Source organism: Mirounga angustirostris, unplaced genomic scaffold (assembly GCF_029215605.1).
Source record: "Mirounga angustirostris isolate CCGP_5_RB_7025 unplaced genomic scaffold, mMirAng1.0.hap1 SCAF_5, whole genome shotgun sequence".
NCBI lineage: Eukaryota > Metazoa > Chordata > Mammalia > Carnivora > Phocidae > Mirounga > Mirounga angustirostris.
The window spans coordinates 146,457,099-146,693,031 of NW_026991713.1; the positions used below are offsets into that span (position 1 = coordinate 146,457,099).

The following is a 235,933-nucleotide window of genomic DNA, read 5'->3' on the forward strand; positions in this document are numbered from 1 at the left end:
TTGGGATCTGCTAATCGGTCTTCCTCAGGGGGTACAGGACCCTCCTCCTCCTGCTTTTCCAGTTGTCTGAATCTTGCCAGTCTCGGACTTCAGGCTAGGGAAGCAGGCTCAGTCAACACATTCATGGGGAAACTACTCTATGACGGGTGTGAGTGAGTTGACGAGGGCTCACAGGTGGCACTTGGGTCCAGGAGTGACTACTGTGTGTTTGAGGATATTCTTCCCTACTGGTTGTGAGTCTGCTGATCCTTCTTCCCTCCTCAGGCGAATCTGCTAATGATTCCTTCTTATGAGTCTCAAGCTTGCTGATTGCTCTTCCTGCTGGCGGTGGGCTTGCCGTTGGCTCTCCCTGTGATCTCTGAAGTGACACAATGAGGGGAACAGCACGCCAACCACCAGAAAGCTAGGAGGGGCTTCCATGTCCGGGATGACTACTTTATGTTGCAGTACTGAGCCCCGGTCACTGAGAATCATCGCTCCAAGTCAGCCCGGCCTGTCGAGCTCCGGGACTGTGGACGGGACAAGCGCGCACCTCGCTGAGGTGGGGGGGAGGGGGACATTTGCACCGCCCGGTTGGTGAGCAGCCCAGATTTCTGCTCTCGCCACCCCGTTTCACACTGCGCCCTAGGCGGGGGCTCCAGGTCTTCTGAGGTCTGAGGCCCAGAGTCTGGGGTGCAGCACCCCCCCACACAGCAATCATGCTGCAGCCAGTCCATTGAACCTACTCAGGAAAACTGTGGTAAGGGACTGAGCACTGTTCTTGGAGCAAGGAATAGACCACCAGCTCGCTGTGCGCTTTTGTGCAGCTTACCTAAACTCTCTGATCTTCTATTCCTTAGCAAAGAAGGGGAGCTGATGCAATGAGTGGGGGTGAACACTGCAATGAAGCCAGAGGAGGCCCACAGGGGCTGCAATCTGGAAAGTTCTGGTTATAATCAAGGGGCTATTTTGTGGTTTCAGGTGAGGTGCGTTCTGCATTCCCGAGGCCTCCTCCAGCCCGTACGGACACACACGTGCACGAACACACAGACACACCACACCAGGCACGGACATGACAGCCAGGCCCGGAGCTCAGCACATAGCAGTGGCCTTTGAGGCCAGGGCCCTGCCTCCCACCAGACCAGGCATCGGGCTCATATGGCCCGGTCCTGCCTCTGTCTCAGGCTGAGCACGCGGGCCGCCCCCATAAAGGCCGCCCCGGTGAGCAGCTCGGCGATGAAGCTCATCCAGCCCAGGGCCAGGGACCAGCCAAAGCGGATGTCCACCTGGTCCAGGAGGGCCTTCTCCTCCAGGAGACACTGCGCCTCCCGGAAGGCGGCCGCCGAGTACACGATGTAGACACTGATTCCAGCCAGGGTCAGCAAGGCTGCAGGAGAGGCAAAGGAGAGCAGATCAAACACCCAGGCTCCTCTTCCTCCTCCTCCTTGCCCAGCCCGCCTCTCCAGCTGTCCATGCTCCTCCTACCACAGGGCCTTTGCCCATGCTGGTCCCCTACCCAGTGCACCCTCCCTTCCCTTCCCATTCCCTCCCACCACCAGAAACTCCTGTCCATCCCCACATCTCAGCTCATCTAACCCGATTCCAGGACCTCCCCGAGTAGGTCAAGTCCACCCTGTAGTTTCACAGCACCACACACTGTCACTGTCCAGGTCAGAATGGCAATTTTGCATTTGTTTGTGAGATCGCTTAGCTAATGGCCATCTCCCCCAATGGGCTGTGAGCTCCAGGGGGCTCATTATGGATTCCCCGGCACCCAGCACAGGGCTGGCCCACGGTGGGTCCCCAGAGACCGGGAATGACAGAAGCCCCGTTCAGCGCCACAGCTGCCGGCCACAGGGGGCTATTTCAACTGAAATTAAATTAATGTAAATGAACGTCTCGGCCTCCCTGGGCATCTGCCTCACGTCAAGTGCTCCGTAGCCTGGCTCGAGGCTCCCCCCATGGCACAGCGCGGATTAGACTTCCCGCCAAGTGTGCAGAGTGGTTTCGAGAATTAGTCCCTGGGTAACCTCTTAATGCCAATATCAATAATAGTAGAGGTCGGAGGACATCTGAGCCTCACACTATTTTCACCACCAGACATTCTTTTTGGTCCTTTTCCTCCATGGATCCCAAGTGTGTGCATCACCTCTGTTCCTGCTCGGTGTTTAAGCAGGGACAATTTCAAGCCCACAGGAAGGAGGGAGGCCTTAGGACACCAGCCATGTGCTGGATCCCATCTTTGAAAGCCTCAGGTCTGCCAAACAAACGGGATTAACCCAGGCATTGCCCGGGTTTTAATCAATCAATCCATCGATCGATCAAAGCAAGATGTGTCAGAAGGGCAGAGGCACATGAGAGAGCGAGGGTCTCCTGCCAGCCCACAGCCCACAGTACTGCAACATAAAGTAGCCCACGCAGAAGCTGCAGGGTCATCTGTGAAACCAGGAAAACAATCCTCAGGACCTGCTCCCACCCTCTGCTTCTCTCTTGGGACCCACTCATCCCTTCCAGCTCTGATGTCACAGATGGGGAAACTAAGCCCCGGAGAGGATGCCCACCCGCCCTTCCCTGGCTGAGGATTCACGTGCAGCCCCTCTGGAGCCCCCACACTCCATGCAAGGGGGGCACCTACCTCCAAAGAGGAAGAGGGTCCCTGTGAGCAGGAGGAGGATGGAGACTTGGAGGAGGAAGCTCAGAAACCCCGTCATCCCCCCAAACACCATCAGGATCAGGCTGAGCGGCAGCAGAATCACAAATGTCCCATGCATGGCTTAGAAGAGAGAGGAGGACAACAGGCAGAGGAGAGTTACCAACAATCTTCAGTCAGACAACAAACACTTACTGAGCACCACCCATGGGCCAGCCCCCAGATGCTGGGAGAAAAAATTAACACCATTGTTACTACCATGTCTGATGATGATGATGATAATATAACAACACGTTACAAACCACAAGATCCACTCTTTTTCATGGCTGAGTAATATTCTGTTACATAAGTGAAACAAGTCAGACAGAGAAAGACACATACTGTATGATTTCACTGATCCATGGAATCCAGAAAACAAAACAAACAAACAAGCAAACAAAAAATAGACTCTTAAATACAGAGAATAAACTGGCATTTGCCAGAGAGGAGAGAGTGGGGAGATAAGTGACATAGATGAAGGGGGTGAAGACATACACACTTTCTGGTATAAAATAAATAAGTCACAGGGATGAAAAGTACAGTGTAGCAAAAATAATAAATAATACTGTAATAACGTTGCATGATGACGGATGGTGAATACACCTGTTGCTGTGAGCACTGAGCAATGTATAGAATTGTCCAATCCCTGTGTCCTACCCCTGAAACTAACAGAACATTGTGTGTCGACAAAACTTCAAGAATAAAATCAACTAATTTTTGAAAGTAACAACAGGTGTGGAGACTCATCTATGCCAGGCTTCAGGTCGCACAAGCACGCATCCTCACGCTCCCCGCGAGGGAGGTACTGCCGTGTTCATTCGCATACTCACTCAGCATGTTTCCTGAGTACTGTACTGAGTAGAGTCAAGTAGTGAACAGATCAATAAGACAGAGTTGAGAGATGGTGACAAGTGGCTGGGGAGGGCAGTGAACACAGCACAGAATGGGCTGGAGCAGTGGCTTCACGGAGGAGGTGACATTCAAGCAGAGCCCCGGGAAGGAGGTGAGAGAGGCAGCCTGCAGAATGAAGGTCAGGAAGGGTGGGGTGGGGAGACGAGGGAGGAGCAGGTGCAGAGTCCCAGGACGGATTGTGCCTGGTGGGATGGAGGCACCCGGGGAAGCTGGCAGGGGCGGCGTGAAGAGAGCACAGGGGAGAGGGGATGCAGGAGATGAAGACAGAGAGCCAAGAGCAGAGCACGCACAGGATTGTGAACTTCCGTCCGAATGAAAGGGGCCACCAGGCGGGCAGCTTGGGACAAGAGAATCCCACAGTTTAACTTCTGTTTCTCAAGACTGCTCTGCTTGCTATACTGAGAGTAGACAGCAGAGGGGGGCAGGGCACGGACAGGTGGCTCCCAAGCTCACATCCCGCGGAACCGCTGAAGATGACCTGATCTGGGACGAGAGTCTTTGCAGATGGATTGAAGTGAGGGGTCTCTGCATGAGATCATCTGCATTCGAGGGGGCCCCACATCCAAGGACTAGTGCCCTGGGAGGAGGCAGGCGAGAGCACAGAGAAGATGAGGTGAAGATGGGGGAAAGAGATTGAGTGACGTGGCCCCACACCAAGGGCTTCCGGGGATCGATGCCACCACCCGAAGCCGGGGAGGCAGGGACCGGATTCTCCCCTGAAGCCTCCGGGAGGACCAGCCCCGCGCACCCCTGCATTTCAGACTTCCGACCTCCTGGACTGTGATGCAACACACTTCTGGGGTTTTAAGCCACCCAGACTGCCTGAGAAAACAAAGACAAGGAGCGGGAAGCCCATGGGGGCATTACTACCATCACCCTGTTAGGGATGAGGGTGACCAGGGGCCGCTGGGAAGGGGTCGGATTCCAGGTATATTCTGAAGATAAAACAGGCAACGGTGTTGAAGGTGTGAGAACAAGAGGGACAAGACAAGCAGTGAGAACTGGGGCCTGAGTGCCAGACAGATGTGCCACCGTCTGCACAGGTGGGAAGATGAGGGAGGAAGTGCTGGGTTCGGGGCTCGGTCAGAGACCGGAGCACAGGCAGCGGAGACAGAGGCTTACTGTAGCCCAGAGCTGGGCAGGTCCAGCCTCGGGGATCAGGGGGGCACCAGTATTACAGAGCTGGACTGGGAGTGGGGACCAGACAGGTTCCAGGGACTCCACAGGGAGTTCAAGTTCTGGAACACCGCTGTATCAGGCCAGCCCCTAGCTCCCCTGACACTGAAAGCAGCCCCTGTTCTCAAGACCCAAGTATTTCCTAAAGACCCAACCCTGCCTTTCCTCCTCCACATACAGTCCCCCCCCCCCTTCCTCTGGTGCTCTCTGACTGCCCTGGCTCCCCATCCTGGGCCGCCCAGCCCACTGGCTTCTAGACTTCCCTCCCCGGCTCCTGCCCAGCTCCCTTCATGGTGACTCATCACCACGTGGGGAACATTTGTTCTGAGTTCCACTGATGAGAACAGTGATTGGCAAGGGGAGTGTGGGGTGGGGGGGAGGGGATGAACAGGTGAGAGGAGGGGAGGCCAGAGAAAACATCCCCTACCCCTCTTCCCTGTCCCCAAATTGCAGGTGGCTGGTGAGTCAGAAGCATATTACATTAACAAGGCATGATCAGAACTTACATTACAAAACCAGAAAGTAGAAAAGAAGGAGTTACATGAATGTCAAGTGGGGTGGGGGTGAGGAGAGGGGGGTGCGGAAGAAATCTGGGATCTCAGGATCCCAAGATCTCATTTGCCACCATCTTGGTTCTGAGCTTCCCGGCAGCCAAAGCAAAAAGGGAAAGAATTGCAAAGTTCTTTTTCACTGGCCATTCGTTTACCAAATATTGATTGATCATTTACCATGAGCTGGACACTAAGCCTCTTTCAGTCCTTTTGGCAGCAAGATAGGTATGAAAATAAATACTTTGTTCTTGCTCTTGAGAGCAAGCTAAGCTCATTTCTTCCAGAAGTCTTTTTGTTTTTTTAAGATGTTATTTATTTATTTGACAGAGAGAGACATAGTGAGAGAGGGAACACAAGCAGGGGGAGTGGGAGAGGGAGAAGCAGGCTTCCCGCTGAGCAGAGAGCCCAATGTGTGACTCGATCCCAGGACTCTAGGATCATGACCTGAGCCGAAGGCAGACACTTAACGACTGAGCCACCCAGGCGCCCTGGGAGGGATGTTTTTGTGTGTACAATACTGTGCTTTTATTTAGAATGATGTTCAACTTGTTAAAATTGAGTATTTAAATACTTAGTTTTTCTTAAGCCTTTTAAGTTTTACTCGCAAATCTTTTTTTTTTAAGATTTTTATTTATTTTGAGAGAGAGAGACAAAAAGAGAGAGCAGGGGGAGGGGCCAAGAGAGGGAGAAGCAGGCTCCCCACTGAACAAGGAGCCCGATGTGGGGCTTGATCCCAGGACCCTGGGATCATGACCTGAGCCAAAGACAGACACTTAACTGACTGAGCCACCCAGGCGCCCCTCAGAAGTCTTTCCTTACACCCACGTTCACAGTCTGCTCTGTGCCCCCAGCTCCCCACGGTCTCCCTATTCTAGTGTCTGTTACCTAGTATGGGGGGCAGCTCCCTCCTGTCTCTCCTGTTAAGCTGTGGGTTCCTTGAACAGGTTCCTCTTGTATGATTGTATCCCTGAGTTTCCAGTAGAGCGCTCAGGAGATGGTGAGTGCCCGACGGGTATTCGTCGACCTCATTAATTAATTAAGAGCTAGATGGTGTTTCTCAAAGCCAAGAAAATATGGCAGTTTCTAAGAAATGAAAAAGAAACCAAGACGCTTGAGAGATGACCTCACAGGGGTTCAAAACAGAGACTTTCGAGCCAGGTACCCCGCATTCGAATTTGGGCTCTGACTCTGGGGCCCTGGGCGTGTCTCTTAATTCAGCAGGAACTCCATTTCCACATCTGTGAAAAGGAGGCGGATAAGAGGTGGCTCACAGGATTACCATCAGGACGGTGTGCGTGAAGATGATGGGACAACACAGAAAAGTGTAAATGTAGGTACCACGTCCCATAGAATAAGTGCTAGACAGATCATAACCCTGCCAGGAATGACGATGATGGGAGACAAGAATCCAGCCCGACTTCCACTGTGATCAAATCACTTTGTCCTCAACCCTGTAAAGGCCACCAACCTCGGCGAGTCAAGGACACAAGAGCAATCTCCCTCCCAAAGCTTGTCCGTCTGTCCCTTCCTCCCTCCCTCCCTCCCTCCCTTCCTTCCTTCTTTCCTTCCTTTCTCCCTTCCTTCCTTTCTTCCTGGGAAAAATCTTGGGCCAGAAAGCACAACAGCTGGGATGAAAACTTGGCCCTGGAAGATCTGTCCCCCTGTATGGCATTGCCTCCAGACCATGGCTGGGAAGTGAAATCATTCGTCATTTAGAAATTAATGAGGTTTCCTGGAGCTGGTTCAGCCCTGGTGGCGCCATGTGTGAGTTCCCAGACTTGTTGCAAGCTGACTTGACGTACACGTTCAATTAAATATCTGGGTAAGAACAGGCTTCCCGTGGGAGAGTTGTAAAATCTCCTGCTGAAGTCTGGCTTAGCTTTTCGTGGTGTGTGTGTGTGTGTGTGTGTGTGTGTGTGTCTGTGTCTATGCGCGCACGCACCTTGGTCTTTGTTATTTTCAGGGCCGCAGACATGGGGCATGAGGATTGATTCTGAGTTCCGTACCCATTTCTAACCACATCTCATTTGGAAATACGTATCTATAGGCCCCTAAGGAGGGCCATGCTCTGCCATAGAGCCTGGGGACTCTATGATCTAGACTTGGTCCCTGCTCCCCCTGGAGACCAGGGTCCAGGGCAGGAGACAGACGAGCAGGGAAACAAAGTCACAGGCTGTGATGTGTTATGAAGGAAGTCAGCATGACAATGCAGAAAAACGGGGTAGGCAGGGAGTGGGGGGCACTTCTTTGGATAAGGTGATTGCATTCATTTCCTTGGGCTGCATCACAAATTACTACAAACCAGGTGTCTCCTACAGGAATGTATGATCCAACAGTCCCAGAGGACATAAGTCCAAAATCAAGATGTCGCATTACCCCACCCCCCTCCAGAGGCTCCAGGGGAGAGTCCTTCCCTGCCTCCTCCAGCCTCCCGAGGATGCTGGCGACCCTTGACACCGCCTGGCTGGTGGCTGTGTCATTCCCAGTCTCTGCCCCCATCTTCATTCTCCTTTTCTTACAAGGACCCTTGTCATAGAATGTAGGGCCCACCCAGTTAATCCAAGATGATCTCATCTCAAGATCCTAAACTTAATGACATCTGCAAGGACACTTTTTTCAAATAAGGTCACATCCCCAGGTACCAGGGGTTAGGATGTGGATATATCTTTTTTATAGGGGGTGACACCTTCCAATCCACTCCAGTGTTTATGGGAGGAGCTCAACAGATGGCAGCTAAGATTCCTATATAGAATTAATAATAATAATAATAAATGTTGACAGGCCTTTTTTCATCAAGGGCCAATGTGTGCCCAAGGGCAAGAAACCGTTTAGTTCAAAAATACTTTGTTGAGGGAAAAAAAAAACAACTTTGTTGCCAGCTTTAGGAAGAGCAAACCCAGAAAGAAGCAAAGATGTTCACGCCAAGGAAAAGATGATTTTGACTCTCCCATCATCACACTTTTCAAAGAACTGCTCAATGGGAAAACCAAGCTTCCAATTCCACAACAGTAGTGAGGTCAGGAAGCCCCGGGGTGGTTAGTGAAGTAATAGTTGTGCTCTTAAAGAAACTAGAGACAGAGTTTCTGCAGGGACATCAGAAGCACTGACAAAAGAAGGAAATCTCAGGAACCATTTCCCAAAGGGGGAAATGTCACACTGTCTTTATGTTCAAGCCTTGTCAATGTGACTTGGAGACCCCAAGAAGGGCTCAGAGATATTCAGTCCTTATCATGGGTGGTAAGGAAGTCAATTTTTACGTTTTTGTCAATATTTATTCTAGAATCTGGGGTGACCAGAACGCAGTCTTTTTGAGAACAGGGGCTGCATCTTGGTTCCCTTAGAAGGCTCCAAGATGCATCGTTGTGATATGGAAAAAGCAGGACTCTATGACAAGCAAAGACCTAAGTTCAAATCCTGACACCACCTCTTACCAAGCAAATGTCATCGCCTCCCAAAAGCCTGTTTCTGTTTCCTCCCCTGTCCATTGGACCATGGGCCCTGACTTTGCCAAGCTGTCATGAGCACCAAATGTGAGAATAACTGTTTCTTTCTTGCCCTCAAGCTCCTGGAGCTCTACCAAGTAAGAATTTTAATACCCATTTCACATACGAGAAAAGTGAGGTTCAAAGTACTGAGGTCAGTTGCTCACAGCCATCAAGTCTCAGAGCTGGGATGGAACAGCAAAGGAGGTTGACAAACGGGTGTAGGGATGGCAGACAACGGGTGTTTAACCCAGTCTGGAAATTAGGAAGGGCTGTCAGGGCAAGGGGAGGAGGTCTCAGCTTTAAGGTCAGATGAGAAGGCGTGGGGGAAGGCATTCCTGAATGAGGGGACAGCATGTGCCAAGGCCCGGAGGCAGGAGCTATCTGGAAGGACGCACGTGCCCCAGCTCTTGCAGCTGGAGAGGTGGGCAGGGTTCCCATACTTCCACAAGCCACACCATGGCGAAATCCAACCACTAAGGCAGTCCTCCTTGGGGCTTGCGTTACAGTGGACATGACAGCATTCTTCTCAGAAGAAATGAAAACAAGACCCATGCAGCCCCCACGTCAACTCCTCCTTCGTCCTCTCCTCCCCATAGCGAACCTCTCGTAAATGCTTGGACACACATACTTCCAGTCTTTTTCCCGTATATTCATACTTTCCTATGTATTTACCTGTTTCTCTAATTCTAAAGGGCACAGCCGGGCACACCTCAACATGTGAAAACAGAATGTGTTGGATCATCCACAGCATCTTGCCCATAACACTCTGCAACATGCTTTTCTCATTCCACGGTATTTCTTGGTCTTCTATGCACATTAGTATATTCTCTTTACAGACTACAAAATCTTCCAAAGGATAGACGTACCACATGCAGACGCTTAGCCATATTTCCACCCATGAGCCCCGAGGCTGTATCTTGTTCTCCACTGTTACAAAAATGGTTAAGGTGAGCCTCTTAGAAACCTCACAGGGTAGATCCCAAGAAGTGGAATTACATTGAATATGAATTTTCTGTTTCTTTATTTGTTTAAAGTGTGTACTTGACTTTCAACAAGCACCTGAGAGGCAGCCTAAAGCCCAGGCATTTATGCCCTGAGATGCTGAGGGCGCCCCCCACTTCCCTTCCCACCTACCGCACAGCTATGCATGAATCACACTGAGCATTCCCTCCTGGGCTCAGGCCACCTCTGAATCCCATTATGTCCCCAATCCCTTTATTTCTCTCCCCACCATCTCCTCTCTTGCAATCGGCACCAGGCATTGTGGGAGGGCTGGTTTTAATTTTCCACGCCACTGCAACAGCTGGGTACCCAGAGAGACCAGAGACCCAATCTTGTGATTTTCCAACCTCCACCTCCTCAGAAAACATGCAGGCCAGGCCTCTGGCCCTCAGTAACAGTGGCCTTCTGCCACTGCTGTGCTGTGTTGGACTAGGTGTTTGACCTCTCTAGATCTGGTGTGCTTAGCTGTAGGATGATCAGCCTGACCACCTTCCTGGCTCTTAGGAGACACAGCCGAAGTAAGGCATAGGGAGGACCCAAGGTGTGGGTAAGAAGCATTTTCTGTGCTGCCTCCAGAAACACCAGCCTTCTAGCTGTCTCTGGAACACCCCGCCCTCAATCCTACCGCTCAGCTCTGCTCCTGCCCTTCCTCCTTGTAATTCAGATCTCTGATTCCCAGATGGAAGAGGCAGTGTAGGATGGGGCACCTGGAACCCAAGAAATAGGAGAGGAGCTCTCTTCTGGCCTGCCATGGCCTCGGTCTTAGCACACCCACATTACACTGGAATTCTACTCTGTGTGGCATCATTCCCACAGGGCAGGAACCACCTGGATTCAGATCCCAGATCTACCTGTTACTGTGCAAACTTTGATAACTTATTAGCCTCTCCGTGTTTCGGTTTCCTGATTTGAAAAGTAAGGATGATAACATTTCCTGCCTCGTGAGATTGTCATGAAGATGAAGAGAGTTGATAGATGCAAAGCACTCAGGACAGTGTGTGGCATGCAGCAACTGTCCCGTAAACACCAGCTGTTCTTCTTATTGCCCTTCAACCACGCCATTGACAGGTGCCTCCACCACCCTTCCTCAGTGACCCTGTTTCATTCCCTTTGCTACACCTAGTGCTATTTGAAACAAGTTTACGTTTATTTATTCACTGGTCCATGTGTTTACTATCTGCCTCCTGCACTAGACACTAAGCTCTGTGTGGGCAAGCACCACACCTATCTCATCATATTCTATGCCCTCCATCTAGCCCAGTGCTAGGAGTGAGATACGTATGTACAAAGTAAGTAAATGAGTCTCTCATGATTAGCTCCATTTTACAGATGAGAAGCCTGAGGCTCAGGGAGGCAATGGGACTTAGAGCAGGAGGAGACATTAATTGAGCTCCTACTATGTACCATGCATCTATGCTCGGTGCTTTGTTTATGTGATCTCATTTCATCTCAGAGCAGCCTGTTAATGGAAGCAGGGGACAGGCCAGAAGACACACCCACCGGTAAGATGTGGGGCCCTTATCTATGATGGGACTGGTCCTACTCCTTCCCCTTGTTACAAGTGGCACATCTCATCCCGGCCAATCAGCACATCCCATCCCTTCGGCCACAAGGATTGGCTCAGCCCTGGGCATGTGATCCAGTCTGGTCCGATGAGAAGCCTACTTAGAATTTTTGCAGACTTTTGGCAAGTAGAGAGCCTCCTTCTGCTTGGGTTGTGAAGACTGGAGAGGGTTTCTTGAAAGCAGGACCCAAACAGAGGCAAAGCCCAGAGAGGAAAAGAAAGAAATTGAATTTAATTCTCTGGATCCCAGCACACTTTTCGATTACATGGACCGGGAATTCCTTTCCTTGTTTAAATAAGGATGATTTGCGTTTCACCAAAAGACTCCTGGTTGATACAGCTAGCCTGGTTGTTTCTAGACTGGGGCTCTTTTTTCAACATGGTGCTGAATTTGATGATCCCCTCCTCCTCCACCAAAAGTAATTCCAGTCCCTGGCCAAGGAATCAAACCCATGACATCCCCAGAGCTAATCTGGAAGATGAAACATCCAAGCAAGGTGGGTTTTTATTGGGCGCTGCAGTAGTCTGCCTGCTTGGGGTTTCTTGCCGGAACAATCAAGAGTTCTTCCCTATGCACCCCCACTGGGATTTGTCTAGGAGGCTGGCTCGGAGAACACGCTGCTTTGACAACTGTCCTCTCTCCTCTGTGACCCCAGCAGCAGGTCCTCAAAGAAATAAGACGCCTCCACATAACAAAAGAGCTTGGACAAGATTCAAAACTCATTCTGGGGATAAAGAGATTCTGAGAAAAGTTCTGGGGGTGGTGTACAGCGAGCATGTGGTCTGAAGGGGCAGCCTGTTCTTTCTTGGATGATATAATGGTAATAACAGCAGCTCCCACTCAAGGTACACTTACAGAGGCCAGGCACCACTGAGGCTCTTTAAATACACTCTCCCATTCCACCCTGGCCATATCCTTATGAAGACAGGTGACAGATATCTTCCCTTTGCCCATGAGGGAACCGATGCTTGGAGAGATAGAGGGATGCACCCAAGGCTGCACGCCTCCTTGGCGGTGAAGCTGGAGCTTAGACCTGGGTCTGAGAGCGAATAGATGAACAGACTCTAGATGTGAGTTTTGCCCATTTCTCAAAATCCTGGAGCACACAGGATTGTTGGCATTATTAAATTTCACAAAGAAGCCAGACCAATGCCAACTATAATTAGTCATCCAGTTTACCCACAGATGTGATAAGTAGGCTAAATGCCAGCACCCAGCCCAGCAAAGGGTCAGTGCTCCAGAGATGGGATTGCATCTAAAAGAGGCTGGAAGGATAGCAAAGACTAGTGTTTATTGAGCACTTACTATATGTCCAGCCATTTTCATGCAACACAGAGATCCCACAACAACGAGGCATCATGTGAGGTCCCAGGTAAGGGCACTTTTTTCAGCCAGCTAGTTTATGGAATTCTGACCACACCCCCCTTGTGGTTTTGACATTTCATTTTGATAGATGTGGAAACTGAGCCTCAGAGGTTAAGACACCTGTCCCATGATCCCAGAGGGACCTGGGAAGGGTCCGAGCTGGCATCTGACACCCATCTCCCTCACATCAAGGGTGGGAACTCCTGATCATTCTTGAAACAATGCTCTGAGAACACCCCAAATTGATTCTGGTTAGCTTGGGGCTGAGGAAGGAGCTCATGGCACCTCCACCTTCCCCTCAACTACCCACATATGTCAAGGGAACATCTCCTGCCCTGGGACCTTATGCAGGGTGCTGCAGCTGGATCGTATCAGCTTGTGAGAGCCAACTGCTAAGTTTTTAGGAATTTGGGGAGCCACCTGACATCATGTTGATAGCTTGAAGTTGACCCCAATGGGAATATTTATACCAAAGAAATCAGCAAATGCTTCAAATCAAGACTCCCTCTTCCCCCAGAGAGACAATTATTAACTATTTCCCAGCACACCACTGGACTTCTGTTCCATTCATTTTCTCATTCATTCATTTAAAAAATAGGTTCCACTTCAAACATAATACAATTTGTACTCATTCTCATACCTGGGTCAGCAAATCTGGGCTCGTGATCCCACCCCACACCAGGTTCTGTGCTAAATATTGGGCATCAAGCCATGGCAAGACAGGCATGGTCCCCGTCCTCACGGAACTCATGGTCTAATGAGGGAGTCAGACTTTAACTCAAAAAATGTCACAAAACCTGTGCTATGAGTAGAAGTTGACCGAGTCAAGCTAGCGGGACGGGAGCAAGGAGACTTCAGGCAGAGGAAATGGCATATGCAAAGTCCCAGTGGCAGGAGGAAATTGGGCATGGTTCAGGAAGTAGCCCCAGGCAAGCACAGCCAGAGAAGAAAGAGCAAGGGGGAGATTGGAACTGGAGAGGCACCCTGGCAGCCCTTGTGGGCCATGCTAGCGACTTGGTCTTTGTTCCCAAGCCTCAACAAGTCCATTAAAAGCAACCCACATTTTTTAAGGTCTGTGGAACTCAGCCCTCCCTTCCTCATCAGATTCTTTCTATGGTACCTCTCTGAGCCTCAGCTTCTTTGCAGGAAAAATGAAGGTAATAATGGAGATGATACTTAACTCCACAGGGTAGCAGTGGAGATTAACTGAAGACAGTGATGGAAAGCATTCAACTCCAAGCCCGGCCCACTGCCAGCCTCAATGAACTCGCTGAACTATTATATTTAGGTCCCTCCTTTCTCAAGTGTCTGTTTCAGCCCTTTCGCTTCCCTGCATTCAGTCTTCCCAGTGTTACTGAGTTCCAAGCACTGTGCTAGGCACTGGGAAATCAGCCCTGAACAGGACAGACCCAGTGGCCCCAGGGGTAGGGGGCTGCTCTCTGCTCCTGATGGCCTTTCTTGAATCATCCACAGATGTTCACTGCATCCCCGCTACTGCCAAGCGCTTGTTCTCAGCCCTGAGGATACAAATAAGGCTGACACGGGGTGTGCTTTGGGGTCTATGGGCTCAGACCTCTCTTTTCAGCATTGAGCTCCTCAGGCTGGTTTAGGTGTCTCTTCGGACTCCCACCCACGCTCCCTCCCTCATGCTGCTTGTCACTCTGAAATGTGACTGCGCATTTCCACATCCGTCTCCGCAGCTAGTCTGTGAGCTCCTGGACGGCAGGATTTGGGTCTTAATCGTCAGCACGGTGCCCGGTGCAGAGGAAGCCTGCGATCAACAGTTGTGGAATGAATCCTAAACCACACGGTGTAACCTGTGGCCCAAGAGAGGCCTGGCCCCTGCTCCTAACTCCACTCCCTTCTTCGGTCCTGGCCACCCACTCCGCAGGGCTCCCGCCCCACTCTTTGGAGAACAGCTCCAAAACTGGTGTCCAGACCCGGGATTCTCCCCCGACCCCCTCCCTCCCGGACTCACTGAGAAGTTGTCGGCTTGAGTCGCTGACGGCCACGTTCTCCTGCCAGAAGGGGTTCATCAGTGGCACGCACGGGCTCTGGACTGGATGGGGCGGAAGAATCAGTGGCTGCGGACCTGGCGTTGGGACCCCAGCCCTGGGCCTCGCCCTCACGCGCACCCTAGACGCCATCCCGGGAGGGAGGATCGTGCGGAGACCAGAGTAGCTGCGCCTGGAGCTCACCCCGCTCCGGAGCCCTCCGCCCACCCGGCCCGGGCCCAGACCCCGCGTTTTGTGCTTTGGGGCTCGGGGGAGGACTGCAAGCCCAGCAACAGGTCCCGGGCGGACGCGGCACCGCGCAGCGTCCCCGCGCTCCCCCTTACCCCGGCAGGTGCGCCAGAGGCCAGAGTGCGAGCTCAGAGGTTCGAGCTCGCTGCGGTTGGCGGCCCCCGCCCGGCCCCGCGCCCCCGGGCCGCCCCGCTCCAGCCGCTCGGTGTCAATGATGTACCAGAAGTCCGTGCCGATGGCGGTCGCCAGGAGCACAAAGCTGAGCGCCCCGGTCAGCGCCGCCGCGCCCGCCAGCATGCTCAGGTGCACCCGCATGGCGCAGCCCGGCCCGCCGCCCGCCGCCCGCGGCTCCCAGCTCCTCCTCCGGAGCCTCCGGACTGGGAGCTGCCCCGGCCTTCGGTCCTCGAGCCCTCCCTCCCGCCCTGGCTCCGCCCTCAGCCCTTCACCTGCGCCCTGCGCGCGCTCCTCCCAAACCGCTCCCAGCCCTCCGATGCCACTGCCACTCGCAGGCCCCATACCTGCGATCTCAGACTTCCACCCCCGCCTTCACACCCCTATCCGAGCCTTCATCCCTCCCTTTGGACCCCACCCCAGCCTGAACGCCACCTCAGTCGTCCATTCCCACTTCCCACCTGCCCCCCAGACTCTTATCTCTCGGAACATCTCCCCACTGTCCCCAAGCCATCCCCCCCTCCGTGACCCAGCCTGCCCTGCCTCTCCCTTTCCGCCCCAGCCCTCCTCGCTCTCTTTCACACCACCGCCTAGACTCCCCCCTTCCAGCCCCGTGTGCCCGGAGCCTTCCCTCACCCGCCCTTCCTAAGGCTCCCCCTCCTGCTCAAACCGAGCCGAGCGCCCAGACAGGTGCTGGAGTTCTGGGTGCTCTGCTGCAGGACTGCGGCCTCCCTGCAAACTGGGGAAGTAAGACAGTGGGGCCTCACCAGCCTGACAGTCCCCCCCCGGGGCGTTTAGTCTTCAGTACCACTCTTCCTCCAGCTCCAATTATCCTTCCTCCAAAATCCACCTTCAGCTGATATTTCTAGGTTGACTACAGAGGCAAAAGGCAGATCCAATTTTTAATAAAAGTTCTTTAAAGCAATGGGCTAAGCCAGGTCCTCTGAATCTATCCCTTTACCACCTCCATCACTGCCACCATCACCATCATCATCACGGTCATCACCATCACCATCATCATCACCATCATCACCACCATCATCATCACCATCATCACCATCACCACCATCACCATCACCCTCACCATCATCACCACCACCCTCACCATCGTCACCATCATCACCACCACCCTCACCATTACCATCATCACCACCATCATCATCACCATCATCATCACCACCATCACCATCACCATCATCATCACCACCATCATCATCACCATCACCACCATCACCATCATCACCATCACCACCATCACCGTCATCACCATCACCATCATCATCACCACCATTGTCACCATCACCATCACCACCATCACCATCACCCTCACCATCATCACCACCACCCTCACCATTGTCACCATCATCACCACCACCCTCACCATCGTCACCATCATCACCCCCACCCTCACCATTACCATCATCATCACCATCATCCTTATCAATTCCACCACCTTCTTCACCACCATAAAACCTTTCATTCTTTCAAGAAATACTTCTTGAGTGCCTGCTGTGTGCCAGACACTGGAGCTTGTGTTGAGAATATAGGCATGAGCAACCCAAACAGAGCCCCTGCCATTAAGAAGTGCATGGTGTAGACTTCTCAGCCTTCTCAAAGCAGGACCCAGAGAGAAAACAGTCATGTTTGTATGGCACACAGGAGTCCATGGAGGAGGATTCTAGATGCTGGAGATGACTCGCCTTAGGAGCTACAGCACTCCTGTGACACATTCTTAAAGAAATATGGTGCCAAGACTCAAAAATTGATTAATTGGTGAGAGAATCATTAAACAAAGTGTCTTTAGGACAGGGTGCCATGAGAGAAAGTTAACAGGGGGAGCTTGTTTGGATTTGGAATCTAGGAAGTGACATGGATGCTGAGACACAAAGGATGAAAAGTCATTTCATGCCTAGGGGATGACTTATATGAAGGGTTTGGTACATTCTAGAAAAAACAAAAGAAGAGTAATCAAGCTAGAATGTAGTGCAAGAGGAGCAAGTAGAGGGAAATGAGATTGGGATACAGGTAGGGGCCAGGTCGTGCTGGTCTTGAGGTGATGTTAAGTGTTTGGATTCTAGTTGAAGCCACTGAACGGGTTTGAGTAGAGAAGTGAAACTTCACATTTTTTTACATTTTTGCATTTTTTAAAATTTCACTCTCCATACTGGCTTTAGCATGGAGTATAGACTATAGGGAGGCACGAAGGCCAGCAAGGAGGTCAGTTAGCAGTAGAAACAGCACGAGCTGCTAGTGGCTTGGGCTAGGGTGGTAACAGCAGTGCACAGACAGTGGAGTGAATAGATAACTTTTAAAATTGAGGAGGGTAGGGGGCACCTGGGTGGCTCAGTCAGTTAAGCATCTGCCTTTGGCTCAGGTCATGATCTCAGGGTCCTGGGATCGAGCCCTACACTGGGTTCTCTGCTCAGTGGCGAATCTGCTTCTCCCTCTCCCTCTATGATCTCTCTCACTTTCACTCTCTCTCAAATAAACAAAATCTTAAAAAAAAAATAAAATAAAATTGAGGAGGGTAGAATTGATAGGACTTGGTGATCGACTGGGGTTGAGAATTATTCTTTTCCTTGTTACCTTCTTCTCCTTACCAACACCATCTTAATCATCATTGGCATCCTTGCCTTCATTATCAGCCACATTGGCACCCTGAACAGAACTATCACCAGCAAGAACTTATCCTCCCCTTGACTGTGCATGCCATTCCATTCCATCACTCTTTCCACCACCACCATGATTAGGATTGATCTTTTGCATAACCATCACCACTGAAGGCTTTGCTTTCAACTCCATCCCACTGTTGCTGTTATCCTTGCTTGCAACATCATCAAAACAGCGCTCAACTGTTCCTTCAGCACTAGGGAGCCAAGACGAAGGTGAAATTCAATGAGGCTGGTCCCAGGCCACCCAAGGATGTCTTTAAAGTTGAATCTCTTCTTTCTCTTGGCTGTTTTTCTCTCTCTCATCTTCATTCTTACCCAGACTCTCATTTGTTGGACCCCAGGGGCTGCCTTTCACAGATTAGCAACCCCTCCAAAAAGAATCTCTTTTTCAGTGGTGCAAGCCAGATTTCCAAAATTGAAGCTAATATCCCCAGCTCTGACCAATCTCTGTGGGTGGGAGGGATAAAATGCACTGGCTGCCCAAGTCTAGATCACCTGCCCACTCCTGGAGCCCAGGTAGGGTGGATCCATCTCACTCCAACATTTGAGCTAAGAGGTGTCATGGCTATCAAATGTAGCAAATAAAAACACAGGACACCCAGTCAAATGTGAATTTCAGATAAGCTGTGAATGGATTTATAGTATAAGTATGTCCCGTGCAATACTTGGAATATACTTATACAAAAAAAAAAATTATTTTGTTGTTGATATCTAATCTGAAGTTCAAACTTAACTGAGTGTCCTGTATTTTATCTGGCAAACCCAGCTGGCTCCCCAAAGGAACACCAAGGTGCTATCACCAGAACCGGGAGGAGGGGTGAAGGGAGACCAAAAGAGCAGATGCCCCTACACCCAGCCTGTGTGCCTGCCTCAGGTGCGCTTCCCTCACCTACATAAGGAGGACTTCTCCCAGTCCCCTCTGCAAAGATAATCTTGTTGGTTTTGAACATTCTGTTTTTCCCCGAGAATTTTAATATAATCTACCTAATTATGCTCAGCCACTCTTGAAGAAAACAGACAGTAATGTTTTTCAATAAATATGGAAACACATCAAACATTGGACAATATCATTACTCAGCCAGTCAACTGAAAAGGCATGATAAAATTGGAAGGTTCCCGAGGCAGAATCCAAACAAGCCACAGCATTGAGAATTAAAGCCACACTGGCCCCATGCTGGGTCCTGGAGTGCTGGAGGACAACGTTGGGTAGGGGTTCCAGAGGCTGGTTTTTAGTCATAAATCAGCATCTGACAGGCTCTGAGAGCCTAGAGAAGTCGCCTTCTTTCTCTGAGCCTCAGTTTCCTTAGCTATAAAATGGGGGTGCTCATACTTATCAGTCCCAGAAGGGGTACTCTGAGAGGATGGGATGAGCATGTGCTGATGATTGATGTAAAAAGCACTTTGTAACTTATGCAGAGTCAGACCAACAGTTACTATTAAAACATGGGGAAAGGGGGGAAGGAAAGATGGCGGAGGAGTAGGGGACCGTATTTCAACTGGTCCCCGGAATTGAGCTGGATATCTACCAGACCACTCTGAGCACCCACGAAACCAGCCTGAGATGTAAGAAGATCTGGATCTCTACAAACAGAATATCGCAGGTGGTTGGTTTTGAGGTACGAAGCAGGGAGCCGTGATTCCGCGGGCAGATATCGGAGGATAAACGGCAGCGGGAGGGTGCCTGGCCGTGGGGATCCTACACCGCTGGTGAGCGACAGACTCGCTTGCTGGGGACGGGCACAGACTCGCAGACCGGTAGCAGCGGGGAAAGGACTCTAGGGCAGCCCCCAGGGCAGAAACCCAGAGCAGTAGGGGTCGCAAGCGTGAACTGCGGGCAGCTGGCGGTTTTAGAAGCACAAAGGACAGAGACATGCCCGACCTGGACGCAGGACTGGATGCACTGCGGAGGGCCGCACAACCCAGGACGCTGCAGTTTATAGCAGCACGGACAGAAACAGAGACGGTGTGGCCTGGAGAGCTCACTGAAGAACAGATTGCGGTCTCTTCTGCTCTGACTCATAGAAGAGACGTGGAAAGCCGCCAGGGAAAGCCTCCAGAGAACAAAAGCCCCAAAAACTGATTCCCGCTGAGCCCATCCCCTGCCACAGGGGGGCAGGGCAACTCCGCCCAAGCAGGGTTGCCTGAGTAACAGCGCGGCAGGCCCCTCCCGCAGAAGACAGGCTGGGAAAACAAGGGGCCAGCAACCCTAAGGTCCCAAGAAAACAGGTGCATCTTGCTTGGGTTCTGGTCAATAATTTGGACTCTATACATTCCCTCAAACACCCATCAACAGAATGACTAGGAGGAGGAGCCCCCAAAACAGAAAAGACTCAGAGATTATGACTTATGCCACAGATTTACGAATGGATGCAGATATAACCAAGATGTCAGAGATGGAATTCAGTATAGCAATTGTGAAGATAATGGCTAGAACGGAGAAATCAATTAATGGCAACATAGAGCCTCTAAGGGCAGAAATGAAAGCTGAATTGGCAGAACTTAAAAATGCTATCAATGAGATCCAATCCAATCTAGATAATCTAACAGCCAGGGTAACTGAGGCAGAAAAACGAATAAGCAACCTGGAAGACAATATAATAGATAAAAAGGGAAAAGAGGAGGCCAGGGAAAAACAACTCAGAATCCATGAAAATAGAATCAGAGAAATAAGTGACACCATGAGGCGTTCCAATGTCAGAATCATTGGAATCCCGGAGGGAGTGGAGAGAGAGAGAGGACTAGAAGATGTATTTGAGCAAATCGTAGCTGAGAACTTCCCTAATCTGGGGAATGAAACAAACATTCGAGTCCTAGAGGCAGAGAGGATCACTCCCAAGATCAAGGAAAACTGGCCAACACCCCGGCATGTAATAGTAAAACTTGCAAATCTTAGAACCAAGGAAACCATCTTAAGGGCAGTTAGGGGGAAGAGATTCCTTATGTACAGAGGGAGGAACATCAGAATAACATCAGACCTATCCACAGAGACCTGGCAAGCCAGAAAGGCCTGGCAAGACATATTCAGGGTACTGAATGAGAAGAACATGCAGCCAAGAATACTTTATCCGGCAAGGCTTTCATTTAGAATGGATGGAGAGATGCAGAGGTTCCATGACCGGCAGAAACTGAAAGAATATGTGACCACTAAGTCGGCCCTGCAAGAAATATTAAGGGGGGTTCCATAAAAGAAGAAAGACTCCAAGAGTGATATACAACAGAAATTTACAGGGACAATCTATAAAAACAACGTCTTCACAGGCAACAGGATGACAATTAATTCATATCCTTCGATAATCACTCTCAATGTGAATGGTCTAAACGCTCCCATAAAATGGCACAGGGTTGCAGATTGGATAAAAAGACAGAACCCATCCACATGCTGCCTATAAGAGACTCATTTTGAACCTAAAGATACATCCAGACTGAAAGTGAAGGGATGGAAATCCATCTTCCATGCCAGCGGACCTCAAAAGAAAGCTGGGGTAGCAATTCTTATATCAGACAAATTAGATTTTAAACTAAAGTCTGTAATTAGAGACACAGAAGGACACTCTATCATTCTTAAACGGTCTATCCAACAAGAAGATCTAACAATTGTAAATATCTATGCCCCCAACATGGGAGCAGCCATCTACATAAGCCAACTGTTAACCAAAATAAAGAATCATATTGATAACAATATGTTAATTGTAGGAGACCTCAATACTCCACTCTCAGCAATGGACAGATCATCTAAGCAGAAAATCAACAAGGAAACAAGAGCTTTGAATGATACACTAGACCAGATGGACCTCATAGATATTTACAGAACATTTCACCCTAAAACAACAGAATACTCATTCTTCTCGAGTGCACATGGAACTTTCTCCAGAATAGACCACATACTGGGTCACAAATCAGGTCTCAACCAATACCAAAAGATTGAGATTATTCCTTGCATATTCTCAGACCACAATGCTTTAAAACTGGAACTCAATCACAAGAAAAAATTTGGCAGAAATTCAAACACTTGGAAGCTAAAGACCACTCTGCTCAAGAATGTTTGGGTCAACCAGGAAATCAAAGAAGAACTTAAACAATTCATGGAAATCAATGAGAACAAAAACACGTCGGTCCAAAACCTATGGTATACTGCAAAGGCGGTCCTAAGGGGGAAATACATAGCCATCCAAGCCTCACTCAAAAAAATAGAAAAATCCCAAATTCACCAACTAACTCTACACCTTAAAGAACTAGAGAAAAAGCAACAAACGATGCCTAAGCCACGCATTAGAAGAGAAATAATTAAAATTAGAGCAGAAATCAATGAATTAGAAACCAGAAACACAGTAGATCAAATCAACAAAACTAGAAGTTGGTTCTTTGAAAGAATTAATAAGATCGATAAACCACTGGCCAGACTTATCCAAAAGAATAGAGAAAGGACCCAAATTAATAAAATTATGAATGAAAGGGGAGAGACCACGACTAACACCAAGAAAATAGAAACAATTATTAGAAATTATCATCAACTATATGCCAATAAACTGAGCAATCTGGATGAAATGGAGGCCTTCCTGGAAACCTATAAGCTGCCAAGACTGAAACAGGAAGAAATTGACAGCCTGAATAGGCCAATAACCAGTAACGAGATTGAAGCACTGATCAAAAACCTCCCAAAAAACAAGAGTCCAGGGCCTGATGGATTCCCTGGGGAATTCTACCAAACATTCAAAGAAGAAATAATACCTGTTCTACTGAAGCTGTTTCAAAAAATAAAAACCAGAAGGAAAACTTCCAAGCTCATTCTATGAGGCCAGCATTACCTTAATCCCCAAACCAGGCAAAGACCCCATCAAAAAGGAGAATTTCAGACCGATATCCCTGATGAATATGGATTCCAAAATCCTCAACAAAATCCTAGCTAATAGGATCCAACAATACATTAAAAGGATCATCCACCACGACCAAGTGGGATTTATCCCCGGGATGCAAGGGTGGTTCAACATTCGCAAATCAATCAATGTGATAGAACACGTTAATAAGAGGAGGGAGAAGAACCATATGGTCCTCTCAATTGATGCAGAAAAAGCATTTGACAAAATACAACATCCTTTCCTGATTAAAACTCTCCAGAGTATAGGGATAGAGGGAACATTCCTCAAGTTCATAAAATCCATCTATGAAAAACCCACAGCAAATATCATCCTCAATGGGGAAAAGCTGAGAGCCTTTCCCTTAAGATCAGGAACACGTCAAGGATGCCCATTCTCGCCACTATTGTTCAACATAGTACTAGAAGTCTTAGCAACAGCAATCAGACAACAAAAAGAAATAAAAAGTATTCAAATTGGCAAAGAAGAAGTCAAACTGTCTCTTTTCGCAGACGACATGATACTTTATGTGGAAAACCCAAAAGACTCCACCCCCAAATTACTAGAACTCATCCAGCAATTCAGTAATGTAGCAGGATACAAAATCAATGCACAGAAATCAGTTGCTTTCTTATACACTAACAACGCAACTGTAGAAAGAGAAATTAGAGAAACGATTCCATTTACAATAGCACCAAAAACCATAAGATACCTCGGAATAAACCTAACCAAAGAGGTAAAGGATCTATACTCTAGGAACTACAAAACACTCATGAAAGAAATTAAAGAAGACACAAAAAGATGGAAAAATATTCCATGCTCATGGATCGGAAGAATAAACATTGTTAAAATGTCTATGCTACCCAGAGCAATCTATACCTTCAATGCCATCCCGATCAAAATTCCAATGACATATTTCAAAGTGCTGGAACAAACAATCCTAAAATTTGTATGGAATCAGAAAAGACCCCAAATCGCCAAGGAAATGTTGAAAAAGAAAAACAAAGCTGGGAGCATCACGTTGCCCAATTTCAAGCTATATTACAAAGCTGTGATCACCAAGACAGCATGGTACTGGCACAAAAATAGACATATAGACCAATGGAACAGAATAGAGAGCCCAGATATGGACCCTCAACTCTATGGTCAAATAATCTTTGACAAAGCAGGAAAAAAACATGCAATGGAATAAAGACAGTCTCTTCAATAAATGGTGCTGGGAAAATTGGACAGCCACATGCAGAAGAATGAAACTCGACCATTCTCTAACACCATTCACAAAGATAAACTCAAAGTGGATGAAAGACCTCAATGTGAGACAGGAATCCATCCAAATCCTAGAAGAGAACATAGGCAGTAACCTCTTTGACATCGCCCACAGCAACTTCTTTCAAGATACATCTCCAAGAGCTAGTGAAACCAAAGCAAAAATGAACTTTTGGGACTTCATCAAGATAAAAAGCTTCTGCACAGCAAAGGAAACAGTCAACAAAACAAAGAGGCAATCCATAGAATGGGAGAAGATATTTGCAAATGACCTACAGATAAAGGGCTGGTATCCAAAATCTATAAAGAACTTCTCAAACTCAACACCCAAAAAACAAATAATCAAGTCAAAAAGTGGGCAGAAGAGATGAACAGACACTTCTCTGAAGAAGACATACAAATGGCTAACAGACACATGAAAAAATGTTCATCATCATTAGCCATCAGGGAAATCCAAATCAAAACCACATTGAGATACCACCTTACACCAGTTAGAATGGCAAAAATGGACAGGGAAAGAAACAACAAATGTTGGAGAGGTTGTGGAGAAAGGGGAAACTTCTTACACTGTTGGTGGGAATGCAAGTTGGTACAGCCACTTTGGAAAACAGTGTGGAGGTGCCTCAAAAATTTAAAAATAGAGCTACCCTATGACCCAGCAATTGCACTACTGGGTATTTACCCCAAAGACACAGATGTAGTGAAAAGAAGGGCCATATGCACCCCAATGTTCATAGCAGCAATGTCTGCAATAGCCAAACTGTGGAAAGAGCCGAGATGCCCTTCAACAGATGAATGGATAAAGAAGATGTGGTCCATATATACAATGGAATATTACTCAGCCATCAGAAAGGATGAATACCCAACTTTTACATCAACATGGATGGGACTGGAGGAGATTATGCTAAGTGAAATAAGTCAAGCAGAGAAAGTCAATTATCATATGGTTTCACTTATTTGTGGAACATAAGGAATAGCATGGAGGACATTAGGAGAAGGAAGGGAAAAATGGGGGGGGGGAATTGGAGGGAGAGATGAACCATGAGAGACTATGGACTCTGAGAAACAAACAGGGTTTTAGAGGGGAGGGGGGAGGGGGGATTGGTTAGCCCGGTGATGGGTATTAAGGAGGGCACATACTGCATGGAGCACTGGGTGTTATACGCAAACAATGAATCATGGATCACTACATCAAAAACCAATGATGTATTGTATGGTGACTAACATAACATATTAAAATTTTTATAAATAAATAAATAAAACATGGGGGAGGACGTTGAGACAGGGTAGGGGGGAGTGAACTTTAAGAATGTAAGGAGGAGGGTGCCTGGGTGGCTCTGTCGGTTAAGCGACTGCCTTCGGTATCCTGGGATCAAGTCCCACATCGGGCTCCATACTCTGCAGAGAGCCTGCTTCTCCCTCTCCCACTCCCCCCGCTTGTGTTCCCTCTCTCGCTGTGTCTCTCTCTGTCAAATAAATAAATAAAATCTAAAAAAAAAAGGAATGTAAGGAGGAAATATTTTAAAAGAAAGAGAAGGAGGGCAGAAAGGAGGGAGGATGTCAGAACATCAGGAAGAATGGTTACCCCTCTCTCATTATGAAGCACCAGGCATCATGGGAAACGAGGCTTTTTTTTTTTTTTAAATTAGAGAGATCTGGATCCATGCAACTCTGCAGCCCTGAGGCCCCAGTTGCCTCACCAGCCTCACCTACCGGGGTCTTGATCACACAAAATTCTTTCCTGCCCCTGGGCCTTCACACATGCTGTCCCCTTTAACTGGGACACTAGAAAGTCTACTGCTTTTTTCTTTTTTTTTTTTTTAAGATTTTATTTATTTATTTGAGAGAGAGAATGGGAGAGAGAGAGAGCATGAGAGGGGGGAGGGTCAGAGGGAGAAGCAGACTCCCTGCCAAGCAGGGAGACCAATGCGGGACTCGATCCTGGGACTCCAGGATCATGACCTGAGCCGAAGGCAGTCACTTAACCAACTGAGCCACCCAGGCGCCCTACTGCTTTTTTCTTATTTGGTCTCAGAAATTACTTCTTCAGGAAGGGTTTAGCTCACACCCCAGTATAGGTTAAAGGCTCTTACAATGCGCTGACTCAGGTGTGGTGAATGCCCCACCATCTCCCCTCCGGTATGCAACTTCCAGCTCACATCCAACCACACACCCCAGTGACCCTCCACATATGGACTTTTCTCCCCGGGGGAGAATGCTGGAATTGCTGGAGAGGGAAGGCCCCCAGGAACAGCCAAGGATGGGTGGGGTTGGAAGATAAATAGCTGCAGGTCTCTCACCCCTTAGAGGAGGACAAAGCTCTGAGGTTCTCAGCCTAGGTGAGCCCCAGATGCCAACCGCAGTGACTTGCTCAGTGGTACAGCTTATAATGGTTTCCTTCCTTCTCCACCTTAATTCCCCTACTTGTACCAGTGTGTCCTAGGATCACCCCCCAAATAAAATTACTTGCCCTCAAATCTCTATCCCTGGGTCTACTCCAAAAGAAACCCAACCGAAGACATACACAGAGACTCTCCAATAGCAATTAATGATTAATGGGGAAGTTATTTGCTACCTGTCTTCCAGCTCCTTTGGACATTCAGGCAGTATGGTAAATACTATAGGATAGCTCATCCAACGTCATCCTGATCCAACTACCCCTTCACATTTCTAGACAGTGTGCAGCCAGTGGAGGGCATGTGACAAACTTCTGACTGATGGGGTAGAAGTAGAGTCTGTTGGGAAAGGAACCTCCAAGAAAAGCAAAAAGACCTTGGGAGGAGAAGGTTTTTGGTCCACTTGGAATACAGATGTGACATCTGGAAGTACAGAAGCCATCTTGCAACCTTGGGGACAAACCTCTTTGTGGGTGGTGAAACCAAAAAGATACAGAGTCCGAGTCTCTGATAACATTGTTGAAACACCTGCCCCATCCTTCAATTGTCTACCATCAAAATACTTTTAGAAGATAAATCTGTTTAAGGACCCATTTTGGGATATCTGTGTTTGCAACTGAATGTATTGTGAACTGATGCAGACAGGGATTAGGTTGGTCCTATCCGATGCATATTGTTGGCTTTTAGGTTAGTGCATAATACGCAGTAGATATGGAATGAAGATTTGTTGAGTTAATAAATGAATTCTGCCCAAAAATCCCTTCCTGCAAGCACAGAGCTTATTTTGTGTGGCAAACCCATAAGGAACAAACTCAGGGCTTTAGCCATTTAGCCAGAATTAACTGTACAGTTATTAAGATTGTGGCACTAGAGAGAAATGGTCTCTGTTTATTAAGTCTCATGAGGTCATGGTGTTCTACTGGCCAGTTGGACCCCACAGACTTGACCCGTTTGTAACTATTTAAGCACAAAGCCACCATCTGTCCATTAGAAACACCTAGAAGAGCTGGCTGCCGCTCTTCATACCCTATATGATATAATTAGCTTAGAATGAAAAGGATTCAGTAACCTATTGGTCTAATTTCCCCATGTCATCCCTGGCATGGTGCCAAGAGATGAAAGTAGGCTGCCCTTTCTCCATTTCTGGAAACATCTTCCCAAATCAGCATAAAAATCCCTTGGCCAGAGAGAAGCTGCTTCCAGGAGCAATGTGGTAGGGAGAGCGCTAGGACCAGAAGCCAGTGCATCTGGGTTCCAACACCACTAGCCTGCTGAAAGATCTGGAACTGGTTACTTCCCCCCTCTGAGCCTGGGCTTCCTCGACTAGTAAAAGTCCTCTCCTGGAAATCTCTTCCAGGAACAGCTTACATGCTGAATGAACTGTTACAATGTGACAGACACATCAGGTGTGTTTCCTTTTTGACTCCTCACATCAATTTTATCAGAAAAACACGCTGCCCCAACCTTATCATTGGTACAACTGGTATACAAAAACACTGCACAGGGTTAATGTATACAATTCAGTGAGTTTAGATATTTGTATACACTTGCGTTACCATCACCACAATCAAGATGATGAACATATTCATCACCTTCAAAGGTTTCTTTGTGTCCTTTTGTGGTTGTTTCTTTGTTGTTATTGTTACTGTTCTGTGGTAAGAATATTTAACCTGACATTTACCCTCTTAACAAATGCTAACCCCCTCTCTCTCTTTAAAAAAAAAAAAAAAAAAAGCTAATATCTGGGAACACCCACATAGACACACAGACACACCCAGAAAAAATGTTGAATTAGGCCAGTCAGGTTGACATAAAATTAACTGGGGGGGGGGGGGGGGGGGGATGAAGAAGGACTATAAAGGGGCATGGGGTTGCTTTTGGGGATGAAACAAAGTTCTAAAATTAGATTGTGATGATGGTTGCACAACTCTGTAGATAAACTAAAACCACTGAAGGAATATATATATATATTCCTTCAGTGCATATATATATATATATATATATATATATATATATATATATTCATTCAGTGCATATACATGTGTGTATATATGTATATATATATATATATTCATTCAGTGCATATACATGTGTGTATATATGTATATATATATATATTCAGCACATATACATATGTATGTCTATACATATATATGCAAATATATGTGTGCAAATTTGTAAACACCACATCAGACTTGCCCAGGCCTGAACAAAAGGAACCAGAAGAAAGAGCTCAGGAATGCTGAAAATGGAGAGAAGGTGATGACAGATGCGATGACCAGAACGACAGAATCACAATAGCACCACCTATGGAAAGTGGACCTCCGCCAAGTATCAGGCATGGCGGCTCCACTCACCTCTGTAACACTGCAGTCCGGGAGGTGTTGCTGGTCTGGGGGTGGGGGTCTGCAGCCAGCACATGGGCTCTGGAGACAGGCCACCAGGTGCAAACCGCACCTGCAGCCCTTCCTAGCCTGGGACGTGGGCAAGGTCCAAAGCCTCGCCAAGCCTCAGTTTTTCCATCTGTAGAGAAGGCCTAAGACCTTGGGATTGGGAGGACATGAGCTGGAATCAGGCATGTGAAGCTCTGAGCAGAGCCCTGGGTAGCCCGTAAGAACAGCCGGTAAGCATTAGCTCCAGCTATTAGCATGGGTCCGCACTTGATAAGACATGCACAGCGGCTCAGGGTTTGACCCAGCAAGGTCACACAGCTAATAAGACATGAACTTGCTGTTCCAACCCAGGCCCAGCCCCAAACTGGGGGCTGTTGCCACTACTCATCCAGATATGAATCTAAACAATTAGGTCTGCCACCTTCGCCTGCCCCAGCCCTGCCCCTGAAGGCATCTCTCCAGATCATTAATGCCAAATCTGCCACAACCGTACCCAGCACCGGCCTCCAGTCAGCTCCCCCTGGCCCTCCGAGGCCAGGGCATGCGAAGGCCAAGCTAGAAATTCACTGATAGAGATTCTGAACAGCACAAGCAGTGGGTCTGGAACCAACCAGATCAAGGTCATGTTCCCTTGAAACTGCCTGCTGCTGGGGCTACTGTCCCGCCCTTCCCCAGCCAGGACCTACAGTGAGAGACTGTGAGAGACAGATGTCTCAGTACTTCGGCTCAGCAGGGGCTGGGAAAAATCACAACATCAGCCCAGACATCTTGCAGAAGGAAAGGGTGACCCAAAAAGAAAGGGTACAGTTACTCAAGCCCTCGCAGAAGATGAGGAGAGGGCCACCTCTGTTCAGCCTGGCAAGCTCTCATTTGCTGAGCAGCAACTGTGTGCCAGGCACTAAGGAAACCACAGGAATAGGACAAGGTCCCCTTCCTCCTCTGAGGACCTCACAGTGTCCTGGGGGACATGGAAAAGGGAAGGAATACATGCCACACAATATAGCACACGTGGTCACAGAAATAGGCCAGAATCGTCCTCTTTGATGACAACTGCCATTTGTAGAGTGCTGACCCAGAACCCCTTCCCACACCAGGGGGTTCAGAGCGCCCCCTGCCCACGTCCACCCCAGTGGCTCTCCCTCACCCCTGACATGCTTGTGAGAACCGAGCTTCCCAACAAACCAGCAGGAATTTCGTGTGGCCACTGTGCAAACTCGTCACAAATTTCGTGGCTTCAAACAACACATATGAATCTGTTTCAGGTCGGGGGTCAGATGTCTGAAATCAGTTTCCCTGAGCTGAAGTTAAGGTGTCTGCCAGATGCACTCATGCTAGAGGCTCCAGGGGATGCATTTCCTTGCTGCTTCCAGCTTCTGGAAGTCACCTGCATTCATTGGCTTGTGGCCCCTCCCTCCATCTTCAAAGCCAGCCTCAGGGTACCTTCTCTCCTGTCTGACCTCTGCCTCTGTCTTTATACTCTCTCCCTCTGATCCTCCTGCCTCCCTCTTGTAAGGACCCTGCTGATCACAGTGAGCACACCCAGAAAATGCAGGAAAATCTCCCCATCTGTATTTGAGACCCTTAACCTAACCCCATCTGTAAATTCCCCTTCGCCATGGAAAGTAACAGAGCCACACGTTTCAGGGATTAGGCTGTGGACACTTTTGGGGTCCCTGATTCTGCCCAGCACAAGCCCTATGAAGGTGGGGGCTCACCATCACCCCATGCTAGAGATGCGGAAACCAAGGCTCAGAACATTGAAGTAACTTATCCAAAGACTCAAAAGGAGCAGGGATTTGAATCTGGGTTTACCTGGTCCGTACAAGTACGTAGGTTCTGGTCTCCACTCCACTACAAAAGACAGTGGGAGGAAGTCCCCAGCAGGCAGTCAAAGAGGGCTTCCCAAAGGAGGGGACCCCCAAGCCAAATAGCATCTGCAGTTGGGGCATAAATAGAGTATTCGGGGCTGAACTGCAGGCCGCTTGACTGTGCTTCCCTCCACTGCTCCCCAGGGTGGCATCCACGCATGCCACATGGGGGAAAGAAGATGGGTAGCCAGTTCCCCCTGTCGTTCCAGACATCACGACAAAAATAGTAGCTGAGCTGGAAGTTTTAACAATCCAGCCAGTTATCTGCACACTTGTTTGAATATCTGGGCCCTCCCTGAGCATCCGTTTCCTGACTGAAAAAAATGAGCAGAATTGATGTCTGTTAACGTAAGTGCATTAACCCACCCTCCCTACCTCCTTCCATTCTTTTCCCGGGCCCTGGAGTTCTGTTCAGAAGCATTTTTCCAGTATGAGGAAGGATCTCATTTCTACAACAGCTGGGGGAAATAAGGCATCTAGACACAGACCAGACAAGCCTGGCCTTCCCCAACCTCGGCCGTTAGTCTGAATAGAGCCCCTTGGAGAAGCTGCAGTCAGGGACTTGTGGGACTGTCCAGGCAGGGAAGGAGTGGAAATGTTTAGTATAAAAATAGTACATAACCTCTTTTTTTTTTTTTTAATCTTGGGAAAAAGGAAGAAAATAAAAGTCACCTATTATCCCATAGCAGAGAAATTTCTATTAACATGGGAAGCGAATTTCTTTTCTAACCTTTTTCCTATGAATGAAATAATGATAATGGCATTTATTAAGCATACTCTGGGTGCAGGGCACTGTTCTGAGTGTTTGCATCCATTGTGTCGGCCCTCCTGGCAATTGCACGAGGTAGGTGCTATTATCATCCATAGTTCACAGGTAGGAAAAAGCAGTAAGATGATACATAGAACCTGGATGGTGGACAAGAGCAGAGGCTTTGAAGGCAGACCACCCAGTCTTTCTTTTTCTCTCTCACTTTATATATTCCTTGTGTAGGTAAATATACACAAGTTTTAAAGTTCAAAAGGTACAAAATGCCACACCACTCGAAGTCTCTCTGCCTCTCCTGATCCCAGTCACCAGGTCGCCTTCTCCAGAGGCAACAGCTCTTAGCAATTTCTTTTTTAAAAGATTTTGTATTTATTTACTTGAGAGAGAGAGGGAGAGAGCACAAGCAGGGGGAGCAGCAGAGGGAGAAGCAGACTCCCCACTCAACAGGGAGGATCCTGGGATCACGACCTGAGTTAAAGGCAAACGCTTAACCAACTGAGCCACCCAAGAGGCCCCTCTTAGCAATTTCTTTGTATCTTTCCAGAGGTATTTTGGGCAAGCAAATAGGGCTTTGTACATCTGTGTGTGTGTGCGTGCGTGTGTGCATTCCTTTTTACAAATGGTGGTATACTCCACACCTCCGTTTGCTAATTTAACAAAATATCTCATTGGTCATTATGAGTCAGTTGAGTGTGGGCTCTACTTACCAAATGCATAGCACCGAGAAGACATTTCACTAGTTCCTCCTTCAGGCAATCATTGTGAGAAGCAAATAATGCAGGTAAAACACTTGGCTAGAGCCTTACACATAGTAAGCACTCACAATATGCAAGATATTATTATTAGAATTGTAGTCATACTGCTTATAGTCTTCTCTTCAACTCTAATTGCATCGCACAACTGACCATAATATGCAAAAGTAAAAAACCTCAATCCTTACCTTGCACCACATATAAGAATGGGCCACAGATCTAAGTGTAAACACCAAAGCTATAAACTAGAAAATCACATGGGAGGAAGGCCTTGGGGCTTGGGGTTAAGCAAGATTTCTCAGGGGGTTAAGCAAGATTTCTCAAGCAGGACACAGCACCATTCATAAGAGAAAACCATGGTCCCAGTGATGTTACCCCCTGGTAATCACATACACATGTAACCCCCTCTTTGTGAGTGGGAGTGGGAGCCTCAACTTGCTTCTAACCAATCAAACACAGCAAAGTTGATGAAATGTCATTTCCATCATTAAGTTACCCAAGATCGTGATTGTAATGTCCATCTTGCCAGCAGATTTTCTCTGTTTGCCTTCTCAGCATGCATACTCTGTGTTAGAAAGGCCTGCATGGCCAGAAATTGCACACGGCTCTCTAGCCAGCTGAGGCCCTAGTCAACACCTCTGGAGGAACTGAATTCTGCCAACCACCTGAGTAAGCTTGGAATCAGACCCTTGCCCAGTCAAGCTTTCGAATGAGACCCTGGCCCCAGCCAACAACGAGGTTACAGCCTTATGAAAGACAGACACAGAGAGGACCTAACCAAGGCATGCCCAGGTTCCCGCCCCACAGAGATGGTGAGATAAAGAGATGTGTGCTGCTAAATTTGTGGTGCTTTGTTACATAGCAACAAAGAACTGATACAACTGACATGTTTCTGGAGAGCAGTTTGGTGCTGTTTGTCGAGGACCTAAACATGTACATGCTCTTTGATTCTAGAACTCCACTTTGGGAAACAGAGCCAATTTCTCCAAAGAGTATATACAAAGATATCCATCACAGAGTGCCCTAGTCTGAGAAAAGTATCTAACATTTAGCAAGGATCTGCTATATGCCAGTTATTTTTTATGCTTCACTTCACTTAAGCCATGTAGCAATCCTATTCTTATAATATTACACCCATTTTACATGGCAGCTAATAAAGTCTCCAAGAGATGAAGTGACTCACCCTAAAATGAATCAGACAATGCTTATTACATTCTTTGCATGGTGTCTGGCACAAGGCAAAGAGCTCAATAAATCTTACAGTGTTTGTACTCATTTCATTTCGAGCGGCAAAAACCTAACCCAAAACAGTCTAAGCTAAAGAGGGCTCAAAGAATTGGGGAGTTCGGGGCACCTGAGTGGCTCAGTCATTAAGCGTCTGCCTTCGGCTCTGGTCATGATCCCAGGGTCCTGGGATCGAGCCCTGCATTGGGCTCCCTGCTCAGCAGGGAGTCTGCTTCTCCCTCTCCCACTCCCCCTGCTTGTGTTCCCTCTCTCGCTGTGTCTCTCTCTGTCAAATAAATAAATAAAAATCTTAAAAAAAAAAAAAAAAGAATTGGGGAGTTCAAAGAGGTGGCTGGCTCCAGGTATGGCTGTATCCAGAAGCTGGAAGGATATCTACCATCAGGACTGTCTTTACCAATCTATTAGTTCTGCCTGCTTCTGTTATTCAGACTCTAGCCACATGACAAGCAAAGGCCCCAGACTTATATCCTCCTGACCTAGCAAACCTGGGAGAACAGGAGCATCCGTTTCCCAAAACCCATAGGCTAATTCCAGAGAAGAATCTGATTGGCCCTGATTGGGTCACATGCCCCTTTCCAGAATTATGTTGCCAGGAGTTTAGGGCTATATGACTGGCCATCCTGGATCACATGACCATCTTCCAGGGGTGTAAATATCATGACTGACAGTCCCTCCCAGAACCACAAGCGCAGGATAGAGTGGTCCCCAAGAGGAAGGAAGCGCTGCAGACAGCATGGGCACAGCCACCCCCATTAGCAAGGATTATTCCAGCATGGACATTGAGGGCAGGCCACAGTCAGGCCACCACTGTCAGCTCTGGAGCTCACATCACACCCCTCACCTCTTACCTCCCTGCGCTAACCCTTTCAAACCGCAGAGCAGCTCCTGAGCTAAGACCTGAAGGTGGCTGTCAGCAGGTCTGCAAAAAAACTCCCTGACAGTGTGCAGGAAAAGCAGCTCCTCAGAGAGCCTCTGTGAACCAAACCGGCTGGAGGCAAAGGTCAGAGCCGAGCCCAGCTGACGTGCCCCCGGGTCCTCGCACACAAGTGCCCAGTGCTGCCAACCCGGCCGGTGACAAAGCCAGCCCAAGGGAGGCCCTCCGGAAGGCCAAGGGGCCGGCCGCTTCTCCGTGGCCCCACCCAGATGACAGAAACATTTATAAATTGGCAATTAGGGTTGTTGTCGCTATCTGTCTGAAGTGTGATCCCCAAGAAGAACAAGGACCAGGTCTCTGGCTGCCCCAGCACCAAAGAGCTTTTCCATCCCTCTTTCACACTGCATATTCCTCGAGTACAGAAGTTTCCATCCTCAGGAGACAGACCACACATTGTTTCCCACCCAGACCAACTTCTCCTGACACCCCACCCAGTAGAGCCCCATCTCTCTGTGCTGCTCCCACACCTTGCTTTTCCTAACAGGAGTTAACGACCACCCGGCCCTGTACATGAGCTGGCGCATTGTCTGTCCCTGCCACCAGAATATAAGCCTCGTGAGGGCAGGAATGGTTGTCTCTTTTGTTCACTGCTTCATGCTCTGCTTACAGAAGCGTTCCTAGCACATAGCAAGCACTCAACATGTGCTTATTGAATGAATAAGTACATTGCTTATTACCCAATCTCTGTCAAACATGGAAAACAAACACACGACCAATGAGACACAGAGATGTCCTGTTTCAGGAAAAACAGACGATAGTGTATTCATCTGCAGAAATGTTTGCGTAAGCAAACCACGGATTGGCCTGACCAGCCTGATGCCTTCAGCATTTGAGGCTTGCTGTAGACCCCTAGCCTACCTCGACATATCCGTGAAAATCTAAAGAGAGCTGAGGCTTCCTATAGAAGATACATATCTTATATACAGATAAAGACTCAACCAACGTTTACTTAAGGGGCTGGAATAGTAAATATTTGAGGCATCCCTGGGCATAGGATTTCTGTCACAACTGTTCCACTCTGTCTCTGTAGCATGAAAGCAGCTAAAAACAGTTGCAAATCAGTGGACCTGGATTTGGTCTGCTGGGTTTTTGCTGGCTGGTTCTACGTGAACTCTTCAGGGACTGAAGAGAGGAATCTGTGTTAGGGTGCAACTATTATATACCAGGTAGTGAACTGGGCTGTTTCCTTGAGTCCCTAAAACAACTCTGTCGGGTGGGCATGATCCCCATTTTACAGATGAAGGAAAGTGAGGCTCAGAGACATTAATAACTTGCCCAAAGTCACACAGCTCATTAGCCAAGGTCAGGACTTGAATCCAAGACTCCAAAGCCCTGGCCTTGGTGGCCACATCACACTGCCTCCCCTGGGATGGCTGTTGGTTCTCGTTACACCATTCCAGGTCCCTCAGCACCTGTGCACCCCCGTCCCCACCGGCATTTAACCCACCCCCACCCCTGCCCAGCTTATTATTTCTGTTCTGTGGGATTTTAGCCATAGGCGAAGAGGACAGCTTGTACAAAAACAAAATTTTCAATTCTTTCCCAGGTGGGAAAATGTGTTGCCAACAGAGCAGCGCTGAGCTCAGGGGAGAAGGAGAGAGCAAGACAGCTGACGGGGGGTGATTCAGGGAGGGTGGGCTGGTAGGAAGGGCTGCAGGCAAATGGAATAGTTGCATGCTCTTGGGGATAAGCAGGCTTTCACAGGAGCACCAAAGTCATACAAAAAGTCGATATATATTGAGCTGGCACATGGACCAGCAGCTGGCTAGGGGCTAGCTAGGAACTGGAGAGGCAGGAGGAAGAAGGAAGAGCCATCTCCAGGAGCAGATAGAAACCAGCACAGACCCTCCTGCAGGAACACGGAGTTCCCTTAATTCAGCCGGGCAAGGGAATGGAGGAGATTCCAAAAGATGGAGAACTCAACAGGGAAAGTCACATGGAAGGGTATTTGGGTGCAACGACACAGAAGGAGAGCATGGTCCTGGTCAAACAGCCAGCAGCCTGGCAAGACTAGCCACCGGGAGAAGGACTGCCTGTGGGCATCTGGGGTTTCAGACAGCCCAGCACCCCTTCCCCCTTTTTCGATGGAGAACCACGCCTTCCAACTACACTCTTAGTGGGGCTGTCAATCAAGGTGTCCCACCCACTCACAGCAAGATAGACCCTTCAGATGCTCCTCTTTCTGGAATTTGCCTCAGGAACACAGAACCTAATGAAGGAAAATGCTTGGGGGCATGCGGTTGACTTATTTCTAAGATAATGCCTTGCAAAAGGTCCCTTTGTTTTCGTCCTAAATTTCCTGAGCCTCTCTGGCCCCTGTCTCTTTCAAGGCCTGGCTTCTCCAGCTTTTCCTTCCATTTGCTGTGAGATTTACCCACACACATCTTTTAGCATAAATCAGCCATTGCTGTTCCAGGGGCTTCTAACCAGGCCGTCCAAACAGATGCAGAGCTGTGTAGGGTCAAGCAGTCATGGGAAAGAGTGGAAAAGGGACTGGACTTTGGAGTGATTGAGTCTCAGGTCAGAAATGCCAGGCGGGCAGTTACTGCCGAAATACAGGTGAGCAACAAGGTGGCCTGAACTGTGACAATGACGTTTGGAATTGAGAGGAGGGGTCACAGTCCAGCCCAACCACCAGAGGCATGCATCATTCATTCAATCACAGGCACTTCTTCAGCACCTACTATGTGCCCAGGATTTCCCCCCCTCGGCCTCCTTCTTTGTCATCTGCCACTCGTCTCCTGCATGAGCTCTTGCTACATCACAAACTACCCCAAAAGTTAATGGCATGAGGTTGTTAATACAATAAACACTTGTTATCTACTGTGAGTTGGGAATGTGAGGGAGGCTCGGGTGGTTTTAGGTCTGGATCTCTCTCGAGGTTGCAGTCAGGATGGCGGCTGGGGCTGCAGTCATCTGATGGCTGGACTGGGGCTGGAGGGAGATTCTGCTTCCAAGGTGGCTCAGTCACATGGCTGGCAAGTTTCCGATTGCTGCTGGGAGGGCTCAGTTCCTGCCACATGACCCCTCCAAGGCTGAGAATCCGAACAACTTGGCAGCTGGCTTCCCTGGAGCAAGTGACCCCAGGCAGAGCAACAGGGAGCCTGCAATGCCTTCATGCCCCAGTCTTGGAAGTCACACACCTGCTGCTTTCTGTTTGTTAGAAGTAAGTCACTAATCTACATGCAAGGTGGGAAGGAGGGAAACTAGGGCCCACCTCTTGAAGGGAGGACCATCAAAGAGTTTATGGACGTATTTTAAAACCACCACAAAGTCCCAACATTGTTCTTCCCCCACCTACCATCTCTACGGGATACTCAAGCAAATAATACAAAAGCCCCCATCTATTGAGTACCTACTATGCGTCAGGCACTGTGTTAGTTTACTAGGGCTGCTATAACAAAGTACCACAAATTGAGTGGCGGAAGCAACAGAAATTTATTCTCCTACAGTTCTGGAGGCTGGGAGTCTGAAATCAAGGTGTTGGCAGGATTGGTTCCTTCGGAGGCTATGACAGATCTGTTCATGCCTCTCTCCTGGCTTCTGGTGGTTTGCTGGCAACCTTTGGCATCTCTTGGTTTCTGCTGCATCATCCCAATCTATACCATCCTTCATTTGGCGTTCTTTCTGTATGCATGCCTATCTCTTTTTCCAAATTTCCCCTTTTTCTAAGGACACTAGTCATATTGGCCTCAATTCCTTAGTGCAACAAAGCGGCATGTGTGTCTTCCGATAAATGTCACCAAACATACTCAGCTCTGTTCCCGCCAAGAAATGCACAGACGGCACCCTCTGCCCCGTGGCTCTGTCAGGTCTGAGGGGCTGCTCTCTGAGGACTGGCCTGTCCTCCTTCCTCCAGAGTCTAGAGTCTTGCACGGAGGATTATTGAAGGTGAGAGCTCCATGAGGTCACAACCCACAGGACAGTTATAATCTGTGTCTAAGGCAAGTAATAAGGGACCCCAAGCATCATTTGGGCAGAAGCATCAAGAAATAATGATGGTAGTTAATCGTTGCGTGGGGTTGAGTTCTGGCCTGCTTATTGCATTTATGACAATCCCTATGGGATAACATATAATTCTCCCTATTTTCCAGGTGAGGCTCAGAGAGATTTTCCAGCACCGTAGACAGGTGATCTGCATGGTGCAGTCAGTTCTCCAGCTGGATCCTACAGCAAGGACTCCACCCACTGGCAGGAGGTGGGCTCTAATTCTCTTTGAACCTGCACTGGCCTCAGGACTTCTGGACCCATAGAATGAAGCACAAGTGCTGTTCTGACACTCCCTAGAACAGAACAGAAGGGACCTTGCAACTGCCACCTGGGTCACCAGGAACACTCACTCTGGGAGAAGCCAAACGTATGCAAGTCGCTCGGCTCCCCTGCGGACCCCCCCCACACCCCACCCCCATGCTGTGAGAAGCCCATGGCACATGGGGAGGCCTTGGAGGATGTCCAGCCATGTGGAGGGAGAGAGAAACAGAGACTGGGAGCATGGATGTCCCAGATGCAAGAGTGAAGAACCCACCCAGAAGTGGGGCCCACCCCTCACTTCCTCCAGCTCCCACCGCATGGGTCAGAGACAAACAGTCCAGATGAATCCTTCCTAAATTCCTGCCCCACACATTGATGAACAGAATGAAATGGCTGCCCAAAACACTAGGTTTTACAATTGCGTTTTATTCGGCAGTAGAGAGCCCAGTCTTGTGCATCCCTTGTATCGTCTTTGTGCATCGACCCTGGCTTCCGTGAGCTTGACTTTTTTCTTTTTCTTTTTAAATGTGTAATTTTTTTTTTATTGCTTGACTTCTAATGGCTGTGGCTGAGACTTTGTTCAGCGGACCGAAAGCACCGGATCCGTGTCTACACCAGCAGAAAGCTGGTAGTGCCTGGGAGTTATGTCTTCCCGCAGTGATCTTAGCTGATCACTGACGAGAGTGGGAGTGTGAAAGCCCAGTTTCCTTGCTGTGCTGATTGAATGGTGACCCCCCCAAAAAAATATATCCACCCAGAAACTGGGAATGTGACCCAATTTGGAAAAAGGTCTTTGCAGGTGTAATTAAGTTAAGGCTCTCAAGATGAGATCATCCTGGATTGTCTGTATGGGCCCTAAACCCAATAAAAAGTGTCCTTATAAGAAGAGGGGACACAGACATGGAGGAAAAGGCCACATGAAGACAGTATCTGGGGCGCCTGGGTGGCTCAGTTGGTTAAGCGACTGCCTTCGGCTCAGGTCGTGATCCTGGAGTCCCTGGATCGAGTCCCGCATCGGGCTCCCTGCTCAGCAGGGAGTCTGCTTCTCCCTCTGACCCTCCCCCCTCATGTGCTCTCTCTCTCTCATTCTTGCTCTCTCAAATGATGAATAAATAAAATCTTTAAAAATAAAAAAAATAAAAAAAAAAAAGACAGTATCTGAGGGGTGCCTGGGTGGCTCAGTCATTGAGCGTCTGCCTTCAGCTCAGGTCATGATCCCAGGGTCCTGGAGTCGAGCCCCACATCAGGCTCCCTGCTCTGCTTCTCCCTCACCCACTCCCACTGCTTGTGTTCCCTCTCTCACTGTGTCTCTCTCTGTCAAATAAATAAATAAAATCTTAAAAAAAAAAAAAAAAGACAGTATCTGAGACTGGAGAGACATGTGCACAAACAAGCCAGGGAGCCCCCAGGGTAGCCAGCCCATCCGAAGCTGAGAGAGAGGCGCGGAGCAGATCCTTCCCAACAGATCTCAGAGGCCCCCAGGACAGTGAAGGAATGAATTTCTGCTGTTGTAAGCCACCCCATCTGTGGTCCTTTCTTCCAACAGCCCCCAGGAAACTCCTCCACTGGCCTGCAGAGGCTGGATTCCACCTGAGTCCTCCTCCCCAGGTTCAATCACGTGCACGTGAATTCTCATCGCTGGGTCTGCTTCTGAGAGCCTGACCTAACCCAAGGAGTAAGAGGCAGGACCAAGGATGACCCCAGGGTGGCCCAACTCTAGGGAGTTGGGAGCATATTTGAGAAGACCTGCTTGCTTTTCTGAACCAGTGTGCAGAGTCAGACTTGCCTGGGTCATTCCCTTGGGAGCTGAGTGACCGCAGGTAAGTGACTTCGCATATCTGCCCTGCAAAATGGGGCCAGTCTTGAACCTTCCCCTCTCAGGTGGCCTAGAGAGCTAGAGATGGCGTATGTAAGCACATGGAAGGTGCCTGGGCTTGGGCACTGTGTTCTGCACTGTGGGGCGGGAGCAGGGTGGACAGTTCCCAGGCAATGCACCACACCCCCAGACAGGGCTCTCGAAGCACACTCTGGAAAATGTAGACTCTCCACGAGCCCCTGGCTGCTCCGTGTTGACCAGACTTGGCATGTGAAGTGTTCCCAAGATACAAGGAGCTAATGGAGAGCCATATAATCAAAGTGTATTTGTGAGATCTGAAGGCTCATGAAATATCTTCGGCTACAACAGAGAAAAATGCAAACTGGAGAGAGGGAAAGAAGATACACCACAAAGGCTGGAACAGAATGAAAGGAGCCACCTGCATTCTGACCCTCATATAACAGTCCCTGTTTCTGTTCTCAGGGGGTGGTGTTGACACTTGGGAGCAGCATTGCAGGGGAGAAAGCACTGAATGATCTTGCCTTCAGTCACCCAAAAAGAAGCCAGAGCTAGAGAGGTTGCCCACAGTCTCCCAGGGTCGAAGGGCTCAATCCCAGGTCAGCTCAAGTCCAGAGCCTGGACTCCCAGCCCCTGCCTTCCTGATGCTGCCCAAGGTCCCTCCTGACCCTGCTTTTCTCCACCCTCCAGCCTCTTCCCCCTCCACCAAAGTTCAGCATTTCAAATCACAGTGCATTCTTGAAGGTTCTGCCTCAATACAGCCATGACGCCCAGAAGAACGATGGTCATCGCAGAAACAAACAAGAAAGCTTCCCGGTGAGAAGAGCAATGGTCATCCATCCATCAGGCCACCATTTTCCTGAATGTCAAGACTACGACTGCACACCCGCGCAGGAGATTTCAAAGTGTTACTAAGAAACGGGTAACTAATGCGAGACGATGGACTCTGAAAAACAAACTGAGGGTTCTAGAGGGGAGGGGGTGGGAGGATGGGTTAGCCTGGTGATGGGTATTGGGGAGGGCACATTCTGCATGGAGCACTGGGTGTTATGCACAAACAATGAATCATGGAACACTACATCAAAAACTAATGATGTAATGTATGGTGATTAACATAATAAAAAAAGAAACAGGTAACCACAACCCGGGCTGAGAGCATCTCTGCAGTTAGTTTTGGCATATGGATGTTGTAATGAAAAGGCACTCTGTTGGCATGGAGAGAAATTTAAATGCACTTCCTCCTAGACAGGGCTGGACAGAGTTTAGAATTTCACCTGCTCTGCGCATCACTCTACCTCTCAGAGTGAAGTCAAGATTGTCGGAACAAATTCACAGCATCCTTTTTGCTCCATGTGGGGTCGACACAGGCGAATCCAGCTGAAGGAGCAGACATAAGGTTGCTGAGACGGAATCACCCCGACGTCCATCACAGTAGTGTGAATAAATAAATAGCGGTATGTTCATTCCATGAAATATACTGCAGTGAAAATGAGTGCCCTGCACCACACACAGCACAGACTAGCCTTGGAGCATTGGGCAACAATACCAAACACTAAAGAATAGACGTGAGTGTATTTTAATTTCAAAAAGGCAAAACTACTACAAAACTATAAGGACAAACTAATAATTGAGTATCTAAGTACCTTCAAAGGGAAAATGGTGATTATTTCTAAGGGAAGAAGAGGAGAATAAACAGGCTGCTGGGGGTTCTGGTAATGTATAGATCTTGACCTGGGAATTACATGGGTGTTGGCTTTGTAACTATTCTACTTTACCAGTATGCTGTGTGGGTATATCATATCAGTGTTGTATTTCATAATGGTTTAAGACAGTCGTTAGGGAGTTGCAGATGAAAACAACAAGGAGGTACCCATACGCGCCTGTTGGAATGGCTAAAATCCAAAACCCCAAATGCTGGCAAGGATGTGGAGCAAAAAGGAACCCTCATTCGTTGCTGGTGGGAATGCAAAATTGCACAGCCACCTTGGAAGACAGTTTGGCGGTTTCTCATAAAACTAAACATACTCTCACCAGGCAATTCAACAGTCGTGCTCCCTGGTATTCTCCTAAACGAACTGAAAATTTATAGTCACACAAAAACCTGTTTATGGCAGCTTGGTTCATAATTGCCACAACTTGGAAGCAACTATGATGTTCCTCAGTAGACGAATGGATAACCAAGCTCTGGTACATGCAACACAGTGGAATATGAGTCATCACTAAACAGAGATGAGCTATCAAACTAGGACAAGACATGGAGGAAACTTAAATGCACATCACTAAGTGAAAGCAGCCAATCTGAAAAGGTGACCAACCATAAGATTCCAACGAGATGACGTTCTGGAAAAGGCAAAACTATGGAGACGGTCAAGACATCAGTGGTTGTCAGGGGTTAGAGAGGAGAAAGGGATGAACACAGGCAGAGCACAGGGGATTTCAGGGTAGTGAACACACTCTGTGTGACTCTACAATGATGGACACATGTCATTATGCACTTGTCCAAACCCATGTTATGCCCACCACCCAGAGTGAACAGCAAGGCGAACTATGGACTCAGGGTGATGAGGACATGTCAACATGCGGTCCTCAATTGTTAACAAATGTGCCACTCTGCAGAGGGTGTTGATGGTGAGGGGGGCAAGGGGTGCATGAGAAATCTGCAATTCCCCTCAGTTTTGCTGTGAACCTAAAACTGCTCTAAAAAATAAAGTTTATTAATTTTTTGGAACTGTTTTAAGAAACGAAGGAGAGGAGAGGAGCAGCCTGGGACCTTACCTCTCTGACCTCATCTATAAAATGGGAACAGTAAGCCTTCTGTTGCAGGACCGTGATGAGGACCAATGGCGATGATGCACTATGCAGGATGCCTGGCATGCCTCCCATTCCTCTGGGATTAATAACTGGGACATAGCTTTGTATTCCAGAGTCACTGCCCCTTACTCAGCTCAAGAAGATCAACCCATGCCCAGCTCGAAGGAAAGAGGTGTATTTTAAATAAAATGAAATAGAAACCAGATGAGAGACCAAGGCTGTTAAGAAGTGGATGGCCCTTCCCTGGGGAGATGGTGTGTAGCCCCCCTCCCTGCCCCTGGCATGCTCCTGCTGCTCTCGATATTCAGAGGTGATGGACCCTACTGTTGGGACCCCCAGCGATTGCCCCGGGACCCCACAATTCGTGCCAGCATACAGCGATGGGATGTCTTGGTTGGGCAGGCCCATAACTGGAGGAGGGAGGGAGCCCGGCCAGGAAGACAGGCTGCCACTCCATACCCTCCACCAGCATCCTAGGACCTGGATAACCCAGAGGCAAGAAGAAAAACAGAGCAGGCTCGCACCAATTGGAAATATTCATTACTCTGCAGACACAGGAAAGAACAGGGTGACTTTGTAAGCTCATCTCAAAAGAGAACATTTTGACCCAGGTCTAAGTGGATCACTAAGAGCTCTCCTGCTCACCACGCACAGGGAGAGGGTGGGGTGTCAGTGGCCAGGCTCTCTGAAATCGGGCGTTCCTGGTGACATCCCAGGCAAGAGTGCCTCCCACGTTGCTCCTGGGTTCTCCAGTCTCTCGTTCATTCTGCAAAAGCAGGTGCACAGCATGATAAGGACGACCAGGACAGGCAAGGCCCTGCTCTCATGCCTCTTACATCTGCAGGGCTGCTTCCTGCAGGAGGCTCTAAGGGAGAGAATGAATGCTCCACGCCTCTCTCCTGGCTTCTGGGGTCCCGGCAATCTTGGTCATTCCCTGGCTTATAGACACATCACTCCGATCTCTGCCTCTGTCTTCATATGGCCTTCTCCCCATGTGCCTTCCTCTCTCTATAAGGACACTTCTAGGATGGTGGGTGATTTCATCTCAGAATCCTGAACTAATGACTTCTACAAAGACTCTATTTCCAAATAAGGTCACATTCAGAGGTTCCACATGGGCACGAATTTTTGGAGGATACTATTCAGCCCACTACAGACCCTAAATGGTGCAATTTTAACACCGCAGCAGAGGAGGTGAGCATTGGCTGGGTGACCCTAAAACAATTCGCAAAAACGATGGTAGCAGGCACCATAGATAGGGCACCATAGCCCCTCGTCCAAACCGTTTCTGTGCCTGTGGGCCTGACTTCTGGCAGGCGGCCCCAGGACATTTTCACTGGAGTCACCCTGCTCATACGCGGCTGATCAGAAAAGCCAAGGAATTAGCAGCCCTAAGCAATGACTGTAGGATTCAGTGTACAAATACCGCGGTGCCTTCATCTCTTAGGTGTGACAACTCAGAAGCACACATTTTACACTGGTTCCAAGAATTCCCCAGCAAGATGAAACTCCAGGGAACTGAAGCCTTCCCACTCAGCTGGAGGGGATGTAAATGGTGCAGCCACTTCGGAAAACGGGCTGGCTGGCCCTCAAAAAGTTAAATATGGCATTACCCTAGGACCCAGCAACTCCACTCCACGGTATGCAGCCAAGAGAAAGGAAAACTTATATCCATATAAAAACTTTCCACGTGTATTCATAGCATCATTATTCATAATAGCCAAGAAAAGTAGAAACAACCAAATGCCTATCCAGCAACGAATGCACAAATAAAATGCGGTCTATCCATACGATGAAATAGCATTTTGCCGTTAAAGAGGAATGAAGTAATGAATCGTGCTACAACATGGATTAACTTGGAAAATATATGCTCAGTTAAAGAAGCCAGACACAAAAGAGTGCATATTGTAGGATTCCATTTATGCGAAATCCATAGTCAGAAAGCAGATTAGGCACTGCCAGGAAAGAGGACAAATGGGAATGAATGCTCGTGGGCTCGGAGTTTATTTCTGGGGTGATGAACATGTTCTGGAAGGAAATGGTGGTGCCACCGATAGAGCTTCGTGAAGACACTAAATCCCCCGATTCGTACACTTGCTCGTTCGGGCAGCTATAACACACCAAAGACAGAGTGGCCCATAAACCATGGAGATTTCCTTCTCAGAGTTCTGGAGGCCAAAAGCCCGAGGCTGAAAGTCCTCCCTGACCTGTCCCCATCCTACCTTCCCCCAAGAAGAAACCGCTACTTGAATTTGAAGACATCTTTGCAGACTTCTTTCTGTGCATTCACATAAGCTGCATACATCCTGGGGGGGAAAATGTAATATTTTGTGAGCATTTTCTCTCACATACATAAGATTTATACAGTTTGTATGGCCCTGTAACTTGTTTAATTTTTTTTTTTACTTATTTTTTTTTTTAAGATTTTATTTATTTGCGAGAGAGAGAATGAGAGACAGAGAGCATGAGAGGGGGGAGGGTCAGAGGGAGAAGCAGGATCCTCGCTGAGCAGGGAGCCCGATGCGGGACTCGATCCCGGGACTCCAGGATCATGACCTGAGCCGAAGGCAGTCGCTCAACCAACTGAGCCACCCAGGTGCCCTTGTTTAATTTTTTTAATCTAACAATGTGACTTGGTAAAATTAGTGAAATTAGTGGAGTCTTTAAAACTGCAACAGAGGCTGGCAGGTCACCCCCAGGGAGGCAGAAGAGTCGAGCCTGAAACCTTCCTCGTGTTCTCTTTTACTCACTCTCAAAACGACACTTCAAGGTGGGTATGATCATCAATACTCAAGAAATTAGAACGTTAAGTTCCAGGGAAGTAACTCGCCTGACCACCTAGTATGTTAAACGTTCCCACAATTCAGTGTTGAACGAGTGGAAAGGACTAGTCAGTGGCCCTGCTGTGGATTTGAACCCAGCGCTGGTGTACCCAAAGGTCAGCTTGGTGCCTCTCCACACGGAACAGGAAACCAGAGAGGCAGGCGACTGCTGTGCATTTGTAGCAGGTGCTGTTAGAAGCTAGCGGGAGGCAGGGGGCAGAATTATAATCACCCAGCTGTCAGCAGTCCGAGGGGAAGAGCGCTCCCTCGGGAGGACAAAATTGTCTAGAGCTGATTGGGAAAACACATCAAGCATTTGTTAAACACACGACCTTTGGAAAGGGGGCTGCTCTGAATACCCGAGCCACTAATAATCACCTGACAGCAATTTCCTGCAAGCTGGTTTCTTATCATACATCTCGCAGTGCGTCCGCCTTCCTTTGTTGCATACATGATCTGTCATTAGCCCAGGCGGCAGGGGTAATATACACGCCAGCATGTGTGAGCTGGCACCCTAACCCTCGTGCTGCCAAGCCTTGGGAGAGCCGCTCATGGGAAGAGGCATACAGGAAAGAGCCTTTGGCTTAGGCTTCATCCAGCACGTCCGCTCGGACATCTGGGAGACCAGTCTGCATGCCAGCTCCGCTGGGTGACTTCCGGTAAGGCACTTCATCTCTCTGAACCTCGGGGGTGGTCGTGTGGATGAAAGAAGACCTGAATAAGAAGGGGCCAGCAGAGTGGCTTATAAATAACTGAGCAGTGGAATGAGGAGGGACCTCTCTCCCCGCCCCCACCTGCAGAATCCTGCAAACAAGGGCTGGCTCTCACTCCCCCTTATTCTGATAAGCTCCTGCGGTGTTGCAAACTACCCCAAAATTTAGTGGCATAAATAATAACTCTTTTGTTATGTTCATGGATTCTGTGGGTCAGGAATTCCAGCAGGGCACAGGGGGGCTAGCTTGTTTCTGTTCTGGGAGCCTTAGCCAGGAGGACTGGGGGGCGGGGGGGGGGGGCGGCATCCCTTCCAAGATAGTTTCTATTGTGGGTTGAATTGTGTCTTCCCAAAAGATACGTTCGAGTCCTGACCCTGCACCTGAACATAACCTTATTTGGATATAGGGTCTTTGCAGATGTAATAAGGTGAAGACGAGGTCATGCTGGATTAAGTGAACCCTAATCCAGTAACTAGTACCCTTACCAAAAGGCCATTTAGACACATACATTCACAGAGGCAGAAATTGGGAGTGATGCATCTGTACGCCAAGGACTGCTGAGAGCCACCAGAAACTTCGACAGAGGCAAGGAAGCGGTGTGGAATGAATGTTTTTTTCCCTCCCCAAATTCATATGTTGAAGCCCCGGCCCCCAGTGAGGCTGTATTTGAAGGATAGAGCCTCTAAGGAAGTAAATAAGGTTCAGTGAAGTCATAAGGGTAGAGCCTGACCACGGAGGAGGATTCACGTCCTTCTAAGAAGGGGCACCAGAGAGCTTGCTCCCTCTCTCTCCGTATGCACACAAAGCAGAGGCCAGGTGATGACCGAGAGAAGGTGCTGTCTGCAACCGAAGGGGAAAGCTTTCACCAGACCCCAAGCATGCTGACACCTCGGTCTTGGACTTCCCAGCCCCCTAAACCATGAGGAGATCAATGTCTGTTGTTTAAGCCACGAAGTCTATGGTGTTTTGTTCCAGCAGCCTGAACTGACTAATACAGATCATTCCCTAGAGCCTTTGGAGAGTACACCACTGGTGACACTCGATTTCAGACTTCTGGCCTCCAGGACTGTGGGAGAATAAATTCTTGTTGACTTAAGCTACCATGTTTGTGGTGACTTATTATAGCAGCCCTAGGACATTAGTAACCGTTTCATGGCTCACATTTGCAGGGCTTAGAGGGATGAAGAACAGATTCACCAGGCCTGTTGACCAGATGGTCTGCATGTGCCCCGTGCCCAGCACATCGGGGGTGTTTACCACGTGGATGAACTACTGTAAGCAACAATAATAGCTTATAAGGTCCATTAATCTTTGACAAATCAGGAAAGAATATCCAATGTGAAAAAGACAATCTCTTTAACAAATGGTGTTGGGAAAACTGGTCAGCCACATGCAAAAGAATGAAACTGGACCACTTTCTTACACCACACAAATATAAATTCAAAATGGATTAAAGACCTATATGTGAGACCTGAAATCATAAAAATCCTAGAGGAAAACACAGGCAGTAACTTCTTTGACATCAGGCGTAGCAACATCTTTCTAGATATGTTTCCTGAGGTAAGGGAAACAAAAGCAAAAATAAACTATTGGAACTACATCAAAATAAATAGTTTCTGCATAGCAAAGGAAGCAATCAACAAAAACTAAGAGGCAATCTATGGAATGGGAGAACATATTTGCAAATGATTATCTGATAAGGGTTTAGCATCCAAAATATATAAACAACTTATACAACTCAACACCTCAAAAATAAATAATCTGAGTAAAAAATGGGCAGAAGACATGAACAGACATTTTTCCAAAGAAGACATACAGATGGCCAACAGACACATGAAAAAATGCTCGACATCACTTGGCATCAGGGAAATGCAAATCAAAACCACAATGAGGTATCACCTCACACTTGTCAGAATGGCTAAAATCAACAACACAAGAAACAACAGGTATTGGTGAGGATGTGGAGAAAAGGGAACCCTTGTACACTATTGGTGGGAATGCAAACTGGTGCAGCCACTCTGGACAACAGTATGGAGGTTCCTCAAAAAATTAAATAGACTATCCTATGATCCAGCAATGTCACTCCTGGGTATTTACCCAAGGAATACAAGAACACTCATTCAAAGGGATACATGCACCCCTGTGTTTATAGCAGCATCATTTACAATAACCAAGATACGGAAGCAGCCCAAGTGTCAATCGACTGATGAATGGATAAAGAAGATGTGGTATAGATATAAAATGGAATATTATTCAGCCATAAAGAAGAATGAAATCTTGCTATTTGCAATGACACAGATGGAGCTCAGGAGTATAATGGTGAGTGAAATAAGTCAGCCAGAGAAAGACAAAAGACAAATACCACATGATCTCACTCATATGTAGCATTTAAGAAACAAAATAAATGAGCAAAAGAAAAATAGAGAGAGAGAGGGAAACCAAGCAACAGACTCTTAACTATAGAGAACAAATTGATTGTTACCAGAGGGGAGGTGGGTGCTGGGGGGTGGGGATTAAAGAGTACACTTATAAGGGCGCCTAGGTGGCTCAGTCGTTAAGCATCTGCCTTCCGCTCAGGACATGGTCCCAGGGTCCTGGGATCGAGCCCCACATCGGGCTCCCTGCTCCTCGGGAAGCCTGCTTCTCCCTCTCCCACTCCCCCCTGCTTGTGTTCCTGCTCTATCTCTCTGTCAAATAAATAAAATCTTAGAAGAAAAAAAAAGAGTACACTTATAATGATGAAAAAGATAAAAATAAATTTAAAAAATAAAAGCCTCTCCTCAAAAAAAATATATATGTATATAACTTATAAGTACAGTTGCCATTTTTCGGGTGCTCACAGCATGCCAAGGATGATGCTAACTGCTTTACAAGCATTATTCTATTTCCCCTTTTGGCTTCGGAGAAGTCCAGCCTGGGTTGCAGATGTGACCCTTCTTCTTTTCTTCTAATCATTTGCAAATATGTTCTCCCATTGGGGCTTCTTCTACCCCCAATGCACTAAAATCCTAGTGATGGAGACAGGTAAACATGTCTTGACAACCAGAGCCACAGGTGCTCTGATGCGGAGAGCCCAGACACTGGTCAACGTGAGCAGGAGAAGGGGGACTCAAGGAAGGCTCCTGGAAGAGGTGACCCCAAAGTAGGATTGCCGCTGGGTCATGACTTACGGTAGGACCCTCATGGCCCGACATGGCAGGTCTGTGTCAGGCCTCGTGAATGGCGAAAGGCACAAAATACGAGGGACCAAGGTCCCACAGCTTCTTGTTAAGGAAAGGTACCGAGGAGCCCGCCGCCAAGGCACCTCGGGCAGGTGGGCGTGGCCACGGCGCGGCGCCGGAGGACGCGCGCCGAGGGGCGTGGCCGCGCCTGCGCAGACCGCCTACTATGGCGGCCGCCTGAGACCGGCGGCTAGAGGGCTCGGCCGGGCTCTATCCTGCAGCCCGCGGCAGGTAAGCTCTAGGGAGAGGCGGCAGGATGGGGAGAGTGCAGGGAGCCTCCTGGCAGCGAGCCTAACCTTGAAACCGGGCCCCCACCGACCTGAAGCCCTAGTCCCCACTTGGCCTCAGTGTCCCCTGTCGAGCAATGGTGGTGGGAGAAAGAGCCTTGTCATGTGGGTTTCTGTCCGGGGTCCAAGCAGCCCCCTCGGTTCAGGATTAAGAAGGGAGGACGAGGCCGAACTGTAAATGCCTTTTGAGAGGCGTTCAGGGAGGCGGCAAGACAGAAAGAGGAGCCCCGGGAGGGGAGGAGGTCACTGGAGCCCCTGACTCCCAACTCTGCGCGCCGCCCCCGCGCCCCTGGACCGCGGTCCCCCCAGCTTCCCAGTCTTCATACCCTGCCCTGCATTATCCCGCGCCTGGACACAAACTGTCACAGAACTTCGCCCAAATCCCCATTGTTGAATGAGTGGGTAGAGTGACACCTGAAAGAGGGAAAGCCCGGGAGGCGGGGCTGTATTTCAATCCTCAGATCCCAGCAAACTGCTTTTGGAGGGGAACCCTAGGGGAGAAAGGCTGAGAGCGTCAGTCTGGCCCCCACGGCTCAAACCCTAGTGATGGAGGTGCGAGGGGGGTACCATCTGCAGTCTGGGTGTTCTTTCCCTCTTCTCCAGTGAGGAGACGGGACTGAAACGCATCCAGTTGCAGCATTCCCAGACAGAGACTCTGAGTCAGCTATTCCTAAGTAGAAAAACTGTTGCCTTTTTCTATCTGCCAGCACACTCTTCAATAATAATTATTATTTGGGGTACCTGGGTGGCTCAGCCAGTTAAGCGCCTTCGGCTCGGGTCAAGATCCCAGGGTTCTGGGATCAAGCCCCACGTTGCGCTCCCTGCTCAGTGGGAAGTCTCTCCCTCTGCCTCTCCCCACACTTGTGCTCTTGCTCACTCTCTCTCAAATAATAATTATTAACGCTACAATGATCAGTACTCACTTTTGTTATTTATTAACCATTTACTATGTCCTGAACTCTAAAACTGATCATTGTCTCATTTAATCCTCACACAGGTCTGGAGGTAGGTACAAGAGACCTCTGTTCCGAGATAACCTGATCCTAGGAGAAGCCCTCTAAAGGGATTCCAACTCCTGGTACTCAGTTGTAGGGTACATTTCTAGGAAGCCTGGGCAGTTTGAATTTTAAAACTGAAAATTGAGCTAGAAATGAAGAATTTGAGTTTTGTTTTTGTCTATATTTAAGAAAAGTTGGTGTGCAATGGTAATATTATGCTTATCTGTAGGATGTAATTTTTCCACCAAAATTGTCCTATAACAAGAAACAGCATCCTTTGGTTCTTGTTTGACTTTCATAGCTTCATCACAGACGATTTTTTTTTCCCCCAAAACTATATGTAAGAAGTCCTCAGTTTTCCCCCAGGACATGTTTCAGTCCTGGGAGAACCACACCTATCTTTGAGACATTTAGTCTCTTTTTGGATGCAGCCTAATTTTTCCAGTCCTCATTGGTTGAGGGCTTTTGCCTGAGGATGGAGCATTTCTCCTCTGTCACTTTCACCGGCACCATGAAATTCTGCATCATTTTACTAGATTCACAGCCTCACTTTACAACCCACTTGCTCTGTGCTGGCTTCTAGTGTCAAGTGGGGGAGCCAGCATGGAGACTAATTTAACAAGGGGTCAGCTTTTTCACAAAATTTTTTTGTGTAAGTACAATTTTGGCTTCCACATGGCAAGTCCTTAAATGTAGGAACTCCAGTTATGTGTGCTCAAACTATGAGGACAGCCTGGGTTATGATGATGCCATTTTCCAGTTGAAGAAATAGAGGCCTGAGAGGTTTCATGACATGCCTAGGACTCACGGCTAGTGCACACACCTACCCAGGTAGGAACAGCTCCTGTAGGAGGCCAGGGGTTATGGGCAGGTTTGGGCCAAACGCCTGAAACCAACCCCAACACAAGGAATTAACAACTGCTGTGGGCCACGGACTCTGCTCAGTTCTTTACACCCCAGGAAACCTGCAAGGTGAGAATATAGCTAAAGAAACAGGTCCAGAGAAGTGAATGATTTCCCCCAGGTCACATAGATACGAGGTGGGAGACTGGGGTTTACACCTATTCCACCCAGCATCCCAGCCCATGGCTATGCATGTTGCTGCCGTTTGATGCTTTTTGATGAGGCAGAACATTGGGTTGGAGAGGGAGCCTTCCTGTTTTGACCCCTTTGCAGCAGGCGTAGTTTTCCACACCAGTTATTGCTGTGTCACCTGCATAATTTCCCACATCTGTACATCACCTGTACAGTGATTGCCTTGGTTGCTTTCCCTTTGAATCTACTCCCCCGCCCCCCACTTTTTTAATTTAAAAAGAATGTTTTAAACCAAGAAAGGGTATTTGAGCCACTGGAGTCAACTTCTAGGATAAAAAAAAAAACCCAAAGGGGCAATAACTAAATGCAAAGTGTAAATTGTGATTGAATACTGTTTTAGGGAAAACCAGCTATAAAAGATATTTGCATGAGAAATGGAGAAAATTGGCTATGGACAGGGATGGGGTTTTATTTTTTATTTATTTTTTATTTTTTTTATTTTTTAAGATTTTATTTATTTATTTGACAGAGAGAGACAGCAAGAGAGGGAGCACAAGCAGGGAGCCCAATGCGAGGCGTGATCCCAGGGATGCGGGGCCCGATCCCAGGACCCTGGGATCATGACCCAAGCGAAGGCAGATGCTTAACAACTAAGCCACCCAGGCGCCCCAGGGATGGGGTTTTAAATGGTACAAAGGAATCATAAATTATCTTATATTTGCTAACGGTCTTACGGTTATGTGACAGATGTCTTAAGAGACACTATAGAGGAATTTAGGGATAAAATGTGATGTCTAGAATTTACTTGCAGTTCAGGGGAGCAAAAACCCAGGTAGACAGATCAATCGACCCCATATGACAAGGTGTTGATGATCACTGGATCTAAGCTGCGGGTATATGGCTGTTTATTATGCTATGCCCTCAACTTTCTTGTCTATTTGAAAACTTTCACAATAAAAAAGTTGGAAAAGATTAAAAGGGAAGGAAAACTTTATCAGTATAAATAGAAATTCAGATCCTTTGCCATAAATAAAAGATTCCTGTGAAAATGAACACACCGCAAACAAAATAACACAATTCTAGCTGGATTCTTTTCCCTTGCAAAGGCTCCGAGACTTTCTCCTTTAGGAAAAACATAAGAGAATTTAAAAAGGGAAGCGTCTTCTCCCGGGGTAATGCAAAGCTGTTTACCACCGGACTGGGGAGTGTTTATACCGTTCCCCTTTGGGACCTGCTGTTCTGAGGACTTGATCTTGCCTTCCAGGTGCTGCTGTCCCATGATTCACGAGGAACCCGGCCATGGTGGCTGGCCCCCACCCCAACTATGGATGAGGTCACCTTCAAAAGTGACACTGTGCTCTCAGATGTCCACCTCTACACCCCGAACCACAGTCACCTCATGGTGCGGCTGAATGGCATGGGGCAGCCCGGTAAGGTCCTGGACTTGTGCCAAGGGGTCCAGCCCCGTGGATCTCATTTTGTTTTCTGCTTTCTCATACTCCTCTTTTTGGGTAAAAGACTAGGTAGATTGCATTGTTCAACTGTTACCCTCATACCACTTCTTAAGTACCCTTGTTGCATTGAGTGAAGTCCTGTGCTTTCCCAAGCACTTACTTTGTACAGGGTTGGGGGTAGGTGGGCAGGACTTGATGCTGGGAATGCAGAAGGCAATGAGCCAAGCCCTGCTCTCAGGAAGCCCATGGTCTGGTCGGGAGTCAGGGTTCAGGCTCCCATTGCCCCACTCCAGGCTGGCTCCCTTCGTCACTAGGGGGGCCTCCAGCTCTTCCCACCGGGGCTCCCTGGCTTTGCTCCGCACACCCTCATGCTACAGCAGCCAAGGGGATCTTTTAAAAATGCAGATCACATCAGCACCCTGATTTAGACCCTCCAGTGGCTCCGCCTTGCTCTTAGAATAAAATCAGACTCTTCACCCTGGCCTGTGAGGCCCAGCCCAACCCAGCCCTTGCCTGTGTGTTCATACTTACCTTTCTTTGCTCCTTTCTGTCCCTCATACACTGCACGCACTTCCTCCCTCAGCGCCTTTGCTCTTGCTGTTGTTTGACTCAGAAGGTTCTTCCCTCCCAGCTCTGACTCCAAATGTCACCTCACACAGGTCCTCCCTGGCCACCCTCCCCAGCTTTGATCACCCTGTATTAGCTTGTTGTGGTGTAATTAATACTCCCCTTTTCCTTGTGTCCCAGTTTGGACCCTGAATTCAGGAACCAGAGATCCAGAACAGATCAGTGGCTGGCCTGGGTCAGGTAGCCTAGGGAGATGGAGGACTGCAGCCCAGGACTGTCCTCTTGAACCCTTGCACCCCCGCCTCCAGCCCACTTCTCTGGAACACATACTCTTACTGAAACTGGTCCCAGTGACGTTCTAGCCACCGGATGGGGAAGGCCACTTGGTGTCCTTGTCCTGTCTTCCAGCCCTTAACAGGTGGAATGGTGTAGTGCGAAGGGCATCAGTTTAGGAGTTGAGCAGGCTGGGTGTGAGTCTTGCCTTGGCATGTCAAAAGCTGTATGGCTTTGTTGGCTCCCTTAACTTCCCTAAGCCTCAGTTTCCACGTTTGTAAAGTGGAGCTGGGACCACTCTTCATAGCGGCAGGGAGGGCTAAGATAATGGGGGCCAAGCACCTTCAAAATAGATGCTGATCAAATGGTAGTCACTCTCAATGGCCCCAGCTCCTCGACTGAGTCAAATGAGCCTTTTCTGTGGGCATTACTATGTCTCCACCCGGCCTGTAAAACTGTCCCGGTGGAAATCAGATTTTCTGCAAGGAGGAGACAGCTTGGAGATATGCTCCTTTTGTGTTCGTCTTGCCTTGCAGTTTTCCTGTCCCAGTTCAAGCTTCTGTGGAACCGAGACTCTCAGACAGACTCAGGGGTTGAGGGTGGCTGTCATGCCATGGGCCCCACAGAGGAAGTGCCTCCCTCTGGGCCGGGCAGTGCCAGACCCCCTCTGGGGAGTGGCTGCAGGAGTGACGCCACCATCCAGGAGGGGGTGGGAGCTCGGCTGGACGAGGACGGAGATTTGGACGTTGAGAGGAGACCACGGGCAGCTTCGGACCCTGAACCAGTGGGGCCTCCGAGAGACAAGGTACATCCCACAATTCTAACACAGGAGGAAGACGACCCCCTGGCAGACGAAGCACAAGAGAGCAGCCCCCAGGATATCATCAGAATAGGTAAATACAAGTCTGGCTCGCCTGCCACGAGCACGGCACCGCAGTGTGGATCAGGGCCCCGTGTGTTTGTGGGTCAGGGAGAGTATACAGATAGGAAGTGACAAGCCCGAGGCCACACAGCTGGGGGGCAGTGAGGAAGGTTCTGAATCCATGTCCCTCTCCACAGCCACGACTCTTGCCACCCCCAGCATTGCTCATTTGGGGGAAAAGAGCTGTGGGTTGAGTCTGTTCCTTGAGATCCAGGGTCCCTGATGGTATCTGAGGCCCCAGTAAGGCTGGGCACTGGCATGGGGTGGGGACACAGGATTAGTTAGGGCACCCTCAAAAACAGCAGCAGCGGGGCGCCTGGGTGGCTCAGTCGTTAGCGTCTGCCTTCGGCTCAGATCATGATCCCAGGGTCCTGGGATCAAGCCCCGCATCGGGCTCTCTGCTCGGCGGGAAGCCTGCTTCTCCCTCTCCCACTCCCTCTGCTTGTGTTCCCTCTCTCGCTGTGTCTCTCTCTGTCAAATAAATAAAATCTTTAAAAAAAAAAAACCAAAAAACAGCAGCAGCTCTCTTCCATCCACACATCCGTACAACAAGTAGTTACTGAGTGCCTGCCCAGAACCCTACTCTGTGTTTTCCGTGGATTACCTCTGTTCTTCACAGCCTTTCCAGAGATGAGCATTCCCATTTCACAGAGGTGGGAACTGAGACCCAGAGAGGTTGAGGAACTTGCCCCAGGTCACACAGCCAGTCAGTGGCAGAGTGATGATTTGCACCCAGGTCTGTCTGACGCCAGAGCCTATGTTCTTTTTTTTTTTTTTCCTTTTTTTTTTTTAAAGATTTTATTTATTTATTTGACACACACACACACAGAGCACAAGCAGGTGGAGTGGCAAGCAGAGGGAGAAGAAGAAGCAGAAAGCCCAACATGGGACTCAATCCCAGGACCCTGGGACCATGACCCGAGCCGAATGCAGACGCTTAACTGACTGAGCCACCCAGGCACCCACCACAGTCTATGTTCTTATGTCATGTGATCAGAACATTGGAAAGTTCTGGCCTGGGGAGACGTGGGGGGCTGTGATGGCTCATTTTGCTCTCAGCTTTCACTTAATTGACCTCCCTGAGGGGGGAATGGCTGACTTGGTTATTCTATACTGAGGGTTTAGCCTCTGGTGTGTGTGTTTAATGTCCGGGGAACATACCATCCCACAGGCTGAGAACAAAGTCCCACAGCAGAGGGCCTGGCCTGTCCCATCTCACAGACCTCATGGTGAGGCCCTTCCTTTCAGCATGCTGTCAGTCCTTCCCACCCTGCGGGAGCAGAGTGGCAAGGCAATTAAATGCTCGAGCTACAGGGATAACCCCTGGGTGTTCCATCCCCATCTGTATGCTTCCATCTGTAAGGTGTGACATAAGGGACCAGGTCTTGGACTCTGGCGCCCTGCAGAGCTGGGCTTTAACCCACCTCCACCCCTCACGAGCCAGGTAACTTTTTACAAGTGTCTTGCTCACCCAGAGCCCGTGTTTGCACCTATAAACTGGGGGCCAGGATACTGCCCTTTGGTGATCATTTAATAAGTAATGCCAAGTATGTGCCTGTATGGGGCCTGGTACAGAGTGGGCGCTAAGCAGATGTCAGTCTCCTGACCCCCTTTTCCTCTGACCCACAGATCAGGTCGTTTTCAGGTTGTGGACCCATCTGAGAAGCCAGTTAAAAAATACCCGGACGGGAGGGACACCTGGGTGGCTCAGTCTGTTGAGCTTCCAACTCTTGATATCAGCTCAGGTCTTGGTCTCAGGATCATGAGGTCGAACCCCCCGTTTGGGAACCAAACAGCAGGGGCGTGCAGGCAGCCCCCCTCACCTCATAGGGCAGACCCTCGTGGAGGGGGCATGGGCAGCATCACCCATGCTGCTTCTGACCCTGCGGTTCTCTGCCCTGTCTTGGTCCCTCGGTCCCTTCTCCTGTTCCATTGTGAGCATGTGGTCCGATGTGGGCAAGCCTGACAAGCACATGGAGCCCCCCACACTGTGCGCGTGTTGTGCGTATTTTAATTTGATAGCCATCCCCATCCTGCTTAAGAATGTGAGAGCCAGTTCTTTAACAGCAAAGATGTTTGCCATGGTCCTCTTTCTCTTTGTCCTCTTTCTGTTCTCTCCCCCGCCCCCCATACCACCATGAGATTTTATCCTAATACATTTTGTGCTTGAGAATATGTCTTATCATAGTTCACCTGAAAAGGGGTATAAACTCAAACTCACTTTGTTGACTTTTGGTCTGGTTCTAAGCGTGAGAAACATGCGGAATGCACCATGACTGTTGTCAACATAGAGCTGATCCAGACGACATAAACACACTGTGATGAGTGTGCAGTTACTGAGCACAGTAAAGTGGATTGTGGGGTGCGGTGTGTGTGACCAGGCTGGGCCAGGACCTGAGGGGCGGAGATTCCCGGTTATCGGAGCCAGCCTCTGTGCCTGGTCTGTGAGTGACGCTCACACAGTCCCTCCCAACTGTTGCACCACCCGTGTTTCTGCCGCTCTGGAGAATGCTCAACTCCAGCACCCATTGCAGAATGCCACGCACCTCGTCTTGTCTGTGTTCTGTCCATCCCCATTTTCACAGTAGCCCTTTCTCTTTTGGTTTCCATCCTGTCCAGAACACACCATGGCCACCCCCCTGGAGGATGTTGGCAAGCAGGTGGGTAGGTCCCACCCACTTCCTGTGGCCCCGAAGGGTCTCCCTGGAGCCTCACGTCAGCTGTCATTCCTTGTCCTCTCTCCCCCAGGTGTGGCGGGGTGCCCTGCTCCTGGCTGACTACATCCTGTTCCAACGGGACCTCTTCCAGGGACGCACCGTGCTGGAGCTCGGGGCGGGCACAGGGCTGGCCAGCATTATGGCAGCCACTGTGGCGCGTACCGTTTACTGCACAGGTAGGCCCACCATCTCGGGCTGAGGGGAAGTAGTTTCCCCACAGGGTGCGCCCTGCTATGTCAGAAAGTGGGGCGGAACAGCTGGGAATTGAACTTCTGCTGCTGTGGATTTTGCCATCCCGTTCCATGGTTTTCTCCACCCTGTGTTGTTTTCTCAGTCACATCGGGATGGCCCAGCACAGCCCACAGGTGCAGGAGCACTTACGGTGCAGGAGCACTTACAGTGCAGGAGGCCCTGCTGCCCTGCCCACGAAAGCTGGACATCTCAGGAAACCAGGAGGGGTCCGCCTTTTATAAGGCTTGAAAACAGGCTTCACATTTTTTCTCTGTTATAGAAGTCTTGCCTACTTTTTGTGGAAACTTCCTAGGACAGCAAGTGAAATTGACTCAGACTTTTACAATCCCCAGATTCGTTCAACAGTGTGCAGTTTATTGAGTGCCCACTGTATGCAGACACGGTCCTAGATGCAGGAGATCCAAGAGTGAGTAAGACAGAATTGCTGTCCTCCGGGAGCTTTAGAACCATTACTTGAACTGTTCGTATGTGGGGTTTTTTTTTTTTTATCATCTTTCCCCTTTTCCTTTGAATGTACATACTCCAAAATAGTAGCTGAAATCAGACTATATATTCGTTGCTATGTGTTGCCAAAAATGTGAAAAAACATTTTTTCAAGAGTATTTTCCAAAGTCATTAGAAATTATAAATATGACTTAACGACTAGGTAATGTTTCATCTTTTCTTTTTTTTTTTTTTTTAACCATTTTCCTGTGTCTGGACATTTTGGTTGTTCCCATGTGTTTTGGTGTTTTTGTTTTCTGTTTGCAGCTTTGTTAGTTGCCCTGCGGTGTACACCTTTGTTCACCATTGTCTGCTGATCCTCAGACTAGGTTCCTAGAAGCAGGTGTGACCCTTTTTAAGCTTTTTTTTTTTTTTTTAAAGATTTTATTTATTTATTTGACAGAGAGAGATAGCAAGAGAGGGAACACAAGCAGGGGGAGTGGGAGAGGGAGAAGCAGGCTTCCCGCTGAGCAGGGAGCCCGATGTGGGGCTCGATCCCAGGACCCTGGGATCATGACCTGAGCCAAAGGCAGGCGCTTAACCGACTGAGCCACCCAGGCGCCCCTTCCCTTTTTAAGCTTTTGATACATATTGCCAAGTGATTTCTTTCTCCGTTTTTTTATTTATTCTTTATTTTTTTAAAAGATTTTATTTATTTGAGAGAGAGAGAAAGAGCACGAGCAGGGGGAGCAGCAGAGGGAGAGGGAGAAGCAGACTCCCCGCTGAGCAGGGAGCCTGATGCAGGGCTCGATGCAGGGCTCCATCCGGGAACCCCGGGATGATGAATTGAGCCGAAGGCAGACGCCCAACCAACTGAGCCACCCAGGTGCCCCACTCTCAGTTTTTTATTTTGAAGTAGTGTTAAACTCACATAGAAGCTGCTAAAATGTTACAGAAAGTGCCATAGATCCCCTCACCCCCCCACCACAGTGATGGCATGTCACGTACCCGCAGTTCAGTGGTGACACCCACAATTTGCCAAGGGCGTGGTGCTCTCAACTACACCCCACTCTGGCCCACACGCTTTTTCCGAAAGCGTGTACTAGTTCATAAGAGGGTAGGATCTCATCAGGGGAGTGTCACTGCACTTTAAATCTTCAGGGTCTGCTGGGCAGAAAGGGGACATCTGCTCTGGTTTGCATCTTTGTTGATTCCTAGTTCCCATCCCCATGGTGCCTCTGTGTTTCTTATGAGACTGGAAAGGGAAGTTAGGGATCCCCTGTGATGCTGGCACACTTTCCAGATACTCTGCATTGGCCACTGGCCAGGAGTGTGCGGGGCAGCCCCGGTTCTTCTCTGTGCCAGGGTGCAGGCAAATTGTCAGCAAGCCCTTCCCAGAGTCAAGCCATCATACACCACCCAAGAGCTTTGCCCTGTGCCTGTTGCCTAACAGCAGCATATAATCAAGTAGTCTTATCCTTGAGAGGGGGATTTCCTGGCACAAAGAAGGGAGCTCACATCTACATGGCACGTTCTAGTTGGCAAAGCCTTTCACATGCTTCAGCCCCCGTTTGTGACTTCATAGTGACCCTGGGCAGTAGTCAGGGAGTCTGTCACCATCCTTTGTCCAGATGGGCAGACTAAGAGTAAGATCACATGCTGGCCCCAAGTCATACACACGGCCGCTATCACATGACGGGTGGGGGAGGCGCCCATGGTTCATACTGGTTTCCATGGAGCAGAGTTCTGTGCTGTCCCTCTGGGGCTGGCAAAGGGTTAATTGGGGGGCAGCCCCAGGTCTCTGGTCTTCCACTGCCACTTGGCCAAAGCTGCTCCTCTCTTACCTGTTTTATATGTTAAAATCCCACGGAAGATCTATTTGAACAAAAACTCCCATAAAGACTTACAAGCTGCTAAACTGGTTGTGTGCTATTAGGCACACACCATCAATATTCTCTCTACCCAGTGGCCCCGGGAAAGCCAATAGGTGTGTCCCAGGCTCTGCGCGTTCCCTGGAATGGAGAGCCCTCAGTGGGTAATGGGACAGGGTCGGGACGTCCACAGCCATGTGGGCCGGGCAAATGTCACTCACACAGCTTTCCGTACCTTCCACGCATACACTCTCCTAAGTGAAAATCAAGTTTTGGTAAAATGCCTGCACCCCCGCACCCCAGGCCCCATCAAGGATGCACGGTACCGAGGATCGAACGGTTCTGCTGAAATGGAGGGAAGCGCCACCTTGTCAGAGCCATGGGCAGCTCAGGAGACAGGGATGGCCGTGACGAGTCATGCTCCGAGAGCGTGCCCCCAGCATGTAGGAACCTGCCCTGTGTCTCAATGAATCACCTCCAAACACCCATGCCTGTTCTTTCATACACACTCAAAACAGGAGTTCTCACCCCTTCCCTCTGGACTGCACAGTCCATCCCCACCAGCACCATCATCTCTTACTGAAGGGAAAGGTCGTTAAAGAGGAACTTAAAGTGAACGTACTTAATGTTGGCAGTAAGCATACAGGAGAAACTTGACTTTCCATTTTGCACCTCTCTTCAGTCAGGCTTTTGAGCCTGGAGATGAGAATGCAGTGGTGGCTGGCGTTTTATGGCGTGCCCTTCTGTCGTTCCAGATGTCGGTACAGATCTCTTGGCCATGTGCCAGCGAAACATTGCCCTCAACGGCCACCTGACTGCTGCTGGAGGTGAGGCTCAGTGGCTCTTCCCCCTGGGAGGGAGGGTTCTCTGTTTGGCCGCTGGGACAAACACCCTGTACCGTGACTGTGGGAGCTGGGGTCTGCCCGCTGCCTTGTAGACCCAGGTGAACGGAGTGAGCACAATCCTGGCTTCACGGAGCTTCGGATCCGATGACTCTGTCCTTGCATCATCCACTCCTCCCACACCCACTGCCGCGTCCTGCTTCAGCTCTCTCCCTCCTGGACGTCACAGCAGCCCCCACCTGATCTCCCAGCTCCTTGTCTGCCCCACCCAGGCTGTCCTGCAAGCCAGACTCTTCACTCCCCACAGAAAATCTTCAGGGTTGAAGTCCAAGCTCGCTCTCTGGCTCCCAAACCTCCTGGTCTGACCCCTGCCTGCTTTTCCTGCCTTTTGCCCTGATAGCCTTGCTCTCCAGCAAGCCGAACACTCAGTTCACATGCTCTTGCCTCTGCCCGGACCATCCCCCCACGCCCATCTGCCTGATTGTTGGATTTCCGCCTTGACGTGATAGATGCGGGCAGCCACTCCTCACTGGCCTTCCTGTCCAGACCTTTCCTGAGCAGCCTGGGGGGCACTTTCCCACTCAGATCAGGTCATTCCAGCCCGCGGGCTTCAGACCCTTCAGTGGTCTCCTGTTGCTCTCTGAGTGGACACCGAGCTCCTCTGCCTGTCCCAGGTCCTGCGGGGGTCGGGCCCTGCCATCAGTAGCCCCTGCCTCATAGGACCTGCTCCGTGCCGGCCTCCCTAGCCTGTGTGAGGGTCCCAGACCTCCAAACGAGGTCACAGTTCCCTACCAGAGCCTCATTTCACCTCGAACGGTTGCATTTTGATGTCTGTGTGACCAGTTGATAGGTATCTGCTCCCCGCCCCCCCCACTAGGCCACGCGCTCCATGGGGCGGGGCCCTGTCTGTGTGATGCCCCGTCGCATTGTTTGTTGAATGCCCAGTCGTCAAGAGCTGGAAGGGAGGAACAGGTGTGACTCATGTTCTCTTTGAAGCCTCCCCTGACACCGCCGTCTGCCACCAGAGGTGGTCTCTCCTGGGCCCCTGGCACATCCTCTCAGCAGTGCCCTGACCACATGGCCTGGCCGGTGCGCGCTGGCCAGCCAACCTCTCCTGGGCTGCTGGTGCCTGAGGACAGGGACACACCTCCTAAACCTTTGCATTCCCTGTGTCCGGTGCGAGACCCGAGACCTAGCGCTCAGAAAATGCTGTAGGGAAGGAGGGACATGGAGAGGATGTTGGTGGGGGGACGGAGGGATTTGGGCATAGAATGGGAAGGGTTAGCCTTCTCTCTGTTTTGAGTTTGGACATTCTGCTTGGTTTTGCTTTTGCAGGTGGTGTAGTTAAGGTCAAAGAACTGGACTGGCTCAAAGACGACCTGTGCACAGGTGCGCATCTTCTTGTCCCGCGTCCCAGCAGACGCACGGCCCCTTGTCCTACCTCCAGGACATCAGCCCTGTGTCCTGGGCTGAGCAGAGGGTCCCGGCTGTCGCCACAGTCCCTCAGCTCACGGCCACTCCGCTCCATCGGCTGATGAGTGACAGTTGCTGGCCGCTTCTACCTGCTCTGTCACTCAGACTCGTAGTGTCCCTGCATAGTAAGCACATTAGTCCCCAGGTTACAGGTGAGGACAGACGCTCCGGGTTAAGCACCTGCCCAGGACTGGGAGGCAGCCTCCCAACATGGCTCTGTCCTCTGTCCGTGGCAGGGTGTCGGCCATGTGGCTTCAGAGCCAACTGCATGGGAGAGTTTTCTAAGTTTATTATATAGGCTCTTTCAGACCTGCATGCTTGCTCACTCTTTATATAAACACTTGGTCATCTACCGAGCACTTAGGACCTTAGGTCTCCTGCCCTCCCCAGCAGTCCTTGAGGGCAGCCTTACTATGCCCATTCTGGTGCAGAATTGAAACCCAGAGAGGTGGAGCACCTTTCTCAGCGTCACCCAGCAAGTTCATGGGGCAGCAGTGCCTGCCCCTCAGTGGCGGAGGCAGCCGCGTTGGCAGCCGTGGCCTTGAAGCTGGGGCGCTAGGATTCAGAGCTGCCTGGCGGTGCCCACCGTTCCGAGCTAGCCCCAGCTCTGTTTCCTCTCCTGAAGCTTCACTCAGCCTCAGAGCCGGCCCACAGAGAGAGGAACATGCGCAACATGGCCTTTCTTCTTTCACAGACCCGGAGGTCCCCTTCAGCTGGTCGCAGGAGGACGTCTCCGACCTCTACAGCCACACCACCATCCTGCTCGCAGCCGAAGGTAAGACGTCTGGGTCACAGCGGCGCCCGGGCCCCCCTGTGGAGCCCTGCCCGGCCTCCCGGGTGCCCCGCCGCACCCGCCTGCGGTTTTCAGCGTGCAAGCTGCTGCCGTTGCACATTCACGGGGACCCGGCACCGAGTCCGGGGCTCCTCCGAGGGACAGATCTCCCTAATGGTTGCATTTTCCCCTAGCCTGTTTCCTTCCCTGCAGTGTTTTACGATGATGACCTAACCGACGCTCTGTTTAAAACGCTGTCCCGCCTCGTTCACAAACTGAAAAACGCCTGCACGGCCATTCTGTCTGTGGAGAAGAGGTGAGCTCTGCACCCCCGAGAGCCAGGCGCCCCCTTCCGAGCGCACTTTCATCAGCGTCGTCCTGTCCCTCGCTCACTGAGCACCTGCCGTGTGCCAGCGCATGCCGCCCCTTACACACGGGGCCTCCTGTCATCCGCAGGCCAGCCCACCTTGCCTCACCGGTGGGGAGAGAGAGGCTGAGGGGCAGCAGGGAACCTGTCATGGCTGGTCTGTGAGCAGATGAGCACTTGAACGCAGCCATGCTCCAGAGCCGGGACACATGGCCACTCTTTCTGAATGTCCCCTCCAGGATGCCTTCTGTCTCCTCAGGGCCCCATGTCCCGATGCAGACAGAGCCCCTCCAGGATGCTTGCACTTGAACATCCTGAAGCATTAGGGCTCCCATTGAGGGGGTGTCCGTTTTGGACACAGTACTGGACACTTTACACCATTTTTTCCGATTTCTCTGCTAGGGCACAACTTTTCTGAAAGCAATTTGGAATATGTAGCAAAAGCCATAAAACCGGGGCACTTGGCTGCCTCAGTAGAGCTTGTGATTCCTGATATTGGGGTTGTGAGTTCAGCCCCACATTGGGTGTAGAGATTACTTAAAAATAAAATCTTAAAAAAAAAAAAGTGATGAAACTGACCCTACTTACTGACCCAGCAGTCCAGCATCTAGAAATTCGCCCTGTGGAAGCGATCACGGCTGTGTTGTTCATACGGATAATATTGAGGCGCTTCTTCACGGCACATGTGAGCAAGGACAGCATGTGGACCGCGCCTGGATGCTGATTTTATAGGCAGAGGGAAACCTCGAGAGTCCTGACTGGATATTGGAATGTTAAAGAATTATCATCATATTTGTTTTAGGTGAAACAAAGAAGCAAATGATCCTTTATCTTTTCGAGATGCATGTGGCTGTTTTTACAGAGGAGACACTGTGATGGCTGGCGTTAGCTTTTTAATAATCCAGTCTGGGTGTGCGGGAGGCAGAGGCCACAGCGGCCGTGAGCTGGCGGTGGTTGAAGCTGGGATAGTTGATCACGCTGTCAGAAATTTCTCGTAATAAAAGATCTGGGAAATAAAAGGGGAAAAGGCAAAGAATTTGTTTCAGCATAAATTGTGTTGCAGGTTAGGGTGTAGAGGTGGCTGAGTGGCGGGGCTGGGAGGACTTGGGAGGACGTGTTCTGAAGTCGTCCCTCTGATGGCTCCCCACCCACTGCGCTCAGGCCCTGCCCTTCATACACTCACTGCAGATATGGTTGTGGGCACGTCGTGTGCAGATTCTTTGCTGGGGGAGGCAGGGGAGGCCAGTGGGTGGTGGTCAGCATCCACCTCTTGTTCCACTTTGTAGCTCAGGGCAGGGCCTGTCTTTTGGGTGGTGGTATCTTAGCCACCTGACTTCGCCTCCCTGAGCCTCAGTTGCCACGTCTATAAAATGGAAGCAGTGACTATATGTCCACCTCCCGGGCTCTCCTGCAGATTCAGGAAGGAAGTGCACCCAGTGCTCGGTACATGGTAGGCGCTCAGTGAAAATCCGCTGGTGGGGAGTGAGGCCAGGAAGCAGCTGGAAGGTGAGGCATCTGTGTCGGCTGCTTGTTTGCAGGCTGAACTTCACGCTCAGACACCTGGACGTCACATGTGAAGCCTACGACCACTTCCGCTCCTGGCTGCAGCGGCTGGAGAGGCTTGCGGACGGCCGGCTGCGCTTCGTGGTGGAGCCGGTGGAGGCCTCCTTCCCACAGCTCCTTGTCTATGAGCGCATCCAGCAGCTGGTAGGTGCGGCCCCACCGTGTGCGGGCCATCGTTGCTGCGCGTGACACTGCTGACCCCAGGGCCTTCCAGACACGGGCCCGTACCCTGTGCCGTCGGGGCGGAGGAGTGCAAGCAGCCGAAGGCTGTGGTGGGCTCTCCCCTTCTTAGGGGTCACTGTGTCTGCAGGCGGGCCTGCAGGCCAACCATCGCCTTGGACTTAAGAGCCTGTTCTCTCCCTGCGGGCAGTTCAGACTCCAGAGGAAGTAGGGCCGAGCACAGGCGGTGGTTGGTGACACAGGAAGGCAGTGAGGGGGCACTTGGTGGCGTTCTTGATGTAGGAACCCCAGTCCTGGAGGCCACACCTTCACCGTGGAAATACACTGGCCTCTCAGACTAGGCAGGCTTAGCTGATGACCAATGGCCCTCTGGCCAGGCACAGTGGGTCCATCAAACTAGGCCTCTGAGTAATCATACTAGTAACGGCACGCGGGCCAGGTACCAGGCCGAGCTCCTTTCTCCCCTGCCTTGGTGGATACCGGGACAAGGTAAGTCACCCCACCAGGCAGCGACAGAGCTGGGCCTTAATCCTGCAGCCACATCACTTCCTATTGCGGTTTTTAAACCCAGCTCATAGGGGGAAATCTGAGAAACAAAATTACCCTTGAAAATCCCTTATAAGTACCAGGAGCTGCAAGTCCAAATGTCTGGAATGAATGACTTCTGTTCTTTTTGCCTCTTGGCTGTGACCGCCCCTTCTGTGGTGGGTCTGTGGGGACCAGTCCTAGTTCTGAGGGGACCAGTCCTAGTTCTGAGGAGGAGAGGGGAGGATGAGGGGTAACAGAGGGCTCTCCCTCGCACGCTCCCCAAGCAAGCACAGCACTGGATTTGTGTGGTTGCCATGTGTGAGGAGCAGCCTCTGTTCACGGCTACGCCGCCTCTGGGCCGCCTTCCTGCCCGCCCATCTCCCTGTAGACGGCAAACGGTCTACTGCCAGTGAGGACTCAGTCCCCACTAAGAACTTGGTGTATCTGTACCTTCTCCACCTGCCGTGTCAGAAGGAGCAGCACATGACCAGGAAAATCAGCTCCTCACGAAATTCAGCAGTCATGGGATGCGGCACTTACGGTCTCCCCAAATGGAAAAATTGTGACTTGCTGCCATTCTTCTGGTCCATTTTGATTGTGTGGCATCCTGATGCGTCTTGGATGAATGCCAGGATTAGCCATCCAGCTTTTCTTCCATAGTGGGGCAGAAAGAACAGCCCAGAACAACGAAGAATCAGAAGCAGCTCCCCACTCCTGCGGCAGCGTGCGTGCTGCCTCGTGGTGACGCTTCTCCTTTGCTAATTACTCCCTCTCTGACGTTGTGAAGTCTCCTTTGCGAACCTCAGGAATCTGCTTTCTCTGTTTCCTGCAGGAGCTCTGGAAGATCTTTGTGGAACCAGTAATGTGATCCATCGCATCCACAAGCACGGCTTCTCAACTGTTCTTAGAATGCGTTTCTAATAAAATGGAAAGCTCATAAAATAATGTGTTTGAGATTGTATCATTTTTAAAATGTGGCAGACGTACTTTATATGCCCCAGGGGTGTTTCTGGAGTCCGTTGCTGCCTCCCAGCAGCAGCCAGAGAATGTCCTTGCTCTGGGCTAGAAGTCCATCTAGTTGCCTGTTGTCCGTGCTGCCGGCTTGTCGTATGTGTGCCAGGATGTCTCAAGAGCTGTGGCCAGGTTGGGTAGGTGTTCTCAGCTTGATTCCACTTGAGTCAATTACTTCAGTTTCCCTGGCGGGCGGGGGACCCAGGGCCCAGCCGGTAGCATTTAGTGTTTCCCTGTGTTATGTGCTTACAGATGTGTTTAAGATGGTCGCCACAATTGCGGTAATAACACTACACAGAATGAGGCACAGAAGCCTCATTGCCTTCCCTGTCCCTCTGGCCAGGGCCCATTCAGAGGAGGTGGCAGGAGCCGGCAAAGAGGCCTTCATTTTCTGTTTTAACTCTTTATAACCAAAATCAGATGAGCTGAGAACAGACACGAGCGCTCTTCCTGGTCGCGTGTGGCTGACCCGTGCATGCCATGATCTGCCTCGTGGCATTTCCTCCCAGAGCCCGGGCTTCTTCCCCGCCTCCCCTTGGGCTCCCTTTTCTGGTTGCATCACATGCACATGTCTCTGTCTGCGCCCCTCCCATCTCAATCCCTCCCTGTTGCTTTCTCCCTCCTCTTCCTTCCCAGCTCAGGTCCCGCCCTCCTGCTGCCTTGGCCTCCCCGCAAACCGCCCCCCCCAGTCCTGTTGTTCCTGCATGCTCGGCACCGGGCAGCGTGTTCCCCTCCCTGCCTGCCCCCCACAGTCCAGATAACCCTCCTGGCATCTCTGCCTCTCTGGCTCCATCTGGATACCAGATTAACTCACTTCATCTTCCCAACGCCTAGGACTTCAGCCTGGTTACACCCACTTAACAGTTGTGAAGGCCATTGGCCCAGAGTACGTAGTCAACACGTACTGTTGAACGGACCCTGAATAGGAACTGTTGCCTGGGAGGCTGCTGCCCAGTCAGGCACTGCTGCCTCCGGGGGCGGTTGGCCATGTTTGGAAAGCTTTGGCTTGCCACAACTCAGGGAGAGGGTGCTACCGGCCAGGGGTGCTGTTTAAAACATCCTGTAACGTACAGGAGTGCCAAGGTCGAGAAATCCGGATCAGGAAGAACAGTAGCTTCTTTAGGGAAGAAAAATGGGTGTCCGCTGAACGTGCAGAGAAAGTGACCCAAGAGAAGGAGTCTCACCCTCCCCTCTGGGAGTGGGAAGAAGATCCACACACATCATCTCTAAATCTTCCAAAGACCCTAGGGAGCAGAAGCAACCCTTATTTTACAAACGAGGAATGTGAACTTCAGAGTAGTTGGGCCACCCGCCTGACATCACAGACGGGCTCGGAGCCCGTGCTCCCCCCGATCCCTTTCCCACAGCAAGTTTCCTGGCCCTCCAGCAGCAGCAGCCTCGGCCCAGACCTGACTCAGAATCTGCTCGTGGGCAAGACCCTGGTGATTTGTGCACAGCAAGGGGTTTGAGAAGCGTAGCCTTTGAGCTCTTCCCGTTTTCCAAGGTTCCTACACAAAACCATCCCTTATAGACTTGCCATCATTGAACAGAGTTGCAGATCACAACGGGGTATATTAATAACAAGTCCTGGAAACAGAGCCCCATGAGACAGAGCCCCCAGCTGGTGATGTGTCAGCACTAACTGACATTTTCCTGGCACTCCTGGGGACAAGCCCATAAATGTAATTGGCACCAAGCAGTAGAGTCGTCGTGCCTTTCACCTGGCGCATTAGGGTGAGTGCTTTCATGTCTAAAGCACTCGGCCTGAAAGCTTCCTCTAAGTAGGACCTGGAATTAATCCAGATCCACTGTAATTCAAAGCATTGTCAAATTTTCACTTCTCAGAGGTGAAATGCCCCCTTCTCACTGTGTTTTATGGCTTTGCTTGAGCCTCCAGAAGTTCTTGTTTGGCAGCAATATTTCTGAATCATCAACCCATCGAGATGTTCTGCTAGGGAATTAACTTAGATAGACCATTGCACTTTTTTTTTTTTTTTTTTACACATTATAACGTTTTCAGAGAATATACGGCTCAAGGAGGGGACTTGGTTGTCCAAGACTTTCCAGGAAAGATTTAGTAAACCAACAGTGATACTGTGGCCCCCATCATTTCTCGAATTACTGTGCACCCAAGTCACCTGGGGTCTTGCCAAAATGCAGATTCTGACTCAGGTCCTCCTGGTGGGGCTTCATGCTGGAACGTAACCAGCCGCCAGGGGGTGCTGGCGCTGCTGGTCCAGCAATCACCATGAGCAGCGGGGCTGGGACACGTCAGTCATTCCTGGTTAAGAGCACAAACTCGGGCTGGGCAGACCAGCTTCTGATCCAACACTTATTCTTCAGCATGTAAATATAATGGAAAATCTTCCTGCTGTGAACATCTACATCCGAGTGAATTCGGAGACTTGCTTCTCAGGTGGGGTATCAGTCATGAATGTCAAGGCTCTACTGCAGACAGCTGCCATGAGAGGTCTTTGCTTAAAACCCAAACCCCTTTGCAGAGCTCACTAGGCCCTCAAGGTCTGGCCTCTGCCTACCTTTCCAGCCCCATCCTGTCCGTCACACTGAATTCCTTCCTCCCAGAATGCACCACACTCTTAGCAACCCCCCCCACCCTCTGAGACCCCTCTCACCCAGCCTCTCTCATTTTCTTCTTCCAGAAAGCCTTCCCCAGGTGTCCACAGCCCCTGAGCCGTCTGTGATATGACCCTTTTAAAACTTGGTGTAATGGTTTTGTTTCCCCGCATGCCTCCCTCACAGATGGTGAGCTTCATGGGGACAGGACTGGCGTCATGCAAACCCAAGTCTGACACACCCCGTCATTCTGCAAATATTTGTCCACCACTCTCCATATGCTAGATGTTGACTGGGTGCCTGGGAGAAAGCAGGGAGCAAGACATCTCACATCCATGCCCTCATGGAGTCCAATACTAGATGAGGCAACAGGCAAAAAACATAAATACATAGCATGCATCAGGTTGTGTAAAGTACAATGATCCCAAAACCAGAAGTAAGGCCAAAAGTGACTGCACGCTGCAGCATTTGCAAGAGCGCGTTTGTGTACCCGACTGCTCAGGGCGCAAGCATTTTGCAGTTCTGTAAAAACTGGAAACCACATGATGACTTTCTTTTCTGTCCAGTAGGAAAATTGCCCCAAGAGGAACAGCAGTTTGGCCCCGTGGGACCTTAACCAAATTTGTGTCTAATATGGCGATTTCATCTTGTTGTTTTTCCTACATACTGTAAACATCCCTGTTTCTCGTGTTCTCTTTTGAACCAGCTTTGTCATCCTGCATTGTCCCTCATTTGTGAATTACATAACACCGATGCGTGCTATCACTTTTAAAAGAATTACATTTAGTGGTTTAAGCCTTATAACCTCGCCAGGGTTGTTGAGGGCTATGAAGAAAAGCAAAGGCATCTGAGGGCTAGGTGAGCGTCCATGAGGGACAGAGAAGGCAGAAGGAACGGATGAGTGAATGAATGAAGAGAAGCCCAGAGCTTTCAAGCCTCCTTATTGGGGGCTAGCCAATAGTAAAGACAGGTGTAGAGCTTGTTCTTGGCTTCACGTCGCCCAAGCAGTCTGGAGGTCATTTTTCTCCTCCCCCAGGTTGCAAGGCTTGAGGGGATCGGCCTCATTGGGCGCTTCACCTCGGGGCCTGGCTCGATGGAGGACCCTTGCCACGAGGTGGCGCTCCAGCCTCATGAATTGACCGCAGGAAATGCCCCAAGGAACCCAGGGCAATCGACGGTCCCCTTAGCCACTGGCAGGTACCCCAAAGCGTGGGTCCCCAGTGACTCTCAGGGGACCCTAACTAACCTGCTATATGTTATACAGTGGCACGTTGGCTCTGAGAGCTGCCCAGTAAGCTGAGGCTTAAAAAGCATACGTAGGCTGAGGCCACAGGACCAGGAAGTAACGAGGGTGGGGTCTCCGCCCAGGTCGGTCTGACTCTGTAGCCAGCATTCTTTCTATTGTCTCCAGCCCAGAGTAGGGATTGTTTGTCTGAAGGCAAGCAGGAATGGTGTGGATTGGAGGCTGTGCTGTACCACTATAGACTGAAGGGTTAGGCGTGCCACGGCTGAGATCTTGATTCTGCCTCAGGCTTTACGAAGCAACAGATACTGGAGCCAGGCAGGAGCCCTTCTTTGGGGCAGGGATGTCTGGATCAGGAAGGGCCATGCTCAGAGACGGGCTCCAGGGGCAGGTGGTAGTGTTTCCAGCTTGAGAGCTCACCAAGAAGAGAGCCTGGGGCTAACCGTTTGGATGCTGGGGCCACAGATAAAAGGAACTGAGCCTTGTCCCCACACCCCCTTCCACTGGAGGCTCCTGAGAGGCAGTGAAGTTCGGTGGTTAGAGCATGGCACTTGGCATCTGAAAAGGACTCAGACCAGCCCCAACACTCACCCCTGCGAGCCTCAGCATCAGTGTCTGTAAAATGGGCACAGTACTGTGCTCACACTCAAGGTGGTACTTGGTGTGCATGTGAAGCATCTGGCACAGAAGCTGGTGGGCATGGGAGGAGGGGGCGGGCTGTGTCCGGCAGCCATCACCGTCATCATCACTATTATTAATTATTCACTGTTGCATTGCTATTAACTGCCTGTCGTGGGGGTGGAAGCTCCCCAAGCAGGCACCTAGCTCAGCAGTTAATGAAGGCTAAACAATCTCACTTGCCTAACCACTGTGCCTGAGTGTTACTTGACTGACAGCATGGGTTATTTTGAGGACGAAAAAAAATCAGTCAAGCTCTTGATACGCCATCTGAAAGGTTTCCACGACAACACACACCTGGATGTTCCAGACAGCGGGTGGCCCCTCGGGGAAGAGTCAGAACTAAACTCCAGAGGTGGGGACGGGGTCATCCCACTCCTAGTCTTCCAGCTGTTTGTACAGCCCTGGGCAGGACGCTTTGCAGGGTTTTTCTCCTAAACCTCTCCACAACCCCACTGTGATTCTTACCCCCACTTCGCAGATGAAGACTCGGAGGCTCAGAGAAGCTGAAATGGGTTAACACCCACTGGGTGATGTGGGCCTTTCTGGGTTTCACTCGTCACCCTGGAGGAGTTGTACTAGAGCGGGTTTCTCAACCTCAGCACTGTTGACATTTTGGGCTCGATGGCCTTTGTTGTGGGGCCATTCTGTGCACTGTGATGTTCTGCAGCATCCCTGGCCTCCACCCACTCAATGCTGGGAGCATTTCCCTCCTCCCAGTTGTGACAACCAGTCAAGGGAGGTGCTGAGGAAATCAGGCTGAAACCCAATCATCAGAGCTCCTCGCTGGGCTGACCCTGGCCTATGGGCAAGGAAACCAAGAGTCAGAGAGGAGGAGGGGCCCCAGGGGTCCCACAGCCTGTGAGCAGCATGCTGGGTGGAGGCAGCTGGGCGGTTTCCAGTGCAGCCTCTAAGCACTGCAGACCCCAGCGGCCTCTATTTGCTCACGCAGGACCACCAGCTCAGCTTACTGTACTGTATCACAGACTTGAGGACAGCCTAGAGCACGGGCAGCCCCGCTCAGGGCCAGCACAGCAGACGTGAGGACTCAGCGACACACAGGGAAGTGGCATGGGAGGTGGGCTGTGTCTCCCTGGGGTCACAGAGGCGAATGCAGGGTGTTTCAACGCACGCAGCTTTGAGCCGGTGGCCTTCATAAGGAAGATGGGGGCCTTCGGGGAGCCAGTATTGATTTCCCATGCTATGTGCACCAGCTGTCACATTCAGTGCTCTCAGCAACCAGCAAGGAGAAGCTAGAATCCATCCTTTAGAAAGCTGAGGTCAGAGAGGGTCGGTGACAGGCCCAGCGTCACACAGCTGTGGAGCAGCAATCGGTCTGGGACCAGAACCCTGGTGAATCCAACTCAGGAGCTGCTCCCTGGAGCTGATGCGAGGTTGGTACCTTCTGGCAAAGCTCCTCCATCTACTGCCTCTGTATTCAGCAGGAGAATGAGCATTTGCACGCATTTCCTACCTGCAAACTCCCAGGGAGCCCAGGATTCGTTTTCAGGAAGACCTGTTTTCATGGGAAAGGTCTTTGAAATCTCAGTCGAGCAACTGTCTAGTCCCCACCAAGCCTGGATCTTTCTGGGGTGTTCAGTTTGGAAAGAAAGAAAAATAAAAGGAGACCGTTTCCTCTAATGTGTGTCCAGGTTAGTTAAACACATACTGAGCCCTGCTCAGTGCTGGGAGCTGTGCCTGGCACCTGGTGTGGTGACATGAGTCAGGCCAAGGGCCTGTCCCTGAGGAGCTCACAGCCCTGAAGAGATCCTTTAATAGCCTGCCTGACACACAGTAAGTCACGGGTCAGCAGTTTTGGTGAGTGTGGGAGAATAAATGGGCGAGTACACACATGAGCAAATGACTTGAATCAGCTAGTGACTTTGTGATGGAACTACTGATCTAATGAACTCGTGAGCACTATGGAAGAGGTGAGCACAGACCACGAGAGCCCAGGAGAATGGCATTTTAAAACCTTAGCAGTGACCAAAGAGGAGGAGGGAGAAAGAGGAGGAGAGGAGGAGGAAGAAATCCAGAAAACTCGGGATGTGGAGCAACAAGAACTCTCATTCATGGCCAGTGGGAACGCAAAATGGCACAACCACATTGGAACAGTCTGGAGGTTTCTTACAGGACTAAACATACTCCTGCCATATGAGACAGCAATAGCACCCCTTCGTATTTACCCAAAGGAGTTGAAAACTGTCATCCATGCAAAAACCTGCACAAAGCTGTTTATAGCAGCTCTATTCTTTTTTTTTTTTTTTAAGATTTTATTTTTTAGGGGGCGCCTGGGTGGCTCAGTCTTGCCTTCGGCTCAGGTCATGATCCCAGAGTCCTGGGATCGAGTCCCGCATCGGGCTCCCTGCTCTGCGGGAAGCCTGCTTCTCCCTCACACACTCCCCCTGCTTTGTGTTTCCTCTCTCGCTGTGTCTCTCTCTGTCAAATAAATAAATAAAATCTTTAAAAAAAAAAAAAGATTTTATTTTTTAGTAATCTCTACACACAATGTGGGGCTCAAACTCACAACCCCGAGATCAAGAGTCACATGCTCTGAGCCAGCTGGGTGCCCCATAGCAGCTCTATTCTTAATTGCCAAAACTTGGAAGCAACCAAAATGTCCTTCTTTCGATGAAGAGATAAATAAACTGTGATCCATCCACACAATGGAATATTATTCAGTGCTTAAAAAAAAAAAAAAAAAGAGCTACCCAGCCATGACAAGCCATGGAGGAGACTTAAATGTGTATCACTAAATGAAAGAGCCAATCTGAAAAACTACATACTGTATGATTCCAATTCTATGACATTCTTGGAAAAGACAGAACTATGGAGACAGAAAAAAAGACAGTAGTTTCCGGGGGCGAAGGGCAGGGAGCTCGAGCACAGGATTTTCAGAGCCCTGAAACAATGTCAGAAAACGGCATGATACATCCATCCAAACCTGCGATTGGGCAGGAGTGAACCCTGTTGGAAACCATGGACCTTGGGTGTTGATGCGTCCGTGCAGGTTCATCGGTCGTAACAAATGTCCCGTCTGATGGGGACAGGCTGTGCATATATGGGGACAGGGGATACATGGGAAATCTCTCTACCTTTTCCTCAATTTTGCCGTGAATGTAAAACTGCTCTAAAGTCATTTTAAAGAAAAAAAAAAGTAAGAAAAAGACCTTAGCCGTTGATGAAGTGGTGGGGGGGCAGCCACTGCCAATGCCCTGCCCAGCGTGCACCTGCCTTCGAACTGTCACTGCCTGAGACTCAGTGCGAGGGCCCTGGATGGCCACCTCAGCCTGCCCAACCCAAAAAGGACAAGCTGGAAGCGCTGGGGAGTTGACACCTTGGGCCGGCAGTCGTCGACCAATGACTGGTACTCGCTGGTGTCTATATGCCCCAGCCTCCTTCCCCTCCATGGGGTAACTGTGAAGTGAGCTCCCAGTGCTCCCCAGCAGGATGCCAGCCTGGCTGCTCACTATGATCATGTTATTACACTACCCCACCCCTACTGGTGTCTCCTGGGTCCCTCTCAGATAAAACACTCAGGTCCTTGTCTCAGGGTCTGCTTCTGGAGCCCAAACAATGAGAGTGATGATTTTGAGAATGGTCATGATAATTGCCAGTATTGGTGGAGGACTCCTACAAGCCATCCACCCTGCCACACGATCTACAGACACTTCAGTTTCACACGCATGCAAGCCCGGTCACACAGGCCTTACTATCATCATCCTCACCTTCCAGAATTCCTCATTGTCACTGCCGGATGTCCAGAGTTTGAGGATATAACCGCTCCACCACTCTGTGCCCTGGTTTTCGCCTCTTGTTGTCTGTAAGGAGGAGAGGGAAGGATGGAGGGCAGAGTGGAGTAAGGACTTCAGATTTGCTGGCCCTGGGAAGAGTTTGATCTGTTTGGTGAAGTTTCAGCACAGAGTTGATGGACAGCTCCTTGGGGCAAAGAGCTCCCCCAGGGAGAGATGGGAGGAGTCAGCACTCTCCCTCAGCATCCTGCTTGACACTGTCCTTTGCACGCAGTGAAATGGATCAATATTAATAGAGCACCTCCTGCATGTCAAGTACTGTCCTCAGAGATCTCAGAAATACCATAGATCTCAGACATGCCAACAAAGTCCTCAGAGATCTCAGATAAGACATAAATGCTTAGCTATGTTCTCCAGCAATGGAGATGAGTAGGGGAGCCACACCCCTCTATCTGACCCCCTGAAATGCCCTCACATGCACTGGCAAGAAGAATTGGAGTGAATACGAGTGCATCTCCAGCTACAGGAGGAAGGGACCTAGAATGTATTAAGCGCCTTTCATATTATTGAAACTACATACATGTTATTTAACACAGGGTTTTTCCATCTCAGCACTAGCAATGTTTTGAGCAGGATAAGTGTTTGTTGTTAGGGGTTGCCTATGCATTTACTGCATCTGAGAAGCCCTCCAGGGCATGGGAGTGGCACTGGGGGACAACACAGTTCCCCTGTCCTTTCAGTGCATCCTGAGCTAGAAGGAGAACTACACTGTTGTATTTCTTGGGGGTTGGCAGCTTGGAGGGACCCAGTCATTGGAATGACAGTAGCACAGAGCTGTGACACATCTGTGATGTGTTAGAGGCGGCAGCTGGACATGGTACACCCACCTTACGGGGGTTGTGCAGGTAAGGAGAGCCAGATGCAGCTCCTGGGTCTTCGAGGAGCCCAGCACAAGGGCTCCCACCCCAGCTCCCCCTTAGCATTCTGGCTCCATGCAGAGGTCACATCCTTCCAGGCGACCCCCTGGTCATCATGGCTGTTGTACTTGCTCTGACTCTGGGCACTTCATCCTACTTTATTTCCCCCCAAAGCACTTATTGTCAGAAATTAGTTTCCTTAGTTCACATTTGCCTTTCTTATACTCTCTCCTTGCACCAGGATGGAAACTCCATGGAGGTGGGACCTCAAATCCCCAACACCTAGAACAGCTCAGCACCAGGCATAGAGTAGAAGCTAACTGCTTATTTGTTGCCTGGCTGAGGGAATGTACAGATGAATTACTGAACGAGCGAATGAGTGAGCTCTGGGCAACCTCACACAATTGGGCAGGTCTCTTGGGGCAGCTGGTTAATAACAACAGCTGCTAAGTATGGACATCCACCAGGCACCAGGGATGAACTCCTGTCATTTACCCCAAACAGTGACCTACTGTGCTAGACACGTTTTTCTTGTTCTGGTAAAATACACATAACATGGCGTTTATCATTTTTTTAAAAGATTTATTTATTTAATTGAGAGAGAAAGCGTGAGCAGAGGGAGGAGCAGAGAGAGAGGAAAAAAGAGAGAGAAGGAGACTCCCTGCTGAGTGCAGAGCCCACTGAGGGGCTCGATCCCACGACCCAGAGATCATGACCTGAGCTGAAATCAAGAGTCGGACACTCAACCGACTGAGCCACCCAGGCGCCCCAACATTTACCATTTTAAAGTAAAATGGTTCTTTAAAGTTTAAAGAACAGTTCAGTGGCATTAAGCACATTCACTGTGTTGTGCAACCATCACCCCTGTCTAGTTCCAGAATGTTGTCATCAACCCAAATGGAAACCCCGTTTCTACTACTACTCCTCCATTTCTTCCACCCCCAGCCCCTGGCAACCACTAATCTACTTTCTGTCTCTGTGGATTTACTATTCTGGATATCTCATTCTGGACCCACACAGTATATGGTCTTTTGTTTTCAGGGTTCATCGACGTTGTGGCATGTGGCAGTGCTCCATTTCTGTGTATGACCGAATAATACTCCACTGAACGATGTATGGCAATGTGTCCATCCATTCATCCGCTGACGGACATCTGGCTTGTTTCCACTTTGGGGCCACTGTAAGTAGTGCTGCTATGAACATTCATATACAAGTTTTTGTTTGAACTGCTGCTTTCAATTTTTGGGTATCTACCTAGGAGTGGAACTGCTGGGTCCTATGGTGACTCATGTTTAACTTCTTGAGGAACCGCCTGACCATTTCCCAACATGGTCAATTTTTACATTCCCACCAGCAGGGTATGAGGTTCCAATTTCTCACATCCTTGCCAACACTTCCTATTTAACATTCTGTTATTACAGCCATCCCAGGGAGCGTGAGGTGGTATCTCAGGGGGGTTTTGATCGGCATTTCCCTAATAACTGATGATGATGAGCATCTTTTTATGTGCTTGTTGGCCGTCTGTATGTCTTCCTTGCAGAAAGGTCCATTCAAGTCCTTTGCCCATTTTTGAATCGGTTGTTTGTCTTTTGGTTGTTGAGTTGTAAGAATTCTTTATATGTTCTGGATTCTAGATTCTTTTCTGATATATGATCTGCAAATGTTTTCTCCCACTCTGTGGATTGTCTTCTCACTCTCTTGATGATGTTCTTTGATGTACAAATGAGCTTTTGATTTTGATGAATTCCAATTTATCTGCTTTGGTGTCATATTTAAGAAGCCACTGCCAAATCCTAAGTCATGAAGATTTACCTCTGTGTTTCCTTCTAAGAGGTTTATAGTTTTAGGTCTTATATTTAGGTCTTTGATCCATTATGAGTTAATATTTGTGTACAGTGTGAGGTAAGGGCCCAAATTCATTCTTTTACATGTGGATGTTGTGGTAGGCACTTTAATTGTTCAGTTCACAAATGAGAACAAAGAGACTGAGAGGGAGTAAATGACTTGTTCAATGTCACGCAACCACTGGGAATTCACTACAAGTCCCCAGCCGGTCCCCTTTCCATCACACCCAAATGTCCTCCGTGATATCCCTATACTATTTTGTGAGCAGGAAGTGTGGAAAGCACAGACCTAAGAAATAAGGTACACACATTCTAGTCTGGCTCCAGGCAAGTTCATCCCCATCTCTAGGCCTCAGTTTCCTCCTCTGTACAATGGGTGGCCGATCTCTAAGGGCCTTTCCTGCTCAGACTGCTGGCACCCAAAGAGCTTCATGCTCCATTGCCCTCATTTCCCTTCTCAAAGATGCTTTTCTGGAAGGAGCTCCATCTTGGGCCACAGCCAGCCCCTGGAAAACATTCTGGGCATCCCCTGCAAGACACCTGTGGCCCCAAGCAGCTCCGTAGGAGAACCATGGGACTATGAAAAATGCAAGGGGACTAATGTGAGAAAGGCCTTGCCAGCGCGCTGACAGTTTTCTTCACAAGTGTCACATTGAAGCTACTTGAGAATCAGCTTGCAAAGCACCAGGCTGTTAATATCCCTCTCACACCCCTCCTTAACCAGGAACAACGCAGCTCCTCCCGAATGCCCAGTACCAGGGCCTAACCCCCAGTGGGTGCTATGAATGTTTGTTTCCCCTGATCGTCTTGGACCAGGGCTTGGCAAACTTTTTCTGAAAAGGGCCCGATGGTGAATATTTTTGGCTTTGCAAGCTGTACGGTCTCTGCTACAACTACTCAGCTCAGCCATTGTAGCATAAGGACAGCCATAAACGAAGCATAGCTGAGGGGGTATCACTGTGTGCCAATAAAACTTTATTTATGCACAGTGAAATTTGAATTTCTTTGTCATTTTCATGTGAAAGAAGATATTTTTTTTCTGCCATTTAAAAGCTAAAACCCGGGGTGCCTGGGTGGCTCAGTGGTTAAGCGTCTGCCTTCGGCTCAGGTCATGATCCCAGGGTCCTGGGATCAAGCCCCACATCGGGCTCCTTGCTCAGCAGGGAGCCTGCTTCTCCCTCTCCCACTCCCCCTGCTTGTGTTCCCTCTCTCGCTGTTTCTCTCTCTCGCTGTTTCTCTCTCTGTCAAATAAATAAATAAAATCTTTTTAAAGGGGCGCCTGGGTGGCTCAGTCGTTAAGCGTCTGCCTTCAGCTCAGGTCATGATCCTAGGGTCCTGGGATCGAGCCCCGCATCGGGCTCCCTGCTCCGTGGGAAGCCTGCTTCTCCCTCTCCCACTCCCCCTGCTTGTGTTCCCTCTCTCGCTGTGTCTCTCTCTGTCAAATAAATAAATAAAATCTTAAAAAAAAAATCTTTTTAAAAAATAAATAAATAAATACAAGCTAAAACCCACTTTATATAATAGCTTGCAGGTCATATAAAACGGTGGGCTGCATTTGGCTTAAACTTTTGCTTTTTTGTTTTTCATTTTAAATTTTTTTTCTTGGTATAGGAGCAATATATATTTGTTATAGAATAATTAGAAGTTAGTGATGTGTAAATAAAGTAAAATTAGAATCATCTATAATTTTAACATATAGCTGTAACTATTTATACTAATGACCATTTATTTTTTCTCTCTCTCTCTCTCTCAATCTATATTGGTGCTGTCCAATGTGATAGCCACGAGCTACATATGATGATTTGACCTGAAACAAAAATTAGATAAAATTTAAATTTCAGTCTCTCAGTCAACTAGCACATGTGAAGTCTTCAATACCTGTGTATAGCCAGTGGCTACCATCTTGGACAACACAGGTACAGAACATTTCTGCCATCACAGAATGTTCTGTTGAACAGCACTGATCTATCCAGGTCTATTTATATAGACTTAACAAATACAGGACAATACCAAATAAATTTTTTTGGTGAATATCTTTGTTCACTTAATATTTTGAGATGACATTTTCATACCATTCAATATTCAATACTTATGTTTTATTGGCGGCATTCTGTTCATTCAATAGATGTCTCTTTAGAGTCTCTGTGATTGTACTTTTGTTTCCAGTTTTTTCCTACAATAAACAAAATAACATTAAACCACTTTATCACTAAACCTTTGCACCATTCATTGCTCAGGAAAATATTTTTAATAGGAATACCCAGTTTCTCTCCAGGAAGGCTCTGATCATTTATACTCCCATCAGTAATTCATGAAATTGTCCACTTCCTTGAAACCCCCACAAATAATAGTAGTTATAATAATAAAAATCAGGGGGCACCTGGGTGGCTCAGTCATTAAGCATCTGCCTTCGGCTCAGGTCATGATCCCAGGGTCCTGGGATCGAGCCGCACATCGGGCTCCCTGCACAGCGGGAAGCCTGCTTCTCCCTCTCCTGCTCCCCCTACTTGTGTTCCGTCTCTTGCTGTGTCTCTCTCTGTCAAATAAATAAAATCTTTAAAAATAAAAATAATAATAATAATAAAAATCAGGCCATTTTGGTTGATGAAATTTTTCCATCTCTTTAACCTGCCTTTCTTTGACAAACTTTATTTCCTCCTATGTTTATTGACCATTTTATTTCTTTGGGTGGGTTTTGGGCAGGAAAGAGGATTATCTACATGGCTTAGATTTTAAGGAAAAATTGCTGGATTTATAACCCAGGCCTCATAAAGTTCTGCAAGCAAGGTGGCAGGATTAACCTACCAAAAAAGATTGGCAAAGCTCTCTCAATTTCAGCAGAACCGTGGATCAATTATATTTTCTGTCTGTTCCTTTAAATGATTCTTATTTATTGTTTCTTTTTGGTCCCTATTGTCATAGACCACCCTAGAGGGCAGGTAGTTTTTTTGGCTGTTTTTTTATTTGCTTGTTCTTTATTTGTCTTAATTCCTTAATTACTAGGATGACAGTCCTTGCCTAACCAGAGATAGAGCAGCCTGGATTCCTGGAAAGCAGAAAGGAGGGATCTCAGGTTTCTGCAAGATACTAGCAAACTAAAGAAATAATGACTGATCAGGATGAATAGGGAAAACCAAGCTGTGTTCTTTTGTGGCCTTTGAGGGTCTGGAATTTCCATTCATTATGAGCTGTTGGTGATCACATGTTGTTCGGATGGGCAGTTTCTGTGTCTTTGACTCTACCACTGAATGAACGCATCCTCTTTCCAAATACCTTTGGAAAGCTGCTGGGCTATCAGTCATTGACCCTTTAATATTAATTAGCTTTCATATTGCATTTTAATTTTTATAAAATCACCTTCATCACATCTACAGTCTCATTTACACCCATGAAGGAGGTACTATCACTGTTGTCTTCATTTGCTGTTAAGGAAACTGAGGATCGGGTAGGTGGAGTGACCTACCCTAGATCATGCAGGCGGAACCATGGACTCTTAGTCCAGTGCTCTTTGCATTGCCTCCAGGGTGCACAAGCCATTTCTCTTGCGGAGCTGGTGGGGCAGGAGGTTTGTTAAGTGAATGGCAGCTGGGAGGGCTGAGCGAGAGGGCCCTAAACTCCTGCCCCGGGGCGGGGGGGGGGGCGGGGGGGGGGCGGAGAGGGGCAGGGCATCATACGGACTCTGACTCCGGATCTAGGGTTCCAGAGCCAGGGCGCGGGGTGCAGGTGGGGCAGCTACGCTCACCCGCAGGCCCCAGGACCCAGGAAAGAGGACAGGAGGTAATTCAGGTCTAGGTGAAATCAACCTATAGAGCCGTCCCCTTTTAGAGACGCGCTCTCCACCCGGCCATCAGATAGGCTCCCCTCCGGCCTGAGGAGGGTCCTCAGCCTCCTCCTCCACAGCCCCAACCCTCGCCCCCGGCCCTCGCGGTCCCTCCTCCGAGCCCCCGGCTCCTCCGCCCCCGGAGGCCGGACTCTGCCCCCGCCCTGCCTTCCCCCTCCCCCCGGGGGCGGTGGCCCGTGGCGGGCGCGCTCATTGGCTGCGGCGCGAGCGAGGGCCGGGGCCGGCAGCGCTGATTGGCCGGCTCGGCTCGGCGGAGCTAGGAAACCCCGCGAGTCGCTGGGGGAAGTGGGGCAGAGACTGGACGCACCCGGAGCTCAGAGCGCAGGAACCTCAAGTCGGAGCCCGGCAGATCGGAGTCTGCAGACCGGAGCCTGGGCCTGGAGGTAAGGGCCCGGCGTCGGGTCGCGTGCGGGCGGGTCCTTCCACGCGAGATGGAGTCCTTTGGCCGTGCACCCAGGGAGCAAAAACGGGGCGTCTTTCACCAGAATCGGGGCCCTCATCCTCTCGAGACGCGGGTCCCCTCCCCCAAAAAGAGAGGGTCTCTCACCTCCCAGAGAGCAAAATAGCCTCCTTTTCCTGTCAGAAATGGGCTCTTCCTCCTAGCCCCAGGCTCTGGAGATAGGATTTCCCCTCCCTAATTTACCCATTGGGATGGAATGTACCCTCCCAAAGTGGGGTCGAACCTCCGCAGGTATCTAGGGCCCCCCTGATGTCTTCGGAGATGGATGCACCTTCCGCCTCCCTCAGAAACTAAGTTTGGATCTCCTCCCACCCTCGCTTCGGAATGATGAGGGTCTTAGTTATAGATAGGTCATTCTCCCTCCAGGGAAAATGAAGGCCCCCAGATGTCCTGGGAAATAAGCCCCTCCTTAAGGCAGGGAAATCTCGGGGCAGAGACTCACCATGTCACCCTCAAACCCAATAGGGACCTTACTGCGTACCCCAACTCAGCGCCTGGACTCTGGGATTTGCCTTCAGATATGGATGATTCCCTCCCCCTCCCCCACCCCACCTGAGACCCTCTTTCCACCCCTTACAGAGAAATGGTTGCCTCACACACCACCACATTAAAGCATTTGGGGGAAGGTACCCTCTTCCTCCAACAGATGTGAGGCAAGGGCTTTCATACTCAGCAGTAGGACTGGGATCTGGCCACCCATCTGAACCAAGTCGCCCACCTCACTCCGCCTCTCTCTAACCCTTTCAAGCCAACAGCCTCTCACTAACACCCTACACCCCCTCTCCCAGCCTCTCCCAAATCCCATCCTTCCCCGACTGTACTCCCACACCTCACTGCTCCACCTAATCCCATCCCACCTTTCCTCTCCCACCCTGGCCAGAGATGAGACCAGATGAGGTTTAATAAGAATAAAGCCCTTAAAGCCAGGATCCTGAGCCTAGGGACGGACCCTTCTACTGCCCTCTGAACTCTGACAGCAGAGATGGCCTCTGAGGCAGCAGGACCACCAGGGACACCCCCCCCCATCCCCCACACAAAGGGCTGGTGATCAGGATGTTCTCCCCTGAGGCAGCCCAACCTCTCCCCTGGAGAAGGGAGTGTCAGATGCAGAGAGGAGGGCCCCACCTTGCTCCCTGGGGCTGTCCCCTTACCTCCAGCTCCAGTGGGCACTGCTCAGTGGAATTCCCTGGGCACTTGGCCAGAGAAGGTAGATGCTGCAGGAACCATCCACTGGGCTGGAGACAGTGTTGGCTTTGCTGGGCTAAGGGCCAGGATGTTGGTGACTTGAGGGGGCCTGGGAAGAGCTCTTCCCTGGCAGGCAAGGGTGAAGGACAGGAAAGAGAAAGGCAAGGAGCTTTGCCTTGCTCTTTAGAGCTGCACCCGGGGCATGGGGTATGGAGAAATGTGTGTCCTGGATGTCCAAAGAGGTCAGCCCCAGGGAGAAGTAAGTCTGGAGTTCTAGGCTTCTAGATTAAAGATCCTGCCCCTTCATTTGACAGTTGAGCAAACAGAGACACAAAGAGGGGAAGACATTTGCTCAAGGTCATCCAGCCAGTGGGTGGCAAACCTGGTCACAGTCTCTGCAGGGATTATGGGGTGCTTGCGTCTGGGACAGGAGCTCCAGTGCTCACATTTACGGCCGGGACTGACCTCTCCACTTGCCAGAGGAGGTGCAGAGGCCCTGAGAATGTAATGCAGCTAGGATGGGGCAGAGCTGAAACGCAGCACTGCCCCCCCCGCAACAGGCCACCTTGTAAAATCCACTCCTGGGGGTCCGCACTTAACTGCTCACCCCATGGGAGCTTTTTGCTGTGCCCACCACCACACTGACACTTGCCAAAAGCCAAATCAGTCAAGGATGGCGAACGAGATGGGTTGCAATGTGCTGGTGCCCGAGACCGCCGCAGGAGCCTCAGTTGGCATAGCTGGGTTTGCTCCAGGAACTTTGGACAGGCCCCTTCCCTCCTGTCCCTCCAGCAATCTCGTATCCCTGCTCAGAGCATGGCTTCTGTTCCTGAGGCACAGAATGCGGCCAGAGCTGAAACTAGTCGCAGGGCTCCAGAACCATCCAGCCAGGCAACAGGGACCAGGTCCCTGCAGATGGGAGGGTCTTGAGGCGGGGGCTCCCCCCTGCCTCCAGCTAAAGGGTTGGCTCTCATGCTCCGATTTAGAGCAGGGAGCCAAGTCCAAGCTGCCAAGGTGAAAGTTCCAGAGCATGGGGCTGAACTGGAGTGCATAGAGGTCAAGAGATCAGTCCCTGGACCCCTCTTATCTGGGTCTAGAGCCCAGATCTGCTACTTGCTATGTGATCTTGAGGAGATTATTAACCTTATCCACATAAAACGAGTTAATCCTCATAAAGTGCTTAGCTACTACAACAAATGGGTGGAAGCAATGATTGTGATTTCAAGTGCAAAGTCATAAAACCTTTGTGCTTTTAGGACCGCAGACTGTAAAGTCAGATGGAGCCAAGAGTGAATGGCTGGGGAGGTTTGGGCAGGCCATTCCCTCTCTGAGGCTCACTTACCTCATCTTTGAACGAGGTTCGTTGGGGGGTAGGCATCAGATAAGAGACAGCCGCAGAGCAGGCCTTCTGTCCTCTGCAGTGTTGACATTGGGGGCGGAATAATTTCCTGTCTTGGGGGCCATCCTATGCACTGAGGGTGTTTAGCTCTGTTCTGGCCCTTCTCCCTACTAGATGCCAGTACAGGCCTCTCTAGTTATGCCAACTAAACTGTCTCCAAGCATTGGCAGACGTCCCCTGGGGGGCGGAATGACACCCATCCCTTCCACTGAGAACTGCTGGCCTAACGCACATGTCTTGCACATCCTTGATCCTTCTTCTCCTTCCTCAGGCTCCTTGTTCTGCCTTCTGCATGATGGAGGGGTTGGTGTCCAGCCGCTGAGCCTCTCAGTGTTAACAACGATCTCAATCCTTCACGTAAAACAGGACTTTGCCACCTCCAGAGCACCTTTATGTGCATTAATCTGGGCCTCCTATTTTACAGATGAGCAAACTAAGGCTCACAGAGGTTAAATGGCTTGCCTAAGGGCATTACCCCCTTCCCTGCTAGAGGTCAAACAAATGTTCATGCCAGCAACAGTTTCAGAAATAACCTGGTTCTGGAGCCTTCTTCAGAAGGTCATCTGGCCGTCTCTTCCAGAACTCACACTGCCCTCCCACCTCTAAGACTCTCCTATAGCTGTGTTCACTCGTGCATGCAGCTTGGCGAACACAGGAATGTCTGCGGCAGGACTTTGCGGCACCAGCACGGGGAGGGGCTACATCACATGCGTTCACAGAGGGAAATGAGCAGTCTTTTTAGAAAAATGAGGGAGAGGTACATTCCTGACATGGAGAGTTCCCCGAGACATTTAGTGAAAACAATAAAGTTGCAGAATTAATATATACAGTATATTAAAAAACAAAGATATATGTGAATGCATATGGGAATGATTAGTCAGGCAAGCAAGGGGCGTGAAAGAGACCTATGTATATATAAGAATATATTCATGGGAGGGGTGCCTGGGTGGCTCAGTCGGTTAAGCGTCTGCCATCAGCTCTGGTCATGATCCTAGGGTCCTGGGATCAAGCCCCACACCAGGCTCCCTGCTCACGGGGAGCGTGCTTCTCCCTCTCCCTGCTCATCATGCTTTCGCACGCGCACGCTCTCTCTCTCTCTCAAATAAATAAAATCTTCAAAAAAAAAATAGAATATATTCATGGGGGAAGAAGAAGAGGAGGAGGAATCCTCTAGCCAGCTTCCTGTGCATTACAAATGAGCACACAGCACACACAGGTTGACAGACTTGCTCTGGGTCACCCTGCCAAGAGGTACAGCCATGGGACTCCAGCCCACGAGAGGAGGCCTGCTGCTGTCCCCAGTGCCAGCGTGCTGGTGCAGGCGAGGTCTGAGGACCGCACACTCCTGCCTGGACCCGTCCCTCTCTCTGGGGAAATACACATGCCAGCAATTCTGGTGGCTGAAACTTGGGCCTCTGAACTTTCTGAGAGTTCGGGAGCCATGAGAGAGGAATCTGAGGCTTCCCCACCCCAGACTGAACTTCTGCCCTGGCTTTGGGGAACTCCTTAAGCATTCCAATGGGCTCTGGGGTCAGAGTGCCTGCAGCTGAATTGGGCTCCTACCAGCGTGATGGCCTCATGCCGTGACCACTCTACCTCTCAGCATCTCATTTCCCTGTCTTTGGAAAGGGGTTAATAGTGGAAAGCAAAAAGAAGAGTAGTGGGAAGAGGGGCAGTAATAGGACCTGCTCATTACTGAGCAGGATTTCTGAGAGGATTAACCGAAAACTGTGTTCCAACACCTGGCCTTCTCTGCTTCTGTGAACACGTACGTACAAGTTTTGGTTTAAAGACAATTTTGGTTTCCGTTCTTTTGGCGATATGCCCAGGCATGAACCACTCAGGTCACATGATCAGTCACATGGTAATTCTTTGTTTAACCTTTTGAGGAACTGCCAAACGACACCATTTTACATTTCCACCAGCAAGGAACATGTGAAGGTTCCAATTTTCCACATCCTTACCAATGCTTGTTATTTTCCAATTATCATTATTTTTACTATTACCACCATTCTAGCAGGTGTGAAGTGGTATCTCATTGGTTTTGATTTGCGGTTCCCTAGTGACTAGTGTTGTTGAGCATCTTCTCGTGTGCTTGTTGGCCATTTGTATATTTTCTTTGGAGAAACATCTATGTAAGTCCCTTGCTCATTTTTCAGTTGGGTTGTCTTTTTGTGATTGAGGTTTTTGGGTTTTTTTTTAATTTTATTTATTTATTTATTTATTTATTTATTTATTTATTTATTTATTTATTTATTTAGAGATAGTGCAAGTTGGGGCAGAGGGAGAAGGAGAGGATCCCAAGCAGGCTCCACCTTCAGTGCAGAGCCCTATCTGGGGCTCGATCCCACAACCCTGAGATCATGACCTGAGCTGAAATCAAGAGTCAGACGCTCAAATGACTGAGCCGCCCAGGCTCCCCTTTTGGTTGAGTTTTAAGAGCTCTTTATATACATGAATGTATGTTTGTGTTGCCATTTCCTCTTGCATATAAACATTTGCTCAGCTCCTGTAGTTCAGGCAGTCTTGTGACCTTAGGAGATCAAGGTGACTACAATTCAGTTACTTCCCACAAGGGGCTCCCAATCTAGAGCAAAGTTTCTCAACCTCAACACTATTAATTTTGGGGGGCTGTCCTGTGCATGTTTAGCATCATCCCTGGCCCCTACCCCACTAAAGGCCAGTAGCACGCTTTCCCCCATGTTGGGACAACCAAAAATGTCTCCAGACATCACCACATGTCCCATGGGGGCAAACTTGTCTCTGGTAGAGAATCACTGGGTTAGAGGCTAAGACAGATGTGTATATCTACAATTTCAGTCCTATCTCTTGTGCCTAAAAGGGTTCATGGTAGACATTCAGGACATACTTGTTGGATGTTGGGTGGGTGAGTGGATGGGCGGATGGATAGATGGTTGGATGCATGGACACAACCACTTTGTTGGTTGGATAAATTGATGGATGAGTGTGTGAATGGATGGATGAATAGATAAATGCAATTTATTTATTTTTTTTAATGTTTTTTATTTATTTATTCATGAGAGTCAGAGAGAGAGAGGCAGAGGCAGAGGGAGAAGCAGGCTTCCCGCCTAGCAGGGAACCCGATGCGGGACTCAATCCCAGGACCCTGGGATCATGACCTGAGCCAAAGGCAGATGCTTAACCATCTGAGCCACCCAGGCGCCCCTAGATGAATGCAATTTTTAAAGCCCAGACATGTGCCTGAAATTCTACTATGGGAAAACAAAACACTGTTTGTCAACCTAGAATATTCTACCCTTTCTCTCCCCCTAGCACAGTGGTTCTCACACTTGAGCATAAGAAGCCCTGGAGGGCTTGTTAACACACAGATTGGTGGGGCCCCACCACCAGACTTCAGTAGAGTCATTGGCCTGGCAGAATACTCCCAACCTGTTTTCCATCCATGTTCTTTGAGAACCCTGCACTGGAATCCTCCACCTTGCCAACCTGTCCTTTCTCAGAGGTCTATAGGCTTAACTACCAAGACCTCCCATTTAGGTAGTCACATTTATTGCCTTAGACTATTGGCAGCATGCTGGAGATCTGTCCCTTGGCCACACTGAGAATTTCTTCAAAGCTGGGACCCATTGTGTCCTAGCACCTTACTTCTGGAAATGTGGTACAATGCCCAGCCACACTGTAGCATCTGGATACGCATTCGAAATGCAGACTATTGGGGGCGCTTGGGTGGTTCAGTCGATTAGGCAGCCGACTCTTGGTTTCAGCTCAGGTCCTGACCTCGGGGTCAGGGGATTAAGCCCTGAGTCAGGCTCTGCACTCAGTGGGGAGTCTACTTGAGATACTCTCTCCCTCTGCCCCTCCTGCTCTCTCTAAAAAAATAAATAAAGCTTTAAAAAAAGGAAAAGAAAAGAAATGCAGACTGTTGGACCTTACACAGGCCTACAGAATGCAAATCTATATTTTAACAATATCTCAGGTTGGCGGTGGCAGGTGGAAGGTAGGATTCATGGTCACATTCAAGTTTGGAGACCTTGTCCTAGGACACCTGTATCACCCTCACAACTCAGAGCTAGGCCCTACTTAGCTTTGCCAATGAGTTACACTGACAGTGTTTGTTACAGTGTAAATGATGTCTGGGCTGGAACATCATTTGGGCATTACTGGTCTTTACTGTCTTTCCCTTATGTACTTCATCTCTTGGAATGTCTGAACCGAGGGCCTGACCCATGGGAAAACAGAGGCCCAGAGGGGCAGTGCCTTGCTCAAGGTCGCAAGATGGCCATGAAGCAGAACGGAGATTGCCATCCATTCCCTCAAGGGGAGCAGGACCCAGAGGGCTTGAAGTGCCACTGTGGTGACGCATGACAGCGTGGCGCGGGAGGGTGGTATTCAGAAGCTGCTGTGCTTGCTCTTCCAAAGCGGAGAAATGGGAGATTACTTAAAAGTAGTCCAAGCGGGGTACCTGGGTGGCTCAGTTAAGCGTCTGCCTTCGGCTCAGGTCATGATCTTGGGGTCCTGGGATTGAGCCCCGCATCGGGCTCCCTGCTCAGCAGGGAGCCTGCTTCTCCCTCTCCCTCGGTCCCTCCCCCTGCTTGTGCGCTCTTTCTCTCTCAGATAAATAAAATCTTAAAAAAAAAAAAAAAAAAAGTAGGCCAGGAACCAGAAGTTGAGTGGTTTTCAACAAGTATTTATCGGGTACTCAGCAGATGCCAGACACTGGCATTGTGTATAGAGTATTGAGCGAGGAGAACAAGGTCTCGCCCTTAGTGGCTTCTGTCTAGGTGAGCAGTCTCATCACCCAGCGTTCGTTCATTCATTAATGTGTCTGCTTGTTGCACAACTTCTGTGTGTCCTGTAGAGTACTAGGGGTGTGTGTGTGCGTGACACGGGAGAGATAGAGACCCAGCTGCTACACCAGAGGATCTTCTAGGCGAGCTGTGGGGAGACAGACCAGAACAGCTGCCGTTCAGCGAGATGCATCCCGGGGAGGCTGGGAGTACATAGAGGTTGGAAGTCAGAGAAACCCTGGGGATGCTGGGGAAGAAATTGCAGGAGAAAAAGGCGGGAAAGGTGTTCTTGACAGAGAGAACTTGAACGGAGGCTCAGAGACTTCACAGAAAACTGTTAAAAGAAAATCTTCAGGGGCGCCTGGGTGGCTCAATCGGTTAAGCGTCCTGTCTGGCTTTGGCTCGGGTCATGATCCCAGGGTCCTGATATCGAGCCCCAAGTCAGGCTCTCTGCTTAGTGGGGAGCCTGTTTCTCCCTCCCCCTTTTCCTGCTGCTCCCACAGCTTGTGCTCTCTCTCTCTGTCAAATAAACTCTTTAAAAAAAAGAAGAAGAAGAAGAAGAAAAATCTTCAGATAAAAAAAGGTTAAAATCATGATTCCCATGCAGACACAAAAACAGACACTTGTTTAAGATTATATTAAGCTCACTCAATGAGGGAACTGGGCAGATGTTAGAACCAGTTCAAAGGCGAAGTCAACTAAAGCACAATTATGTATGGAGAAAAGGAATGTTGAAATGAATTGCAAATGGAAGGGGGAGATGATTGGACAAGACAGAATTTGCTTGTCTATTAGTTTCCTACAACTTACAAAGGATTGGAAAAAACAGCTCAAAGATAATGAACAGGGCTAGAATCAGATAACTGGAAAGTTTGTATTGTATGCAGATAATGCATAATATTCCATTGAGACACAGTTTTTTCCCCCCTATAAAACCAACTTCAGAGGATGGTGGAGGCCTTCAGTGGAGCATAGGGTGGGTGAATGAGGAGAGGGAAAACTTCAGGAGGGCCAGATATGGACATCCAGGTGACCAATGATAATGTGTGGACTTGACGCAGAGACCAATAGGGAACCATGGAAGGGTTTTTAGCAACGAGGTGACCTGATTTGATTAGCACTGGAGAAAAATCCTTCTAGAAGCTGGGGGAAGAGCAGACTCCACCTATAGCTGGATCAGAGAAGCCTGATAAAAGATGAGATGACAGGGACATCACCTAGTGTAAGTCTCGGCAAATTTCTTCTGTAAAGGGGGCCGATTAGTAAATACTTGAGCCTTTGCGGGCCATATGGTTAACAATCACAACTATTCACCTGTACCACGACAGACGCCAGAGACAATGTAATGAATGGGCAAGTCTCTGTTCTAACAGAACTTTATTTACATAAATGGGCCAGTGGACCGGATGTCTTTTCCCACCCCAGCACTCCACCACTGTTTGTCCACCTCTGACTAGAGTGGTAGTAGAATGGCTAGAGCTGTCCATGGTTTTGACAGGTCTACTGTATCCCCTCCTCCGTCCAGATCTCTAGAACTCATTGGCAGCTCTACTGGGGGGACCCTAGGGACACCTCCCATCTGCCTTTGAGCACAAGTTCCCTGAGGAAACCAGACAATCCTTGGGGCAGATCCCTGGCCTTTCAGCAAAAGCTTTTAGGACCTCAAAACTCCTCTGGGGACCGGGTTGGCCGAACAGCCTCTTACAAGCAGCCAAAAGAGCAAGCCACTTCGGGAGGGCTGTTCCTGTGTGGGAACAGAGCCTGCCTCCCCTCTCCTTGCCCAGAGCTGTAAATAGCTCTCTGCTGGCGTTGCAGGCTGAGCACCCTTCTGGGGACAGGCTGGAAATAAGCACACCAAGGCAAGGAGCACTTGTGCAAATTACTGCCTGCATGTGGGTTTGCAAGCCTGACATCCTGCCCCAGCCCTAAGTGCATAGTCCTCCCAGGGGCCGAAAGCAGGGCTCACAGAAGAACAGCACACACAAGGACATGGACTTTCAGCCCTGGGGACAGGGTCCAGGAGGGCTTCAGAGCTAGGTTGTCAGAGTAACCATAAGCTAGAGGGACAAGAGGAAACCTTCAGAAGATCCTGGACTCTGCCTACCCTAATGACAAGGACCCATAAATATTGGCCACTCATATTTGCCCAGGATTCAGTGGGTGCTAGGGCTATTGCTAGGCCTGTTCTAAGGGGTTTATGTATATTTGCTCATGTCCCTGGAGGAAAGACTGGTCAGATTGCAGGGGTGGGAATGCAGGCCCAGAGAGGATGGCAGACTTGCCCCGGCTCTCAGAGTAATAGCAGCATGTCCACCAAGAAACCCAGGTGTACAGACTCTGAGGCCCTGGGCCTAACCCTGAGCCACACGGATGCTGCTGTGCATTGTGTGCATTGTCCCCATCCCCCCACCCCCCTACCTGACCTCCCTTTACTTATCATTCAACAGAAATAATAATGTCTTATCCCTTGACCAGCTGCTGTGGCAAATGAGAAAGCAGAATTAAAAAGTCAGAAATGCTGAATAAGACCAGCAGCAGGCAGAGGAAAGTCCAGAGCGCTTCCTTCAGCAGTCACCGCCCACAAATAACTCGGATTATTTGTAGTCATTGATCCCTTTCGGCCGTGTGCCCCCGCCTCGAGGGCCTGCTGTTTCGATGTTCCTATGGGGTCAAGGGAAAGGTCACGTGTGTTGCCGGCCTGTGGAAGGCCCCGGAGGTGGTGACTTCTGGACCCGTTTCCTCATCTGTAAAATGGCAACAAGGATACCACGTCTTGGAACAACATATTGGTGGTTACCAGGTAGGATGGTCAGGGCGAACGTGGTTGAATGCTTTCTACCTGCCAGACACCAGGCTCTGGATGATCTCATTTAATGCTCTCAGTACCCAAATGGGAAGGTCCTCTTTTGTGGATGAAGGCAGAATCAGAGTTTTAAGTCCCTTGGCCAAGGTCAGAGGTAGGAAGGGCCATAAACTGGACTTGATCTGAGACCTGCCTGGCTCCAAAACCCATCTTCAAATGTGTGACCTCCGAGGGCTGGAGAGTCAGAATCCTGCTCCTTCCCTTCCCGTGCCTTTATCCACCCAGCCTGCATGTACTTACTCTGTTTTTAAGTGATAATTTATTTTCTGAATAGGCAGAGTAGCGCATGGTAAAATACTCAAATAGTACAACTCAGTTTACAAAGAAAAGTAAATTTCCCTCCTTTATTCGAATCTCCTGGGCCTCTTCCTTTCCCTAGAGGCAGCTCCAGTATTTTAAAGGGGGTTACTGTTTTGCGCTTTGTTTTTTTGTTTTGTTTTGTTTTGTTTTTTTAGGGGAGGAGGGGCAGAGGGGGAGAGAGAATCTTAAGTAGACTCCCCGCTGAGCACGGAGCCCAACTCAGGGATCAATCCCAGGACCCTGAGATCACGACCAGAGCTGAAATCAAGAGTCGGACGCTTAACCCAACTGAGCCACCCAGGTGCCCCTCACACTTTGTTTTTTATCCTGAATATATTGCAGGGGGCTCTTCTTACCCTTTTTCATGGCTGCAGAGCATTCCGTGGTGTTGGGCACTTATTTATCCCACCAGCCCCTGTTAATGGGTTCCAGATTGATCCCAGTATCTTGCCATCCCAGAGGAGGCAGGAATGGACAGCAATGCACATAGTCATTTCACACATGTGCAAATATTTCCGGAGGATGAATTCCTAGAAGTGGAATTGCTACATCAAAAGCTATGTGTGTAGGGTTTTGTTTTGTTTTGTTTTTTTTCCACATCCTTTCTGGAGACCTTTTTCTTTTTCATTTTCTTTTTCTTTTTTTTTTTTTTTTTGACAGAAAGAGACAGCAAGAGAGGGAACACAAGCAGGGGGAGTGGGAGAGGGAGAAGCAGGCCCCTTGCCGAGCAGGGAGCCTGATGCGGGGCTTGATCCCAGGACCTGGGATCATGACCCGAGCCAAAGGCAGACAGATGCTCACCTGACTGAGCCACCCAGGCGCCCCTGGAAACCTTTTTCTTATTAAATATAGCATGCATATGGAAACGTACACAAAACAAAAAAGAACAATTCAGTCTTTTTTCACGGAGCTAGCGGTCCTATAACTGCAACCAAGTCAGCAAGTAGACCGCCCACTGGGAGCCGGAAACAGGCTCCTCGTGCCCTTCGAAACCGTGATCCCAGCCTCACAGAAGCCCTTCCAGTCTCTCCCAGAGCCTGTCCTTGCTCTTGTGTAGGGCTCTTGCACTTGTACTACCTGAGGATGCATCCTTCATGACAGATTAATTTTGTCTGTTTTTTTCCATTGTGTTCCGTTGTGTCTAGCTTCTTCTGCATGCCCTGACATTGCTGTTCCCCGTAGCTTTGTCCATTTGTTTTCATTGTTGGCCAGTAATCCAGTGTGTGCATGGGCCATCATTTTCTTTACCCCACTGCTGGGGGACATTTGCATTGTTTGCACTTTGAGGTCTGTCTTCGTCTGCCCAGGCGCCATAACAAAATACCATAGACTAGGGGGGCTTGAATAATAGAAATGCATTTCTCACAGTTCTGGAAGCTAAAGGTCTGAGATCAGGGTGCCAGCACCTTCAAGTTCCGGCAAGGGCTCTCGTCCTGGCTTGCACATGGTCGCCTTCCCGCTGTGTACCCACATGGCACTCTGGTGTCTCTTCTTCTTTCGAGGACACTTATCCTACCGTGAGAGCTCCACTCTCACCACCTCATCTCAACCTACCTATCTCCCAAAGGTCCCATCTCCAAATACCATCACACTGAGGGTTGGGGCTTCAATGTATGAAGGCGGAAACACAATGCAGTCCATAGCAAGGCTGTTACACATAGTGCCGCCATGAGCACAAAGTGGCTGCCCAATTCAGGCTCCACCAGCCATTGTATGAGACTTCCAGTTGCTCCATATCCCATCCAGCTCCAGTACCTTGACTTGCTATTGTATTTTGTAATTTTAGCCATTCTGGTGGGTGTGTAGTGGTTTTTAAAATTTCCCTACTTACTCACTGAATTTGATCATCCCTTCTATGTGTTTCTTGGTGGTTTGGATTTGCTCTTTTATGAAGTGCCTGTTCAGATCCCTTGTCCATGTTTCTTTTAAATTGTCTGGGTTTTTTTTCTAACTGCTTTGTAAGTGTCTTTGTCATGCTTGATAATGATCCCTCTGGCAGTTGTATGTTTTGCAAATAGCTTATACTCTATGGTGTGATTCTCATTTTCCTGGTGACTTTTGGTGATTGGAATTTTTAATTTTTGTATAGCTCACATTATTAATCTTTTCTTTTACAGTTAATGCTTTTTGTGTCCTTTTTCAGTAACCCAAGGTCATCCACAGTGCCCCCTCCTAAAAGCTTCCACGTTTTACCTTTTGGATTTATGTCTACTACTGCCTGGGGTTGATCTTTATGTACTGTGTTAAGGAGGATCATGAGAAATTTTTCTTTCCTTAGGGATAATCTAATTGATCCAATATCACTGCCACTTTGTCATAGGTCTCTTCTTCTGTTCTCTGTTCTGTTGCGTTGGTGTTTGTCTTTGCCCCCACACCATGTCATCTTAACCATGGTAGCCTTGGAGTGTGATAGAACGTGCCAGATTGCCCTCTAAAGAGACTGCTACTAACAATTTAACAAAAATCTACTGAGGGCCCAATGTGGTCCCAGACAGTGTAATGTTGGGGATATGATTTTAAGTATAAACACAGCGTAAAGAGTTCTGCTGTCTTGTAAGCAGCCAGACATGAACCAAATAGCTATAGAAATAGAGACGCCATGACAGTGTGGCGGTGCCCACAAAAGGGAGAGGCCTGTGGGTCTTACAGTATGTGAAGAGGAGGATTTGATCTAGAGGGAGAGGGTCAGGGAAGGCTTCCTGGAAGAGGTGTGTCATGAGTTGTATAGGAATTAAGGAATCAGAAGCAAGGGAAAAGTATCTGGGGTAGTGGGAATAGCATCTGCAAGGGCTCTGAGGCAGAAGCCTACATGAGACAGATACCAGATCGAAATGGGAGAACACAGAGGGAGGGAAAGGTGGTATATGTGGAAATTAGAACGGTGAGCGGGCCCGGACCTCCAGGCCTTTGAACCATGTTCATGAGCTGGTTTTTGTACCATCATTAACAATTATCCTGAGCAGGGTACTTGGGTGGCTCAGTCGGTTAAGCAGCTGCCTTCGGCTCAGGTCATGATCCCAGGGTCCTGGGATTGAGTCCCACATCAGGCTCCCTGCTTAGCAGGGAATCTGCTTCTCCCTCTCCCTCTCCCCCTGCTTGTGCTCTCTCTGACAAATAAATAAATAAAATCTTTAAGAAAAAAAAACAATTATCCTGAGCAAATAGCAGGAGTCGCCTTGAATCTTCCAGATTAAGAACAGACCCGAGAGCCCTTCCAGCACACCTAGGGTTGCTTCTTTGCAGGAGAAAATGTGCAGCAACCTCTGGAGTGACACCTCTGTTCATTTAGCCTCATCCTGCAGCATCTGGCACCGAGCACTTGGGTTTTGCCAGCCGCGGAAGGGACAGCTCCTCCTCCACACAGGTCTGCCTGGCACAGCCTTCTGCCCCCAGCCTGGCAACCATGTCTTGCCAGCTGGGCCCTCCTGGGACAGGCCTGGAGCCAGACGCCGTGCCGCGGGCTGGAACTGTTCCTCTCGCTCTTCATCATCATCCCTACTCATCACCCTGGGGAGGTGCTGGTATCCTCAGTCCATGGATGAGAAAACGGAAGCTCAGAGAGCCTAAGCCACTTGCCTAAGACCACACAGCTTCCAAGGGACAAATATGATAGTTTCCAGCCCTCGACAAATTTAATTTCTAAACTTGAGTGGTATTTTTAAGATTTTATTTATTTATTTGACAGAGAGAGAGAGATCACAAGTAGCCAGAGCGGCAGGCAGAGGGAGAGGGAGAAGCAGGCTCCCTGCTGAGCAGAGAGCCCGATGCGGGGCTCCATCCCAGGACCCTGGGATCATGACCTGAGCTGAAGGCAGACGCTTAACTGACTGAGCCACCCAGGCGCCCCGGTCCTGTTTTTTTCTTTTCAAAATAAGGAGTGGGTCAGACTGTTGAAGAACTTCTCCGGCATCCTTACAGCACTGTTCTGGTCAGGATTCTAAAATGTCCCCAGATGCATACCCTGAGCTGCACGGAGGAGCATCTAGGCCTAAGACCCCCGATCCTGCTCTTAGCACTGCCGTTTTAATTTGGTAGCCAGTATGGGGTTTGAGTTCTTTCTAAGTGGGGTAATTGAGAAGGTTTTAATCAAGATGTATGTCTGCTGGGTTTTTACAGAATTGGGAGGTGGGGAAGAGATCTATATACACCAGTGCTCAAAATCTCATTAAAATGGGTCCATCTCTGTTTCGGGATGAGAGATCCAGATGCGGCCGACAAGATTGCTGTTGTTTTCATGAATCCAGGCATCTGTTGTGTTCCTTGAGAGTTTTCAAGGCAGGAATTTGTTGGCAAGAGAACAAAGCAGCCGGGAGCCCCAGGGAGGTTTCAGAGCCTGGAGAGATGGTGCAGTCTGGGAATAAGGATTGGCATTCCCCCCTATAGTGGGATAGGTCAGGGGTAAAAATCCAGCAGAATACAGATTTCTGCGTGTCCCTTACCTCTGCTGGACCATGCTCCTTGTGTCAGCGCATGCTCTGTGGCCTGAGCATCTAGGCTGTGCTTGGCGGTCCGTGTGCTTGCTACGAGCACCCTCTCGGGAACTCCCTCACAACCCCGTGACATGATTTCAGACCCATTTTACAGAGGAAGGGCCATGACCAAACTTGCCCCTGCTCCCCAGAAACCAAGCTCAGGAGCTGGAGTTTGAACTGCTCTGTGGGTCCCTTGGAGGGGATGACCTGCCATTGTTCCTTAAGAGGAGGAGATTTCCACCAGGGCGACTGTGCCCTGCCCCTCCTCCCATGCTAGAGGACATTTGTCAAGGTCTGGAGACACCTTGGGATGTCACAGCCTACAGGGGGTTGGGGGGAGGCAGCAACATTGGCACCTAGTGAGCAGATGCCAGGGCTGTCGCTAACCATCCTGCAGGGCACAGGGCAGCCCCCACCACACACGACACAGAAGGACCTGGCCCGCAAAATCCATAGTGCTAAGGTGGAGAGACCCTGCTTAAAAGCATGCCTTTTCCATACCCTTTCTAGAGTTTTCAGAGGCCGTTTGCATTGGGGAGCACATCTCTCTCTATGCCTCCTTGTTACTGGTGATTGGTTCTCAGGGAGTTTCTGGGGGTTCTCCCACTAGGATGGGAGCTCTGCGTTGGAGTCAGTAGAATGCTTAAGATAACATCAGTAAGGAGGGGGCCACTGAACCCGGCCTCGATTTTGAAACTCACCATTCCAGATCCTGCATTCCAGTCTGCTTCTAATAGTGCAGATTCGCCCCTGGGTTGATGGGGGAGGTGGAGAAAATCCCCTACAGGGGCCTGAAGCCCTGAGCACCTGCCATACCATATTCTTGCCCTTCTTCTGGGAATGAGGAATGTTCATAAACTCAGGCCATGCTGCTCAGCGCGGTGTGCCAAAGGTCACTGTGTTCGTCCAGGGGAGCTGTCTGCACGTTTATCTTGAGGGAAGGAGCAAGTGTGCAAGCCTCTCCTTGCCCTTTGTATAGGGGTTCCACTGCCCTGTGCAACTGGATAAACACTTTCCCCAGTGCAGTTCGGGAGAGATTCACTTGATTAAGACCTTTGAAGGAGCCAAAGGTATGTCGTAGGAGGTAGTAGATAGTAACCGAATTTTCCTGGGACTGGTAGTCTTTAACCTGGAGAAGGTTATGAAATGAGACATGGTCCCCTCCCAGGCGCCGGGGTTGCTGGGAAGGTCCTGCCAAGGCTCAGCTGGGGGACTGCAGGGACCCCCTCTACATCCTGTCACTGGTGTGAATGAACAGAGCCAGCTGCAGGGCTCAGGGACATCCACACACGAAGCTCGCTGCCCTTGCTGTCAGGGCTTGCTATGGGGGCGATGCAGGGGGCAGCGCACAGCTCTGATTTTCACAGGGAACAAAAGGGCAAATGAAACCCTTTGACTAACCTCTGTTCCAAGCACTTTACAGGTATTATTATTTAACCCCCCAAGGTACTTCCTGTTCTCATCAACATCTTACAAACGAGGAAACAGGCACAGAGGGTCTAAGTAACTTAGCCAAGATTATATGTGGTTGAAATTTTGAAATTCCCATCTTCAGTGATAGAGTTCAAGGACAGTCTGTCCCAGAGAGGCAGCCTCTTGTTGCTTAGGGCAGGTCCCCCGTCATTCATGGAGGAAGGTCCTCTGGCCGCCCCAGACCAGGGTTCCCACCTCTCTTTGGGGAAGTCATTGTTGGGGCCCTCCTTCTCACAGGGGCTTACCACTCTTTCTCCAGCACTCAACTGTGAATCCCATGAGGACACAGGCTTTATATGTCCTTTCCATGTCCCCAGCATCATCCCAGGAGCTGGCATAAAATGAACACGTGGCTGGGTGTTTGTTGAATGAATACATGAACATGTTATTTGGATATTTGGATAAACTCTTTCAGAGAAGTTCTTGACAGGGTTCCGTGTACATTTTGGTTCCGAATTTGCTTGGAGGGATTTCTTTTGTTTTCATCTTGCTCATCTTTTTCCAGTAAGCTTACTGTTTTGAGATCCTTGTAGATTCACGCATAGTTGTAAGAAATAATACAGGGAGATTCGGTGTGCTCTGCACTCAGTTTCCCCCAATGGTAACATCTTGCTAATCTGTAGTCACAACCAGAAACTCAGCGTGGATGCCATCCACCCACGGGTTCCAATCCCCAGCTCAGCCTTAAAACCTTGAGCTCATCGGTTAACCTCTCTGCACCTCAGCTGGGTAGATGGGGGTAACCATCGTATCCACTGTGATGGTCGTGGTGGGGAGTAAATGAGGTAATACGTGGAGACACTCAGAAGAGTGCCTGACACAGAGTAATTGCTCGGTAGAAACCAGCATTATCCTCACCATCATTTCTTTAAATAGAATCTATTTGCTTTATTCACTGGGCTTCGTCCCAGGCACCCATATCTGCACACTGATGTGGTTTTAGACCCAAGAATTGGGGGGTGACTCAGTGGGTATTGGGAAGTGACGTGACTCTGAGCCTCAGCTTCTTCATCTGGAGAATGGGCAAGACGATAGAACCCGCTTCACAGAATTTGTTGTGAGATTTTGGTTGTCAGGGCAGACAGCAGACCCTCTAGAAATGGAGTCCTGTTCCTTGCCATCTAGAACCTCCAATGAGGCATCAGACAAATTCCTTGTCTTCTCAGAGCCTTGTTTTTTCACTCTGTTAAAAGGGAGGATTGGACAAGATCTGATTATCCAGCTTTTAGAGTTTTAAATTTGCGTTTCCCAGTCACTGCCACCACTTTGCTAAAAGAGGGACTTGTGTTTGAGTGGAATGGCCCACTGGAATTGGCCGTGGCAGGTGCCCTCTGAAGGCTGAGCCACCCATGGAGTAACTTAGAAATCTGGAGCTCCCAGGCAGAGAAGAAAAAAGAAAATGTGGCAGGCCACCACATCCTAACACTCAAGTTCCAGTTTGGAGACACAGCCTGCTCTCCCTTCTTCACCCACATGCTGCACTTCCCCGACCACTTCCCCATCCCCGATGTATTTCACAGGGACACAAGGCCTGGCAGGCCGGCTTCTGCCCACACCGCTCGGCCAGGGATCCCAGGCATTGAGCCTGAGCGGCTGGTACTGGGGCCACCGGCATCCGTCCTTGTGACCAGGGCTCTTTGTTCCCAGGCTCCTCAAGCTTTGCTGGGGGACGTCCTTTGGAAATAAGAGTGGCATGTCGGTGCCACATGGTTGTAGGGGAAAGTTGCTGAGTGTACAAGACATTGTACACTTGAGCTGGCATTGTGAGAGAGAGGGGGGACTCCTCAGAGATTTCTGCTAAACGACTGAATGGGAAACAAATGGTTGGTTCGCATTGGCTGCGATAAGAGGCCGGCACCTTGCTGGAGTTTTCACTTCCTGCAGGAGCCCAAGGACGGTAGAGGTTGTGCTTCTCTGTCTCTGTAGAATCACCCCATAGCACCATACTCGTGACTGCAGAAAAGCAGGGCAGCCAGACAGACGGGTTCAAATCCCAGCTGCCACGTGTTTGCTACAAGGGTGGGGGTGAGTTTTGCCTAAACTACTCTGAGCCTCAGTTTCCCTATCTGCGAAATGGGAACGAGTCTTCCCCACAGCGGAGCACTGCTAAGTCTTGAACGAGTAGCACTTGCGGTGAACACCTGCACCAGCAGCTATCGGTGATAACCGAGTGGAGCAGTTTGCCTGGGACGTCAGTTACCTGCCATTCCTTGGAGCGCAGCAGCGGCCCCAGGAGAGGCAATCCCACAGGCACAGAGTCTCGGAACCTGGGGCCGGGAGGGACCTCTGAGCTGGCGCAGTCTAACCAGGCCCCTTCCTGGGTGCTTGAAGCCCCTCTCCTGCATCCTAGAGGGGACGTCCAGAGTCTGAGTGGAACCCAGTCCCAGGCAAGAAGCTTTCTTAAGTTATTAGCCCCAAATCTGCCCATTCTGGCTATTTCCCTTTCGCTTTGTAACTTACCCAGGACTGCAGCCACGTTACAGGCACGGCTGGACTCAAACCTGCGTCTCAGGGCCCAGCTCACGCCCATAACCCCCAGAGCCCGTTACCTCTGTTGTTCAGGGTCCTATTGCTCACTCCACTCTGCCCAGGACTCAGCACAGCTCTGGACACACAGAAGGCCGGTGTGACCTTGCAGGGGGAGTTCCAGGGAAGAAGGTTGCCCTCTGCCTGTGAGCTCTCCATAATTTTGCGTATTGGCAATCTGTGTTCCTGGAGTCCAGGCCAGCCCTTCTTGTCTGCAGATGCGGACCAGCTGATGGGACCATTGCCGGAGAGATGGGGGAGTGTTCCCAGCAGCCAGGTGCCCTGGGAGGCAAATGGGAGGGCACCCATGTGGGACAGGCCTGTCTGAGCAAACCCAAGACCACCTACTTCCCCAGAGGGCAGCTGCCTAGATGGAATGATCATTTGTTGATCTTAGGTTTTCCTCGTACAAGGTCATTCTGCTGCTCCCATCCGCAGACATGTCCATGTCCCAAGGACTTAGCAGTCGCTCTGTGTGCCCGAGTGTTCCTGCTACCAGAGGGAGGTCAGAGCAGCTGAGCTCATAGCTCTCCTCTAGCAGTAGGTTTGCCCCCCTTGGCCCAGGGCCCCTAAAGCCCAGCCCCATCAGAGCTTGCTGAGAGAGGGGAACTGGGGGGATCAGGCAGCCCAGCGGGGTTGGCCAGAGAGGTGGACAAAGTGGGGCACATCCCTGGCTGTATCGTCTCTCCTTAGAACCAGCTGATAAAGCAGGTATGCCCCTTGTTTTAAGGAAGCTGACTTTCAGTGACCTGCCAGAGCTAATGGCAGTGACCAGAAGAGCCAATATTTGACGCAGAGCTTGTGTATTTTCCTTCCTGTGGCAAGCAACCCCCCGAGGGCTCTCCCTCTACCAGATGGCTCCCACGCTGTGAGCCTCTAAAACTTAGTGGCTTCAGACAATGATCATTATCTCCCCCACTTCTGTGGGTTGGCCAGCCTGAGTTGGGTGCTCCTGGCTTGGGTCTTTTGTGCAGTGCTGGGCCAGGTGAAGCTGGGGCTGGAATCATCCGAAGGCTCGGCTGGGCTGGACGTCCAAGATGGCTTCTTCACCCCCAGACCTGGCACCACAGTGCTCCTGACCTCTCTCTCCATGGGGCTCTGCCTCCAGGACCTCTCCTGGTGACCTGGGCATCTCATGGCTCAGACGTCTCCCAGGTAGTCCCTTCTTCCACGGAGGCAGGCCTGGACTGGCACCACATCACTTCTGCCACGTTGTTTCATGTTTAATAGTTCTGTCGTGGCATAATTCACATATCGTACAATTCACCCCTTCAAAGCATACAATTCAGTGGGTTTGGGTATATGACATTATTAATGTTTTCAAATTGTAAAATATATGTCACCAAATTTGACATTTTTCAGTGTACGATTCAGTGGCATGAATTACATACACCGGGATGTGCAACCTTTACCGCTATCTGGTTCCAAAAACTTTTCGTCTCCCCAAATAGAAATTCTGCAACCAGTAAGCAATAACTCCAGCAACCAATAACCTTAAACCTACTTTCCGTCTCTGTGAATTTGCCTGCTGCCCATGTGTCATGGAAGTGGATCATACCCCATCCTTCTGTCTGGCTTCTGGGTAGGAGGCCATGGGGGGTACCCTGGGGGTTTAGACACGTGTGGCAGTGGGAGAACCGGGCAGATTCTGGATCTGTTCCCAAGGCAAAGCCAGCGGGATTACCGATGGGTCAGATGGAATCCTGTAGAGGGGGCCCCTGGAACGGTTGGGTGGCCTGGAGCCTCGTGTGGGCCCCCAGCCCCAGGTGCAGGTGACCACACGGCTCTGTTGTCATCCTGTCATTTCAACGGGAACCGACTATTTGTATTAAGTGATACTGCTTTCCAGACAGAATAGTGATGTAAAATTACTTAAACTTATTTGTTAAAATGCAAAATCATTTCAAGGGAAAGGGTCTTACAAATACTGGCCAATACAGCAAAATGAGGCAGACTGCCGGTGCCGAGTCTGGAGAAGCACGCCCCTCCAGCGCTGCCGACGTGTTGGCAGAAAAACCAGACACCGTCTGCTGTGGAAAGCGGCGGGGTGTGGATGCCCTCTCGAAAAAGCAAACTCCTTGCGGAATGGACCGACGCGGACCATGGGTTTGTTATTGGGAAGACAGGACAGATCTGCAGCTTGAAGGCCGCGAGTCCCTGGATGGAAGGTCAATGAACTGTGTGCAAAGGGCCAGATGGTAAATGCCCTCAGCCTGTGGTCCTGCGGTTTCTGTCATGGCTTCTCCGCTCTGCCAGCCTGGCTCTTAAAGGTGGCTGTAGCTGCCGCAGATGATTGCGTGTTCCAGAAATGTTTATCTGCAAAATCAGGCAGCTGGCCAGCATTTGTAGACCCCTAGCCTAGAGTCTGAGTCCCTGGGTGGCAAAGTGGCAGAGCATCCTCTTCTGGGACCTTGTGTGAACTCCAGACCCCCAGACTCTGAGCTGAAGCTCGAGCTTCCACCTCCCCCCCTCCCCCCGCCGCCGTCCTGAGATGAGCCGAGAAGTCCCGTTGTGTGTTGACTGAACTCCTGCCGACGTTGACCCACTTTCACCTTGTAAGCATTTCCACCTGGGGATTGGAATCTGGTTTGACCTGGTTCAATGCCAGAAAACTAATGTAGTTTTTATAGTCCATTTGGAAGCTCATCTCCTCTTTCCACACCTTCGGAAACCACACCGAACACGGATCAATTTTCAAGTGCCTCTGGGCTCTGTGTTAATGCCATGTCAAATTATTCAGTAGTTGTTTTCCTATAATTAAATGTCTAGAAGTACTCGCCTGCCATTAACTGAGGCTGCACTCACCCCTCTTATGCCTTCTTTCTGTAAATTATTCGAGAAAGCCAGAGAGGCATCCTTCCTCCAAACATTGGAGTAAACTAATAATAATAATGCACGTCATCACAATAATTCAGAAAATACAAAAAAGTAGACCACCAACCATAGATGAAAGATAAAAATGTTGAACAGAAAATATGTTTCTTTCTTTCAAGCCTTGCTTTCCCATGTACTGGTTTATGGTTTTGTTTTTGTGCCTTAACAAAATTATAGCCAGACTGCATGTAAAATTTCCTGGTTCTTTCTCTCTCATTACATTGCTCCGAAAACCATTTCCCTGCTTTTTTACATAGTTTTCGGTAAATAATTAAGCTGTTGTATCACAGCTAATTTGAGGGGTCCCCTACTGCTGGTTGTTTACATTGTTTTCAGCTGTCCACTCTTGTAAACTACCCTGCTGTGACCATCTCTGAGCTTGGAACTGTTCCTCTGTTGATGATTACTTGCATTAGCTAAATTTCTGGAGGTGGAATTATGTGGGGTTAAAATAGTTAATATCTCAAGCTCACTTTGGCAGCACATATACTAAAATAGTTCATATCTCTTGATTCCTAGTGGCTGCATTGTTTTCCAAAAAGTATCTGCACCCAGATACTCTCCAGCAGGGTCTGTTTGGAGAGCCAGGGGTGATGTTCTGACTTTCAGACCTGAGATCAGAAAGACATTAGCTTAACTCCTGGTCAGTTGGTTTTTCATTCTGGGTATCATTTCAAAGAGAGGAAACTGACTCTATACCTAATACACTCCCTCGATTTTACAAAGCAGTTAAAGAGAGGAGGCAGGCTTCATAGTTCCTGTGGCCAGTGATGCTATTTCTGCATACTAGCCATTTGCCCACGTTTCTTGGTAGAGCCTCTAGACCCTTTGGGTTAGGACTTTGCACACAGTAGGATATTGAGAACTTTTTTAAAAAATAGAAGTGTCATTCGGGCAAGTTGCCTTTATTCTAAGCCCTCAGGTCTCTTATATGTAAGACGGGAATAGTAAGAATTCATTCAGCAGACACTGAACATGATCACTGTGTGTGCCAGCCATTGTGCCATCTGCTAGGGACACACTGCATCTCTGGGGAATGGGGAATGGCATGGAAGGCATACATTCAGGTGATACACAAATGAATATACACGTGCAAAAGGTGGTAAGTGGCAAGAAACCACTCTAAGAAATTACAGTGGATGCTTTTATTTCCCTGTGGTTAAGGAAAAGCTTCTCTGAGGAGATAATATAGGATGTTTGAAACCTGAGGCATGCCTGGAAGTTGACCCAGCAGACATGAGGCAAGCCATCCAGGCAGCAAGAATAGTCCATTGCAAAGGCCCTGAGGCCCCAGAGCTCTGTGCTTTCCAGGAATCAGAGGCAGGGGTTGCTTGGGCAGCATCCCAGAGGCCTCATGAAAGCCTGGAACCAACGCTGAGCCGAGAAGTGACAAGCTGAGGGCGTGGGAGCAGGAAGATATCTGTCCCAGCAGTAGATGACCATGGTGGTCTGAAGGAGGCGGTGAAAATGAAGGAGAAAAACGGATGAATCAGAGTCCTATTTCAGACACAGATCAGGGTTCCCTTTCTTACTCCCTTCTCTGGTTTCATCATCCAGCTGATGACCAGGCAGGTCAAGGAGTCAGCGCTCAAGTGTGGTTGGCTTCTAAGCGAGTTTGCAAGAGGCAAGAGTGAAGCCTGCGTTTCTGAGGCAGCAGCAGTTCTATGGAACCAAAGAGCTGGCTGGACTAAGCTCCGGTGCATCCTGGCCAGGAGTCAGGGATGTTGGCAGCTCCAGGGCACGTATCTCTCGGCTCTGGCCAGGATCATCCCAGAACCAGTGTCAGCATCCCCATCCCCATCCCCAGTGAGACACAGCCAGTTCTTGCATGTCACAGGTCAGATTTGGCCCAAACAGGAGGGGCAAGTGAGAGCCAGCCCGCCTTCCCACATGCGATCCCACAAAGGAACGAAGCCACCACTGTGTCCAACAGGGAGCTCCTCTGAGGGGGTAGATGCTGGACTTGACTGGTCCCTCTAATTCATATCCCATCAAGACAAAAGGAGGCCCACGGGTGGAGGCATTCATTGTCTGGTTTATTATCATTTCTTAAGATCCCACGCAGGTACAAAGTTCAGAGCAAGTTGCAGACTTTTTAGCTAATGCTTAAATGATCTTATGTATTGATTAATCAGATTGTTTAAAATTAAGTGCCACAAGTCAAATCCTCCTCTCGGGAGTTTAATTTTTACAGACCCGTGTGACTGACATGTTGAAATGGGATATTTGACATCCGTTGGTGGCTCTGTGAGGGGCTAGGTTTCTGGATGAACTTCGGTTCAAACTCCAGCTCTTTGGGTAGGTAATTAGCTCTATGATCTTGGGCATATTCCCTAAACTACCTGAGCTACATGTTTCTCCTCTGTAGCTTGTAAGAGCGCCTGCTTCCCAGAGTCGTGAGAATAAGTGAACTCATATATGTGAAATAATTAGTCAGAACAGGGCCAGGCATATAGCAGGTACTTAGTAAATGATGGACAATATCATTAAGGTTTGGATTCATTTCAGGAGTGTATAAACTAAGCTGCCTTCTCCAGGAAGCCACATGTGGCTCCTGAGCACCCGAAATGTAGCTCGTCTGCACTGATGGGTGCTATAAGCATAAAATACACATGGGATTTCCAAGATGTAGCAGGACCAAAGATATTAAAATCTTGTTGATTAGTTTTCATGTTGATTATTTTCTGAAATGATGATTTTTTGGTATATGAAGTTGAATAGAACATACAACTAACATTAATTTCATCTGTTCCCCTTTTTTGGGTAATATAGCCACTAGAAAATTTTAAATTCCTTCTGTGCCTTGCATTTATATTTCTTTTTGACAGCAGTGATCTAAAGGCATGACTGAAGAAGCAGGAATGATTAAGAAATGGGAAAAGCATGGACTTTATAGCCAGAAGGATTTAGGGGCTTGGGGCACCAGGGTGGCTGAGTCAGTGAAGTGTCTGGCTTTGGCTCAGGTCATGATCTCAGGGTCCTGGGATTAAGCCCCACGTAGGGCTCCCCACTCAGTGGAGAGTCTGCTTATCCCTGTCCCTCTGTCCCCCCACCACCACTCATGTACACGCCCTCTCTCTCAAATAAATAAATAAATAAATTTTTATTTAAAAAAAGAAGGAAGAAAGATTTAGGGACTTAATCTGGGTAGCACCACGCTCTGGATGCTACTAGGGAAGTCCCTTAACCTCTGTGCACCTCGGCTTTCTCATCTGCAAAGTGGGAGCAAAAATCCCTACCACCAAAGAGTTTTGAGGCTTAAATGAAACTGTGTTTGTGAAGTGCTGAGCTGTGTCCTCAGCACAGGATAGGTGCTCAGACAGAAATACTTGCTCGGTGGGCTTAGCATTCCAAGGTGGCTGAGTAGGCCCTGAAGATGCATTCATAACTACCTTTCAGTGGTTTAGCAAGCTGACCTTGGCATGCTATTTTCACCCCCGTCGCCACGTTTGATCTTTCAGAACGACCCTGGGAGGTATAGTCAGCCCCTCATAGAGCTGGAGAGACAGAGGCCCAGGAGCCCTTCAGGGTCGGAGCAGGAACTGGAAACCAGGTGTTCTCCTATCAACATTGTGCTTTCCAGAAACTTGCAAAGTCTTCCAGAGGCAGGTTTCAGTCTCACTTCCCCTCCAGTCAGATGGTGTCCACAGGCGTCCACAGGCGTCCCCTGAACCAGAGAGAAGACCAACACCTAATACAGCCCAGCAGCCTGTAGGGCAACCTTGCCTGGTAGAGCAGATGTGGTGCTGTGTGTTACTGAGGCAGACTGGAAGGTCAGGAAAGGCACCCCTGGCCTCTTGGTCTCCAGCCTGGTGGAGAACAGTGTTGTCACAGCTCATGAAGCCGTGCTCCCTGGACGCACTGGCACCAACTTCTGTCTCAAACCAACCTGGTGCCCAAGTGTAGAAGCTGCTGGGGACACAGGAGACCTTGCCCCCTACATGCTGCATTGCAACGTGCTTTAATTTAATAGGTTGAACACTTTCTCTTGTCAGTACATAAAGCACTACCTCATTCTCTATCGGATGAATGTTATTCTGTGTTACGGATGCACCAAAATTTATTTAACCAGTTCCCAGTGATGGCCATTTAGGTTGCTTTCCATTTATATCAATGAGGCAAATTCCTTCAAATAGAATGATGCTGCAAAAAAGTGGTTGGTGCATTTAAAAGTTTATAGATTTTGATAAAAATGCTCTCCAAGGTATGTGTATAAATGTATAGCCCCACCAGCAATGTGTGAGGTGCCCGTTCCCCCACACTGTCAACATGCCCAGATAGTTCATGATGGGAGGTCAGTGTGGAAAAAGCAGAAGGAGGGTGAGGTGGCCGCTGGGAGGCTGGGGCAGCTCTCCAACTAGGACACTGGGTACCTGAACCAGGAGAAGAGCAAGAGAGGGGAGGGTGGAGGCTAGAGCTACAGTGGAGGCCAAATCCAGAGTGTGGTGCTGAGCGAAGGTAACCAGACAGGAACCAAGCATGGGTCTTGGGTTTCCGACTTGAACAAATTGGGTCTGTTTACTGAGATGCTGCACATAGGAAAGGGAGTAAGTATGTGAAGGGAAAACAATAGTTTTAGCTGAGATCCTACTGAGCTCAATATGCAGGACATCCTGTTGGCTATATCTACTGGCCCGGGGAGGAAGATTTGGGGATGGTGAATCTTTTGTGGAAATTGTGAGTGTGCATGAGCTCTCCCTGGAGTGCATGGATGGATGGGTGGGTGGGTGGATGGATGGACAGATGGATGGACAAACAGGTGGATGGGTGGGTGGATAGGTGGATGGATGGACAGACAGACAGGTGGATGGATGAATGGAAGAGAAAACGGATGGGTGGGTGGGTAGATGGTCAGAAGGATGGATAGAGAGATGGATGGATGGACAGATGGGCAGATGGATGACAGACAAAATCTAGACTCTATTCTGTTTAGATTGAACCATATGAAATTTCTGCCTCTGTTGTTCAAAAATGACAAAATACTTAGTTTTATGCAGGCTAAAGTATTTGAGGGGAAAAGGCACATCACGATGTCTGCAATTTACTTTGAAATGCATCAGAAACAGAGAGGATTAACGGATGGATAGCAGGGTAGATGTGTGATAAAGTGAGCATGGTACAATGGGATCATCAGGAGCTGGGGGTGGAGGCAGCATACAGGTATTCACTGTCAAATTCAGTGTTTCTCTAGGGTGGAAATTGCCACAGTAAATTCATGGAAAATGTTTTTCTTTTTTTTTAAAAGATTTTATTTATTTATTTGAGAGAGAGAGAATGAGAGAGAGCACATGAGAGGGGGGAGGGTCAGAGGGAGAAGCAGACTCCCTGCCGAGCAGGGAGCCCGATGCGGGACTCGATCCAGGGACTCCAGGATCATGACCTGAGCCGAAGGCAGTCGCTTAACCAACTGAGCCACCCAGGCGCCCGGAAAATGTTTTTCAAAGGTCAAATGTTGGCAATTTCATGTGGTTTCACTTAATATGTATTCCTCATTTGGCCAAGAGAGCCTTCTGGGTTCCCATCTGTGGCACCAACAGATCTGCCTTACAGAGTTTCTTTGGCTTTATTCTTCCCAGAGTTGGGGGCTGGGGGTCGGCGTACCTCCCTCCTGGATTTAACGATGAATTGCCCTAATGAGCTGATTACTGCGCCAAGTTCGTTGGTATCTGGCTTGTAATAATTATAGATTTCCTTTGCGATTTGATCCCATTGGTTGCCACAGCAACAGCGTAATAGCTCAACTGAAGTACTGTCACGGTGATTTAGAACCAACATGTCTCTTGCAGCCTCCCATCCGGGTGCCCCCACCCCCTTGCTATCGTCATGGCAACTGATGAGCAGCACATGACCAAAAGCTTTGTGTCCCCCCTCCTTCCTCCTTCTCCCCTCCCCATCTTGCAACCAACCATCCCCGCTTCCTCTCCTGGGCACCCCGTGGACAGGCATTGACCCTAGCTTGAGCTATACTTGGGGGGGTGCTAAAGTAATCGATGCCCCAAACCCCCCACCCGGAGAGGAGGTCACGTGGATGGTCAGAGCCAGAGATGCCCCTCTAGCCCCTAGGGGTCTTGGAGATGACTTGGCGCCCCTCAGAGCCCCTTCATGTCTGAGGCCATGGCACAGGCAGGATCTGCTGTGCCTCCCCCATAGGAGAGCTGCAGGGGGCGGGGCATTGAGAAATCCCAAGCCTTGGATCACTGCTTTGTACTCCAGGGGTCCCGAGCCTATGAGAGAAATATCTAGGAACATGCCCCTGGAAGGAGAAGGTGGGGGGCTGGCAGAGAGCCTATTTCAGAAGATCCCAGGTCAGGGGGCTCATCCTTCCGGTCTCAACTGAGCTGGGCTTAAAACGTCTTTTTAAACAGTCCATGTTCTATTTTTCTCTGTGTGTTTATCTCTCTTTTTTTTTTTTTTTTCAGTCTCTGTGTGTCTTTGTTTCTCTGTGGATCTTTTCCTTTCTGTTTCTGCCTGAAACCTCTTTGAGAAGCTACCTCTCAGCCTCTCACTCTCTTCCCTCCTTCATCCTTCACCCCCTCTCCATCCCCCTGCCTTTAGCACTTGCTGGGAACTGGCTGAGAGCATCCTTTGCCCAAACCTCCTTTGGTTCTGAGGCTCTTTTCCTCCCTACTGTACCTGAGCCCATGTTTCGGGGACTGCTTGGAAGTCCAGAGCATCCTCCCGAGGGGGAGCTGGTACCCGGAGGCACCTCTTAGGATGAGTCCAGCCTGTGTCATCCCTGGGACTCTGCAGAATGGCATAGAGGAGGCGTTTTAAGCAGGCAGGAGCTGGCCTTGCTGCAAGACCCTGACTACCAGGCACTGTGAGTGAAGACCTGTGTGTGTGTGTGTGTGTGTGTGCTTGATATGTATTTGCACGTATCTACTGGTGTATGGAGGTGTGTCTCAACATGTGTCAGTGGCTGTTACGCTAGCGTGTGTGCCCATGTGTGTACCTGTGCACTTGTGTGCAAGTGCGCCTGTGTATGGCTTTTGGTCTGAAGGACACACAACTGTATATGACAGATTTTTCAAGGACACTTAGTGGAGGGAGCACAGTGGGATGAGCCCCTTTAAAGTGGGAACAGAGGGGGAGGGAGAAGAAAAAAAAATTTTTAAATCAAGTGGGAACAAAATAAACAAAAATGGTATTAAAATGACAGATAAGGGATTCGTTTTTGCCTGTGGGCTTGCAGAACCATTTCTACACACGTCTGCCTTCTGTCCCCAGGAAATGAAGTGAGGGTCACCTTGAAAAGGTATTTTTGCTCAAGCACTAAAATGAATCCTTCCTTTCTGTTCTGAGGGCTCAAACAGCACACACGCACATACACCTGTCTCTTTGAAACTCGGGAATGGAAGGCTGGGGTGGGGGGAGGGGGGTCGCCATCAGGGGCACTTTGCTTCACCCTCCAGGAGACCGGAGTTTGCCATGAGAATCTCTTGCTTGACAGCCAGGATGGCCCATGCCAAGAGCAGGTAGGAGGGAGCTTTGGATGGTGACTCCCCTCACATCTCACACTTCTGAGGTCTATCAGAAGTTCATTTTGAGTTTTGTTTTGTTTTTGTTTTTTTTCCATGGTGGCGGCCCATGCCCCGAGAGGTGGCGAGAAGGAAGCAGGTTTAGAAAGCAAAATTTCACTTGCAGGGTGAGATGTGGGAATCCGGATGATTTGCCATTTTGTAGTTAGTGTGTGAGAGCCGGGGGCCACACCCCCCGGGGAAGGGAATCCGTGCTTCGCCTGACCCTGAACACTGGGGAGGCTTGGCGGCCAGCTGCTCTAGGTGAATGCTGACTGCAGCCTGGCCACTCCCAGGGTGCCTTGGGGAAGAGGACGGGGCCAGAGACGGGCACGGCCTCAGGAAGGCTGCAGGCCAAGGAGAGACAGACCCCGGTCCCCTGGCGCGGTTCCCTCACCCTCAGAGGACTGCTGCCCTTGAATGTCCTCCAGGATGACATTCTTGTCCCTCTACGCCGTGGCCTCCATTTGCAACAGCTTCACCCCCTTGGTCCACCTGCCGAAGCCCTCATCACCTTTAAACCTCCTCTGTCCCTGCCTCCAGGGAATCTTTAACTTCCACTCAAGTAGAGCTGGTGCTGTACGCCCTCCCCCACCTGCCCCCCAGTACCTTGTACCCCTGGCATTACATACCCTGCAGACCTTTCTCCATGTGCCCACGAGCTGCAGCCTGTTTTACAAGGACCTTAAGAAAAATATTGATTAAGGGACACCTGGGTGGCTCAGATGGTTAAGCGTCTGCCTTCAGCTCAGGTTATGATCCCAGGGTCCTGGGATCAAGCCCCACATCAGGCTCCCTGCTCGTCGGGAAGCCTGCTTCTCCCTCTCCCACTCCCCCTGCTTGTGTTCCCTCTCTCGTTGTGTCTCTCTGTCAAATGAATAAAGAAAGAAAAATATTGATTAAGACAAAATACATACAGAGCAAGCAGCCTGGACTCTTACAGTACCCGTGTCATAAAAGGCATAACGGCTGAAATGGGGTTCCAGGTTAAAAGAGACCAAGGAGCCCCGTGAGCAGACGCAGCCGCGCGGTCCTGCGGTGGCGCCGGGAACACAGAGAACAGCTACGAAAGACATTTCAGGGACAAGAGGGCCAACTTGAATGTGGGCTCTTAGGTAGTAGCATTGTGTCAGTGAGAAATTACCTGTGCTTGGCATACTTGTGTCTCAGATCACTTGTGCTGAGGGTATATGGAATGTTCTTGTTCTGTTGTTTTGTTTGTTTTGTTAATGGAGAGTAATACTACTTATAAGGATTGTTCAGAAAATTGAAGGTGCTATATCATACGTAAAGAGCTTAGCACAGGGACACCTGGGTGGCTCAGTCGGTAAGCGTCTGCCTTCAGCTCAGGTCATGATCCCAGGGTTCTGGGATCGAGTCCCACATCGGGCTCCTTACTTGGCAGAGAGCCTGCTTCTCCCTCTACCTGCTCTGCCTGCCACTCCCCCTGCTTGTGCTCTCTCTCTGACAAAAAAATAAATAAAATCTTAAAAAAAAAAAAAAAAAGAGCTTAGCACAGGGCTTGGCCCAGAGATGGCGATCGGTAGATGTTTGTAGTTGCTGTTGCTGGTTACGCTTGTTAGTGTTGTCCCGGCACCTGGGATGGATGCACAGGAAGAGTCTTTCTCGTCTGCACCCAGGACCGGCCTCCCGGGCTTGTGATCCATGTGGTCACACAGGGCCCGCGCTCACCAGGAGCCCTCCCCATGCTTGGTTTAATGCTCTACTGTCACTGTCTTGAAGTTCTTAATCATTTCTCAACAAGGGGCTTCGAATATTCACTTTTGCACTGGGTCCCACAAATCGCCTCGCCAGTCCTCTCTGCACAGCAACTCTTAGACTAAACTCCCTGTCACCGCGTCGCAGCTCTGACAGGCCCAGCCAGGCACGTCCATTACTTCAGGCCCAGCCCAGCCCCGACACCATGGGTCAGTCTCCAGTGTCCAGCACAGTGGCCGCTCCCCGCATGTGACAGTCAAGCACCCTAGATGAGGCTCATCCAGATAGAGATGTGCTGTGGGTGCAAAATTTATACGGGGTTTTGAAGACGTCATACCAAAAAAAGAAAAGAAAGGTAAAATATCTTAATAATCATATTGATTACATGTTGAGATGATTATATTTTTAGGTATGTTGGGTTAAATAAGATTACTAGATTTCACCAGTTTTGACTTTTTTTAAGATTCTATGTTTAAGTCATCTCTACACCCAACATGGGGCTCGAACCCACAACCCTGAGATCAAGAGTTGCATGCTCCACCGACTGAGCCAGCCAGGAACCCCTGATTTTACTTGTTTAGCATGGCCTCTAGAAAGTATAAAACGACTTATATGGGTCTCATTTGAGGCTCACATTATATTTCTGTTGGACGGCGCTGCCTTCAGCCAGATTAGCTGCTGCTCCATCATGACTAAACCAAACCAGCCAGCAGATGACAACCCAGTGGATCAATTTCCAGGGTTGTTTTTTTTTTTTTTAAACCAGACTCCAGCCCTGATGCTCTAGCTTAGACCCACGTCTCCCCGCAAAATCCATCCAGCACCTCTCTCTCTGGGGGGGGTCATTGCTGCTGGGCAGCCTTTTTTTCCTCTTCCCTTCCTTCTTGAAATGCCCCAAGGTATTGATTTTTATACCTCCAAGAGTTTGTCGAGTGGCTTAAATATATTTGCAAGGCACCCAGTGGACAGAAGGAACACTGAACTTGGAATCAGAAGAACTAACTCAGGAATTAAAATCCCAGATCACTGACCCTTCTTTGTCGGGGGAACCTGGGCCCTTTACTTACCTTCTCTGTGCAGGGAAGCAGAACGGAACCAGCCACAGAGTCTCGCAGACCTGGGTTTGAAGCCTGGTCCTGTGGCTTCCGAGCTGTGTGACACAGGGCAGGCCCCTGACCCTTAAACACCGAGCCTCCGGAGTCCACACCAAGGGGCTGGAACCAGCCTCTTGTGTTTTCTTTGTTTGTTTAGTGTTTCTTTCCCCACCTTGATGTTATAGCTCTTCAGAGTGATCAGGAAAGAATGTAGACAGGGAGTATTTATAAATTCTCTCACGGCTCTCTGGTGTTGTGAGCCAGATGTTTACATGCTTGAAAAGCTATCCTGAGAGCCAGCTGTGAAAGCGGGGGGTGGTCTCAGTCCTGAGCAGGTGGATGGATCCCCAGTCATCTTGGTCCCCCTCTCTGTCCCCCTTGCCATAGTGACCAAGAACATAGGCTGTCTCAGTGGGACCCCACGGTCAGAGCACTGAGCTCCGTGGAGTGCAGCATGTTTGTTGAGCCTTCCCTGTGTGATGTGGGGCTGCTGAGCCAAATCAGTCGCCTACTGTCAAGTGACGCTCATGATCCTCATCATAATGTGAAATTATTTATTGCCTGTTCCTTCCATTGGAACTGAAGGCAGAGACTCTGCTGCATTGGTTCTTGTTCCCACCCCCACCTGGGTCCTTAGGGTTTAGTATTGCATCTTCAGGCAGTAGGAGATCAGGAAATGCCTGATAATGAATCCATGAATGAATGAATGAATGAATGAATGAATGAATGAATGAATGAATGAATGAATTTCCCTGGCTAAAGGGAGAGACGGAGATTGTCTCATTATAGGTGAACTGGAAAAGAATATGCATATAAGTTTATAGATAACGTACACATGGCAAATGCTAGCAGGTGTTGAAACGAGGTGGTGGGTACAGCCAGGTTTACCCTGAGTGTGTGAACATTTTCATTAAAAAAATGAAGTTAGGATTGCTGGAGAAATCCAGATGAGTGACATCTAACCCTGAATTGGTGAATCAGGAAGGCTTCCTGGTAGAGGTGGCCAGAGGTGCACTATGGAAAAGCACACAAGAGTTACAGGAATATAAACAGGAGGTGGGGGGTGCACAGGAAAGACATTTCAACAGATAATAGCACATGGGTGATGGATGACCTGGAGGCAAGATAGAGCAGAGTGTGAGCAAGTCAGTGTCAACAGGGCAGGGAGGGGCAACCGTGTACCTGGCCAAGCAGCTGGGCTTAATTCTGGGGGCAGTGGGAGCCAGGGAATGTTCAAGTAGGAGAGGGACTAGGTAGCTGCATTATGTAGCTGTTCCCCCAACCCTTCTCTTTCCCCCTGGAGGATGACCAGGGTTTTTGTACGTCTCAAGGAGTATCATTTTAGAGATTAGCTTTTCACTTAGCAAGTTTGTTTTCCTGTAAAGGTATCAAAAAGTCATAAAACGGGCACCTGGGTGGCTCAGTTGGTTGAGCATCCGACTTTTGATTTCAGCTCAGGTCATGATCCCAAGGTCATGGGGTCGAGCACCTTGTCAGGCTCCACGCTCAGTGGGGAGTCTGCTTGAGATTCTTTCTCCCTCAGCCCCTTCCCCCACTCGCATGCTCTCTCTCTCAAATAAATAAATCCTAAAAAAAAAAAAAAGTCATAAAACAGAGGCACTTCTCTTTTTTTTTTTTTTTTAAGATTTTTATTTATTTATTTGACAGAGAGAGAGAGATACAGCAAGAGAGGGAACACAAGCAGGGGGAGTGGGAGAGGAAGAAACAGGCTTCCCGCGGAGCAGAGAGCCCCATGTGGGGCTCCCTCCCAGGACCCTGGGATCATGACCTGAGCCGAAGGCAGACACTTAACGACTGAGCCACCCAGGTGCCCCTAGAGGCACTTCTCTTAAAGGGGTGGAAGGTGGAGAAGCCTCCTGATGGAAGTCAAGGCACCAGGGACACTGGGACACCTAGATGGCTTTCTCTGCCATTGAGGGTGCCAGCCCAGAATACATTCCATCCCAATTTTATCCACTCCGGATGTTTGGCTCTGTGTAGACAAAACAAGTTGTTTTTGTTGGCTTGTTTTTGGACAAAAGTGACACTGTTCTGGCCTCGAAAGCCGATAAGCCTTCTTCCCCAGGCTTAAATCCGAGCTCTCTCTTGGGTGCCACATTTTTGTCCTCCAGAGGCCCCACTCCTTTTGCAAAATAAGCTAAACAAGGCACTGTCAGCTTCGCGGTTAATGGCTCCCGCCATCTGCCCTCAAACGTCCCATGGAATGACTCTGAGTGCTCCCTATGTGAACAGATTATGTGTTCTGTCTCGGAAAAACAAGCTACCAGATGGGGAGGTAGGGCTGGGCATGAGGATTTTTGAAGTCTCCCATTCAGAAGGCCTGCCTGTTTGGCCACGGCCATGTGACTGATGGCCGCCATGGTCAGATCCAGAGCAAGGGTGAGCCTGCCTGTGTGTGATTGGAACAGTCTTTACAGAAGGTGATGGATCAGGGTGCTTTATCTGACCACATCCTTGGACCTGCCCTCCAAGGGCTCACCTGCACCAAAATGTTTAAAGAGTTAGCCAGAAAAATTAGGAAACAAGAAATGGTGGACAAATTCTTTTTCACAGATTCATATTTAAAATACTCAGCAAGGGGGACGCCTGGGTGGCTCAGTTGGTTAAGCGACTGCCTTCGGCTCAGGTCATGATCCTGGAGTCCCAGGATCGAGTCCCGCATCGGGCTCCCTGCTCGGCAGGGAGTCTGCTTCTCCCTCTGACCCTCCCCCCTCTCATGTGCTCTCTCTCATTCTCTCTATCTCTCAAATAAATAAATAAAATCTTTTAGAACAATCAATCAATCAATCAATCAATCAATAAAATAAAATACTCAGCAAGGGGCGCGTGGGTGGCTCAGTCACTAAGCATCTGCCTTTGGCTCAGGTCATGATCCCAGAGTCCTGGGATCGAGCCCCACATCGGGCTCTCTGCTCAGCAGGAAGCCTGTTTCTTCCTCTCCCACTCCCCCTGCTTGTGTTCCTTCTCTCGCTGTCTTTCTCTGTCAAATAAATAAAAATATTTAAAATACTCAGCAAGATTTCTCCACTACCTGGAGCTGTCCTAAATACTAAGGAGTTCTAAAGATGCCAGTTCTTCTTCTGAAAGGACCTTCCATTCCATGGGGCTCCTCGTAGAATGGGGGCCTCTGCGCCCTGGAAGGGACAGCAGGGACAAGTGTTGGGGCACAGGGAAAAGTCCAAGTGTGGCCTAAGGTTGGAATTGTTAGGGCAATTGTAGGCCCCTACCGATGAACCTGTGGCCAAAAGATGAGAGTCCTTGGGAAGGCTGCAGACAGTGACAACTGTTGGTTTGAAGTTCTTGGTCACTGTGAAAACTGTTTGTATTGGCCTGAGTTGTCTGATGAGATTTCTGGGTAAGGACTGAAGCCACCATCCTGGTAATGGGGCCAGGTCTCAGCCCTCAAGCTGACACAGCCCTGGTTCTCACCCAGCTCCATTGTCTTCAGCTGTGTGACCTTTCACAAGTAGCAAAACCTCTCTGAACCTCTCCCCCACCTGAAAAATGGGAATAGTTACCATTTGCCTCCAGGAACAGGCGAGACAGTGTGTTGAGCCTTGACATGGTAGACATTATGGGTTCATTGAATTGTAGCAGATCTCTGCATGCACACAGAAATGAACAATCCTTTGAATTATTGAAAAGTGAAGACATCTCCAAGGGACGTGGTCAGGCACATCTCATAACTCGAATGAGCAACAGTGTTTCCAAGTCACCTGCCCTGCAGAACTTGAAGGGAAGAAATTGGCTCCTTTGTTATCTGCTGTAGTATTTGCACCCTTAGCAGTTCCTGGAGTCCTTAAAATGATTTGTTTTCTCTGAAAGGGAAATGTACCTCCTCCAGTCACCTATTCGTTGTTGGCCTTCCCACAGAATTGCAAGTTCCCTGAGAACAAAGTGGGACATGTCCTTGTTTAGCATGGCATCTGGGGGGCTTAGCCCTGGTGCTCCATACACACCTGTGGAACCAGACCTACCTTCTGCAGCTTTAACCTGGGGTAGCTTCTTCCGCATTGGCACAAGCATCCTTTCCAAACTGATTCTGTTCCTTCAATCCTCCCCCCTTGTAGGATCAGAAGTACAAAACTAACTCAACCATTTGCAAATGTTTCTGTCTGAATACGTGCTACACGCAGAACAAAGGCTGTCTGTCTCCCCATTCAGAAGGCTTGCATTTGATGCCTTGTCTGTTCTTTTTCCCCTTTACCCTGTTCATTCACAGGCTAGGGCCCACCTGCCTTCTAGCACCAAAGCACTCATGCCTCATGGGTAGCTTTCATTCTTCCCATTTCACAGATGGGGAACCTGTGGCCCCGGTGAGTTGTGCATCAGGTCCAGAATCATCAAGCTAGAATATGGCACCTCTGGACCCCATTTCTGACTCATGTGACTTTCTCAGCTGCGCCTCTGCCTTTCGTAGAAGTCAACATTTGCCTGTTTCCAAGAACAGTATCGCCCTCCCCTTGTACGAGTCACCACTGATTGCATGTTGCTGCAAGAGGCCGATCATAGAACATCATGCATGCAGGGAGGGAGGGCTGGGGCCCATGCTGTGGGGACAGCCAGGGGAGGCTGCAGGATCTGGCACTGGAGGAGGGAAGCCAGGTCCGAGATAAAGCCTTCTGTCCCAGCGCCATCCATCACAGCCCCATGAATGGGGCCCTGCTAGCCATCTGCACAGGCCCAGGGCTCTGGCTTTGTTGGTTGCCATGGCGACCCTTGTCCCTGACAACAGAGGCGCACTTGGCTATATGTGTCATTGTGTCCCACTGAGTCTGCAGAAAAGCCAACAGACAGCTGGGGCTGCAGACAGGAAAGGAACGTCCCAGGCCTCAGCCAGCTCTTTTGTCTTGGCCTGCAGAGTAGATATGAGAATGAGAGACAGAGCATCTTTTGGGGCCCCAGAGAGGCCTGGGGGTCCATTTCTAGCCAGTGACTCATGCAGAGATTTTGTGTTCATGGGGCCTGCGAGGCAGCGTCGTGGAAAGGTGAGTCAGACACCATCTTCAGGCATTTATGGAGCACTTAACTATTTATTCAATGATTGTAGCCAGGCACTGCTCTGGGGCTGGGGATACAGCAGGGACCCAAGTCTCATGTCTCAGTTCACACTCTGCTAGCCCATGAGTTAGGTTCAAAGGGGTATTATCCCCATTTTACAGATCAGGGAAAGGGGCACAGAGAGGTTGTTTAACACGCCGAAGGTCACACAGCAAGTAGAGGAGTCTGGCTTCACATTCAGCACCCGTACCCCACCTCTCCAAACGGCCACCATGGGCTGCTTTTTCTCTGTATTTTTGAGATGTTTAACTCTCAAAGTCAGAAACCCTTCATTTCCAGAGAGATGGGGATCATGCAGTCCTGGGTCAAGTGCAGGGTCCACCATCCACCTCTAAAGACAGTAGTTCTCAGCCTCCCCTCGGGGGCTTCACCAGTGCCCATGTCACACCCGTGAGACTCTGGTTTAGTTGTGCTGGGTGGAGACCGCCATAGGTATTATGCTCCTGGAAATTCTCACACGCAGCCAAGGGTAAGAACCGCTGGCTCTGAGCTCGGAGACCCTGGAGGAGCCCATTGACCTTCTGAGCCTGCCATCCTGCAGAAGGCTGAAATTACACGTGAAGGTACATCGTATGTAGCAAGTGAGCAATAAACAGCTGCCAATGCTTTGATGACTTTTCTTCTTCCTCCAGAGCATTTTTTTTGGGGGGGGCCCTTTCCCTGAATCCCCTTATCCCATTGATTTAAACACTGCCCTGGCCTCTCCCCATCCCATCCCACCCTCCGAATGCACGCATACGAATGCACGCATACGAATGCACGCATACGAATGCACGCATACGAGGCAGATAAGAGGGAGCAGAGAGAAGTAATTAGCATTTTAATTAAAGAAAAGGGGCTGGGGAGAGGTGGGTGAGCCTGGAGGGCTCACTGTCTGGTTGCACCAGGGTTTGCAACTTGTTTTGACCGAGACACACAGTAAGAAACAGCATTTCTTGCAGGTGTCCTGCATGCCTCAAACAAAAATTACCCTCGCCCGCCATGCACTCGGGTAGATCCTATTCTATTTAGTTTATGTTGGTTTAAATTTCCCTTTCAGTTCTGATCATGTCAAGGAATGACATCCCTCTGTGATGCTAGCCTGCCTTTGACACCAGACTGATATCTGTCTCCAGATGTGCAGATCGCACAGGGCGTGGGAGACAGAGCAGAGACATAGATGCTCACACTATCTCGGGGGGCAATGCAGTGGGCCTCTCGGCATGCAGGCCAGATGGTTCTCGGGGTCAGAAGGGGCCATGGAAACTATGTGATCCAACATGAGGGGAAACTGAGGCCAGGAGAGGCACATGGCTTTGGCTCCTGAGCCAAGCAAGGGCTGTGGTGAACAGTCACGTACACAATGATTACAGACTTGGGCACAGGGGAATATTATTGTTAAATTGTTGTTTTAACACAAATTTCAGACCCTCACACTAATTTTCATGAGTCCTCCGATGGACCTTTTTAAAAGGCAGGTGTTGTTGTCCCCGTTTCACAGCTCAGACGTGTTGAGTTCACTCACTGCATAAATTGACCTGGGAACTGAGCTGAGCTCTGGGTACCCTGGAGAACAAGAAGAGCCTGATCCCCTCTCTCTTGGGATTTGCATTTTTCTGAGTGTGATTGGAGTGTTTCAGGCAGGAAAGTGATGTGAGATGAATTATCCTTAAAAACGTTGGGGACCAAGTAGAAAATAATGGAAGGAAAGCAAGGAGAGAAAGCCAGGAGAGCACCGAGGGTATCAGTGCTCCGGTCCAGGTGAGATGATGCAGTTCATGCCAGAGCGGTTTAGGGCCTTGCCCCCAAGCGGGACCCCTGGGCACCCAGCTCCCTACATCACTGTGGGGGGGGAAGGGGAGCCTTCCTTTGTAACTGCCTTGCATCTGAGAGGCTCCAGAGCATGTCCCCAGGAAGAGTCTGCCTTCTGTTGGGCCCCTTTCCTTGTTAACCCCAGAAACCTCCATGGACCTCAGACCACAGAGCTCTAGAATCAAGCACTGCATCATTGGCAGAGAATACAAAAGGGAGGGACAAGTCAGAGAGGAAACTCAAATGTCTGAAGAGCCTATGATCTGCCAGGCTGTTTACATCAGTTGTGCCTAATTCCCAGCACAGCCAGTAAGAGAGGCATCGCCCTCCCATGCCGTAAATAAGGACTCTGAGGCTCAGAGTGTTTTTGTAAGTTCTGCTCTGTTAGTTACATAAGACAGTGAGCTTTAGAACTGAAGCCCAGGCTCCAGGCATTGCACACATATCTGTAGTGTCTATTACAGGACCCATGACAGACATCACTAATCTATCACAGCTCTATTTAATCTTGATCTTGGTCACTGGTTCATCACTGGCACCTACACACAGCCCTGGCATATGGCGGGGCGCAGTGGTTTCTGCTAAGGGAATGACTGAATCAAGCAGGGTAAATGACAAGCTGTAGCCGGCAGGCACTCAAACGCAGGCCTGCATGACCTCAAACCCTTGTCTTGTCTCCCATCTCTAAAAGGGGAGGGCCAGCTCCGTAATACTCTTGTTTGCTTTTATTTTTTTATTGCAGTCAAATTCACATAAAACAAGATTACCCAAGAACCATTGTAAGTGAATAACTTGGTGCCTTTGGCACGTTCAGGCACATTGAGGCAGACATCGCCACCAGCTCCAGAACTTTCTCGTCATCCCGAACAGAAACCCCATTAGACAGTCATCCCCACTGGCCCCTCTCTCCAGTTCTTGCAACCACTCACTTGCTTTCTATCTCTTTGGCTGTGCCTGTTCTAGACATTCCATACAAATGGAAGCCATGTGTGGCCCTTCGTGTCTGGATTCTTGCACTGAGCATCATGTTTTGGGGGTTCATCCAGTTTGTAGCATCTATCAGCGCGTCATTCCTTATTATGAAGGACTCTGTGGTGTGGACAGACCCCGTGTGGCTTACCCGTTCAGCCGCTGATGTACACTTGGGTGGCTTCCATCTTTGGTATTGTGGCTGGTGCTGATATCAACGTGTGTATACATGTATCTGTTTGAGCTCCTATTTTGCATTCTTTGGGGTGTACACTTAGGAGTGGATTGTTGGGGGCGCTTGGGTGGCTCAGTCAATTGAGCATCTGACTCTTGGTCTCAGCTTGGGTCTTGATCTCACGGTTGTGAGTTCGAGCCCCGCATTGGGCTCTGCACTGGGCATAGAGCCTGCTAAAAAAAACCAACAACAACAAAAGGAGCGGAATTGCTGAGCTGTGTGGTAATGCTATGTTCAACTTCTCAAGGAACCCATAAGTCTTAAAGGCTAGGGATTTAGAAGCTGGTCTCTGGCTCCTTCCTGCCTCTCAACCCTCACCCCGTAGGTGCCCTCCAACATGCCTTGGGAGCCCCCCTCCTCAGCTCACAGTGACCCCAGCATCTCATTGACATGTGGCTTGTTCCGTGCACCCCTCCCCCGGACCTGGCTGAGCAGGACCCTTCTGAATAAGATGGAAGAGCTGGACCCCCACACACACTGAGGGTGTCTCCAGCCGACCCTGTGCATCTTCTTCTCTTTCACCTTCCCTTCCCCTGTGATTTCGTGTCCTGGCCGCCCTCGCCGTGCCCCTGACTCTTGCCCATTCTGCATCTCATCACCCCTGAGCATTTACTGGAGGTACCTCCCCTTTCCTCTGTGGCTTCCGAAAATCTGCTCACCTTTGAAGGTGCAGCTCGTGTGACACCTCACTGGCATCGTAAGCCCCGCCAGAATGAATCTCTGTCTGCGTTTCCACAGCACCTTGCATATTCGTACCAGCAGAAGTCATGATTTCACCCTGTCTGGTACAGAATTACTCGTTGACAGTGAACTGGAAAATTTTTATATACATAGCTTGCCCAGTTATTTTAAGGATTTATTGACATGAAGGGGAAAGCAGCCTAGTGCATTAAATTCTCCTATTCTCTCCCCTCATCCCTCTGCCACTAAATTATGAGCTTCAGAAAGAGAGGAGCGTTTTACCCATCTCAATACCTACATAATGCAGTGCCTTGCCTGTAACAGGCACCTAATTAATTTTTGTTGATTGGATTAGTGGGCTAGAGAAAGTGAGCACATGACATCAACTCTTCTGATTGTTGGAAGCATATGTGCTAAGAATTCACGTCTGATAGAGATCAGGTTTTCTTATAAGGTCAATTTCAACTGCAGGCCACCGAAATGTCACCGCCATTGTATTTCCCATTGTGACATTTTGTAATTGAAAGTGTGCAGGTGTGACTCTCACTTTTGCAGAGCATTCAGATGTTAATATGCGCATTCTTGGAGATTCTCGCATTTTCAAACACATGTTTAATGGAAATTAAATTGGGTGGAGTCTTAAGTGCTCCCGTTTGAGACAAATGGTTTTAAATGAGAGACAGCAGCCGCTGGTTCTGCATAGTCACTGTGCTGCTAAATGAACAGGCTTGCTTTGAGTTGGATATGCTGCTGGAATAGATTAAAAAAAAAACAACATTGAGTTATCAAGGAAAGAGTATGGTTTCTCAGTTAATTTATGGTCGCATGTTCCAGACCCATGCTCTCCTCAATAACATTTCCTCTGCTGAAAGGCAACAAAATTTCCTCTCTGAACTAGATCATTTGTATTCATCAAGCACCAGTATCTACTATGGTGAGGTGTTTTGTTATTCGCTGAGTTAATCGATGTTGTCATGAGTAAAAGCAAGGGCTTTGGGCTCAGACAGTCCCAGGCATTCCCGTAACCAAGGCCAAATACATAACCCCTCCGAAATTCCATGTCCTCATGTCCCTCCCCACTGGATGGCTGGGCACATTGAGGGGGATAAAGCGCCCTTCAGAACCGTACCCCGCTCCCTCAGACTACAGTCACTTCCTCCTGGGACGCCTCCCAGAGCCCCCACCAGGAGAGACTTTATCCTTAGCCACCCTGCACCTGCTGGGTGGTGGCTGAGGAGGAGAGCCCTAGGCAGGCACTCCCAGTGCACTCCCAAGATGTGGGGCCCAGTCTGATTCTCTAACTGTGCTATTAGCTGGACTCCATAAGCAAAAGAAACCCAGATACTCAAGCAAGCTAAAAGGGGGCGGGCGGTGAAAAGGAAGGTGGAGGGAGCTTTCTTCTGGACCAGTGGGATGGGAACACTTCTCCCTTGGTCCTTCCATTTGGAGGGACATCTATGATCCTGACACTCCTGGCCTTCCCCCTGCCGTACCGGCTCACCCCAAGGGATATGGGGGACTCAGGTTGGCCCCAACAGGTTCAGAAGTGAGTGGTGCACTCATGGCCAGGCTGGGCTGCAGGCTTGAGGTGGAACCAGGGAGCCTCTGTGTCCAGGACCTCCATCCTCTCTTGCAGCTGCTTCTCTGTTGCACACTGTTCTGCATGCCGGCTCCTCTCCTGAGGTAGGAGGTGCGACCCCACAGCTCCCAGGACTCTGGCCTGTCCCCGTCCAGTCAGCTGCGGCCAGGGGGGTCACACAGCATGGACAGGGCTGCCGGGTCTGCACCCCTGTAGACAGAGGAGGAAGTTTCCAAGAGCGGGGAGGCACGGTGTGCTGAACGGACACCCCAAAGCTACCTCCTGCACCCACTTCCCAGGAGCACCTCAGTTGCCTTATCTGTGAAGAGTGGATGACATAGCCATTCATCTCCTGGGGCTCTGGGGATGAAACAGGGTGGTATCTGCAGCACCTCTAGGTGCTCAGGACATGGTCATGCTTGGAAGGCAAGCACTGCACTTGACTGATCCCTGTGCCCTGTGCCCAGTGCCCATGGGGGGGGAGAGGGTGAGGGGGGCACATAGTAGGTGCGCCATGAATATTCATGGAATGAGTGAATCCTTAAACCAGTGCCAACACCGCCCTCCTTTGTTTAGTCTCTGCTTCTAATAATACAGCTCCACGTCCCATTAGCTCTGGGGTACTGGGTTGGGAGCATTGCCAACACATCGTCCTGAGCTTGGTGCCAGACATCTGCCCCAGTCCTCACCCTTGCTGCTAAGCCTGCAGCTGCCCCTAGTTGGCGCTTCCTCTGTGTTTTGTTGCAGCGTGAATGGATGGACATCTATGAAGTGTTAGGACTCAGCGACTCTGGGGTCAGACAGATCTGTTTTCAGATCCACCTCTCTGTGCCTCAGTGTCCTCATCTGTAAAGAGGGGACCACAGAGTATTGTGCGCATTCATAACAATAATGAATATTAATAGTGCCCTATGCAAAGAGCTTAGCACAGCGTGCAGCATGCAGAAAGGACTCAGGAAGCAGGGTCCAGAAGTTGAGACGTGAATGGCTCCATCATTGTTCTGAAATCCAGCACAATATAACCGAAAATACACACTCCAGATAACAAAGCAGGGATTTAGCAAGAAAACCCACAAACCAAAAGATGCAGGGGGAACACAATTGAATGGTGGCCTGGGGAGGGGGTGGGGGAGGTGATAAAAAGAAAACAAGGTGGGGGGGCTGTTGTTCCAGGCCCACAAAGCAATGGGCAACTGGCAGGTCTAGCCAGGGAGAGCAGGACTTGGGAGGGGTCTGGGGCACGGGAGCTGAGAACCCTCACTCCCTGGGTTCCAAAGCAAAGTTCCACATCCAGGGAACCCCCTCCATCTCCAGCAAACTTGAGAAGGTTGGTCACACTGGAAATATGCACCCCCCAAAACGGCCCACCAGGTACTGCATGGGGTCCTGGGATTCCCAGACAGTGCTGGGGACCAGTGTTCAGTGTGGGGACAGGGCAGCAGGGCTCCCAGCCTCTCGTGTTGTGCGGCCACTGCATCTGCTCTGAATCTTCCATATGAGCCCTCCCACCTCACAGATTGGGCTGGCTTGTCCCCTGTGGATGATGCACTGAGCTGGTCAGCTCGCCTGCAGAGGGATCTCAAGCCAGCTCTGTCCCCTTGCTCTGGTTTCCACTTAGAAAATGTGCACAGTGATCCTGCCTGGGGTGTGGTCAAGGTCAAATGAAAACACTTTTATTGAAGGAATCTCTACAACTAACATGGGTCTCAAACCCACGACCCAGAGATCAAGATTCACATGCTCCTCCAACTGAGCCAGCCAGGTGCCCCCGGCCTTCGGTTTTTAAAGTGTATCCCCAGTATGAAAGCAAAGTATGTGATGTCAGAAGAAACTACATGGGAAATGGCAGGGAAGTGTTCTTGGCTGGCCTGACTGTGCATTTCTGGTTTCTTCCAGGGTGGAAGCGTGTGAAGGGGGCCTCTGTTCCCGGAGGAGAGGATCATGGCCTTCATGTTGCTCAGCCGGCGGTTGGCCTGCACCTTCCAGCACAACTACAGCCTGCTCGCACCCAGTAAGCTGTGGAGGGGGGTCTTGGCAAGAACTGGTCCTGATGGGAAACACAATCCAGACTGGGGATTCTTGGACTGGGAGAGCCCTTGGGGGTTAAGGGGCTGGCCAGCCAGTATTTCTGGGGCTGTCTCCCCCTCACACACACTAAAACTGTCCCCATCACCCCCCTCCATCTCCCGTCTCAGCTGCGCACTCCTGTCCCCGAATGAACAGCTCTGTGGTGGACAGGAAGCTGATCCGGCCTGGAGCCACGTTGCTTGCCTGGAGTGGCAGCGCCAGCAGCCGGAAGGGTCCGGCCTGTCCTCACAGGGACTGTTGGGGAAAACACATAGCTGAGCTTGTGCCAAGAAAACAAGAAGGCTACAAGTATCCTTGTGATTGACCTAAAGGCCAAGTGGGCTTCCAGGGTACTGGATAGGAGGCGGCTACCCCCACCGCACTCTCCCTCGCCTGCACCCACCCACACCCAGCTGGCCTGCAGCACCGCCCACTCCGCGGCCATGTCTCTCCGTCTCTCCGGGGCTTCTGTTTCTCTCTGCCTCGCTGAGTGCAGGCAGCTCAGCCAGGCCAGCCTCATCAGCTTGCAGGATCCCGTGAGACCTCCTTCCCAGTGGCCCTACCGGAAGGCACACATGAATCCCATTTTGCAGGTGAGAAAGCTGAGCCTCAGAGAAGCAAAGTCAGTTTAGCTGCAAACACTGGGTTATCATCCCTCCCCCATGTGCTTCCCTGGGGCTCTGGGGGAAAGAGGGGCTAGTGGTAACCCCCTTAGGGGAACCCTACATCCCCCCCACCAAGCCTGTCTCAGTTCTCTCAGAGCCCCGTGCTTGTCATCGTTGTGTCCTTTTCTTATTGGTCTCGTCTGCCTTCTGAAGACAAAGTGCTGGCTGTGGCCTTGGTTCCCATGTAGAATGCAGGTGTTTATACCCTGGGTAGGATAAAGAGCAGGCGTGTTCTCTCTCCCGCAGGAGTATTAGCAGGTTTTGTTTTAAAATAAGCCTTTTAACTTGGGCTGATTTTACAAGTGCAGAGAAATTACTAAGCTAGTCCAGAGAGGTCCCCTGTGCCGCAATGTCCCCCACAGTTAAAATCTTACATCACTGGGATGCATTTGTCGAAAACTAAGAAGCTGGCCTTATATTTTACTGTTAACCAAACTCCAGACTTCTCTTTGGATTTTACCAGCCTTTCCCTTGACGCCTCTTTCTGGATCCCAGGATCCAGCCCCTGTTCCCCCAGCGCACCGCGTTGTCACGTCATCTCCTCTGGTCTGTGACAGTTCCTGCCTTCCCTTGTTCTTGACCTCCATAGCCTTGAGGAGTTAGGTTTTGAGGTTTTGTCTTGTTTTACGCAATTATAAGAGAAGCATATTAATGCTGACCCATTATTATGTTAAAAATAAACCGAAACCTGAGCAATGGTGCAGGTATGGGGTGCTCCAAGCAGGAGGGAGAGTCCTCCCTAGCTAGTACTATGGAGCACCTGCTGGGTGCCGAGCACTGGGCCAGGCGCTGAGGATACACCAGTGACGAGAGAGCGTGGCTCCGCCTTTGCAGGTCATTCTCACGGACAACGGAGCCTTCCCAAGGAGAAAACCAGGAAAGAGCATGGGTCAAGACTCCTACTACTGGGCCCCATTTCACCAAGTGAGCCTGACCAGTGGGCAGGATGTGAGCCTCCGTTTCTCTTCGGGGAAGTGGGGGTGGTACTGGTGTCCTCCCTGCTTTGCACATTTCTTGTCTCAGAAGGAACAGCTCATGTGAAAGCTCTTCGTTTATGCTTCCATTAGGCGGGGAGTGGCTTAACTCCCATTTTACAAGCATGGATATGGAGGCACGATGAAAAACCAAGACAGATGTGACTAAATCGGAGTTACCAGCTCTGCATTTTCTTGGCCAGAGCGGAATCTTTTTTTGGCACACTTGTGCCAGATGGAGAGAACCATACCGTGAGATTTTTTTTCTTTTCTTTTGGCCTATCACTTTGACATATCTAGTATGATAGATGATTGATAGATGGGTTGATTGATAGATACGAGGTTTTTTGTTTTTTTTTTTTAAAGATTTTATTTATTTATTTATTTGAGAGAGAGAGAATGAGAGACAGAGAGCATGAGAGGGTCATGGTCATGGTCACCCATCCAAGACAGAGGAGGGTCAGAGGGAGAAGCAGACTCCCTGCTGAGCAGGGAGCCCGATGCGGGACTCGATCCCGGGACTCCAGGATCATGACCCGAGCCGAAGGCAGTCGCTTAACCAACTGAGCCACCCAGGCGCCCCTAGATACGAGTTTTTTAATACTAAACCACAGTGTTGGCAAAGATTCAGGAATCTGTGCACTCCTACACTGCCGATGGGCAAGTAGCAATAAGGAAATCGTTGTAAAATGACAGCTAACCTTTAATCCATTTAGTCCCCTGGGAGAGGAAAGGGAGACTCAGAGAAATTATATCACTTTCCCAGAGCCTCAGCGCGAGCAAGTGGCTGAACCAGGCTTTGAACGGAGAGCCCGGCTGGTCCCAAAACTTGCAACCTTAACTGCTATATTAGTTATTTATTGCCTTGTGACAAATAGCCCCAAACTTAGCAGGTTAAAATAATGTTTTTTATTTAATATTTTATATAATTATTTATTTATTTCATGGTTCGTGTGGATTAGGAATCTGGGTTGGGGGGCAGCTTAGCTGGATGTTCTGGCTCCAGGTCTTTCACGAGGGTACAGCTGAGCTGTTAGCCAGGGCTGCAGTCTCACCGGAAGGCTCAACGTGGAAGCTGGGGGATCTGCTTCCAAGCTCACTCCCGTGGCTCTGGCTGGATTTGGGGCCACATGGACATCTCCACAGAGCAGCTCACAACATGGCACCTGCTTCCCCGGAGTGAGGGAGAGCAGGAGGGTGCTTCAGCCCTCACCACACCCACTGTGCTTAGGTGTTGGTGTGGTGTCTGCACCCATCAGATCACTGTGAAGCCATTAGACAAGGTGGCTCAGGGCTGAGACAGGGCTCCCAATGGCATTGCTTCATGCCCCTCCCCCCAAATCATTGATAATCTTATCCTGGCAAATGGAGTGCAGAGTCTGAGAGACTAGACAGCAAAGCGGTTACCTCTGGGTGGTGAAATTGTTGATATTTTTCTCCATGAGTGTGTTAAAAAAATCAGTGGCGTGCTGCCTTCCTGAGAACAGGAGAAAGGGCTGGAACTTTGCTACTCAGAGGCGACATAGTGCACAACTCTCCTCTGACCATACCATACCTATGATGCATTTGGCAAAAGACCTGAACAGCCCGGAGAGTTCCCTGCCCCCTTAGAGAACCAGCACGCCCAGAAGAGTGACGGAGAAGGAAGCCCTCTTCCGTCAAGTTCATCGTCAGCCCTGCGGTCTCCAGTTTGGCAGATGCAGACACAGACGGCAGCTGTGCCTCTGGCACTGAGCACAATGACAGCCGGTCTTAGAAATGGAGAGCCCCTGGGGGTGGATCGGCCTCTGGGTCCCCTTCACCCACGGGAGTCCTGTCCGAGCAGCCACATCCCCTGCTCTCCGAGTCTGCGGCAGTGTTCCTGCTCCAGACGCCTCTGTTCAGGTTAAAGGAGAACCCACGTCTCCCGAACAAGATGAGAATGCAAAAATGTGAGTGCCGTGTCACGAGGCTGTGGCTTGCAGTGCGTCCGAGGAATGACTGCGAGCTAACAGAGAGAACAGTGCCAATGGTCCAGCTTAGCCAGCCATCACCGCAACCTCGTCCTTCTCAGAGCTGATGGAAGCTTGCCAGGAGCTTAGCCGAGAACCAAGGATCTCCACAGAGCAAGGAAACACCAGGAAGAGAGGAGACGCATGCTCTTCGAAATCAACTGCCCCCCCGCCCCAAGCATAGGTGAAAAAGGTGAGGAGCCACCCAAAGGCAATAGTGGGTCTTCCAAGATTGTCATTTGCATCAGAAACCCCCCTTGGAGAAGGAGCCCCACCTCCAGTTGACCAGCCTGCACACAGGCGGAGTCCATTCCGACATCAGCTGGAACAAGGGGAAACGAGGAAAAAGAAACTCAGGAAGAAGAAGGCTCTGTGGGCTGCCCGTGTTCTTGAGAACAGTGACACTGGACAGGATGTATTTACTGTTCACCCTGCACGGGAAGTAAAAACAGGAAAGTCAACCAAAGTGGGGAGAGTTACAGCCTCCACGTGGGAAGGCAGCAGAAGTGGTCCAGAACAAGAGTGTCAGAGATGAGAAGTCCTAGGAACTCCTAAACCTCAGTTCCAGGCAGTGGCCATCGATTCTTCTGACTCTGGTTTCTCTTGAGAAACCAGTCAATCTGAAAAGGGTATTTGAGACTCCAGAGAGCAAAACTCATGAGAAACGCGTCGTTGTGGTTGTGATGAAGTTAGCCCTATGTAGGAATTGGCGCTTGCTGTAAGGATGGTGTCCCTGTGAGTGTGGCACATACTCAGACGGTGATCTCTTCTGTGAAGGGATCAAAGAACTCTTTACAAATATCCTCAGAGGGGCACCTAGGTGGCTCAGTGGTTAAGCGTCTGCCTTTGGCTCAGGTCATGATCCCAGGGTCCTGGGATCGAGCCCCGCATCGGGCTCCCTGCTCGGCGGGAAGCCTGCTTCTCCCTCTCCCACTCCCCCTGCTTGTGTTCCCTCTCTCGCTGTGTCTCTCTCTGTCAAATAAATAAATAAAATCTTTAAACACAAAACAAAACAAATATCCTCAGAGCCGGGAGATGAGGATGAGTCACAAAAGGCGCAGTGAGGGGCACCCAGCCTCAGTGAAGAATGCAATTCAGATACCTGAGAACTTACCTGTTCAGCAGAGAACACTGTCTGAGCTTCTAGCTGGTGAGTCGGAAGTGCGTGGTGTCTGTGAGGGCCGTACCCCCAAAGTGAGCTGCCCCCTGATGCTGGAACCTCTGGGGAGATGCCCTTTACACTAGCTCCAGTGGCCACATCATTGGCTGCTACGCATTCAGACGCGAGGGCGTGTGGAGCAACCACAGGGGAAGAGCCATAGTAGACAGCGAATCTTCTATGCAGGGCTGGCAAATGGCACTGTGGTCACCTTCATCAAGAACAATAAATGACTCGAGGTCTTTGAACACCATGGTCCTCAGGCTGGCAGCTGTCTCACCACAGCTGAGGAGGGTGCCCCCAAAGTGGCTCGTTATTGGGTCTCGTGCCTGGACCATGAGATGCACAGAAGGGACTCCTCCTCGGAGTCCTCCAGAGGGCCAGCAAACCATCCTTTGCATGAAGGTGGTGTATGACCTTGTGTTCAGTGACTCCAGCCCGGCTCAGTCAGCCTATGCCTACAGTATTCGTACTGGTGACCTCGCGTGGATCTGTGAAAGTCACAATCACACAGTGACTGTAGGAAAATCCTAGGAAAAATGATGGTGGCCTCGTGCCTGGAGAAGTTTGTGTCTGGGGGTCACAGACCCACAATCGATTGCAAGTTTATGGAGGACACAGAGACATGATTATGTGTATGACCACCCTTAAAAGTATGATTTATCCCGGCCGACGTGATGCCAGTATTCAGGCTGCAAGGCTAAATCCGATGCAGAATTACTGCTGTCAAAAGGTGGCACGGTTGGGCGCCTGGGTGGCTCAGTCGGTTGAGCGACTGCCTTCGGCTCAGGTCACGATCCTGGAGTCCTGGGATCGAGTCCCGCATCGGGCTCCCTGCTCGGCAGGGAGTCTGCTTCTCCCTCTGACCCTCCTCCCTCTCATGCTCTCTCTCTCCCTCTCATTCTCTCTTTCTCTCAAATAAATAAATAAAATCTTTAAAAAAAAAAAAAAGGTGGCACTGTTGCCCTCTGATATTTGGCGTTTGTAGATCATTCAACACATCTGCTCGCTGACCACATGGACCCAAACTTTCAAATCCTGAGATGTCGCTGGAAGAAGTGTGATGCTCTTTTCATGGCTAGGGAAGGATCCAAACAGGACACAGGATGACGTGCTGAGGATAACAGCAAAACTGATTCATGAAGTTTTTTGCCTCCCATCTTGGGAGGTCATTAGTTGAACTAATTTCACATCGGCCCCGAGCAGAGGCCGTGGTCTTCCCTTCCCCAGAGAAGCAGGGAGGAAGTGGTATCCAGCCAGGCGCACCCCAAACGCAAGTCTGGGCATCTCTATGGGATGATAGGTTACACTTGAAGTTCTTACTGGAGGTTTATCAGAATTAAACAGATTTTAAGGAATGATACTTCTCTGGGACAGCATGTAGTAATTTATGCTACTAGTATTCTCCAGATATTATAGATCTTAATTGGTTAAAAAAATAATAAGTAGGGTGGACACTTGGGGGGGAGGGAGGACAAGATTTTTTAAAGGAAAGCAGAGCATACAACTCCAATTGAACTTGACTTTGACTTTGGCCAGGCTCACATACAGAGACCTTGCTGTTTGGGAAACTGGCATTCGTTTATTACTCTCACTCTAAAGATCAAGAGAACAGTAAAAACATTTGATGGCTGTTTTTATAGTTTGGAATTAAACATTGACTCTGGATTGGCGAGGCCCCGAGGGTGGCAGGCATCGTCATCAGACCCAGAGGGCTGGGTGGACCACCCCCTCACCTTGCAGGGTCTCAGGTATTGAGGCACACGCCTGCCTCCTGGCTGTGCTGCTTCGTTCATGAATGAAAATGCTGGGTAGTTCAGTATTAATTCAAACTTTCTTTGCTTCTTTGTGCCTCTAGGAATTTGTCTTTGAAGGAAGTGAGTTGTTTTGCTGCAAATGTCTCATTTCAGAGCCCGGCACTAGATGAGATGAAAGATAGTCTCTGGGAAAGGAGAGGTCTGAAGGACAAATTCTCAGCTTAGCCGCTTACCAGCTATGTGACCTTGGGCAAACTAGTTGACCTTTCTGAGCTTCAGTGTCTTCACCTGTAACATGGGAATGATCATGACATCTACCTCCCAGGGGGTTGTGAGGCTTAAGTGAGACAGTCCATGGAAAGTGCTTGGGATGCTGTTGGGTATGCTCACCATGAACTCCTGATGAATGGACACCTCTGCTCGTGTGACCTGTTGTGAGAGATCCCAGGAAAGGAAATCTGGTTGTTTTCTCCTGTGGTTTATATACCATGATTATATACCATCATTAAAAGAATACTCGGGGGCACCTGGCTCAGTCTGTAGAGTGTGCGACTCTTGATCTCAGGGTCATGAGCTCAAGCCTACGTTGGGCGTGGAGCCCACCGTAAAAAAAAATACGCAAGAGAATATTTGTTGTGTTGGTATTTGGTTATTTTCCTCTACAAAAAGTCACGATTGAGATAGAAAAGCAAAAGCATCGGACCTGGGTTCAAATCCTGGCTCTGCAACTGACTTGCTATGTGGCCTTGGGAAAGTTGCTTAACCTCTCTGCTCCTCATCTATAACCTGAGAACCATCTCTCGAGAGGGTTGTGGATAAATAAAAACAGTAGATGGGAGTTCGCCTGGGTAGGGTCTGCCTAGCACACAGTGGGGGCTGAATCCGTGCTAGCTGCCCCATCATCCCGTGTTCGATAGCCCTGTTGCCAGCAAACTTACCAGGCTGTGGTTTTCAGGATCTCTGCCCAGAGGCCCTGGCCCTCTTTCGTCCACACCCACGAAGACTTGGCACATGGTAGGAACCGATGCAGCTCTTCATACAGACCTGTCCCTCAGCTTCCCCATCTCATACCCCATCCCTCCCTGATCCCTGGGGGATGGGTTCTCGCCCTCTCTCCACTCCCCTGCTGCCGTCTGCTCGCAGCCTTGGTGTCCTTTTACCAATAGCCCCACATGACCCCACTCGCGCCTGTCATTTCTCTCGAGACCCTTTCAGCTGCAGCTCCCACTGGGGATCTTCCAGCGCCAGCATTTCCACTTTCCAGATCCCAGGAAATCTGGCTGCTTCGGCATGGTGTCAAGACACTTTCTGGAGAAAGGAAGAGCGGACCTGTGTGTCCTCATTAGAGGACAGCTTGCAACTTTGAATTTTTCACTTTCCCTCTACTAGAAACAGTGGGACCCGCACCAGTTAAGAACTGTTTTTTATCCAAACGTGCATCCTTGTTTTATGCAGGTCTAGCTGGAATCAGTCTGGACCAGTAACGTTTAATGTAAAAAAGAAGTCATCGATATGTTCCACGACCTTTAATGCTCTGCTAATGGGACAAACTCTTTAGGGATTCCCTTTTCATTTTAAGATCAAACAGAAAACAATAAAAGCTGGCTGCTTCATGCCTTCAAATAAGAGTAGCACTGGATTTTAACTGGACTTCATGTTCAAAGGGCTATATTTTGTTACATAATTAATTTCAAAAACCCTCTTTGATATCCAGAGCAATTATGGAAAATTAAGAATGAATTTAAATATGTTTTCTAATATGGCTTTGTAGAGTTTGGCAAGCTGTGTGTGTGCGAGACAGAGAGAGGGAGGGAGGGAGAGACAAACAGAGCCTAGCATGTTCTTTGCTTCTCTGAGTTTGGGTTTTCTCTCCTATAAAATGGAAACAATACTGTACTCCTCAGGGTTGCATAAAGAGAAGTGAAATCATGTATACGACTTACATGTGATTCCCTAGTTTGATGCAACCCAAGTAAGAGGAACTAACATTTCCCATGTACCACTTACGTGCCAGGAAGATCAAAGATGAGCAGGGACATTAAAGGGATTTCTGGGGGTTACTGATGGTCTGTCACCCCACCCTTACCTTGGGTCCAGCACAGATGTCTTTCAGTCAGGGATCAAGGGTTCAGCACAGATGTCTTTCAGTCAGGGATCAAGACGTGGGGTTCAGGCTGCCCTTTATTTCCACCACATGCTGAGCTCAAAAGCCTTGTGGGTCTAGCCTGGGAACTCCTCTATGTACATTTATTACGATGCAGAAATGTGAAATGGATCTCAAGCAAGTAACTTGTGCCCCAAACTTTTTTTTAACAAAAAGCATCTATAAGTGGGGACCACCTGAAAATTAAAAGAGGTTTTTTTTTAAAGGTTTTATTTATTTATTTGAGAGAGAGAGTGGGGGGGGGCGGGGCAGAGAGAGAGGGAGAAGTAGGCTCCCTGCTCAGCAGGGAGCCTGATGCGGGACTCAATACCAGGACCCTGAGATTATGACCTGAGCTGAAGGCAGACACTTAACCGATTGAGCCACCCAGGCGCCCCGGGGACCCCCTGAATTTAGACATTTGATTATTCCTCCTAGGTGATTTTTGAATGCCACAACTAGGGGCACAACTCGGGGGGGCGGTGCTCCTGGCACCCGGTGGGTGGAGCCAGGGATGCAGATAAACATCCTCCAGTGCACAGGACAGCCCCACAACAGAGAGTTATCTGGCCTGAAATGCCAGTAGCACTAAGGGCTGAGGAACTCTGCTCTATAGAGACATTTGGATATAAGTTTGGGTATAAATTAAATTTTGGCAAAATTTGGATAATTTTTATAATCGGACCTTTCACATGGTAATACTATGGCCATCTTTCCATGTCCATAAAAGTTCAAAATTTCCAGGGGCTCCTGGGTGGCTCAGTTAGTTAAGTGTCCAACTCTTGATTTCAGCTCAGGTCCTGATCTCAGGGTTGTGAGATCGAGCTCCACATTGGGCTCCACGCCCAGCATGGAGTCTACATAAGATTCTCTCCTTCTGGGGCGCCTGGGTGGCTCAGATGGTTAAGCGTCTGCCTTCAGCTCAGGTCATGATCCCAGGGTCCTGGGATCGAGTCCCACATCGGGCTCCCTACTAGGCGGGGAGCCTGCTTCTTCCTCTGCCTCTGCCTCTCTCTCTCTCTCTCTCTCTCTCTCTGACTCTCATGAATAAATAAATAAAACATTAAAAAAAAAGTTACCTAATTTCTAAAAAAAAAAGATTCTCTCCTTCTCCCTCTGCCCCTCCACACTCGTGCTCTCTCCCTCTCTCTCAAAAAAAAAAATAATAATAATAAAAATGTCCATGTCCCTGAAATAGTGGAATATGCCATATTGTGTTTAACTGCCATCCATTGTTGGAAATTTAGGTTGTTTTCTTGTTGAAAGACAGTATTATTCTAAATATTTGTAACATACATTTTTGTGTACTGGTCCCATTATTTTCTTAGGATGAATCCTGAAATGAGATTGCTCAGTGGAAAGGAATAAGAAGGCATCATTAGCTGATACACCAGCAGAACATGAGCATACCTATTTGCCTACAACTTCACTAGCACTGGGCTTTCCCATTTGTTGGAATCTGCACTGTTTTTGTGGTGCCCAGGTCTGGCCAGACTCCATGTTCAGGGGTGGTCTGGCTAGGATGGGGTTGAGGTCCTGGCACTGTCTCTGTTGGGGACATTGGGCACCTGTTAGGGCAGAGTTCTCATTATACCTACTGTTACCAGGGATTCTCACCATCTTTGTCTACTACAGGCTCCAGACACATCAGTCAAGCCGCAGCCAAAGTCGACGTCGAATTTGATTATGACGGGCCCCTGATGAAGACTGAAGTCCCAGGGCCCAGATCTCGGGTGAGTTGAGCACACTTGAGCGGTGTTCTTAAGAATGGAGTGAAAGGAGTCCATGAGGCAAGAACACAGTGAAGCTTACGGACCTGCATTCTTAGCTGCTTTCAGAGAGCTTACCACTAGAGATCCAGGACATTAAACTAGGCCATTCTGCCGTGAAAAGTCAAAGACGCCTTCTCAGAGGAGATGTATCAATTGTCTGTTGTCACAGTAATGCTGTGTACAAATTACAGAACCTCAGTAGCATACAGATGACTTACACATCTGGGGTTAACTGGGAGTTAGCTAGGCAGCTCTGTTGGGCCCATCTACATGCCTGGGGGATGACTGACCACTGGTTGATCTAGGCTGAGCTTGTCTTAGTCACTGCAGTGACCTGGCTCTACTCCATGTGTCTCTCATCCTCCAGCCCCTAGGCTGGGCTCATCCTCATGGCAGTGGCAGAGAAGAGCACATAATGGGTCTCTTAAGGTCTAGGTTCCACATTGGTGTACCATCACTCCTACCTCATTCTGTTGGCCAAAGGAAGTCACATGGCTTGCTTTGAGTCCAGAGTGAAGGTCTGGGGCAGAACATCTGACCAAAGTGGAAGAAAATAGCAATGCTAGATGGCACAGGGCAGGGATAGCAAAGGCCCTTGATCTTGATCTTGACCTTGAAGGATAAAAAGGAAGAATTCACCAAAGGAGTGCATTATTCTTTTGTAGACAAGGGGAACGGTATGTGGAGAGGCATGCAGGGTGACAGGACATGGCATATGAGACACATTGGATAGCTCTGAATCCCTGGAATAGATGTTACTGTGTGAGATGGAAGAGGCACAAGATGAGTCTGATGAGGGAGGTTGGTGCCTCTCCTCAAAGATGCTACACAACGTGCATAGTATGCATTTCAGAAGGCTGACTAACCTTGGCTCTATGTTGTGATGTGCTATACTGTTTCTAATGTTTGCACCGAAAAAATAACAGTGTAAACCTTTTTAAAATACAAACTGGCTTTTTTCTTTGCAGATTTTGCAGATTTTATCTACAGTGCCACTTTTTTTACTGTCAGAAAATATCCCTTTTGTCACTGCAACTATTTTGCAAATCCAGAAATCTTTGTACTAATGCAAATGATTGTAGTTATTTTGATAGCATTTTACCAACGGAAGGAGGGACATTTTTTCATGTATATTTCTGTGGAGGAGGAGTGGATTTTAATTTCATAGTGGTGAAATACCTGGAATAATTTTTTTTATATTCTTGTCATTAGTATTAGTTTCTATTTTTATGTGGAAATATATAATTTTATGACACTAATTGCTAAAGTTGATTTTATGTTATATTATTTTTATAGATTAAATCTTTATAGTAGTAAAGCAACTAGTTCCCAGTTCCCAATTTATAATTCCCAGTTTCTTTTTTTTTTTTTAAAGATTTTATTTATTTATTTGAGACAGAGAGAATGAGAGAGAGAGAGCACATGAGAGGGGGGAGGGTCAGAGGGAGAAGCAGGCTCCCTACCGAGCAGGGAGCCCGATGTGGGACTCAATCCAGGGACTCCAGGATCATGACCTGAGCCGAAGGCAGTCGCTTAACCAACTGAGCCACCCAGGCGCCCTAATTCCCAGTTTCTATACAGACTTGTACATGTGGTTTTTGGAGTGTTCAGATTATAATTATAAATGGTTCTTTGATGAGCAAGTTTGTATTTCAGTTGATTTTATTTTTTCTAACGGTGCTAAAGCCTTTTTTCCCAAATGAAAAGGAACCAGGGTGCCTGGGTGGCTCAGTCCATTAAGCGTTCGACTCTTGAGCTCAGCTCAGGTCTTGATCTCAAGGTCACTGGGTGTGGAGCCTACTTAAAAAAAGCGGGGGGGGGGGGGAGACCTATGCTTTTATGAGCACTAAATAAATACCTTTAGCTTAAATATTTTATTTTATTGTTATCCTTTCAAGTTTCTAAATCTCTGTTACACTGGTAATGTAACTGGCAGGAATAGTTTCCTGCCAACTATTTATATTAAGCAATTTTTAAACAATTATAATATTGCTGACTAATTAACTATGAAGTTATTGGCATAAGGGTTGGGGGAAGCCCCAAGACTTGAAAGACCTGAAGTTTCTTTGGCAAGAGTATGTCCTTGCTATAATGCTTTTGCTCTTCTTGCCTGCAGGAGTTAATGAAACAGCTGAATATAATTCAGGTAAGTGAGGATGAGCTAGCATCCCCTCCACTACTTCTCTGTCATGACTTAACTGAGGGACACAAACATTTAGGCTGTGCCAGCTCTGTAAAAAAAATGCAACTGACTTTGTTCTAAACCTTTTTTCCCCCCTAATTTCCCTTATGATTTCTTTTTTGACTTATTTGTTATTTATGTGTTAGTTTCTACATTTTGGTGAACTTCCCAAATTTCTTTCTGTTACTGATTTCCAGTTTCATTCTGTTGTGGTTGGGAAACATATTTTGTGTGATTTCAACCCTTTTAAATTTACTGAGGCTTTTATATTGTCTATCCTGGAAAATGTTCCATGTACACTTGAGGAGAATGTGTGCTCTACGACTTTTGGGTGGAGTGTTCCATAAGTGTTTGTGGGACCTGTTGGTTTAGAGTGTTGTTCAAGTCTTATTTCCTTGTTAATCTTCTGCCTGTTTGTTTTATCCACTATTGAAAGCCAGCTATTAAAGCTGCCAGCTCTTCTAACTATATTTTCTTCACTTTTGCCCATTTTTGCTTCATGTATTTTGGGGCTCTGTTATCAGGTGCTTACATGTTTATAATTGTTATATCTTTTTAGTGGACTTCACCTCTAGAAACACTTTTGTTTAACACTGATTTTGTCTGATTAATATAAACCATTTCAGCTTTCCTAGGATTGCTCTAAGAATCATGTATCTTTTTCCATCCTTTTACTTTCAACCTATTTGTATTCTTGAACTGAAAGTATGTCTCATGTAGACAGCATATAGTTGCATCTTTTTATCCAATCTGACAGTTTCTGATTTTTGATTGGGTTGTTTAATGCACACACAGTTAATGTTCTCATTGTTATATTTATATCTTCCATTTTACTCTTTGTTCTCTATATGTCTCATATATTTTTGTTCCTCTTTTACTTTTTTTTGCATTAAGTGGATATCTTCTAGTGTGCTACTTTAATTTCTTTCATAATTACTATATATTTTTTAGTTTTCTTCATGGTTGCTCTAAGGCTTACCATCATCTTAACATCAGAATCTTCTTCAGATTTATTTCTGAACCTTTTGTTGTTGTGATATATAAAATACAGAAAAATTCATAAAATACAAATTTACAGCTTAGTAAACTATTATAAAGCAAACCATTCATGTAAGCACCCACAGATACCCTCTGTGTGACCATAGAATCGGCAGGATATGGTTTACTTCACCAGTTCAAGCTTCATCCCAAAAGACGAAGAATCTAGGGGATTGTGGCAACGCTGAATCAGTCTGTGTTTTCTCCAAGAATGCAGAGGCTGTGCACTTTTTCTGCAATTATGAAGAGAGCCGAGGCAATTACCTGGTCGATGTGGATGGCAACCGGATGTTGGACCTATACTCCCAGATTTCCTCTGTTCCCATAGGTAAGAGCTGGGATACCCACCCTCGTATGTACCTCCTCTCTGTTAGTTGTGGCAGTCCAGACTTTAGATGCTCCTTCCAGTACACACATCCCTGTGTGCTGCCAGACACTTCCTTCAAGGGCAGAGAAAAGGAGCAAGTAATTGGTAGAGGGTCTATTATAGGGACTTTATGTGCCTTCTCTTCTCTCATTGACTCTTCCTCGAAACCCCACAGGGTGAGTATGTATTAATGCCCCCATTTTGTAGATAGATAAGCAAAGCTCAGAGAGGTGACGTGGCTTGCAGAGGAAGCATGGCCGGGACATGAGCCCAGGTCTGTGGAACCCTAGCCTTTAATGTCAGCTGTCTTAGGTTAGGTGTCATAGAAGAGCCTGAGGCAGGGGTTCTGTGCAAGTTGCTTTTTAAGGGCATGCTCTCAGGAGACAGGGGAGAGAGGGAAGGGCTAAGAAGGATGAGGTCTCAGCCAGAGACTAGCCATGGCCTGATCCCACAGGGGGCTCTGGAGCATGACTTGCACCCCAGAGTTGGTCCCAGGCAGCGTCAAAGAGGCTGGCCTTTTTGTACCCCAGTGGCAGTCAGTCATTGCCTGTTAGGTGCCTGCAGGAAGGACACGGCTCATCTCTTGGGCAAAGGGGCTTCCATTCACCAAGGGCAGTTTTCCAGAAAAAGAGGCAGCTGGAGCTGTTACTGGCCCCCACACAGGCAGCTGGGAGAGGGGTGGCCTGCCCAGCCAAGGTGAGCAGTGGGGGCACCAGCAGCATGTGCCTCACCAGGCTTACCTCTGGCCCATACAGAGCCTGGCTTGCTGCTGGAGGAGGGCACAGCAGATGATGGGATGGATAGGGCTGACACAGACACGCAGGTCGCTGCTGCGCTCAATGGTCTATGGGGGCTAAGCGTCTCATCTGGTGAAGCCTGTCCCTTCATGCATGATGCCAGTCCCTATTTATTTCCCATTGAGATGCGATTAGACAGTAAGGTGACTGATTCTTTTTTAGAAGCCCGTCATTCAGACACACTTTGGCCTCTGAAGACATTTTGGGTTCTTTGATTTACACAACCCCGTCCGCATTCTCAGTTGGAGTGAAAGGGCCGGTTCTGGAGTTCTCAGGGTCAAATCCTAGCTCTACTATGTAACAGCCATGGGCTGCAGGCCCTTCTCTTCCCAGCTAACTCTACCATCCTTCTGACCCCAGCCCCTGCAGGCCTCCCTCAGTTCTCATCCCCAACCAGCCAACAAATGTATGGGGGCGTGAGAGATCAGGCCAGCAGAAGTTGAGAAAGCACAGGGAGTTCTGAAAGTTCTCCTCTGGCTGCCTTTCCTCCCCTATCTGTAGTCTTTGAGATGATTTTTTTCTAACAGGTAACTACTGAGAATTTGCCATAGGCCTGGCATATTGCTAAGCACCTTACACACTATCCCATTAGACCCCCACAACAGTCCTGTAACTGTAGGTCTTTTAACATCATCTCATCTCACCCATGGGGACCAGGTTTCAAGAGGTCACAGGGTTTGTCCAGTGTGTGCAGGGAGCCCAAGGAGTTGAACCAAAGGCCCTCTGCCTCCTAACTTACTGCTGTGATAGCAGCCTCACAGACAGCCTCACAGACAGCCTCACAGACAGCTGGCCTGCAGGGCAGGGTCCCATAGCGTTAGAAGCCCAGGCGTGGATTTCCTTGATCAGAAGGACGAGCTTTGCTCTCATCTCTTCCTCTGAAGTCAGTAAGAGGAACTGGCCTATCTACTGAGGCAGAGAAGTCATCAACACCCAGGCAGCCTGATAAAGAACCAGAGCTGAAAGACCTCTGGCTAAATACAATTGGAAAAAACCACAGAGTGCTCCTTCCTTGAGTAATGAGCACCCTGCAGCCTTGGGCCCAACATGCCCTCGAGCAGGGCGGGAGGGCAGGGAGGATGCTCACAGCTCTGAACCCTTGGACCCCCAGATCACCCCCAACACACACACCAGTCCACCCTCCTCGAAGCAGGCAGTGAAACCACAAGGCTCTTCAAGTCTGTTCACTCTTAGATGCTGCAGAGGAGAAACTCTCCCCAGGATAGCGCCAGGGCCTCACCACCCCTCTGAACTTGCTAGCCTCCTCTGGTGGAGCAGAATGGGCCTCAGGCCCAGAGCCTTGGGCAGACCTCTCACCTCAGTGATGCAAGTCCCCTTTCTGAGTAAGTTCATTTAAGGGTGCCTGGCTGGCTCAGCAGGTGGAGCATGTGACTCTCAATGTCAGGGTTGTAGGTTTAAGCCCTACATTGGGTGTAGAGATTACTTAAATAAATTTTTAAAAATAAAGGAAAAAAAAACAAAGTAAGTTTACTTAAACAAAAAATGAATTGGCTTAAAGAAAATAGGTACAAGGTATGCATGGTAAAAATTCTGATAGTTGGAGACCAGGAGTTTCCCTCCAAGATCTGTTTCCTGTTCCAAGATCCACTGGCTGGTCTCTCTGGTGTGACAGTTCTGGGCTCCTGCCCATGTCCCTGGATCTCCATGTCATTCACTCATTCAACTACTATCTACTGAGCGCGATACTTGGCCACTGCCTCGGAGGGGCTTCTTTTTTTTTTTTTCAACATCTAGTCTTTATATTTATTTTTTTTATTCTTATGTTAATCCCCATACATTACATCATTAGTTTTAGATGAAGTGTTCCATGATTCATTGTTTGTGCATAACACCCAGTGCTCCATGCAGAATGTGCCCTCCTCAATACCCACCACCAGGCTAACCCATCCTCCCACCCCCCTCCCCTCTAGAACCCTGTTTGTTTTTCAGAGTCCATCGTCTCTCATGCTTCGTCTACCCCTCCGATTTCCTCCCCTTCATTCTTCCCCTCCCGCTACCTTCTTCTTCTTCTTTTTTTTTTCTTAACATATATTGCATTATTTGTTTCAGAGGTACAGATCTGAGATTCAACAGTCTTGCACAATTCACAGCGCTTACCAGAGCACATACCCTCCCCAGTGTCTATCACCCAGTCACCCCATCCCTCCCACCCCACCCCCCACTCCAACAACCCTCAGTTTGATTCCTGCGATTAAGAATTCCTCATATCAGTGAGATCATATGATACATGTCTTTCTCTTTTTGACTTATTTCACTCAACATAATACCCTCCAGTTCCATCCACGTCGTTGCAAATGGCAAGATCTCATTCCTTTTGATGGCTGCATAATATTCCATTGTATATATATACCACATCTTCTTTATCCATTCATCTGTCGATGGACATCTTGGCTCTTTCCACAGTTTGGCTATTGTGGACATTGCTGCTATAAACATTGGGGTGCACATACCCTCGGAGGGGCTTCTGATCCGGTCTCCTGACCACCGTGCCCCCCACAGACTTGGCCTTCCCTCGGGAGTCATTGCCAAGATTGGGACCGATGAACAGAAACCGGAAGTTCAGGCCTTGAGCCCGGGACCCCCTGGCTCCGGTGCTGTGCAGCGTCCTGCCTCCTCTACGATAAAGGACTCCCCTGACTGAGCATGCGCTGTGCGCAGAGGGCTTTCTGTTCAGTACGGTCCCTGGTGGGTGTCAGGTTGCCTTCAAGCCTGGAGATACTGGAGCACATTGCTCATTTTACGGGTGTGTAGGGCGAATTCGTAGAAGACCAGTTGCAGAGTCAAAGGGTGTCCCAAGCCCTGTCGTGCAACCTCAGACTCAGTCTGGACAGTCGATGCAGTGGGACTCTGGATAGCAGCAAATGTACAAAGTGGGGGAGTGCAGGTCATGGGTTGCAGGCTGCACCATTCACTCGCTCAGTTACTGAGCAGATGTCTATTACGATTTGACCCGAGCAGTGGCCCTGGGGAGGAAGGTGAGGGCCACGTCTGCAGTTTGTCACAATGGCTTGGGGGACCACTTGCAGCCCTGGTCCTGAAGTGGGCCTTAACTTTGCATTCACTGCCTCGTCTGTGTGTCTAGCCCAGTAGGGCTCAGGATCAGCTAGAGAATTTGGGAAGATCTCTGACAGCATTCCAAGTGATCCTGAGTCCAGAGGTCTTAGAGGGCCCCAGGAATGGATCTTGTCTGCAAGGGATAACAAGGCCCCTTATGAAGGGAGCGGCAGGGTTGGAAGGGAAGGTGGGGTGCACCCGTGGGGAAGGGGCGAAGGGACCCTGGGCGCCATGTGGGCCTCTAACCAGGACTCTAACCGTGCCCTCTCTTCCCAGGCTACAGCCACCCTGCTCTCCTGAAGCTGATCCAACAGCCTCAAAACGCGGTGAGTCCCCACTTATGCGGTGTTCATGGTGATCCAGAGGATCATTGGGTAGCCTTTGGAAATAGCCCATTCATTCATTCATTCATTCATTCCACAAATATTTATGGAGCACATACTATTCGCTAGGAACTTGGAATGCCTTGGTGAGCAAAACCACAGAGCCACGCTCCCACAAAAGCATCGGATTATGTCCGTATCACGTGCTACAGAATGAGGCAAACAGTACTGTGTCGGCCTGAAACAATGATGGTGGCAATAGTGGTCAACATTTTTTTTTTAAAGATTTTATTTATTTATTTGAGAGAGAGAGAATGAGAGAGAGCACATGAGAGGGGGGAGGGTGAGAGGGAGAAGTAGACTCCCCGCCGAGCAGGGAGCCCGATGCAGGACTCGATCCCGGGACTCCAGGATCATGACCTGAGCCGAAGGCAGTCGCTCAACGAACTGAGCCACCCAGGCGCCCCAATAGTGGTCAACATTTATCGAGAGTGAAATGTATGCCAAACACTGCGTTCAGCACTTCACGAACTATAGAAATGATCCCTGAAAGTATAGTCTTTGCGTTCAGCACTTCACAGCTACAGTGTTGACAAGTCTGTGAGGCAGGGCCCATTGTCATCCCCATCCTACGATGAGGACACGGAGGCACAGAGAGGTTAAGTATTTGTCCAAGGTCACACAGCTGGAGGAGATCCTGGGAATAAAACCCATGGGGCCTGGGCTTGTCGGGGATTGAGTGGGCCAAGGGTCAGGGAAGTCTTCCGGGGAAGTGACTGAAGGAGAAGCAAGTGCCTCCAGGACCCCTGCAGGGAGAAGGGAGTGGGAGGGAGAGCAGCTGCGAGGATGAGGAGCAAAAGAGGACAGGTGGCCAGAGCCGAGCCAGGGACCTGACAGTGTGCAGACTTAGGGACCATGCAGACGGATGTCAGTCTCAGCACCGGTGATGGTTGGAGAGGTGGTTCTCTGCCGGGGAGCCGTCCTGGGCACCGTAGGACGTTCAGAGGCACTGCCGGCCTCCCAGACTCAATGCCAGGAGCATCCCCATCTTAAGTTGTGAGAACCGAACCTGCCTGCGGACATTGCCGCATGGGCCCTGGGCGGGTAGAGATGCCCCCCAGATGAGCACCCAGAGGGAGAGGGTCAGGAAGCCGTTGATCGGTCACACTGAACGTAACACACACAGAGACGCGCATCCCCCCCAAGCGCACTGCTCAGTGAACCGTCCCATATAACCCGGTGTTTCTCAGCTCTGCTTTCATTATTACTTCCTTAAGGAGCCTTTTTAGACGTTTATTTTCCTAATTGTTCCCGTCATGGTGCATTGTTAATGCCACCACATTTCCTATTGACGCCATGGCCAATTACCACCAGTTTTGAAGCTTACAACAACACCCATGTATTGTGGCACAGATTTCGTGGGCCAGGAGTCTGGTGGGCTCAGCTGAGCCCTCTGCGTAGGGTCTCACAGCTCTTAGCTGGAGGCTGTGGGGCAGAATCTGCTTGTGCACTCATTCAGGTCGTTGTACCTTATTCTCGTGGTTTCCCTATGGTCCCTCTGTCCTCAAGCCAGCCGTGGCCAGGCCAGTCCTCTCTCTGCCTGCCTTCTGTTTCTGCTCTTTCTTTTTTTTTTTTTTTAAGATTTTATTTATTTATTTGACAGAGAGAGACACAGCGAGAGAGGGAACACAAGCAGGGAAGTGGGAGAGGGAGAAGCAGGCTCCCTGCTGAGCAGGAGCCCGATGCGGGGCTCGATCCCAGGACCCTAGGATCATGACCTGAGCCGAAGGCAGATGCTTAACGACTGAGCCACCCAGGCGCCACTGTTTCTGCTCTTCATAGAGGGCTCACGTGGTTGCACTCAGCCTACCTGGAAAATCCAGAATAATCTCCCTATCTGAGCGGATCCAGAACCTTAATCTCTTCTGCAAAGTCCCTTTTAGCATGTCACGCCTTCCCGGTATGGGATGGCAAGAGGGTGTGGCATCTGCTTGGAGGCCGAGGTAGCGCCTGTAATACTCCTCTGCCATTGCTATACGTGTACCATGTAGACCGTGCTTTCCCCATCCCTGGGGGAAGAGGTTTCTCACCCCTGATGAGAATGCGTGAGTTGCACCTGGTCCCCACAGCACGCCCCCGCCCGGATGCCGTCCCCTTAGGTCTAAAGCACAGGTGCGTTTCTTCCATTCTGTCCAGCCACGTGCACAGAGTCGTGCGGTGCGTCTTTATTGTGCCTGGCTTGTTTCCCTCGAAGTCCGTCTGAGGGATTCATCCTCGTGTGTAGCCGTCGGCCATCAGCGCCCAGGGCTTTCTAGCCTTCCCCCGTGTGTGTTCACTGCAATGAAGGGACCCATCCTACTGCCACTGGACCGTTGGGTCATCCCCCTCGAAGACCGCTGGGGAATGTTGGAGCACGTGTGCTTTGGGGACCCCGTGCGTGCCTTGCTGCTGGCCGCCACTGGTGTGGCCATGCACACACGCAGGCAGCCGCAGCTCCTGCCAGCACCCCTTCCAATAGCAGCGTGGGAGTTCCAGTTGCTCCACGTCCTCACCCACACCCAGTGTCGCTGCGGGGCTTTCATTCTACTAAGTGACACAGCGAGTGTGACTCCTCAAGAGAGATCTAAGCCAGGCCAAGGCGGGGGGGCGGGGGGGAGGTGCATTGGGAACCGACTCCCCGGCTTGAAGTCCCATCCCTTTTTACCCGCAGAGTTGAAGGTAACAGGAAGGAACCACATGTGCCCCCTCAGAGATGGCTGTGCCCCGCAGGGAGGGGCTTCGGGACACGTCCGCCCCTGCTTGTTGCCAAGTTCAGGGGCTGCTGGAGTGGAAATGGGTGGCCCCCTGAAGGTGCCTGGTGAGCCCGTTTGGGAGGCTCCACGGGGATGTTTACATTCAAAGCCTGGCTTTGTTTCGAAACGTTGTGCAGATCCCAGATGCCTCAGCAGTTGGTGCTGAAAAAAATGTGTCAACAAACATGTCACACACATTTGCGGTGTCAGCTGCCTCCGGAGGCAGAATCATCCCCAAAAACACGTGATTTCAGGGGATGCCCTGCCCCCACCTGGCTCTGCCAGGAACCCGGGAGAGTCGGCTTCATCCTCCCTTCCTCCTGCCCACTTCTTGCCTCTCACCCCTCACCCTGTCGGGACCAGCCCTGGCCTTCACGTCCCCAGCAGCTCCTCTCCACCAGCCCCCACCCCAGCAGGCCCATGCTCACCTCCTCCGAGCTGTGCCTTGCGTGGAACTCTTTCCCGTACCCCCTGCCTCTGGGATGCCCCCCAGTGCCCCCACTTCAGATGCAAAGCCTTTGGTGGTCTGGCTCCTGCTTCTTTAGCCTTATTTCCTGACTTTTGTTCAATCATCAGTTATTGATTGAATCCCTGCTGCATGCTGGGCACTGTTCTGGGTGCTGGTGAGGTCCCGGTCTGCGTCAGTCTGGACCTCAGTCTGTGCTGACGCTATTATCCTGCAGAAGTCTGGGGTCGGCCAAGTGAAAGGAGCCCCCAGCAGTCTTAGAGAAGCGGTAGCTGCCATCAGCTCAGTAGGGCAGGGGCACCTGGGCCACCAGCTGGGGGACCACTGGCTGACATGCCAGGTCTTCCATCAAGGGCCGGTTCCTGCCAGGTTGTTGAAGTCCTACGGAGGGGCCAGTCAACCCTTTTGTACCCCAACCACATCACCCTTAAACTCCAACGTCATTACTTCATGTGGCTGCAGAAAACGAAGCCGTGGCCCCTGGATCCACTTTCTGGGTTCCAGTTCCAGTTTCTTATGTCACCAGGGCCGCTCATGACACCGCCCACCATTTGTAGCTTGGTCAGTGCAGAGTCATCTCCCATCCGCGACACCTGGGAGTGCTGAGTTGCTCAGCTCAGACACGTGCCTCCACTGTGACCCCCAGGCCTGTCCCCATGCGTGACTGCTCGGCTCGACTGAGCTGCTGCCCCATCACATGCTCGGCCCTCTCACCAGCCCCTTACAGGCACCAAGGGAGGAGTCCCCATTTGGGTGGATAAGGACTCTGAAGACCAGAGAGGTTTAGCCTGTGCCCCAGGTTGCACAGCCACTGAAACCCAAGCCCATTCTTTTCACACTGCACTTTACGACTGCTGAGTCTGACAGCAAGGGTTCTAGAAACCTGTCCTCATTTGATTCTGCTACCCAATGTCCCAGATAATCTTCTGTTCTTAATGTCATGCTTTGTTGAACAAGAACACCACCCCCACATCCTCCCTGGTCCCAGATAGGCAGTCAACCTGCCAGCCAGCATGGCCGTCCCCTCCGTGAGCTGCTCCCCCCAACCAGCGATGGCGCTCCCCCAACCCTGATCTCACAATGTGCTTGATTTCTTAGGAGCCCCACCAACAGCTCAGAGCTAAAAGGAAATGCCCCTACAAGCCAGCCAACGTCTCTGGGTTGCACCATGCAAACTCGTATCCTGCATTAACATTTTTGGGTGGAGGCTGCCTGCAGTGTCTGGCAAAGGATGGAATCTGAAGTCGGCAAGCCTGATTGGAGTCGTGCTTCTGCCCCTCCCGGTCTGTGTGACTTGCGGCAGGTTGCTTGACCTCTCTGGTCCTCAGTTTTCCCAGCACTACAGTAAGGAGGGTTAATGTCCCCAGCTACTTACCCTAGACTCACCCAGGTGGTTACAAAGCAGAAAAAATAACAGAGTATGAATCTAGCAGTCCAAGCCGAATTCCAAAGCCACCAGGAGGCCTCCCTCTGCAGTGATGGCACAATTTGGATTTGCGCTGAGATTATGGCACTGATGAGAGAGGAACCAGAGCAGTCCCCAGGCCCGGTCATTCCCCCTGCTTTTAACTAGGTGATGCAAATGCAGACTAGCTTCAGATGTACCGACGAGGTGGAGACAGTTCCCACCTGCCTTTCACCAAGTTCGCCCACTGCCAACACCTCCCTCCCCACAGCGCCACGTCAAAACTAAGGAATTAAACACGGGCACGTTATGGAGTGCAGACCTCGTTCAGATTCCCCCGCTTTCCCCAATGTCTGTTTTTTGCTTCCAGGATCTAGTCCGGGATGCCACATTACACTTGGCCCAATCGCTTTTTAAAACCCAAATCCACCTCCTGGCAACCTCGTTGTTTACCCATTGTGTAGACCCTCCCTGGGCCCTTCCCGACCCGGGCCTGGGGCACTCTGGACCTCCAGGGGAAGAGGGCTCTAGTCTTATTCCATCTGAGCACACAGCCTCACCCTGCGTGGACGAGATTCCTCCCATGGTCGGCGTCTTTCCAGAATTAGATGTTCTCCTTTATCCTCACTCTAAAGCAGATCTCTGCAGACCAGCCTTTGGGGAGATTTGGGACCCTCGGCCGGGCGTGTGCCTCCAATGCTGTCACTTCAGCAGCTAGGAGCACGCCTGTGTTTTCAAGCCATCAGGCAGGGAGGGGCTGGTTTTCTTCAAGAAGGCGGCTCCCTGAGTGTGGGACTGTTCCTTAGGCCAGAGGTTGTTTTAAGAGAATTTAAAAATCCAGACACAGCACAATTCAGCACCCAGACATTCCCCCAGCCCATGTGTAGTCCGTCCCACCCCAGACCCCGGTAACCGTGCACTGCTGTGTGTCCCTCTAGTTTTGCCTTTTCCAGAATGTCCTATGAAGGGGACCATGCAGTGTGTACCTCTCTGATTCTGGGTTCTTTCGCTCAGCATGGTGACTTTGAGATTCTTCCGTGTCCCTTCATGTTAGCGCGTGTGTCGGTAGATGGTTCCTTCTATTGCTGAGTGGTTTTCCGTGGCATGCAGGTATCACTTCACTTACCCTTCCCCCGGTGGAGGGACGTGTGAGTTGTTGCCAGGTTTTGGCAAATAAAAATAAAAGCCACCGAACACATACACATATACTCACGTCCTTGTGTGGACGTGTGCTTTCATTTCCCTTAGGTAAATATCTAGAAGAAGAATTGCCCATTGACAGGGTGTATGTGTGTTCAACATTGTGAGAAATGGCCACGCCGCTTCCCAAAGTGACTGTACCAGTCTTCGTTCTCACCAGCCGTGAACGAGGGTCCTAGTGGCTCTGCACCCTCGCCCAGTACTTGCTAGTGTCCACTCTGTTTTTTAGCCACTATGATGGGTGGGTTTTAAAAATCATAATTATAGTTTCATTATAAAAATATAATTATAAAATTGCAGGAAGTTAGTAAAAAATAGTACACAGTGTACCTTCTCCTGGCTTCCCCCAACGGTACCATCTTCTAGAACTGCAGTGCAATATCACAACCAGGAAATACGACGGTACTTTTTTACACCTAGAACAATCCTAGTGGATTTCTCTGAAAGTGCGGGGAAGTCAGCCTATCTGAACACACTTGCTGTGAAATGCTCTCGGCTGGTCTTTGGTCGGCGGGGAGTGGGGTCAGGGCTGAGAAGTCACTGGGTCTCCTGCCTTTTTGCAGAGCATGTTCATCAACAGACCTGCCCTCGGAATCCTTCCTCCGGAGAACTTCGTGGAGAAGCTCAGGGAGTCCTTGCTCTCGGTGAGTTCTCAGGAACAGCCCACCCCTGCTGGGACCCACCTCTACCCTCCAGCCCCACTGGGAGGCAGTTCCATCTCTTGGAGGGGGTGCCAGCGGGGGGGAGGAAAGGACTAAGAGCCAAACGTTTGAGGATGGGGTATGTCTACTTCAGTCTTGCTCTTGTGCTGTTTCTTTCATGAAGAGCATTTTTAATTTTCCTTTTGAAGAAAAGAAGGGATTCCTTGTGTACATGAAAAGGAACCAGGGGAAACTAATATTTGTTGCATGATCGGAGCTTTGTGTGTTATTCACCCCTCCCTGACATTTTGGTTTTAGTGGTTACAATTAAAGTCATTCTGAACCTCAGCTTCCCACCTGTAAAATGTGGGCATCTCAGGGGATGGCAGGTGCCCCGGGCAGGACAGTCTGGGCTTTTCTTTTTTTTTTTTTTTTTAAGATTTTATTTATTTATTTGAGAGAGAGGATGAGAGGAGAGAGAGAGCACATGAGAGGGGGGAGGGTCAGAGGGAGAAGCAGACTCCCTGCCGAGCAGGGAGCCCGATGCGGGACTCGATCCAGGGACTCCAGGATCATGACCTGAGCCGAAGGCAGTCGCCCAACCAACTGAGCCACCCAGGCGCCCAGTCTGGGCTTTTCTTTGTGGTTTTTTCTTCCCTGCCCTCCAGCCTTGGGGCCTTCCTGGGCTTCTCCACCACACCCTGGAAGAGCCCAAGTCCGTTCTCCCAGTCCTTTTGCTCCCTGGACCTTCCTGGATCCCTCCCTGCCCTCCAGCCTGTCCGTTCTCCCAGTCCTTCTTCTCCCTGGACCTTCCTGGATGCCTCCCAGTCCTTCTGCTCCCTGGACCTTCCTGGATTCCTCCCTTGGGACCTTCCTGGATCCCTCCCAGTCCTTCTGCTCTCAGGACCTTCCTGGATCCCTCTCTCGGGACCTTCCTGGGCCCCACAGCCCCCAGTGCCCAGGGTGGGCCCCTGTGGAGGCTCAGCACCATCTAGGGCCATGTGGAAGTCAAGATGGAGCCGAGGCCACAGCTGTTTCTCTCCCTGCAGGTGGCTCCCAAAGGGATGTCCCAGCTCATCACCATGTCCTGTGGCTCCTGCTCGAATGAAAATGCCTTTAAGACAATCTTCATGTGGTACCGGGTGAGGTTTGGGGCATGAGCACGTGCTTGTGCGCACATGAGCACACACACACACACACACACAGCCTCCCCAGCCCCCAGCCACACACTCGCCCCCTGTCCAGCTGCACATCCCCCCTGGCCAGAGTACTGAACATCAGTCACCACGGTTAAAATCCAGAGAGGGCCACTACCTGGACAGGGCTTCCCAAGCCTCCCACGGCGGGGGTGGGAAGACCCGAGTAACCCAATTTCATTACACTGGTTTTCCTTGGCATCATATACACTATCTCAGCAGCTCTTGTTGTTGCTGACAGAACAATAATGCACCTGTGTATTCCTCTCCTTAAGTTGTTGCAAGCACAATGAACGATCTCATGCATTAGTACATACTCGGACCGGTTGGTGTATGTGAATAGCCGGGAGAAAGCACTCACTAGGGACCCGAACTGAACATGGGTCTGAGTGCAACGTGGAAGCCCCTCCTTCCCTGGAGCGTCTCTGAGATTTTGTCTGTTCTGTTTTGTCAGAACAAGGAAAGGGGTCAAACGGGTTTCTCCAAAGAGGAGCTAGAGACGTGCATGATCAACCAGGTAAGCGCAGCGGGCCCTCTGCCCCGGCCCCTCACAGACCCTGGCCCTATCAGGGAGGAGGAGTCTCATGCAGCTCGGCACCCGTAACAGAATTCCACACACAGACTGGGCGGCTTACACAACAGATGTATTTTCCCACAGCTGGGGAGGCTGGAGTCCAAGGTCAAGGTCAGTTCCATTCCCTGGGCCAGGCTCTCTGCATGGCCTGTGGATGGTGCCTTCCACCATGTCCTCACATGTCCAGGAGAGAGCAGGCACTCTGGGGTCTCTTCCTCTAAGGGCACCAACCCCATCACCAGGGCCCCACCCTATGATCTCATCCAACCCTGCTCACCTCCCAGAGGCCCTTCCTCCAAACACCATCACATTGGGAGTGAGGGCTTCCACATGGATATTTGGGAGGGATACAGACATCGTGTCCCTACCGAGGGGTTCCCAAGCATTCCTACTCCCTGGTCCATTCCCCTGGCATCAAGGCTGAGTGGAGCCCTTCCTGACCAGCACTCATCAGTTTCCCAGGACAGCTGCCTGAATTTGACTGTCTGAGGAGCCTTTAATATACTCTCCAGAATCATCCAAAATGTGAGCACAAAGGCATGTACAAGGGTGTTCAGCCCATTGGTGCTTATAGTCTTGATAACCAGGAAAAATTGGGAACCAGCTATATATCCAGTAACGGGGACAGGGGAATGAAGTGTAGGGCTTCATCCACGGAGACACCGAGGAGCCCAGTGTCGGAGGTGAGGGGTGGGGGTGGGGGCACAGGAAGAACCAGGTGGGTAGATCTCAAGCTCCCCAACCAGCTTCAACCAGAGCAGGCCTGTCCTCCCCCATTCAGTGATTGAGACAGAAGTGTCTGCTATTAAAAAAAAAAAAATCAAGAGCCACTGAACTCAACGACCCCCTGCATACATCCACAAGATTCTGCAAAAACAGTCACAAAGGGTTTCTCTTGGCCTGGAGACACGCGTGCTGTAATTTAGTGAAAACAGTGGAATGTTAATTGCATGGACATTGTGCTGTCAACCATGTAAATAAAGACACAGGAGATTACTGGAAGAAGTCCTGCTAATATGTTTACAGTGGGTTGCCTCTGGGTGGTAAGATTGCTTTTAATTTCTTTTCATGCTTCCTTAATTTTTTTTTTTTTTTTCCTAATCCACCCCTTTCTGTGTGTTCATACAAACCTACATAAACTTAAGCATTCTCTTCTTCCTTCTGGCCATCTTTAAAAACAGGATCGTGCCCTCCCTCCTTCTCACCTGATCCCCATGGACATCCTGTTCCATCAACATTTGTAGATCCCATTGCTCACATGTCATGGCTGCATCAGGGGGCAAACAAGGAAAGTGACAGGAGGGTATTCCAGAGTTTGCTTGGAGGGGATGAGAGGGGGGTTGGTGCTTTTCCCTGGGGCTCTCAGGGACCTGGAGGAGATCACCAGCCTGAGGAAACATGATATGAGCCTCCCAGCATCTCTGGGTCCCCAGTCGTCTGCATGAAGCAGCTAGAAACGGGTCTGGCCCGGTGGGGGCTCAGGAAACGAGGCCGCTGTGCTATCCACATGGGAGTTCCTGCTCCCTCCTGAGCCCGGGGCAACCTCTAGAGGAAGAGGGTGCCACTCCTGCCCCAGCCCCACAGACCCCTTCCAAAGGCCCAGGGCACTTCCGGTGAGATGCCCAGTCCAGCCTCGTGTCCCGGGAGACACCTGGCCCATCAGGGCAGTGGAAGCCAGGGCAGTCGGGCCGCAGGAGGAGTTCCAAACTCAAAAGCCATAGCAGACCAGCAGGTGACGTCAAGGCCTAAGGCAGGTACTGGGCCCTAGCGCAGCGAGCTCTCATCCAGCCTTTAGGCTTGGCCGCCTGCTGTGGCCACAGGAGGAAAATGGGCCCAGATGATGCAGAACTTGTGAGAAGCCAGAAGTTTAGCTACTTACATTAAATCTCATTTTTACTTTAAGGGCAAAACAGAATGTCTGTGGGCTGGATGCAGACCTTAGGACTCGGTCTGTCCCTTGGTCCTGAGAAGGGACTCGGGTTCTTCTGATAGACGTGTGTGTTCCTCTAGGTGTGCGGGGTCAGCAGTACAGTCCCCCAGCCCTACGACTGTGACTGACCACCACTGTTTCTTGGTCCTAGGCCCCCGGCTGCCCCGAGTACAGCATCCTCTCCTTCATGGGCGCGTTCCACGGGAGGACCATGGGTAAGGAGGGACCGGTGTGATCCCCCGGTAGCAGTTAGAGTACGAGTAACAGTGGCAACCACAGTGACGGTCACCTTAGGTCCCACCTTGGCCGTTTTCACACGTAGTGTCTCACTGACTCCACACCGTCCTCTGCAGAGGGGGGGGGTTGTTATTCCCACTTTGCAGACGTGGAAGTCGAGGCTCGGCAAGGAAGGAACATGGCCAAGGGCAGCCAGTGGCACAGCCAGCATTCAAACCCTGGCTCTGTGCCTTCGAAATCTGCTCAGTCCGCAATGAACCAGAAAGCAGAGTGCGTGCACGTGACGCACACGCACACAGGTTCTGCTTCAGCATCAGGGTGTCATAGGAACTCCAGGCGGCAGGCCTCCCTGGGCGTTGGGAGACGTGGCCTGAATTGCCCATGATCTCCTTTTCAAAGATTGTTCCTCCTACTTCCCCAAGCCCAACCGCCTTCTGTTTTGCTGGCCTAGGATGCTTAGCGACCACGCACTCCAAAGCTATCCACAAGATCGACATCCCTTCCTTTGACTGGCCCATTGCACCGTTCCCACGGCTAAAATACCCTCTGGAAGAGTTTGTGAAAGAGAACCAGCAGGAAGAAGCCCGCTGTCTGGAAGAGGTAACACTGCTCCATCTCCTTACCCCGGGGGGAGAGGAGCAGAGTTTGGGACCTGCGTGGTGGTCCCTGGGAGGGACGTAGGGACAGAGAGGCCTCGTGTTCCACATGTTCTGCACCAGGAAAAGTAACGGACACCTTGATTTTGCCTCCTGGCATCCATCACCCCATTTCTGGTTCTGATTTCTGTATCTCTTAAGTTTCTTTGGGGGCAAGCTTCGCTGACTCCAGAACAAGAGGGACTTTATGAGAATATGGGGCAGCCCATAGAAAAAGTGGACACCTAGGACCCTGTCATCCACCGCTTTTCAGCCTTCTCCCAAGTCCTAGGGCTGCTCTGGGGTTGCAGCGGGGGCAGGGGAGGGACTGAGGACGGGCAGCCCCCTGTTGCTGCGCCTCCACCACACCCAGCAGCCCTCCTTCGATCTGTTCCACATACTGGGCTTCCATGTTAGACTCTGGAAGGAGTCTTTGCTGGGGAAAAGACACTGGAAACTTCTTCAGGCTTGGAATCTGAGCTCCAGTGAGGCTGGTTTGAGGCTGGTTTGCCTCTTAGACATGTCATCCTTTTTGATCAGTTAATAATTAACATGGACTGCGTGTGAACAAGGTGCCAGGTGCTGGGTACTTAGTGGCAAAGAAAAGAGACGAGAATGGAGTCCAGTACAGCCCCGTCCAATAGAAATATTTAGCTACATATGTAATGGAAGTTTTTCTAGAAATCACCGTTTTTTTAAACAAATATACATCTGAGATTCTGCACAGAAAGGATTCTTCTACCAGTAATATTATCACACTAACGATACAGTAGTGATAGTATGTACTTGAGGTGACGGCAGCAACCGCTTCCCATACGCCAGACCCTATGCTGGGTGGTCTCATTCAGTCCCTCTGTGGCCCGAGTCCTTAGTTTCTCCCCTGCAGGTGCTAGCACCAGACCCAAGTAGGACACATTCCCACCCACACAAGCGGCTCCGAAAGGATGCCACAGTCTTCACCAGAAGTGCACATGAACACGTGTTCTGGCGTCACTTCGGGGTGGGGGTGGACCACCTGCCCAGCCGTGGACGCTGCCCTACTAGGGCTTCCGCCAACCACTGTTACTTGCCCCCGGGAATGCAGGTGGAGGATCTGATTGTGAAATATCGGAAAAAGAAGAAGACGGTGGCCGGGATCATCGTGGAGCCCATCCAGTCTGAGGGTGGAGACAACCACGCGTCTGACGACTTCTTCCGGAAGCTGAGAGACATCTCCAGGAAGGTCAGTGCATGGGGCTGGGGCTGGTCGGGGCCATGGACCCTCTCCAGCTGGTTTTCCGGAGCAAAGGGTCAGCTCTGGGGTCCTCGCACGTGTCCAGATGGTCAGAGGCTGCCTGGTGGCCTCACAGATAGAGGCGTTGGAGGCAGGGGCAAGGTCGGGAGTTTCTCCCTCAAATCTCACTGCAGAACCAGCCTCCACCCTGCCATGTTAGTCAGGGACTTTCCCAATCCAGGGACGCCTGGGAAGGCCTCAGCCGCCTCCTTTTCTCTCTACAGACCCCACCTCATCTTTCAGCCCAGTGTGGTCCACACTCAACAGATGCAAAATGAGCAGACTCTAGGCTAGTAGCACGTGTTTACTTTAATATCTCGTGCATGTGCAACTGGCACATCCCACCAGTGAGACAGGAGCTGCTCTAAACACAAATACTCAGTAACTAGCAGTCAGGGTGGTGAGTCGAACTGGCAGACAGGACAGCTGGAGCCTGGGGGGCAGGTCTGGGCCTCTCCGCTGGGACTGCCGGCCCGCAGAGGGAGTCCGCTTACTTGCTCGGGGCCTGAAGCCAAATGCAACGTCGCTGTGCATGGGTTCAGGGCGTACTCGATGTTACAGTCCTGTTCCATCTCAGCAGTCTGAGGACAGATTCAGGTCCAGCTCCGACGGAGCTGCTGTGCAAGGCCCAGGAGCAAGGGCCTGATTCACAGACCAGAAGGCCGTGCATCTCTGGCTGGATGCTGGTTGACAGTGGTGGGTGTTGATTTGCTCCTTCTCTCCCTTCTCGGCCAGCATGGCTGTGCCTTCTTGGTGGATGAGGTCCAGACAGGAGGGGGCTGCACCGGCAAGTTCTGGGCCCACGAGCACTGGGGCTTGGCCGACCCCGCGGACGTGATGACCTTCAGCAAGAAGATGATGACCGGGGGCTTCTTCCACAAAGAGGAGTTCAGGCCCAATGCTGTGAGTCGCCGCCGCCCTCTCCTGGCTCACCACCACTCCTTTCTCCAAACCCAGAGCTGAGTGGACCCCCACCAGGTCACATAGGGCCCCTGACACCCACTTCTTACCAATGTAATGAGCCAGTGGTTATGATCACCCAGATCTGTTCAGGGCAACTTCCTCGCAGCCCACTGTCAGGCTCCTGATTTCTGTGTGCCCATACGATAATGTTGTTAAGAGCTGCTGCTGTGAACTGAGCATCGGCTCTGTGCCTAGCCCAGTTCTAAGTACTTCTCATGTCCTTTTAATCCTTACAACAATCTAACCAAGTAGGTGTTATTTTTCTCTCCCATTTTACCAATGAAGAATCAGGCACAGAGGGGTTTTAAGTAAGTTGTCCAAGGTCACACAGCCTGTTAAGTGACAAAGCCAGGATTCAAACGAGGAGCCCGTGCTCTAAACCACTACACTGTACTTTGAGATTTACAGAGCGGTTCTCATACACACACATACACACACACAGTTATCAGGGGCCCGGGATCTTTTCTTCCACCATTCCTGTATGTGCTTTCCACCCTCAAGATTGCCTCAGGATCCAAAATCACTGCTGGAGCTCCAGCCATCACATATCAATTCCAGACAGTAGGAAGGAAAAAGGAGGGAAGGACGAAGTGGCTCCCTTCTTGCCTTTATAAAGCAGCCTTCCCAGAAATCCCACATTTCTATTTCTAATACTTTGACTAAGATCCGGTCCACATGTCCACTCCTGTCTGCGAGGGACGCTGGGAAGTGTTTTAGTTGGCTGCACTGACACCTGAATAATTCATGGAGGAATAAATCGGTGGTCATTGTGAGTCAGACTCACAGTTTGAGTCTGCTCAGGCCACGGGCGGCTGGACCCTCCAGCTCTGGGCAGAAGGGCTCTTTGTGACCATTAGCTGGGGAGGGTCAGCTGACCTCCAGCCTCTGCCTGCTGGGTGTGCTCCACTCAACTCTGCCACCTATATTTTCTGGGTCAAATCACCTAACCTCTCAGAACCTTGGCTCCTCTTCTATAAAATGAGGATTATAGTAGTTAAGGGCCAACTATCGTGGTTGCACCAGGACCGAGGCATTGTCCAGGGCATGGGCCGACTTGGTCTCCCTAACAGTAGCACCTAGCTAGAGGGTTGTTGTTTCAGGAAGAATTCAGTGAGATGATGTGCGTTACCCTCCCTGGCCTTGGTAGATGCTCGCTGGGCTAGTTTCTCTCCTCCTAAGGAGGGACAAATGTGTCTGAGGGAAGCGGGCCCCTCCAGGGTGGGCCTGTGCGTGAACCCTTGGCGACACCCTGTGCCTCGTTCCAGCCGTACCGGATCTTTAACACCTGGCTGGGGGACCCGTCCAAGAACCTGCTGCTGGCCGAGGTCATCAACATCATCAAGCGGGAGGACCTGCTGAACAACGCAGCGCATGCCGGGAAGGCCCTGCTGACGGGGCTGCTGGACCTCCAGGTACCCCTCCCAGACCCCCACCCGTGGCTCCCCACCGTCCCCACCATCCACCTGCCAGCATGGTATTGTACCTGCTCTCCCGTGCTGTTTCTGTAGGGCCCATCCCTCCCCCACTCCCAGCCCCTGGCTCTCTTAAGTTCAGGCATCTGTCCTCTGAGAAGCCTCGCAAACGCCCCACTTACATTCCCCCGACTTGTCACCTTGGCCCTCGTCGCTCTTGTCCTCTTACACGTACCACTCCCAGCAGCGCTGTCCAACGGGACAAGCCCCAGAAGCAACTTTAAACGTTCTAATAGCAGACCGACAGTAAAAAGGAAGGACGCAAAGTTAGTAATAATGTATTTTACATAACTCATTACATCCATACGATGATTTCAGCCTGCCGTCAATACAGAAAATAGTCACTGCTGGATTTCGTATTCTTCACTAAGACTTGGAAACCCAGCCCGGACCTTACACGGACAGCACGGCTCCAGTAGCACTTGCCACATCTCAGGCCACGCGTGGCTGCCGCGTGGGACAGCACAGCTCTGTTCTTACCGCGTGTCTTTGTTATGTGGTGCTCCCTGCCCAACACCCTCCCCTCACCCAACACAGGACTCGCCCAGACGGGGCGGGCCGGCGGGAGCACACGCAGCAGGCTGAGGCTGGAGGTCGGCTGACCCTCCCCAGCTGATGGTCACAAAGAGCCCTTCTGCCCGGAGCTGGAGGGTCCAGCCGCCCGTGGCCTGAGCAGAACCACCAAGGGCGATGGCAGGGGTGGTGGGGAAGGGGGGTCAGTCAGTAGTTGTAACAGCCTCTGTTTATTGAGCGCCTGCTGCATGCCTGGCCTGGAACAGGGGCTCTTAGTCGCCCGTGGGGTGAAGTCCAGCAGGGATACGTGAGTGTAGCCAGTTTCACAGATGAGGGAACTGAGGCATGGAGGGGTCATTAGCTTGTTCAAAGTGACACAGCTTCCATATGGCACCCGATCCACCAACTGGAACCTGATTCTGGTGGACTTCAAAATCCATGTTCTGGGGGGTCCCCGGGTGGCCCAGACGCTGAAGGGGTAAAGTGAGACCCTCCAGCCAGTCAGCACGTGCACGAAAGAACAGAGGAAGTACTGCAGTCACTTCCAAGCCTCAGTTTCCCCATCTGTGGAGATCGTATGGTCTCCTCTGCTGGTGGAGTGAGGATTCAAGACCATGCATGTAAGTGCCTGGCACACATATGGGCCCAGTTATTACCACCAGAATGTGGCTTTATCTCCACTTCCCACCAGTGAGATGACACTTGCCCCTTGGCTCTGCCCCCAGTGCCCTGAGATTATGTTTTTTAAGATTTATTTATTTGAGAGAGAAAGAGCAGGGAGAGGGGCAGAGGGAGAATCGATCCCACGACCCTAAGATCATGAGCTGAGCTCAGATCAAGAGTCGGATGCTTAACTGACAGAGCCACCAGGCGCCCCTGGCCTGAGATTATTTGGGGTCACGCAAGCCCTGTCGATTATCCTTCCTTCACATGAACAACAGAGTGGGGAAGAACAAAGATCTTCTACGCCGACTGACTGCAGTAGCTTCCTCAGGCTGCTGGAACAAACGGCCACAAGCTGGGTGGTTTAAAACAAGAATTGGTTCTCTTACCATTCTGGAGACAAGAAGTCTGAAATCGAGACAGCAGCATACGTAGGGATTCTTTCTGGAAGCGTGGAGGGAGATTCCACCCCACACCTCTCCCGGCTTCTGGTGGCAGCCAGCAATCCTGGGTGTCCTCTGGCTTGTGGGTATGCATTCTGGCCTCTGCCCCCAGTGTTCCCATGTGCCCGCGTCTCTGTCCAGATCTCCCTCATGTAAGGATGCCAATCCTTGGAGTTAGGGCCACCCTAATCCAGTGTGACCTCCCCTTAACCTAACTAATTGCATCGGCAAAGACTCTACTTCAAAGTAAGATCATATGCACAGGTTCCAGGTGGACGTGAATTTGGGGAGGGGAGCACTGTTCAACCCAGTACCCAGTCACAGAGCCTAGAGTGAGGATGAGCGTCCTCTCCTCAGATTCACAGGTTTTCTAGAAGCGCTGACAGAGATGGCTAACATCCTCTGAGCACCTGCCAAGTGCTAAGCCCTGCGCCTGACATAGAAATCTGTGTCACTAAATTCCCACCGTAGCGTGTGGGGGGCAAGAGCATTTGCATCCTTGGGTTTACGGAAGAGGAAACTGAGGCACAGGCCACTTCCGCGACTGGCCCCAGGGTGCATCAGGAGAAAGACACAGAGCAGGTTCTGGACTCAGGACTGGATGTGTACAGAGCCAGAGCCCGTAACCCCACAGCCGTTGTGCCGGACGTGCAGAGGCCCAAAGGCCAGACCCTGGGGGGCACGTGAGGAGCTGCTCGCAGCCCGGCTGCTGCCTGGGTGACGGGCTTTGATGCAGCCTTTCCCCCCACTGCAGGCCCGGTACCCCCAGTTCATCAGCAGAGTGAGAGGACGAGGCACCTTCTGCTCCTTCGACACTCCTGATGAAACCATACGGAATAAACTCATTTTAATAGCCAGAAACAAAGGTAAGTGAACAGGACTGGAAGCCGAGCCGCATCAGGGACCCAGGTCACCTGGGGAGGGTGCACCGCGGGGCGCAGGGAGGCAGGGGATTTGCGGGGCTGAAAACAGTCTGAGTGCTCTTTCTCAAAAGAAGGGGAAGTGGCCAGCAGACTTCCTTATTCATTCACTCGATAGATATTCACCTGGTGGTGAGTTGCACTAACAGAGGAGAGAACTGAGATGATGAAGGAACGAGACCATTGGGGCCCTTCCTTCAAGGAGCTCAGGGTCTAGCAGGAAGGACCATGTGAGATGGCGTTTCATAAACCATAGGTTGTAGTTCTGCATCCTAGGAAGAAGGAAAGGAGGCTAAGGATGGAATAGCGGGGGGGGGGGGGGGGGGGAGGAGTGTGGAGACCAGGAAATCAGGGGAGGCTTCCTTGAGGAAGAGGCATTTTACCTTAGGTCTAGCCAGGTGAGCCAGGGCTGGCCAGGTGAAGATGAGGAAGGGCATTCGGGCAGAGGGAGGCACGTGTGCAATTACCTGAGGCAGGATGGAGCCCACAGAGGCAGAGAAGCGTCTGGAACGGAGTGTGGGGAGGGGCTGCCAGGCGCATGTCACATGGCCCTGTGGAGCCCGTTCAAGAGTCCCAGCTTCTTCCTGAGCTATGGGAAGCCACGGGAGAGGCTCAGGGGGGTCAAAGTGTGCGATCAGAGGGCCTGAGATGGGTCAAGCAAGACTCAGCCCCTTCACTGCTCCATCTCAGAATTCCCGAGGAGCAGGGGTAACTCATCTCCTCTGTAATGAGAAAGCTGTTTCGGGGGTGCTACGAGACCTTGACCAGAACACCCAGCCAGTCAGTGTGCAAGACACCCTTTAAAATCAGCAGGCCCGACCACCCCTGGTGACAGCTGTGCCCCTTGCATCTGCTGCCGGCTGCCCGCACTGCATCCCCTCCGTTTGCTTCTTTCCTTCCTGACCCCACCGTGAGTTTCTGGAAGGCAGGTCTCAGTGGGCCTGGTTCAGGGGCAGCAGAGCAGGCATTCGAGGTGGGAGGGAGGGAAGGAGAGAACGGCCGGCGGGGTGGGTGGAAGGACAGACGAAAGCTGGACGGAAGGAAGATGTGCAGCCCCCGGCTGGCGCCCAGGCCGCTGACCGCACCCCCCACCTCTGCTTTCAGGCGTGGTGTTGGGAGGCTGCGGGGACAGATCCATTCGGTTCCGCCCCACTCTGGTCTTCAGGGATCACCACGCGCACCTGTTCCTCAATATTTTCAGCGACATCTTAGCAGACTTCAAGTAAAGAAGCCATTTCCACTACGCTCTGAGAAAGCCCCGATCTCAACTGTTGTCAAATTGATTAGTTTGCCTAATTCATGTTTTCACTTAAAGTATCAGAGGCGAATGCGTAAACTGAAGGGTTCTTTGTGGGGAGGGGGTGTTTGTGATGGCTTTGGGGGGTGGGGACAGGCGGGAAGGGCTAGTTTTGATTTTCCTCCCTGCAGAGCCAATGACGCACATGGGTCTAAGCCCAGAAAGTCTGCATGAGCCCTGGACATCGTCTTCAGCAGGGCCATGAGGGTCCTGGCCATATATGTGCCCACCTTGACCCCAACAGTGTCTTTGGAAGCCAGGAAGGGAATACAGCTGCACCCGGGATGGGGGCTGGGACTTCTGGGTTCCAGTCCCTCTCAAGTGCCATACTGCGTGATTGACCATGCGGGCTCCCCACATGGTCGCCCCCTCCCGCCCGGCTCTGGAGCTCTGAGAAGGTCCCATGCATAGTTCAGCAAAGGACAGGACAAATCACACAAGGGCAGGACAGTAGGAACATTAGGCTGGAGCTTGCAGTGTGGGAAGGGGTCCTGTGGCCTCCTGATGACTCGGGCCGCTCCACTCAGTGCATCTGGGGATCCTCTAAACTGTGAATTCCATCCTTGATGGGGCTTGGCCTTGGCCTTGGAGAATCTCTGGGTGGCAGCTCTGGCACTTCTTACTCGCCACTCTCCATTCCCCCAACTCTGTCCCCTCTGTTAAATGTCATCCCAGTCCTCGGAGGTGGGGGGGACTGCAGCCTGGGCATCCACGGGGAACACAGGAGCCAAAAGGGCAGAGGCACAAGCCAGTCACCCGGGAGCGGAAGCCCAGGCCCTGGGGCAGCAGAGCCACCTCCTCTTGTCTCCCCGGGCATCAGGGGTCTGACCCGTGGACCCCTCGCCCCGGGGGCCTCCGCTCCACTCCTGAGCAGGCCTCACTGGACGGCAGAGCTGTGCGAAGCTGTCCAGCACGGGCAACCAGTTGCTGAACTAGATTTCATGAGGGAAGCACCGTGAACTCAAGGCACCAGAGCACCATGCAGAAAAGATTGCCTGTTGGTTCAAGGTGGTTTCCTTGTACTTGCCGCTCCAGATTACAGGTTTTCCTGATGGAGAGCAGGATGTAACTTACCAGGCAGATGAGTTAAATGCTTAGTTGGACGGTGGTGGAGGCCAAGGGGCCTCTTCTGGAGGCGAGACATTCTTGGAACCGACTGGACTTCCGATGTCCTACAAAGAGCCTCCGGTTGTCCCCCAGCAGTGGAGTGGTGTTTAGTGGGCAGACTCGGGAGGCCCCGCTGTAACCCCTGCCCCGAGGGAAACGCTCTGCCTCCCCCTGCCGGCTCGGCTGTCTCGGGAGATGGACACACCAGGGTTTTCAGTCCAGCACTTTGCTCTTCTAATAACTTAATCATCCAAACACCTCAAGCTGGTGGTAGTGGTTTCTTTTTCTTTTCTGCTTCCACTGTTCCAAGTGGTCCTCAACCTACGTTTGTAGAGAAGGAAAGGCACTAGCATGTCTGACAGACGCGGTCAGATCCGTGGACTCTGGCGCACGCCGCATCTCGTGGTCCGTGCAAACCGTTGCTCTTCAGAAGGACTGTGTCAGTGTCAGTGTGAGGCTGTTTGCTCTGCCAGCTGAACGGAGGTGTCTGCCCCCCTCTCTGTGCCGGGTACCACTCGCTCGGATGGTCATCTCTCTATTCTGTCATTCCTTCATGGAACTTTCGCTAAGTCCCTCCCCTGTCCCAGGCCCAGCACTAAGCACTAGGAATACAACATGGTCCCTGCTGTCCAGGGACTCCCATCTCATCGGGGACCACAGACTCTTCAACCAGCAATCCAAGCCGAGTGGCAAGTGCTGTGACAGATGTATGGGAACGTCGGGAAATCAGAGGGAGTGCCAGGCAGGCTCAGGAGGTTTCAGGGAGAAAGGAACATTTGAGCAGGGTTTGGTAGAATGAGCAAGAGTTCTCCAAGCAGACAAGGCGAGGAGGAGTGTCACACAAAAGGGGACAGCACGTTCAAGGCACATCAGTTCACAGTCTCACACCTTCCACTGGGGATCCAGGTTCCACAGGCAATATCCCAAGATTAAGGCCTTATTTAACAAACAAATCAGATGCGAACCAAACCATAATTCATTTATTGGCATAAGTATGCTTTCTCTGGAGAACTTCAGCATTGGGTGCAAACATGCGGTAAGGTCCCGGAGTCCAAAAAGTTTTCAAGCCAGGGCGCAACTAGAAACTCAGCTCTCTTCGGTGGAGAGAGTGGCTATAAATATTTTGTTCTCTCCCACGGGGCAATCATAGAGAAACGAATCATTTTACCTGGAAAGTCATTTCCAGACTTATTCACTCCTTACCAAGGGAAGTTACTTCTCGTGAAACTTTTTAAGCCATTTTTCAACACACTCTTGTTGGCTCAGGGCATCACATGAGTTCCTGAGGCATCCTCTTTTGGGGGTGGGGGTATAGCTGGAAGAATCTGAAGGAAAAGACTCTCGGCAGGGCTCACAATTGTAGGGAGAGAGGTGGGTAAAAACGGGGAGCCCAGCTGACAGGTGGCTGACTAGGGTGGGGCCCGTGGAGTGCTTCTGTGGCCGACGGTCTGGGAATGAATCCATCGCTCATCAGTGCCATAGACTTTAGTAACTATCTCTAGCAAGTCTTGTCACTTTTACAGAAAACAAGGTCCTGTAATAGCAAGTCTTAGCACATCCTCACTTTTATTATAAATGGGTGTTTTTTTTATAATTTTTACTGACACTCAGTAACCATGCAAAAGTGTGCACAACATTAATATACCTGTATACCTATACCTATCTCTATACATACACACACACACACATATATATACACATACGTATATCAGCTCATGGTAGAGAACCATAGCTAGGGAGCTCCGCCGACTTACACATTCAAAGTGATCTTGTTTACAGTATTCTGTTGACAGTGCCAATAAATGATAAAGAAATTAACATGTCACAATGTAACTGATGACCATATGCACAATTCCGTGAATTAAATCTGTTTCCTGTTGTTAATCAGTATTCTTAATTAAAAAAAATTTATAATGGAAACATTAGCATGAACGTGGCCTTTTTGGGGTTGGAAAGTTTTGTTAAGTCATTGTCTGACAAGTACATGTTAAGCACCAATTACATACCGCTTAGGGAGGCCTTGGGGGATTCCTCTGGCTGCATAAGTCTGCCTTGGGCTCAGGAAGCACCGTGAGGCCATTAACCTCACCAAAGCTCATCGAGGACTTACCATGTGACAGGGGCACAGGGGTGGACAAAGCGTGGTCCCTACACTCAGGTCATCTTCCGGCAGGGCAGAGGTCATAGCAAGCCACAGTGTAGGGACCGGAATACAGGCAGACCCTGGCTGCTGTAGAGGCACAAAGGGCAGGTCCCAAAGTTGGAGTAGAAGTTAGGTCCCTGAGTTCCATCTTCAAGGTCAGGTCGGAACTGCTGCAGTGACTCTAAGGAGAGATGGAAGGCAGTCCAGGCCGAGAGCAAAGCTAACTGGAGGCACGACGGCAGGCATTCTGTGGTGCGATGAGAGAGAGGACCACAGGAGCCAGAGACCGGACCAAAGAAACAGGCAGGGCTCAGCTGCAGAGGGCCTCTCCTGCCCTGCTCAGAGGCACGGCATTTCCACACTGTGGCTCAGGCACCACAGGTTGGGAGCAGGAGGGTCACCCACCGTGCTGAGCGCTCCTGGAAAGGACGGGGAGGCCGAAAGACCAGTCAGGAATCTAGTACAGTCAGGGCAACTTGGCGGCCCGACCTGGACCAGGGCTCATGGGCTCCTGCCTTACCAACGCTCCCAGCTGTGTCAGCGACCCTGTAAAACTAGGCAAGGTGTGGGTCCCATCGTTTTCCAGGCTTCCTCCACTTTGGACACGCAGCATGTCTATAAGAGAATTCTCTTGGAAGATAAGATTTACCATTAAACATGTTTTTAAAATAATCACATATAGTGGGGCGCCTGGGTGGCTCAGTCGTTAAGCGTCTGCCTTCGGCTCAGGTCACTATCCCAGGGTCCTGGGATCACACCCCGCATCGGGCTCCCTGCTCAGCGGGGAGCCTGCTTCTCCCTCTTCCTCTGCCTGTCGCTCCCCCTGCTTGTGCTCTCTCTGTCAAATAAATAAAATCTTTTTAAAAATCATAATCATCACATCTAGTAATGATAGTTATCATTTGTTGAGCATCTACTATGTGCACGCATATTCTGCGGGATCTTTATAATTTTCAGGAAAACCTATGAGCTATGTATTCGTATGCCTGTTTTCAAGATGAGGAAACAAGCTCAGGGACGTTGGGGGAACTGCTGAAAATCACACAGCTTGGAAGCCAGGATCTGAAACACACAGCTGTATGAAAGACGGTCTATTAGTGTATAAACAAACGTGTGTGTAGACACATGCAGTCAGCTTCGGATTGGGTGAGGGTGGGGACTGTCTTCCACTCCAGGACCCTTCTCACGGCCAGCCTAGCTACCAGTCTGCCCACTAGCCTTGGAAAGTCAACCTGAACTGGTCGGCATTCATGTGAGCTCTTAAAGTAACTTACTAGAGTGGGTAGTGGAAGGCACCAAAACCTCAAGGTCAAACACTCTCTGTTCAAAACAGACACTGTTTTCTACTTTCTGTTCTCCTTCGGTGCTGGGGAGGCAGGATGCTGCGGGGGAATGACCTAACTCTGCTGCTTTCTAGCTTGAGCAAGTCTCTTCACGTCTCCGAACCTCCTCTACAAAAGGAGGCTGCTAACAGTAACGCTCGCTAGCACTTATCAAATACTCCCCTGGACCGAGCACTATTTTAAGTGTATTCCAGGTAGTCAGTCCTCCCACCACCCTAGGTGGGTGCTACGGTCATCGCTGCTTCCCAGGTGAAGAACCCAAGGCACGGAGAGAACTCCTCTAATGGGTCACAGCTGACCCACATACACTGTGGCAGGACATACAGTGTCCAAAGAATGATATATTTCTGTCAAAGTTAAGTTCCTACTCGTAGATACTAAGTCTCTTTCCCGAAACGGATACAAGCCCGACTGAGTGCCGGGGTCTATCTCAACTGTTAATCGGTGAAGCGGATGTTTTGGCACCAGCGTTGGTACAAACATGGCCAGGTGGTATGGTCCCTGATTAACTGGGCAGGATTTTATAGTTGAATGCCACAGGATCAAAACAAAGCCATAAAAGTTGGACTCTGCCTGGGGCTCAGAGGGACCCTGGTGCTTTCCACATGGGGACTCACAAGTCCTTAAGTCACAAAGCAGCAGCAAAACGAAAGCCCCCACCCCCGGTCGTCTGGGCAGTTCACCCCAGGCTGCCCCCCCACCCCCGCAAGCAGCAAAGCCCACCAAATGGGCGCTGTGAAGTGCACTAAACATGGTCCTTGAATGACAGAAGCCTTATCTTTGGTAACCAGGGCAGGGAGGACACCAGCTCCCAGCTGTGCACACTGTGAATGTCCCCGGATAGCGCCGACCTCACCGTGCTCTGGGGGACCACATCGGTCTGCTCAGGTGACTACGACAGAATACCACTGTTGGCTTACAGCCCCCCTGGTGAGCTTCCCGGGTGCAAACTGGAACTGGCCCCCAGGCACAGACGGCAGGGCGAGACTGGAGAGAGGCAGGCCACCCCAGACAGGCAGGAGGCAGGGGTAATAACTTACAAGGCTTGTCTTGGGCAGCTGCAAGATGAGGAGGTCTCCACACCCACCTGCCAGAATCTTAAGAGTTTATATGGAGGCCTTCACTGGGTTCAGGAGTGTCCACTGTGCAGATGGTCTCAACACCAACACATCACCATGTCAACGAAGTGTCCTTGGGCAGCTTCTGGAAACAGAGAAGTCAGGCGGAACCTGCATTCCAGGGACAGGGCAGGGGGTGAGGAGCCTCTGATTGCCCGGGGCCAGTTTGAGGGTCAACTGGCAGTCGTGCCCTCTTGATGACCTCCCCAACAACCATACACTGGACGGCTTAAACGGTAAGCATGTATTTCTCACAGTTCTGGAGGCTGGAAGTCCATGGTCAGGTTCTTGGTCAGGATCTCTTCCTCCGATGTCCTCACATGGCCTTCCTGAGGTCATACAGAAAGCCTCTTTATTTGTAAGGGCCCGAATCCCATCATGGGGACCTTAATCACCTCCCAAAGGCCCCACCTCCAAACACCATTACACTGGGGGTTACGGCTTCAGCATCTGAATTTTGCGGGGGGTATACACCTTCAGTCCATAGCAAGTACCGTATGGAAACGGACATGGTATAGACCACCCCACTACCTGCAGCTAAATTATACCCAGCCCAGGGCACGAAGGCGCCCAGAGTCCAGACAGGTCTCAGCAGACAGCCAGGAAAACCACTCTAGGAGGGACAAACATGACCATGTCACCAACGATCTCCACGACTGAATGTTTCCCAATGTCAGCTCAGCTTCCAAGTCCAGAATGGGAATTCATGGTGGAGAAACTTCTCTTCACCTAGAAAGCTGACTTGAAAGAGACCTTGTTTTTCACAGCATTTTTCTTCATTTGTTAAGATAGACAACATACTCTATCGTGAAAACTTAAATACAGTATCAGGTTATAAGGTTCAATGTGCACATCTTCCCTCCATCCTGTCCACCCCCTACCACCCCCAACCGTAACCACTGTGAACAAATTAGAATCTACGTGGTTTGTACAAACATAGAAATAAGACCACATGAGGGGCGCCTGGGTGGCTCAGTTGGTTAAGCGACTGCCTTCGGCTCAGGTCATGATCCTGGAGTCCCGGGATCGAGTCCCACATCGGGCTCCCTGCTCAGCAGAGAGTCTGCTTCTCCCTCTGACCCTCCTCCCTCTCATGTTCTCTGTCTCTCATTGTCTCTCTCGCAAATAAATAAAATCTTAAGAAAAAAAAATTTTTTTAAAAATAAAAAAAAAGAAATAAGACCACATGAAACTATACTGTTCTGTGACTTGCTTTTTCTTCCACTTATCATTACCCTATGGTTACCTTTCCACATCAGCAGATATAATTCAACCTCATTCTTTTCTTTTTAAGATGTATTTATTTATTGGGGCACCTGGGTGGCTCAGTCTGCCTTCGGCTCAGGTCATGATCCCAGGGTCCTGGGATCAAGCCCCACATCGGGCTCCCTGCTCAGCGGGAGGCCTGCTTCTCCCTCTCCCACTCCCCCTACTTATGTTCCCTCTCTTGCTGTGTCTCTCTCTGTCAAATAAATAAAATCTTAAAAATAAAAAAAGATGTATTTATTTATTTTAAAGAGAGAGCCTATGAATGGTGGGGAGGGGCAGAGGGAGAGAGAAACTCAAATAGATTCCTCGCTGAGCATGGAGTCCAACACGGGGCTCAATCCCATGACCTGAGCCGAAACCAAGAGTCGGATGCTCAACTGACTGAGCCACCCAGGCACCCCTCAACATCATTCTTTGTAAGGGCCATGTAAGACTCCATTGTATGGCTCTGCCAACATTTATTCACCCATGTGACCTACTCACAACTGTTAACTTCCAGTTTTGTCACTGCTGTTCATTCGTTTAGCTATTAGAAACATTCGGTGAACATCCTCGTAAGTCGGCGTGGGTATTTCTATTAGATTATTATTTTGGCGTTGTCGTCAAAGTGGGGGAATCGCCTATATATCCACTGCCTGAATCTGAAGGCCACTTGCATCTCCTGAGAAACTGCTTTATCATCTGCATGGCTTCCAGGCAGGGTAAATCCCAGAGATTCTCAAAAGCCCGGGTGCCTCGGAATTACCTGGGAAGCATAAAAATGCAGATACCCCAGCACCTACCAGAATCCACAGGGGTTGAGCACAGGTGAGCTTGGACAGATCCCAGGTACTGCCCCCCTGGCGTGCTGCAGGAGCCCTCGGGGGTCAAGTGAAGATCTGTGGTTCTGGCCCGGGGAATAAGGGGAGGGAACAACGCATTTGTTCCGTGTGCCCTCTGCTGGTGGTGGGAACAGACAGCACATCGAAATGGTGGCTCTTTCCTGCCACTGGTGAGAATGGGGCTCTCACCTCCAGTGTGGGGATGCTTCAGGGCAGCAATCATCAACCCAGGCTACACGTGAGAATCACCTGGGGGACCCGGGCAATAGCAGTGCCTGGTCACGGGCCTGGGCAATGACATTTCCTTTTTTAAGATTTTATTTATTTGACAGAGGGAGAGCAAGTGAGCATAAGCAGGGGGAGCAGCAGAGGGAGAGGGAGAAGCAGACTTCCCACTGAGCAGGGAGCCGGTAGTGGGGCTCAATCCCAGGACCCTGGGATCACGACCTGAGCCGAAGGCAGACGCTTAACGACTGAGCCACCCAGGTGCCCCTAATGGTATTTTTTAAAAAGCGCTCCAGGTGATTCTGCACATGGAGCCAGAGCTGAGAACCTATTCTTTAGGCAAAAAAATTTGCCCGGGGAACACGAAGTCCAGAGGCATGAGTTACTGTGGTGTTTTCTCTCCTGATAGTCCGTATCTGAAATTTCCAGCCTGCCTGCATTTCAGAATAGGCTTCAAGCTTGTCAAAAAGATTCTGGGGACCCATCCCACAACATAACCATAATCTCCAGGAGTGAGGTTCACTCAAGTAATAGCTTACAACTAGACCAACACCAGGGGTTATTTGAGTTAATTCTTGTCTTTAATGAGGTCAAAGTCAAATCATTAATACCTCTTAAGACATTTTATAGGGGTGCCTGGGTGGCTCAGTCAGTTAAGCATCTACCTTTGGCTCAGGTCGTGATCTCAGGGTCCTGGGATCGAGCCCCGCGTTGGGCTCCCTGCTCAGCAGGGAGTCTGCTTCTCCCTCTGCCTGCCACTCCCCCTGGCTTGTGCTCTCTCAAATGAATAAATAAAAAATCTTTAAAAATAAAAATAAGGGGCGCCTGGGTGGCTCAGTCGTTAAGCGTCTGCCTTCGGCTCAGGTCATGATCCCAGGGTCCTGGGATCGAGCCCCGCGTCGGGCTCCCTGTTTAGTGGGAAGCCTGCTTCTCCCTCTCCGACTCCCCCTGCTTGTGTTCCCTCTCTCACTGTGTCTCTCTCTGTCAAATAAATAAATAAAATCTTTAAAAAAAATAAAAATAAAAATAAATAAAAATAAAAATTAAAAATGATAAAAATAAAGGATCACTTTGGTGATCCCAGGATCCTGAGACGAAGCCCTGCATCGGGGCACCACGCTCAGTGGGGAGTCTGCTTGAGGATCCTCTCTCCCTCTCCCACTGCCCCTCCCACTCATGCTCTAGCTCTAAATAAATAAATCTTAAAAAAACAAAAAGCAAAAAGCAAAAACAAAGGATCACTTTGGCTGCTGTGAGAACAGACTCTAGAAGAGGAAGGATCATGGAAGCAGCAGGTTGCCACAACCCAGAGGAGACATGAGGGCGGCGTGGATCCGAATGGCAGGGGTGCACAGGGGGAGAAATGGTCAGCTTCTGGTCAGATTTTTGAGAGTCGGCCTAAAACAAGAACAACATGCCATTTCCCCTGAACAAAGAACTGGTGCTTCTGAATGGGTTGGTGGCTCCCCGGGACGCCCAGGCTCTGAGTCAGGGCTCGGGGAGAGTGTTCTCCTGCATGCAGAGCCCTTGTGTCTGGGAAAACCCCAGCTATGCCCAAATGGTGGGTGCCCAGCGTCCCCAAACACCTGAGGGACATAACCACACACTCCCCCAGACTAGGGTCTCCAACCACAGGAATCAAATCCACAAACCTACGACCTTACATGTGCATCTCTAACTACAACTGAATACAAATTACAAAGTGTGGTTTCTTCTTGTTTCTAAAAGACCCCACACTTTGGGGCACCTGAGTTGCTCAGTCAGTCAAGCATCTGCTTTCAGCTCAGCTCATGATCTCGGGGTCCTGGGATCGAGCCCCTGTCAAGCTCCTTGCTCAGCGGGGAGCCTGCTTCTCCCTCTCCCTCTGCTCCTACCCTCAGCTTGTGCCCTCTCTCTCAAATAAATAAAACCTTTAAAAATGTATAAAAATAAAAGCTCTCGCACTTCCTTCCACCGTTCTTGCCTTTCTCTGACCCTCCAGGCTTTCCCTAGCGCTTAGGATCAAATCAGGGTCGGCCCCAGCACATGCATCCCGCTCTTGCTCTTGTTCCTGCCTCCTCCTCACTGCGACCCACTCCCCCCTCACTGCTCCCAGTCACCTAAGTACGCATGTGCACTGGTTTACCGGCCGTCCTGCCTCCCCCAGAGGGACCCAAATCAGCCTCTTTGTGGCCAGTGCTGAGCAGGGCCTGGCACAGGAGATTTGGGCAGAATGAAGGGCTGATCTGGAAGCTTGCGGGAATAGTCTTGTATTACAGGCTTTACTTGCGCCTGTGAAATGGAATAAATTAACTAAGAAAACCAAACTTCTTTTGTGTTAGTGACAGAGGAGGGTAGGGAGGGAGAGAGAGAGAGAGAGAGAGGATATTAGGCAGGCTCCACGCCCCGTGCAGAGCCTGAAGCGGGGCTCGATCTCACGACTCTGAGACTTTGACCTGAGCCGAAATCAAGTCAGGTGCTTAACCTCTTGAGCCACCCATATGCCCCATGATATGCCACATTCCTTTGTAAAAACAGGGAAAATGTAAAATCTTTAAAAAAAAAAAAAAAGGGCGCCTGGGTGGCTCAGTTGTTAAGCAACTGCCTTCGGCTCAGGTCATGGTCCCAGGGTCCTGGGATCGAGTCCCATATCGGGCTCTCTCCTCTGCGGGAAGCCTGCTTCTCCCTCTCCCACTCCCCCTTGCTTGTGTTCCCTCTCTCACTGTGCCTCTCTCTGTCAAATAAATAAATAAAATCTTTAAAAAAAAAAAAAAAACAGGGAAAATGGAAATGACTTAAGTAGTAAAGGTTTAAGGACCAGCTACATCCACTCAGTGGAGTATTTTGCAATTTCTGAATTTGTTTTTACACAGAGTATTTAAATGAAAAAATCAAATCATCTCCACCTTTTGTTTTAGGAAAGGTGTGCTGCCTATTGTTTTCCCCAACTTTACTGAGCTATAACTGACCTATAACGCTGTACCAACTTAAAAATGTACAACGTAATGATTTATCTATGTATATATATTGCAAAACGATTACTACAACACAGTTAACGTCAGACATCTCAAATCGTTACAAGGTTTTTATTTTCTTGTGATAGAATATTTTTAATGGTTTACAACTAAAATAGTCTTGTATTACAGGAAGCAAAAAACCCAAACACTTCCAGGTACAGGATAACATCTATGTTTTTAGAAAAGCCTGGAAGCACAGTGAGACACCACTTCACACCCATTAGGATGGTGATTATCCAAAAGATGGACAGGGAGAAACTAGAACCCTCGGGCAGTGCTGAATATAAAATCGCGCAGCCCCTATGGGAAAGCCTGGCGGCTCCTCACAAAGTTAAACGTGGAGTTACCCTATGATCCGGTAATTCCACTTCTCAGCACACATCCAAAAGGACCGAAAGCAGGACCTCAGATTTCTGTAGACCCATGTTGACAGCAGCATTGTTCACAAGAGCCAAACGCTGGAAACAATCCAAATGTCCATCAACAGATGGATAAACAACATATGGTCTACACATATATTATTCAACCATAAAAAGGAATGAAGCTCATACACGCTATAGCCCGGATGCACCTTGGAAACAGGATGGCAAGTGAGAGAAGCCAGACATCACAGACCATGGGATGTCTGATTCCATCTATACGAAATGTCCAGAATAAGCCAATCCACAAAGACAGAAAGCAGATGAGTGGTCACAATGGCCAGGGGAAGTGGGGAGTTACGTTTAATGGGGACAGTTTCTCCTTGGGATGACGAAAAAGTTCTGGAAATGGACCCAGGTGATGGTTGCACAACGCTGTAGATGTACTTAATACCACTGAATTGTACACTGGAAAATGGTAAAAGGATAAATTTACATTCTGTATATTATACCTCAATAAAGAAGACTGGAAGTCCACACAACAAAACATGTAGTTATTTACTTTTGAGTGGCAAAATTACAAAGATCATGTCTTCCTTCCTCTTTACTCTGTTACAGATTGCATAACAAACATGTATTACTATTGAGAGGAAGGGCAGTGCATATAATTAGCTTTAGTTTATAAAATAATGCACCAGAATACAGTTCATATCACTTTAGCACACCGCAGAGCCTTCCGACAGGAGGGCCCCCAACGTCTGGGTGTTGAACACAATCTTGGCAGGGGCCGGGCCGATACCTGTCCCAGTCACTGTGCAGTCACCATCCTGGCGGGGTCAAATGACCCACCTCTATCTAGGCTTCTTCCTGGTCCTTTCTGGGGCTGAGTCCCTGAGGAGGGCCGGCACAGGGCTCAGGAAATCTCTCCTGACTGCTTGGAAGCCTTGCACCACACCATCACCTCTGCACTGACCTTGACATTTACTGTTTATTCTCACACCCATCCCATGAGACAGGCAGGATTTTCCCTTTCATGGTGTGACAACCAAGATTCAGCGAGACTCGATAACCTGCCCCAGGACCAGGAGTTGAGGACTGGGGTTGCTATTATTGCCAGAGACACAGGGAAGGATGTTTTAAGCTCATGTGAGCTTCACAGAAGCGCCCAAGCGTTCTCACTTGGAATCCTGTGCTCCCCCTGCCACACCTCCCTGCCTTCTGATTTCTCAGCTCAGCACAGCTTGAGTGAACCCAACATAGCTTCCTCCAAGAACTGGCAGTTAACAGAAACTTCTGGCCATTATCTGGCTGGATGTCACACACAAATGCAGTAAGAATTTGTACGAAGGACCACTCTCCTAAACCCAATTAGTAGCTCCTACCTCATGAATTTCCTCATCCCAAAAGACAAGGGCCTAGAGGCCCTGGCAAAGTCTCCGGCTGCCTGATCCCCTTCTTTGGCCTCACCCATGCCCTCGGTCTTCCTGCTGGAGATGCAGGCAGCCCAGGGCCACCTGGAGGCCCAGTTCCCAGCTCACTTGAGGGTGTCCAGCATCCCAAACACCTGCGTGAAACGCTCTCTGTCCAGGATGCGTCCGTAGCGCAGCGTGAGGTAGAAGCTCTGCTTCCCACTGTACTGCTGGAGGCGCACGAACAGCTCCTGGGGCCGGTCCGCGCTCTCCGTCATGGGCATCACGTCTGCCACGGGCCAGTCCGTGTCCTGCCGCCGGCCCCAGAAGGTCAGGTGGGCTACCCGCAGCACGGTGCCTGCCTCATTCACATACAGGATACCCACCAGCCTCCGGAAGAAGTGGCTCATCCAACAGAGCATGGCCAGGGCGAAGCCAGCTATCCCGCCCGCAAAGCACAAGGAGCCGAGAGTCACGAGGCCGTGCGAGTACCAGTAGAAGCCAGGGGGCAGGGCCAGCAGCGTCAGGGCCGTCTGCGCCACCTTCAGCTGGGACAAGTACCCGAAGGCTCGGATTGCATCGAACCGGTAGACCATCTGGAATTTCTCTGTCTCCGTGCCTGCAGGCTTCTCCTTCAGGGTGGGGGTCCTGCTCCCCACCTGCCTCCCAGGATCTTGCCCGGGGCGGCACCACAGCCCGCAGACAGGCCTTCTCCATGCAGCTGGGCCTGCCAACCGTAGCATGGCTCGGAGGAGGGCGGCCTGGAAGGGAGACAGGACACCGTTGCTCTCGAGAGCCCAACCACGCGAATCACAAAATAAACACCTGCAGAGCATCTTACCTGGAGGCCCCTGCCGATCCTGTGAGGTTGCTGTTATTACCAGAGACACAGGGAAGGATGTTTTAAGCTCACGTGAGCTTCACACAAGTGGTGCAAGAGGGGTGCCATTACAGTTGACCCTTGAACAACGCAGGGGTTCGGAACACCAACCCTCCAGCAGTCAAAACTCCACATACAACTTCTGACTCCTCGAAAACTCAACTACCAATAGCACAGCGTTGGCCAGAAGCCTTACCGATAAATCCATTAACACGTATCTGTTGTTACATGTATTATATACAGCATTTTTACAATAAAGTCAGCTAGAGAAAAGAATGTGATTAAGAAAACCGTAAGAGAAAATACATTTACGGTACTGTATTCGCGATACCATTAAGTTTATCTTGTTTCCAAGATGAATTGTCAGTACCCACATCAACACTGTCTTATAAGACATAAAACAGTATAGATAGAACAAATATTACTGACACTAGACACAAAAAGGAGAATAATAAGAAAGGGAGATGCGTTGTTGATTTATAAGGACAATGATTCACAGATTGGTAACAAAGCAGCAGTAATAGGGTTGCTTTATGGCAGCCTAGTGTAATCGATACTATTGTTTCCCAGGAGCCTGGTCTATATGCGAATGAATGAATCCTTATAAACTTCTGATGGCCTACAGTATATTACAGTCAGGTTCAGAATACAGTATCGGAAACAGTTACTTTTTTTAAAAAACCACTTAGCCATGATGATAGGCTAATAGGCATTTTCTCCAATTCCCGGGGGCGGGGGGAAGGGATGGAGGGAGGGGGAGGTAAGGGACACCCTGCAGGGTAATTAAATCTTTGAAAGCAAAAAGCAAAGTTACAAAACAGTAAGAAGACACACTGTTAATTTTATATTAAACATCACTCACCTTACAGCCTCTAAGGATAGGCTACCCACTTCCAAAGGAGATTTTCACATAAAGACACTCACATGTGCAACAGGGAAGTTTAACTGGACGGCATAATGACTATTCACTATTTATTACACGGAAGCGGATCAGCGGGTAGGTCTTCTTCCTTGTTGTCTTCCTGCTGAGTAGGCTCAGGGTGAAGAGGCAGAGGGGTTGGTCTTGAGGTCTCAGCGGTGGCAGAGGTGGGACAGGTGGAGGGGGCGGGAAGGCAGGCAGGAGAGGCAGGTACACTCGGCGTAACTTTATGGAAATACATAGTAACTTCTGTCTGACTTTTTTGCTTCTTCATTTCTCTAAAGATGTTTCTGTACGGTACCAATCCCTCTTCCACCGCCTGCTTTAGTCTCAGTGCCCGGATTACAGAAGGGTCCATGTTGTAAAAGAAGTCAAACGCCGTCTTGAATAATCGAAACCCTTCTGCCAGGTTGTCTAATGTCAACTTGTTTTCTGGCCCTGCTGCTTCTACATCTTCCTCATCTGGCACTGGTCCGGAAGCTCTCATCTCCACCGAGGTGCCTTCGGTTAACTCCTCTGGTGTGGGGTGTATGAGCTCTTGATGTGGGAACTCATCGGCGGCCTCTTGGTTGGCAGAAGCTGTTTCTGCTATCTTAACATTTCTTAAGCCAAACCTCTTCCTAAAATTATCAAACCATCCTTTGCTGGCATTAAATTCTCCAGCTTTAGTTCCTTCGCCTTCCTTTTGCTTCAAGTTGTCGTACAACGACTTTGCTTTTTCTCGAATCATACTAGAGTCTATAGGGATGCCTTTCTTGTAGCAATCCTGCACCCACATAAAAGCTGCATTTTCAATACGAGATAAAAAAGTATCTCGCAAAAAGTGCAAGGTCTTCGCGCCTGCTGGTGTAGCTGCCACAACGGCTTCGCGGATTTCCTTTTCTTTTTTTACAATGGTCCTCACGCTGGACTCATTTATCTTGAAATGGCGGGCAACCGCAGCTGCAGACTTCAATCTACAGTACATATCGAGCAATTCAACTTTTTCTTGTAACGTCATGACTTTTCTCTGCTTCTTGGAAGCACTTCCAGAATCACTAGTGGCATTTCGTATGGGTCCCATGGTGTTATTCAAGGTTTATGATATTGCACTAAACACGATGAAAAATACGCGAGAACCACGGGATCACTTTTTACTGCCATTTGCAATTTACCAGCGATGAAGTGCTCACGCAGAGATGATTAGCAACACACACTGTGTTAAGCACATACAACACTTGAGCTCACCACAATAGTAACAGGGGGTGGCTATGGAATTATTACAGTAGTACAATATGTGCTGTAGTTAATTTTATGCAGTTAGGATTTAATACTGCATCTTCATGTTTGTTTCTGTTTCTCTCGACTATGAATGATGCTGTGCAGAGTCTGTAAGTCTCTGTGTGCATTTTGATAAACTTCTTATAACTTGTGTATACTTTATGGTAGTAAATAAAATAAACTAGTATCTACCTGTATTTTAGGCATTCATGACATACCTTTTTATCTTTTCAGTAATTCTAGGCTACGCAGTTCATCTGCCAGGTTTTTCAAATTGTTGCAAATCTCTGAAAAATCCTCCAATGTATTTATTTTCAACAATCTGCATAGAAGTGGACCCACACAGTTAAAACCAAATTGTCCAAGGGTCAACTGTATTCCCACTTTACCACTGAGGAAACTAAACACAGAGAAGGTCAGAAATTTGTCCAAAGACACACAGCCAGTGAGTGGGGCAGAGTCTGACTCTCAAACTGGTCCTCTTTCCTTCAGGCAGTTCAAAGAGGTACAAGAAAGGTGGCGGCGCTTTCATCCATTCAAAAAATATCTAGGGACGGCCAACTCTGGGCTGGGCACTGAATGCATTAGGCTGTGGGAACATTTTCCCCAGCAGGAACCAATGTCCTAAAGGGTAACAAATCCCTGCGATACTTAAAATAACCTCCCTATTTTCTGTCAGGTTAAAGCACCACCTTCCGTGCTGAAGGGGAAGCGCTGTTTTCTGAGCCCAGTTGCGGGGCGGGGAGGCGCCAACCCGCAGCACAAGGGTTTTATCAGGTGCACGGTTGTTCAGTGAAAGATGCTCCGGGCTTGGGGGCCTGATCTGGGTTCCGATCCTGGCTCCTACAGTCACTAGCTGTGGCTCCTTGGGCAAGTTCCTCCACTTCTCTGGGCCTCGGTTTCTTCGCCTTTCACAATGGGGATTCACAACATACCAAATGAGACAGTGGTTTCAAAGCCCTCAACTGCACTTGGTGGACCCGAGGATCTGAGGCGCCGGGACGGCGCTCAGTGAATTTCAGGGCGCGCTACTGTCGGCCCACGTGACCCAAGCGCAGGCAGGCGCAGCACAGAAAGCCTTAACCTACGCCGGAGGTCCCCCACCCCCCGCGGATTCTCCGAATCAGAACCCAAGGAATCCGCCTGCCTGCCCAACCTGGACCACGACCCCCAAAGCGCACGACTTCCCGCAGTTCCCCGCCAACCGCCCTCTTACCATGGCCCAGCTGCCTGTCACCGGAAGTGAATCCCCTCTGTCCCCGGAACCTCTAACGGCGCCTGCTCGGCAGTAAGAGGACGCCGTGTTGGCGCATTGCATCCTGGGATTTGTGGTTCCGAAAGAATATAGGACGCAAGTCCCAGGTACCGTGGGAGTGGATCCTCCTCCTCCCAGCGTGCCCCGCGGCACGGGGGGCCGAACCCGGAAGTTCTGGGCCGAATTCCTGGTTGCCAACGAGTCCCATCCAGAGTGGATGGAAACCGGCGACATGGCGGCGTCCGGCCCAGCGCTGTGCCTCTTCGACGTGGACGGGACCCTGACGGCCCCGCGACAGGTAGGCGGTGCCCGGCGGGCTGGCGGCAGCGGGTGCAGACCCTCAGGGTGCTCGGAGACATGGGACGGGGCCGAAAAACCCTTGAAAGCGAAAAACGTGTATGGGGTTGGAAAACGCAGTTCTGGACTCTCACCGCATGCCCTGGATTTGAACCTCAGCTCAGCCCCCTTGCCAACCATGTGCCCTCCTCAGTCCTGTCACCTGTGAGCTGTACCTTGTAGCCTAATATGAAAAACATAGGTTTCCAGGTCAAACAGACCTAATAGTCTCAGTTGTACCCTCTTGACAGCTGTCTGACCTTGAGCAAGTCACTTAGCCTCTGAGTCTCAGCATCCACGGCTTTAAATGGGGACCTTCCCAGTTCCATATGGTGTTTGTGAGGGTCGAATGAAATCGAAAAAATTCATAAAAGTATCTTGGGTACTGTAGGCTGTGTTCAGTAAGAGTCAATAAATATTAGCCGCTGACACCACCCTCTCTCTCAGCCCCCTTCTCCAGCAGGAGTGAGCAGGGAGACCTAGATTTTTTCACACTGCCAGCTGAGAGCCCCCTTGAACTGCAGGAAGCTTGCTTCCCACTTCTAGATTTTGCTGCTCCAGGCATGGACATAGGCTTCAGTTAAGATCAGCATTTGTGATGAAGTTCATGCTGACCTCCTTGCACGGACTGGTCACTGAACAACCGCCATTCAAACTAGAGACTGGGCCCAAGTGACCTCACCAACTTCACTTTCTATCCCTACCTTCCTAATTTTGGCCGGAGGGTGGCAGTGGTGTGCTCCAGACGTCCACATTAGACGTGTGTGACTTCGGATAACATCATTTTGCTTTTCTGAGCCACAGGTTCAGTGTATCTAGTGATGAAACTCAACTGCAAGTTCTTCAGAGGCCCTTTCTGACTCAGATTCAGTGACCCAACCCACACTTCTGGACTGTTAGAGAATCTCTTGGCCATCTAGAGCCAAAGTCCACAACTCATTGTTTGTAAAGAGACAGATAGCAATAATTTATGTCTTTGCCAACCACATGGTCTGTAGTAACTACTCAACTTTAATGCAAAAGCAGTCATAGACCTTATGTAGACACAGCATGGCTGTGTTCCAATAAAACTTTATTTTTTTAAAAAGATTTTGTTTATTTATTTGACAGAGACACAGCAAGAGAAGGAACACAAGCGGGGGGAGTGGGAGAGGGAGAAGCAGGCTTCCTGCAGAGCAGGGAGCCCGATGCGGGGCTCGATCCCAGGACCCTGGGATCATGACCCGAGCCAAAGGCAGATGCTTAACGACTGAGCCACCCAGGTGCCCCCCGATAACTCTTATTTATTACAAAAACAACCAGCTGCTCAATTTGGCCCAGGGGCTGTGATGGTCTAGGGTTCACATTCCAAACCTATTTATATGATATCACTGGACCTTCTCAACCTTTCTCCCTCTTTCATCCCATGCAGGATAATTTCTGTTACCCATTTAAACATAAGGAAACCGAGACTCCATGAAACCATGACCTCGATTTCTCACAGCAAATCTAGTACAAGTCTCGGGTTGCTGGGTGTTGTTATTTGCTAAGTTTGCCATTTTCTGCCACCGCTCTAAGATGGGGGCTGTTCTGGCTGCTGGTTATGCCATTCCAGAAGGTGCTTCTGCCTTCCAGAAAGAATCAGGGCAGATGAGCATGAAGTATGAAATAGCAAAGAAACCCACAATGTATTCCCATAACACATTTGAAACATGACAGTCTTTGCAGCAAACTAATAATTTTAACACTGAAAAAAAAGAAGTTTAACAAAAGAAAGTTGTTTCTGTGTGCCGGGTGTTCCAGGTAAAAAATAAAAATATTTTAGCAAGAGATCTATTCATTATAGAATAATACCTTCCCTCCCTCAATACATGCATTCTCAAACACTGATAAGCATTCATCTAAAACTAATGATGTAATGTATGGGGATTAACATAAGAATAAAAAAAAAAACACTGATAAGCATATTACAGTCCAGAAGCAGAAGAATGGGTTATCTTACAGCTGCTGAAACACAATATGACATAAACAGATAAAATCTAATTAGAATGGAGTCCAGAGCTTGGCAATATCACTATAAACCTGAGTGAATTGTTTTCCGGCTTTATGTCATAAAAAATTCAAACATACAGGGGCACCTGGCTGGCTCAGTCAAAGGAGCATATGACTCTTGATCTCAGGCCTGTAAGTTTGAGCTGCACATTAGGTGTAGATATTACTTTTAAATCTTAAAAAAATAAAATTAAAATTAAAAGGAAATTCAAACATACAGAATCACTGAGAAACTAGTATACAGAACAGCCGCATCCCCACCACTTAAATTCAACGTCGATTGACATTAACGTTCTTTTTTATTCTTCGCTGTACCACTTCCTACGCTGCAGTCATCATGGTACTTCACCCCAAAATATTTGAGCCTGGATCTCTTGAGGACATCTGTGGTGACCATAGTGCCATCATCACCATCACCAATGAAAATTGTCACCAGTTCCCTCCTATTATTTAATGCCCCAGTCTAGCAGTCAGCAAACGTTTTTCTGTAAAGAGTTGAGACTGTGCCGGCCAGGTGGTCTCTGTCACAGCTACTCGGCTGTGTCCTTGCGGCCACAGACACCACGCAAATGAATGGATATGGCTGTGCTGCAATCATATTTCACAGACCCGACAGCAGGTCAGTGCCGGCCCACGCACCCTATTCTGCTGACTCTTCTTTACTCCCATCAGTTTTCCTCTGTTGTCCCCAAAAAAGTCTTTTATAGTTGGTTTTTTCAGAAGGTGAATTTTTAACATGCTTTGACCTCAGTTTTAAGCTTTTGGGTCTTTCTCTGTGTTTTATTTTGTCTAGGATGATTTATAAAGAATTCCTTGTGATTGGCAACACAAAAGTTATTTGGGAACATCACAACAACTTTGTGATTATTTTGCTCCAAAGATCTCTCCTGCAGTGGGTAGTTTAGATGCTCTGTTGTGCTCACAAGCAGCTGGGTCTTATTTCCTGTCAAAAAACATTTGCTGCCACTTGGAAGTGAGAAGGTGCCTTCTAATGCACACACATTGCAGACACACCTGATGGCCACAGTACCCCAGAGCTCATCAGTGTGCACAGGGGTTAAGATAAAATAAATTGCAGCTTTGGGTTCTGCTTGAAGATGGAAGTATTACATTTTTAATATTTTGCAATCCAGGGAATCTTGCCCACTTCTTGCCATTCTGACGTCAGGAGTCTTCCCCACTTCCTGCCATTCTGACATCATTCTGACATTTGGAGGGCTCCGGGACCCATTTTCACAGGCATTGATTCATAGAGGCCACTGGTGCACTTCTAGATTTTGTCTGCTAGGTCAAGATTGCACTGGAAGGTGTAGAAAAGATTGTGTTCTGTTATAAGCCCTTCTGTACAATTTTATTAATCCTATGTGTATATTACTCTAAAACAGTTTCTTTAAGAAAAAGAGAAGAATTGAACTCTAGATGTTTTTGTATTGAAGTTTTTGTTTTTAATTTCTGCTAACTTCATTTCTAAAGATAGCCCGTGTGTGGGCCGCCTGGCTGGCTCAGTCAGTGGAGCAGGCAACTCTTGATCTCTGGGTCATGAGTTCAAGCCCCATGTTGGGGGTAGAGTTTACTTAAAAAATAATAAATTAGGGGTGCCTGCATGGCTCAGTCAGTTAAGCATCCTACTCTTGGTTTTAGCTCAGGTCACGATCTCAGGGTTGTGAGATCGAGCCCTGCATTGGGCTCTGTGCTGGGCATGGAGCCTGCTTAAGATTCTCTCTCTCAAAAAAAAAATAATTAATTAATTAATTAAAGATACCGCATGTGAATATACAATTCGGATTGGTAAAAGTAACAAATTAACTTCAAAAAATGAATTGTGATTTGTCTTGGGGCGCCTGGGTGGCTCAGTCGGTTAAGCGTCTGCCTTCGGCTCAGGTCATGATCCCGGGGTCCTGGGATCGAGTCCCGCATCGGGCTCCCTGCTCAGCAGGGAGCCTGCTTCTCCCTCTGCCTCTCTCTCTCTCTCTGTCTCTCATGAATAAATAAATAAAATCTTTAAAAAAAAAATGTGAATTGTGATTTGTCTTAATATAGGAATATTTTTTCATGTTCATAATTTCTTTTTTTTTTTTAAAGATTTTATTTATTTATTTGAGACAGACAGAATGAGAGAGAGAGAGCATGCACATGAGAGGGGGGAGGGTCAGAGGGAGAAGCCAGACTCCCTGCCGAGCAGGGAGCCTGATGCGGGACTCGATCCAGGGACTCCAGGATCATGACCTGAGCCGAAGGCAGTCGCTTAACCAACTGAGCCACCCAGGCGCCCTCATGTTCATAATTTCTTTTGAAATAGTGCACAGTTTGGACTTTAACTAGCATAAAATTATACGATTGAGACCACTGTTGATAGGTAGGAGCTTTTCTTTTAGGAGAGACTAAAATCTAGTGATCTTACTTCTGTACTTTATTTATTTTTGGTTTTGTGTAATTATAACAAACCAATTCTGAACATCCTCTTTAATCTTATCGTGTTATTTTGTTTTAAAGTCAGCAACTTATATTTGTAAGTGGAGTACAGTATAGCATTTGAAAGGAATGCTCTAGATCTATGTGTATCGGCCTGGAATGGTCACCGCAACTCACTGCTCAAAACACAAGTCACTGCACAAGACAGAATGAGTCCTTGTGTTTCAGGGCACCTGGGTTCAGGTCGTTAAGCGTCTGCCTTCGGCTCAGGTCATGGTCCCAGCGTTCTGGGATCGAGCCCCGCATCGGACTCCCTGCTCAGCGGGAAGCCTGCTTCTCTCTCTCCTACTCCCCCTGCTGTGTTCCCTTTCTCACTGTCTCTCTCTCTGTCAAATAAATAAATAAAAACTTTAAAAAAATAAAAATAAAAAAAATAAACCAGAATCAGAGTACAACTTCTTTAAAAAAAAAAAAAATGAGTCCTTGTGTTTCAGAAATAAGACCTATTTGGGGCGCCTGGGTGGCTCAGTCGGTTAAGCGTCTGCCTTCGGCTCAGGTCATGATCCCAGGGTCCTGGGATGGAGCCCCGCATCGGGCTCCCTGCTCCGCAGGAAGCCTGCTTCTTCCTCTCTGACTCCCCCTGCTTGTGTTCCCTCTCTCACTGTGTCTCTCTCTCTCAAATAAATAAAATCTTAAAAAAAAAAAAAAAATCAGACCTATTTATTTGTGCGCATATAGACAAGTATATGAACGCAGAGAGGAATAGCTGGAACAGAACACAGCAGTTGTTAATATATTGCTTGTGTCTTTTAAGCTAGGTAAAAATAAGTAAAATTTAACACATTTTTCTCTGGTAAAAAGTTGATGTCCCCAAATCACAACTAAAATATTTGGACTTACTACAGACCTAGAGCCCGAATTGGCATATATGAAAGTAAGGATTGTGTCTCTCTTAGAGTTTTAGTCTCCTGGTTACTTTACAGCTCATGACTTTTTATTTTCCTTTTTGAAATGTAGAAAATTACCAAAGAAATGGATGGCTTTCTACAAAACTTGAGGCAGAAGATCAAAATTGGAGTAGTAGGCGGGTCGGACTTTGAGAAAGTGCAGGAGCAGCTGGGAAAGGATGGTAAGTAAACGCTACTTATTGTTCACGTTTGGTTAACGGCAGCTTCCTATGAGGACGTCAGGACCTGTGGCCCTTAAGTATCTTAGGCAGGCCCGAGCTCTCCTCCCCGTGTGGCAGGCTTCCTGCTGCCTTGTTTGGACAAACATTCTCTCTGCTTTTTCTTTCCTCTGTTTCTTAATGCTATAAATAAATTATAGCATTTTTTTTGCTATAATTTGGTGGTGGACCATTCGGGACTCAGATACATGGATGGGGTCGCCCAGATGTTTGAGTGTGTGTGTCACTGCCTGGAATGCTTCACGTTGTCCCCGTCCACTCTCCTAGCTCAACTCAGGCCCCATCTCCTGACCGTCCTTCTCACCCAGGTGTTGAGGTGCCCTCTGGGTCTAGGGGCCCCTCTCCGTTGCCCTCACACAGGGTCTCCCAGAGTTCCCTAATCATGAGTCACCCAGGCTCCTCCCCTGTCTATTAAACCAGGATCTCCAGCGCAGGACTCCAGGAAGCCAGGAGTTCTTACTGGCCCCTTCACTGGAGATGCTGAGGTCTTTGGGGCCTTTGAATCGTATTTTAACAGCCCCCCCGCCCCGGGAGATTATGATGCACAGCCCTGCTGGCAGAGCACTCTCTGCTCGCTGGAAACTATCTTGTTATCCGTCCGTTTTTCTTGAACACTACGACTATGGATTCCTCATCTTGTAACCCCAGGGCCTCCTGGGTGCCTGGCCTATAAGAACTAGAGGGTGGCGAGATGGATGAGTTGATCCTTCTTCTGGACACTGTTGACATTTTGGGCCGGCTCATTCTCTGTTGTGGGGGGCTCTCTTGTACACACTGTAGGATGTTCAGCAGCACCTCTGGGGCCTCCACCCATGGGATGCCAGGAGTACCTCCATGCCCAGTGTGACAACCAAAACTGTCTCCAGACATTGCCAAGTATCCTCTGGGGGGCAGTATCACCCCCAGTAGATAACCAGTGTTTTAGCTGTAATATCTTACAGTCCAAATCAGCGTAAGCTGTATGTATTGGATTAGTTACTCTGAGCATAATCTTTGCATTCTCTTTAAAGCTCTCTGTTCTGCTTACACTTAATTTTCCCTGTAGATGCTCTACTTAGAAACACTAGAAACAACATAATGGGGCACATTAAGCCCCAGAAATCCTGTTACCCGGCCCTGATAGCCCTTTCTGCCTCTGGCCATATTTTTAACCACAGGCTCAGAGAGGTTTTATGTCAGTGTAGGGCACTGTCTAGATTTCAGAGTGTGAGTCAAAACAACAGACTCAAAACATTCATAAGCTAGAAGAAAGTTGAAGACCCAGCTGTATCAGAATCACCTGGGGAGCCTGTGAAAATACAGATGTGAGGGCCCCCCCAAAACACAGGGCACCTGGGAGTCTGCATTTTAACAAGCAACTAAAGTTTGAGAACCCAGTTAGATTTATGTGAGTGGTCTCCAAATTTGGCTGCATGTAAGAATCACCTAAAGACCTTTTAAAAAAAATTGGGTTTTTTTAAATTCTGATTTTTAGCCTGGCCCTGCATGTTCTGATTCAGAAAGCCTGAGAGCAGAGCCTGGGAATCTGCACATTTTCATCACTGCCCTGGGGATGCGGGTCCACAGGGAGGCTTGGGGGCTGTCCTTGGCTCCCGTCTTCCTCTCCAGGTAGAGGGGGCTGAAGGCAGAGACGTGAGAGGGCCCACCAGCAAGTCTCCCATCTCCAGCCTGGCCACCGTCTTGTACATTTGTAATTAGAGAGTCTTTTTTTTTTTTTTATAGGTTTTATTTATTTGACAGAGAGGGACACAGTGAGAGAGGGAACACAAGCAGGCGGAATGGGAGAGGGAGAGGCAGGCTTCCTGCTGAGCAGGGAGCCCGATGCGGAGCTCAATCCCAGGACCCTGGGATCAGGACCTGGGCCGAAGGCAGACGCTTAATGACTGAGCCACCCAGGCGCCCCCGCAAAGTCTTTTTTAGAAAAAGAAATTTTTTTTTTTAAGGAGCTTTTTTCCCCACCTGTTGAACCTGTTAAGACGAGATACCCTTTCACAGTCCTTATTGGAGTTCAGTTTTATTGACGGTATGTGTTAACGAGAAATAGAAACTCCAGCTTCAGTTCTTTTCTTTTATTTCGGTTGCAGTGGTTGAAAAATATGATTATGTGTTTCCTGAAAATGGCCTGGTTGCATACAAAGATGGGAAACTCTTGTGTAAACAGGTAGGTTCTTGAGTATCCAGACGACCATATACTGTTATTAAAATGGTTTCTAAAAAGGTATTTGACATTGGGTGCTTCTGGAGAGGTGTATCTGGGAGGTGAGGAGCAGGAGGAGTGAATCCCTACCCCACATTCTTTTCTACATCTTGAATGTTGAACCATGTGACTATCACATATTCCAAATTGTGAACTAAATTTTTATCATTGTTTTTTAAGGATACGTAATCTGATATTTCTATTATGCGAGCAGAGACTAGGATAGACTGCCTCTCTACAAGCATTTTTAAGAGGTACTGTGTAGCTCTTATTAGTAACAAGATCATTCCACTCAGACATAAGAAAAAGTCTGAGGGAAACGAATACACTTTTTGTCAGTGTCTCTAGATATTTTAATTGAATAAAAGCAGCACTAATAAACTCTTTGGGCCTTCCATGAAGCTTTCGAAAGATAATGAGTACAAAAGTCTTGAGTCATGGAGCAGGAAATGCTTTAACTAAAGCCCTTTGTGGTTTGCCTTATGTTTGCAAGCAGGGAAAGAAGGAAAAAAGTGGTGGGGCGTGTCACCCTGGCCGCCACATCAGCCCAGTGACCCCCGCCAGTAGTGGCTGAAGCTCTGGGTTTGCTGTAAAGTTATTTTGAAAATGCGTCCCCCAAATCAAGTAACCCCAGTATTTTCTTTATCTAGAGTATTCAAGGTCACCTGGGTGAGGCCCTAATCCAAGATTTAATCAACTACTGTCTGAGCTACATCGCAAAAATTAAACTCCCGAAGAAGAGGTGGGTTTGCTTTTAGCAAAGAGGCTGCGTGCCCTAGCATGGGGAGGAGTGGCATTGGCTGGGTTGGTGTTGATTCCAGTCCTGGGCTCTGTGCTTAGTTAGTAAGACATTGCTGGAAACCTTCTAGTGGAAGAATGAATCCATAAATGATGGCTTTGCCACATGATGGGAGTCAGAAACTAGACGCTTGCCGAGGCTGTGGGTCCGAGGAAAGGCCTGTAAAACCGCAGTGTGAGAAGAGCATCAGCCCCAGACCCGGGAGTCACCCTGGAGGCCCAGGCCACACTCCACATGCAGCCTTGCTCGCTCGGCCCACGGTGTGACATAAAATCTGCATTAATTGCTGTCATTTGAAAGTCAGATTTCACGTTGTAAAATACCATCACTTCTGGCTTCTGTGGTCTCTGAAGACCTGTCATTTCAAATTCGCACAAGATCCCCCCTGAATTCAGGCAGCAGAGCTGAGACCCACCTGGATCAGCATTTGCCCACACCTCTCATCAGTCTCACTGTGCGCCCCACACACAGGTCACATGGGCGCAGGAAGGCTTCAGATGAGTCCAGATCCTCAGGGAGGAGTTGAACACTTGATAAACTTCCTTAATCCTAGTTTTTGAGAACAGAAGCCTTTCTAAAATGCATCAGCCTCCCTCCCTTGGGAACGAGAGTAATATTATGTCCTTGAGTTGGGGAGAAATCATCGAGCCTCTCTTTCTGACAGTTTAGCACCGCAGTCCTAGGGTCACCCCTGGGAAGGGTCACCAGGGTCCCTGTAGAAGGTATAGGGGACAGGGCTGGTCCATACCAGCTCCAGGACATCCCAGGTAGGGGACTCTTGAAAAAGCATCTTAGATGCACCTGTGTTGTATCATTTGCTTCTGTGCAAGTTGGGCACAGCCGGGGAGAGGATCCAGCGGTTGAGATTTTGCTGCTTTTACTTTACCTAACGAGTATTCATTGCTTCCCAGTTAACAAAAACTAGGACATTTGGTTTTCTCAGGACCCTTAGAGGTAACCACAATGACTACGTCAGCCCCTTTGTGAGGCTCCAGGAGGCACCCAGAGTCACACAGCCTCACAGGAGGCCGCGCTGGCCTTGAAGCAGGCCCTCAGCTCAACACTGGGCCGGGGTCCCTGGGATTTACAGGTGGCTGGTGGCTCGAGATCAGGACTGTGTGTGGAAGACAGAAAGGGCCGAGGGAAGAGGTTTGAGAGGCTCATAGGCATCAGCGTTTAGAACTAGAAGATACCTCTGGGTGCCTGGGTGGCTCAGTCGTTAAGCATCTGCCTTCGGCTCAGGTCATGATCCCAGGGTCCTGGGATCGAGCCCCATCCTGCTCAGCAGGAAGCCTGCTTCTCCCTCTCGCACTCCCCCTGCTTGTGTTCCCTCTCTCGCTGTGTCTCTCTCTGTTAAATAAATAAAATCTTAAAAAAAAAACAAAAAACTAGAAGATACTTCTGAGCACACAGTCACAAAACACTTAAATTGCATTGTAAGGATAAATAGCTCACAGTTATTTGAGCTTTTAAGAAACTATTTTGAGATTCAAACTGGAAACACGAGGGGATATGGGTTTTTTTTTTTTAACATCTTATTCAAAATAAGTAGTGTTGAGCTGTTCTCATTTTCTGTGATCAGATCAACCATTTAGTAGCGGCTGGCTGCAGTGTTTCCTCGGTAATGAGGGAGGAGGCTCGCCAAGCAGCCCTCCGAGCCTTTTCCCGTAGCTTTGTGTGGTCAGATCAGTGGGTTCAAGAGGTCACTAGCAAAGGGGTCAGGCGCATGAATTTTCAGACTCCTCAGGGAACTTGAGAGATGGTAATCATTTCCATAGCTCTTTTTTTTCTTTTATTTGACACAGAGAGAGAGAGAGCGAGCACAAGTAGGCAGAGAGGCAGGCAGAGGGAGGAGAAGCAGACTCCCCAGCTGAGCAGGGAGCCCAACGCAGGGCTCGATCCCAGTACCCCAGGATTATGACCTGAGCTAAAGGCAGATGCCCAACCGACTGAGCCCCCCAGGCGCCCATCATTGCTCTTTATTAATGATAAAATTCACTGTCCAACAGAAATAATGTGGGCCACGTGCAATTTTAAGTTTTCTGTAGCTGCATTAAAAAAAGAAAAAGGAACACCGAAATTAATTTTAATCGTGTTTTATTTAATTCATTATAGTCAAAATATTGTCATTTTAACACATAGTCAACGTAAAACATTTCGAATGAGGATGACATTCCTTCTTCATGCTACATCTTTGAAATCTAATCTCAGTTCAGATTAGCTGCATGTGGCCCGTGGCTGCCGTGTGGCTGAGCCCAGCCCTGTGAAATGTTGATCACACCAGCCCCTGCCTTCTGGAAATTTGAGCCTGTTTACCCATCTGTAACGTCGCCCACATAAATAATGTCTCTCTGGGGCCCGTCCCCTTTCCTCTCTAGGGGTACTTTCATTGAGTTCCGAAATGGGATGTTGAACGTGTCCCCGATTGGGAGAAGCTGCAGCCAAGAAGAACGCATTGAGTTTCACGAACTCGATAAAGTGAGCCCCTTGAACACAGCCTGGGTCTATGGAGATAAGATAAGATGTGCAGCCTGGCGGCCGGCGGCTGAAGGGTTTTTTCTGAACTGCCATGCACTAGATAATCGGTATCTTCTTGTTCTTCTCAGAAAGAAAATATCAGACAGAAGTTCGTAGCAGAACTGCAGAAAGAGTTTGCGGGAAAAGGCGTCACGTTCTCCATAGGTACCGTGCATTCAGGCGGGTTTCCTTCGGGCTTTGGTAATCGCTTGCCAGGGGGTTTGCCGGGGGCCGGTGAGCTCTTGAAATGGGACTGTGCCCGGTGTGGAGGTGGGCAAGAGGGGCTCAGGGGCAAGCACTCCTGTGTGGTCAGCCCTCATGGAGACTCACCCCAGCTGCTGGGTTTGGTTCTAAAGTCTCACCCGGCAGGATTCCTCCCCACACCTCTCCTGCTGGCCCAAAATAGCGCTCGGCCCAGTAGATTCTGGAATCTCATGCTGGGTGAGCAGCGGAGATCCTTAGCAGTCAGTTGGGTTGGTTTTACAAATCAAGAAACTGAGGCCCTGGAAGGAAAGGGGACTTGTCTGAGCCCACAGAGGTTGTATCTACAATGGCGGCCCAGCATGCAAACGGTTCCGGTGTCTGACGGACTTCTTCCTGCGGCACTGGCATCTTGGCCTTGGTTTTTGGTAGAATATACTTGTCAGACACTTGAAGCGAACGCTGATGAGTGATTATGTAAAGCCCTCTTGTTTTACCACTTCCGCTAAGTGTACAGTTGTAGGAAAACCAGAATCGCAAAGGGATTATGTCTGATAGACAAACGGGTAGATGTTCAAGTGTTCTTGAACTGCAAGGTGAACGTCTCTCTGACAAAGCTTTCAAACGGTTTCATCGCTCCTGAAAGCTGCCTGCAAATCACCTTCCACATGCTTTTCCTTTTCCCTGCAAGATGAACTGCATGCAGCCTGCTTCTAGGCCTCGTCCCCTGAGAGCCAGAGCATGTTAAAGCTCGGGCCGGCCCAGCTGAATGAAGCTATTATCAGCTTTTCCACCAGTGCTTCATTTAGACCCATGCGCTTGGTGCAGCACTGAACACAAATGCATTCCTTGTTCTGAGCTGGTGGTCTGTCTCGCTTTTCGATTTTAGGTGAAACAATGCTGGAAAAAGCAATGTCATATTAATTTCTAGAACTGGTCCCTAAAGTAGCATAAGTAGCGAACAAGGGTGTTAAAAATCAAAGACCTTGGCCCTCCACTTGCTGCGAGTAGGCCACATGTTCTTTTCAGCAAAGTGCTCTTCGCCTCCTTTCCACCTTTAGCTTTTGTGTCTTCCCCCCTTTCGGCAGGAGGCCAGATCAGCATTGATGTCTTTCCTGAGGGCTGGGACAAGAGGTATTGCCTGAGACATGTGGAAAATGACGGCTATAAGACCATCTATTTCTTCGGGGACAAAACCATGCCAGTAAGTACGGGAGCATTATTTTGGAGTTGGACTGTTCGGTTTGGGCTGGAAAAGGGGACATGGACACATGGGCCTTTTCCCCTCCCCCACGCGGTACGCACTGGCCCAGCTCACACTGAGTGGGGGCTTCTGCAATTCAGCCTCCCTCCCTTTGCACTCCCACACCGGACGCCTCGGTGGAGGCAGAAATGGAGCTCTTTGGAGGCTCACTTTGCAGCCTTCCAGAACATCTGCCCCAGTGCTGTCCGATCCTTTGTGCACTTCCAAGCTCTTGGCCAGTTTTATGTCATTTTTCCACTGTGTTTTTCCCCCAGGGGCATTCATTGTGAGTTGGGCACGAGGCATCCTAAATGGTAGGAAGACAGGAAATCTCACTAGTCTGAAATTCAAGAGACTGTGCCCAGGGACTGTTTAGCAGTGGACATCACACACAGACGGTTTGGGGAGCTGTTCCCGTCGGAAGTCCCAGGTCCCGGACTGATTCTAAATCAGGGCTGAGAGCAGAGCTGTGTCAGACCAGCACCATTAGGAGGACTACAGAGAGGGATTTCCCCAGAGCCACTGTGGCAGCAGGATGGGGCTCTCCTTGGGAGAGGTGGGCCCCGAGAGGAGGTTCGGCACCAGCCACTCACTGCCCAGCCCTGGGCCTGTCTCCGGGCTCCTTTAAATTCCTGCTTCCCTTTACACACTGCCCAGTAACGGGATACCTTGCCATCAGAGGTCCTGGTTTGGGCTTTGTGGCCATCCTGCACCCAGCAGGTGTGTCCTGGATGCTGCACATTCAGAGTTTTCTTATCCCTCTGGTCTCTGGTCCACTGCAGAGTACTTGCCGCTCTGCTGAGGTTTCTGGGGTGGACCTACCTGCCTTTCAGCGAGGTCTCTGCATATGGTTTTCTAGCATGAAAGGGACTTCTGATCAGTAAAGGCTCGTGTCCATCTCTCTAAATGATGAAACCAGGACTTGGGCACCTGGGTGGCTCAGTCAGTAAAGCATCTGACTCTTGATTTCAGCTCAGGGCATGATCTCGGGGTCCTGGGGTCAAGCCCCACAATGGGCTCCCTGCTCAGCGGGCCGTCTGCTTGTCTCCCTCTTCCTCTGCCCTTCCCCGTGCTTGCGTTCTTTCTCTCTCTTAAATAAATTAATAAATCTTAAAAAAAAAAACAAAAACAGGACTCAGAAAGGGTAAGTGACTTATTCAGGGTCACACAGCTCACGCCAGAGCTGGTGGCACCAGAACAGACTACTTTGTCTTTAAGCACATAGGCTTTCCAGTCCAACGGACCATCCCTCCATCGTGGTGGGGAACATTCTCTTCCAGTTCCCAGACCACCTGGTACTGCTTTTCAGGAGGTGTGGCCTTTCGCCTCGTTCTTAATGATGGAGAGAAGCGGTTTACAACCGCGTCCATTTGTTGAAATTCTTCGGCTGCAGAAATACTTTGAATGCAAGCTTTGAAACAAGCCTCTGTCGGACTTGGATGTCTCTTGAGAAAGCAAGCTCACGCACTCACACGTGGGATCCCAGGGATGGCCAGGTGCCTCTGCAGCCCTTCCAGCCCCGTGCCAGCACTGGGCTGGGAAGAGAGCTGTTGAGACCGGCGAAGCCAGGTTCTTAGTGATGACACTCTTGCTGTGTGCACATAGCTGTCAGAAGCCTCAGCTGGGACTTTGCAGAATGGAATGCGGTTCTTGAGATAAGCAGAGAATGCCTGCTTTGGGGAATTCTCCATCTGGGAATTAGAGCGTTTTCTGGGCTGTTCAGCTGCTACAGGACCACACACTCATTCTGTTTGTTTGGTTTTTAGTTCTACCTACTTTTTTTTTAAAGTGGATACTAGTTACGGAGGTGTTTTTCCCGATTCTTAATGAACATAGTTCATCGTAGAGCATTGGAGAAAGTTGGAGGGAGAAAGTTTGTCATGTGTGGTCACGCCTCCCAGCCTTTTCTTTGTGGGCATATGCGACCCCTAAAGTGGACCCTGCATTCTCATTATTTGATTTTCTGCTTTGTTCTCAGTACGAATTTTATTTCCCCATGTTAGTGAATATTCTTCAAAAACAAGGTTTTCAGGGGCTGTATGACCCGTTTCCCCAGCAGAGGCCCTGGGACTGTGGTTGTTGACACCGTGGTGACAGTTCTCTGCCCTCTCTGACGCTGTCAGTCAGTGGTTTCCTGGAAATGGGAAGTGACAGTCCAGCCGTCTAAACCTTTAAACAGGCATAGAGCCTCCCAAACACTAGCTTTAAACTTCTCGTATTCAGTGATAGATTTTGAAAGCTGTTTCCTTTCTTTGCACCAAGGCAAATGTTCTTGCTGGTTTCCAGGGAAACAGCACTTGAGCTGAGAACTGTCAGTAAAAAGCCATTTCCCAGGCGTGCCTGGGTGGCTCACTCGGTTAAGGGTCTGGCTCTTGATCTCAACTCGGGTCTTGATCTCAGGGTCATGAGTTCGAGCCCCATGTTGTGCTCCATGTTGGGCGTGGAGCCTACTTAATTAAAAAAAAAAAAAGCCATTTCCCTGCCAAGCACCACAGGCTTAGAGGCCTGCCTGGCAGCCTCCTCAGCCCTAGCAGCCACGTCCATCTGGCGGGATCGGATGTTACACAGAGCCCCTCCCCCCTTCCCTGCTTGGAACACCCCCAGAGAGCAGGGTGAAGAAACTAGACGTTGGCCCTTGCTTTTCTAAATGCTTGTCAGTCCTGGAAAGCCCCACCCCCGCATTCCTGCCCATCAGCCACATCAACCAGGGTCTGTTAAAACGCAGCTCCAAGTGCAGCCTCGAGGCTCTGGGCCCAGCCTGGAGTGCCTTGGTTTGCTGCAGGGAAAGGGATGGCCAGGGCACAGAGAGGCACCCCACCCTGCTTTGCATGGCTTCGGGCAGGGGGGAGACTTAGGCAACTGACTCCACCACCACCACCCCCAGCCTTTCCATATTCCCAGGCTAGACAGCTTCCGCTGGTTTAATGCTTCCTGGCTTTAAGGCAGTTGGAACATGAAAACATTCTAACACGTCATGAACATCGACAGCTGATTGACTTTTTGACTCAGCAGATCCTTTTAGGTGATTGAGCTCTCTGGGGGGCACCCTGCCCTGCTGCGGGAGGGGACTGACCAAGTACACGGCGGCCCCGCAACACGGCGGAATGCCCCATGGCTGTACAAACCACTGATGCAGACCGATCTCTGGGATGTTTTATCAGGCGAGCCAAGTAAGGTGCAGAACAACAGAAGTAACATGCGCTACTTTTGTCTAAAGAAGTGGAAGTAGTGTCTCTTCACGTTGCTTGTAAGTGCATAAAGGGAATGTGAAGGGACACCCAAGAAAGCAGATGACAGACCTCCGGAGGGCCAGGGACAAGGATGGGAGAGACACTTAGCACTCTGTCCCTTTTTTAAATTTTGAACTCTGTGAATGTGCTATCTATTGAAAAATAAAGCTTTAAAATATCAAATTAAGAAAACTAAATTCTTTCGCTTCTAAAGCACTTCAGTCTCAGATCCTGAGCTGGGCACTTAGACGTTCTGTCCTCTGGTCCTTGGGCAGCCTGGCGGGGAGCATGGGACGGGCAGCAACAGGCTCCGTGTGGGGCGGGGCTCAGTGCAGGGTCAGAGACCGGGTGGCATCCAAAAGCCTCTCGTCATTCTCCCACATCGCCTCCAAACTGCTACTTAATCATGCAATACTTGGTTTTCCACAAATGTTAAAAAGGAAGATCTGTCTTTATTTTTTATTTTTATTTTTTTTAAGATTTTATTTATTTATTTGACAGAGATAGCAAGAGCAGGAACGCAAGCAGGGAGAGTGGGAGAGGGAAAAGCAGGCTTCCCGCCGAGCAGGGAGCCCAATGCGGGGCTCAATCCCAGGACGTCCTGGGATCATGACCTGAGCCTAAGGCAGACGCTTAACGACTGAACCACCCAGGCGTCCCAGGGAAGATCTGTCTTTAAAATAAGCTTCAAAGAGGTCCCCATCGGCCTGGTGGGAAGAGGCAGCTTTGAAACCCAGAAGACCCAAATCTGGCCCCTGCTGCCCACACGGTGACCACACACGTCTCTGTATCCGTGAGCCGCGGTGCCTGTCACCTCCGTGGGCACGCAGTTCCTCTGAAGCAGTGGGAGGAAAGGGAGGTTCTAGAGGGAGGGTGGCCCAGGAAAGGCAGCAGGACTTGCCTCTCCCAGCAGGGGAACCAGCCGGCTACCAAGTCTGCAGCTTTTAATAAAGTTTAAGAAAAGCTCATCCAGTATGAGAGATTGGAGGCCTACAGGGTGGGCGGTGTGTGTAAACCGACGAGCCTTGAGTTCCTGCTCAGGCTTTAGATGGAGTTGGCCTTTGGCCATGACCTGGGTGTCCTCGCCATGCCTGGCATCTCCTGCGCTCACTCTCAGGATGCCTGAGGGCCGATGAGGGCACAGAATGTGTCCTATGCGCAGACCTGCCCTACTAGTGTGTTTCAGTGCGAAATCTGAGACCCAGGTCTTAGGGGACTAGTGGCAGGGTTAGGTTAGCACGGAGAGGGGAGTCCCTTGCTCCCAGAGAGGCCCCCAGGAAAATTGCTGCTCCCCGAGATCTGACTGAAGGAGGTTGGACCGGGTTGGATATTCTCCACGCAGCTGAGGGGGTGCAGCCGGCTCCCTTGTGGGAGGACGGGAAGCAGGACACCGGACAGGGGTACCATGGGTACAGGTGCTTGTTGGGGTCCCTGCTGACCCGCCTTCCTTCTGTGGTCTTGTCGCGCCTGAGATCGGGGGAGGACTGGCTGGATAAGCCCTGAAGAAGGAGTAGCCCCTGCTCTAGCTCTTCTGTTCAGGGGGACCCCAGCTTCAGGCCCCTAGAGTGTGGCCGGCCCTCGGGGACTCCCCTGGTACGGTCACTGATGTCTATAAATCAGCATTTTCTGGATGCATGTCTGTGCCCAGGCCCCTCACACAGTGCTCAGCCCCATTTTTGTGAATGAGGGGATGTGCCGGAACCAGGAGCAGACCCAGAGGGTCACCCCGGGGCCATTAGCAGGACAGCAAGCCAGCTTGCTTTCCACCACACCCCAAGCTGGATAGTCATCAGATTGTAAGCCACTGGATCCCATCCTGGAGGTACGTTGGAATCACCTAATTGTTTTTAAAACATCATGACCATGGGGCCAGGCTTTTTTTTTCCTTTTAAGCTTAACAGTTGACTTCTTTCTAGGAAAAACCAGTACAGTTATCTAAGGGCATACGTTTTTATCAAATCTGTCTGAAAGTTGTGGCAGTTTTCATCCCCAGCTAATGATCACACGTTGAGAAACAGCTACATACCAGTCATGCAGCGCGCACTCAGATCCGTTTGGCTTCCCACACAGCGGCCCGCAGGCTGGGGACACTGGCCCTGGAAGTGCTGGTAAAGCTCCCGCAGTGACTGTCACCTCAGCCCAGCGAGCACGGCTGCCCCAGGGCTTTGAGGCCAGAGCCCTTTTCCCTTTGGCCTTTGTACCCTGATACCTAGAAATTTGATCAATCCCGTTACATTGCCAAGAGATTAATGTCCACGTGCGGCAGGAGTGGACTCCCAGCCGGAGGGGGTCTGCCTGAGCCCCAGATGGCTGGTCATAGCAGAGACCCTCTCGAGGTCTGGCGGCCTGCCCAGCAGGGCCCACCGGCCGGGGAACTTGATCTGTGTTCCCTTCCTCAGCTCCACCGTCAGGATCCTCAGGCTTCACCAGAAGCCCCCCATCAGCTCAGCAACAGCGTGTGCGGAAACACAGCCTGGTGGCAGGGAGACTGGACCCCACGCAGAACTGCCTTCTGGTTTTCTGTTGCACCCTCAGACTTGGGCCTTGTAGGGATTTAAATATTAATGGTCTGTTTGCACTGAGCTGCAGGCCTCTCCTCTGGGCCCTCAGGTAACACGATCTGGCATCCGTTGCTTCGGCTTTGTTCCCTTTGTCTTAATCTAGTGTGACCCGTGGTCCCTGTGCAAATCCAGTGTTTGGAATTTTCAGTTCTCTGAAGCCTAATTCTAGGGGAGGGCGCTCACACTAGCTCACTTTGTGCTTCTGCTTCTCCCGACCTCCCTCTGACTCTGCATGCGAGCCCTGTACAGCCCCAAGGAGCCACAGGGGAGGCCAGGTCCCCTGGCAGGAGAGGAAGTTAAAGTCTGAGGTTGGTGGTGGTGGTGGTTCCAAGACGCTCTTGCCAACTTTGCTGAGCCCAGACAGAGCCCAGAGAGCCGGCCCTGCATGGACCAGGTCTCCCGGGAGGGACAGGCTGGGTGGCTGCTTCGGACTCGTTCCCTGGGGAAGGGCGTCTGCCCTCCTACCCTGGCTGGCTGTGCAGCCTCCTAACTGCGGTGCTTCTGCTCGTCGTCCTCTTCCCCCACCTTTCCATCCTCCAGAAGGTGAATCTGATCGTGTCCCCAGGTGGCAGCTTTCCTGGTGGCTTCACATAATATCCCAAGTCCTTACCTCCCTGGCCTGGCGGGCTGCTGAGCTGCCTTCCCAGACACGGCTTGTCCCCTCACTTCCTCTGCTCACAGGTGCCTCCCTTGCCACCCCGGGTTCTCTTCCCCTGTTGTCTGCCCTGCGGAGTTGTTCACCTCCGTCTCCTGCCCTCTCCCCGCCCCCGACTCAAGCTGTGAAGGTGGTCCCTACCTTGGTTTGGTTTGCCCAGCAGGTAGTAGTAGGTGTTCCCCGGGCTGGTTGGGTTCATATGTGAATACAGACTCCTCCCTCCTGAGTGAGTGAGTGACAGGGAGTGAATGTGTCCCTGGTAGATGCTGGGTTTTTCTGGATAATGCACGAATCTTTTTTCTATGTTAGGTTCTCTGCATTAGTTTTTACCTCCCGTGCTATTCGCAAGAGGAATCCGACTTTAATTCTAAGAATTGCATGAACTGGTTTCACGTTTACTTGCTTAGGTAGCACATGGTGGGCGTGCCGCTCAGCGCTGACCCAGAGCCCCTTGACAGCACAGAAATCTGTGAGGCCAGGGCCGGACCCCAGCAGCTCCCCCAGTCAGTGCTGGGAAGGGACCTTCCCCGACATGGCTCCCAAGTTCGTGGCCCCCTAACCTGACTCCTACACCTGGCGCACTTTGGGCCCCGGCAGCAGCCCCTCCTAAAGTTTGGGGAGAGGTTATTCTCACAAAAATGAGAGCAGTAGGAATTACCGTGTCCATCAGTCCTTTATTTTTTTATTTTTTTTATTTTTTTAAAGATTTTATTTTATTTATTTGACAGAGAGAGACCAGCGAGAGAGGGAACACAAGCAGGGGGAGGGAGAGAGGGAGGAGCAGGCTCCCCGCTGAACAGGGAGCCCGACGCGGGGCTCGATCCCAGGCCCCTGGGACCATGACCTGAGCCGAAGGCAGACGCTTAACGACTGAGCCACCCAGGCGCCCCTCCATCAGTCCTTTAAAGGGATGTCAGATTTTTCCTGTAGAATCTTTACGATAAAAATCCATTTTTGTCTCTGCAGTCATTTTCATCGTATTAGAAACTAATTGATTTTTCCAAGGAAAACCTAGGGAATTGCAGGAGAAGCAAAGCAGGGGCTTTGCTGCAGCTCGGGTGTGGGCACGGCAGGAAGCCTGCTCCACTCACCCGAGACCAGGGGCAGGGTGGGGGTGCCGCACGGACCGGAGGACCCACAACCACGGGACCCCCGTGATGTGCTGGGGCCCGGCAGAAGCAGTCCTGCCCTCCACTCTTGGAAGTGGCCCAGGGGAAGTGCCGTGTGCACACACCTGGAGCCCCATGAGCTGAGGGGCGGGTGCTGACCTGGTGACGCCCACAGGGCTGCGGGCGGGGTGTGGCGTTACCGCTCCTCGGCGGTACAGGCCGGGTCCACAGCTGGGCCACCCGGCTCACACGCCAAACACACGGACTATTTAAATGTAAACGAATCAAAATCAAACAAACTCCATTCCTCTGTGGCCGTGGCCACATGCCACCAAGTGCTCATAGTCACCGGTGGCTGCTGTCAGCTCGGAGGCCGGCCTGTCAGCATCACCGCAAGGTCCAACGGCAGCGCCGCGGTGGGCTGTCAGCCCTGCCACACTGCCTGTGACAACAGCTTGGGCACGGTTAAAACACGGTGGCAGAGAGTGCCATCACCTGCCGCGCTTGCCGTATAGAAAAATAAGCCTCAGACAGATGTTCACAAGAGCGTCGTGATTTCTTTCATAGGCGTAATTACATTCCAAGCTAAATTGCAGTTCGAGGGAAGGTGATGAAGCCTTTCTCGGTAATGCCTGTGCTCGGGCTGCTACTCTCCCGGGGGGCTCAGGTGACCGGAGCCGGCCTCCCTGCTGGTAAAATCGCCAGTTCCTCAGCTCCCCGGCTGCCTGCGCCCAGGGAAGCAAGGCGCCCACATCTCCTTCGTGTCTTTGCAGGGTGGGAATGACCACGAGATCTTCACCGACCCGAGGACCGTGGGCTACACGGTGACGGCCCCCGAGGACACCCGCAGGATCTGTGAGGAGCTGTTCTCCTAACGGCCCCTTTCCCAAAGGAGGGCAGGACATCCCGCTGACAGGCTGCAAGGGCCACTGGTGGCCACACTCAAGATCCCTCCCTCCCTCACACGCCAGGCTCCCCACACTGTCCTGTGGCCCCGACCACGACGTGGCCTCCACCCTCAGTGCCAGAAGCAGCCAGACCTGTCAAGAATGGCCTGAAGGAATACCTCCAACCCGATTTCATCCCCCACCCCCAAGTCTCAGACCCTCCGTACGTGCAATCACAGTACACACGGTTTTGAGGGGAACCTTCCCCATCATTCTAGAATGATACAGAACGAATGTGCCTGGACCCTCACTCCTCATGGGTCTTGTGAAAAATGTAACCAGTATCAATGTTTGGACCCCCTGTGTCAGTACCGACGGGGGCATCAGGTGATGAGAAAGGACAAGATGTTTACAGCCATCCCTCCCCAAGACAGAAGTTCAACAGCGCCTCCGGAGGGGAAGCTCCTGCCTGAGTGGCAGCCTGGGGGGACTTTGAAAGCGAGGGCCCTGTGGCCGCCAGGCAGTACTGAGCTCAGCGGCACATGGGACGCAGACGGGTGGCCGCCAAGTGACCACTGACCCCAACGAGTTTGCACCTTAGCTGGCCTGCAGCACGGCAGGCAAGCTCTGAATTCACTACACTTAGGAGAGCCCACTGCGCCTCCGCCTGTCAGGATGGGAGCAAGTGGGCCCCATCTGCCCTGCCCCTGGATGCTGGCACTGGCTGGCTCCCCGAGGGCCTCACTCCCCTCCACTTTCTCAGGGAACACGTGAGAGCCTGGATCGTTAACAGAAGAGGAGTGGCACGGCTGCTCTGCAGATCTTTTCGTGAAGCTGCAGGTCTGCCCGGCCTCACCCAGACCTGGACCTAAGGGGTGGGAGCCGTCCGGTGGTTGGGCCTGTGACCCCCACTCGTGCTTCGAGTTCTGCGAGGTCCTTGTGCCACTGGAAGGCAGCTCCAGGGTCCCGTGGGGGAGCGCTATCCAAGGAAACGGTTCACAGGTCACTTTTCAGAATCTGGACTCGTCAGGACCCACAAATCCTCAGTCCACTCCAGTCCACAGCACGGCCTCTGCTCAGGGCTGGCCGATCTGAACGGCGGTCTGCACCCCCGCCGCCCCACCCCCACCCCACCAGGTGCTTTCATCTCAGCGTTCGCTAGGTCCTTCCAAGCCTCCCAGGACCCCCCCCCCGGGCTGGTCTTAGCTTGGGGTCTGGTTGGGGGCAGTCTGCATGACCACACCCAGGGCTGACGTTGCTCCGTGGTTCCCAGGACACAGCCACCCAGGGGTACCTTTCTTTGTTGGATTTTGCAAATGATACTGTAATGACCTTTCACAATGAAAAGCAGCAAATTAAAGTTGATTTTATTGTTTCCCATTTCTCATTCTGAGGCCTTTCTCCTTCTTTGACGGTTACATGAATGGTGAAGTGAATGACCAGCCATGCTGTCTTCTCAGATTCTGGAAGATCGGCAGATCTGAAGGCCACTGCTTCGGACACTGGGGTTCCCGGGGTTTCTGCAGCGCCAGAGTTTTGTGCTTCCCGGCTGGCACAGATCCTCGCCTTCCTGCCCACTGGGTAAGGATCCCCAAGTTTCCTTGTTACAGCAAAGCAAGTCTTAACTCAAATTTGCCCTAACCTTTAGAACTGGAGACAGCCCTGCCTGGGCTGCCCTGGGCAGGTGCCCTGAGGCTGTGGGGCTGGGCCCCACCCCTCCCTGGGTTCCCACCGTGGCTGCCAGCCGGACACTCAGCGGCAGACCCCCTGGGCCCCTTTCACCACCCCCGGGGCCTCCCTCTGTGCTGCCAGGACCTCCTCCCGCCTGCCCCGCCTTCCACAGGCACCTACACTTACCACAGGCATCTTCTGTCTTCGGGTCTTCCAGAACCCCCGGGGCTCCCCCAGCCAGGTGTGGCAGCCTCACCCACGCCGGCTCTGCTGCTGACCAGCGGCGTGACTCAGGACGGGTTCATCGCAGCCTGCTTGCTCCTCTGTTGGGTGGGGTACGGCCCTACCACACAGGAGCCCTAAACGAGCTACCTCCAGCCAGGCTACTATTAACTTCACGAGCCCCCGGGAAGCCTGTAAGACAGGCCCTGCCAGCCCTGCTGTCCCGGCACGGCTCAGTCAGCCCCCAGCTTTCCGGAACCGGCAGCACGCCGCCAGCACGGGAAACCTCAACACTGTAGCTAACTGTTGAGCAAGGGGGAAGCAGAGGTTGGCCCTGGAGTCAGCGGCCCCGTGGAGGGCACAGCGGGGGCTCCTGAGGGAGAAGCCCCCAGGAAGGCCCTCCTGTGCTTCAGTGAGGTGCTGCACTCCAACCCGAGGGAGGAGACGGGACAGGATCTACGGGACACTTGGCAAGATCTCTCAGCCAGTGGGCAGGGGGAGCGCCCCGATCGGGAAAATTTGGCAGATTTGTCGAGGTGGAAGTGGCCTTGAATCACTTCCTCTCCAAGGGCTGCTTCCTCTTCCCCCACTGCTCCTTGACCTTGACCCCATCAGGCCACTTGGGCTCCGTCCCACGGCCACCCCACCCTTCTCTCAGAGCTGGATTCCCGCACCACCTGCAGTTCTCCCACCTGCACAGTACTTGCTGAGTGCAGCACTTGGACAGATCTCCTTGTTTGGGACAAAACGCCTACTTTGGCTTCTCCCTAAACAGGTCCCTCGGCCTGGTTGTAATTGTTCCGAGTACACTTTGAAAATCAGTACTGCAGTAAAAATACTCATCTCTGCACCATCAAAAATGATCTACCCTCCCTCGGGAGACCCTGGCTGGGCAAGACCTTCCCAACCTGACCCGTAAATCCGACCCAGAGCATCCCTGCCTGTCAGCCCAGCCTCCCTGCTGTGCCCCTGGACACCCAGTCCCTGGGCCTTCACACCTCCCACCACCAAACTTCCCTCGGTCGGGCCTGCCCCTGCTCTCGCCGCTCACGCTCACACAGTAAAAGTTCAAGTGCATCCATGCGGCAAGTGGCATTTTGTTGTCCCGAAGCCTGACTCTACTGCTAAGCTGCCCAACGCTGGAGAAGGATTAAGGGAAAAGGGATGATCCCATTCTCTTATTCACCACCCCAAAAAACCAGCCTGTGAAGCAGAATGACACGGAGCATGACTGTGTCCACCCCGTTCGGGGGAGACGCCCTTACCTGCTGGCTCACAGGAGAGGCACCCGGCCTCCACCTTCAAAAACAACACAGAGCCTTGCACAAAACACACTTTATTGAGAGAGAGGCGGTTGGTGGGAGGAAAGATGTGGATGGAATCCCGGATGCTATTCCCAGCTCTGTCACCAATATCAAACGTCCTCCCAAAAGGAGCTCTGGAAGCGTGGCCTGTAGCTGACAAAGGCCTCCAAGGACCCAGCAGGAGGCAGGGGGCGCAGGAACCCTTCGCACGGCCCCACGGGCCAGGAAAAAAACAGACCAAATGCTCGCTTCACTGCGCTGTCTGCCGGCACGCACGCACACACACAGTCAACACACTTATTTGTGTATTTTAAAAACTCACTAGTCGTCAGCAAAATAATTCTACCTTCCAGCCCCTTTCAAAGGAAGCCTTCCCCAGACCGAAAGACAAACAGGTCCACAGACTGAGACACCTGATGAGGGCCTTCCTGCTCCCAGCATCCCCCCAGCCCGGCACCCGAAGGCCGCCCTCCCTCCTCTGCAACACCCCTGTCTGCCCCAAAGCTTTCAAGGGTTCACTTCCCTGCACTGACACATGGTTCCCTGACTACACATAAGCCCCATATCTCAAAACATTATTACCCAGCTATTTCTAATTTTAAATCACAACGAAAGCCAAACCAAACCACCGCAAAGAAACTCCTAAGGATGTGTTTACGGCAAATATCTACAAATGTTTGAAATGTCGGCAGCGAAGTGCGCACAGGGCTGGCTCTGGCTGAGAGCCTTCGTTATTAAAAAAGGAAAGAAAAAAATCCTAAGCATTTCTTAACACCGGTTTGCAAGAAAACCCCATCACCAAAGGTGCATTTCTCCTTTAACTTTTGATTTGACCAGGCCTGCCCAGAAGCAAGCTACCAACTCTCTTCTGGAGGGATCTGGACAAAGGTCTGATTTTAAACAAAGACCCTCCCTGTTCCCACCCCCACCCCCACCCCCACCCCCACCCACCACCTAAAGGACCAGGGATGTGAAATGCCTTCTAAGTGATAATCATTCACCTTGAGGGTGGAAGGAGACCGGGCTCCTAGGAGAGTATACAGCTGAGCCCGTTATAGCTGGAAGGAGGGGGGGTACTCAGGGCTCCCAGAGAAACTCTTTTCCCCTGATGCCCAGTAGTGTCACCTCCCACTTGCAAGGCACCAGAGCCCGCCCAGCTCTCCCTGCTCCCTGGCCGCCCCATGAAGCCAGTTCCCCTAGAACCAACCACAAGGAAAGGTCTGGGCCTGGAGCCACGGACACAAGAAGGGTGGCCACATGGGTAAGAATGCATCGTGGGAAACGTGCAGGGCCCCGGTCAACCCCAGTGCGGACTGGGCCTGGGGATTCTAAGTCTCCAGTCCAGGGGCACAAAGGACTCTATGGGTTGGGGAAGCGCCGCCTGACCCACCCCCGGGCTGGGGTTGGACCCTCCACTCAGCCACCAGCGGGCGCCCCTCCTTTTTCCATGCTTTTAATGCTTTTCAGATGGTGAGAGGCTGTTGCAATGGTCAGAGGCTGTGCTGGTGGCCGAGAGCACCCCCATGCCTGCCCCCCACACCCCTTCCTCCAGGAGATACTCAAAAGGGACCGGGCCCCCCCCTTTGAAGCCCCATCTCAAGCAGTAGACCGGCATCTCCAGTTTGGTCCTGCCTCCTCCCCCCAGAGTCTGCCGCAAGCCCAGGAGAAAGGGGTGCTTCCGGCGTCTCCTAGGAGCTGACGACATGGCCGGACCAGGTCTCGTGCTTGGTGCCCGGGGCCAGATGGGTGATGACCACCTCCACGGCCTGCAGCTTCTCGTTCTTGGGGGGGATGGAGCACATCTTATAGGTGACCTCGTCGCCTTCCACGGGGACATACTCCCCTTCCACGCTGCAGAGGTGGGGAGACAGCACTCAGTGCCCAGCACTCAGAAAGGACCGCAGCCCCTGCTGGTCAGAGGGCCACCCCTTTCACTGGCACTGCCCCTCCTGCCCTGCCACCGGAGGGAGCCACCCCATTTCAGTGGCGCCACATCACCCCTCGCCTCCCCTGACGTGGAGGCCAAGACCAGGCTCAGCCTGTGCAAGGGCCCATGCTGTCCATTAAACATGGGCCTGTGGACAGAAGGGCAGGGAGAGCCAGTCTGAGCCTGAGACAGAAAGACTAGGCCAGCCCGTCACTGTCGAGTATGGCGCACCGAGTTTCCTGAGCTCCTGCCGCACACCCACCCTGGTCCCAGGAGCCCCCCAAACCCAGCTGCGTGCATCTCTGCCCTCCAACTCCCCCGGCACTCAGTGAGCTTACGGGAAAGTCCCTTCTGTGCTTAAAGCTAGTTCCAGAAAGCGTCCTCTCCCTGTGACCACCCCCAGGAAGATTCCCTCACGTTCCGCGGGGCACAAGCCACCATCTTGATGCCCCCTTGAGGATACCTCCAAGAGGAACATCCCCCTCAGCTCTTGGAACTGGTTTGTCTTGACTGAAGAATCCCCTAGCAAATGGTGCCTCCCTCTTGGATCTGGCCACCGGGAAGCTCAGGAATATACCTACAGTCCACTTCCGGCGTGCAAGTGGCCATCCCCATCTCTCCACCTCTCTGATTCACTCCCCGCCCCCATGTTGTCCTGACTTATTTTTCACGGTGCATTGTGAATATCCTTGTAAGCCACTACAAATCCCTTCTGGACAGAGTCAAGATGGAAATACATGTACACATCCACGTATGTGTGCATCCACACATCAGATGCATTGCCTCAGCACCCTTCTCATGTGTGCACTGCAGAGGGGCCCGTGTAAGGCCTGACGTGGAAGAACGTTGGGAGGAAGGCCTCAAGAAGGGATCATTCGCCCATCCCGACAGACATTTGCGACAGTACCCTTCCTATTTGCAAAAACATGGTTTTTCTCCATTGCCTGGTCTGCTGTGTGGGGTAGGACTCAGCCTGCCACAGATTGAAATAAAGATCGGGGGGTGCAGAGGCCAAAGAATGGAGCAGGGGTAAAGGAGTGCCAGATGAGGTCCCCACGTATCTGAAGGCAGGAGAGAAGCACAAGCTCTGGCTGCCTTCCAGCCCCAAGGCCTCGGATGTGTGGGCCGCACCCTGGGCCTCCCGAGGGTTTCCACACAGGAAGGAAGGACGTCAGTGAGCAAATGGCAGGGGAGAGGGTCCAGCTCCAGACTTCCTTCCTGGACCACAGGGGTCGCGCAGCCCCCAGCCTCACCAAGCGGCCTCCCCCGAGCTAAGCAGGAGACCAGACCCCGGGTCCAACGCAGCTCCCACAGCTCCTGGGGGCGCCCCCCTCCCCATCCACCAGATACACACAGGCACTCAGACCCATCCCAGGGGTTCTCAACACACCTGCGTGCTCGCTCTCTCTCTCTCTCCCCCGCACGTGCACACACATGCACATGCACACACGCAGACTGTCGTCAACCTGCAGCCTCCCACACACACCACTGCCAAGTACAGTCTCACCACCCCACCCCCAGACACAGTCACACACAGGTCACAGGCAGAGTCTCACACCCTCACACACAGCGCCCACTGAAGTCACACCCTCCCCCTGCCTCCTTGGGGCCTAGGCAGCACCTGCCCCAGCCCCAAACCACCCAAACCAGCCCTGACTCACTCGGAAATGTGCAGGAAGATGTCAGGGCCGCCATCGGCCGGGGTAATGAAGCCATGGCCCTTGGATCGACAGAAACATTTGCAGACTCCTTTGTAGACGGGACCTTGAGAAGCCCGCACCGTCCTGATAGAGATGAAGGAGGTGAGGAGGCCCCCACCAGCCCTCCAAAACAGCCATCCACTCTCCTGGGGCACACCCAGCTCCTCCCAGAACCTCCCCCCACCCAAAAGCTGTGCCCCAGGCAGTAGCCAGGGCCACGATGTCCAGCTGTGCAGGCTGTGCACTGCACAACTCTGGGAGCCATTCACACAGACCTCAATAAGAGTGACTCTCTGATGACCCTGGCAAATTTTCTCAGGCCTCAGTTTCTCCATCTGGAAAGGGTATTAGACTAAAAGCTCTCTGAGCATCCCTCTGAGGACTAATTATTAATAACTACAGCAGCCTCTACTCCTTGGGCCTGAGATCTGGATCCGCCAGGCACCGTGCAGGTCCTTTGCAGCTCTGTGGCCAACCTGCTACTGTCCCCATTTTGCAGTTGAGGAAGTCGAGGTCTTGCAAAGGAAGAGGCTTGTGTGTGGTTAACACGCAACGATTTAAGACCCCAATGATTTCCCCTTTGTTATGACCCCCAGCCTGGGGCAGGCTCAAGGGGCCTGGGGCAGTGCCCCCCAAAGTTTACAGGGTGCCTTTCCAGTCTCTCACCATCGGTCCTTACCCCAACCCATCTACCCCTTTGACAGTCGAGGACACTGAGGCACAGAGATGGCCAGACACAATGACTCTGGCTCTGGGCAGGAGACCTATCTCAGGAGGCTTCCCCAGGCTAACCCAAGACTCACGCTGAGAAGGTCCTTGTCCGGCGGGTGGGTAGTGGGCTGGGGACCACGTTGCCCCGAAGAGGGGATGGTGACCGATCTCGGGCCCGCTGGGTGTCCAGCAGCCCCACCGAAGTCTGATGGGTCGGGGGCTGTGGTGGCGGAGGAGGCTCAGATGACATGGCTAACCTAGGGAGAGACAGAGGGCTCTCAGGGGCTAATGCCTTGCAAGGAGGGGCCCCCCAGATGCACCCCCCAGCCCTGTGAGAATCTGAGAGAGTCTGCCATCCGAGACCCAGTGCTCTCGGCTGGGGAATGCAGGCGCAAGGCTCACTCAGCGTAGAGGTCCCCTTGTCCGGAAGCATGCCCGGCTTGCCCCAGCTGGGTCAGGCGCCTCCTGGGCTCCTGCGGCAGCCGTGGGCCTCCCTCTGGCATCATCCTGCTGGGAAATGCCTGCTTGTCTCAAGACAAGGATGACATTAGTCCCCTCTACATCCCCAGCACACAGCACAGATCTCGGGGCACTGAGTCAATACTCATGAGAGGGAGGGAGAGAAGGAGCAGGGACGGAGGGAAGGAGCCAGGGAGGGAGGCAGGGCAGGGGGGCCTAACCACCAGCCACCTAGATCACACTCCAGCTACTCAACAAACGACCCGCTAAGTGCCAGGCACCGTGGAGAAGGCGGAGAGGCAAAAGAGAGAACAGCACATGGTGTTCCTCCCAAGAAACTCTGGACACAAATCAGAGAGGCGCAGACCCCAGGTTTGGATCCCCGGGGGCTGTCACCAGCCTGCACCTGGGACAGCGAGCCCGAGGGACCCAACTTGGCGGGCCACTGCAGAGGCCCTTACATATCCAGGCGCTCAGTGTGCACTCTGCCTGGGTCACTGGCCGCGAGGAATGCCAATTCCCCCAATTCCCCCTGGTCACCCTTAACGTGCATCAGGGGCGGGGTCAGCCCTGGCCGGGGGCGCTGGGCAGAGCGGACTCCATAGCTGCTGCCCTGCTCTGGCACTTGTGCCAAGAGCAGGACGTGGCCACTGCCCTGAACACGTGACCACCAAGGTACCTGCTCCGACTCGGCCTTGCTTGGCTCAAGCCCAATAGGAAAGAGCAAAGCTCAGGAGCCAGAGGGCTTTGGGTAAGTCCTTCCCCCTCTCTGGGACCAACTGCCCCGTCTGCAACGTGGGGCAGCTGAGTGGGCATCCCTGGGCACCTGCTCAGGCTGGTGACGGCACGGGAGGTGAAGCAGAGCCAGGCCCTGCGGCCGGGGCAGTGGAGGAGCCCGAACTCACACTTGGCCAAGGCACGTAGAGCGAGGTGGGGGGGCGGCGGCAGCCCCGACGGCTTGTGGGACTCACACAGGGTTTTCACATTTAAAACGGGGGCTGTCTTACACATAGCTCTCTCAAACAGGGGCTTCCAACTACCCTTGGAAAAAAACTCGAAGCTCTGATCACTCTGAACCCCCGTTTGCCACCCTGCTTCCCTCATTGATGGCAACTCTGTGGCCCGGGGCCCTGGGCTTTCAACCTACATCACCCAGGAGTGCGCCCTCTGCCCGCAACCCAAGCCACCCAAGACCCGGGCCTGGTTCCTCCCCCGAAAGGGCCAAAATTCTCCTCATCCCTTCCCCCACATTCTACCCACTGCCCCCCACACTCCCCGGCTGGCCTTCTTGAGGAAGTGACGACATAGTACCTCCTGACCCTTCTGTCAGCTGTAGCCGTGGCCAGGGAGGACCGGGGAGCCCCCACCTCATAAAGGCCCCGGCTGCTGGGCTGGGGATCAGGGCTCCAGCATGACCCACAGCACAGGTCATAGAGTCCCAGAATGTTCCGGTGCTTGGGGTTCTGGGAAGGGGGCTGGCCCAGAGAAAGGAGCGCCCTGCCCAGGCCTCCCAGGGCTGGAAGCGGGGGGGACAGCGGCGTGAGGGCAGGGGACCCCCCCCCCCCCGCCTCCCCTGCCATCCACAGTCTCCTTGTCCTCTGGAGTCAGGCACATCTGACCTCACACCATTGCCATGAAGTTGAAATCATATAATACACGCTAAGCACTCAGCATCTACCAGCACAGCTATGATTGTTGTAACTGTCACCATAAGGTCATTCCACCAACAGGTGACTGGTGCCAGGCCCTAGTCATGACACTAGAGACACAGGGCCTGAATTTGGAGGCAGAGAATAAATAGGTAAATAAGTATATAAATAAGATCATCACAGATTCCCAAAAGCGCTGGTAAGAAATACACAAAAGGAGATAAAAAGTAAGGGGTGAGGATGCTTTTCTAATGAGGGTACACCGGGGCCCTGAACAGTAAGAGTCAACCTTGTGAAAAACAGAGATGCTCTTCCAGGTAGGGGAAACAGCCTATGCAAAGGCCCTGAGGTTGGCAAGGGCCCAGGTGTGGCTGAAGGCCAGCAAAGAGGCAGTGTGGTGGGCACCAGGGATGGGGAGACAAGGACCAGCTGACGAATTATGGGGCATCATCAATATGTGTCTCTTCCTTTCTTCACACCCATCTGTCCGTCTGTCTGTCCCATGCCTTTTACGATGCCCACCTCCCCCTGAATTCATGAAACAGGCCCAAACTGGAGGCCCCTTTCTCTCCACCCCAGCAACCCTGATTCCCCAAATACACCCAACCCTCAGAGATGCCAATGGGAGCCCATGGCCTTGGGGGTGAGCAGCCTGAGGGCAGCACAGGGTCCCTCCGTGTCCCTAGGGCCCAGCACTGGGGCTGGTGGAGAGCAGGGCTCCCTTCTTAACCAGCATTAGAACCAGGAACGTCGGCTGGCAGCCACAGGGAACTCAGTGTGTCCTCGCGGGCCCAGTCCAGCAGGGGGTGGCGACGGCCAGGCTCGCCCGGCAGTGTTAGAAACCGGGGCCCAGAGGGCACCACTGGCTGGGGTGGGGGGCTTGGGGAGACCCCGGGGCCTTCACCACCGCCCTGCCCGCCTCTCTCAGCCCATCTGAGCTGAGAGAGCAGCTGGGGCAGCTGGAAAAGGCCTGGCCACGGGCCAGCCCACCCCCAGCGCCGGGCACAGAAAGAGGAGTGAATGGCCTCTGTGTGGGGGAGGCAGGGGTCAGAGTCCAGCTGTAAGGACAACAGCTGGGGGAGGGGGCAGCCAGTCAGCCAGGAGCCAACCCTGCAGCTGCTGCTGACCCCCCCTCCAGCACAGGTGGGGAGAGGGGTACAGAGGGCCAGCCACACCCCCCGGCAGAGGCGGGGCCCACCCTCTGTGACCAGCCCCCTCCACCACCAGCCCACGAGCCCCTCAACTCCCCACAGCTCCCCCGGCTGGGAGCGGTTTGCAAGCAGGTGCCTGAAGCCCAGACCTGGGATGGGCCTCTGACGGGCAGCAAAGTGGCCCAAATGTCCCCGGCCAGGGCATGTCACAGGCTGCTGTGTGCACACCAGGGGACCAGGCGGGGCTGCGTCTGTCCCCCAAGCACGCTGGGGGCTTGCACTGGCACCCGAGGACCTTGACGAAGGCTACATCCTTTCCAACAGTTGCCAGGCCACCCACTATGCACAGGAAACGGACACAGGGCTGCAAATTCCTGCCCTCCGGAGCATCGGCTCGGGGACTGGAGACCCACCACCACCGGGACAGGAACGTGTCCTGGAGCTAGGCCCTTCACCCATCTCCACTCGTTCATCCCCATTTAGCTGATGGGAAAACTGGGCACTAAGTGTCAAGTAGCTTGCCTTGGCCCCCCAGCTAGGAAGTAAACTGGGGAGATGTTCTGGAGAAAAAGCAAGCAGGGCAGGGGAGGGGAGCACGGGTGAGGGGATGCATCTTCAAAGCAGGTGGTCTGAGGAGGTGGGTAAGCAGGGGGCCATGCTCCCCTTCCCTCAGTCAGCTCCCACCCCAGGTTCTAAACAGTGCCCAGAGCCAGGGGAAGGGGACCCAAGGTCTAGAGGTGAGGGAGCCAGAAAGTCACTCCCACCCTGGCTGCCCTCAGGGAGGGGTGTGTCAAAGGGTGGAGAAGGGGGCCTCAACCCAAAATAGCCTGGGAATTTTCCACATGCCCTGTGTGTCCTCCTATTAGGTTCTCAGAGTCCAGCCAGGCACCAGGCTCTGGCCTTCCCAACCCCTCCCCTCGGCCCACCCACCCATCTGGGGACCCCAGACAACCCTGCAGACCCCCCGTGAACCCCCACCTCCTGCCCTCCTGCCCTGAAAAGCCAACAACTGTATCAAGGATGAATCAGTCTTAAGCCAGAGCCAGGTGCTTACTACAGGGAGGGGAGCTTTGGCAGTGTTTTCTCAGTCATTTACACTTTAGTGAGAGGGAGTTTGCAGTTTATTTCCCAAGACTCCATTGTTGGTAGCTTTCACACCTCTCCCCGAGGGCAGGAAGATGGGGGGTGAGGGGTGGACTAGGGGAACAAGAACTGGGTTCAGTCACGTTGGGTGCTTCTTTCCCAGTGTGGTTCTTGGCAAAGCCAGGCCACTCCAAGCCTAGGCTGAAAACTGGGGGTCTTGGGCCTTGCGCGGGTTTCTGGCTGGGGGAAGCCAGAGCTGGGCATCGTGCATGGGCACTTCCCAGCTGCAGGGCCAGGCCGCTGCTGGCACGTGGGGATGGCCCCGAACCAGCCCACAAGAGGAGGGGGGCAGGGCACTGGAGAACCAGCCACCATCGGGGAAAGGGGAAAAGAGTGAGGCTGTGTTTTGATTCACCCGATGTCCACTGCCCACCACCCACCGACTTCCGAGTCAGGCTGGCTGCTGGGCGTTCACACCCACGAACGAGATTCATCCCCAGATTCATCCCCATGGCGGCACAGCTGGGGAGGTGCTTTTCTCATCCTCGTTTTACAGGTGGGAAACTAAGGCACAGAGGGTCACACACTTTAGGGTCTCCATGAGTCTGTGGGGTGGTGATAAAATGCAGATTCTGATTCTGAAGGGCGGGAAGGGGATTTGGCAGGTCTAAGGCGCTCTGGGGAGGCAGGTGCTGCTGGTGCATGGAACAGAACGGCACCAGAGTGGGGCGGCTTGACGACCTGCCCACCTTCACAGCCAGTGGGTTGGCAGGTGTCAACCCCGTGTGAGAGGCTGGAAGGGAAACTGGGGGGCGGACTCTGGGTGAGTCACAGTTACTCTAGGGCACCCAGGTTCCTCCTCTGTAAACTGAAGCTGAGACTCCGTGACCTCCTCCCCACCTCCAGGCCAGCTGGGCCCCCACCTGGCAGAACGGAGGGCTGGCGGTGGAGGGGCGATCCGCCGGACAGAGGGGTCCCAGGAAGCGAGAGAGGCCCCAGGAGGAGACCCTAGCGGGCCTCGGCCACCTCCCACTCCATTGTTCGGGACAGAGCCGAGGGAGACGGGGAGGGAGAGGATAGAGGGGAGGCAGGGGAGGGGCGGAGGCCAAGGGAGGGGCGCGCAGTGGAGCTGGGGGCGGCGGGCTGCAGCGGGCCAGCCACTGCCGGGAACCAGCAGGGCCGGACGCAGAAACACAAACAAGGCGGGAGGGTACAACCCGCGGCCAGACCCCCGGCCGGGAAGTGCCCTCCCGCCACCCCTCGGGGCCCCAGAGTGGTGGAAGAGGCCAGAAACCCGAGGACCGGCGGCCCGGGAACCCGATGCGGCGCCTCCAGCGTGGCCGCCTGACCCCCGCCCCGGAGCACCCCGACGGCCTCGCCGGGACCAGCTCCGCCCGGCGGAGAAGGTCCCCCAGCGCCGCGCCCCACCCCCCAGCTCGTAACCAGAAGCCGACTCTGCACTCCATCACCCCCGGGGTCACGCATTCCCGTATTGCATCCTTGCCTCCAGCACCCCCTCCCCCCTCCGCGAGGGGCTGGGGGGGGGCTGACCGGAGTTTTAGGCCTGACTGTGCTCTCCACTCCCCCTGTGACCCCTGGCAAGCGACCTCACCGCTCCACGCCTGTTTCCTCATTTGTCAAACGGGACAGTAATGCAGCATCCCAGGCCCCCGGACGCGGTGCAGACGGTGCCAGCTACAATGGGCTCAGCCAACAATACTTGAGCCGCTAATGGTGGAACTGTCAGGCATGGGGCGATCTAGAATAATCCCTCCCATTGCTGTCCCTGCTGATGAGACACAAACCAAAAGCCCTGACTTGGCCACCCCGCGGGACAAAGAAAGACGTTTCCCTCCCAGGGGAACCCACCCTCAACGTCCGCCCAGGCCCCAGGGCCCCGCTGGGTCTGGCTCAGCTCCACGCTACAGGACCCTGTTCTTGCCCTTGAGGTGCTCCCGCGCCACTTGGGGGTGTGGGGGCAGGAGGACGGGCAGCCTAGCACTGAGAACCCGTCGTCACCAAGTCCCCCTGGGGAGCAGGAGCGCAAAAGTAGGTGGAGAGGGCCCTGGCCGAAGAGGGGAAGCTGCCTTGAGTCTTAAAAGGGTCACTTCTGGGGGAGAGGGGGTCATTCCTGGCAAGAGACCTGCAGGGGCAAAGGCGTGGGGGGGGGGGGTAGGCGGCCGCGGAGCCTGGAGAAGGTCGCCTTGGAAGGTAACAGAAAGCCCTGTGGACAAGTTTGGGACTTAGACAATAGGGACAGCAGCGGACGGTTTTAAGGCGGGGGTTGATTTGAACCGGTTGTTTTTACAAGTTCCTTCTGGCTTCGGAGAGGCGAGAGGATTGGAGGGGCCAGACTGGAGGCGGAGACAGAAATATCAAAAAAGCAAGTAGAATATATGACAGTAGATAATGATTCTCCCGGGGCTGGGTTAGCCTCCTCCTTTTATTCTCTCACACCCCGTTATGAGAGAAGTTATACCACTAGTCTACAAACTGGGGAAACTGAGGCAGGAGGCCTCCTCTTACGCAGTGAAGACACCTCCACCAACGGGAACGGAGGCCCTGCCTAGAACCGGCTGATCCCCGCTCCCCCCACCCATACACACATCCACTTCAACCCCAGATAAGATGTGAAGGCCGGGGGCTTTCTTTTTCTTTTTCTTTTTTTTTTTAAGATTTTATTTTATTTATTTGACAGAGAAAGACAGCTAGAGAGGGAACACAAGCAGGGGGAGTGCGAGAGGGAGAAGCAGGCTTCCCGCTGAGCAGGGAGCCGGATGAGGGGCTCGATCCCAGGACCCTGGGATCATGACCTGAGCCGAAGGCAGACGGTTAACGACTGAGCCACCCAGGCGCCCCCGGGGGCTTTCTTTTTTAAAAAATCAAAAAACAACGCTGCATTTCCGGCCTGTAAACGGGCTGCCGGCGGGGCCCGCGGAGAGGGAGCCTGCGGGCGCGGGTGAAGTTTTTCTGCTCCGCCCAGAGGCCCCCCATTCGGGCGCAAACACTCGACGAGCGCCCGGCGGCTCCTCCTCCCCCAGAGGCGGCCAATCGTGCGGCGCCAGGACGGCTCCCTCCGCCCCAACCTCCCCAGCAACCGGGGTCCCACCGCCCACGCCGCCCCACCGGGCTGGGGGGTCGGCGCCCCCTCCCCGCGCGGCGCGCCCCGCTCCGCCCCTCGAGTCCCCTACTCGCGGTCCAGCCCACGGGTGAAAGCGAGGGGAGGCTGTCCCTGCACGCCGCAAGCGCTGCTCGACGTCCGCCCCAAATCCCTCCCGCTGCTGCCACACCCGCCCCCTTCCCCGGGATGAGTAACCTGCTCTCCCCAAACAGGCCGCGGCGGCCCGGGCATTTCCTCGGGGCCTAGAGACCCAGCCCGGAGCCCCCTGCCGGCGGCCAGGAAGACCCTGCAAGAGGGGGCTGGATGCGGGCGGCAGCCGCAAGGAGGCCGAGGTCCGGTCCGAGGTCCGATCCGAGGTCCTGCCGCCCCGGAGAAGACACCCCGCCACACCCCTCCGGCAGACCCGGAGAAGCTCCCTACCTGCGATCCGCTCCGCTCCGCCAGCTGCTCAGCTCCGACTGCGAGAGCCGAGGAGCTGGGGAGGGGGCGTGGTCCGCGGGGGCGGGCCGGCCGAGGCCCCGCCCCCACGCGCTCCAAGCCAATGGGGCGGCGGGCCGGAGGCCGGACGGCCGGGGAACGCGGCGCGCGGGGGCAGCCCCGACGGGAGCTTTGTGTCCGCGCGCGGGACTGGCGGGGGAGCCCGGGGGCTGCCCGCCGGTGCTGCCCGTCAGGTCGGGAAGCTACCCTGAGGAGTGGAGGGCTCGTGCAGGTCCCTGCCCTAACCACCAGCCGCAGGTCCGGCCCGAAGCTGACCTTCGTTCCAGAATGCGGAAGGCCCGGGGCGCCTCCATCTTGGCGGAGAGAAAGAGCTCCAGGAACGTCGAGAAGGAATAAAAAGAGAGGTAGAAGGGAAACAAGCCAAGAACTGAAGGGAAGAAAAGAGGGGAGGAAAGGAAGGCAAAAAAAAAAAGGCAAAGAAAAAAAAGAGGGAAAGCTACTGATTTGTTCTCTTGTTTGTTCTTAATTTGCACTCCCTCCTAGAGTCCTTGAGTCCCTTGTCTGTGCAGGTAAATGACAAGACTCTCGTGTAACAGGAGAGGAAACCGAGGCACAGAGAAGTGACACCTCCCTGGCCCCACCTTTTCACAGCGCGTCCCACCAAGAGGGGCCCCTAAGGGCGAGCCCAGCCCTGGACCGAGGCTTATGTTGGTGGAAGTGGGGAGGGATCCCAGAGCTGTCCTGGGACTCTCGGCCCTGCTGAAGCCCATCCAGCACTAACTGCCTCTCAATCTCTCCCTCTTTCACCCTCCATTCCTCCTCTGATTGCCTACAAAGAAGAGACCACTGAGGACGCAGCAAGAACACAGCTGTCCACAAGCCAGGAAGGTGGTCCTCCACCAGGAACCCAATTGCCAGCACCCTGATCTTGGACTTCCCAGGCTCCAGAACTGTGAGATGTCAATTTTTGTTGCTTGGGCCACCCAGTCTCTGGTGGTTTTGTTGTAGCAGCAGGAACAGCCTTTCTCTTTCTTCTCAACTAACCACAGTCTCTGAGAATTTCACACCCAAGTTTGGTGCAGTTCTGGGCTACAGTCATTCACTGGGTGTGCCGCCCGGCTCTCTTTGGGGTGCTGAGCATCCAGAAGTAAAAAGTGCCCACCCAGTACCCACCCAGGAGGAGTCACCTCCTGTTGAGACAGCATGCTGGTGGATAAGGAGGATGCCAGGTGGTGGGCTGGGTAAGCCTCCGTGGCTCAATGAGGGCCCTGCCCTTGGCCCTGTCAGATAAGACCGGTCCCAGGGCTGAGTTCTCTCTCCCAAATTGTCATGGCTTGAGCCGCCTGCAACCCGAGACGTCAGCCCACCATTGTGACCCCATCCGATGGCACTAGCCTAATGGCCAGACTTGAGCCAGCAGCAGATGAGGAGATCTGGCCTAACTTTTCAAAAGCCCAATAAGGACCAATTATCTATTCAGCCACCTGACAAATATTTATTGCACCTGAGCTCTGTTCCAAGCCTGAGACTAAACAAAACTTGTGTGGGTTCTGTCCCCTCTCCCCCAGGGGGTTATAGTCTTAAGAGGGGAGGCAGGGACTCCTGGGTGGTGCAGTCGGTTAAGCATCTGCCTTCAGCTCAGGTCATGATCTCAGGGTCCTGGGATCGAGCCCCACGTCTGGCTCCTTGCTCCTCCTTGCTCGAAGGGGAGCCTGCTTCTCCTTCTCCCTCTGCCGCTCCCCCTGCTTGTGCTCTCTCTCTCCTTCTCTCTCTCACATAAATAAATAAAATCTTAAAAAAAAAGAAAAAAAATAAGAGGGGAGGCAGATGTTAAACCAGTAATCACAATGGTATAAAATCCCGCTATACCCGCAGCAAGGACAGTCACTGGGATGGAGAAGCCAGGAAAGTGCTGGTTGGCCTGAGATCTTCTGGAAGATCAGGAATTAAACAGACAAAGGAAAAGACATTCCTGAGGGAGATTAGAGCAAGTGCAAAGGCCCTGAGGCAGGAGTGTGATGGGGCTAGAACTCAGGGAGAGAGGAGAGGGAGTGTGCTGTATGGTAACAGGAGCCAGAGTGGACTAAATTTATGGGTCTCCATTAGGAAGCCTCATCTTTAAGAGTGCTGGCAGCCAGGGAAGGTCTAAGAGCAGGGATGAAGTGGAGACTTCTCCACCCACCTGCCCGCATCCCCCCCGTCCCTTCCCACCATGACTGGGGCCTCTTCCATCTCACCAGGAGGAGTGGCCTCCTACCATTGCTTGTGCCTCCCCCTAATATCGGTGCCCATGCTTGTTTCTTATGCAGCAGCCAGAGTGAGCTTTCAAAAGCATAAATCCAACCATTGCTAAAGAAAAAAGAACTTATGACACTTGTTAAAACAGTAAGATGGACTTTATTCAGGACTGTCGTGAAGGTTCAGGGACCATGGCTATGGGGCTTTGCCCTAAGGGAGAGAGATGGAGCTCAGCTCCGAATATGGCATGGAAAAGTGGGGATTTATATAGCCAAAGAGCGGGGTCAGCGAGTGGGGAACTGCTAGGAGAAAGTATCGGAGGGAAGGGGGGATTCTGGCTAAGCTGACCTGGCAGGATTCTTGCAGAAGACGAAGACAGGCCAAGGCAATCAGGCATCCCCTGGGAGGTGGCAGGGGATGAGGAATTTGGTGAGATCTTGAGGGTAGGGAATTCTGGCTAAACCAGCTTGATGGGATTCTTGCCAAAACTGGACTCTCCAAGGGCAGGGTCAGAGGCTCACATTCGGGCCTAGTAGAGCAGAGGGCTCAGAGGGACCTACATACAGTTTGGCCAGGGAGAGAATCTTTGTCACCATGTCCTTCCCCTGCTCAAAACCCTTCTGTAACTCCCTGTTGCTCTTTAAATGAAAGCCAGACTCATCTGCTGTAACACTTCGGATTGACTTGACATAAGAAAACTCCAGTAGGGAGCATGAGCAAGCTGGATGTGTAGACCTGTCAGGTAGAAGACAGGGGTGGTATGCCTGGGGTTGATAACGGCAGGTCTGGAGTCCTCAAGGACTGGGTGTCTCTTCAACAGGTCCCCTCTCTCAGCACCTCCATTTTTCATCTGTAAAACGGGGACAACGTCAGCACATCTCTCAGTAAAGGTGGTCATGTTGTAGAAGTGAGAGATTCATGGATGCTTAGGACACAGCCTGGTACACTGTAAGCATTTTTTTTTTTTATTTGCTTTTTAAAACACTTCTTGCTTAAATCTAGGTGTCACCCTCGTAATGACAAGAGCTGCCCAGTTCTGCTCCCTACAATGTGCCAAGCACCCTAGACACCATAATGTGTGTCAGAGCTGGTGACCGGCACAGTGGAACTTCTTAAAGCCTTATCACAACCCAGAAAAATTGTCGTCCCATTCTACAAATGGGGAAGTGGGGCTCAGATCAGCAATGCAACTTACCCAAGGTCACACAGCACTAACTGGACAGGCCGAGATTTGAATGTCGCCATGTGACACCCCAAGGTGCTCATTCCCCAAGCCATTTAGACCGAATTCCCTCCCCTCGCCCGGGATATGTCACACACACACACACACACACACACACACACACACACACCATCCCACCCCCACCCCCCCCCGATGTCTCAGAGAGGGGCCTCCCTGGGCTGGAGCAGGGATGGGAGCTCGGGCTCTGGGAACACCTGCTTTTCCCCGCCTAGTGCTCTTTGTCTCTTTTGGGCCGCTACTTTCTGGACAGTCACGTCCAGGTTCCTGGTCTGCCTCCAGCCACTGCCCGTCCATGTAGCAGCCCCAGGTGGTCTTACCAGGTCTCAGCACTCTCTGCCCAATCTCATGTCCCTCTGCTCCCACCACTGCAACCCCACCGGGTACCTCAGGGCCTTTGCACATGCTGTTCCCACAGCTGGAAATTCTCTTCCCCCACATCTTCCCAGGCTGCCTCTTCCTGGTCATTACACCTCAGAAGAGGGGACCCTCTGCCCACCCTGAACCAAATATGGTACCCCTAAAATGTGTGCTCCCCAGGGTGGGCACCTTGTCTGCCTCCCTTTGTTTCGTATGCCTGACACATAGTAGGTGCTCAGTAAGTACACGTTGAAGAAATAGGGGCCGCAGCCGTGTCATGGGATGCAGTGAGATATGTCAAGGACGAGGGGCCTGACAGATGACTAGGTTTACCCTTCTGTAAAGTGGAGCCAGGAGAGCCTGCAGTTGAGAAGGAGTTGCATGGGGAGGCCAGTGGAGTGCTGCACCTGGGCTGACTCCGTCCAGGCAGCCCTTGAGGCTGGAACCTGCTCAGGACAAGGTCCAAGTCAGTTGGCCATGCCTGTTGGCTGAAGGAGAAAAAAGATGGGCCCAGGAGCCCACCTGTGTGAACACACCCCATGCCCAGATACCCCGTCTGCGTACCTCTCCCATGCAGACACACAGACATGGCAAGTCCCAGACACGTGGCCCACACCAGGTGAAGGGACACACACACACACACAAATATCTCCACGTGCAAACCTGCTCTGCACACAAACACAGCATGCAGATGAGACACGCCCCCGACCCAACAGGACCCACATCAGGAGCAACATCAGCATCTCCCCACACACACGCAAACACACGCAGACAGAAGCGTGCATAACCACACGCCCCCACCACACAGCTCCTGAGGCTCTCCCCCAGACCCCAAGAGCTTTCTCTGTCTAGAAAGTCCCCCTCTCCACCAGGCAGGCCTCGGGGGCTCTGTCCTGGAGTTCTGAGGGCAGGGGATGGACGGCAGCCACCCAGGAAAGCAGTAACCCTGTCACCCCCTCTCATCGAGGTGCCTGCTGTTCAGTGAGAGGGCCTCCAAGGGCACCCAGGACAGGAGAAACCCCCGCTTTCCTTTCCTGGCCCCGGTAGGCAGGGGGCTGGGGTGTGAGGTACCCCTAGCAGCACACCTCCTCACATTCCTCCAGCCCCCAGCTCGCCCCAGGCTGGGCGGAAGAGGAGGCAGACAGGGTGGTTGGCAGAGCTGGAAATTTAGCTCAGAGAGGTTAGGGGATGCCCCGAGTTGACCCAGCAAGTCCCCGCCCAGGGCTCCCGGCGCCCCCGCAGACAGAGCAGACGGAAGGGAGGGCTCTGGGGAAAGCCCCACCCCACACCTGCCCAAGAATGACAATTACAACTCATTCCTCCGGATTCCTTTCTCTTCCCGTCACCTTGCCCGAGGTGGGCCCTTCTGGGAGGAGAGGATGAGCAGGAAGCAGAACAAAGAAGTTGCATTGCCTTTTTCTTTTAAGCAGGCCCCAGCTGCAGAGCCTTATTGCTCAAGAAGATAGCATAGCCCAGAGAGGGTGAGTGAGGCGCCCAGGGTCACACAGCAGGAGAGGACCAGGGGGCCTCCCAGGACCCTTAGCTACCAAAAGTCCAGGCTTATGCCATTCCTGGGATGGTCTGCCTCCAGCCCTGGCTTTTATGACTCTGCTTATTATTGTCTTGCTTATTAACATTATTGATTGCGAATGCATTGCAAGCTTTCTACGTGCCAGGCACAGAGTGAGGTTCTTCACGTGGATATCTTTCATTCATTACTCATGCAACAAAGTTTGATTGAGCATCTACTGTGTCCTGGGTACTGTGGTAGGTACTGAAGAGACAAATATGAACAAAACTAATGAGGTCCCTGCTCTCACAGAGCTGACATTTTAGGGGCAATTGACACTGATCAAGTAACCGAATACATGAACCTGTCCATTCCAGACAGAGCTCACCGGAAGAGCATTCGGGTGCAGAGCAGCAAGTGCCAAATGCCCAGGAGCAGGATGGAATAGAATGGACCATAGACCTGCATAAAGGATCAGCCGACAAGGTAAAACTGTCTGTGAAATTTTCCTAACACTCTTGGCAGCAAGGATTATTATCAGACCCATCGTGCAGGGAGGTGGAGATGCCTGCTTGGGGTCACACACAGTTGCGAGCGACAGAGCCCACACTTTAACAGCTTCCTCCTTTATGCTCCGCATCATTTTGGGGATTCAAAGGTGAACAATGAACAAACAAAAACCTGTCCTCCAGGAGCCCTGAGTCTGGTGGAGAGCTGATGCTTACAGAGGGGCCCCCGAGGAGCCCAGTCAGGCCTCCTGGCTCCCTCTTGGGGGGCTCTATGTCTGGGTGCCAACCCTTGGGCTGGCCTCATGCCCTCTCTCCTTCCAGCCTGGCCTGAGGGATTCAGGGTAGGACAGGAGTTCTCAGCCCTAGGGCAGCCTTGGGGAGCACTGGAAAAGCCCTGCAGGGAGGGTGATGGTGGGAGCCCAGGGGAGGGGCAGGATGGGGACCTCGGGACCCACAGAGCCCAGAGGGAGGAGGCCAGGCTGACTTGTGCAGCCTGATGCTGCCCCCTGGTGGCAGTGTCCAGGATGGGGGGGAAACGATGCTGAGGGCCCAGCCCATCAGCTCCCTCATTCATTCACCCTCAAAGGGTCCCAGTGCAGAGCCACAGCCTGGATCTCAACCCTGTGTGAGGGGGACTACCAACCCCAAAATCCCCCAAGTGGAAGACTGTACCCAACCCTGTCCAAGGACCCTGTTTCCCGAGGTAAGATATCCAGGGGATTTTAAGCCAAATGGGGTGTCCTGGATGAGAGGAGCATGCAGCTCGTTTGTTCCTTCGTTCATTCACTCATTCATTCAGTCATACATTCAACCTATAGTAATTGGGCACCTTCTGCATGCCGGGCTCTGGGGGATGCAGCAAGCCTTAAATCTCAGGCACCTAGGCATACAGGGGTGTGGACAGGCTCCAGAGGACATGCCCCGAACCCTGCCATGGAACAGAGAAGTGAGGATGAGCTGACCCCAAGTGGAGGCAAAAGGGACTGGGCACATGGGCAGGAATGCCAGACCGGAGGTTTCAAGACTCTAGGGTGTGGGTGCCACAGTTAGTGGTAAGAGAGAGATCAGAGGGACTGCTAAGGAGGTGGGGCTGGAGGCAGGCCCCCACCAGAGAGGTGATGCCCATGACGACAGCACCTTTGTGGGAATTAAGGAAGCGCTTCCTCAAGATGCCCTTTTTTCCCCATCAGCTGAGGAACCGTTGTAATCACAAATCTCTTGTGCTCATGATGTATGGGGCACCTGCTATGCCATGCACCCCCACCCGCATGCCCAGACTGCCCCCCCTCAAAGACGGCAGCTTCAGGTTTACCACACCTCACAGCTGGCATCCTGGTAGTTGCTGATGCTCGGAGGAAGTTGATCTCGTGAAGGAGGAAGATGTGCAGCCTGAGAGCACACCCCCAGTCTCTCCCTCCCAGTCCCTGCTGGAGCAACCCAACCTCTGGAGTAACTGTGGCCAGAGATGGCGCTGTGGGAGCCGCCCCTGGAATAACTGTGGCCAGCAGATGGCGGGGACAGTTGTATTGCTGCCTGCACACGTGATACACATGTAAAGCAGATGCTCACTGAGCACTTACTCTTCTCTCTTCCTCCATACAATAGATTGTAGCGATGGTCCCCATTCTCCCTCTCGATGCCCGTTGTCATGTAGCTTTTTGCATCCCCATCACAAAAGGGTGAGCTGTGCCATTCTGCCTTTCTAGAAATGTGGGTAATGAAAGCTCTCCCATGGCCACTAGGTTTAAATGCCCATCGTTCATGCAAACAGCGGGAACCCGTGGTCTGCTTCTGCGCCAGTTCCAAGGTCCTGCACAAGGAGATCTGATTGGTCTAACCCGGGTCAGGCTGCTGCCCATTCCTGGGGGGGGCAGAGAGATCTCAGAGAAGTGATCCTGTGGCTCAAGTATAATTTTGCCCATGAATACTACAGTGCTGTGCTGCCTCGTTTAAATAAGTCTGCTCTGTATAGTCCTGCCATCAAACTCACATACAAGTTACATTCATTTTTGTTTTCCACTTTTAGAGATTTCTTTTTTCCTTTACTTTTTGCCCCCTCCTCATTTTATTGTAAAAAAAAAAAATGTGCAAGCGTAAAAGTGGAAATAATTGTGGACACCCCCAGACCCACCACCTTGATCCTACAGCTGTCGCCATTTTGCAAGATATCCATCTGAGAATCCATCAACCCTTCCTTCCTTTCATTGGCTTCAAAAGTGAGCTGCAGACATCAGTACACTTTAAACCTGAACACTTCAGCTTCCATAGGTCATTAACTAGAACTCAGTATTTATCTGCAGCTTTTGAAAAAGTTTGTAATGAAAGACACAAATCTCACTGAACCGTTCTGCAAGTTTTGAGGAGTGCATGCACCTGTGTAATGCCACCCCCTATCAAGACATGGGACGTCTCTACCAGCCCAGAGTTCCCTCAGGCCCTTTCTGTTAATAAATCCACACCCCTATTGGCAGGCACTGTTCTTTTTTTTTTTTTTTTAATTCTTATGTTAATCCCCATACATTACATCATTAGTTCTAGATGAAGTGTTCCATGATTCATTGTTTGTGGCAGGCACTGTTCTGATTGAGTCTATGACTATTGTCTTAGCAGGAAGCCCATATAAATGGGATCATACAGTTCGCACTCCTGTGGGAGGCTTCTTTCACACAGTGCATTTGCAATTCGTTTATGTGGCTGCATGAGTGGTGCCTTCTCATTGGTGAGCAGTATTGCAGCCTGTGAATATACGACAGTTTGTTTATCCATCCTCTTGTCTACGGGCACCAGAGTGGTTTCTAGTTTGGGACTAATTTCTTTTTATTATTTTTTTTAGAGAGGGAGAGGTGGGAGGGGCAGAGGGAGAGGGAGAGAGAGAGACTCTTAAGCCCCAAGATGGGGCTCGATCCCATGACCCTGAGATTGTGACCTGAGCCGAGTCTGACGCTTAACTGACAGAGCCGCCCAGGTACCCAGTTTGGGGCTATTTTAAATAAAGCTGCTGGGAGCCTTTATGTCTATCTTTTTGGCGGACATGTCGCCCTTCTCCTGAGGACACACCTAGGCATGATGTATCTGGGTCATAAGACAGGTTTATGTTTAGTTTTGCAAAGAAACTTCCAGATTTTGGATGCTCCCACTGATGACAGATGATGAGAATTTGGGGTACTTGTCATCTCTGCCACTACTTCACATTAGTTTTTTTTTTTTTTTTTTTTAAGATTTTATTTATTTATTTGTGAGAGAGAGAATGAGAGAGAGCACATGAGAGGGGGGAGGGTCAGAGGGAGAAGCAGACTCCCCGCCGAGCAGGGAGCCCGATGCGGGACTCCATCCCGGGACTCCAGGATCATGACCTGAGCCGAAGGCAGTCGCTTAACCAACTGAGCCACCCAGGCGCCCCACATTAGTTTTTGATGTTTTTAACAATCCAGGGGTGCAAGCTCCAGGAGTTTGGAAAAATGAATAGTTAAGTAGTCATGACCGTCATCTTTCCATCATTTTAGAAATTCTAGTGTGCCCTTTGCAGTCAACCTTCCACTCCCACCCCAGAAGCAACCGCTGTTCTGAGTTCCCTCACCGGGGCTCAGCTTGGTCTGCGTTAGAACTGCAAATAAATAGAATCACCAGTTATGTACTGTTTTTGGTCAGGGTTTTTCTTTTGCTCAAAATCCTTTTTTGACAACACACGCATGTTGCCAAGTACATCCATAATTCCTTCCTTTTGCTGTTGAGCAGTATTCCCTGTTATAAATGTTTATCCGCTCACCTGTTCACAGATAATCTAGGTTGTTTCTAAATTTTGGCAATTAGAAAGACAGCTACTATGAATCTCATACGGGTCTTTTTTATCTTTTTTTTTTGAACATATGTTTTTATCTCACCTGGGCAAAAATCCGGAAGTGGAATTGCTGGTCACAGGCGGGCTTGCATTTACCTTTATAAGAAACTGCAGCTTTCCAAAGTGATGCAGCATTTCGCACCCACACCAGCAGCGTATAAGGGTTCTAGTTGTTGCCCATTCTTGTCAACACTTAGGATTGTCTGTTTTTAAAAATTTAACCAGAGGGCCCTTTGGTTTTCACATTTCCTAGGTGGCTAGAGATGCTGAACACCTTCTCATGTATGTATTAGCCACAACCATGTTCTCTTTAGTGAAGTGTCTGTTTGGGTCTTTTTTTTAAAAAAAAATATTTATTTATTAGAGAGAGCAGGAAAGGGAAGAGGGAGAAGCAGACTCCCTGCTGAGCAGGGAGCCCCACATGGGACTCGATCCCAGGACCCTGAGCTCATGACCCGAGCCAAAGGCAGTCACTTAACTGACTGAGCCACGCAGGTGCCCCTGTTTGGGTCTTTTGTCCACTTTTAACATCGTTCAGTTGGAGTTCTTTTATATTCTGTATACCTGTTCTGCAAATACTGCTTTCCTGCCTGTGGCTAAACTTTTTTTCTCCCCCACGGTGTCTTTTGAAGAGCAGGTGCTTTGATGAAGTCGTCTTTCAAGTTTTTTTTTTTTTATGGCTTGTGCTTTGTGTCCCATGGAAGAAATCTTGATATATGGCCACATTTGTTTGTTTTCCACTGCCGTCCGTTGTTCGCTGTTGCTTTTTTCTTTTGTCCATGCTTCCTTTTAAATTAGTAAAAGTAATGATATGGTTCCAAAGTCAAACCTATAAAGCAAGGTATAGAGAGAACCTGCCTCCACCCCATCTCCCTCAACATCAGTTTTGGTTGGCAAGCACTGTTCTGATTGCTTCTATGACTTTTGTCTTATCAGGAAGTCCATATAAATAGGATCATACAGTACACACTCCTTTAGTTTTTAAAAACTCGTTCTTTTCTTTCGTTTTGGAAATTTTTTTATTTGTACTTATTTATTCAATTAATAAGTATTTATTGAGTTCCTACATTATAGGTGGTGAGGTTCGTCTTGGAAATTATATATATCCCTCCCCATTTCCTTACACACGTGTGCACGTGCACACACACCCACCGTATATATAGTTATATATAACTTCTTGGTTTTTTAGCAATGTATCTTGGAGAGACTACACCATAGGAATTTATGAAATGTATCCTCTTTTCTCTTCTCTCTCATTCTCTCCTCTTTCCTTTCTTCCCTCCTTCACTTTGGGTAGTTTCTGAGTAGCTATGCATGGACATTTGGATTATTTCGAGTCTTTTCTGCTACATCAAATAGCCTTGTCCCAACGTCATTTGATACTTTTGCTGGTCTGTCTTTGGGATGGATTTCAAGGAAGTGTATTGCTGGGCCCAAGGGTCCCCCATCTATAAGTGTGACTTATCACCAGATCCCCCTTATCGGGTCCTATGGGAAGATTCATCTCCCCCCAGACTTGCCATAACTTTTGGTCTCTGTCAATCTGAGGGGGCGAGCAGGGCCGTTTGGAATGTTCCCCGATGCTCTGTGACAGTTTATTGGCCAAGCCTTGTCCTTACTGGCCGTGATTCCTAGCCAGAGTCCCGAACCAGCTCTGGACACACGGGCTGCCCTCTGCAATTGGGAATGTCTCTCCTGGGCTATTCCGGCCAGTAATCATTTTGCAGTACTAACACCATCTTCACCTCATTCGCAGTACCTGGGTTGTGTCTCATATGATCTCCTAACAATCCTCTAAGGAGCAACGAGCATCCCCATTTTACAGCTGAGGAAGCCAGGGGATGGAGGGTTGGAGAAAGTCAGCATCTTGCCCGAACTCACACAACTAACCAGGCAAGGGCGGTGGTGGGACTCGTGAGGAGACACCACATATGAGTGTGCACGTGTATATATAGTGTGTATCCATGTGCCTCCGTACATTTCTCAACAGGACGTGGCCATCCACACGGCCGGCTGTTCACACACATCAGGATGACTTCCTCAAAGCAGAATCTCTAGCTCTTGTCGGATTCCTGTTTTTAAGTCTCTGGATTGGTTGCCGCCCCACCCCCGCCAGCCCCTGCGCTCCAGGAACTCAGGGCTGGATTCGGCCGGGCCCCCGAGGAGGTCAGTGGGCCCCAGGGGGGAGAAGGGCCACCTCCGAAGGCTTCCCACGCCAGGCCCTGGGAGGCCCCACCCTCCTCCTGCAGAGAGAGGTGACAGAGCCCAGCCCTAGGTCCCCTGAGGACGCACATCACAATGCCTTTTCCACCTGAGCCAGGCCTGGGAAGAGGCATCAGGGAGGTCAGCACTCTGGTCCCAGGGCAACCAGGTGGCATCATGGGGACTCCTCGAGACAAGCGCTTGGCTGCTCAGAACCCGGAACTTGATGCTGCCCGGATACCATTGCTGGAACAAAGGACGTCCAGGGCACCAAGATGGAACCCTCCCCAAGGTAAGAGTACCACCCCCCTCCCGGTGACAAGTTGACTTCAGGGCCCCCGGGAAGCAGGAGAGGAGACTCTGGGTCCCCTTGCTCAGCTGGGTGCTGAATCCAGTCCTCCTACTGTCCCCCACCAGCCGGGGGAACGTGGGACCCAATGTGTGACCCAGCGTGGGACAAACTGGGGTCCCCAGCATCCCCTACCCTCTCTTAAAAGTGTTAAAAAGTCAAGGAAGAAGACTAATGGCTCCCTCGTATCAGGTACGATCTGCCCCTCCTGTCCCCTGCCCACCCTCATGGCCAGACACAACCCAGACTGGCAGGGTTGGCAGGGTCGGGGGATCCTGGCCCTGCTGATGAGATCTTGGTCAAGTCACTCAATCTCTTTGGATCCGTTTTCTATCTGGAAAATGGTTGCGAGGATTAAGAGCTGGTTGATGGAGGGCTGGCAGCCGCTAGGCTGTGAGGCCCAGTGACTGGTTACCCCTGGCCTTCACTTTCCTCACCTGTAAAATGGGTACAAAACCCAGCTTCAGGCAGGGCTGCTGGGGGCACCTGTCCCCAGGAGTCTAGACTGTGTGGCAAAAAGTGAGGAGGGGCTTCCTGTGCTCCAGCTGTCCCCACTGTGGGAAGAGGCTGTGGGTGGGGGGACCCCAGGCTGCCCCCTTCAAGCCACCAGGCCCCTAACCTGGGAGAGGCCGGTCCCCATGCCAAGGGTCCGTGTGCTTCCCCGTGGACACGGAAATGGACCCCCATCCATCAACCAAGGGCTGGGAGCTGGGGGCCAGACTGGCTGTCCACACGGTGTGGAAGGCCCCTTGTGGGGCAGGAGGGAACCAAGGTTGGGAGCAATGTGGGCAGACCTGGGGCCCAAACAGTCCTTCTCGGAAGGAGTAGATGAAACCCTGCCCCTCTTGGAGCTGTCCTGTCCAGAGGCAACGGGCTTGACACGCAGTGGCATGTGCTCTGGGCGGGGGCATCCTCACCTTTTGTACCTACGGGGCGACCTTGGGCAGGTTACTTAACCTCTCTGAGTCTGGTCTCCACATCTGCAAAACTGGAATGATACCACATGGCTACCTCTTCAGTGTTTTGGCAAGAGTCAATGGAATGCGGTATGTCAAAGGTTTAGCTGAGTTTGGCACATAACAAATGCTAGATACTGTTTTTTAAAGATTTTATTTATTTGACAGCACAAGCAGGGGGAACCGGCAGGGAGAGGGAGAAGCAGGCTTCCCGCCGAGCAGGGAGCCCGATGCGGGCTCGATCCCAGGACCCTGAGATCATGACCTGAGCCGAAGGCAGACGCTTAACGACTGAGCCACCCAGGCGCCCCTCCAGAGTTTTTTAAAGAGAGATTATGGGCCCCGTGCTCTTTTTGTATCCTCAGCTTCCTGGCAGTGCGTCCAGGAAGCTCGTACATCCTAGGACACGAGGACACATTTGGAGCCGGAAATGTCTGGTTCAAACCTCAGCCACTCACATTCATTCCTCCAGGCCTCAGCCTGCCCTCCTGTAAAGTGGGTGACACCCTCAGGCTGGCCACGCTGTCAGCTGGGCGCCTGGCACGGAGCAAGCCGTGGGATCTGAGGGTGTGTTTCCTTCCTCTCTCCCAAAGAGCCTCCTCCTCTTCCTCCGCCTCCAGGAACTCCAGTTCTTCCCCCCATGTACATCCAAGGTCCCCCGGGGGCTCAGCCAGGTGAGTACCTCTATCCCCCTCCCCTCCTCGTTTTCCTGGGCTCAGGCTCAGACCACCCTGACCACTCGCCAGGACTCTGCCCCAACAGCACCTCCTCTGAAAGCCCTTCTCCACGGACCCCACTGCTGTGTGACCCCCAAGCTGGCTGGTGCTGCCCCATCTCTGACGGGAAATCAGTGGTGGAGGGGGCTGGTCCATGGTGGGCGCTCAGGGAAGGCTTTGGGAGTGAAATCCCGGTGAAACCCCATTCCCTACTCCGCCATGCACCACCCCCAACGGGAGGAGGGGAAGGCAGCCCCCCACCCCCCACCACCCAGGTTCACAAGGGTGCCAGGGAACTGAGGACACTTCAGAGGTCTCCAAGGGTCGAGCGCTGCAGGGCTGGGCTGTACGTTGCCAGTGGGCAGGATGAAGAAGACCCCCCTCATAGCCGGAGAGACCACTGGGGACACCCATATAAGCCACACAGTTCTTGCCTTAGCTCCCTGCTCACCCAGGGAGTCTGCACCCCTGCCTGCCAAGGTTCTGGGGCTCCAGATCCCTGCTCCCCCTCACCCCTGACCCCAAAGGGATTGGCACACCCCAAGGCCATAAGCTCCAGACAGCCTATCCAGACCAGACCCCGAGCCCTCGGCCAGAACATAAAGCTCGCTGGGACTGTTTTAACAAACTCAGCCACCACCAGAGTCCTCCTTTCTCCGCACACCCAAGATGGTAGAAATGGCTGTGGTGTTTAAATAGCTAAACACATATTTTGGCCCCACTGTGCAAATGCAAGAGGAAGACACGAGAACGCCAACAGGTGGGTTCTCGGTTTTGTTGCTTTCCCACTATGCTTCACCAAGGTGTCGGAGCTATTTACCCAGGGCGGGGATTCGGCCCTGTCATGGACACCCCGGGAAGGGGACAGACGAGCACGCTATCCTGGAGGGCTCGCTGATTTGTAGGGGCCCAGTTCCAACACAGAGATGCTCCCTAATTCCCTGGGTGTCCTGGCCAGGGGAGACAGGGTGTCTTGACGGAGGGAGGATCCTGGGTCCTAAAGGCTAGTGGCAGTGAGTGGTGGGAAATGGGACTGTGAGGGGAAGTCGGAGCTTCCCCCCACCCCCCCAGGGGGACCTGACGCGCAGGGGAGCACGGAGAACACACAGTAGGGCCCAGCCAGTGGTGGACACCGGGAGGGCGGGGAGGGGGCCAGGGTCTGAGCTGCCATCCCCCGCCCCCAGCAGTGTTCACCAGCTTGCCTAGGATGGGGTCTGCCACCCCCATACGGTCCATATGTCGCTACTGTGGGAACTACATCATCACAGTGACCAGCCCGGTCCCAGGGGTCCTCACCTGGCTGTTGTGTACCAGCCTCTTTGTGTTTGGGTGAGTGCCCCCCGCCTTCACCTCTGCGGGGGCCCGCGGGGGGGGGGGGGGCAGCCAGGCAGGAGCAAGGACAGAGGGGGCCCCCCGGGGGAACCTCAGGGCTGACCCCCACACCCCGCTCTCCTGAGGCTGCAGGTGCGTCCTGGGATGCTGCTTCCTCCCCTTCTGTGTGGACAGTTTGATGGACGTGAAGCACACGTGCCCCGTGTGCCGGCAAGAGCTCTTCCGCTACCATCGCCTGTGAACGTCCGCGAAATAAATGTCCATTAAGTGCCCTGTGTGTGTGCCCACGTCTGTCCTGCTGGGGTCCCTCCTGGCCCAGGGAGGGCGGGGCTAGCACAGGGCTCAGGCAGCCATGGGGGAATGAAGGGGGGGCGTGGTACCCTGCCCCCCTTCTGACCCCTCAGAAACCTGAGTGCGGTTAACTCCTCCCTTCCTGGCTCCTTCCCATCAGCTCAAGCTTGGGCACCTCCAGCCGGCCGGCGGGGGGGGGGGGGGGGGGGGGGCCGGCACCACACCTCACTCCCCGGTATCCACAGCCTCACAGATCTGCGGGGCTTAGGCAAATGCTTGGGACAGCGAAGGCCCCAAGCTGGTGAACAGAATACCCTCTGGGTAACACGGGGTCTGCAGGGGATGGGGTGGGGCTGGGGAGAGCCTATAGGGAAACCTGGGGGCACAACCAAGGGAGAGCTTTTGGTTTGGGGGTTTTTTTTTTTTTTTTTTAAGATTTTATTTATTTGAGAGAATGAGAGCACAAGAGGGGAGAGGGTCAGAGGGAGCAGCAGACCCCCCCGCTGAGCAGGGAGCCCGACGCGGGACTCGATCCCGGGACCCCAGGATCATGACCTGAGCCGAAGGCAGTCGCTCAACCAACTGAGCCATCCAGGCGCCCTGGGGTTTTTTTTTTTTTTTTTTTTTTTAAGGTTTTTAATTAATCTCTACACCTGATGTGGAGCTCCAGCTCACAACCCTGAGATCATGCTCTTCCGGCTGAGCCAGCCAGGTGCCCCCCCGCGACGAGGAAATTTTATTTAGCAAAATAAATGTTATTCACCCATCTTTTCAAGGAAAATGAATTTCCTACAGAAGGGAAAGGAAGTGGGTGAATTAGGGGGCAGGAAAGAAAGGAAACTGGGTTAAAAATTAAAAAAAAAAAAACTACATTTCCTGTGATGCTCCTTGGCATTCCCCTCCCCCGCCCCGGGAGGGCAGCGTGCCCCCACCCCATAGCTGCGGAAGCCCGGGCAGGAGGGCCCCCCGCCCCAGTACCCAACAGCTGCAGAAACCAGGGCCGGTCTCCCTGGAGCACCCAACCTACAGTGGGCACTCAGTACCTAGGGACCCGTCTCTCATCAGGACGGGGTGGGGGCACCGGGTGAACTCAGGGAGATGGGCTGCCCACCTGGGCTCGGCGCCGTCTCAGCCACAGCGGGACACAGTTACAGCAAGGGAAGGAAGTGAGCGGGGCCAGGGCAGGCCTGCCGGCCACCAGCACACAGCAGACGTCTTCACTGGGACTGGGCCAATCTTGGGCTTGGAGAAGCTCCACGCCTGTGCAGAGGTGCCCGGGCCATGTGGGGACAGTCTGGCTCTGCTGACGAGGCCAAGGCCAGTCTTGAGCTGGAAGCGGATGCATCTGCAGAACTCACCTCAAGGGCCTTATCTGGGTTCCATGCTCCCAGCACGCAGCTCACTGGTTTTGACTGGGATTCCCCGAGGGGGCCACAGACAGGAGTGCTCCGTCCTCGGACAGGTACCTGTCACGGGGCACGCCGCGTTGCTCCGATGCCCCAGGGCGCCGGGGTTCGGGGTCCTCCTTCCCTGGCCTGGTTCAGCTGTCACCCTACCCTTCTGAGGCCGTGGGCCCCCGAGGTTCCGCACAGCTCTGGCCAGCACCCAGCCGTGAGCCCATCAGTCAGTCCCCGGGCCTTTCTGACTGCCCAGTGTAAGAAAATGTCATTTGTGGACTTAAAGATCAGGAGATTCACAATGAAAATCCGGACTTCGACTTTTTAAAACCTCTGAAGGTCCAGCTGCACGGACCCCTCCTCCAGCAACGGTTGGGCTAATTGCTGTCCGTGGGGCTCGGCCCCACCACTCCCTACCGTGCCCACGATCCCAGGGCCTCCTCACTGCCTTGACGTGGGGCCCCACCCTGAGGGGGCCTCGGTGGTCCTGTCCCAAGACCTCACTAGAGTCAGGCTGGGGGGTCGCGGCCGCCTCCTCCCAGTGCGCACCTTTCCCTGAGGGCCACCTGGGCAGTGTACTTTCCCCTCCCAACATTTTAACACATTTTCCTTTTAAAGATTTATGAGAGAGAGAGGGCACAAGCAGTGGGGGCTGAAGGCAGAGGGAGAAGCAGACTCCCCGCTGAGCAGAGAGCCCGACGTGGGGCTCGATCCCAGGACCCTGAGATCACGACCTGAGCCGAAGGGAGACGCTTAACGACTGAGCCACCCAGGCGCCCCATTTTATCACATCTTCGAGTCTGTATCAACTCAGGCCAGATCGTGGTGTGAACACCTGCATGCCCACTCCTGGA

General features: G+C 50.8%; 7 protein-coding genes, 1 long non-coding RNA gene and 1 pseudogene across 42 annotated transcripts; 5 read left to right on the forward strand and 4 right to left on the reverse strand.

Moving 5' to 3' along the window:
• Nucleotides 1-827: 827 nt before the first annotated feature.
• TMEM114 (transmembrane protein 114) lies at nt 828-15,282 on the reverse strand. Of its 2 annotated transcripts, XM_045871689.2 has the most exons (4): nt 15,063-15,282; nt 14,703-14,783; nt 2,615-2,752; nt 828-1,366 (listed from the first exon to the last, which is right to left on the reverse strand). In XM_045871689.2, exons 1-4 carry the CDS (start codon nt 15,280-15,282, stop codon nt 1,134-1,136), a joined length of 672 nt encoding a protein of 223 aa, XP_045727645.1. In that variant the 3' UTR covers nt 828-1,133. The 2 variants fall into 2 exon arrangements, with proteins under 2 accessions (XP_045727645.1, XP_045727652.1); XM_045871696.2 differs by lacking the exon at nt 2,615-2,752.
• Nucleotides 15,283-50,084: 34,802 nt separating this feature from the next.
• Nucleotides 50,085-67,404, forward strand: METTL22 (methyltransferase 22, Kin17 lysine). Its single transcript, XM_045874923.2, has 11 exons — nt 50,085-50,166; nt 53,520-53,685; nt 55,086-55,442; nt 58,091-58,131; nt 58,220-58,364; nt 61,490-61,561; nt 62,912-62,965; nt 63,744-63,824; nt 64,035-64,137; nt 65,727-65,895; nt 67,292-67,404. The coding sequence occupies exons 2-11, from the start codon at nt 53,580-53,582 to the stop codon at nt 67,325-67,327; spliced, it is 1,164 nt and encodes a 387-aa protein (XP_045730879.1). The 5' UTR covers nt 50,085-50,166; nt 53,520-53,579; the 3' UTR covers nt 67,328-67,404.
• A 15,180-nt stretch (nt 67,405-82,584) lies between these two features.
• On the forward strand, nt 82,585-164,276 carry ABAT (4-aminobutyrate aminotransferase). 2 transcript variants are annotated; one of them, XM_045874925.3, is made up of 16 exons: nt 82,585-82,702; nt 127,204-127,318; nt 137,699-137,796; nt 139,952-139,981; nt 141,266-141,383; nt 145,571-145,620; nt 152,044-152,124; nt 153,171-153,263; nt 153,772-153,834; nt 155,973-156,036; nt 156,510-156,658; nt 157,778-157,915; nt 158,702-158,869; nt 160,195-160,341; nt 162,775-162,886; nt 164,045-164,276. In XM_045874925.3, exons 2-16 carry the CDS (start codon nt 127,249-127,251, stop codon nt 164,164-164,166), a joined length of 1,503 nt encoding a protein of 500 aa, XP_045730881.1. In that variant the 5' UTR covers nt 82,585-82,702; nt 127,204-127,248; the 3' UTR covers nt 164,167-164,276. The 2 variants fall into 2 exon arrangements, with proteins under 2 accessions (XP_045730881.1, XP_064448583.1); XM_064592513.1 differs by lacking the exon at nt 153,772-153,834.
• On the forward strand, nt 128,735-133,366 carry LOC135364621 (zinc finger protein 106-like; annotated as a pseudogene).
• A 2,615-nt stretch (nt 164,277-166,891) lies between the features above and the next one.
• On the reverse strand, nt 166,892-172,399 carry LOC129045823 (uncharacterized). 2 transcript variants are annotated; one of them, XR_010411834.1, is made up of 2 exons: nt 169,918-172,399; nt 166,892-168,325 (listed from the first exon to the last, which is right to left on the reverse strand). It is a non-coding gene; the product is annotated as an uncharacterized LOC129045823 (long non-coding RNA). The 2 variants fall into 2 exon arrangements; XR_008506098.2 differs by having other exon boundaries at nt 169,871-172,399.
• Nucleotides 172,400-175,312: 2,913 nt separating this feature from the next.
• TMEM186 (transmembrane protein 186) lies at nt 175,313-181,575 on the reverse strand. Of its 5 annotated transcripts, XR_010411839.1 has the most exons (4): nt 181,303-181,377; nt 180,305-180,408; nt 178,770-179,917; nt 177,651-177,788 (listed from the first exon to the last, which is right to left on the reverse strand). XR_010411839.1 is itself a non-coding variant. In XM_045874927.3 (2 exons), exons 1-2 carry the CDS (start codon nt 181,573-181,575, stop codon nt 177,153-177,155), a joined length of 909 nt encoding a protein of 302 aa, XP_045730883.2. In that variant the 3' UTR covers nt 175,313-177,152. The 5 variants fall into 5 exon arrangements, 2 of the variants coding, with proteins under 2 accessions (XP_045730883.2, XP_045730882.1); XR_006790779.3 differs by having other exon boundaries at nt 178,770-180,408; XM_045874927.3 differs by lacking the exons at nt 178,770-179,917; nt 180,305-180,408 and having other exon boundaries at nt 175,313-177,788; nt 181,303-181,575.
• PMM2 (phosphomannomutase 2) lies at nt 181,506-205,679 on the forward strand. Of its 4 annotated transcripts, none has more exons than XM_045874933.3 (8): nt 181,506-181,639; nt 187,138-187,249; nt 189,391-189,467; nt 190,154-190,245; nt 192,681-192,780; nt 192,909-192,984; nt 194,109-194,224; nt 202,592-205,679. In XM_045874933.3, exons 1-8 carry the CDS (start codon nt 181,559-181,561, stop codon nt 202,691-202,693), a joined length of 756 nt encoding a protein of 251 aa, XP_045730889.1. In that variant the 5' UTR covers nt 181,506-181,558; the 3' UTR covers nt 202,694-205,679. The 4 variants fall into 4 exon arrangements, with proteins under 4 accessions (XP_045730889.1, XP_064448604.1, XP_045730890.1 ...); XM_064592534.1 differs by lacking the exon at nt 202,592-205,679 and adding an exon at nt 197,425-198,274; XM_045874934.3 differs by lacking the exon at nt 202,592-205,679 and adding an exon at nt 197,276-197,401.
• Nucleotides 205,680-205,918: 239 nt separating this feature from the next.
• Nucleotides 205,919-218,201, reverse strand: CARHSP1 (calcium regulated heat stable protein 1). The gene is made up of 4 exons (XM_045874935.3): nt 218,124-218,201; nt 210,333-210,497; nt 209,491-209,613; nt 205,919-207,753 (listed from the first exon to the last, which is right to left on the reverse strand). Exons 2-4 carry the CDS (start codon nt 210,488-210,490, stop codon nt 207,591-207,593), a joined length of 444 nt encoding a protein of 147 aa, XP_045730891.1. The 5' UTR covers nt 210,491-210,497; nt 218,124-218,201; the 3' UTR covers nt 205,919-207,590.
• LITAFD (LITAF domain containing) lies at nt 218,175-233,661 on the forward strand. 25 transcript variants are annotated; one of them, XR_010411836.1, is made up of 8 exons: nt 218,175-218,545; nt 218,979-219,093; nt 221,200-221,327; nt 223,867-223,975; nt 224,585-224,701; nt 229,827-230,330; nt 231,816-232,017; nt 233,524-233,661. XR_010411836.1 is itself a non-coding variant. In XM_064592518.1 (6 exons), exons 1-6 carry the CDS (start codon nt 230,265-230,267, stop codon nt 233,630-233,632), a joined length of 549 nt encoding a protein of 182 aa, XP_064448588.1. In that variant the 5' UTR covers nt 230,200-230,264; the 3' UTR covers nt 233,633-233,661. The 25 variants fall into 25 exon arrangements, 22 of the variants coding, with proteins under 22 accessions (XP_064448586.1, XP_064448587.1, XP_064448592.1 ...); XR_010411837.1 differs by having other exon boundaries at nt 218,186-218,545; nt 231,964-232,017; XR_010411835.1 differs by having other exon boundaries at nt 218,187-218,545; nt 231,937-232,017.
• Nucleotides 233,662-235,933: the final 2,272 nt, after the last annotated feature.

Bases quoted from the DNA above. Each gene is read 5' to 3' on its own strand.
- TMEM114 (XM_045871689.2), bottom strand. From the start codon at position 15,282: ATGCGGGTGCACCTGAGCATGCTGGCGGGCGCGGCGGCGCTGACCGGG. The intron at 2,753-14,702 runs GTGAGTCCGGGA...CTCTCTTCTAAG, and splicing joins CTCAAGCCGACAACTTCTCA to CCATGCATGGGACATTTGTG. The intron at 1,367-2,614 runs GTAGGTGCCCCC...CCTCTCCTGCAG, and splicing joins GACCCTCTTCCTCTTTGGAG to CCTTGCTGACCCTGGCTGGA.
- METTL22 (XM_045874923.2), top strand. From the start codon at position 53,580: ATGGATGAGGTCACCTTCAAAAGTGACACTGTGCTCTCAGATGTCCAC. The intron at 58,365-61,489 runs GTAGGCCCACCA...CTGTCGTTCCAG, and splicing joins GCGTACCGTTTACTGCACAG to ATGTCGGTACAGATCTCTTG. The intron at 65,896-67,291 runs GTAGGTGCGGCC...TGTTTCCTGCAG, and splicing joins ATGAGCGCATCCAGCAGCTG to GAGCTCTGGAAGATCTTTGT.
- ABAT (XM_045874925.3), top strand. From the start codon at position 127,249: ATGGCCTTCATGTTGCTCAGCCGGCGGTTGGCCTGCACCTTCCAGCAC. The intron at 153,264-153,771 runs GTGAGGTTTGGG...CTGTTTTGTCAG, and splicing joins CAATCTTCATGTGGTACCGG to AACAAGGAAAGGGGTCAAAC. The intron at 157,916-158,701 runs GTCAGTGCATGG...CTTCTCGGCCAG, and splicing joins TGAGAGACATCTCCAGGAAG to CATGGCTGTGCCTTCTTGGT.
- TMEM186 (XM_045874926.3), bottom strand. From the start codon at position 179,889: ATGGGACCCATACGAAATGCCACTAGTGATTCTGGAAGTGCTTCCAAG.
- PMM2 (XM_045874933.3), top strand. From the start codon at position 181,559: ATGGAAACCGGCGACATGGCGGCGTCCGGCCCAGCGCTGTGCCTCTTC. The intron at 181,640-187,137 runs GTAGGCGGTGCC...TTTGAAATGTAG, and splicing joins CCCTGACGGCCCCGCGACAG to AAAATTACCAAAGAAATGGA. The intron at 190,246-192,680 runs GTGGGTTTGCTT...TTTCCTCTCTAG, and splicing joins ATTAAACTCCCGAAGAAGAG to GGGTACTTTCATTGAGTTCC.
- CARHSP1 (XM_045874935.3), bottom strand. From the start codon at position 210,490: ATGTCATCTGAGCCTCCTCCGCCACCACAGCCCCCGACCCATCAGACT. The intron at 209,614-210,332 runs GTGAGTCTTGGG...CATCTCTATCAG, and splicing joins CGGACAAGGACCTTCTCAGC to GACGGTGCGGGCTTCTCAAG. The intron at 207,754-209,490 runs GTGAGTCAGGGC...CCACCTCTGCAG, and splicing joins ATCTTCCTGCACATTTCCGA to CGTGGAAGGGGAGTATGTCC.
- LITAFD (XM_054507493.2), top strand. From the start codon at position 230,135: ATGCCTTTTCCACCTGAGCCAGGCCTGGGAAGAGGCATCAGGGAGGTC. The intron at 230,331-231,936 runs GTAAGAGTACCA...TCTCTCCCAAAG, and splicing joins AAGATGGAACCCTCCCCAAG to AGCCTCCTCCTCTTCCTCCG.